This window comes from Dendropsophus ebraccatus, chromosome 3, assembly GCF_027789765.1.
Source record: "Dendropsophus ebraccatus isolate aDenEbr1 chromosome 3, aDenEbr1.pat, whole genome shotgun sequence".
NCBI classification, from domain to species: Eukaryota; Metazoa; Chordata; class Amphibia; order Anura; family Hylidae; genus Dendropsophus; species Dendropsophus ebraccatus.
The window spans coordinates 80323636-80611993 of record NC_091456.1 but is presented as its reverse complement, the minus strand read 5'-3'; the positions used below and the strand labels follow the sequence as shown (position 1 = coordinate 80611993).

The following is a 288358-nucleotide window of genomic DNA, read 5'->3' as shown; positions in this document are numbered from 1 at the left end:
TAGGAACTTTGTAGTCACAATTGTGCCTATTAAACCTGAGGTGTAATGGCTGAGTTGGCCTTCCCACATATTAATTCTTGCATAGCTTGAGGAACAGGTAAGGTGAAATTTAACTGAGAACTTTTTACCACTCTTGTTGTGAAACTCAGTGATCTCTGACTTCAACGGTTTACAGCATAGGCATCTTCTTTTTTCAGTTGAAAATTCCTTTTGACAAAGGTATCTCTTGAATTCCCCAATGTGTGCTTGTGTAGGTGCAGGGCCGTCTTAACAGCATTATGGGCCCCTGGGCAGAGGTGCGAATTGCCCCCCCCCCAGCAGCCGCCGCCATCAAAACCCCCCCATCTTTGCAACCCCGCCCCTAGCCAGTACAATTACTTACAATAAAAAATACAAATTATTGTTAACATAAACTTTAATTCACAACACAGTCTCTCAGACAGACATATTAGGCTCCTCACTCTGTCACCATCCTCATCTCTATACACACTGCACATCTGTATTGGCCCCTTATTGATGGCTCCCCCTGTATTACCCCCTTATAGATGGCTCCCCCTGTATAACCTCGTTATAGATGGCTCCCCTTGTATTCCCCCCTTATAGATGGCTCCCCCTGCATTCCCCCGTTATAGATGGCTCCCCCTGTATCTCCCCGTATAGATGGCTTCCCCTGTATCCCCCCCTATAGATGGCTCCCCCTGTATCCACCCGTATAGATGGCTTCCCCTGTATTCCCCCATTATAGATGGCTCCCCTTGTATCCCCCCCTTATAGATGGCTCCCCCTGCATTCCCCCATTATAGATGGCTCCCCCTGTATCCCCCCATATAGATGGCTCTCCCTGTATCCCCCCCTTATAGATGGCTCCCCCTGTATCCACCCGTATAGATGGCTTCCCCTGTATTCCCCCCTTATAGATGGCTCCCCCTGTATTCCCCCCGTACAGATGGCTCCCCCTGTATCCCCCCGTATAGATGGCTCCCCCTGTATTCCCCCTTTATAGATGGCTCCCCCTGTATTTCCCCCTTATAGATGGCTCCCCCCTGTATCCCCCCGTATGGATGGCTCCCCCTGTATTCCCCCCGTACAGATGGCTCCTCCCTGTATTCCCCCCGTACAGATGGCTCCCCCTGTATTCCCCCTTATAGATGGCTCCCCCTCTGTATTCCCCCCTTATAGTTGGCTCCCCCCTGTATTCTTCCCTTATAGATGGCTCCCCCCCTGTATTCCCCCCTTATAGATGGCTCCCCCCTGTACTCTTCCCTTATAGATGGCTCCCCTCTTATAAATGGCTCCCCCCTGTATTCCCCCCTTATTGATGGCTCCCCCCTGTATACCCCCTATAGATGGCTCCCCCCTGTATCCCCCCGTATAGATGGCTCCCCCCTGTATCCCCCCCTATAGATGGCTCCCCCGTTTTCCCCCCTTATAGATGGCTCCCCCTGTATTCCCCCTTAATAAATGGCTCCCCCCTGTATCCCCCCGTATAGATGGCTCTCCCGTATCCCCCCCTTATAGATGGCTCCCCCCTGTAGCCCTCCTATAGATGGCTCCCCCGTATTCCCCCCTTATAGATGGCTCCCCCTGTATCCCCCCCTATAGATGGCTCCCCCCTGTATTCCCCCTTATAGATGGCTCCCCCTGTATTCCCCCCTTATAGATGGCTCCCCCTGTATCCCCTCCCCATATAGATGGCTCCCCCGTATTCCCCCTTATATATCGCTCCCCCCCTGCACAGCAGATAAAAACAAACAAACACACAACTCACCTAACAAGCGCTCCCTTGTCGCTGCTTCTTCTCCTCTTCTGCCCCCGGCTGATGCGTCGCTCCCTGGGGGATTCTCAGGGAGCGCACACATCCGGAAGCTCAGTGTGTGCCCGGGCCGGGACTTCCGGTACAGGAAGTCCCAGCGACGCGCACTGAGGTTCCTGATGCGTGCGCTCCCTGAGAATCCCCCAGGGAGCGACACATCAGTCGGGGGCCGGATTTCCTCTTGCGACCACAAGCAAAAAAAAGTGCTTGCGGTCGCAAGAGAGAGAGAAGGGAAAGGGGGGGCGCGCTGGGCCGTCTTACCCATTGGGTATGGTAGGCAGCTGCCCGGGGACCCTTGCGTCCTAGGGGGCCCCCGGGCAGCCACCTACCATGCCCAATGGGTAAGACGGCCCTGTGTAGGCGGCTTGGGGCTAATAGCCCTTTAAGACTTGGAGATCTGCGATATGTAATTCTCGGTTATTCGGGTAGGACTAAATAAAGAAATTTCAGGATTTGCCAATGTTTTTTTAAGGATATGGTTTAACTTATTGTGATCTGTGGTGTATGTAGTGATGAAGTTCAGAGATAGCATTAACCCATGCCTGTTTGTTAGTCTTGGATGGTTGTGTCAAAAAAGCCATGCTGCTGCCATCCACGCACCGCAACTGGAAGTCTTAAATGCTTTAAGACTCTTAAAGACATATTGCTGGGCTGGATTATCTAGTGGTTTTCTTACATCATATGGTGCTCAGTTATCTTGAGGAAATCCAGGAGCACAACTATTAGATAGAGATCAAATTATTTAAGGGTGAAAGAATAGATTTTGTAATTGATTGATAATAGCTACAAAGGGGGCAACAGTTAATTGATCATTTCCGTTGCTTTCTTTGAGCCATTAGGTTGCAGTGTATTTAGAGTGTAAATTCAATACATTTCCTTTCTTACTAGATTACTGTACTATTAGCTGTCTGAGGAACGTGGTCAATCGGATAGATTTTAAGAACTTTGTAGTCACAATTGTGCTTCTCAAAGAAATGTCTTGAGAGGCCATGCTTTTGAAAGCCCATTCAGATGTTGATCTGGTGCCCGTTAAGCCTGAGGTGTAATGGCTGAGTTGGCCTTCCCACATATTGATTCTTGCATAGCTTGAGGAACAGGTAAGGTGAAATTTAACTGAGAACTTTTTACCACTGTTGTGAAACTCAGTGATCTCTGACTTCAATGGTTTACAACATAGGCATCCTCTTTTTTCAGTTGAAAATTCCTTTTGACAAAGGTATCTCCTGAATTCCCCAATGTGTGCTTGTGTAGGCGGCTTGGGGCGAATAGCCCTTTAAGACTTGGAGATCTGCGATATGTAATTCTCGGTTATTCGGGTAGGACTAAATAAAGAAATGGGTCCAATTTCAGGATTTGCCAATGTTTTTTTAAGGATATGGTTTAACTTATTGTGATCTGTGGTGTATGTAGTGATGAAGTTCAGAGATCTAGAGGTTGCAGAAGTTTCAGAAATTGTTATTTTCTGTTAGGCCCTTGTCTTGTGTATATGAGGCTGCTCTGCTTTGTGCTTCTTCAGTTAATTCTTTTGGATAGACCTTAGATGTAAATCTTTTTGTTATAGTGGATGCTTGTAGCTGATACATATGGTTTTCGGTGCAATTTTTCCTTATTCTTCTAAATGGCCCAAAAGGTATATTCACTTTCCTTTTTTTGAATGACCACTATTAAAGGGCAGGTAACTGTTTGAATCGAAAGATTTAAAGTAGGTATCTGCTAGAAAATGTGGGTTATTATGATAAATTAACAGATCCAGAAATTCAATTTGTCTTTGCATATGATGGGGTACCAGGGATATCCCCCAGTCATTATTATTTATATATCTTAGGGATTCATCAATTTCATTGCTGCTACCTCTCCACAAAAAGAAGAGGTCATCAATGTATCTCCTTTGTTTGATATAGTGCATGTGATCTTAGGTATTATTCTTTAAAGATTCCCATAAAGAGGTTAGCATATGCAGGCACCACTCTGGTCCCCATTGCTCTGCCACAGATCTGATGAAAAATTTACCCATTGACCACATCCATGGTGAGTAGTATAATGTCTGGCGTCCAACTTTTTTTTGAGGAATCTCATCAGTCCATGCTAGTTCTTCAAGTATCTTGTAGATTCCTTAAAGCTTCCGCGTTATAGTCCTCATAATCTTGCAGGACAATTCCCCCACCCTTATCTGCCAATCTAGTGATCAGATCATAATTAGAGTGGAAACCCCTGAGGGCTTGTTGCTCCCCTCTATTGGGTCTACCTTCTGTTTAGATGCATTTTTCCGGAATGATTTTCTGTAGATCTCTAGAGACTGCATCATACAAAGTTGGTCTCTTCTATTTCTGGTTCCTCCTGGTAGGACTGAAGTGAACAGTAAGGATAGATTCATTTGGTTCTTTGATGGGGGTGGCCATATGAGTCATAGGTCCATTTTCGAAGTTAATTTTATAGCCTGAGAAAGACCTAAAAAGAGATCTTGCAGATAAGAGGGCAATGTAAATTGTCATGGGGAGAGTCCATAAAAATAAGTGTGTAATCTGCCAAACACCCTAATTTTATTTTTTTAGTACCTACTTTAATTCCCTAGAATATGTCTGAATGAATAAGATGGTGCGCTAAAGGTTTAATTGCCAGGTTAAATAAGAGGGGAGACAGGGCACCCCTGCCTCATACCTTTTTGAAGGGGGGAAGGGGAATACCAAATTTGGCAAGTCCCATCTCCAGCCAGACCCAGCTAACATCATCAAATGATTTTTCTGCATCAACAATGAATAGAGCTGGGGCCTGGCTGGAGTAGCCAAGTTTCTGAACCGCCGCTTAAAGTGCTAATGTTTAGCACTGCCGATCTGCCTTTAACAAAATCGGTTTGGTTGGGCCCTATCAAACCCAGCAGCAGATCTCCCAATCGTGAGGGGAAATTATTTTGGATAGAATCTTAATATCTTGATTGATCAGAGAAATAGGCCTGTAGGAACTAGGCAGCTTAACATCCTTGCCCGGTTTTTGCAGTACTTTAATATAGGCTAAATTTCCCGAAGGGATCGCTGTACCTTCTATGATCACTGTATTATATAGATCTACCAAGATTGATGAAATATTAGGGGATAAGCATTTATAATACTCCCCTGAGAAACCATCCGGTTTTGGAGCTTTAAGATTTTTGAGAGATTTTATGGTGCTTTCCACCTCTCCTAAGATGACTGGGGCATTTAAAGTTAGTTTTTCCGATTGTGCAAGTAAATGTAATTTTGCTAGAAATTCCTTCCCCACCTACATATTTAGTGGTTTCTGGGAGTACAATTGTGCATAAAAGTTTTGGAGAGTCGCAGGGATCTCTTTTGGTTCTCTTTTTAGGACACCATTAGAATGCATTAGACCACCATTAGAGATGATCCCTTTTAAAAGTCTCCACTCTCCTGGGAAATGTCAAAATCCTGTTTAGCATTAACCCATGCCTGTTTGTTAGTCTTGGATGGTTGTGTCAAAAAAGCCATGCTGCTGCCATCCACGCACCGCAACTGGAAGTCTTAAATGCTTTAAGACTCTTAAAGACATATTGCTGGGCTGGATTATCTAGTGGTTTTCTTACATCATATGGTGCTCAGTTATCTTGAGGAAATCCAGGAGCACAACTATTAGATAGAGATCAAATTATTTAAGGGTGAAAGAATAGATTTTGTAATTGATTGATAATAGCTACAAAGGGGGCAACAGTTAATTGATCATTTCCGTTGCTTTCTTTGAGCCATTAGGTTGCAGTGTATTTAGAGTGTAAATTCAATACATTTCCTTTCTTACTAGATTACTGTACTATTAGCTGTCTGAGGAACGTGGTCAATCGGATAGATTTTAAGAACTTTGTAGTCACAATTGTGCTTCTCAAAGAAATGTCTTGAGAGGCCATGCTTTTGAAAGCCCATTCAGATGTTGATCTGGTGCCCGTTAAGCCTGAGGTGTAATGGCTGAGTTGGCCTTCCCACATATTGATTCTTGCATAGCTTGAGGAACAGGTAAGGTGAAATTTAACTGAGAACTTTTTACCACTGTTGTGAAACTCAGTGATCTCTGACTTCAATGGTTTACAACATAGGCATCCTCTTTTTTCAGTTGAAAATTCCTTTTGACAAAGGTATCTCCTGAATTCCCCAATGTGTGCTTGTGTAGGCGGCTTGGGGCGAATAGCCCTTTAAGACTTGGAGATCTGCGATATGTAATTCTCGGTTATTCGGGTAGGACTAAATAAAGAAATGGGTCCAATTTCAGGATTTGCCAATGTTTTTTTAAGGATATGGTTTAACTTATTGTGATCTGTGGTGTATGTAGTGATGAAGTTCAGAGATCTAGAGGTTGCAGAAGTTTCAGAAATTGTTATTTTCTGTTAGGCCCTTGTCTTGTGTATATGAGGCTGCTCTGCTTTGTGCTTCTTCAGTTAATTCTTTTGGATAGACCTTAGATGTAAATCTTTTTGTTATAGTGGATGCTTGTAGCTGATACATATGGTTTTCGGTGCAATTTTTCCTTATTCTTCTAAATGGCCCAAAAGGTATATTCACTTTCCTTTTTTTGAATGACCACTATTAAAGGGCAGGTAACTGTTTGAATCGAAAGATTTAAAGTAGGTATCTGCTAGAAAATGTGGGTTATTATGATAAATTAACAGATCCAGAAATTCAATTTGTCTTTGCATATGATGGGGTACCAGGGATATCCCCCAGTCATTATTATTTATATATCTTAGGGATTCATCAATTTCATTGCTGCTACCTCTCCACAAAAAGAAGAGGTCATCAATGTATCTCCTTTGTTTGATATAGTGCATGTGATCTTAGGTATTATTCTTTAAAGATTCCCATAAAGAGGTTAGCATATGCAGGCACCACTCTGGTCCCCATTGCTCTGCCACAGATCTGATGAAAAATTTACCCATTGACCACATCCATGGTGAGTAGTATAATGTCTGGCGTCCAACTTTTTTTTGAGGAATCTCATCAGTCCATGCTAGTTCTTCAAGTATCTTGTAGATTCCTTAAAGCTTCCGCGTTATAGTCCTCATAATCTTGCAGGACAATTCCCCCACCCTTATCTGCCAATCTAGTGATCAGATCATAATTAGAGTGGAAACCCCTGAGGGCTTGTTGCTCCCTCTATTGGGTCTACCTTCTGTTTAGATGCATTTTTCCGGAATGATTTTCTGTAGATCTCTAGAGACTGCATCATACAAAGTTGGTCTCTTCTATTTCTGGTTCCTCCTGGTAGGACTGAAGTGAACAGTAAGGATAGATTCATTTGGTTCTTTGATGGGGGTGGCCATATGAGTCATAGGTCCATTTTCGAAGTTAATTTTATAGCCTGAGAAAGACCTAAAAAGAGATCTTGCAGATAAGAGGGCAATGTAAATTGTCATGGGGAGAGTCCATAAAAATAAGTGTGTAATCTGCCAAACACCCTAATTTTATTTTTTTAGTACCTACTTTAATTCCCTAGAATATGTCTGAATGAATAAGATGGTGCGCTAAAGGTTTAATTGCCAGGTTAAATAAGAGGGGAGACAGGGCACCCCTGCCTCATACCTTTTTGAAGGGGGGAAGGGGAATACCAAATTTGGCAAGTCCCATCTCCAGCCAGACCCAGCTAACATCATCAAATGATTTTTTCTGCATCAACAATGAATAGAGCTGGGGCCTGGCTGGAGTAGCCAAGTTTCTGAACCGCCGCTTAAAGTGCTAATGTTTAGCACTGCCGATCTGCCTTTAACAAAATCGGTTTGGTTGGGCCCTATCAAACCCAGCAGCAGATCTCCCAATCGTGAGGGGAAATTATTTTGGATAGAATCTTAATATCTTGATTGATCAGAGAAATAGGCCTGTAGGAACTAGGCAGCTTAACATCCTTGCCCGGTTTTTGCAGTACTTTAATATAGGCTAAATTTCCCGAAGGGATCGCTGTACCTTCTATGATCACTGTATTATATAGATCTACCAAGATTGATGAAATATTAGGGGATAAGCATTTATAATACTCCCCTGAGAAACCATCCGGTTTTGGAGCTTTAAGATTTTTGAGAGATTTTATGGTGCTTTCCACCTCTCCTAAGATGACTGGGGCATTTAAAGTTAGTTTTTCCGATTGTGCAAGTAAATGTAATTTTGCTAGAAATTCCTTCCCCACCTACATATTTAGTGGTTTCTGGGAGTACAATTGTGCATAAAAGTTTTGGAGAGTCGCAGGGATCTCTTTTGGTTCTCTTTTTAGGACACCATTAGAATGCATTAGACCACCATTAGAGATGATCCCTTTTAAAAGTCTCCACTCTCCTGGGAAATGTCAAAATCCTGTTTAGCATTAACCCATGCCTGTTTGTTAGTCTTGGATGGTTGTGTCAAAAAAGCCATGCTGCTGCCATCCACGCACCGCAACTGGAAGTCTTAAATGCTTTAAGACTCTTAAAGACATATTGCTGGGCTGGATTATCTAGTGGTTTTCTTACATCATATGGTGCTCAGTTATCTTGAGGAAATCCAGGAGCACAACTATTAGATAGAGATCAAATTATTTAAGGGTGAAAGAATAGATTTTGTAATTGATTGATAATAGCTACAAAGGGGGCAACAGTTAATTGATCATTTCCGTTGCTTTCTTTGAGCCATTAGGTTGCAGTGTATTTAGAGTGTAAATTCAATACATTTCCTTTCTTACTAGATTACTGTACTATTAGCTGTCTGAGGAACGTGGTCAATCGGATAGATTTTAAGAACTTTGTAGTCACAATTGTGCTTCTCAAAGAAATGTCTTGAGAGGCCATGCTTTTGAAAGCCCATTCAGATGTTGATCTGGTGCCCGTTAAGCCTGAGGTGTAATGGCTGAGTTGGCCTTCCCACATATTGATTCTTGCATAGCTTGAGGAACAGGTAAGGTGAAATTTAACTGAGAACTTTTTACCACTGTTGTGAAACTCAGTGATCTCTGACTTCAATGGTTTACAACATAGGCATCCTCTTTTTTCAGTTGAAAATTCCTTTTGACAAAGGTATCTCCTGAATTCCCCAATGTGTGCTTGTGTAGGCGGCTTGGGGCGAATAGCCCTTTAAGACTTGGAGATCTGCGATATGTAATTCTCGGTTATTCGGGTAGGACTAAATAAAGAAATGGGTCCAATTTCAGGATTTGCCAATGTTTTTTTAAGGATATGGTTTAACTTATTGTGATCTGTGGTGTATGTAGTGATGAAGTTCAGAGATCTAGAGGTTGCAGAAGTTTCAGAAATTGTTATTTTCTGTTAGGCTCTTGTCTTGTGTATATGAGGCTGCTCTGCTTTGTGCTTCTTTAGTCAATTTATTCGGATAGCCCTTAGATGTAAATCTTTTTGTTTTAGTGGATGCTTGTAGCTGATACATATGGTTTTCGGTGCAATTTTTCCTTATTCTTCTAAATGGCCCAAAAGGTATATTCACTTTCCTTTTTTTGAATGACCACTATTAAAGGGCAGGTAACTGTTCGAATCGAAAGATTTAAAGTAGGTATTGTTGGTTATGTTGGTTATGTTAGGTAATGTTGGTTATTATGATAAATTAACAGATCCAGAAATTCAATTTGTCTTTGCGTATGTTGGGGTACCAGGGATATCCCCCAGTCATTATCTATATCATAAAAATCAAAGTCTGTCTGTCTGTCTGTCCTTCTGTCTGTCTGTCTGTCCTCTATAGACTTCCAAACGCCTGAACCGTTTGACCCCAAATTTGGCACACAGATACATTGGGTGCCCGGGAAGGTTATTGCGAAGGTCCCGTCCCCGCCAGATGTACAGGAGGGGAGGGGGAGGGGAAAGAGAGGCGCCCCATAGAGATGAATGGGAAAATCTCCTCACTGCAAACACAGGTGATATAATTAGCTGCAGCAGACACGGCAGTTGGAGCCTTAGCAACCAATAGGATTACTGCTTTCATTTTCACAGGGAGCAATGGTTGCTAGGGAAGCTGCCTCACAACATCCACAGTAATAACTGGTAGACCCCCTACTCCATCTATACAGTACATGTATATACAGGACCCTACTCCATCTATACAGTACATGTATATACAGGACCCCCTACTCCATCTATACAGTACATGTATATACAGGACCCCCTACTCCATCTATACAGTACATGTATATACAGGGCCCCCTACTCCATCTATACAGTACATGTATATACAGGGCCCCCTACTCCATCTATACAGTACATGTATATACAGGACCCCCTACTCCATCTATACAGTACATGTATATACAGGACCCCCTACTCCATCCATACAGTACATGTATATACAGGGCCCCCTACTCCATCTATACAGTACATGTATATACAGGACCCCCTACTCCATCTATACAGTACATGTATATACAGGACCCCCTACTCCATCTATACAGTACATGTATATACAGGACCCCCTACTCCATCTATACAGTACATGTATATACAGGACCCCCTACTCCATCTATACAGTACATGTATATACAGGGCCCCCTACTCCATCTATACAGTACATGTATATACAGGACCCCCTACTCCATCTATACAGTACATGTATATACAGGGCCCCTTACTCCATCTATACAGTACATGTATATACAGGGCCCCCTACTCCATCTATACAGTACATGTATATACAGGGCCCCCTACTCCATCTATACAGTACATGTATATACAGGACCCCCTACTCCATCTATACAGTACATGTATATACAGGACCCCCTACTCCATCTATACAGTACATGTATATACAGGGCCCCCTACTCCATCTATACAGTACATGTATATACAGGGCCCCCTACTCCATCTATACAGTACATGTATATACAGGGCCCCCTACTCCATCTATACAGTACATGTATATACAGGACCCCCTACTCCATCTATACAGTACATGTATATACAGGACCCCCTACTCCATCCATACAGTACATGTATATACAGGACCCCCTACTCCATCTATACAGTACATGTATATACAGGACACCCTACTCCATCTATACAGTACATGTATGTACAGGGCCCCCTACTCCATCTATACAGTACATGTATATACAGGACCCACTACTCCATCTATACAGTACATGTATATACAGGGCCCCCTACTCCATCTATACAGTACATGTATATACAGGGCCCCCTACTCCATCTATACAGTACATATATATACAGGACCCCCTACTCCATGTATACAGTACATGTATATACCGAAACCCCTACTCCATGTATACAGTACATATATATACAGAACCCCCTACTCCATCTATACTGTACATGTATACAGGACCCCCTACTCCATCTATACAGTACATGTATATACAGGACCTCCTACTCCATCAATACTGTACATGTATACAGGACCCCTACTCCATCTATACAGTACATGTATATACAGGGCACTACAGGACAGGTATACCAAACTGTGACTGGGTAACACCGCCACACCAGACCTGACCAATACCCCCATACTGTGACTGGATAACACTGCCATACCAGACCTGACCAATACCGCCACACTGTGACTGGGTAACACCTCCATACCAGACCTGACCAATACCGCCACACTGTGACTGGATAACACTGCCATACCAGACCTGACCAATACAACCATACTGTGACTGGATAACACTGCCACACCAGACCTGACCAATACCGCCATACTGTGCTGGATAACACTGTCATACCAGACCTGACCAATACCGCCATACTGTGACTGGGTAACACTGCCACACCAGACCTGACCAATACCGCCATACTGTCACTGGATAACACTGTCATACCACACCTGACCAATACCGCCAAACTGTGACTGGATAACACTGCCATACCACACCTGACCAATACCGCCATACTGTGACTGGATAACACCACTATACCAGACCTGACCAATACCGCCATACTGTGACTGGAGAACACCGCCACACCAGACCTGACCAATACCGCCGTACTGTGACTGGATAACACCGCCATACCAGACATGACCAATACCGACACACTTTACTGAATAACACTGCCATACCAGACCTGACCAATACCGCCATACTGTGACTGGATAACACAGCCACACCAGACCTGACCAGTACCGCCATACTGTGACTGGATAACACCGCCATACCAGTCATGACCAATACCGACTCACTGTGACTGAATAACACTGCCATACCAGACCTGACCAATACCGCCATACTGTGACTGGAAAACACCGCTATACCAGATCAAAACCGCCATACCCCCCTTGAAAAGACACCAGATTTTCTGGCAAGTCTGAACAGGAGGGTACTGCCCCTCTGCAAGGTGCTACCCTACACACCAGACCATGGTTGCCTAATGGTAAATACGACCCTGCAGGTATACAGGACACTGACACTTTATACCCGGGCAGCGCCGGGTACATTTTCTAGTTATATATATATCTTAGGGATTCATCAATTTTATTGCTGCTACCTCTCCACAAAAAGAAGAGGACATCAATGTATCTCCTTTGTTTGATATAGTGCATGTGATCTTAGGTATTATTCTTCGAAGATTCCCATAAAGAGGTTAGCATACGCAGGCGCCACTCTGGTCCCCATTGCTCTGCCACAGATCTGATGAAAAATTTACCCATTGACCACGTCCATGGTGAGTAGTATAATGCCTGGCGTCCAACTTTTTTTTTAGGAATCTCATCAGCCCATCCTAGTTCTTCAAGTATCTTGTAGATTCCTTAAAGCTTCCGCGTTTGTTAGGATTGGGACAGGGAGACACAAGGACACGTGTCCCTGAAGCTGTCACCTACCCCGCTGTCCCTACCTTCTTGCCTCAGATGCTCTAAAATAGCAAACGGACAACTGGACGGCAGTCCCTAGGCTGGCTGAGTGAAACACAGAACAATACAAGACAGACAAAACACAATAAGGAGAAGTCAGAAGTCCAAGTCAAATACCAAACGGGCAGCATAGTACAAAATCGTGTCCAAAGGGGTAGTCAAAGGGTTAATAGCAGAGGTCAGGTAACCAGGAATCAAATACAGACTAAAGGCTAGGTCAAGTAACTCTAGGGTGAACCAGGTACTATTGCAGGCGAGGAATGAGAGCTCAGGGCTGATACTTATGGATCAGGGAAGAAAAAGAGTGCTGCACCTCACACCTATGGCTGATACTAGTACCTCTCGGCTGCATAAAAAACATCAGAATTCTGTATGTGAATTGATCAAGTCACACTTCCTCATGTACCGCGTGCAGGTATCTGTTACACATGGGTCCCTACACTAAGTCCACACTGTGCCAGTCAGCGACCACCACTCCCGCAGGCATGCACAGTAAGGGAAGGGAGGCCATGGAACGGCCCTGCAACCCCCATGCCACAGGACCAGACCCAAAAATGCCACACCAAAATCCAGCCAGCACCACCGGCGGAGGAAGCTGCCCCCAAACAGCACAAGTCTGGATAAGGTATTGCACTCACCATAGCTATCAAAGATAGAATGGAACAGACAGGAGGGATTAAAACCATGAGCACTCAGGTGTCTCCTGCTAATTGCGGTCATGTGGGTCTCACCAGAAGGAGTGCAAAACACGGAGAAGAGAGAGAAACAAAATACGGTTCAGGGAAGAAAAAGAGTTCTGCACCTCACACCTATGGCTGATACTAGTACCTCTCAGCTGCATAAAAAACATCAGAATTCTGTATGTGAATTGATCAAGCCACACTTCCTCATGTACCACGTGCAGGTATCTGATACACATGGGTCCCTACACTAAGTCCACACTGTGCCAGTCAGCGACCACCACCCCCGCAGGCGTGCACAGTCAGGGAAGGGAGGCCATGGAACGGCCCTGCAACCCCCATGCCGCAGGACCAGACCCAAAAATGCCACACCAAAACCCAGCCAGCACCACCGGCGGAGGAAGCTGCCCCCAAACAGCACAAGTCTGGATAAGGTATTGCACTCACCATAGCTATCAAAGATAGAATGGGACAGACAGGAGGGATTAAAACCATGAGCTCTCAGGTGTCTCCTGCTAATTGCGGTCATGTGGGTCTCACCAGGAGGAGTGCATGTAGTGTATCTGATACACATGGGTCCCTACACTAAGTCCACACTGTGCCAGTCAGCGACCACCTGCGCGGTGGTACACGGGGCAATATGGCTTGATCAATTCATATACAGACACTCTGGTGTTGATTTTTAATATAGACCGAGCGGCATTAGTATCAGCCATAGATGGGATGTGCAGCCGTTCCATTCTCTCCAGTTCGTTTTCACAGTTCTCCTTCTCTGAACAGCTTGCACTCCTTTATAAGACACCACATGACCAAAATTAGCAGGATATGCCTGTGCTCACATGTCCAGACCTTATGTCTTCCCCATTCTGTGAGAGCAGCAATGGTAAGTGTAATACCATATCCATACTTGTGTCGTTTGGGGGCAGCGGTGGTGCTGGCCGGGTTTTGGTGGGGCTTTTTGGGTCTGGTCCTGTGACATTGGGGTTGCAGGGCCATTCCATGGCCTCCCTTCCCTGCACGTGCACGCTTTGCGGGGTTGGTGGTCGCTGACCGACACGGTGTGGAGTTAGCGTAGGGACCCGTGTGGACCAGAGGACCTGCGCGGTGGTACACGGGGCAATATGGCTTGATCAATTCATATACAAACACTCTGGTGTTGATTTTTAATATAGGCCGAACGGCATTAGTATCAGCCATAGATGGGATGTGCAGCCGTTCCATTCTCTCCAGTTCGTCTGATACTTATGGAGCCTGGAGTCCCAGCCCCAGACTTGATTGGGGCTGAGGCTCCAGGTCCTGCACAGATACCGACAGCTTACTGGTGAGTCAGCTGTCAGTCGATAATTAGTGAACAAACAAAACACCTAAGCTGATCAGCCAGGGGAATAAAACCCTGGCCTCTGCTACAACACAGAACAGCAGAGCAGAGTGAGTGTAACGCCTGGAGTAGTGGATACACTGGACCGTCACCAGCGATGGCACTAACCTCACCAGGGAGCGGATTCTAAGTGGCCGGTGGTTTTCACCAGAGCCCGCCGCAAGGCGGGATGGACCTGCTGCGGCAGGCGACCCCCAGGTCGCTACCCATGGCTTGGTTGCTGGTGACGGCAGGCGAGGCGTGGCAGGAGCAGTAGGCAGGAGATCGCGCAGGCAGAGGACAGAAGGCGTGCTCGCAGGTGGCGGACAGGACTCAGGAACAATGGGAAGGCAGCGGGCAAGGATAGGGACAAGGACTAAGGACAGGAACCAGGGACAAGGACTAAGGACAGGAACAACAGGGAGCTGGGCCAAACGCTATGGGAAGCATGTAGAGGCTCCAACACAAGGGACAGGGCATGCTGGGATTTATAGGGGAGTGATTGGTGCAACTAACCAATTAAGGGCGGACTGGCCCTTTAAACCTGAGACAGCCGGCGCGCGCGCGCCCTAGGAGGCGGGGACGCGCGGGCCGGCCGGCACAGACCGAGACAGGAACGGAGGAGAGGTGAGGCGCCGCGGCCGTGACAGTGAGTGAAAAAACATATGGCTGCTATGGACGCCAAGTCGAACGCCCGGCCCGAGTCCTAACAGAACAATCCCCCCCCTCGAGGAGGGGCCTCCGGACCCTCACGAAGACCTCCAGGCTTTTCAGGATACGAAAGATGAAAACTTTTTATTAAATAAGGGGCATGAAGATCTCGTGATGTTACCCATGTATGCTCCTCCGGGCCATACCCCTTCCAATGTACCAGATACTGTATGGTCCTACGAATTCTTCTTGAGTCGAGAATCCTTTCAATCCTTTCAAGCAACTGCTGGAGGAGTGTACTTCTTAAGGAGGCTCTTGTGGAATACAGGATGAATTTTTAATGATCGAGGTAACTGTAACTTAAATGACACAGGGTTAATAATTTCAGCAATGGGAAACGGACCAATATACCGGGGTGCAAATTTAGCTGAAGGCACACGAAGTTGGAGGTTCTTTGAGGACAACCATACTTTCTCACCCACCACATACTGGGGACCAGGGCGGCGTCTACGGTTGGCATATTGGATATGTTTCTGTTGGGGTACGATTAGAGTCGCAAGACTCTCCACCGAAACTGTGCACAGTTTTTGTGTAAGTTCTATGACTGAAGTGAATTGAGACTCTTGATTAGGAACTGCTGAAAACTGGGGATGATAACCATAGTTACAATAGAAGGGGGTTAGTTGTTTGGACTTATTAACGTGGTTGTTCAAAGCAAATTCTGCCATAGGTAAATACTCAAACCATGCATTTTGATTATCAGATATGTAACACCTTAAGTACTCTTCGAGAGACTGATTAGTACGTTCTGTTTGTCCATTGGTTTCTGGATGGAATGCAAAAGAAAATGACATTGATATATTCAACAACTCACAAAATGCCCTCCAGAATTTTGATACAAATTGAAGCCCTCGGTCTGAAACAATATTGGTAGGGATTCCGTGCAGACGGAGGATATGACGTACAAACAGTTTTGCCAGGGATTTGGCGGTGGGTAGTTTTTTCAAGGCTATCAGGTGACACATCTTGCTAAATCGGTCTACTACCACCCAGATTACGGTCTTTCCCCGTGAGGGAGGAAGGTCCGTGACAAAGTCCATCAAAAGATGGGACCATGGACGACAAGGCAACGGAAGGGGCTGCAGCAGACCTTCAGGCAAAGACCTTGGGGTTTTGGCTCGTGCACATGTCTCACAGGACTTTACGTATTCCCTTACATTTCTTTGCCATGAAGGCCACCAGCATGAATGAAACTACAGATAACCTGTCCCAGCTATGCCAGGATGACCAGCCAGTGTGGACGCATGAACCTCTTTCAACACTGCTAATCTAAGGTTTACAGGAACGAACAGCTTATCAGGAGGTACATCAGCTGGCGCGTTATTTTGAAATCTCAAAATTTAATTTTTTAGGTTAACGGACATACTGGCCAACACAATGCCTGGGGGTAGGATGTTTTCAGGCTCTACCTCAGGCATATTATCAACACCAAAGCTCCTGGATAAGGCGTCTGCCTTAATATTCTTGGATCCCGGACGGTACGTAACAATAAAATTGAAACGGGTAAAAAACAATGCCCAACGGGCTTGACGCGGATTTAACCTTTTAGCTTTATCCAGGTATAACAGGTTCTTATGATCTGTCAAAACTGTAACCTGGTGTCTAGCTCCCTCCAGGAAATGCCTCCACTCCTCGAAGGCCCATTTGATGGCCAAAAGTTCCCGATTACCAATGTCGTAATTAGCCTCGGAAGTGGAGAATCTCCTGTAGAAGTAAGCCACAGGTCTCAGATTGGTATAAGGTTCCCTGCCCTGAGAGAGTACCGCTCCTACACCGGACTCTGAGGCATCAACCTCAACCACGAATGAAAGCTCTAAATCAGGATGAACCAAGACGGGGGCAGTAGAAAAACTCTTTTTCAACTGAGTAAACCTTTGGACCTCATTTAAGGTAGTAGGTTTTGCCCACTCCAGTACTGCGGACACCTTTTTGGGATCCATTTGTACTGAATTAGGGGTAAGAATGTACCCAAGGAACCCAACCTCTTTTACTTCACAAAGACATTTGGAGAACTTAGCACACAAAGAATTTTTCCTAAGCCTGAATAACACCTCACGTACAAGTCTCTGGTGGGACGGCCAGTCTGGTGAGTAAATGAGGATGTCATCCAGGTATATCATGACAAATTCACCAAACAGATCACGAAATATGTCATTTACGAACCTTTGGAACACAGCAGGAGCATTACTGAGCCCAAAGGGCATCACCAGATATTCAAAGTGACCTGTTAAAAGCTGTTTTCCATTCATCGCCTTCCCGGATCCGAATCAAGTTATATGCCCCCCGAAGGTCAATTTTGGAGAACCAACGGGCACCTATAACTTGGTTTAAAAGATCCGGGATTAGGGGAAGGGGATGCTGGTCCTTAACGGTTATTTTATTAAGTTCTCTGTAATCTATACAAGGACGTAACCCGCCATCCTTCTTCTCCACAAAGAAGAAGCCAGCACCCATAGGAGACACTGATGGGCGGATGTAACCCTTCCTCAAACTATCCTGTATATATTGCCGCATCGACTCTCGTTCCGGGGGAGACAGGTTAAAAATCCGACCCTTAGGAAACCTGGCCCCGGACACAAGATCGATAGCACAATCATACGGAAGGTGAGGAGGCAAGGCGTCAGCAACCGCCTCATCAAAAACATCACAGTAGTCCTCAATGAACTCAGGAATTTCAGTCAAATGCAAGAATTACCCCACTTGATCAATTCTGAGGTTCTCCAACTAAAGACAGGATTGTGGAGTCGTAACCATGGTAACCCAAGAATTACATCTGCGGCTAGTTTGTCCATAACAAAAAAGGAAATTTGTTCATGGTGGAGACAGCCAACCCCCATAGACACCTCAGGGGTACTGAACCTGATGTTACCCCCACTTAAAGGGGCAGAGTTGGCACCTGAAACAGAGAATGGGTAACACAGCGGAATCAACTTTAACCCTAAGGACACAGCAACAGACATACGAATAATACTCAGGGCTGCGCCTGAGTCCACCATGGCCTGACAGGAAAAAATAACATCACCAGAAAACAATTTAACAGGCAGTAAAAGCTTATCATAGATTTTTTGAGGTACCTGTGTGCCTGGGTGACCCTCCAGATCATCACCCAGGCACTGCCGTTTTCCTGGATGTTGATTAGGCCTAGACGGGCACTCTCGGACATAGTGACCAGGTTTTCCGCAGTACAGACACAGCAAATTGTCCAATCGATGTTTCCTGCGGGTGGCAGCAGAGGTTGACCCCAATACCATAGGTTCCTCTGATGACGAGGTAGGAGAAGGAACTGTAACAAATCTAGGGGAGGTTACCTTGCTACCAACCAAGTGACCCTGACAAGTAACACTAGATGTCACCCCTTGCTTCTCCCACTTTCTCTCTCTAAGTCGTCTGTCAACGGAGATGGCTAAGGTCATCATGTCACTTAGAGAGTCAGGAGAGGGATGACTGACCACAGCATCTTTAATATTATCAGACAATCCCTGACAGTCACCACACTCCACTGCCTAAACTCAGCCGAGTAGTCCTCAAAGGTGCGGTGACCTTGCTGGATGGACAACAAGTGAGCCTCGGCCAGGGCAGCATGATTAGGGTCACCATAGATCTGTCCTAGGGAGGAAAAAAAGGACTGGACTGAACTCCATTCTGGAGCTTCAACTGGTAATGACAAGGCCCAATCCTGGGGAGGCCCCTGGAGAAGGGACACAATCATGGCCACCCTCTCTGCTTCCCCAGAGAATGAATTAAACCGGAAATAAAGGTTATATGATTCTTTAAATGTTCTGAGTTTCTCAGGATTACCGTCAAAACGGTCAGGCATGAGCATTTTAAGTCTAGTGGTCTGAACCGGTAATGCTACTTGGGCAGGTGTCGCAGTCGACTGGGTGCTGGCCTGAGTGAGGGAATCCACTCGGTCTGCCAGTTGAGTTACCACACCTGCAATACCGCTTATCCGGTTCACAAGCTCTTCTAAACGGTCAGCGACTTATGGCTCAGCAGACATAGTGAGCTGTCGGGATCGGTGGCGTGGATTATTGGGCCTGCGATAATGTTAGGATTGGGACAGGGAGACACAAGGACAGGTGAGCCCTGAAGCTGGCACCCACCCCGCTGTCCCTACCTTCTTGCCTCAGATGCTCTAAAATAGCAAACGGACAACTGGACGGCAGTCCCTAGGCTGGCTGAGTGAAACACAGAACAATACAAGGCAGACAAAACACAATAAGGAGAAGTCAGAAGTCCAAGTCAAATACCAAATGGGCAGCACAGTACAAAATCGTGTCCAAAGGGGTAGTCAAAGGGTTAATAGCAGAAGTCAGGTAACCAGGAATCAAATACAGACTAAAGGCTAGGTCAAGTAACTTTAGGGTAAACCAGCAGGGCCGGAATGGGACTAAAAATCAGCCCTGGCACTCACACCCCTCCAGCCCACATACCATATGGGTCGTGTTGTGTTGTATTGCAGCTCAGTTCCATTGACGGGAATGGTGCAAAGTCTATCTACCTATCTATATATCTCTCTATATCCTATCTATCTATCTATCTATCTATCTATCTATCTATCTATCTATCTATCTATCTATCTATCTCTCTATATCCTATCTATCTATATATCTCTCTATATCCTATCTATCTATCTATCTCCTATCTATCTCCTATTTATCTATCTATCTATCTATCTATCCATCGATCTATTATCTATCTATCTATCTATCTATCTATCTCCTATCTATCTATCGCCTATCTATCTCCTATCTATCTCCTATCTATTATGCAACAACAGACTACAGCAGCGATAAGAGGTGTAAGTATAGGGAAATTTTTAGGATATGAAAAATAATATTACACTTATCCTGTATAATGTTAGCACTGGTAAGACAATTTTTTATGCATGAGAATACTGTATATCTCTAAATAGCTGTCATAGTTACCAACTAACACCAGTATACAGGAAGCGAATATCATCATTATACATATTACCGCCATACTGTTACTGACCAATGTATTATAAAGAGACTGATACTACCATTATTACAGTAAACAAGTAACAGATAATACCTCAACACTGTGACCACTACCATCATCACAACATGACTAATACCACTATGCTGTCACTGAATAAAATCCACTATGTGAACACAAGTATTACCAATAAAATGAGTATACACAGGACAAATAATACCATCACCATACAGTGACTGGATAATACTGCTGTACTGTCTATTAATAATATTCCCTTTATACCACCAACATATAAAATGCAATATTCTACCTCAGCATTGACTAGAGATGAAGTTCAGAGCATTTGGGTTCATGTGAACCTAAACTTACTGTAAGGTCTCTCATCTCTAGCAGTGACCAAATAGAGGTAAATATCCAGCTATACAAAGGATCTACAGACCTTAAGAGTACGTTCACACAGACAGGATCTGCAGCAGATTTCGTGCTGCAGATATCATTGTTACTCAATGACGGAACCCAGCATCAAATCTGCTGCAGATCCTGTACGTGTAAATGCACCCAAAAAGTGATTATAGTGCAGTTACTTCCAGTGACTTACAGGAGGCGTCTTCCTACATGAATCATAAGTGACGTTCTTGGTAGTCAAAGTTGTGTTTTTTCCTTTTCTTTCCATCTGGCTCAGCCCATCATGAAGATTTTTTCAGCCATGACTAGTCTCCCCAGAATCTGTGAGACAAACACTTTAGGCTCCACGCTCCAGCATCATCCTAACCTTATACCTCATCATAACCCTATATTGCCCATTGCTTTACACAGTAACAGTGCCCCCTCTGTGCTCCTACATAAGCAATCAGGCCCAATATGCGCCTCCAAATAGTAGTCAGGCAGCTCTGTGTGCCTATATAGTAGTAGTTAGACCCTCTCTGTGCTATGTCATTATATAGGCGACTTCAATGCTCCCCTATAGTAAGCTCCCCTGAGCAGCAGTCCCCATATACCATAGGTCCCACTGAGCACAGGTCCCCAGGTGCAGCCCCTAAATAATATAGCCCCCCACACATAATATAGATGCCCTGTGCAGTCCTACATAATATAGCCCCCCCACATAGTATAGCCCTTCCCCCTTTGTACCCTGCAAAGTATATCCTACCTTTGTAGCCCCCACATAGTATAGGTCCCTGTTTAGCCAGCCCCCACATAGTATAGCCCCAACATATTACCCCCCCATGTAGCCCCCCACATAGTATAGGTCCCTGTGTAGCAAGCCCCCACATAGTATAACCCCAACATATTACCCCCCATGTAGCCCCCCCCATAGTATTGGTCCCTGTGTAGCCAGCCCTCACATAGTATAGCTGCAACATATTACCCCCCGATGTAGGCCCCCACATAGTATAGGTCCCTGTGTAGCCAGCCCCCACATAGCATAGCCCCAACATATTACCCCCCCATGTAGCCCCCCCATAGTATAGGTCCCTGTGTAGCCAGCCCTCACACAGTATAGCCGCAACATATTAACCCCCCCCCCCCGTGTAGCCCCCACATGGTATAGGTCTCTGTGTAGCCAGCCCCCACATAGCATAGCCCCAACATATTACCCCCATGTAGCCCCCCACATAGTATAGGTCCCTGTGTAGCCAGCCCCCACATAGCATAGCCCCAACATATTACCCCCCCATGTAGCCCCCCACGTAGTATAGGTCCCTGTGTAGCCAGCCCTCACACAGTATAGCCGCAACATATTAACCCCCCCCCCCCCGTGTAGCCCCCCACATGGTATAGGTCTCTGTGTAGCCAGCCCCCACATAGCATAGCCCCAACATATTACCCCCCATGTAGCCCCCCACATAGTATAGGTCCCTGTGTAGCCAGCCCCCACATAGCATAGCCCCAACATATTACCCCCCCATGTAGCCCCCCACGTAGTATAGGTCGCTGCGTAGCCAGCCCTCACATAGTATAGCCGCAACATATTAACCCCCCCCTCATGTAGCCCCGCACATAGTATAGGTCCTGGTGTAGTCAGCCCCCACATAGTATGGCGGCAACACATTATTCCTGCCCTGATGTAGCCCCCCACATAGTATAGGTCCCTGTGTAGTCAGCCCCCACATAGTAAAGCCCCAACATATTATCCCCCCCCCCTGTTGTCCCTCACATAGTAAATGTGTCCCTCTGTAGCCTCCACATTTTCCCCCTGTACAGCCCCCACATTGTATTGAACCCCCTCTGTAACCGTAGCCACATGTTATAGGCCCCATTCATGTAAAAAAACAAAAGTATACTCACCTCGAATCCAGCAGGTCCTCTCTGTTCCTCTCTGGTCCGCTGCCGTTAGCTGCTTACAGGTCCCGTGTTCAGCAGCCCGATGCAGACCAGCCCTGAAGTCTCATAGCTCCAGCCCCGCGGCGCCTGCACCTCTCTCATGTACTGCACGTCGGCGGACGTGTGACATCATCCGTTACTGCCCGCCACTGAGCAGTAGATGAGAGAGATGCAGGCGCCGCGGGGCTGGAGCTATGAGACTTCGGGACCAGTCTGCATCGGGCTGCTGATCACGGGACCTGTAAGCAGATAACGGCAGATGCAGAGCGGCCGCACAAACTCCCTGCAGCCGCGACCTGTGCGGCAGGGCGATGGCGGCGGACGGTGGTATGCTTAGGAGAGGGCTGGTCGGCGGCCCTCCGACTTATAATCTGAGCAGCCCAGCGGGCATTTGCCTGGCCTGCCAGATTATCAGTCCGGGCCTGTAAACCAGGTACTATCGCAGGCGAGGAATGAGAGCTCAGGGCTGATACTTATGGAGCCTGGAGTCCCAGCCCCAGACTTGATTGGGGCTGAGGCTCAAGGTCCTGCACAGATACCGACAGCTTACTGGTGAGTCAGCTGTCAGTCAATAATTAGTGAACACACACAACACCTAAGCTGATCAGCCAGGGGAGTGAAACCCTGGCATCTGCTACAACACAGAACAGCAGAGCAGAGTGAGTGAAAAATATATGGCTGCTATGGACGCCGAGTCGAACGCCCGGCCCGAGTCCTAACAGCGTTATAGTCCTCATAATCTTGCAGGACAATTCCCCCACCCTTATCTGCCAATCTAGTCATCAGGTCATAATTAGAGCGGAAACCCCTGAGGGCTTGTTGCTCTCCTCTATTGAGTCTACCTTCTGTTTAGATGCATTTTTCCGGAATGATTTTCTGTAGATCTCTAGAGACTGCATCGTACAAAGTTGGTCTCTTCTATTTCTGGTTCCTCCTGATAGGACTGAAGTGAACAGTAAGGATAGAATTATTTGGTTCTTTGATGGGGGTGGCCATATGGTTCATAGGTCCAGACATAATGGAATTAAGGCTGTTCAGTATGGAGGATGTCACCCGATTGTCTCCTATTTTGTTTTTAGGAGAGTTTATTGTTGTATTTAGCCTATGATATTTCTCTTTGATTCTGTCAATCGTTTTTCTGATTTCCCTTAAATCTTTCAGAGGTTGTTCTGAAGTTTTTATAAGAGTGCTGATTTGTCAAAAGGAATTTTCAACTGAAATAAAAGAAGATGCCTATGCTGTAAACCATTGAAGTCAGAGATAACTGAGTTTCACAACAAGAGTGGTAAAAAATTCTCAGTTAAATTTCACCTTACCTGTTCCTCAAGCTATGCAAGAATCAATATGTGGGAAGGCCAACTCAGCCATTACACCTCAGGTTTAATGGGCATAGGATCAACATCAGAATGGGCTTTCAAAAGCATGGCCTCTCAAGACATTTCTTTGAGAAGCACAATTGTGACTACAAAGTTCTTAAAACGATAAAACAAGTCAAAATGAGGCCCAGTATTGTGTGTGGCCTCCATGTGCCTTTATGACGTCCCCACAACACATGGGCATGCTCCTCATAAAGTTGCGGATGGTCTTCTGAGGGATCTCCTCCCAAATCTGTACTTAAGCATCTGCCAACTCCTGGACAGTATGTGGTGCAATGTGACGGTGAATGGAGCAAGACATGATGGCCTAGATGTGCTCGATTGGAATCAGGTTTGCAGAACGGATGGGCCAGTCCATAGCTTCAGTGCCTTTATCTTGCAGGAACTACTGACACATTCCAGCCACATGAGGTCTAGCATTGTCCTGCATTAGGAGGAACCCAAGGCCAACCACACAAGCATATGGTCTCATAAGTAGTCCGAGGATCTTATCTCGGTAACTAGTCCACCAGACTCCAGACAGACTGACTACTGTGAGATCCATTTGCCTGAGGAAGTCCGGGAAGGGCCGAAAGCTTGCTTTATATTTATGGTCTCCACTGCATAGTATTTCATATTGGTCGGAGTATACACTATTTGTCTATCACTGTAAAATAAACTATCACTTCTGCATAATATTGAGTGCCTTGGATTTTACTACGCTCTTAACACTACACTGTCTGACACAGCAAATCTTCTTGTGTTCCCTTTATTTTTTGAGCAGTGTACTATTAATAGTATTTTATACTAATAATAGTATACTAATTTTTTGTTTGAGTTTTGTTATTGATGAATATAAGGAATCCTGGGGATAGAGATGGGCCACAACAAGCCACTGCAATACTGTTTTCTTTTGGTTTTGTTTTTTTTTTGTGTAGGGGCTTATGATGCCACACGGGTGTAGTTGAATTATATGAATTGTTTTATAAACAAAGCTACATCCAGTTACTATAGTACGCCTGGCTCTTTACAGATCTTTCCATAAATGTGGCCTGTAATTGGGTCAAAGCCTCAATTTGCATACAAGAGTAATCAAAGGAAAATCTTATCATAAATGTATTCACAGTATTTAATGTCTCAAGCATGCTAGTAACATCTAGATAAACCAGAGCTATTATGCTTAAATACTGTGATCTAAAGATGAGAATGTTAACTATTTGGCTACAATGACCAAATACATGATTACAAAACAGAGAAGCAGGTCCAGAAAAGAACTCTCATCCATAAATTCCTTGATAGTTTATAAAAGTTGGGGACTTTTTCCATTGCCAGTGAAGAAAAGAGTAGAGAGTACTAAGTATCAAGAAATCAGGAAAGCTGATGTTGTATAGTCAGGGCACAGAAGGCACAGATAAGATCCAATACTATATAGGAGGCAAAGAGGGGCCCAAACACTATACAGGAGGCCTATTTCTATATGGGCAAGGTGGGCAAATAACAGGGAGAGAGGGGCTATTACTGTACAGATGGCACAGAAAAGACCTAATATTATTAAGGGGCACAGAGAGAGGTCTAATACTGTACGGAATGCACAGTGAGGGCTAATATCATACAGGAGACACAGGGGGCCTAATACTATACAGGGGCAGATAGAGGGCTAATACAATACAGGGAGCATAAAGGGGGCGAATATACAGTTTGTACAGGAGGGCCAAATACTATACAAGGTGCACAAGGTGTTCACACTGCAGGTTGCATGCTGTATGTGGCCTAAGTATAGACAAAAAAACAAAAAGTGCAATAGTATGTACGATTTGCACTTGCACCTGTAGGTTGCTGTTGCACTTTTTTTGCCTGAACAATGTAGATCTTTTTAGGTCTAGCTGCACACTGACAATTGTTGTGCAATATGCTGACAAAAAAAACCCTAATTGGCAGGTTTCTTTTATTTATTTTTTTGCTTCTTTTACTTCAGTTGTAAAACTGAAGTTGTACTTTTATTGCTTAACCTTGTGAAAAGCCTGATGTTGTAAATCTTGGACTTGAAACATTTTCACTCATCTCTAGTTATAACATTTAGCATTTAGCAATAAGACATTTCTAGTAAGGCATTTGTAGAACAATAGTCTAATGGTCCACCTAGTGGTAAAAGTAGGAACTTCAATGTTGTATTGTAAAATACGAATGATACATGGCATTTGTCTTTTGTAGTCAGGCCTGTATTTGGAATTCATGCTGCTCTAGGCACTTTGAGTGCTGATACCCCAAATCTACGCCTCTAGGAGTGGAGAGGGGTAATTGATGGGCTGTGTTTCCACATTGTATTTAGGTTAAAAAGGCAACATGGGAATACAGCCTTTGAGCACCTAATGGGTGCTCTTCCCTGCTGCACTAGCCACTTGGGCTAGCAAACGGCAACTGCTTTGACTTGCAAGTTCATGGCCACATGCGATGGCCACTACCACAGCAGGGAGGAACGTACTCCATTTACTAACCCTGTATCCGCACTTAAAGAGAACCAATCACCTAAAATTTACTATCCCTATTATCAAAGATTCTCTCTCCCTAAGTCTATCTATGAAGATACAGACTGCCTTTGCAGTCTGTATCTTATTCTTTACCTAATTTCTCTTCCTCTGTGCAGTAATGCTGGGCGCCGCTATCTTGATGACGTCACGCTGGAACGCACCGCTGGAACGCACGTGACGTCATCAAGATGGCGGCGGCCGGCATTAATGCACCGGAACAAAGGAGCAGGTAAAGTATAAGATACAGATTGCAAATGCAGTCTGTATCTTTATGAAGTCTATTTATGAAGATACAGACTACATTTGCAGTCTGTATCTTATACTTTACCTGCTCCTTTGTTCCGGTGCAGTAATGCCGGCCGCCGCCATCTTGATGACGTCACGTGCGTTCCAGCGGTGCGTTCCAGAGTGACGTCATCAAGATGGTGGCGCCCGGCATTACTGCACCAGAACAAAGGAGCAGGTAAAGTATAAGATACAGACTGCAAATAAATAGACTTCGGAAAGATACAGACTGCCTTTACAGTCTGTATCTTATACTTTACCTGATCCTCTGGTCCGCTACAGCAAGGCCGGCGCCGCCATCTTGATTACGCTACTTGCGTTCCACCGCTGGAACGCAAGTGACGTATTCAAGATGGCGGCGCGCGGCCTTCCTGCACCGAACAAGAGGATCAGGTAAAGTATAAGATACAGACTGCAAAGGCAGTCTGTATCTTAATAAATAGACAAAATGAAGATACAGACTGCCTTTGCAGTCTGTATCTTATACTTTACCTGATCCTCTGGACCGCTACAGCAAGGCCGGCGCCGCCATCTTGATTTAGTCTTTTGCGTTCCAGCGGTGGAACGCAAGTGACGTCATCAAGATGGCGGTGCCCGGCCTTGCCGCTTTGCATGACGGGAGCTTCCTGTCTCGCGCCGGCTCTTTTGAAAAGAGCCGGCGCGAGATAGGAAAGTAAAAAGTAAATATTTTAAAAACACAGCCAAAAAAGTAATCAATTATATTTACAAATATTAATAAAATAAGTAAATACATCTAATTAGAGAAAAAAAAAATTTTGATTTTCATCGATGATTGGTTCTCTTTAACCCTCTTAGGGCCAGTCTGTGTCCCACAAGCTTTTCTGAGGGCACTGCATCTGGCCCAGCAAGGATGGGGTTAAGTGATTTAAAGGGGGTTATCCAGCACTACAAAAACATGGCCACTTTCTTCCAAAGACAGCACCAGTCTCCAGTTTAGGTGGGGTTTTGTAACTCAGTTCCATTGAAATGAATGGACCTTAATTGCAAACCACTACTGAACTGGAGAAAAGAGTGGTGCTGTCTCTGGAAGAAAGTGGCCATGTTTTTGTAGCACTGGACAACCCCTTTAACCCTTACCTTGATGGATTAATGCAGTGTACTCAGCAGAGTGGGTGAAAGAACTTAGGCAAGACATCCATGCATTTCCATGCACTATTAGGCCATGTTCACATTTAGTAAAACACTGGCTGTTACTGATGATCATCCCAGCCGGTACAACAGTACCGGCCGGATGATCTTCACTACTAATGAATTCAAATTCATCGCTGCATACAATGGAGCGTGCGGCCGAAGTCGCACGCTCCATTGTGTGAACTGACAGGTTCTCTGCAGCCGCAGAAAACTGACATGTCAGTTTTTTGTGGCGCTGCAAGCGATCCTGGCCAGTATTCTATGTGTATAAACTCTGTCCATGATTCCATAGACGGCAGCACAATGTAAGTTTTGTGTTAATCACGGCCGTTGTTGCAAATTGACAACAATGGCCATGATTTTTTTTTTTTAATAATTGTATTTTTATAAAAAATTTTCAAAGGAAATTTTTCAACAATGTATACATCGAAACAAAAAAGATCATTGTACATATCATAGTAACCCAGTATAGCCCAAATACACAGAGATAACAAGACATTGTCCCTAATAGTAGCACAAGAGGGAAGATGGACCAGAACGACAATGTTGGAGCTCCAATTTTAGGGCGTATGGCAGTCTCCTAATGATACCATAAAAAGCTAGACTACATAAAGACACCAGACAGTACACAGAGGGGAAGAAAAGAAGGGGGGGGGGGGAGGAGAGAGGTAAGGGAAGAGCCCACATCCAACTGGACTAGTTTAAGAGGCAGGAGGGTCGGAGCAGTCAGTATTCCTCTCCACCCAATAGAGATCCCATCGGTCCCAGACTTTTTTAAACAGGTCCAGTTTGCTGTCTAATCTGGCTGTTAGATGTTCCATGTTAATTGCATGCAGAACTCTTGGAGTATAATACCAGAGCAACATTATTTTATATTGATTTTACTTGTATGTCACGCAGATAGAAGTCTTAGCCGCTCTGTCCCATATTATACTCCAAATGCTCCGAGGCAAACGCCTCCCGAAAAGACCTTCCCATGTGTCCATGTAGGGATACCGCACATCTATATCTGGTGGCCGCTGCTTAATCAATATATATATATCCGAGATTAGGCCTTTGGTGGACACCCCAGCCTTGCAAAGCCTCTCAAAATCTGTTGGTAGGGATACTGTCGTTGAAGAGAATAAAGTCATCATGTAGTGCTTGATCTGGAGGTATTGAAACTGTGTTGCAATGGGAAGGTTAAAGTCCCTAGCTATACTAGAGAATGAGCGCAGACTCCTGTCTAGCGGACCCACTATATCAGCGAAGCGAAATAATTCGTTACCATACCAATGTTTCGTCATCCCACTGGTAAGACTGTCCGGCAGTTTAGGATGGAACAGAAATGAAGTCATAGGGGAGCACTTTGACACCAAGGGAAATCGTCGCCTACACACAGTCCATATTTGTCTAGTATGGGCCATAGGCCAGAGAGCACTGTCCTGCAGGGTAACATCAGATGTGGACCATAAGAGAGAGTTGGGGTGTATTGGAGCTATCCAGAGCTTCTCTATCACCATCCACTTTGAGTAGGCACGTAAAGCGGCCCAGGCTGGGATATGGCATAAGTAAGCTGCCCAACAATAACAAACCAAGTCCGGGAGGGCCAAATCCCCCCAGCACTTAGGGGCGAGCAGGATATTTTTTGCCACCCTATGTCTTCTATGTGCCCAGACAAAGTGGAGGATAGAAGCCTGTAGGGCCTTAAGGGCTCTGAGGGGTACCGGAATCGGGAGGGCTTCAAAGTGGTATATCAACTTAGGGAGGATGGTCATCTTGACCGCTGCAATTCTCCCCAGAGCCCGAATCTCGGAAAAGAGCTTAGGGAAGTTTTGGGCATATAGAGAGGAGTAGGAGTTAGTAATCTGGACCCCTAAGTATTTGAGGGAAAGATCTTTCCAGTTATATTTATAATTAGAACGCAGGGTACCTAGTAAGGGCTCCGGTAGGTTAATGGCTAGGGCTTCGGTCTTGGACGTATTCACTTTATAGCCGGAGAGATGGCTAAATGTGTGCAGTAGGTCATGAAGGTTGGGTAGGTAAATGTGGGGTTGGGTAATCGTTAGTAGGACGTCGTCTGCAAACAGTGAGAGTTTGAAGTCGACCCCTCTAATCCGTATCCCATGAATAGCAGATTGTTGCCGTATTGCTTCCGCCAGGGGTTCGATGCACAAGACAAAGATAAGGGGGAAAAGGGGGCAGCCTTGCCTTGTGCCGTTGTGAATATGTATGAGATTGGAGGTGTGGGGAAATTTGATAGTCGCCGAAGGCGAGGCGTACAGGCCTCTGATCGCTGTGAGAAAGGTCCCGTCCAGACCAAAGGTCTCTAGGACTCTCAGCATGAACGGCCATCCCAGGCGATCAAAGGCCTTCTCCACATCAAGGCTTAAAAGTAGCGCTGAGCCTTTCTCCTTGTTTACCGCATCTACAAGATCAATTACGCGTCGCGTGTTATCGCCCCCCTGGCGGCACTGGACAAACCCCACTTGATCCTTGTCAGTGAGTTGGGGGAGCCATAGTGATAGTCGGTTAGCAAGGACCTTAGTGAACAATTTAAGGTCTGCATTGAGGAGTGCAATAGGGCGATAACTCCCACAATCCAAAGGATCTTTTCCCAGCTTAGCGATTAGGGTGATGTAAGCATGGGATAGTGTGGTTGGGATGGGTTCCCCTTGGAGGAAGGCATTAAATACTCTAAGTATATGAGGTGTAAGAATATGTTTTGTAGTATAAATATGTTAGCCCGTCAGGGCCAGGCGACTTGCCATTGGGCAAATCTTTCAGTACTTCCCCCAATTCATCTGCTGTGGTCTCGGCGTTTAAAGCATCACGCGCGTCTGCTGACAACCTAGGGAGATTACAGGTAGCTAGGAAAGCGTCGAAGAGGAGCATTCAGTCCCCTGGGGTCTTCGGGAGTGCATCTGGAAGGTTGTATAATCGGGCAAAATAGTCTCTAAACTCCTCCGCTATGGCAGAAGGGTCATGGAGTATAGTGCCATTCTTATTCCGGATAGTGTGGGGTGTCTGCTGCTCAGTACGATCCCTCAGTTGCTTAGCCAATAGGGTATAAGCCTTGTCACCTCTTTCATAATACCTTTGTGTAGTATAAAGTAGGAGTTTTTCCACTTTATCCAAAGCTAAGTTTTTGAGTTTCTCAAAAGTGCCACTGAGGGCGAGGTAACTAGCTTAGCCTCTAAGGAGCGTAACTGGGCAGAGAACTTGTCAATCATGTGGTTTCTATCCTTCTTCAGCTTTGCACTCAAGGATATACAGCAGCCTCTCATTACAGCCTTATAGCATCACCGAAGACCCCACCGAACCTGTGTTTACAGTGAAATATTCAGTCAGGGAGGACCCTAGACTCTCTCTCAGATGGGGAGTTTTTAGCAGAGTCTCATAGTGCCGAATCTTTGTCTAGTGTGAGTGGGGCGTGATCTGACCTCGTAATAAGTCCCATATGTGCATCTTTCATTATTCGTACTGCTGGAATGTTTCCAAAGAAATAATCTATATGGGTAAACGTCCCATGCGGTGAAGAATAAAAGGAGTATGACCTGTCAGAGAGATGGTTAATTCTCCATAGGTCATATAGAGCATATTTGCGGACTAATTTACGGAAGTCTCTGGCCAGCGAGACCAATGTGGCGGGGGTTTGGACAATAGTTGGAGAAAAGCAATCTACGTGTTTGGACATTACGGCGTTGAAATCTCCCCCTAGAATCAACGTAGAAGGGGGCAGTCTAGATAGTTGTGAAAGAAGCTTATTCAGAAATCGTATTTGGTGGGAGTTAGGGACGTAGGCGTTGCATAGTACAATTGGAAGCCCCCTATAGGTACCTTGAAGTATGGTATATCTACACCCAGTGTCTAATGTAGAGGTATGAATCTGAATGGGGCATGTACATGAGAGAAGTATCGCCACCCCCGCTCGTCTACAATCACAAGGGGCCGAGTACGTTACAGGGTATTTCTGCTTAGCGAAATTAAAATTGCCATTGGTGTCAAAGTGCATCTCCTGGAGGAAGACTACTTCAGCTCCCGCATTAGTGAATTCCGTCAGTGCAAGTCTGCGCTTAGCATTGGAATTGAGGCCATGAACATTAAGTGAAAAGAGCCGGACCATCGTGGGTCAGCCAGGTAACAAGGGTAGCCTAATGAGGAAATTCTAAGCTCCTTACCAGTCCAGATGACAGGCGGGTCCAATGGGAGGGAGAGTGGGCACACACCAAGGAAGGGGGGGGGGGGTACAGACTGACACAAACAAAGGAGAGAGCTATAAGAAACGGAGTACAACAAGAAGACACGTAAAGTAATACAGTGATGAACAACTGAGGAAAAACCAAACAAACAAGATAAAGAGAATACTATCCAAATAGTCAATACCAGGGATTACCTAGTGCGCCCTAAAAAAGGCGCCCCGGATAATCCTGGGATGGGGTAGAAAATATACTGTAATCTCAAACAGTTCTATACTAATGAGGATCCAAGGGCTCCGTCCACCCACCACGTGGGAAGGACAGGAGGACCGGGATGCCCAAAGAGGGAAAACCCCAACAAAGGAGGGGGGGGTAGAACCAACACTACCGGCAAGTAGGGCTGCCAACCGAAACTAGAAAAAATAAGGTGAAATCAACGGGAGAAAAGCTCAACCGCTGTGAAGCTAACAATTATCATGACACCTTGTCAGTGCCAGGTACATTTCTTAAAGGAACTGAACCTTTTGCAAGTAAAAGGGTTAGTAATGGAGGTTTATACTGGTGGTGGAACAGCAGCAATATAAGCAATATATCATCCTGTGTTAGAGGGAAGTAAGAAATGACAATATAACATAGGAACATTCCGCGACAGTTAAAATATCAGTATCTACAATCTCCCCTGACATCTAATAACTCTCCAAAACACAATGGTGTAGCATATGAGTTCCGTATTATCAGGGTGGGGCAGACTCAGGGTAGCCCCTGCGGGAAGGGTTCTTCCGTTTTTGAGCATCCACTCGCAGCAAGTCTGATGAGGGGATACCTGGAGGTAGAGGCAGTTCCCAATCCGAGATGTCTGGACGAGGAACCTCAACAGCAGTGCAGAAGTCATCCAGGTCAGTATATCCTCCCCTACGAGCAATAAGCGCAAACGGGAAGCCCCATCTGTACGGAATGTTGTGGTCTTTCAAGATCATCAGAAGCGGTTTCAAATGGCAGCGTTTTTGCAAGGTCAGCCAGGATAAATCAGCAAAGAGCTGGACAGGCACATTTTGGTATTCAAGGACAGTCAGTTGTCTGGCTTTAGACATGATAAGTTCTTTTGTTGCATAGTCCGTGACGCAACAGATAATGTCACAGAGCTGGCTGGATGTGCCCCTGGGCTGCAGAGCCCGATGCGCCCTGTCCAGCTGCAGTGGCGAGTCCGCCAGTCGATCTAGAACAGAATTAAAGAGCGTCTGCAGGACTGCTTTAAGATCTTCAGACATATCCTCCGGGAGACCCCGTATTCTGATATTGTGCCTTCTGCCCCTATTGTCAAGGTCCTCTAGATGTCTGGTGGTCTCCTGAAGATGCCTGGTGGTTAGAACAGCATGATTCCTGAGGGAGGATACAAATTTCCTAGTGTCCGTGTGAGCATGTTCTAAGGAGTCCACCCGTTCTGAGACATGTTTAAGATCTTTGCGCAGATGTGCGATTTCTGCCCGGCAAGTTTCTTTCACTTCGAAGACTAAGGATTGGAAGTCTGCCTTAGAGGGTAGCAACTGCAGAAGCCTGCGCCATTCTGGAGGGTCAGTAGCGGTATGAGAACGGTAAGAGGAGCCCCAGTCTTTACGTTGTGCCAGGAGAGACGGGGTAGCACTAAAGTCCTCCTCCTGTGAGGTCCTCCAACCCGCCATTCTCTGGGAAGGCCCAGGTTTGCCCTTTTTTGTGGTGGATGCAGAGCGGGTGCTTTTTTAAGGCATCTCGGGCAATTGGGTATCCGGTTGCACTCTGGCAGGTGAGGGGACGTTATCAGCAGGGTGAAGAGGTGATAACAGTGGGGTGCCGCTACCAGGAGTGGAATCAGGAACAGTGCGCTGATGTTGCAAATGATGTGGCGCCTGCAGAGGGAGGAAGAATTGGTGCAAAGTTCCCCAGCTCCGAGGGGGGTTGTAATCTAGGGGTCTGTGGGCTCCAGTCCTCCACGTTCGGTACTGCCGCCAGATATAGAACCCAGTCCCCTCTTGCAGTGATCCTGCTGAGGCTCGTGGACGACAGGGTGAAAGGGGTCCAAGAGGCCTTCGTTGCAGGCGTAGGTCCCGTCAGCCAGGCACTTCACCCTCACGTGATATAGTTGCAGGGAGAGGGTATGAGGACGGCACTAGGACCCCGTGTCTCAGTAGGCCAGGCTGTTGGCGCTATATTGTGCTCTATAGAGGGGCCTCACAACCCAGGGGTAGAGGTGGTCGGGTAGGTATCCCTGAGGGGTAGTGTCTCTGTGGGATAATGTCTATGTGGACCGTGGGGCAGAGTACCTGACTGTAGGCTGGCTGCACGGTCTAGAGTCCAGCTCCTCCGCAGTGGGCAAAATGGCGGCGAGCACGCCTCAGGTGGGGACCGCGCTCCGTCAGCTCTCCCCCCTAGGTGGTCCCTGGGTTCCAAGAGCTCAGGGGTCCGTGGCCGAAAGACCTCCGGTGCTCAGATGGGGGCCCTGAAAGCACCTGGGTGCAGGATCCAGGCGTATGCCGTCTCCAACACTTGAGCCAAGATGGCGCCGGCTGTGCCGCGAGCGAGGGCCGCACTCCGCAACAGAGCGCTTCCATGTGGCAGAGAGTCCCGAGACACGGACCGGGGGCTTCCCTGATGTCCTCAGGCGGTAAGGGAGCCGGGTGGCGGGTGGTGGGTTCGGTCTAGCTGAGAAACGCTGATGATGCAGGCGGTCTGTGAGCGGAGCTCTCGTTTCAAGCGGCCATCTTCCTCGGCAGCAGGACACGCCCCCCAATGGCCATGATTAATATGAAACTTACGTAGTGTGAACATAGCCTAACACTGTATACTTAAATGCAATAGTGACACAGCTACCAAATAATACCAGTATATAAAGGGCAAATATTTTCACCGTACATATTACTGCCATATAGTTGCTGACCAAATCCTGTATACCAAAACCAATATTAACAGTATAAGGTTACAAACCCACTTGCCGGATCTGCAGCGAGTCTCCTTGCCGCGTTTTTGCAGCGAGACTCGCTGCAGATCCTGGCCCTATACTTTCAATAGCAGAGAAACTCGCAGCAGGGATGTACATCCCTGCTGCGATTTTGTCTGCAGCCCGCCCCATTAACCCCCCGGCCGCCGGACATTATACATTACCGGGTCCCCGTTCCTGCTTGCTTCAGGGCTCCCGATGTCTTCACGGCCCGCCCGGCCAATCAGTGCGCTGCGGCGGGGCAGCGCACTGATTGGCCGGGTGGAACGTGCCGGGAGCCGCCGAAGCAAGCTGGGGGTGATCGTGCGGCCGGGGGCTGGGGGCGATATGCATTACCTGATCCCGGCTCCTGCTTGCTTCAGCGGCTCCCGGCACGTTCCGCCCGGCCAATCAGTGCGCTGCCCCACCGCAGCGCACTGATTGGCCGGGCGGGCCGTGAAGACACCGGGAGCCCCGAAGCAAGCAGGAACGGGGACCCGGTAATGTATAATGTCCGGCGGCCGGGGGGTTAATGGGGCGGGCTGCAGACAAAATCGCAGCAGGGATGTACATCCCTGCTGCGAGTTTCTCTGCCATTGAAAGTATAGGGCCAGGATCTGCAGCGAGTCTCGCTGCAAAAACGCAGCAAGGAGACTTGCTGCAGATCCGGCAAGTGGGTTTGTAACCTAAAAGGGGCAAATATTACCACCGCACCATGACCACATACTGACTAATGCCACCACTCTGCAACTGAATAAAATCAACTGTAAATCCATCTGTACACAGGCTTTGCACACCATATAAGTGATAACAATGTAGATATATCGAGTGACTCACAGGGGTGTCTTCTCTAAACGACTCACAGATACGTCTTCTCTGAGTGAATCACAGGTAAAGTCTTCTCTGAGTGAGTAACAGGGGGCATCTTCTCTGATTAGTCGCTTAATTTGGCTTTTCTTTTTATTTAGCCTGGAGGAAATCTCCCAGCCATGACTTATCTCCGCAGAATTTGCCGGACAAATATTATAGACTCATCACTCTCACTAGGCTAATCTCTTTACAAACTCCACCTCTGCATTGGTCTCTCTGTGCTTGTATAGTGGGTAGGCCCAATTCTGTGCCTCTATATTATATTAGGCCCCTTGTGTACAGCCCCCTTTAGTAGATGGTCCATTGTGTAGTCTCCCTTTACTAGGTGGCCCCCTGTGTTGTCTCTCTATATTAGATGGCCCCCTGTGTTGTGCACCGTGTGGTGCATGGCCTCCTGTGTAAGCCACTCTTTAGTACATGGCCCCCTGTGTAGTTTCTGTAAGGAAAATTCTATCAATCAGGACCACAAACACCAAGGTTATGGCAAGATTTATTCCTGCATGCAGGGAGACAACATAAGCAAGGGCTGCTTGATGTCTGCCTCATACAGTGTCATTAGCCCTTAATGGTACATTTCATAAAAGCATCTTAATAAAAACATATTATAGTAAATCAAATCACTACTTAGGTCCCCCTAGAATAAATGGCCCCTTGTGTTAGTCCCCCTATAGTACATGGCTCCCTGTGTATCCCACCTTTAGTAGATTGCCCCCCATTTATAGATAACCCCCTTTGTAGCTCCCCTAAAATAGATGGCAACCTGTGTAGTACCCCCTTTATTAGCTGGCCCCTCTGTGCAGCTCCCCTAATGTAGATGTCCCCTGTGCAGCTCCAGTAATGTAGATGGACCCCTGTGCAGCTCCAGTAATGTAGATGAACCCCTGTGCAGCTCCAGTAATGTAGATGGACCCCTGTGCAGCTCCAGTAATGTAGATGGACCCATGTGCAGCTCCAGTAATGTAGATGGACCCCTGTGCAGCTCCAGTAATGTAGATGGACCCCTGTGCAGCTCTAGTGATGTAGACTGCCCTCTGTGCAGCTCTCCTAATGTAGATGCCCACTGAGCATCCCCCTAACATAGATGCCCCCCTGTGCATCCCTCCTAATGTACATGCTCCCCTGTGCAGCTTCCCTTGGGCCCTTGTGCAGCTCCCCTAACATAGATGCCCCCCTGTACAGCCCGCCTAACATAGATAGTCCCCTGTGCAGCTTCCCTAACATAGATGCCCCCCTGTGCAGCCCAACTAACATAGATTGTCACCTGTGCAGCTTCCCTAACATAGATGCCCCCCTGTGCAGCCCACCTAACATAGATGGTCCCTTGTGCAGCATCCCTAACATAGATGCCCCCCTGTGCAACCCACCTAACATAGATGGCCCCCTGTGCAGCTTCCCTAACATAGATGCCCCCCTGCACAGTTTCACTTAGTCGATCCTGTATGCCCAGTTTTGTAGACTTTTTAGTTCAAGAGAGGCAGTTAGCTAAGTATAGGGTCCACCTCTATGTGCGGTCACCTTAACATGGTGAGTTGGTACATTCTACTTGATCAAATGGTTTACATTTCCAAAAAGACTATTAACTGTAATGTTATGGATATCAAACTATAAGTAGCTTTATACTTTTCTCCAATACTGATGCTTAAATGGATATTACAAGTTAAATCACGTATCCTCCTGTCAGATCATGAGGCACCCAACCCCTGAGACCCCCATGATGACCCCCTCAAGAACAAGGAAGCGTTTGTTTTGAATGGAGCAGCGAGTTGTGCATGCTGTACTGAGCTCTACTGACCTGGAGAAGAGCATTGCTGCGGCCGTGCAGCAGGTAAGTATGGCTTTTTTTTTTTTTTTTTGTTATCTACAGTTTTTATGGTCAGGAAATACTGATGGTTTCCTGAAGCCTCCTAAAAGAGTTCCTGATCGTAAAAAAAACTTAAACACTGACATAAATGTGTTCATTTAGCCTTAAAATGAAAAGAGACACCCAGACACTTGTGACACCCACCTTCTTTTACCGTTGACTAATAAATGTTTAGTAAGATGAGTTTTAATTATCCAGACTACTATTGGAACATAATAATACCTATATTACAGAGAAATAAGAACCCCAATATAACACAATCCAAGGAAACAAAGAATTCTTATATAACCTATGTAAGACAGCAGCTGGGAAGGTATATAATGGGGTATATATTCCAGCTAGGTTCTCTACATACATGTTACCGAGGTATCGGGCCTTGGTAAAGTAAGAACCGATAATTCAGCTGTGTTAGCTGCAGTAAGTGGTTGACACCTTTTTATAGTTAGTATAGCTGTTTGTAGACAGCTGATCCGGGACGGTTCTTACTGGGAGTAGTCAAAGTGTTGGGTGGGTGACTACTCCCCATGTTCCAGGCCACAGTTTGTCCAGCCTATATAGAGCCAGCTAGTCAGCTGAATGGGGGGGGGGGGTGGCTGATACACAAGGAAAAGTGTTTGTCTGCTGAGCTGCACACAGAAGGTACCTGTGTCTCCTGCAAAGTTTTGTGTTTGTTTGCTATAGTGCTAGTGAGGGAACTAGCACTGTTTAGGTAGTGCTCAGACGAGCAGGTTTTTATTTGACTGTTTATGTTATTTTGTACCTGTTTCCATTGCACCTCCACTGCTGGCAATAAAACTACGGAGGTTATAGCATTTAGATTGCAACCTTGTCTGTGTCTCTTCATGAACGGACTTTGCCCCAGATCCCAGGACTGAAAACCTTACATATGGTGGAGGATGCAGGGCACTTCTTAAAGAGGCAGTACTCTTAAAGAGACAATACCTAAAACAGACAAAGAGAAGTTGCAACTATGGAGGAACTAATAAAGCAGCTTGTGCAAGCCAATATCAGCCTCCAGCATGCCCATACCTCACAGCGAGAAGCTAATGCCTTACAGCGACAGGTGCACGAGGAGACTGTAAAAGCCCAGGCTGAGACAAATCGCCTATTGATGGAAGCTCACCAAGCCACAGTGAAGTAACAGCAGCGGGTGAATCAGTCTCTACAGCAGCAGCTTCAGGCTTTGGCAGATAGGCCAGAGGGGGCGCTAGGTGGGCAGTCTAAGCCCCGGCAGCTGGTGCAAAATGCATTAAGGAAAATGTCCAAAGAGGATGACGTGGAGGCATATCTGGGCACCTTTGAGAGGATTGCAGCGAGAGACTTCCTGTGGACCAGTGGGCCGATATCCTGGCACCCTTCCTAACCGGAGAACCTCAGAAGGCCTACTTCGATCTAAGGGTTCAAGATGCTAAGGAATACTCAAAGCTAAAGTGTGAAATCCTAGCCCGGCTGGGGGTTACCATAGCGGTGCGAGCCCAAAGAGTCTACAACTGGGAGTTTGATCCTACCAAGCCAGTTAGGTCGCAGATGTACAACCTTTTTCATCTCACTAATAAATGGTTGCAGCCAGAGGATCTCACACCAGCCCAAGTCGTGGAAAGAGTCGTCTGTGACCGCTTCATCCACTCTTTACCCATTGGGCTCCAGCGCTGTGTGGGGTATACGGCCCCCAAAAATGTGGACGAGCTGGTGTCCGTTGTGGAGCGATACAGCGCAACCGAGGAATTCCTACAGGTGTTGCATCCCCGTGAGAACAAACCGAAACCGACACTTGGTAAGACTGTTCCATTTATAAAAGGGGAGAGACTGTATCCTGAGGGGAGGAGGGCCCGATTTGATGACAGGGGTGAACGGTTACCCAGACCAAAGGAGAGCCCAGAGCCCCATAGTCTGTTGGCGCTGTCAAGGTCTTGGACATGTGGCGGCACAATGTCCGATGGCAGGGGAGCCAATGGAGTGTGGCCTGGGAAGACGTTCATCATTGTTTGCCAAACCTTCCTACTCTGCTCAGGCAGACTCTGGGAGAGACAGACGTGAGTGTTCTGTCAAGGTTGGTGAAAACTCTGTGCAGGCCTTATTGGACTCAGGGAGTATGGTGACCCTGGTAAAAGCCAGTCTCGTGGACCCAGACAAACTCCAGACACGCCGTATGGGTGTTGTCTGTATTCATGGTGACACTAAAGACTATCCCACCGCCATACTTACAGTAGAGACTCCTTGTGGCTCAGTGCAACATGAAGTGGCCATTGTTGCGGGCTTGCCACACAGTGTCATCCTTGGCTGTGATTTTCCTCTGTTTTGGGATATGTGGGGGAATAAACAAAGTACCATGTATGATGATGTACAGGTTGTAAATGATGGGTCTGAAAATACTGAGGCTGTAGCTCTGGTGGAAGGGGAGTCAGATATATTTCCTTTAGCAGTCCTGGTTGGGGATCCAGAAGAAACGCCCCCTGAACTAGAGCTCTCTTCTTTGCCCGTGTCAAAAGGAAACTTTGGTACAGAGCAATTAAGGGACCCTAACTTGGTTAATGCTTGGAAGAGTGTAAAGGTTATTAATGGTAGACCCCAAGAGCCAGGAACAGCATTAGTCTATCCTCATTTTGCTGTAAATAATGATTTATTGTACCGGGTGAAAAAAACATCAACAGAGGTGGTTGAGCAGCTGGTTGTACCCCGGTCCCATGTACGCCTGGTTTTAGAATTGGCTCATTCACATGTGCTGGGTGGGAACCTAGGGGTCGACAAAACCAAAGAGCGAGTGGAGCGGAACTTTTTCTGGCCGGGTATTTATAAAGCGGTAGAAGAATTTTGCCAATCCTGTCCAGACTGCCAAATTAGTGCCCCAAAACCTCATTTCCGGAGCCCTCTAATACCCCTACCGATAATCGAAGTTCCGTTTGAACGGATCAGTATGGATTTGGTTGGGCCCTTTCCTAAATCAGCCAGAGGTCACCAGCATATTTTAGTGGTCGTGGACTATGCTACCCGCTACCCAGAGACAATTCCTCTTAGGAATACCTCATCTAAAGTGATAGCAAAAGAGTTGTTTTACATGTTTACCAGAACAGGGATCCCAAAAGAGATCCTAACTGACCAGGGCACACCGTTCATGTCCAAAGTGACCAAAGAGCTATGTTGTCTTCTACAAATTAAACATTTGCGAACCTCTGTGTACCATCCCCAGACAGATGGACTTGTAGAACGATTCAATAAAACCTTGAAGTCCATGCTTAAAAAGGTGGTGGATAAGGATGGGAAGGACTGGGACCGCCTATTACCTTATCTGATGTTCTCAATACGGGAAGTTCCACAGGCATCCACTGGCTTCTCCCCATTCGAGCTTCTATATGGCCGACATCCCAGAGGTCTACTGGACATTGCAAAAGAGACCTGGGAGCAAGAAAATACACCATACCGAAGTGTAATCGAACACATAGCCAAGATGCAAGATAGAATGGCGGCAGTCATGCCAATTGTCAGGGAGAACCTGCAGCAAGCCCAGGAAATACAGGCCAGGGTTTATAATAGGTCAGCAAGGGTCAGAACCTTTCAGCCAGGTGACCGGGTGTTGTTGCTAGTACCAACAATAGAGAGTAAATTTCTGGCAAAATGGCAAGGTCCCTATGAAATCCGAGAGAGGGTGGGCGAGGTAAACTACAAGGTATACCAGCCAGGAAAAAGAAAACCTTACCAAATCTATCATGTTAACCTAATCAAACCCTGGAAAGATCGAGAAAGTCTTATGGCCATAAGTAAGCCTACAGGCCTATCAAGCTCAGAGCCACCGGCTGTTCGTGTCTCAGAATCCTTGTCTGATATCCAGAAGAAAGAGGTTAGGCAGTTCTTACAAAAGAACAGACGAATCTTCTCTGAAATGCCGGGCCGAACTTCGGTCATAAAAGACAACATAATTACGGAACCAGGTCAGAAAGTAAGGATGAAACCGTATCGAGTGCCAGAAGCCCAAAGACAAGCGATTTCAGAAGAGGTGAGAAATATGTTAGCTTTAGGGGTAATTGAGAGGTCGCAAAGTGGTTGGTCCAGCCCCATAGTGATCATCCCCAAACCGGATGGCAGCTTACGCTTCTGTAATGATTTTCGCAAATTAAATGAAATCTCAAAATTTAATGCCTATCCTATGCCCCGGGTCGATGAACTTATTGAGAGATTAGGACCTGCCAGATATATAACCACACTGGATCTTACCAAGGGCTACTGGCAAGTGCCACTCACAGACGAGGCCAAGGAGAAAACAGCATTTTCAACGCCAGAAGGACACTTTCATTATGTTGTTCTTCCTTTTGGTCTACATGGCGCGCCAGCGACCTTCCAGAGATTGATGGACCTCATACTAAGGCCCCATAAGGAATATTCAGCCGCCTATCTGGACGATGTGGTCATCTATAGTTCAGACTGGGAGACTCATCTAGCAAAAGTGCAAGCTGTCTTGGACTCGATATGGGAGGCGGGCTTAACAGCAAATCCCAAGAAATGTGCGATAGGGCTAGAGGAGGCTCGCTACCTTGGGTATGATATTGGAAGAGGTGTCATCAAACCACAAATTGATAAGATGGAGGCCATTAAGAACTGGCCTCAACCAGTCTCCAAAAAGCAAGTCAGAGCCTTTTTGGGAATAGCTGGATACTACAGGAGGTTTGTTCCAGGTTTTGCCGCAATAGCCGCCCCTCTCACTGACCTCACAAAAGGGACAAAATCTACTATGGTAAAGTGGAGCCAAGAAGCAGAACAAGCCTTCCAGAAACTGAAGGAAGTACTCTGTAAGAGACCAATCTTAGCTGCTCCTAACTTCAGGAAAGAATTTGTGGTTCAGGCTGATGCCTCTGAAGTGGGCATAGGAGCTGTCCTGTCCCAGCTGAGTAATGGAGAAGAACATCCCATAGTGTATCTTAGCAGGAAGTTGTCGGCAGCTGAAAAAAACTATTCCATAGTGGAAAGAGAATGCCTGGCGCTAAAGTGGGCCATTGAGTCACTCCGTTACTACTTAGTAGGGAGACAGTTCAGGGTAGTGACAGACCATTCCCCTCTAAAATGGATGGCCCAAAATAAAGGGAAAAATGCGAGAGTAACCAGATGGTTTCTGGCATTGCAAGACTTTAAATTTTGTGTTGAACATCGCCCCGGTTCCCAACAAGCCAATGCAAACGCACTGTCGTGGGTCCACTGCCTCAGGGCACTAGGTGCTCCTCCCCACAGGTCTGAGCAGAGGGGGAGGATATGTAAGACAGCAGCTGGGAAGGTATATAATGGGGTATATATTCCAGCTAGGTTCTCTACATACATGTTACCGAGGTATCGGGCCTTGGTAAAGTAAGAACCGATAATTCAGCTGTGTTAGCTGCAGTAAGTGGTTGACACCTTTTTATAGTTAGTATAGCTGATTGTAGACAGCTGATCCGGGACGGTTCTTACTGGGAGTAGTCAAAGTGTTGGGTGGGTGACTACTCCCCATGTTCCAGGCCACAGTTTGTCCAGCCTATATAGAGCCAGCTAGTCAGCTGAATGGGGGGTGTGGCTGCTACACAAGGAAAAGTGTCTGCTGAGCTGCACACAGAAGGTACCTGTGTCTCCTGCAAAGTTTTGTGTTTGTTTGCTATAGTGCTAGTGAGGGAACTAACACTGTTTAGGTAGTGCTCAGACGAGCAGGTTTTTATTTGACTGTTTATGTTATTTTGTACCTGTTTCCATTGCACCTCCACTGCTGGCAATAAAACTACGGAGGTTATAGCATTTAGATTGCAACCTTGTCTGTCTCTCTTCATGAACGGACTTTGCCCCAGATCCCAGGACTGAAAACCTTACACCTACAAAAGATTGAAAGGGCCCCCCAATGCTATTGCATTGGGGACACATGAGGTCAGAGGCCAAGAATTGTTTTCTGCTGTTCTCTCTCCCCCTTGTTTCCCTTACTTGTTTTAATACAGGTCTGTATGCCTAAGAAAAGCCGGGTCGCTATTGGCCTGTGGTGGTGTGATGTCACGTCTCCGGGCAGATGTGAGGGTTGCTATGCCAGATGTGCAAACAGCTGTGATTGGTTGACATACCTGAGCGGGAAAAGGAGCTGGTTATAAACAGCCAGCGTCCTGTGACCTGTGCTCAGTCAGATCCTGGAGCAGCAGAAGCGCCCACCCTCCCCCCCTCTTTTAATAAACAGTCCTTTTAAGCCATGTCACATTGTTTTATTAAGATGGGGTAATGGTCACGGGGCCATGCTCTGTGGGCCAGCTATGTTATGAAGTTCATTGGAATTGTTATTGTATGAATTTATTTATTCTTTAAAAGAAGTTATTTATGAAATGTTATATTTAATAAATTAATTATTACTTAATAAAACATTGTGGCCAGTTCACACCAGTAAATGTTGTCAGTATTTATTTATTTAAGGTGATGTGATGAAATAATAGAAAATGGGCCTTCTGACTTCATGTCTCTAATCCACTTATTAAAACCACAGTACCATTAATAATAAAGAATTAAATCTTTATTACAGCAGATATGTAAAAATATAAACACTAAAGACACCTCAAAAGCTGTTGAACAGATGGAGGACACTGGGATTATTACGTACCATGATTACATACAACAGTTCAAAAACTTAATTGGTCAAATCACAAGCAATGTACTAGTATACAATAAATAAGTACATAGATGATTATGAATAAATAAATAAATAAATCCACTACATTTCATATGCTGCATAATCCTATACTAACTCCCAATGACACAAATGATGCAAAAAAAGTTCATGTATAAATAGAAAATCATTCATCCACTCACCCTCAGGACCTATTATAAGCAATCTATCAATTTCTTATACTGGTTCGATCTTTGATGTCACTCATTGCCGACGAGCGACCCCTGCAAATAGCAGCCAGCTCCAACATCATACTTTCCCACCCGAGCCATACTGTACATGTACGTCATGGAGTAGGAAGGGGTTTTAAAGTGTTCCTGTCATTTAGAAAAACTTTGGACATGCCAGAGATTTCATGATCATAAATAAATAAATCCCCTAAATTTCATATGCTACATAATCTTATACTAATTCCCAATGGCACAAATGATGCAAATAAAGCATCATTGAAGGGTTGCAGGAACTACTGACACACCTGCTTTCATCTGCGAAGAGCACAGGGCGCCAGTGGTGAATTGGCCAATCCTGATGTTCTCAGGCAAATGCCAAGCGTCCTGCACGGTGTGAGCACCCCCCCCCATCTGTGGATGTTGGGCCCTCATACCATCCTCACAGAGTCGGTTTCTAACCGCTTGTGCAGACACATGCACATTTGTGGCCTGCTGGAGATCAATTTGCAGGGCTCTGGCAGTGCTCCTCCTGTTCCTCCTTGTACAAAGGCAGAGGTAGCGGTCCTGCTGCTGGGTTGCCCTCCTACGGACAATAAGCAAAAACCGCACTATATGCCTCCAGGCAGTAATATCTCACTCAAGGACCTCCACACCTATCAGTCCAACATATCATGAAAAATATTGAGAATAAATTGGTGTTAGATACACCTGTACCTGAGTACCTTAAAGCAATAGTCCACTGTATCTTCTGGATCACTTCAAATGAAAGGAATCCACGAACTTCGACAATTGATCAATGCAAAAACGATTTATTCCATGGTACCTGGTAAAACAAACCTGCTCACAAGGCTGTTCTATACACCCAAGCGTTCACCTGGCGTCCTGCGGACGTTTTGAAGGATAGACTCCTCATTCTAATGCGCATGAGGAAGGAGGAGTCTATCCTCCGAAACGTCTGCAGGACGCCAGGTGGACGCTTGGGTGTATGGAACAGCCTTGTGAGCAGGTTTGTTGTACCAGGTACCATGGAATAAATCGTTTTTGCATTGATCAATTCTCGAAGTTCGTGGATTCCTTTCATTTGAAGTGATCCAGAAGATACAGTGGACTATTGCTTTAAAGAGAACCAATCATGGGCGAAAGTTAAAACATTTTCATTCCCAAATTAGATGTAAATCATCATTTTATTGACATTTGTAAATATAATTCATTATTTTTATTGCCACATTTTTGAATTATTCCCTTTTTACTTTCCTGTCTCGAGCCGGCTCTTTTCAAAAGAGCCGGCGCGAGACAGGAAACTCCTGTCATGCAGAGCAGCAGGAAAGGTTCCCATGATCCTTTGCCCGCCGCTCCGTTAATACACAGTGATCTCGCGCTATACAGTGCATGATCGCTGTGTATTATCTAAAGTCCTTCTTCTCTAATCTATTTATGAAGATACAGACTGCCTCTGCGGCACTGAATCAGAGGATAGGTAAAGTATAAAGATACACTACAGATAAAACACTACACTACACTAAAGATAAAACTACAGTCTGTATCTTCATGAAGTCTATCTATGAAGATACAGACTGCCTTTGCAGTCTGTATCTTTATACTTTACCCGATCCTCTGTTCCCTGGCTATTCCGGCAGCGGTGCCATCTTGATGACGTCACACTGGAACGCACCGCTGGAACACAAGTGACGTCATCAAGATGGCGGCGCCCACCGGAACAGCCAGGGAACAGAGGATCAGGTAAAGTATAAAGATACAAATGCAGTCAGGGCCGTCTTACCCATTGGGCATGGTAGGCGGCTGCCCGGGGGCCCTTGCGTCCTAGGGGGCCCCTGCCCTGTGACATATTCCCTGGCCCTTTAACTGGGAGTGCTCCTGATGAGCGTTTGCAGCTGTGGGACTGTGCACAGCTCGCTCTTGTGGCCGGAAGCTGCATTCTGCTTCCGGTCACTAGAGGTCTCTCTCACCCCCTACATTCCCGTGCGGAGCACGAGTGACGTCACCAGCAGAGCCCTGAGAGGAAGGAGAAGCTGGAGGCCTGAAGCACAAAGCCTGAGTGAGTATGTGCTGATACCAGAGGGGGGAGGCTAGCTGGCAGGGAAGGTGTTAATCATGGGAGTGCTCTCTGCAGGGATGCAGACAGGGCCGTGGGTGAACTGGTAAACAGGGAGGGAGGGGGGATCGGGGGTGTAACTCCTCTGAGTGTATATATATCTCCATTCAGTGTATACAGCAGTGTATTATATACTTATCCTCCTCCTGAGTGTATATATATATCTCCATTCAGAGTATACAGCAGTGTATTATATACTTATCCTCCTCCTGAGTGTGTATATATCTCCATTCAGAGTATACAGCAGTGTATTATATACTTATACGGTTCAGGGAAGAAGGTTGGTGGCCACTGACTGGCACGGTGTGGACTTAGTGTGGGGACCCATGTGTGTCAGATGCCGGCACGTGGTACATGGGGCAGTGTGGCTTGATCAATTCATACACAAAATTCTGATGTGTTTTTTATTTAGCCTAGCGGCACTAGTATCAGCCATAGGTGTGAGGTGCAGCACTCTGTTTCTTCCCTGAACCGCATTTTGTTTCTCTCTTTTCTCCGTGTTTTGCACTCCTCCTGGTGAGACCCACATGACCGCAATTAGCAGGAGACACCTGAGTGCACATGGTTTTAATCCCTCCTGTTTTTTCCCATTCTGTTTGCTGCAGCTATGGTGAGTGTAATACCTTGTCCGGACTTGTGCTGCTTGGGGGCGACCTTCTCCGCCGGCGGTGCTGGCCGGGTTTTGGTGTGGTGTTTTTGGGTCTGGTCCTGTGGCATGGGGGTCGCGGGGCCGTCCCATGGCCCCCGTTCCCTGGCGGTGCGCGCCTGCGGGGTTGGTGGCCACTGACTGGCACGGTGTGGACTTAGTGTGGGGACCCATGTGTGTCAGATGCCGGCACGGGGTACATGGGGCAGTGTGGCTTGATCAATTCATACACAAAATTCTGATGTGTTTTTTATTTAGCCTAGCGGCACTAGTATCAGCCATAGGTGTGAGGTGCAGCACTCTGTTTCTTCCCTGAACCGTATTATATACTTATACTCCTCCTGAGTGAATATATCTCTCCATTCAGTGTATACAGCAGTGTATTATATACTTATCCTCCTCCTGAGTGTGTATATAATCTCCATTCAGTGTATTATATACTTATCTTCCTCCTGTATGAGTGTGTATATATATCTCCATTCAGAGTATACAGCAGTGTATTATATACTTATACTCCTCCTGAGTGTGTATATATATCTCCATTCAGAGTATACAGCAGTGTATTATATACTTATACTCCTCCTGAGTGTGTATATATATCTCCATTCAGTGTATACAGCAGTGTATTATATACTTATCCTCCTCTGAGTGTATATATATCTCCATTCAGTGTATACAGCAGTGTATTATATACTTATCCTCCTCCTGAGTGTGTATATAATCTCCATTCAGAGTATACAGCAGTGTATTATATACTTATCCTCCTCCTGAGTGTGTATATATATCTCCATTCAGAGTATACAGCAGTGTATTATATACTTATACTCCTCCTGAGTGTGTATATATATCTCCATTCAGAGTATACAGCAGTGTACTATATACTTATACTCCTCCTGAGTGTGTATATATATCTCCATTCAGTGTATACAGCAGTGTATTATATACTTATCCTCCTCCTGAGTGTGTATATAATCTCCATTCAGAGTATACAGCAGTGTATTATATACTTATCCTCCTCCTGAGTGTGTATATATATCTCCATTCAGAGTATACAGCAGTGTATTATATACTTATACTCCTCCTGAGTGTGTATATATATCTCCATTCAGAGTATACAGCAGTGTATTATATACTTATACTCCTCCTGAGTGTGTATATATATCTCCATTCAGTGTATACAGCAGTGTATTATATACTTATCCTCCTCTGAGTGTATATATATCTCCATTCAGTGTATACAGCAGTGTATTATATACTTATCCTCCTCCTGAGTGTGTATATAATCTCCATTCAGTGTATACAGCAGTGTATTATATACTTATCCTCCTCCTGAGTGTGTATATAATCTCCATTCAGTGTATTATATACTTATCTTCCTCCTGTATGAGTGTGTATATATATCTCCATTCAGAGTATACAGCAGTGTATTATATACTTATACTCCTCCTGAGTGTGTATATATATCTCCATTCAGAGTATACAGCAGTGTATTATATACTTATACTCCTCCTGAGTGTGTATATATCTCCATTCAGTGTATACAGCAGTGTATTATATACTTATCCTCCTCCTGAGTGTGTATATATATCTCCATTCAGTGTATACAGCAGTGTATTATATACTTATACTCCTCCTGAGTGTATATATCTCTCCATTCAGTGTATACAGCAGTGTATTATATACTTATCCTCCTCCTGAGTGTGTATATATATCTCCATTCAGTGTATTATATACTTATCTTCCTCCTGTATGAGTGTGTATATAATCTCCATTCAGTGTATACAGCAGTGTATTATATACTTATCTTCCTCCTGAATGTGTATATATCGCTCCATTGTTGTCTTCCTGTATACTGTATAATACAATATAAAGGGAAACAACATGGTTCATATATATAGAGAAGGGCAAAACAACATGTCTCATATATACAGAGGGGCAACAACATGACTATTATATATGAGAACCATGTTGTTTCCCTGTATGTATACTGTATAATACAATATACAGGGAAACAACATGGTTCATATATATAGAGAAGGGCAAAACAACATGTCTCATATATACAGACGGCAACAACAACATATATAATAGTCATGTTGTTGCCCCTCTGTATATATGAGACATGTTGTTTGGCCCTTCTCTATATGTAAGCCGTGTCGTTTCCCTGTATATTGTATTATACAGTATACAGGGAGAAAACATGGCGTATATGCAGAGGGACAGGAACATGTCTCATATATAGAGAGGGGCACCAATATATATTAATTAGGCTTTTACCCACCACCTGTATACCCCACATATACCTGTACCCCATATATATATATATATATATATATATATATATATATATATATATTATAATATATGGTATGGTTGTACACATATATCACTATTATAGGCTATATAACCACCTACCCACTGCTCCACCTTTATACCTGTATCTACATGGTTGATAAATAGGTGGTAAGGTATATTGCCTATAATAGTGATATACTTTATGTGTGCAACATATATGACAATCACTATTATAGGCAATATACCTTACCAGATAAGGGGGTTTTGATGGCGGTGGCCGCTGGGGGGGGGGGGGGGGGCAATTCGCACCTCTGCCCAGGGGCCCATAATGCTGTTAAGACGGCCCTGAATGCAGTCTGTATCTTCATAAATAGACTTAGGCTACGTTCACATCAGCGTTTGACCATCCGGCACCATTCCGTCTACCTTTTCCGTTTTGGAGTAAGCAAAACGGAAACTGGCGGATCCGTTAAAATCCCCATAGACTCCCATAATATTTTAGTGTGCTCCGTTTGCCCTAATTGTGCTCCGTTTGCATGCAATCCGTTCAAGATCCGTTTTTTTGAACGGAAGAAAAAATAGTGTTTGCAATAATTTTTTTTCCGTTTTCAAAAACAGAACGTAAACGAATCGATGCAATCCGTTTTTTTTTATAATGAAAGTCAATGGTGACGGATCTAAACGTAAGGTTAATCCGTTTGTGTCCGTTGTCCAAGTTTCCGTCCGATTCCGTTTTCTAGTTGGAGCATGCGCAGAAGGGGAGAGAAGACAGGAAGTTCTACAGTGTCACATGACTCTTCCTGTCCAGACCGGCCCCTACAGCATCCTCGGTCCTTAACAAGGAAAACTGGACAGAAAATCACCTCAGAAGCTATAAAAAGAGCAATTCTTCTCATCTCATCTGCAGGTAATAACCTATATCAGCCATGCTTGTTGTCTTCACCCCAGGGAGATTATGCTGCACAGTTCATTATAGGGCGTGCTGTAGCAGTCAAAATGGATGGTGGGCCGTGTAGTCAGACATGCTTGCTCTCTTCATCCCAGGGTGAATATGCTGCAATGTTCACTATGGAGGTTATGCTTGTCAGCCATGTGCCATGCTTGCTGGCTTTATTCCAGGGAGATTTTGCTGCACTGTTTATGAAAAATAAAGGGTTGTGCTAGTCAGCCATGTGACATGCTTGCTGGCTTTATCCCAGGGAGATTTTGCTGCACTGTCCATGAAAAATGGAGGTTGTGCTAGTCAGCCATGTGCCATGCTTGCTGGCTTTATCCCAGGGAGATTTTGCTTCACAGTTCAATGTGGGTCTTATTTTGTCCATTAAAAATGGAGGTTCTGCCCTGTGCTTGTCAGCCATGCTTGTAGTCTTCATCCCAGGGAGATTATGCTGCACAGTTCATTTTATAGGGCTTGCTGTTTGCAGTCAAAATGGAGGGTGGGCCTTGTGCTGTAGTCAGACATGCTTGCTGTCTTCATCCCAGGGAGATTATGCTGCCCAGTTCATTATAGGGCTTGCTGATTTCAGTCAAAATGGAGGGTGGGCCTTGTGCTGTAGTCAGACATGCTTGCTGTCTTCATCCCAGGGAAAAGTTGCCTCACAGTTCAATGTAGGTCTTGCTTTTTTCATACCAAAGGAGGGTGGGCCTTGTGCTGTACTCATGCTAATTCCATCACATTGCAATGTGACATGTGACTGATGTCCACCAATTGGTATTTTTCACAGAATGTCGTCCAGTGAAGATGATACTCCAGCATCCCGGAGACGTAGACTTGTAAGTTTTTAGATATAAAATGGAAAAAAAAATGATATTATACCCTAGTCATTTTTAAATTTCTGCAATTTTTTTTTTTTTTTTTTTTAAGCATTCCCCAATGTTATCTGGTCAGGATGAATCAGGATGCAGCGACGTGTCACCGGTATTTAATAATTTTAGTCATCAATAAGAAAAATTAAAAAAACAGGCAAGAGCTTATAATATGCTTTTTTGAATGCAGAGTTTTTTCAGTGAGGATGAAGAGGATAGCCAAGCATGTGCTGTTATTGCTATCTCTGCACAAAGTGGAGAGGATACCCAATCAAGTACCCAAGCAAGTGTTACCTCTGCGCAAAGTGGACAGGTACAAACCTACTCTCACTGTATGTATGTAGTTTAAAAAATTACAAGGAAAACAATAAGGCCTAAAATTTCCTTTATGTTCCAGACTGTTAACCAACCTCGACAGACAACTGAAACCAACGAAAGGCATCAAACATGTGCAGGTCGAGGTGCTATACGTAAAGTGAGTACATAGCTGTCAGAATTTCACATCATAAAATAATAGTTGAAAGACAATGTTTATTTATTAATTTTTATTTTAGGGTGCAGTTAGAACTCCAAGGCCTAGAGTGAGGATCAACAATGACCTTCTCATTCAGATGGTACAAGAGAGGAGTGCCTTATGGGACCACACTGACCCTGCGCATTCTGATCACCACCTAACACAGTCGTTGTGGGATGAAGTTCGTAGCGTGGTCATCGAGAACTGGAATAACTTGTCCGAACCTGAAAAAAAAAAAGCAGGTGTGTAAATAAATTTTAGGGACTATGTACAGAAGGAGTGCATTCAGATCAAACTTATGTCCTACCTTTTTTTTAGGAAAAAATGTCGTCATCAGATGGAGATCAATGAGGGACCGATATATTCGAGACTTTCATAAGGAGCAAAGCATTCCAAGTGGCTCTGGTGCTACAAGGCGAAATACATACAGATACATAAATGCCTTGGCTTTTCTGAGACGATGTGCACAACTTCGTTTGTACGTATTTTCAAAATTTTGATATTTATTAAAAATCATAAAACATACTTTGATTTTTACACACTCTACCTTTTGGTTCCAGAACTGTTGGCAGTGCTCGTGATCTGATACCAGAGGGAGCAACAAAGGACACACAAGCAGAGACAATTGAACCACACTCAGAGACTCCCGATCTGGTGTCAACAGCCGACAATCCCACACAGACAAATGCTGCACCATCTTCCACCAATATTGGGAGAACTTTTAGTAGTCTGCTAAAGCCTGGTAGATCTGGTAGAAGACATCCACAAGTGTGGGAGGATCTGATAAGGGTCACCAGGGATGCATTGTTAACTGTTGATGTGAGAATAGAAAAATTGAAAGAAGAGTTCTTGTCCTGTATAACGCGCCTAGAATCCAATGCTACCTATTCTGGCCCTTTATGTCCAACAGAATATTTCTTTAAAACAATTATTGATGATATACGCACAATAACACGAGATCAGCAGTATGAACTCCGAAATTGCATAAATAGCAACATTTGTGAGATATTGCAGCGTCAAAACCAACTATTCAGAGGCTCATTGCCTCAGCCCTATCAACCAAGATCCGAGCAACAATCTTTTGCACAACAGCCCCACCCATATGCACAGAGTCTTGCCTCCCCTCTCCCCTGAGTGCTTTGGGAGCCCTGACTCTCTGTATTATTAGTCAAACTCCCCATGAAACAGAAGACATCACACTTTGGCTAGAGCAGAGTCAGGGCTCCCCTCTCCCCTGAGTGCTTTGCACTCAGGGGAGAGGGGAGCCCAGACTCTGTGCTCTAGCCAAAGTCCCCATGAAACAGAAGACATCACACTTTGGCTAGAGCAGAGAGTCAGGCCTCCCCTCCCCGGCATTGGAAAGGAAATATTCAGCAAACTGGTCCCTCATCTGGTTGACTGCTACTGTTGATCTTCGTGCAACGTCTTGGAGGGGAGCCAATGTGGTGTCCATTTCGGTAAGCTCAGATGAGATTGGCTCTTTAGATAAAACAAAGTTATGCAGTACAACCGCAGCTTTGATCAGTTCATCCACGACATCTGGCTGAAGTTGAATGGGCCGGGTAAAAACTCTCCATTTTGCCGTCAGGATTCCAAAGGCACATTCTACAAAACGTCTTGCTCTGGTGAGTCTGTAATTGTAGATCCTTTGGCGGTAGTTAAGGCCACGACTGGAATATGGCTTCAGAAGGTTCTCGCACATCTGGAAGGCCTCATCAGCAACAACAACAAAAGGCACAAGAGGTCCATCAGTTCCAGGAAAGGGCCTTGGATCAGGAAGTCCAAAATTTCCAGTGTAAAGCCGTCTACCCAAAGAAGAGTTCTTGAAAACTCTGGAGTCGTTGGTCCGCCCAAATGAACCAATGTCCACAGCTACAAACTTGTACTGGGCATCAGCTATGGCCATCAGGATGACTGAGAAGTACTTCTTATAGTTGTAAAATTCAGAGCCGGTGTTCTGAGGCTTCTGGACTCGGATGTGCTTCCCATCCACAGCACCGACACAGTTGGGAAACTGTGTAACTTCAAAAAATTTGTCTGCGATGTCCATCCATTGCTGTGCGGAAGGATGTGGAATGAAGTCCTCTCGAAGAGAGTCCCACAGGGCCTTGCACGTGTCCCGCACGATTCCAGAAATGGTGGATTTTCCTAGTCGGAGCTGAAAATGCAGGGAAGAAAAGCTCTCTCCTTTGGCAAGATATCTGTAAAGAAAAAAAAAGGTTGAGTAAAAATAAAAAATAAAAAATAATTTATTTTTGGATATTTAATTGCATACCTCAAAGTAACCATTAGGCGCTCTTCTGGAGAAACGCTTCTGCGGAATCTGGTGTTCTGTCGCTGGATGGTTGGACCCACACGCTGAAGAAGATCCTCAAAACTTGACTTTGACATCCTTAAGTAGTCAAAGAACTTTTGGGGGTCTCTGCATAGTTCCACATAAAGGGTTGCATAGGTACCCCGGGTCATCTGGCAGGAGGTGATTGGGTGAACCCAAAAACGTGGTCCAGATCGTCTCTTCCTAGCACGCCGACAATTTTTCATCCGGATCATCATGATGTCGAAGCTGTAAAGCAAATGAGAAGGCAACATTTTGGCGAAAAAAAGGCAGTCAAAGTCAAGACAGCAGAATAGGGCCACCTCTCTCTCTGTGCTTGATCTTTAGACTAGCCTTCATTCCAAAAAAGCCTTCTTTTATAGCCTCCGGGGAAGCAAGGGGAGGAGCTGAAAAAAACGCCACAGTGAAAAACGGACACAAACGGAATTACAAACGGATGACAACGGAAGCAAACGGATGGCAAGCTTCCGCTAATTTAACTAAAATAAACGGATACACTAACATTTTTTGGTATCCGTTTGCATCCGTTCACATCCGTTAGCAAATCCGTCAATAGCTATCCGTTTAGCAAAAAAGAACGGATCCGTCAGTTTCATGTAAAAACGCTAGTGTGGCCGAGCCCTATGGGAGAGATATCTATATTATAAAAATGAAAGTCTGTCTGTCTGTCTGTCCCAAATAGACTTCCAAACGCCTGAACCGTTTGACCCCAAATTTGGCACACAGATACATTGGGTGCCCGGGAAGGTTTTAGCGAAAGTCCTGTCCCCGCCAGATGTACAGGAGGGAAGGGGGAGGGGAAAGAGCGCCCCATAGAGATGAATGGGAAAATCTCCTCACTGCAAACACAGGTGATATAATTAGCTGCAGCAGACACGGCAGTTGGAGCCTTAGCAACCAATAGGATTACTGCTTTCATTTTCACAGGGAGCAATGGTTGCTAGGGAAGCTGCCTCACAACATCCACAGTAATAACTGGTAGAACCCCTACTCCATCTATACAGTATATGTATATACAGGGCCCCCTACTCCATCTATACATTACATGTATACAGGACCCCCTACTCCATCTATACAGTACATGTATATACAGGGCCCCCTACTCCATTTATACAGTACATGTATATACAGGGCCCACTACTCCATCTATACAGTACATGTATATACAGGGCACTACAGTATACAGGACCCTCTACTCCATCTATACAGTACATGTATATACAGGGCACTACAGGTATACCAAACTGTGACTGGGTAACACTGCCACACCAGACCTGACCAATACCGCCATACTGTGCTGGATAACACTATCATACCAGACCTGACCAATACCGCCATACTGTGACTGGATAACACCGCTATACCAAACCTGACCAATACCGCCATACTGTGACTGGATAACACTGCCATAGCATACCTGACCAATACCGCCATATTGTGCTGGATAACACTGCCACACCAGACCTGACCAATACTGCCATACTGTGCTGGATAACACTGTCATACCAGACCTGACCAATACCGACATACTGTGACTGGATAACACTGCCATACCAGACCTGACCAATACTGCCATACTGTGCTGAATAACACAGTCATACCAGACCTGACCAATACCGCCATACTGTGCTGGATAACACTGTCATACCAGACCTGACCAATACCGCCATACTGTGACTGGATAACACTGCCATACCAGACCTGACCAATACCGCCAAACTGTGACTGGGTAACACTGCCACACCAGACCTGACCAATACCGCCATACTGTGACTGGATAACACCATCATATCAGACCTGACCAATACCGCCATACTGTGACTGGATAACACCGCTATACCAGACCTGACCAATACCACCATACCATGACTGGATAACACTGCCACACCAGACCTGACCAATACTACCATACTGTGACTGGGTAACACTGTCATAACACACCTGACCAATACCACCATACTATGACTGGAAAAAACTGCTATACCAGACTTGACCAATACCGCCATACTGTAACTGGATAACACTGTCATTCCACACCTGACCAATACCGCCATACTGTGACTGAATAACACTGCCATACCAGACCTGACCAATACCACCATACTGTGACTGAATAACACTGCTATACCAGACCTGACCAATACCGCCATACTATGACTGGATAACACTGCCAGACCAGACCAATACTGCCATACTGTGACTGGATAACACCACTATACCAGACCTGACCAATACCACCACACTGTGACTGGAGAACACCGCCACACCAGACCTGACCAATACCGCCATACTATGACTGGATAACACTGCCATACCAGACCTGACCAATACTGCCATACTGTGACTGGATAACACCACTATACCAGACCTGACCAATACCACCACACTGTGACTGGAGAACACCGCCACACCAGACCTGACCAATACCGCCATACTGTGACTGGATAACACCGCCATACCAGACATGACCAATACCGACACACTGTGACTGAATAACACTGCCATATGGGTAAATACGACCCTGCAGGTATACAGGACACTACAGGTATACAGGACCCCAAAACTATACACTACAGGTGCACGGGACCTCCACAAACTATATACTACAGGTATACAGGACCCCAAACTTTACACTACAGGTATACAGGACCCCAAAACTATACACTACAGGTATACAGGACCTCCACCAACTATATACTTCAGGTATACAGGACCTCGACCAACTATATACTACAGGTATACAGGACCCCAAACTATACACTCCAGGTATATAGGAACTCCACCAACTATATACTACAGGTATATAGGACCCCAAACTATACACTACATGTATACAGGACCTCAAAACTATACATTACAGGTATACAGGACCTACACCAACTCTATACTACAGGTATACAGGACCCCAAAGCTATATACTACAGGTATACAGGAACTCCACCAACTATATACTACAGGTATATAGGACCCCAAACTATACACTACAGGTATACAGGACCTCCACCAACTCTATACTACAGTTATACACGACCCTCAAACTATGCACTACAGGTATACAGGACCCCCGAGCTATATACTACAGGTGTACAAGACCTCCACCAATTATACACTACAGGTATCCAGGACCCTCAAACTATAAACTACAGGTATACAAGACCTCCACTAACTATACATTACAGTTATACAGCACCAACTATACAGTACAGGTATACAGGACCTTCACCAACTGTACACTGCAGGTATACAGGACCTCCCTCAACTATACACTACAGGTATACAGCCCCCCCCCCCAACTATACACTATAGGTATACAGCCCCCCCCAACTATGCACTACAGATATGGGAGACCCCTAAAAACTATACATTGTGGGTATACAGAACCCCTCCAACTATGCACTACAGGTATACACTAATTCTACTGATTAACTCAGATGAAACAATACCTTTAGCTTGGCCTCCTGGGCACCTTAGAACAAATCTAATTAACACACTGACACTTTATACCCCGGCAGCGCCGGGTACATTTTCTAGTACTTTCATAATAGGGAAAGTTACATTTAGGTGATTGGTTCTCTTTAAGTTACTCAGGTACAGGTGTATCTAACACCAATTTATTTTCACTATTTTTTCACGATGGGATACTAGCTTGTCTCCTGGTAGCGTCTCAAGCCTCTGGACACTACACTGACAGACACAGAGAGTGCAAACCAAAAAAACTTCTACACTGATTATAATCCTACGCTATAAGATCATGACTTATAACAGAAAAAGGAAAAAGTTGGGATATAAAAATTGATTTTTATTCAAGAAATTAAAAAAAAAAACACCAAATAACAAATAAATTGTACCACTGAATGTAAAATAACTAAAAAAATACAAAAAATTACTGGTAAACCAAATATATATAAATAAAAATGTAGGCAGCAACAAAGACAGACAAACGGCATATGTTAAACAGAAAATGAGGTACTAGACAAAAGGATGATGTATATAAATAAACCCCTGTCTAGTTCATGGTAGGCAAAAAATAAAGACAAAGGGTGGCAGAATGGAGCCCCGAGACCCAACACAGGTTTCACTGCCACGTGCAGCTTCTTCCCTGGCAGACGAAAACATGTGTCAGGTCTTGGGGTCCCAGACCGTTTCATTACTCCATCTCTTTCTCTAATCTGCTTAAACAGCGCAGGTTTAACACTGACAGTGGTTTTCTTTGGTACACTTTACCTTGTACAGCTAGGTACAGCTTTTGACATTCTGCCTCCCTTTTTCTTTATTTTTTGCACTAGACAGGGGTTTCCTTAGGAGTGACTGTCCCTCTCTCTCTCTCTCTCTCTCTCTCTTTATGAATATATAAATATGTGATGTCCCACCATGGGTGTTCCTTGTGTGGCAGCTGTCACAAAAGCCTTGTACTCAAAAGTGAAGTGGTGATGAAGATGTGTATGAGTTTCGCCACCAGATTTGTAGACTTGTATATATGAATGGCACAGCTGTAGTCACTATAGGGTTACTGTTTCTATATATTATGTAAATCTGTGGACCAGTGGAGATACTTCTTTCTTTTCTATCTATCCCTATACTTCTTTCCCCGCACACCCTAGAAGTGGTGTGTCACGGCCGCGGCGGCGTCCCGTGCTCCGGGCCGCCGCCGCAACCTCCCCCTGCCCCATGCAGCCACCGGGGTCCATGTGCAGGGACCCGGCGCTGCTACTAGTTCGGCCCCGGGGAGCGCCTTACCTCGCCCCGCTCCTTTCTCGCTGTGCCGGCCGGCGCGCGCGTCCCCACCTCCTAGGGCACGCGCGCCGGCTGTCTCAGAGTTAAAGGGGCAGTCCACCCCTAATTGGTTGCTGCCCACTCACTCTCCTATAAATTCCAGCCCTGCCCCACTTCAGGTGTTGGAGCCTCTACATGCTTCCCATAGCGTTTGGCCCAGCTCCCTGTTGTTCCTGACCTCAGTCCTTGTTCCCAGTTCCTGTCCACTGTCCCGGTCCCTAGCTCCTGTCAGCTGTTTAACCCGTTGTTTCCTGAGTACTGTCTGCCACCTGCGGTTACGCCTACAGACCTCTGCCTGCACTATCTTCTGTCTACTGCTCCTGCTACGCCTCGCCTGCTGTCACTAGGAACCGAGCCAGGGGTAGCGACCTGGGGGTCGCCTGCCACAGCAAGTCCATCCCGCCTTGCGGCGGGCTCTGTTAAAAACCAGCGGCCCCTTAGACTCCGCCCACTGGTGAGATTAGTGCCATCGCTAGTGACGGTTCAGTGGATCCACGACTCCAGGCGTTACAGTAGGCTCCAACCATGGATCCCGGCGAGGTGCCTGACATCCGTGACGTAGCCAGAGTGGTCGCCCAACAGGCTCAGCAGATCCAGAAGCAATCGCAGCACATCCAGCAATTTACTGCCGCCTTACAGCAGCGTACTACAAACCAGCGCACACCACCTCCTGCTGTCTCTTCGACACTTCAACTGGCTCTCCCGAGCAAATACGGTGGTGACTCCAAGTTGTGCAGAGGTTTCCTGACTCAGTGCACCATGCACATTGAATTTTTAAACAGCCAGTTCTCCACTGAACGCTCTAAAGTGGCTTTCATCATCAGCCTCTTGGAGGGTAGGGCCCTGGCCTGGGCCACGCCACTGTGGGACCAAGATGACCCGATTACTGCCAGTCTCCAAACCTTCCTGGAAGAGTTTCGCTCTGTCTTTGAGGAACCTGCCCGTGCATCTTCGGCTGAGACTGCTCTCCTCAATCTCTTTCAAGGTAGTTCCTCCGTTGGCGACTACGCCATCCAGTTCCGCACCCTGGCAGCAGAATTAGACTGGAATGAGGCCGCTCTAATAGCCACCTTAAAGAAGGGCCTGTCCAGTCGGGTGAAAGACGTGCTCTCCGCCCGAGACCTTCCTACCTCCCTGAACGAACTCATCCTACTGGCCACCAGGGTCGATACTCGTTTTTCTGAGAGAGAGGAGGAGGTCCGGCAAGAACGGCGACTAAGCTTGTCCCGTCGCCATTACCGGCTGGCGCCGGTCTTCCAGAATCCTGTTGTTCCGGTGTCCGAGCCGACTCCTGAGGTTCCTATGCAGGTGGAACGAGCTCGCCTGACGCCTGATGAGAGAACTCGTCGTCTGAAGCTGAATCTCTGTCTTTACTGCGGTGGTTCTGATCAATTCCGGCAGAGATGTCCCCAAGATCCTCAAGCGTCCGGGAAACGCCCGCACCTAGGTCTAGTGGGAGAGGCCTCCCTAGGTGTGAATGCCACCTCTCCAAGATTATCTATGCCAGTTTCCATCCAGACACCCAAGCTGTGCACTACCAGTCTGCACCTCTAGTCCTCCAGGTGGGCGCTTTACATCAGGAGAAGATCTCCTTCTACGTCTTGCGCCATTCCTCTTCCGACATCCTGCTGGGTCTACCTTGGCTGCAATTATATACCCCTAAGCTAGACTGGAGTATCGGGGAGATTCTCAGTTGGGGCCTGGACTGTCCAAACCGGTGTCTGAAGTCTCCTCAGCCCAAATGCTCTATGACGTCACCTGATTCCGTCAAGCCTCTATCCGGCCTACCGGCGGAATACCAAGGCTTGGCTGATGTCTTCTCTGCCAAGGAGGCGGACTCTCTACCCCCTCACTGGATGTACGATTGTCCTATAGACCTCCTTCCTGGAACTTCTCCGCGTGGTCGGGTGTACCCCCTCTCCGTACCCGAGACTGAAGCTATGTCCTCCTACATCCGGGAGAACTTACTGAAGGGTTTCATCCATAAATCCACGTCCCCTGCTGGCGCAGGATTCTTCTTTGTGCAGAAGAAGGACGGTTCTCTCCGCCCATGCATAGACTACCGGGGCCTAAATAAGGTGACTGTCAAGAACCGATATCCTCTTCCGCTTATCCCTGAACTGTTCCACCGTCTCCGTGGAGCCAGGATCTTCTCCAAGCTGGATCTCAGGGGAGCGTACAATTTGATCCGTATTCGTGAAGGAGATGAATGGAAGACTGCTTTTAACACCAGAGATGGGCACTACGAATACCTGGTCATGCCATTCGGCCTATGCAATGCCCCAGCGGTCTTCCAGGAATTCGTCAACGACATATTCCGTGAACTCCTCTATGTCTGCGTCATCGTCTATCTTGACGACATTCTGGTCTTCTCCCCTGACCAGCAGACTCACGTGACCCAAGTACGTCAGGTCCTACGAAGACTACGGGCCAATCATTTGTACGCCAAGCTGGAGAAGCGCAGCCTTCCGTTTCTTGGCTATATTGTCTCCGATCGGGGTCTACAGATGGATCCAGCCAAACTCTCAGCTGTTCTCCAGTGGCCACGTCCTGTGGGACTCAGAGCTATCCAACGCCTTCTAGGATTTGCCAACTACTATTGGCAGTTCATCCCACATTTCTCTACCCTGGTTGCACCCATCGTGGCTCTCACTAAGAAGAAGGCGGATCCCAAGCATTGGCCACCTGAGGCCGAGCAAGCCTTCACTAGCCTTAAGTCTGCCTTTGCCTCTACTCCTGCTCTAGTCCGCCCGGATGCCACCAAGCCGTTTTCACTTGAAGTCGACGCATCTTCAGTGGGCGGTGGAGCCGTCCTCTCGCAAAAGGACGCATCAGGCAAGACCAGAACCTGTGGGTTCTTCTCTAAAACTTTCTCCCCTGCCGAGAGGAACTATACCATTGGTGACCGAGAACTCTTGGCGATTAAGTTGGCACTGGAGGAGTGGCGTCATCTCCTAAAGGGGGCTAGGCATCCGGTCAACATCTACATGGACCACAAGAACCTTCTTTACCTCCAATCGGCCCAACGCCTCAATCCCCGGCAGGCCAGGTGGTCGCTCTTCTTCTCACGTTTCAATTTCATCATTCATTTCCATTCTGCTGAGAAGAACGTGAAAGCCGATGCACTTTCCCGAGCATCTGATGTTATGGGACAAGATGAATCCCCTCGCCACATTATACCTCCCGATCGCCTAGTGCCAGTCGCCACCTCTACTCTTCAGAGAGTGCCTCCCGGAAAAACCTATGTGCGACCTGCACTTCGAAGACGAATTTTGAAGTGGGTTCATTCCTCTTTGGTGGCTGGACATCCAGGAGCTCAAAAGATCGGGCAATTAATCTCCGGCCACTACTGGTGGCCCAATCTCCTCCAGGATGCCAAGGACTTTGTAGCTTCCTGTGCTGTTTGTGCCAAAAATAAATCACCCCGTCAAAGACCTGCCGGCCTACTTCAGGCATTGCCAGTTCCAGATCGTCCCTGGCACCACATAGGGATGGACTTCATCACTGATTTGCCTCCATCTGCAGGCAAGAAAGAGGGGGAGGCCAAAGGGGGGGTACTGTCACGGCCGCGGCCCGTGCTCCGGGCCACCGCCACAACCTCCCCCTGCCCCATGCAGCTGCCGGGGTCCATGTGCAGGGACCCGGCGCTGCTACTAGTTTGGCCCCGGGGGCGCCTTACCTCGCCCCGCTCCTGTCTCGCTGTGTCGGCCGGCCGGCACACGCGTCCCCGCCTCCTAGGGCGCGTGCACGTCGGCTGTCTCAGAGTTAAAGGGGCAGTCCGCCCCTAATTGGTTGCTGCCCACTCACTCTCCTTTAAATTCCAGCCCTGCCCCACCTCAGACCCAGCTCCCTGTTGTTCCTAACCTCAGTCCTTGTTCCCAGTTCCTGTCCACTGTCCCGGTCCCTAGCTCCTGTCCGCTGCTTAACCCGTTGTTTCCTGAGTACTGTGTGCCACCTGTAGTTACGCCTGCAGATCTCTGCCTGCACTATCTTCTGCCTACTGCTCCTGCCACGCCTCGCCTGCTGTCACTAGCAACCAAACCAGGGGTAGCGACCTGGGGGTCGCCTGCCGCAGCAAGTCCATCCCGCCTTGCGGCGGGCTCTGGTGGAAACCAGCAGCCCCTTAGACTCCGCTCCCTGGTGAGGTTAGTGCCATCGCTAGTGACGGTTCAGTGGATCCACGACTCCAGGCGTTACATGGTGTCACTAATATATATATGACAGACACAGCAAACTTTCTTGCCCCCGCTTGCATTGATGTGCCATCCTGGATGAGCTGCACTACCTGAGCCACTTGTGTGGGTTGCAGAATCCGTCTTATACTACAAGTGTGAAAGCACCACCAACATTCAAAATTGACGAAAATATCAGCCAGAAAGCATAGGTACTGAAAAGCTGTCTGTGGTCCCCGCGTGCAGAACAACTACTTTATTGAGCGTGTCTTGCTAATTGCATTTGAAATTGATTGTCAATCAGTGTTGCTCCCTAAGGGCCCTAGTATTCCAACAGATGTCTGACAGATTATCTGACAGATTTTTTAAACCAAAGCCAGGAACACACTATTAGGCTATGTTCCCACAGCGTATGAGACCGGCCGTTCCGTGACCCGGCCGGGACACGAAATGGCCGGTCTCTGAAAAGATCATCCCAGCCGCTACTGCAGTACCGGCCGGATGATCTTTCTGCCTGCAGAGTTCTGATCAGAACTTCCCATAGCACACAAAAGAGCAAGCGGCCGGAGCTGCTTGCTTTATTGTGTGAACTGACAGGGTTTTCTGCAGCGGCCGCAGAAAACTGACATGTCAGTTGTTTGCGGTGCCGCTAGGGCTACCGGCCGGATCATATACTATGTGTATATGCTCCGGCCGGGATCGCATACAAGGTAATGTATCTTTTCGTAATATTCAAGGCTGTTGTGGGAACATAGCCTAAACAGAGAACAGGTCATAAAGGAAAGACTGAGATTTCTCCTCTTTTCAAATCCATTCCTGGCTTTGGCTGAAAAAATCTCAGATAATACGTCAGACATCTTTTGGTGTAATAGGACCCTAAGTGGACAGTTTGATTTCTCAGAAGTTTGATGTACTTGCAGTTATATTGTGTTTTTTAAGTGTTCCCTTTATTTTTCTGAGCAGTGTTTAACCCCTTAAGGACAGAGCCTGAAATGGCCTTAATGACAGAGACAAATTTTATGAATATGACCAGTGTCACTTTAGTCATTAATAACTTCGGGATGCTTTTACCTATCCGGCTGATTCTGAGATTGTTTTCTCGTGACATATTGTACTTTACATTTCTGGTAAATTGGAGTCGATAATCATAACAAATCTTTATGAAAAAAAACCAAATAATGTGAAAAAATGTGAAAAACTGCATTTTTCCAACTTTGAAACTTTTTTGCGTATACAGAAAGTGGTTATACCACATAAATTATATATTAAATAGCATTAGCAACATGTCTACTTTATGTTGGCGGCATTTATTAAACGATCTTTAATTTTTTTTAGACAATAGGAAGCTTAAAACATTAGCTGCAAATTTCCAAATTTTCAGTAAAATTTCAAAATCAGATATTTTTAGGGACCTGTTCAGGTTTAAAGTGTATTTGAGGGGCCTGTATGTTAGAAAGCCCCACAAAGCACCCCATTTCAGAAACTGCACCCCCCAAACTCTGCAAAAGCATATCCAGAAAGTGTTTTAACCCTTTAGGGGAGTCACAGAAATAAAAGCTAAGTGTGTAAGAAATTTGAAAATTTTAATTTTCTGTGCAGAGATTTTATTGTAATCCAATATTTTTCATAATTATAAACCTATTACCAGAGAAATGCACCCAAATAATTATTGCCCCGTTTCTGCAGTTTATAGAAATACCCCATATGTGGCCCTATTGCGCTATTTGACGCAACCACAAGCCTCAGATACAAAGGAGCGCCTAGTGAATTTCAACGCCTCCGTTATATTTGGTCATTTCTGACTGTACCACTTCAGGTTGGCAGAGGCTCTGGGGTGCCAAAACCTAAAAAACACCCCTAAAGGGACACCATTTAGAAAACTACACCCCTCAAGGAATGTAACAAGGGGTGCGGTGAGCATTTGGACCCGACAGGTGCTTCACAGATTTTCCGAACAATATGTCGTGAAAAAAGAAAAATTTATTTTTTACACTAAAACGTTGTTCTAGCCTTCAATTTTTCATTTTCTTAAAGGGATAAGAGGAAAAAAAAGACATAAAATGTGTAGCGCAGTTTCTCCCGAGTACGGAAATACCCCACATGTGGCGATAAAGTGCCAAGGGGGCGCAGGACGAGCCTCCAAAGGGAAGGAGCGCCAATTGGCTTTTGGAAGCTGAATTTCACTGGAAAGGATTTCAAGGGCCATGTCGCATTTACAGAGCCCTCGTGCTGCCAAGACACTGGAAACCCCCCACAAGTGACCCCATTCTGGAAACTACACCCCTCAAGGAATCTAACAAGGGGCACAGTGAGCATATGAACCCCACTGGTGACGGGCACAAATGTGGAACAATGTGACGTAAAAGTAAAAAATTTCATTTTTTCACTTTCATGGCACAAATGTGGCCGTCATCAAGGGGTCCATATCCTCACTGCACCCCTTGTTAGATTCCTTGAGGGGTGCAGTTTCCAGAATGGGGTCACTTGTGGGGGGTTTCCAGTGTTTTGGCAGCACGAGGGCTCTGTAAATGCGACATGGCGTTCATCATCCATTCTAGCCAAATCCAACCTCCAAAATCCAAATGGCGCTCCTTCCCTTTGGAGGCTTGCCCTGCGCCCACATGGCGCTTTATGTCCACATGTGGGGTATTTACGGACTCGGGGGAAATTGCTCTACACATATTGTGTGTTTTTTTTCTCTTTTAACCCCTTGTGAAAATGATAAATTCAAGGCTAAACCAACATTATAGTGTAAAAAATGTAATATTTCATTTTCACGCCACATTGTTCCACATTTGTGCCCGTCACCAGTGGGGTCCATATGCTCACTACACCCCTTGTTACATTCCTTGAGGGGTGTAGTTTCCATAATGGGGTCACTTGTGGGGGGGTTCAACTGTCTTGGCAACACAGAGGCCTTTTGAATGCAACATGGCCCCTTAAAATCCATTCCATCCAAATCCAGCCTTCAAAAACGAAATGGCGCTCCTTCCCTTCGGAGGCTTACCCTGCACCCGAATGGCGCTTTATGTACACAAGTGGGGTATTTCCGTACTCAGGAGAAATTGCTCTACACATTTAGTGTTTTTTTTTTATCTTTTAGCCCCTTGTGAAAATGAAAAAATCATGACAAGATTAATGATTTAGAGTAAAAGTTTTACAAAAATTACACTAAATGTTGGTCTAGCCTTGATTTTTTCCATTTCCACAAGGGGTTAAAAAAGAAAATTAACACAAAACGTGTAGGGTAGTTTCCCCTGAATACGAAAATACCCCATATGTGGGCATAATGTGCCATATGGGCACAGGGCAAGCCACCAAAGGGACAGAGCGCCATTTAGAGGCTGGAATGGAGGATGGAGGCCATGTCGCAATTACAAAGCTCCTGTGCTGCCAGGACAGTAGAAACTCCCCGACAAGTGACCCCATTCTGGAAACTACACCCCATAAGGAATCTAACAAGGGGTGCAGTGAGCATATGGACCCCACTGGTGACAGGCACTTACGTAGAACATGTGCCGAGAAAATAAAAAATACCATTTTTTTCATTTTCACGTCCCAAATGTGGCCGTCACTTGGGGGCCATATCCCCGCTGCCCCCCTTGTTAAATTCCTTATGGGGTGTAGTTTCCAGAATGGGGTCACTTGTGGGGGGTTTCTACTGTCCTGGCCGCACAGAGGCTTTGTAATTGCATCATGGCATCCTCTAATGGGAATGGCGGCCATACCTATTTAGCTGGGAAAAAGGGACAATTCTAATTTATTTGGGGGTATTAGGCCAATTATTAGTTTATAAGGTTGGAAATGACAGGTGTCCATCAAATTCAACCTGTGTTGATCCAGAGGAAGGCAAAAACCCCTCGTGAGGCAGACGACAGTAGCCTCATCAATGGGAAAAATTCCTTCCCGACTCCATAATGGCGATCAGAATAATCCCCGGACCAACGTGACCCCTGAAATAGGAATAAGGGACAGAATTTAGATAATGTAGAACCCCAGTGACGTGTGGTGCGCCTTGAAGCGATCCAATATGCAGAGGCCGGGGGGATCAGGACAGACGTCACACTGGAAAATGATGTACTTCCTGATCCCCCTGTTACCCCACACTCTGCACTTCTTCTGGGGTCTCCCGTTCTCTAGTGTGGGGGACGTCACCTGGAAAATGTTGTCCTGGTGCGATACGGGGTCCCTCATATCCAGAAGCGCTGGGTCCGCTCCATGGCTGCTAAATATTAGGGCTCTATTACTACTTCTGATATGTTCGGATCGTGCCGCAAGCTACAGTAGCTCGGGCAGCGAGGGACCGGAAGAGGGGGTGCTGGTATAAATGTTATCCCCGTACAGGTGGTAACCTTTATCCAGCAGTGGGAAGATCAGTTCCCGGACGATCTTCCCACTTGTTCCGAGGATGGGAGGGGAGGGGGCATCTGGGGCTGGATTCGGGTGTTCCTTCCTACATACACTCTAAGGGTACGTGCACACTGCGGAATCGCGACAGATAACCCTTCGTGCATTCCGCAGTTGGCACCCGCCGGCGGACTGATGCAGGCGCACGTCTCCGTCCGTGTCATAGACTCCATTCTATGCACGGGCGGATTCCGCTCTCCGTCCAACGTGTTCATTCTTTGGATGGACGACGGAATCCGCCCGTGCATAACATGGAGTCTATGACACGGATGGAGACGCGCGCCTCCATCAGTCCGCCGGCAGGTGCCAGCTGCGGAATGCACAAAGGGTTATCCTTCGCCATTCCGCAGTGTGCATGTACCCTAAATCTGTAAGTGTACCCAGAGGTACTCTCACAGAGTTTGTAGAATTTCACACCATACCGTCATCTCTTATTGGGACGGTACTGGCGGAAAAGACGTGTCTGGGGGGCAGCGTACGCTACGCTACCCCCAGACACGTCACTGGATGATGAGGATGAATGGAGGAAAGAAGGATCCCCCCCATTCATCCTCACTGGCTGTTTCGGTGTCGGAGGCAATAATAACGTATCCCTCTGACACCGAAAACACCCTGGGGGCCATCTTTATATGGGGACTAGTATATGGGGTATGTAGTGGTGTAGTGTCAAACTTTATTTAATGTAGTGTGGTGTAATGTAGTGTTTTTTACGTGTTTTTTTTTACAGTAAGTATAAAAAAAATCTACGCCAACAAAGGAGTTGCTGATAAATGCCGCACTTATGTGCGGCACTTATAAGCAGACCGTGGCAGTAGAATATAGAAAAAAAACACCCTACGCCAAAAAGGAGGAGTTGCTGATTAGCAGCGCACTTTCGTGCGATGCTAATCAACACTCAGCGGCAATAGGGTGCAGAAAATAGAAAAAAAAAATTGAGGAAAAAAAAAAAACACTTTTTCTATATTCTGAATATCCCTGTAGCTGCTGATAAGTGTATTACACATATCAGCCGCTAGGGGGCAGCAGAGCGCAAAATCCGGAAAATGACGAGGCTGGAGCCGAAAATAGCCGAAAGAAGACGACGAGGACCGCCGGAAAGACCCGAAGACCGAACGGAATGACGGAGGACGCCGCGAACCCGGAAGCCGCCGATCAGGAGCCCGGGACAGGTGAGTAATGTACAAATACCTGCTCTGGACCCCTCGGCTACCTAGCTGAGGGGTCCAGGGCAGGTATTTACTATTTTGTGGGACTCTGATCGCCGTGCCACCGGCCCGATCGCCGTGAACGGCCGGCCGGCCGTTCACGGCGATCGGGCCGGTGGCACGGCGATCAACATTACTTTTTACAGTAATGGCGGTCGGTGCCGTCCTCGGACAGCACTGACCGCCATTTTTTTCCGGGTCATCGGGTCACCGATGACCCGGAAAGGTTCCGATCGCCGCTATTGGCTGATCTGAATTGATCAGCCTATAGCAGCGATCGTAAGCACGGGGGGTGTTAACCACCCCCCGTGCCGAGAAGCTATGATGGCCTGCTATGATTTATAGCAGGCCATCTTCCCCGACCGCTGTGTGTGAACACGCAGCGATCGGGGAAACATCGGGCGTAAATTTACGCCCTGATGCGCTAAGTACCAGGGCGCCAGGGCGTAAGTTTTCGCCCGATGTCGTTAAGGGGTTAATATTAGCAGATAGACTTATAAATAGAGTATTTTCTATTTTATAAATAGAAGCTTTTCTTATGTTCTTGGGTTTTACTTTTTATGTGGATGATATTTTAAAAAACTTGTTCTTCCAGTTAAGGGCGTAACCATAAACATCAGCCAGGTAGATTTGTGACATGCTGTTTACTGACATTCTGTGCTCTACACATTGCTTCAGAAAAGTAGTTTTATTTGCAGATTTCATTCTGCTAGTTTTATTTTTCATTCACACCGTGTTAAAGGAGCTTTGCTGTTTCATGAGCCTATAAAGTATAGTCATTGTAAAATAAAAAAAAACCTGTAAATTACAGTGATACAGTGTATACTAGAATGTTACATGACTTTTCATTCTTCAATGAAACCAAAACCAAATATTCACTTGATATCACATTATAACCGTATGCCTTAGCGACATTGTTGGATAATATCATTGAAACTGATTAATATAGAGGAGAGTTCATACAGGGTGAAATGCATTTGAAGTTCAGCACCTCTAAACTACTGTACAGTACATGGGCCTGCTTAGATATCTTATTAGTTTAAACATTGTTCTACTAAATTTAGATATATGGTCTATTCATTCCACAATAGTTTTCGTGAGTATATTATTACTAGCTATAGTTATTATAACCTATTTGTAATTATATGGGGATTTTTAAACTTTATTAGAGCTTTCTTAGAACATTATTTTTATGAATACATGTTGTAACATTAAATACCTTTACACATGAAACAGTTGATCCTCTGGGGTTGAAAGTTTGAATAAAAAGAGTCATTGCAGGCATAGGATCTCACTTAAACTAGAAACTAGTTATAGTCCAATCACTGCAGCAGATATACTGTTTAATTTTTGATGGACTGTTGCTCCTATAAGGATGTTCAAGAAGGCTAATAGCTTCAAAGCTATAAGCGTCTACTTTAATAGTAATAAAAAAGGTAAATAGGTTTTCAAAAGACCCATTGATTCAATCAAAGTAAACATCATTTACTCCTTTGTTATTCATAACCTTTAATATAATTAATCACTATATGCATCCAGAGCTGTGGAGTCGGAGTCGGAGTTGTGGAGTCCGAGTCATAGTTGGAGCTAGTTTTGGCTGGAGTCGGAAAAAAATGTACCGACTCCGACTCCAGCTTTAAAAAAAATCTTTAAAAAATGTAGAATTGAATTTTGATATGAATTTTACAAGTTTTGCTCATGAATATATATTATGAGCAACATTCTAATAAGACACTATTACATAAGGGTGGTCGGGCAATATATCAGTAATAGGACACTGGCCCTGTTAGATAAGGGTAGTCGGGGAAAAGTTGTCAGTCGCTATTTGGCAGTTTGTTTCTGAGCTGAAAGAGTCCATTGTGTGGGGGGAGATCTGTGCTGTTCTCTTCCTGGATGCTGGATGACTGTGTATGAGCGGCAGTGTTATATGAAGATATCCTATGTAATATAGAGGAGGAGGAGAAGACATAAGCAGTGTAGCAGTAACCTCTGTCCTCAGTGTGGTGTTTTCTCTCTGGGAGAAGATTGTGTGTTTTTCTTCAGTGTTCTATGGCTGCAGCTGTGTGTGTGTGCTATGACTACAGCAGGCTGTGTGTATGTGTGTGTGCACACTATGGCTGCAGCAGGCTGTGTGTGTGTGCACACTATGGCTGCAGCAGGCTGTGTGTGTGTGTGTGTGTGTGTGTGTGTGTGTGTGTGCACACGCTATGGCTGCAGCAGGCTGTGTGTGTGTGTGCTATGGCTGCAGCAGGCTGTGTGTGTGTGTGTGCTATGGCTACAGCAGGCTGTGTGTATGTGTGCTATGGCTGCAGCAGGCTGTGTGTGTGCTATGGCTGCAGCAGGCTGTGTGGGTGTATGCTATGGCTGCAGCAGGCTGTGTGTGTGTGTGTGTGTGTGTGTGTGTGCGTGCTATTGCGTGCCCCCACAGTGACCTTCTATATCACTGTGTGACCTTTATCTCACTATGTGTGACTCCTGTCTATATCACTATGTGTGACCCCTCTCTATATCACTATGTGTGACCCCCTGTATATCACTATGGCTGACCTCTATATTACAGGTATCTGGCATTGTTAGCAGTGTTTCTTATGTATGGTGAATATTTAGTTAGAAACATAGAAGATTGTAAGCAGGAAACGACCACCTGCTCCATCTAGTTTAGTTCTGAGTTGTTCAGGACATGGAGGCTGGAGGTTCGCTGCATCCACTGCAGACACAGGAGAAGCTGCTTTATATACAGTATTCCTTTATTCCCTCAGAATTAGGAAGAAGCTGCTGAGCCAGTGTGATAAATAACTCCCCTGGTATTTGACTGGCTATTTATGAAGGAGCAGGAGTTGGAGTCGGGAGACAGAGTCGGTCCTGATAAAATTCAGAAGTCGGAGTTGGAGTTGGAGTCGGTCCTGATAAAATTCAGGAGTCGGAGTCGGAATTGGAGTCGGAGCTGCGGCTTACCGACTCCACAGCCCTGTATGCATCTACATGTACTGACTACAAAATCTAATACGATCCTGTCAGCTGCAGTGGCAACACAGCTGTGATTGACAGCCAGTTGCTGTGTGTTCGGCTTCTGAGTCCATGAAATTGCCATGACTGTAATATACTGTATGGCATGATGCACTAAGACACTGCTCACCAAGACGTACAGGTACATGATGGTGTTGAAGGGGTTAAATGGGGCGTGCACTGTATGTAAATGACTGCTCTCCATAAGGAATGGATGCAGCAGTTTCCACTTGAGCTGGCCAAGCTCCCTCTGGTAAGGCTTGATTGACAGCCAGACTAATGCTGCGTTCACACGGAACAATTATCGTGTGAATTTGCACGATAACGATCAAATTCGAACGATAATCATACATGTAAACGCTGCGAACGATCAAGCGACGAACAAGAAATCGTTCATTTTGATCTTAAAACATGTTCTAAAATCATCGTTCGTTGTTCGCAAAAAATTCGTAGATCGTTCCGTGTAAACAGTCGTTCACTGATTTAACCAATGTATGAGATAGGCTTAAGCGATCGCAAAATGAATTTCCGTACGATATATCGTACCGTCTAAACGCTGATCGTTATGGAAAAAAATTGTTACTCCGACATCGTTAATCGTACGATCGGGCCAATTATCTTTTCGTGTAAACACAGCATAAGGCTTCTAAATATCCTTTTAAATTATTGCTTAAGGTCATTATGGATGTTTGGATACGTAATAAGTACATGTTCACACAGTGTATTTTTTTCAGACAAGAACACCCATTGTTTACAATTAAAACAATGTCCATTCTTGTCTTAAAATAATGAACTGTATTGAACTGTATGAGAAAAACGACCCCATTTCACACACTGTATTGAACAACGTTTTGGTACGGCCATGGAAATAATTGACATGTCAATTATTTCCATCTGCTAGAGTGCGAACAATGGACTATGTTCTGCTCTGTTCACACAATGTATGGCCTTTCCGACGGCTGTACATTGCATAGAGTTCAATGGTTAATTGGATTGCAGGCACACCCAAATGTGCCCGCAATCCAAATAAAATAAAATGATGTTCCTGCAGCTGATATGGCAGTATCAGACGCAGGAAGGTGTCAAATAGCGGCCGTTTTTTGCTGTGTCAAACAAAGTGTGAACATTGCCTAAGTGTAGAGTAGAAATGTCTCCGCAGCACAGAGGCTCGCACAGATAGCTCCTAATTGCCCCTAGGGGTTTAGGAGCATTTGGGGCGTCACCCTAAGCGTGGTCCGCCCCCTCCTGTGCCGCCCCCTCCATTGCCGCTCGCTATGCTTACATGAATATGCATAGTGGGCGGCACAGAGCAACCCCCTCCCATGCCGCTCAGGAGCCCAGGAAAGTATGCTGGTCATTGCCACAGTATGCACATAGCAGGAGTGTGATCGGCGCTGGGAGCCTGGGTTGAGCTTTACCATCCACCTTAGCCCAGGCTCCCAGCGCCGATCACACTCCTGCTTTGTGCATACTGTGGCTATGAGCAGCATACTTTCCTGGGCTCCTGAGTGGCACGGGAGGGGGCGGGCTAGGCAGAACGGGAGGGGGTTGCTCTGGGCGGGTCGAGGGGTTGCTCTGTGCTGCCCACTATGCATATTCATGTATGCATAGCGAACGGCAATGGAGGGGGCGGCACAGGACGGGGCGGGCCACGCTGGTGCTCGGCGCTTAGGGTTATGCCCTAAATGCTCCTAAACCCCTCATTAGCATAGCGGCAATTAGGAGCTATCGTAGAAATGCAGGCCAGAAGAAAAGATTTATTACCAGCCCTGCGCTTACGAGGCAATGATCTACTGCGGCATATCAGCAGGTTCATACGGCTGAACCTGCTAATAGTGCTGCTTTAAATAATGTTTTTATGTTAAACATATATATTTTTAAAGAATTTTTGGCACAATTTTTTCTTATTTTCAATTTTTCTATCTATATTATAAAATAATCCTTAAATCTTGCAGTTTTCATTCTCACCACTGGAGCTAAAACTAAAGGCTGTATTACACGGCACAATATAAGGAGGAAACACATGCCGACCTGTCAGGTCAGCGCTCGCTTCCTGCTTGTTCCCCGCTTGTTGCCTGTGCTATTACACGCAAAGACAACGAGCCTCACATACATAATAAGAAAAGAATATCAGAACCTTGGTCTCCTCACCTGTCAGGGCAACAGTTTCAGATCTGTCTATGTTTTCAACATCTAAATACAGTAGGGTGCTAGTGGGTGCACTGATTTTCATTAAAAAAGTATGAAATGGTTGGGTAATCTTCCCATTACTGTACAGGAAATCCTAACATATACACAGAGTAGCAGCAACACCTACACTAATCCGTGCCACTCCCAATTATTGAAGAGCATATTACTGATCATATTGTGCTTTGTAATAATGGGCTGGGCTGTTTCCCTGAGGGACACTGGGAAACTTACAAATACCTGGAAACTAAGAATCATCCATGGCATGCTGCAACATCTTCATTTGAAGAGTTAGGAAGAGTCAGACATGGACCCATACAAAGAAGGAATCACATCATGTCTATGATAGAGATACACGAGGAGGTAAATTTGTTATTCTCTGTTAAATCTGTATTTACTTGTATCTATATACATATTGTATGGTGACACATATATGATTATTCAGTCCATCGTGATTACTAGAGATAAGTGAATCTTGAGTATCCTTGGGTCTGTTCAAACCTGAGGGTGCGGCATTTGAGTAGCGGTGGCTGCAGAAGTTTGATGCAGCCATAAGGCTCCCTGTAAATGGATACAGCCATGTCTGTCATTCTGACTGTCTAGAGATATAGCTCTAAGATTTTTTGTTCTGTCTTAGTAGACATTCTCCCAGCCAAAAAAAATCTACATTTAAATGACACATAAGAGCAGTAAATGCAAAAGGTGCATATAAGGCTCTTTACACAAATACAGAAGATTTACTCACCCAAATAATTTTTATTAAACGTTGAATTTGATAACAGCATGACATAAGGAGGATACATTTCCTACATTTCATGAGAGAATATTAGATTCTACTTTGTGCCAAACAAAGGTCCTCCTTTTTATTCAAATAAATACCTAAATAATAAAATAATATAAATAATGATACTGTGGTACTAATGTTCGACAGTCACATTCCCTGAAAAAAAAAAACAATAAAAAGTTTTATTGTTCTAGCAGCATAAATCTCTTGACAGACTCCCTTTAATAAAATTATTTTGTTTTTGTTAGCCAATAAAATGTATCATATTTGTTTAAGAATCCAGTTGGAGAAGACATGGAACAATGTTCATGCATCTCAATGGTTGATGAAGTGGTTGCCAGTTCCCCAACCCTTCATCTGTCTGGGTGGGTGTTATAAGTTATAAGGCTGTTGTGTTTAAATTGGATATCAAACTTTTTTTTTCTTTTTTTAACAATAACATAAAAAAAAAAGAAAATCTGAAGGAGCCACTAAAAAATATTGTGCTTCAATTCTATGATCTGTTCATATCAGCATTCTGAGCTGTATACATTAATCAACTGTAATCTTTATGATTTGGTATGGTATTGCAGTTTGTCAGCATAAAAATGTCGACTTCCTAGGATTTTTGTTGTTTTCCTAAGCAAAGGACAGTGGTCCAAACTTTCTATGTGCAGTTTTAAAGGAGTAGTTCACCAAAAAAAAATTCTTTCAAATTAACTGATGCCAGAAACTGTCAGAGATTTTTAAATTTACATCTATCAAAAAAATCTTGTCTTCCAGTACATATCAGCTGCTCTATGTCCTGCAGGAAGTGGTGTATTCTCTCTGTCTGACACAGAGCTTTCTGCTTTCACCACTGTCCATATCTGGAATTGTCCAGAGCAGTAGCAAATCCCCATAGAAAACCTCTCCTGCTCTCCAGACTGAAAAAAATGCCACTTGATGCAGGCCATACAGCAGCTGATAAGTACTGGAGACTTGAGATTTTTTTTTTTTTTTAATAGAAGTAAATTACAAATCTCAAGCACTTTCTAGCACCAGTTGATTTGAAAGAAATTGCATCCTGTGCAGAACACTATACTGGAGCAGTTATTCCTTTCCAAGAGTCCTGTAGGTAGTTTTTCTGTCTCTCTCCTATTAGAGTTTTTGCTCCTGTTCACTATATAGCTTGTCCGTCAGTTATATTTGCTGGGCTGGGTACAGACTGCGCTGGCCCTTGGAGATTTTTAACCCCTTCCTGTCAGTAACATACATATATATAAATATATATATATATATATATATATATATATATATGTTCCTACTGAAATACCTCGTGCAGTAGGAATGTATATATATACGTTCCTGAACTGACGGGGCTTCTGATGTGTGCAGGACCGCTGCAGTGAGTGCGGTCCCGCACACATCAGTGTGTCCGGGACCGGAGGTAATGAGAGGCAGCTGCGATCCAGCAGGTGCGTCTCATTAACCCCTTAAACGCTGCACTCTATAGCGTTCACAGCGTTTAAGGTACTCAGTGACAGAACAAGCATCTGTCACTGAGTGATCAGGACCCCCACAGCCATGCTGCAAGAGTCCCGATCGCTTGTGCCGACAGGCGGGGCTAAGTCACTTACCTCCGCCCTGCCGGATCGGCGATCCATGTATAGAGTCTGCTCTGAGGCAGGCTCTATACATAGATCGCCGATAACACTGATCTATGCTATGGCATAGCATAAAACAGTACATGCGATCTATTGATTGCATTTTTAACAGTGATAAAAAGTGTAATAAAAAAAGTTTTTTAAAGTATTAAAAAGCTCTTATAAATCCCCCTCCCAATAAAAGTTTAAAATACCCCCTTGCCCATTATAAAAAAATATATATATTTAAAAAAGAAATAAATAAACATATTATATATAGCGTGTGGAATTGTCCGATCTATTAAAATATAACATTATTGTTCCCGCGAGGTGAGCGGCGTAAACGAAACAACAAAAAAAATACACCAGGATTGCTGATTTTCATAAATTATATGTCAGAAAAAAATTTATAAAAAGCAATCAAAATTTTTCTGTTACACCAATATGATAATAATAATAAAAACTAGAGATCATGGCACAAAAAATTACACCCCAACCAGCCCTGTAGTTGAAAAAATGAAAGCGCTATGGCGGGCAGGAACATTGCATTAACCTGACCCGGACTTTTCTGCACCAAAGGGCTCTGTCTTGAAGGGGTTAATCAGCATGGGATTGGTTAGGAATTTTTTTTTTTTTTTTTTTTGGCACTTTTTACTATATTCACTGGCCAGGCACTCTGCATCCAGCCCAGTGAATTTAACTGGGCTGGGTGACATCCCTGAATTTTAGTGATGAGGCAATGGGATACCAAGAAATTCAGACACAAACACTTTTTTCATTCTTTTTTATTTTTTAATTGAAGAGCATTTTATTCTATTATAATCTGTTCACTCATCTATAATTGTCAAATTTAGATCCAAGATACTGTTCTGATTTGTCAGCATAGATATAATATAAAAGATGTCTGCCTGTTGTCTCCTTTAGAGGGAGCATAGGAGTATACTGAATGCTTTTTATTGTTGAGTTTAAAGCGACTCTGTACCCACAATCTGTCCCCCCCAAACCACTTGTACCTTTGGATAGCTGCTTTTAATCCAAGATCTGTCCTGGGGTCCATTCGGCAGGGGATGCAGTTATTGTCCTAAAAAAACAGCTTTTAATCCTGCAGCGCTGTGTCTAACGGCTGGAGCTTACATTTGTATATGCATTAGGCTGGCACACCCTCTCTATCCTTCCTCCCCACCCTCCTCATCATTAGGAATGATCCAGGAACATTTACTGCTGTTTGAGCTTTGCACAGGTGTCTTAAAGGACAACTCCGGCGAAATTTTTTTTTGGCTTATTTAACACACATTACAAAGTTATATAACTTTGTAATGTGGTTAAATACCCGGTCTGGCCCCCTTCCCCCACTTTCCGACCCCCGACCCCCCACGCCGGAAGTTAAAGAATGTATAAATTACCTATTACGGTCGTCACGGTCCTCTTCTCTGGTGTCGGGTGACGTCAGAGCTGGGGGGCGGTCCGGGTCTTCTTCCTCTTCGGCGTCTTCATTGAGAGTGAATGGGAGAGAAAAGGCTGCTGGTGCACATGCGCACCAGCAGCCTTTTCATTGGCTGGAGCGCATCACATGGCTTCCAGCTTGCTCAGCCCTGATTGGCTGAGCTTGCTGGAAGCCATGTGATGCGCTCCAGCCAATGAAAAGGCTGCCGGTGCGCAAGCGCACTGGCAGCCTTTTCTCTCTCATGGACCCGGAAGCAAGAGACATCGCTGGACGGCGGAGGCAGGTGACGGTGAGGCGGACGGCGGGCGAATGGAGTGGCGATCGTCACCGGAGGGATGGTGAGTATGGTGTCTGTGTGTGTCTGTGTTTTTTTTGGGGGGGGGGTCCCGCCGGAGTTGTCCTTTAACGATCCAGTCCATGTTCATTATACACACAGGTGGGGAATAGGAAGCAATCTGCTTGGAGCATTCCTAATGATGAGGAGGGTGGGGAGGAAGGACAGAGAGGGTGTGCCAGCCTAATGCATATTCAAATGTAATGGTGCGTTTACAGAGGCAGATTTATCTGACAGATTTTGGAAGCCAAAACCAGGAATGGATTTGAAAAAAGGAGAAAGCTCAGTCTTTCCTTTATGACCCGTTCCCTGTTTATGGTCTGTTCCTGGCTTTGGCTTCAAAATTCTGTCAGATAAATCTGCCTGTGTAAACGCACCATAAGCCCCGGCCGTTAGACACAGCCTTGCAGGAATAAAAGTTGTTTTTATGACAATAACTGCATCACCTGCCGAACGGACCCCAGGACAGATCTTAGATTAAAAGCAGCTATCTGAAGGTACAAGTGGTTTGGGGGGGGTCAGATTGTGGGTACAGAGTCGCTTTAATGTATAATTGTATTTAGTTTGCGTTAGTGCTTCCTCCAATGTCAGATAGTCCCAATGTTGTATTTTAAATCTATGTCTATGCTGAGGATTTGGAACTATTTATTTATTCTTTTAGGGTGCGTTCACACATACAGGATCCACAGCAGATTTGATATCAATGTAACTAAATAACTGAAAACAGCATCAAATCTGCATCAAATGTAAATGCATATATCAGTACTAAAAAGTGGAATGTGTAATAGTACCATGAGTATGATTAGTGCTGACACTATATTCATGGGACATATTTGATATTTGTGTACAAGATAAAACAAGAGTACAAGCTTGTTGGATAGACTTTTGCTTTGTTAAGACAGTTGCCAAGGCGTACCCAGATTCTTTTCTCATGTTGTAAGCTATGTAATTTCATCATAGTCACAATGTAATCTGTCCTGACAAGGTTGTGTGGCCTAATTCTAAGTACTCCACCTAAACCCCACCCTTTCTTGTTAGGCTTATTGTTAATAACTGTCTAGATTTCCCATCTTTGCTTATATATGAAATTAAGACTACAGATAATTTGCATTGCTGTAACTATTATGATACTATCAAACAATATGTTATTATTTAAATAGAACCTGTCGTCAGCAGCACATCTGTCCCATACAAACACATTTCTCCTGCTGTCATTTTATGTAGAAAGCAGTTGCTAATTTTCAGAAGTTAATCTTTTAAGCAGGTGCCGCATGCAAGTGAATGTTTTCCAGTGATAAAGTGCTGGGTCTCTCAGTTGCAGTCAAGTTGGTTGTGCCCAAGTTTTGGCACTTCTGTTCCTTCTGTGCCTAGAAAAGCACCATTTACCTATGATACAAGCACTGTTAAAAGATTTAAAGAAGTCCAGCGAAAATGTTTATTAAAGTATTGTATTGTTCCCCCAAAATTATACAAATTTCCCATATAGACTTATTGGAAAGCTCATTCGTAAATGTTTCCCGGAAAACCCCTTTAACTACAGTAAGAGCGGCAAAATAGTCATGCGAATACAAAAAAAAAGAGAACAGCCATAGTCAATGTTTTATGCATTTCTTTGTTCTTTTATTTAGCAAGAGCTTCAGGAAGTATTGAGGAAATCAGGACCTAAGCTTGTAGTTGTTGCTTTTAGCTCTGGAAACTGTGGACCATGTAGATTAACAACCCCCCATTTAGAGGTAAGTGGAATGTCTTCTATCTGACTTTACAGGTAGATTCACAGTGATCTACTTTGTCTCCTATACATTGGGAAGTAAATTAGTTTAGTAAATATATGGATGTGTAAGCTCAACCCTGAGAAGTGTATTTATCTGAGTGCATTACCTATTTCTTGCACCAATAGAAACCAAAAATGTACATACAAATATGGTGAGCTCTCCAGGAGTCTTATAAATAGAATTGAAACTGTATATAGTACTTATTACAACATTTATTCACACAGATAAAATAAAGTAAATAAACAGAATGCTTAAAATATGCTTAGAATATACTTAAAATGTAAAAAAAATGAGCAAAACCTTAGATATACTGTATATGTGCAGTGTTGCGCTACATATGCTGTATATCTAAGGTTTTACTCATTTATTTTTTTACATTTTAGGTATATTCTAAGCATATTTTAAGCATCTTGTTTATTTACATTATTTTATCTGTGTGAATAAATGTTGTACTGTTTACAGTTTCAATTCTATTTATAAGACTCCTGGAGAGCTCACCATATACACAGTATGTATGTACATTTTTAGTTTAGTAAATAGCTACTCAGTTTCTTTCTACAATGTGGCTCAGATTTAAAAACTGTCTAAGGCTGGCTTCACGCTGCCTTAAAATTGTGAGAAAATGTCAACAAAAAAGCCATAGTGTGTTTTTTTTTTTAAATGCCAGCAGTCATATAGCTGAAAGTCAATGCCCTAAAACATATTGTTTTTGTTGTTCTTTTGTGTGTGTCCAGAGGAAAAGGAAGTTCAACCATCTTTGTGTACACACAAATGCCTAATCCACAAAAAAAGATGCACGCAAAGTCAAAAATGCCAGAAAAAAACACCAAAAAATTATAAAAAAAAAAAAAAACAACATGCACAGCTTTGACGTTTTGCAGCATTTTTTGGAGGCCTCCAAAACACCACAAAAAACTATATGTTTTAGGGAAACCCTAATTCTAATTCTTTGGTCAAGAAAGAGCACTTCTGTTTTGTGCCCCTTTGGGTGGGGCAATTTTTCAAATGTCCATTGAATTTAATAGAAAAGACAGTGAAAGGCAATGAAAAATGTGTGATTAACGTAAAATAACCGCCACGAACAGCAGCCGTTATTCACTATTCTGGATTCCCACTCACTGACATCCAGCTCAGCCAATCACTGCGCTGTCCGGCAATTTTTTGGCCAAGACAAATAGCAACCAATCACAACTTAACTTTTACTTCTCAGAATGGCCTGTGATTGATTGCTCTCTGAGACAGTGTCCAATAAGACAGGTTGATAAATATAGGCCAAATTTTTTCAAATCACTTACAAAACCCTTTTTTTTTTACAGTCATTGTGCACTCAGATGCCTGACATTGTGTTTGCTAAAGTCGATGTCCGTAAATCAGACGTAAGTAGAAAATTTAATCTTATAAGCTAGGTAAAATTTTTATTATTACTATATTTTTTCCAAAGGTGTCAGTAAATGTTCATTTTATAATTATTTTATTACTTCATTTATAGGAGTTTGTAGAGAAATATGAGATCACTGGAGTGCCAGCATTTTGTTTCTTCAGAAACAGGAAAATGGTATGTAAAAACAAGCTTGTAATAAGAAAACATGGAGCTTTCCATAGCCGTAGACCAGCAGCTATGGACAGCACTATGGGTGCATCCTTAAATGTCTGCATTATCAAAGACCTGTTAATTGAGAACAGGTGATCCATGCCACAACTATGGACCGGGTGATCGCTAGATTGTCTGGGCAGCCCATAAAGGAAAGTGGTGGTCTCCTGCCGCTGTTTCAACGGTAGCAGGTCGCTGCTATCCTCATCGTTGTTGTTTCAACATGTTGAAAGACGACGATCAGCCAACATCCTGCATACGGATTTTCCTCCATAATGGTCGTATCGGCCGTATTCGCTGCGTGTAATAGGTCCTTTACAGTAGGATTGTGCATAACCCACTGCACTGACAAATTAGTTCATATTTTCGATGTAGATCGTCACTATACATTGCTTTACTGTGCTAGACCTATATTTCACATACTCTTAGCTAAACTTGTTTGATTTTCATTTAGCCATTAAGTATGTATTAAGGTCTCTGCTGCATTTAAGTTCACGCAGGGAAATAGGTGAGGAATTTAGGATTTAAGTTTTTTGCTTGAAATTTCCTCTTCTTAAGCTCTGACCGGATAGGCACGGAATTCGAGCAGTATTAGAGCGGAAAGTGGAACTTCAAAGACCTAATGACTTCTATAGGATTTCTGCAGCAGAATCCGCTCAAAGAATTGTCAATTCTTTGGGAGGAGAATGGATCCGCGGCAGAACATTCCACGTGTAATTTCCACTGTGTGAACAGCAGAGTGAAAATCCCATTGAACACAATAGGACATTGCCCTGTACATGTTTTACAAGCGGAATTTCAAGTGGAATACGGGTAAAATTAAGCACGGATTCAACTTGAAGTTCCTATTCCTCAGTGTGAATATACCCTAACACACAATCAACACTTACTGACAGGGAAAAGAAATGCTGTTCAAATTTACTAACATGTCTGTTCTCTTCTAGGTGGATAAATTCCAAGGTGGAAATGTTGACTTCCTAAATTGCAAAATTCATGAGCTAAGGTTCAAGGTCTAATTTGCTGCATTTTCAAATAAAGACAATTTGAATATTAAAGAAGTCCCTGGCAACAATTTTTTACACCACAAATGAGAAACATGGTTTATTAGTGTAATCGTGTAAATATAGACATACCTCTTCGGCCTGGCAAACAGTGAGATAAAAGTAATGCTGAATTATTGGTCAGATATCACAGCATTTGTGGCTACACATTTTTTCCAGTATGCGACAATACTGTGCCATACAGTCTTTCCTATTCCCATTGTATTTTGGCAGAAGTAAATATATCTTGTGCCATTTAAGATGAAGAAGACCACAGGTTTGCTTAGGCTGGGGCTACACACAGTCAGGGTTGTATTACCAGTTGCTGCCCTAGGCACTAAACCTGAGGACACCCCATCTTCACTCACCAATTAGCATCAGGATTTTCTAGTTTCTGGTAACCAATAGATGTTTGGCCAATAATCCTGGTAACAGCATTTGACTACTGGGGAAGAAATGGAAGCGTGATTTCGGCCACATGCATTTCTCTACAAAAACATTGTCTGAATCAAGTTTTTTCAGGATTTCTAACTGCTTAAAACATAAACAAATTTCCACATTGAATCAATGAAGGTCTGAAGGAATTCTTACCACAGGATTGGTAGATTGTAGGTGATAGCTCCAGGCGTCACACTTACCACCGCCATACCAGACCTGACCAATAACACCATACTGTGACAGAACAACACCGCCATACTAGACCCGACCAATACTGCCATACTGTGACAGGATAACAGCGCCATACCAGACCTGACCAATACCGCCATACTGTGACAGGATAACACCGCCAGACCTGACCACTACCACCATACTGTGACAGGGTAACACCGCCATACCAGACCTGACCAATACCACCATACTGTGACTGGATAACACCGCCATACCAGACCTGAACAATACCGCCTTACTGTGACAGAATAACACTGCCACACCAGACCTGACCAATACCACCATACTGTGACTGGATAACACTGCCATACCAGACCTTACCAATACCGCCATACTGTGACTGGATAACACCGCCATACCAGACCTGACCACTACCACCATACTGTGACTGGATAACACCGCCTTACCAGACCTGACCAATACCGCCATACTGTGACTGGGTAACACTGTCATACCAGACCTGACCACTACCACCATACTGTGACAGGATAACACCGCCATACCAGACCTGACCAATACCGCCATACTGTGACTGGATAACACCGCCATACCAGACCTGACCAATACCGCCATACTGTGACTGGATAACACCGCTATACCAGACCTGACCAGTACCGCCATACTGTGACTGGATAACACCGCTATACCAGACCTGACCAGTACCGCCATACTGTGACTGGATAACACCGCCATACCAGACCTGACCAATACCGCCATACTGTGACTGGATAAAACTGCCATACCAGACCTGACCAATACCGCCATACTATGATTGGATAACACCGCCATACGAGACCTGACCAATACCACCATACTGTGACAGGATAACACCACCATACTAGACCTGACAAATGCCGCCATACAGTGACTGGATAACACCTCAATACAGTGACTGGATAACACCACCATACTGTGACTGGATAACACTGCGACACAAGACCTGACCAATACCACCATACTGTGACTGGAAAACACGGCCATACCAGACCTGACCAATACCACCATGTACCCACACACCCCTTAAAAAGGACACCAGATTTACTGGCAAATCTGAAAGGGAGACAAAAAAAAAAATAAAAAGTTGTTTTCTTCCTCCTGCTCCCTGGTGCTGCCCCCTGCAAGGTGCTGCCCTAGGCACTGGACCACGACTGCCTAATGGTAAATACAGCCCTGCACACAGTTAGTTATTTGCCCTTTTTAGTAAATGACAAAGTGTCACTGTCGTTCTAACGTTCAAAATCTAAATCAACAGTAGATGTGATATAAAGCAAGTTTGCAATATACAGCCATTATTTTTCTTGTTATCATGCTGTAAAACCAAGCTGAACTTACCAGAAATCTAGGTCCAGTCTCCTGAAGGCGGATTTTCTGGCTTGCTGCTGGTTGAAAAAAAGAGACTTAACCTAGGAATTCTGTCTAGTACAAAGAGTCACAGCTCAATGTGTTCATCAGTCACATGACTGCCTTCTCTGTGAGCGCTCAGATAGCCTGGGATACACTGGTCTTCCTGTTTTCTAACTTTTTCCTGTTTTTTGAGGAAAAAAAAGCCAGAAAACAGGAAGTGCCATGTTTTCCATGATAACTAAAATGATAACTTTATATCACATCTACTGTTGATTTAGATTTTGAAAGTTATAATGACAGTGAAGTATGTAAAATGTTGATTACTGATTTATTTACAGTTTACATCATGGGTCTCCAAACTGCAGCCCTCCAGCTGTTGCAAAACTACATTTCCCATCATACCTGGACAGCCAAATCCAAAGCTTTAGCTGTCCAGGCATGATGGGAGTTGTAGTTTCGCAACAGCTGGAGGGCCGCAGTTTGGAGACCCATGGTTTACATGATTGTCTAGCACTGCATTCACAGTTTGCTGGTCATTAGAAGCAGCCAATAACCTTCTTGTCAGACATGTTTCTAACAGCTTAGCTGAGATCCCTTAATGTAATAGGAAGTGTTACTATGATTTAAATTAACTTTTGACGTAGAGTACAGACATATCAGAGGTTCAAGGGGTATTTTGATATATTGGTAGACTTGCATGGAAAATAATAAATGACCTATTCTTACCTGCCAGGCTCCCTCAGGGGCCCTCTTGTCACTCTCTGGTCACAACTTTTGTCTTGTCTGAGCATTGACAGCTGGCTCAGCCAATCAATAACGGCAGCACTGTCCTGCAAAATCTGTGTTAAATATGCAATGGCACGCCTCTGCTTCTGAGCCCTGGCATATGCTCAAACAGCAGCGTATGTCCATCTGTGGGGTACTGCTGTGTAAATTGTGTAACAAATGTTTTGATGCTTATTCTGCTTTTTGTTCTTTGTAAAAAATAGAAAATATGAGCTGAAATAACATAATATTTTGTTTTTTTCCCCCAACCTTATTCAAACACATTCTATAGAAAATCAGTTGAGGTCAAAAGCTCAGTATCTTCTTATGTGCATATGTAAATGTAATAATGTGTTTCATTAAAGTCAATAGGAAATTGGCCGGCAGTGGACACTTAGCCATAACTACACACAGCCATGGGATAACCATAATTGATTACTACTGTCAAAATAATAAACATTATGGCTGTATTCTGCTTTTCTTTTACTGTGTGTGAGCATAGCCTCAGGATAATAAATATTCTGCTAATTTTTCCTGCCATTATCAGGCATTATGACTTTCATGTAATGTGAGAAATATTTCAGGCAATATTTCCCTATTGCAGGCTATGGTCATAGGTGAATTATAAAGAGGGCAGTCTGGGCTGACGCCCAGGGCCCTGGGTTGCAGGAGGCCCAGTTAGATTTCCCCCATTATAATAATGCCGCTGAATACCTCAGCCCCCCAGTCCAGTCCTCCCAGTGTGCTAAAGGGCAGCGGCCACGTCTGCTAGAGCGTGCTCTAAGTGTCACACGTCACTTTCTGGATGCAGCACACCGAAGAGGAGCGGAGCCCCTGGCTATGGTCATAAGCTCTTCTCTTGACCATTACAATGTACAGTATACCCTTAGATGTTTGCAATTTTAGCTTTTTTTTTCAATTTCCATTTATTAGAAATACTAGTTCAGTCTCATATATGGGAGAGCCAGATAAACTGTTGTGTGAATGACAACTTCTGCACAAAAAAGAAAGCACCACAAAGATCACCGGTATCAATTTATGTTCTTTGTGCTTTATTTGTGTATGGAATCATTCTTAGAGGGTTCTCACTGCAAAGAGACAGCTGGAAAGTGGTTCCCCTGGGCCCAACTTTACTTTTTATATAAGCTATTTTTTTCAGGGATTCCAAAGGCTCACTATACTAATAAAACATCCCTTATACAGTTCACACCTTTTGAAATTTTTAGTAGAAATAAATCTGAAATGATTATTTTGCAGTTATGATGGCTTTCCCGGTGTTATCCCCTTTAAGCATCCCCAGAAAGGCAGAGGGCATGTTGTCAAAGCCCCTGGTAATGTGCTCGTGGTACTTTAGTTTTCCCTGTGGAAAAAAAAAATTATTGATGACAACTACAATCTAAATAAGGTTACCTATAGAAAATATCTATTATAAAAAACACTAGCGTACACCATCAATACAACAGCTAAACTTTTAATACTTAGTGATACTTATGAGCTTCTCCTGGCAAACAGTATAGAGTCACGACACCACTCAGGGGTTTAACCCCAGAATTGACCAAATATGTCATATGGCACCATGTTCACAAAGGCCACTCTGTGACCCGGCCGGATCACAGAATAGTCGGTGTTACTGATGATCTTCATTTCTGCTGAATTCGGGTGCGGGCGCACCCGTGTGCCCCCCGATCCAAATTCACCGATGCACGCAATGGAGCATGCGGTTGGAGCCGCACGCTATATTGTGTGAACTGACAGGTTCTCTGTGGCCGCTATCCAATGATTAGCGGGTGCAGAAAACTGTCAGTTTTTTGTGCGTTCACTAGCGATTCTGGCCGTAGTGTATACTATGTGTATACACTCCATCCAGGATTCCCTCTAGCTGCAGCACAATGCAAGTTAAAGTGACTGTACCACCAGGCCCAGGCTGAAGCACTGGAGGCGGGCCGACCCACCCCCAGTGGGAAGAAACCCCAGCCCCTCCATGACGTGACTCCATTAAAATCAATGGAACCTACAATTACACTACACTAAGGAATGAACATTGTTAAGAAAAAAAATTACCTCAACAACCCATTGCATCAGTTTCTCCAAACCTTCATTGTATCTGTTTAGCCATCGTTGTACTGTGAAGCCTTCCATACGCAGTTCCTTAAAGATAAGAGGAAGGTGGACATATTCTCCTGCAAAAAAACAATTGACCTGTATGTTAGTCCATATTATTTCTGAATAAATGTTATAATCATTTTTGCTATAAAAATGAATAAAACATTTTCAAAGATAAATTAGTTTTTTACGAGTATCCTATATAATGGGTGTAGAAGGTGTGCTGTGGTAAAATACTTAAAAATGATCAATGCAGAACTACTACTAAATGTCACAATAAGGACTGCCTATTGTTAGCCAAAACTGGGAGTAGAACCGACACAGCGAAAAACAATAAAAAAAAAATACTGAAGAATAGTGAAGCCAAAAATAAGGCTTGAAATAGTGTGTGCACATATCCAGAGTCCATGGGGGAGATTTATGAAAGGGTGTAAATATACACCTGGTGTAAACTGCCCACAGCAACCAATCACAGCTCAGCTTTCAGCTCTGGTAAAATATAAGAGGAGCTGTGATTGGTTGCTGTGGGCAGTTTACACCAGGTGTATATTTACACCCTTTCATAAATTTCCCCCCATGTGTTCATACAGTATCTCAGTATCTCGGACAGATTTTTGAGACTAAAGGCAAAACACTAAAATTTTTGAGTCTAAAATAAAACAGTGTGTGAAGATAGTTTTATAATGTATTTACCTTCCTGTTTGTTACTTGGGTTCCTGCACTATAGGCACCAAATTACTAAAGTAATAACGCCAGGGATAAAGTTTTGTGTTTCATGCTTATAAACGACAAAATTACCTTTTCTAGGTGTTGTATCATTGTACAGGGCAATAGCTCCACAAACAGCAACTCTTCCATATTTTCTCATCTGAAGTAAAGCAACATCTGCAAAATGTCCTCCAACCTAAAGGACATAAGGGCACAAGCACATAAACTCTTCAGTAACATGATAGTGATGGCTCATCTTTTAATATTATTAAAGGAGAGGTCTGGGGGGAACATAATAAAGAAAGTATACTTACTGGTCCCCATGCCCCTGCAGAACCGCTTCCTGCTAACGGCATTCTCCATCACTCCCTCCTGCAACATCAAAACCTGGCTGATGGATGCCCTGCTTAGCCAGTGACTGGGGTGGAACACCATTGCGCTCACTGACTGGCTGAGCGAGCTATTTCCCACCCAGTGCTGCAGGGACACGGGGACCAGTACATACAGTATACTTTCTTTATTATGTCTCCCCACCCCTGCTTACCCAGTGGTTTTAATCCCGTGGGACTTCTCCTTAAAGGTGTGTTCACACATACCGGATCCGCAGCGGATTTCTCGCTGCGAATTCGCAGCAAGATCCACTGCGGATCCCTGCCCTGTACACTCTGGGCAGACAAACTCGCAGCGGGATGAACATCCCGCTGTGAGTATGTCAGCATCCCGCCCCGTTAACCCCCCGGCCACCGGAGTACCTTGTTCGGCGCTCCTAGCATGTCCCGCTCAGCCAATCAGTGCGCTGCCAATTGACAGCGAGAAATCCGCTGTGAATCCGTTATGCGTGAGCGCACCCTAAAGTATTGACAAACATTGACATTGAAGAGAGCCTTTTTGGTATGTCTAAAATTCTTGATTCACAACATAGGTAACATTGGAGGTAGAAAAAAGGCGGAAAATTTCCTGATATTTGCATACATAAACATACAGTACAGTATATTTTATTATAGTGCAATAATATGTTCCACTGAAACTAGCTTAAATAATAATAAATTTAATAATAATAATAATAATAAATTTATTTGTATAGCGCCAACAGATTCCGCAGCGCTTTTTTTTTTTTTTTTTCTATGCATACAGTACAGAGGTACATAATACACAGTTAAATTGGAATAAATAAGAACATAAATAAAAACAAAAATACAAAGTATAAACGAGACCTGCTCATTTGAGATTACAGACTATAATTTTCGTTGACACCAGGCATAATTGCTTTATTTGTCCATGGTCCAGCCATTGTACATAGTTAGAAATACAGGATATAAGCCAGTAACAACGCCAATTTCTGATGCAAGTAAACATATAAAGTGCAGGAACCGTCAGAGATATAGAGCAAGGGAAACAACAGAAGGGGAAAACAGTTTAGGGAATGTTATAGGCGAGCCTGAAGAGATGAGTTTTCAGGGCACGCTTGAAACTGTGAGTATTGGGTATGAGTCTGATGGGTTTGGGTAGGGCGTTCCAGACTTGTTGTTTTCTATCCAGTGAAAACACTCCAGTGCCCCGAATGTACTGCAATAAAACATGTGTGAACGTAGCCTGAACCCTTATATTCACTTATATATATGCTCATTGTCAAAGTTTATTGCTCCTCAACTGTTCTGACAATGTCCAGTATGCACTTGCAGGTGACTGGTTTTAATTCCACTTATGTAATTAATAAAATAGAATAGAATAAGAAAAAATAATAATCTTACATTCTCAAAAAAACAGTCATAACCCTCTGGGGATGCCTTCTTTAATGCCTCTTCCAAGGAACCCACTGTCTTATAATTGAAAGCTTCATCAAAGCCGATATCTTTCAGGTATTGAACCTTGTCATCTGAGCCAGCACAGCCAACCACCTTACAACCCTAAAAAAAGAAGAACGTTTTTAGTAGGCAACAATATAATTAGCAGTAGTTAATATAGCTAATGCTGCATTTACACAAAGCGATAATTCGCCCAATCGATCGTTTAACGATTTTGAAGCAACGATTTGGCTTTTATAACTATCAGCGTTTAGACAAATAAATTTTCAGAAAAATCGTAAGAAAAATCGTTATTGCGATCGTTTTTAACCCTTTGAGGACCAGGCCCAAAATGACCCAGTGGACCGCGCAAATTTTGATCTTAGTGTTTTCGTTTTTACCTCCTCCCCTTCTAAGAGCTCCAGCACTCTCAGTTTTCTATCTACAAGCCATGTAAGTGCTTGTTTTTTACATAAATAGTTGTACTGTGTAATTTCATTTTACCATTCATTTTACCATAACATGTATGATGGAATTCCAAATATATTATTTATGAAGATATAAATAGGTGAAATCGTAAATAAGAATGCAATATGGTAACGTTTGGGGGGTTCCTGTGTCTACGTAATGCACTATATGGTAACAGCGACATGACACTATTATTCTATAGGTCAGCTTGAACACAACCATATGCAGGTTACGCAGATTCTCTAATGTTATATATGTATTTTTTTATGAAATCCTTTTTTTTTGGCAATTAAATATTAATAAAATGGGCCTATTGTGACGCTTATAACAGTTTTATTTTTTCACCTACGGGGCTGTATGGGGTGTCATTTTTTCCGCCATGATCTCTAGTTTTTATTAATACCATATTTGTGAAGATCGGACGTTTTGATCACTTTTTATTGATTTTTTTTAATATATAATGTAACATAAAATCGGTAATCTGCGCACTTTTTCCCCTCTTTTCGTGTACACCGTTTACCGATCACAATGACGCTTGTTATATTTTAATAGATCGGACAATTACGCACGCTACGGTATATTATATGTTTATCTATTTATTTATTTTTATATGTTTTATTTATATAATGGGAAAGGGGGGTGATTTAGACTTTTATTGGGGGCGGGGTTTTGGGGTAGTGTAATAGTGTTTTGAACTTTTTTTTTTTTACACTTTTGAAGTCCTTTTGGGGGACTTTTACATTCACTACTTTGATTTATACACTGATGATTGCTATGCCATAGGCATAGCATTGATCAGTGTTATCGGCGATCTGCTCATTGAGCCTGCCTGTGCAGGCTCAGTGTAGCAGATCGCCGATCGGACCGCACGGAGGCAGGTGAGAGACCTCCGGCAGTCCGTTTCAATGATCGGGACCCCCGCAGTCACACTGCGGGGGTCCCGATCGGTAAGTGACAGGGGACTCCCCCTGTCACTTACACTTAAATGCCGCGGTCGCGCCGCGATCGCGGCGTTTAAGGGGTTAATGAAACGCGGCAGCGCGATCATTACCGCAGCGTGTCATTACCGGTGAGGTCCCGGCTGCTGTTTGCAGCCGGCCCCCACCTGCTATGAAGCGCGCTCAGCTCCGGAGCGCGCTTCATAGCGGGAGAAACACCCAGGACGTAAGGTTACGTCATGGGTCGTCTGGGGACAGACTTCCATGACGTAACCCTACGTCCAGGGTCGTCTAGGGGTTAAGATCGCTTAAGCCTATCTTTTACATAAGGTGAATCTTTGAAAGACTGTTTACACAAAGGGATCTGTGAATTTTTAGCGAACGCTGAACGACGAGTTGTGAACATGTTGAAAGATCAAAATGAACAATTTTTCACTCATCGCTTGATCGTTTGCTGTGTTTACACGGAACGATTATCGCTTAAATGCGATCGTTATTGTGAAAATTCGAACGATAATCGTTCTGTGTAAACGCAGCATAACGCACTTGTGTTATCATTGCACCTTCCCATATTTGTGATCAGAATATGGCTAATACCGCACCGCCATGTCTTCACCAATAGCTGCCTAATGTTGCTGAGGTAATTAGCGACATTACTCGCCTGTTAAGAAATGAGGAGGTGGTTTTGTCCGCATCAGTGATCCTAAATGTGGGAAAGTGGCCTTTCTACCAGGGAAAGTCGCAGGTCCTTCACTCAGTGCCTGACAACATCCATGCAGTCACATATAGAAGATGGCAAGTCCTTACAATTTTGCCTCACTGACATAACTATAGATTTCCACAATTTGAGCAATTATCTTTAATGCTGTGGATGTCACTGTTAAGGGTTTGGTGTTAAAGTCACTCGAGTGTCTGGTACCAAATAAAATCTGAAAGGGGCAGTATCAAAGTCGCTCTTAAAGGGACTGTACCAAAGTCACTCTTCAAGGGATGGCGCCAAAGTGGCTCTTAAAAGTAGGGTACGCTCTTGGTTCTGTACCAAAAATGCTATCAAAGGGGCAGGACCACTGACAGCAGTGTGGCCAGTGATTGACTGGTTGTTACTGCTGAAACAAGCTTGTCTTGGAAGTGGAGGCATACTGCATGTGCCACTAACATACCCGCAGGGCACACACTCTACACACACACAGCTATACCCATCTGCTTTCTTTCTTGGTTGATTGATGGGTCTTGTAGTTGAACAGCAGGAGCTGGCAGGACCCTGCACCTAAGCTTCCTGCCCTGTCTAAGCCCCGTCTCTCTATTAAGCCCCACTTCTCAAGATCTGTGATTTTTAGACTTAAAAAGTCTCCTGTTATTTTCCCTGTAAAAAGATGGGGCCTGCCGGGTCCTGTAGAGGAGGAATATTGTGCTGGCCGGCTACAGTGTGATGGCTGCTCTTCTCCTCCACCGTCCTCTTTGTATTACACAGCCTTCTGTAGCCAGTGATTTGCTGTGAAGTGCAGGGAGGTTGTGCAGGGGAAGAAGAGACGGCCCACAGCAGCCCCTCAAAGACGGCGCACAATGCCCAGTCCGGCCCTGATACTTAGTATAACACATTGTGTAAATATAGACTAAGCAGGCTAGGGCAACATAGTGGTTGTGTCTACAGTTAACAACAAAACCAGCTGGAAAAAGACAACTGCACCTCCCAATAATGAAAAAATATATATACAATCTTTATTATACATATATGCAAAGGGACAAACATTTAAAATCATTTAAAAATACACACAAAACTGTTCACCGATTCCAATCAAACACAGCGAAAACTGACCTTATGCAGGGAGTGGCAGCATAAATGATACAGCAATACCAAAAAAAATTGTGAAAAAAGAGAATGTGAACAATCTAAAAACTCATAAATCCTAATACCCCTATATCCAAAGAAACTGAAGTCTTAAGCAAAAATAACCAAAGGAATCAGAGACATAATCATAATACAGAGTATAAAGTGACTGCTGCCACTCCAGATTAGGTCAGACCAGAACACCCCACGCGTTCCGTCACCAGGACTTTCTCAAGGGTGAGACTCAAGTCCCGCTTTGCAGGTATTTATATCAGAAATAATTAGTAATGAAAAACAGATGTATAGCGCTCAATACGATTACTCACACAGTGGAGGGGATCCCGGATCATGTAACCCACGTGAGCGTGTCTGCGTCGCCATTACTTCCTGGTCACATGTGTGGTCATGTGAAAGCTCCAAAGGCACGTGATGGTGACGTAGACTACAGAGCTATGCGCATGCCCTAAAGGTTAACACTCGCAATGCCGAAGGCATCACTGTGTCAATATAGTGGCCACCATATTGGATGTAACAGGGTGTAGCAGCGCAAGAAAGTAAAATACAGCGTTTGTCCATAAACAAAATTGAAGAGTACAAAAACAAATAAAAATAAAAATAAATGTACAGCATAAACGACATGAACACGGCATAAATATACGGCATATTTATTTTTAATTTTATTTTTATTTTTATTTATTTTTGTACTCTTCAATTTTGTTTATGGACAAACACTGTATTTTACTTTCTTGCGCTGCTACACCCTCTTACATCCGTAGTACAGTATATAGTGGCCACTATATTGACAAAGTGATGCCTTCGGCATCGCGAGTGTTAACCTTTAGGGCATGCGCATAGCTCTGTAGTCTACGTCACCATCACGTGCCTTTGGAGCTTTCACATGACCACACATGTGACCAGGAAGTAATGGCGATGCAGACACGCTCGCGTGGGTTACATGATCTGGGATCCCCTCCACTGTGTGAGTAATCGTATTGAGCGCTATACATCTATTTTTCATTACTAATTATTTCTGATATAAATACCTGCAAAGCGGGACTTGAGTCTCACCCTTGAGAAAGTCCTGGTGACGCAACGCGTGGGGTGTTCTGGTCTGACCTAATCTGGAGTGGCAGCAGTCACTTTATACTCTGTATTATGATTATGTCTCTGATTCCTTTGGTTATTTTTGCTTAAGACTTCAGTTTCTTTGGATATTGGGGTATTAGGATTTATGAGTTTTTGGATTGTTCACATTCTCTTTTTTCACAATTTTTTGGGGTATTGCTGTATCATTTATGCTGCCACTCCCTGCATAAGCTTATGCTAGGTCAGTTTTCGCTGTGTTTGATTGGAACCGGTGAACAGTTTTGTGTGTATTTTTAAATGATTTTAAATGTTTGTCCCTTTGCATATATGTATAATAAAGATTGTATATATATTTTTTCATTATTGGGAGGTGCAGTTGTCTTTTTCCAGCCGGTTTTGTTGTTAATTGTAGATGTTGCTTAGGTTGTGATTACTCGCACTCCTTTCTATTGTTTGTGGTGCCAGCCCGGTCTGCTTATATTTAACATATTTGTTGTGTGACTATAAATCACAGCATTTTAGATTTTAGTGGCTAAGGCTGTTAAATAAAATTGGAACATCTTTTGACTTGTCTAACTTTTTTATACAAGCTATTAATCAGATTATTTTACAACATTATTCCTTGTCAAAATTTTGATGAGATGTGCAAAACTGTGTCAAATTGTGGCACATCAATGGAATTATGGACGTCAGATGCACATAGTGTGTTAAATGAAGGAATTTCTTTGTGCGGATGTCAAAATAAAAATCATGACAATTATTCGCAGATGTTTTTTGTAAACAGCGGACGTTAGTTTTTAGTTGTACACACAGTTTTTATTTTTTCATTGTCTTTACTAATAAATTCAAAGGACTTTTGAATTAACCCTTTCCCGCACGAGGACATAACCATACGTCGCGCGGGTGCCGACGTTTAGAATGGGGCCGCGCGGCGACCCAGCTCTGAACCTCCACGGTCCCGGGTGCCTCATGCAGCCCGGGGGCCGCGGCTATTAGCGGGCACGGTCCGATCGCCGTGCCCGCTAATAAGGTAATCAGATGCAGCTGTAAAAGATGACAGCTGCATCCGATTACCGGATCCAGCGCTTCCCTGGTGTCTAGTGGCGGAGATCGTTCCCCCGGGACGTTGTCCCGGAGGAGCGATCTCCGTCTGTGGTGCCGGCCGGGGTCTCCGCCAAGATGGCGCTGATCCCGACTCGGCACTCGTTTGTTTTCGGCTGCAGCAGCCGAAAGCAAACGAGTGCCTATCTCATTGATCTTTGCTGTATAAGTATATTAAGCATAGATCAATGAGTGATCAGTGCACTTATACTAGAAGTGTAAAAGTTTCAAAAAAGTGTTGTTAATAATAAAAAAAAAACCTCCCCTATTAAAAGTCAGAATCACCCCCCTTTTCCCATGTTATAAATAAAAATAAATAAATAAATAAACATGTTTGGTATCGCCACGTGCGTAATCGACCAAACTATTAATTTATCACATTTCTGATCTCGCACGGTAAACGGCTTAAGCGCAAAAAAATCCCAAAGTGCAAAATTGCGCATTTTTGGTCGCATCAAATCCAGAAAAATTGTAATAAAAAGTGATCAAAAAGTCACATATGCGCAACCAAGGTACCGATAGAAAGAACACATCATTGGCGCAAAAAAATTACACCTCACAGAGCCCCATAGACCAAAGGATAAAAGCGCTATAAGCAAGTGCCATGGCCTTTTAAGCACAAGAAGGAAAAAACGAAAACGCAAAAACGCAAACGCCTGGTCATGAAGGGGTTAAAGACACCCCCAAAGGGCAATCAGTCCACCTGAACTAGGACTATGTACCAATTGTAATGATGGAGGTCATCACTCTGTGTAATAGGGCCCTAATACACTAAAAACATTTAGATGATTCTAAGGGCTTATTCAGACAGTGTTAAAAATTCATCCTCTGAACCCACGCCAAAAGTTCAAGATTTGTTATACAGATTTTGACATTGCATGGTGCCTATTTCTCCATGGTTTTAGACAATGGTAGAATCAGCGCTGATTGCAATGTGAAATAAGTTCGGATTCTGCACCAAAATCACTGTGGATTTTGAAATACCTGAATTGGGACGACATAAACATGCTCTTAAAGTGTCACTGTCGTTATAATTTTCAAAATCTAAATCAACAGCAGATGTGATATAAAGCAGGTTTGCAATATATATTCATTAATTTTTGTTGTCGTTATCATGCTGTAAAACAAAGCTGAACTTACCAGAAATCCAGTCTCCTGAAGGCAAATTTACTGACTAAACACAGGAATGGCCTGGGGTACACTGTACTCAGTGGCGGATTATAATATGGGCGGTTGCCCGGGGCCCGAGGCTCCGGGGGGGCCCATGCCACACCCCCCCCCCCCCTCGCCACTGCACTCTCTTGTGATCGCAAGCATTGTTTTGCTTGCGGTCACAAGAGTCCGGGACCATCTATAAGGGGGAAGAGGGTGCCAGCACTGGCGGAACTACCGCCGTAGCAGCCGTAGCGGCCGCTACGGGGCCCCGCCGTATCGGGGGCCCGTGGCGCGGGCCCCCGGAGCTCACATAGCCTGTAGCACCCGGCGGCCGAGCAGGCCTCCCGGGTGCTACAGCTGTTTGGGGTCCAGGCAGTGGCCACGAAGGGGGGCCCGCGTCTTTCCCACGGCTTTCCCACGGCTTTCCCGCGTCTTTCCTCCGTCTTTCCCACGGCTGCTGCGCGGCTGCCGGGGGTGTCGCGTCTTATCCCCGGCAGCCGCGCATCCCAGAACTCCCTGCGCGCCTTGGGCCCTGACTTCCGGTTCCGGCGCGCAGGGAGCTCTGGGATGCGAGCGCTGCCGGGGATAAGACGCGACACCCCCGGCAGCCGCGCAGCAGCCGAGGACAGACCAGGAGAAGTGAGGATCGACGTGGGAGCGTGTTGTCAGGTGAGTTAAGTTTTGTTTTTTTATCAGCCTGCAGGGTGGGGGGGAAGGATGGGGGCATCTATGAGGGTGGGGAGAAAGAGGGGGGCATCTATGAGGGTGGGGGGAAAGAGGGGGCATCTATGAGGGGGGGGGGGGGGAAAGAGGGGGGCAATCTATGAGGGTGGGGGGAAAGAGGGGGGCAACTATGAGGGTGGGGGGAAAGAGGGGGGCATCTATGAGGGTGGGGGGAAAGAGGGGGGCATCTATGAGGGTGGGGGGAAAGGGGGCCATCTATGAGGGTGGGGGAAAGAGGGGGGCATCTATGAGGGTGGGGGGGAAAGGGGGTCATCTATGAGGGTGGGGGGAAGCAGGGGGCATCTATGAGGGTGGGGGGAAGGAGGGGGCCATCTATGAGGGTGGGGGGGGGGGAAAGAGGGGGCATCTATGAGGGTGGGGGGAAGGAGGGGGGCATCTATGAGGGTAGGGGGAAAGAGGGGGCATCTATGAGGGTGGGGGGAAGGAGGGGGCATCTATGAGGGTAGGGGGAAAGAGGGGGCATCTATGAGGGAGGGGGGAAGGGGACCATCTATAAGGGAGGGGGAAGGAGGGGGCATCTATGAGGGTAGGGGGAAAGAGGGGGCATCTATGAGGGAGGGTGGGGGGAGAGGGGACCATCCATAAGGGAGGGTGGGGGGGAAAGGGGGCCATCCATAAGGAGGGGGGAGAGGAGGCCATCTATAAGGGAGGGTGGGGGGAGAGGGGGCCATCTATAAGGAGGGCAACATGGGGGGAGAGGGGCCATCTATTTGGGGGGGGCAACATAGGGGGAGAGGGAATACACAGAGGGGGGCATATATTATTAGGGGGTCACATAGAGTCAGGGCTACCCACTAAATGAGAGTGTAAAGGGGACAGTACAGATGTGCAGTGTGTATAGAGATGAGGATGGTGCCAGAGTGAGGAGTCTAATATATCTGTCTGGCAGAATCTGTGGATTCGTGGCTCGGAGAAGTTCTCATAATGGCCCAGGACAGATGGAGAAGATGAAAAGGAAAGAACTCCGATCAGAGAAGACGTCCCCTGTGAGTCACTTAATATAACTGTACTGTAATTTATATGGTGTACAGAACCTGTGTAGAGCTGAGTGTGTTTATGGCGTAGTGGTCGATTGAGGGGGTTGGGGCCCCAATCAAAAGTTTGCTATGGGGCCCAGCCATTTCTAGTTACGCCCCTGGGTGCCAGCTATAAGGGGAGAAGAGGGGGACCATCTATAAGGGGGGGGGGGGGGGGAAGAGGGGGCCAGTTATAAAGGGGGAAGAGGGGGCCAGCTGACAACCTCTGTGCTGACAAGTTATAACACAGAAACATAGTTAGCAAGGTTAAAAGAAGACAAGAGTTCATCAGGTTCAACCTACTGCAGACGTGTCAAACCCAGGCCCCCCAGCCGCCTCAAAACCACAACTCCCACCACGCCCGGACAGCCAAAGCTAAGCCCTGGCCGCCCAGGCATGACAGGACCCGCAGCCCCAAAACAGCCGGAGGGCCCTAGCTCGACACCCCCGCCCTACTGTGTTAATCCAGGGGGAAGGCAAAAACCTCTATGAGGCAGACGACAGTCTCCCCACCACAGAGAGAAAACTCCCCCCTGACTCCAATGGGAATCAGAACAATCCCTGGATCAACGTATCACCGGAAATCTAATGCCCATAACTTGTAATATTATATTGTTCAAGAAAAGCATCCAGGCCTCCCTTGAACTTATTTAATGAATTGGCCATGACAACATCATGTGGCAGAGAGTTCTACAATCTTACCGCTCGTACAGGTACATTTTCAGGCAGCCATATCTAAGTACTGTTTGAATGAGGTATTTACACAAATCTATCATGGCTCCATGTGAGAACTAATTTTGCTGTGTGGCTGATCTTTGCCCCAAATAGATTGCAAAAAAATAATATATAATTTTATTTTTATTTTTTTTTATTTTTTATTTTTTTTAAATAATGCAAATTTGAACATATGGGGGGGGGGGGGGTTATATATATATATATATATATATATATATATATATATATATATACAGACATACACACACACCAAGTTCAAACATAAGATGTATTTGTCTCAATGATGACAATACTCACATTAACTTTTGCGATCTGACCAACTAGAGACCCAACAGCTCCAGCAGCTCCATTGACCAAAACAATTTCCCCTTTTTTTACTAGGCAGATCTCTTTTAAACCAAAGTAGGCTGTTAAACTGAAAAACAAAACAATTACTATTGTATGATAATAGCATTTATACTGTCTGGATATCACAAGTTGTCAGGAGGACATGTTATCGGGCACGTTATACAACACCTCTCCCATTTAAGTTTGTACGTGTGTACATAGTCCTCCTTCCAACAGTTTTATAGAGGATACTGTATGCAAATCACAGTGTTCATGTATCTGGTAAATAGTATCAAGTTGTTCAGACTTCTAATATAATGCATCTATGATGATACTATAGTATGCTGATGTATAATAACAATGTTACTGTGGTAGATAACCACTGCCCATCACTCCTCGGAACACGCTTGGTAGGTGAATGAGATCCCAGTCGAGTTTGCTGGATTCTTTGTATTACAGGAGGCACATCGGCAGCTTCAGCGGGGTGGCGCTCCCAGAGGTCCATAGGACGTGCCGAGATGTCGTATGTGGCGTTCGGAGGTCACCGATCTGCCGTGTACATGCCGATCTTTGCTGGGCAGCGATGGTCTCAGACTGTGGAGAATGGTGAGCTTGTTGCAGTTCGTGCGTGAACTAGACGTGAACGAGTGTGTACAAAGTGCACCTTACTTGAAAGTTTGTAGAGAATATCGTTATTTCATTCAGTATCCAAATGTCTAGAGAGCCTACCATATGTACAGTATTTATTTGATTTTAAAGCAAAGCGTTTGCAACAAAATATAAAAAGTAATATCACTCCATATTACAAGTATTTCATGAGAACTCACCCAGGCATTCCGATTGTTCCAAGGGCCAAGGACTTGGGAATATGGTCTGGCCAATTGGCTAATAAAGGTGTGAGATCCTTGCCTTGAGAGATAGAATGCGTTGTCCAGCCAGCCTTTGAAAGAACATAACTGCCAACTGGGTAAGCAGAATTATTGCTTTCCAAAACTCTATAGAAATAAAAATATAATTGTAAGTGTATCTTTATTAGAACCTATACCATAAAAGAGAGTTATCTTTTATGCAGTGTCCCAGTACCATGCTTTAGTCAGCTGCTAAATGCATATATGTGTAGGGTGGCACTATCTATACCTTTATTTCAAAGTGTTAAGGGTATACGAAAGATGAAGGATGGTTAAACTGCATGTGTCTGTGTATTTTACTGTATTCTATTTACTTACAGCAAGCATATACTGCAGGACATTAAAGCGGCACTATCAGCAGGTTCAGGCCAATGAACACCCTCTGCAAGTGGGTGTTATGGGGAACACTTGCAGGACCACTTGGTATGGCCTGCCTTCTCCCTTTGGCCACACCTCTGCCTCTTAAAATTGGTGCTGCAGATCCCTCCCACTATAAAAAGTGCTGGGTCCAGTCAGCTCACCAGTCGGACCAGATGCTTCCTCATCCACCTTCTCCTCACTGCCCTGAGACAGCAGAAGGTGAACGCTTGGGGGATGGATAGACACAATCTCCTTCGATGCCTCCCGAACCATAATTTCAGACTGTGTGGTCACAAACTGACTGGCCACATTAGGCATTCGCGTCAACATCTGCTCACGCTGCTCTCAATTCGGTCGTGGCTTACTGCGTAAGCTGGCCAGGGATCCTGCATAAGCCATGTTCTTGGTTTCCGTCAGTGGCGTGCTCTGTTTTTACATGCCCAGGCCCATGTCTTGTGCCTACACCTTCATCAGTATGCCCATTTCTCTTCCCTTTACACTAGTCTGTCCCATGTTTTCCGTCAGCAGATTACTCATCATATACAATGGAATATACAGTCGCCTTTTGATACTGGTTATACTGTTTGTTCTAGTCCTTAAAAGGTCTTTTGGATAGTTGTGGATATACTTGCCTATTACTAGCTATATACTAATATAATTATCTGTATAATACTGGTATATTATATGGAATTAGCGCTATTTCAGTCACACTGACAGACTACTAGTCCTGAAAGGACTGTTGGATGTTTGGTGAACCTAATTGCCTGCCTAACCACACTAAGCTTACATTACCACTTTTCCTTCTCCAGCAGCTCTCCCTGACAACTAACAGCAAGTAACTGAGTCGAGCACCTGGAGACCTGGGTCTACATACACTCTGGTCATCTGATGCAGCTGGCCAATCACTGCCAACATAGCTGCTGATCAGCAGGATCTCCCAGGCACGCATGTTTATTGGCTGATTAAGGCCATCAATGTTATTCGAGCATCACTAGAGTATCAAGTACTTTCAAGTACCACAACACTCAAGAGAATAGTGAGCTTGATTGGGACTTTATGGAAATAGTTTAATTTAACACATTTCAAGGGATGTCAAAGAGCATTGGTCCTAAAGAAATTGTTGAGGTGTGTTAAAGGGGTAGTGCGGTCTAAAGGATTCCCCCACACACAAATGGGAAAGAGGGGCATTCACTTAAATAACACACATTACAATGTTGTATAACTTTGTAATGTGTGTTATTTAGTGAAAAAAATCCTTTAGACCACACTACCCCTTTAAAACTTGAAAAGCTGCTGATCTAACAATATTGTGTCCTCTATTCCTTCCTATTGAAGAAAATTCTTTTCCAGGAGTCATATTTCATAATCCCAGAGTTTCTTTTTTTCTTTTTGTATTAAGCACTAATAAAATTTTGCAACTGTTAGAGGATGGTGCTGAGAAGGTGTTGTGCAAGCATTTCCATGGGTCAGGAAGAAGACTGGCAGCTGATGAAATGTGCCAGAAAACCAGAATGTTTGTAGACCTGTTGAATGCTGACATACATTGAAAGTTGGAGAGGTGACCATGCAAAGGATGCTGCACTCTGTACAGACATAAGTCTAGAGCTGTGATAGGTCGCTGCTGATTGCAGAAGGTCAGGACTGCATTTTATTGCAGTACTTCATCACCTTTGTGAAGACACTGCAGTATTATGACAGCACTGCACTCCAAAATGTGTGAACACAGCCTTAAAACCATGGGTTAAAGGGGAACTCCACATAAAAGTTTATATAGATGTGTCTATACAATGTATTACCATATCTGTGCGGTTCTGCCACACTGGTAGCTGATTGACATCCAGGAAGTGAAGAAAAATGGCCTCTGTGCCAATCCACTTTGTCACCTGCTCCCACTGCTCTCTCACCTTAGGAGACAAGTCTTCCATGTCTCTGTCTCACATTGTGTGTGTTTGCTGAGGACAGGCTGACGATGCAGACAGGGGGTAGGGCGTGATGTCACATGGCTGGATCCCCCAATCCCATGAGTGATTTACCATCTCTGACTGGCCAGAAGCAGCTGCTGCATTAATTTTACTGATTGTGCAAAACTCTGCAGTGAAATTAGGGCTGTGTTCACACAGTTTCATTGCAGTACTGCAGCGTATTCACAAAAATGACGTAGTAACACAAGCAAATTATTCTACACGGCACAGAGGATTACAGCCGGCACTGCCAATCCCACCTGGAGGGAAAACTTAGTATAAACAGTATATCCGCTGTAAGATAATATTGGATAAAGTCCTTATTGTGGGGTTCAACCTCAATAGAGATGAGTGAATAGTATTCAATCAAATAGCTATTTGATCAAATACTGCACTATTCGAAAGATTCGCGTTCGATCGAATATTTAAATCTAAATTAACTTTACTAAAACAGCTAAACAATTGTTTAGCTGTTTAAATAAAGTTTATGCTCCCTGGGAAAGCAGGGAAGCAGTATTACAGGGAACGGTATTATCGGCAATTAGTAATTGCCGGCAATAATGTCGATCCCTGTTATAGTTAATATTTAATTAATAAAACAAATTTTTGTTCTAATAAAGCTATTTCCCATTGTTCAATAGCTTAGAGTGACTCTGTACCCACAATCTAACCCCCCAAACCACTTGTACCTTCAGATAGCTGCTTTTAATCCAAGATTTGTCCTGCGGTCTGTTCCGCAGGTGATGCAGTTATTGTCCTCAAAAAATACTTTCAAACTTGAAGCCCATGCCAAACGAGAGTATCTGTACCCTAACTTTGCACAACCTCTCTGTCCCTCCTCCCCACCCTCTTCATCATTAGGAATGCTCCAGGCAGATTGCCTCCTATTCCCCACCTGTGGCAGCCCGGCACATGGGCTGGATCGTTAAGGACCTGTGCAATGTTCAGCATGGAGAAAATGTTTCAGTGGCATTCCTAATGATGAAGAGGGTGGGGAGAAGGGACGGAGTAAATTACGGCATTTTCGTCCGCAAACAATGGTCTGGTTCATTTTTTACACCGCCGCGTACGATACGGGCGTAAGTTCGTACATAGTGTGAACTGTGCAGCAGTATTTCGTATACTTTCCATTATACGCAAACTATGTAAGTCTCCGGCCGCTTATTCACGGAACGTGCCGGAAACTTACGTAGTGTGAACATAGCCTCAACCTAAACAGGACCCTAAAAATCTCTGATTTTGAAATTTTACTGAACATTTGGAAAATTGCTGCTAATGTTTTAAGCTTTCTGTTATCTAAAAAATATGAAAAATAGTTTAATAAATGCCACCAACATAAAGTAGACATGTTGCTAATGCTATTTAATATATAAGTTATGTGGCACAACCATTTTCTGTATAAGCAGAAGAGTTTTAAAGTTGGAAAAATGCATTTTTTCAAAATTTTTCACTTTATTTTGGGTTTTTTCATAAAGATTCGTTATAAGTATCGACTCCAATTTACCAGAAATGTGAAGTACAATATGTCACGAGAAAACAGTCTCAGAATCAGCTGGATAGGTAAAAGCATCCCGAAGTTATTAATGAATAAAGTGACACAGGTCATATTCATAAAATTTGTCTCTGTCCTTAAGGCCATTTCAGGCTCTGTCCTTAAGGGGTTAAAGATGATTCTGTGGATTACAGTTATTTGGCTGGAGGGATATAAACATTTCATTATAGATGTCTATAGTTGATACACATGACAGAGAAATGTCGGACTTAACAAATGAGCACATCTTTGACAGTTACCTTGCAACCTGCTCTCCAATCATGATGTCTCCCTCTTTCATCATTGTCTTACTGTAAGGCCTTTGCAAACAAAAAATATAAACATAGGTCAAAACCTACTTCAAGTAAAAGATTACAGCAAGAGTGATCACAAGTGTTGCTCAACACACTTTGACGAACTTATACTGGCATGATGTCTATTAGTCAGTAGACCTACTACAGCCAAACCTGTACAGTTTTGCTTATATAACACATGTACAAAATACATATACCATGTCATTTATGTATATATTGTTAGTGCTATGTCTTTGCAGTGCCCAGTTAAAGGGGTATTCCAGTAACACAACATTTTTTGTCATGTAATAGTATCGCCTGAAGACAAAGAACATACTAATATAGTGTTATCACTAATTGCACTGGCTTCACCATGGTCTTGTTAAATTGACCCCTGACAGGACGTTGTGTGGTTCTAATGATTGCTTATAAAAGTCCACTAAGGGATATTGAAAGTTTAAGAAAATAAAAAAAAAGTTTTAAAAATATGACAAAGCTTCTCAAAAGTTGAAACCATCCCGTTTCCCATTTTACAAAAAAAAAAAAATGTAATGTAAATAATAATCACATTTGTAGCAGGAGCCTTTTCCAAACTGTTTAAATATAATAGTATTGTTCCCACATGTTAAATAGCATAAACATAAAAAGAAAGAAAAGGCTAGGACTGCATATTTTTGTTATATATATTAAAAAGGAATCAAAAACTACTATCTACACCAGTATGGTACCAATAAAAACTATAGATCGTGGTGCAAAAAATGAGCCTCCAAACAGCCTTGTAGGTGGAAAAAAAAAGAGTAATGGCTCTTAAAAGGGAAAGAGGATTAAATGTAGAGCATTGCTGCAGTGTGACCTGGGCATACTGGCATCAATGACCTTTGATCATAAAGGGGTTAGAGTACTCCCCTAAATTGACAAGTACTGATATTAAAAAGAGGTGAATATCACAACTTATTAGTCATTAAAATACATATATTATAAAAGACTAAAATAAATTAAATGTATGTGTCTAAATATATGTACCTTGTGAGACTAAAAAGAGCAAACAGAACTGAAAGAAAAAGGTAGTTTTTACATGCTCATAGAATATATTGTGGTACTGTACGTTCTGTGAGTTAAAGTGCATGTACTACTAGGTACATCGCTTTGTGTTCTTACATGTACAGACCAGCAGCGCGAAGATGCCAGTGCCACAGTGCGTTTTTTGAATAGTTTCCTGGTTACCACGCACACTGCCGGTCTATTCCCAAGCATTAGCCCAGCATAAAGCATTGGGGCGGGCACACTGTCCCCAATTGCAATTAACCCCTTCTCTCTATGACGTGGTTCCTTTGGAATCAATGAAGCCCTGTCACAGAGGGGAGGAGAGATCGTCACACTGGGGGCCGGCAGGCCCGCCCCCAAGGCTTCAAGCTCGAGAATATACTTGTGCCAGCAAGGGGATGCCAGTGCCGTGTTCCTTTTTTGAATCGCCGCCCGTTCCCGTGAGTGAGTAAGTTAAGAGCCAACACCTTTATCTATTCTGTTGAGAACTTAAAATAGTTCAGCACTTACAATACTTGTCAGCATATTGTAACTATGTAGCGAACTGTCCAGAGGAACAATAAAAACTATTGAAAGTAAAACAAGGGGACAGGTTCTCTTTATCCTTTTACAGATATCCATTTGCTCTGGTATTCTGTTCTGTTTTAACAATTCTGTTTTAACACTTGGGAATATATATTATATAAATATAGTAATTGTATATATACCTCATGTATGGGTCCACACTGAAGTACTCAGCTTCCACCAAAACCTCTGCAGAGGGAATAATCAATAATATTAGCCTGTAGCACACAATGCTTAAAACACCTTTCAGATGTTTATTCTCCAGAGTGACAAACAGTGGGGCAAATACTGTAGATAAAACTGCATGTACAAAAAAGGGGTTTACAGAACTTGCATCACATTTTATAAGACCTAGGAAAAGAGTTGGAAAGGTGACATAGCTTAAACCCTAAGTGCACCCCTATGCCTGGCACTCCTCTTCCATCCTCTGCCATAGCCACACCTAATAGAGAAGACCAAGTCGCCCTCAGTTGTGACGTTCCCAGCTGCCGCACCCAGATCTCATGCTAATGCAGTAACTTCCCCAAAATGACAGTCCAGTCCTGTAATTGCACAAGCGTGATATCTGGTTTTCGCTACTGCTTAGGTCACAGTCCAGTCTTTCTCATTGGGTGTGGCTAGAGCAGAGGATGGAAGGGGAGCAGGTGGGCATAGTCATCCTAGTGGCTTGTGGAAGTCATACCTGGTGCCAGATTCCTCTTAAAGGGAATATTTAATCAGAAATGAACTTAATGTTTACAAAATATTTTCATGTTTACATCTTTTAAAAGAAATTTAGGTGACTTTTTTTTTCTAATTTTCCATTTTTCTCTCTATAATATAAAAAAATCCTGAAATCTTGCAGTTTTCATTCTCATCATCTTTGTGAAACTTAGATGAGATTTCCTGTTTTGTCTGTGGTTATAAGAGAAGACGGCTGTAAAGTGATCTCTACAGCATTGCAACATGTGACACTGGTAGATAGAGAAGACAATAGCAGATCCCTGTGGAATGACCTCTTTAAAACAGAGCAAGGGGACAGACTATGTCTACTGTTGTCGATGCCCATGAATCTTACTGTAAAGCATGTCACTAAAATAGCTCAAGCAAAATGGCAACAGGCTCGGACTGGGCCACTGGGGAACCAGGGAAACCCCTGATGGGCCCCTTCCCCCTGGTGGGCCCCTTAACAGGAAGCTCCCTGATTAGCAGCTCCAGGCTTGACATAAATTCCTCCAGCACTGCTTATCACTACAAGCTGCTGCACACTCCTGTCACCTGGTCACTCACTGCCTCTATATTTTAGTGTATCCAGATAGGAAATGACCAGCATGACAGGCAACAGCATATAGTGTGCAGAAGCAATGCAACCCTCTCCTCGTCTCCATCTGTGTAGTGTACATAAACTATGTATGTGATTATGTGTGTGCAACGGTGTGTAAGTATTATCTATGTATATATGTAATGTGCATTTGTTTATATCGGTGTATAATGTGTGTATGTATGTATTGTGCCTATTTGTGTGTAATATGTATGTAAGGTATGCAATCAAGAAAAGAATTTTGGATATCCACCGCTCCAATAATGTTCTTCTTAAAACATGTCACAAGCCATTAAAAACACGCTGACAACTTTTAGGAAAATATCCCTTAATCATGGCACAATATAGATTCCATTCATCACCTGAAGGCTCCAGGTGCATCAAACGCCTGCTCCACCCTGGGGTCCAACACTTAAATTGTGTGAATTGCTACACTGAGGGTGTGAGCTGACAAAGACTTTCCTATTATTATTGACACTTATGTTAGGTATGTGCACTAATTTGTAAGGTATATGTGTGCATGCATTTATTTACATTTGTGTGTATGTACTAGGAGAAGTCTCTACACCTGGTAAATTACTACAAGAAATAGGAACTCCTGTCAAGTTGATAGGAGACCCTGCTTCACTTAAATGGGTATCCTCACCTGCAAATGTTTTCTAACTGTACCAGGAACCAGGAGGTAAAAGCAATAATGAGCTGAATTTCTGCAGGTAAGAAAAAACCTTCAAAAAGTATATGTGTTTAGTGTGCATGTGGTGCCACAGAAACGATAGGCAGTACGCTAACATAGCTGGTCACATACACAGCTGTATGCAATGTTGCTGTATTAACATGAACGTTTGGTTCAGGGTTAAAGGAGTTATCCAGCAAAAATCTTTTTTTTTTTTTTTTTTTCCAAATCAACTGCTTTTAGGAAGCTACATAGATTTGTAATTTACTTAAATCTTAAGTCTTACCATACTTATCAGCTGCTGTATGTGTGGTGTCCCACTATTAAGTGCCTTAGTCACCTGTTGCAAAGTTCTCACTCCAGAATAAGTGGTGGTGAAAGGTACTTTACAGTTTCACCACTAGGTGTCAGTGTTATTTCTAAGTCTTGTTATTTCATGCACAGCTGAAGTTAGGAATGGATTACTGTTATTGTTGTATCTTGTGTCCAGTGCTGACCTATAGGAGGTGCTTTCTCTTCTTTTACCTATGCCTGCTCTCCACAAAAACTCATCGCCTGTAGGAGAGGTTAGCTACTTGACCAGTTGATTTGAAAGAAAAAGATTTTTGCTGATGTACCCCTTTAAATTTGTGTATGTAGGGTGGGCCCCTAGAATCAGTTTCCCTGGTGGGCCCAAGGTACCTCAGTCTGACACTGGATGGCTGCCCCCATAACAATGTGCAAGAAGTGAAATAAAAAATACAGTCAGAAAATAGAAACAGATTAAAAAGAACAACTTTAAGTTTCTGACTAATCAGTAAAAGAAAATCTAGATCAGGGGAAGGGAACCTACAACTCCCATCATGCCTGGACAGCCAAAGCTTTAGCTTTCATGGGAGTTGTACGTAGTTGGGAGTTGTAGTTTTGCAACAGCTGGAGAGCCAAGGTTCCCTACCCCTGATCTAGATGATACATTTCCTTTAACCACAGCATGTTCTAGGTATACACCAGTTTTTTTATGGTACTCCCCAAAGAACTTCTCTAACAGACTTGGAAAACACCAGAAAAATGTATGTTACTAATTCATGAATATGCCACAAAAGAGTATATAAAAATGTACGTACCTTTAAAAAAGGTGTAAAAAAAAAAAAAAAAAAAGCATTATCTTAACCCCTTAACGACATCGGGCGTAAATTTACGCCCTTGCGCCCTGGTACTTAGCGCATCAGGGCGTAAATTTACGCCCGATGTTTCCCCGATTGCTGCGTTTTCGCACACAGCGATCGGGGAAGATGGCCTGCTATAAATCATAGCAGGCCATCTTAGCTTCTCGGCACGGGGGGTGGTTAACACCCCCCGTGCTTACGATCGTGCTTACTATTGGCTGATCAATTCAGATTGAAAAAAATGGTGGTCGGTGCTGTCTGAGGACGGCACCGACCGCCATTACTGTAAAAAGTATTGGTGGTCACGGTGCCACCGGCCCTATCGCTGTGAATGGCGATCGGGCCGGTGGCACGGCGATCAGAGTCCCCCAAAATAGTAAATACCTGCTCTGGACCCCTCAGTTAGGTAGCTGAGGGGTCCAGAGCAGGTATTTGTACATTACTCACCTGTCCCGGGGTCCTGATCGGCGTCTTCCGGGTTCGCGGCGTCCTCCGTCTTCTCATTCGGTCTTCGGCTCTTTCCGGCGGTCCCCATCGTCTTTTTTCGGCTATTTTCGGCTTCAGCCTCGTCTTTTTCCGGATTTTGCGCTCTGCTGCCCCTTAGCGGCTGATATGTGTAATACACTTATCAGCAGCTACAGGGATGTTCAGAATGTAGAAAAAGTTTAGGTTTTTTTCCAAATTTTGTTTTTTCTATTTTCCGCACCCTATCGCCGCTGAGTGTTGATCAGCATCGCACGATAGTGCGCTGCTAATCAGCAATTCCTCCTTTTTGGCGTAGGGTGTTTTTTTTTCTATATCCTACTGCCACGGTCTGCTGATAAGTGCCGCACATAAGTGCGGCATTTATCAGCAACGCCTTTGTTGGCGTAGGTTTTTTTTTATACTTACTGTAAAAAAAAAACACGTAAAAAACACTACATTACACCACACTACATTGAATAAAGTTTGACACTACACCACTACATACCCCATATACCAATCCCCGTATAAAGATGACCCCCAGGGTGTTTTCGGCGTCAGAGGGATACGTTATTATTGCCTCCGACACCGAAACAGCCAGTGAGGATGAATGGGGGGATCCTTCTTTCCTCCATTCATCCTCATCATCCTCATCATCCAGTGACGTGTCTGGGGGTAGCGTAGCGTACGCTGCCCCCCAGACACGTCTTTTCCGCCAGTACCGTCCCAATAAGAGATGACGGTATGGCGTGAAATTCTACAAACTCTGTGAGAGTACCTCAGGGTACACTTACAGATTAAGGCTGGGTTCACACTATGTATATTTCAGGCAGTATTTGGTCCTCATGTCAGGTCCTCATAGCAACCAAAACCAGGAGTGGATTGAAAACACAGAAAGGATCTGTTCACACAATGTTGAAATTGAGTGGATGGCCGCCATATAACCACAGCCGTTGTTTTAAAATAACAGCAAATATTTGCCATTAAATGATGGCCATCCACTCAATTACAACATTATTTGAACAGAGCCTTTCTGTGTTTTCAATCCACTCCTGGTTTTGGTTGCTATACAGCCTCACAAATACAGCCTCAAATATACATAGTGTGAACCCAGCCTTAGGGTACGTGCACACTGCGGAATGGCGAAGGATAACCCTTCGTGCATTCCGCAGCTGGCACCCGCCGGCGGACTAATGCGGGCATTCGTCTCCACCCATGTCATAGACTCCATTCTATGCACAGGCGGATTCCATCGTCCATCCAAAGAATGAATACGTTGGAAGGAGAGCGGAATCCGCCCGTGCATAGAATGGAGACGTGCGCCTGCATCACGCCGCCGGCGGGTGCCAACTGCGGAATGCACGAAGGGTTATCTGTCGTGATTCCGCAGTGTGCACGTACCCTTAGAGTGTATGAAGGAAGGGACACCCGAATCCAGCCCCCAGATGCCCCCTGCCCCCCCCCATCCTCGGAACAAGTAGGTAGATCGTCCGGGAACTGATCTTCCCACTGCTGGATAAAGGTTACCACCTGTACGGTGATAACTTTTATACCAGCACCCCCCTCTTCTGGTCCCTCGCTGCCCTGTAGCTTGCGGCACGATCCGAACATATCAGAAGCAGTAATAGAGCCCTAATATTTAGCAGCCATGGAGCGGACCCAGCGCTTCTGGATATGAAGGACCCCGTATCGCACCAGGACAACATTTTCCAGGTGACGACCCCCACACTGGAAAACAGGAGACCCCAGAAGAAGCTCAGAGTGTGGCGTAACAGGGGGATCAGGAGGGACACCATTTTCCAGTGTGCCACCTGTCCCGATCGCCCCGGCCTCTGCATACTGGATCGCTTCAAGGCGCACCACACGTCATTGGAGTTCTACATTATCTAAATTCCTTCCCTTATTCCTATTTCAGGGGTCACGTTGATCCAGGGATTATTCTGATCGCCAATATGGAGTCGGGAAGGAATTTTTCCCCTGTGATGAGGCTACTGTTGTCTGCCTTACGAGGGTTTTTTGCCTTCCTCTGGGTCAACACAGGTTGAATTTGATGGACACCTGTCATTTTCAACCTTCAAACTAATAAATGGCCTAATACCCCCAAATAAATTAGAATTGTCCCTTTTCCCCAGCTAAGTAGGTATGGCCGCCATTCCCATTAGAGGATGCCATGATGCAATTACAAAGCCTCTGTGCGGCCAGGACAGTAGAAACCCCCCACAAGTGACCCCATTCTGGAAACTACACCCGATAAGGAATCTAACAAGTGGGGCAGCGGGTATATGGCCCCCTGGTGACGGCAAGATTTGGGACGGGAAAATGAAAAAAATTGTATTTTTTATTATCTCGGCACATGATCTACGTCAGTGCCCGTCACCAGTGGGGTCCATATGCTCACTGTACCCCTTGTTAGATTCCTTATGGGGTGTAGTTTCCAGAATGGGGTCACTTGTGGGGGGTTTCTACTGTCCTGGCAGCACAGGAGCTTTGTAAATGTGACATGGCCTCCATCCTCCATTCCAGCCTCTAAATGGCGCTCTGTCCCTTTGGTGGCTTGCCCTCTGCCCATATGGCATATTATGCCCACATGTGGGGTATTTTCGTACTCAGGGGAAACTACCCTACATGTTTTGTGTTTATTTTCTTTTTTAACCCCTTGTGGAAATGGAAAAAATCAAGGCTAGACCAACATTTAGTGTAATTTTTGTAAAATTTTTACTCTAAATCATTAATCTTCTAAGGTTTTTTTCATTTTTACAAGGGGCTTCAAGATAAAAAAAAACATTATATGTGTAGCGCAATTTCCCCTGAGTTAGGAAATAACCCACATGTGGAGATAAAGCGTCATGCGGGTGCAGGGTAAGTCTCCGAAGGGAAGGAGCGCCATTTGGTTTTTGAAGGCTGGATTTGGATGGAATGGATTTCGAGGGGCCATGTTGCATTCAAAAGGCCCCTGTGTTGCCAAGACAGTTGAAACCCCCCACAAGTGACCCCATTATGGAAACTACACCCCTCAAGGAATGTAACAAGGGGTGTAGTGAGCATATGGACCCCACTGGTGACGGGCACAAATGTGGAATAATGTGGCGTGAAAATGAAATGAAATATTACATTTTTTACAATATAATGTTGGTTTAGCCTTGAATTTATCATTTTCACAAGGGGTTAAAAGAGGGAAAAAAAAACAAAATGTGTAGAGCAATTTCCCCCGAGTCCGTAAATACCCCACATGTGGACATAAAGCGCCATGTGGACGCAGGGCATGCCTCCGAAGGGAAGGAGCGCCATTTGGATTTTTGAGGTTGGATTTGGCTAGAATGGATGATGAACTCCATGTCGCATTTACAGAGCCCTCATGCTGCCAAAACACTGGAAACCCCCCACAAGTGACCCCATTCTGGAAACTGCACCCCTCAGGGAATCTAACAAGGGGTGCAGTGAGGATATGGACCCCTTGATGACGGGCACATTTGTGCCATGAAAGTGAAAAAATGAAAATTTTCCCTTTCACGTCACATTGTTCCACATTTGTGCCCGTCACCAGTGGGGTCCATATGCTCACTGAACCCCTTGTTAGATTCATTGAGGGGTGTAGTTTCCAGAATGGGGTCACTTGTGGGGGGTTTCCAGTGTCTTGGCAGCACGAGGGCTCTGTAAATGCGACATGGCCCTTGAAATCCTTTCCAGTGAAATTCAGCTTCCAAAAGCCAATTGGCGCTCCTTCCCTTTGGAGGCTCGTCCTGCGCCCCCTTGGCACTTTATCGCCACATGTGGGGTATTTCCGTACTCGGGAGAAACTGCGCTACACATTTTGTGTCTTTTTTTTCCTCTTATCCCTTTATGAAAATGAAAAATTGAAGGCTAGTACAACGTTTTAGTGTAAAAAATAAATTTTTCTTTTTTCACGCCATATTGTTCGGAAAATCTGTGAAGCACCTGTGGGGTCCAAATGCTCACCGCACCCCTTGTTACATTCCTTGAGGGGTGTAGTTTTCTAAATGGTGTCCCTTTAGGGGTGTTTTTTAGGTTTTGGCACCCCAGAGCCTCTGCCAACCTGAAGTGGTACAGTCAAAAATGACCAAATATAACGGAGCCATTGAAATTCTCTAGGCGCTCCTTTATATCTGAGGCTTGTGGTTGCGTCAAATAGCGCAATAGGGCCACATATGGGGTATTTCTATAAACTGCAGAAACGGGGCAATAATTATTGGGGTGCATTTCTCTGGTAGTAGGTTTATAATTATGAAAAATATTGGATTACAATAAAATCTCTGCACAGAAAATTAAAATTTTCAAATTTTTTACACACGTGGCTTTTATTTCTGTGACTCCCCAAAAGGGTTAAAACACTTTCTGGATATGCTTTTGCAGAGTGTGGGGGGTGCAGTTTCTGAAATGGGGTGCTTTGTGGGGCTTTCTAACATACAGGCCCCTCAAATACACTTTTAACCTGAACAGGTCCCTAAAAATATCTGATTTTGAAATTTTACTGAAAATTTGGAAATTTGCTGCTAATGTTTTAAGCTTCCTATTGTCTAAAAAAAATGAAAGATCGTTTAATAAATGCTGCCAACATAAATTAGACATGTTGCTAATGCTATTTAATATATAATTTATGTGGTATAACCACTTTCTGTATAAGCAAAAAAGTTTCAAAGTTGGAAAAATGCATTTTTTCAAATTTTTTCACATTATTTGGGTTTTTTTCATAAAGATTCGTTATGAGTATCGACTCCAATTTACCAGAAATGTAAAGTACAATATGTCACGAGAAAACATTCTCAGAATCAGCCTGAGATAGGTAAAAGCATCCCGAAGTTATTAATGAATAAAGTGACACTGGTCATATTCATAAAATTTGTCTCTGTCATTAAGGCCATTTCAGGCTCTGTCCTTAAGGGTTTATGCAAGAATATATAGTCTGTGTTGTTGTTGTTGTTGTTGTTTTTTTAAAGGGGGTTTATTTTACACTATTTACTTTCAGAGAGGGAAACTTTTAAACAATCTTCACACATATTGGTAAGAGTTGTGGAGAGGGTATTGTGCAGATTCTCTGTGTATTATAAATGACTAGAAATTTTTAGCATAACAAAGTAAATCATACTGACTGATGTTCACACTTACCTCCATTTTTTATCTTTGGTAACTGCACCTCCTTTAATTTGAAGTCAGACAATTTTGGGGGTCCCTCAAAGTGTTTGACGAGGGTCCAGGCACGAGACAGCACCATTCTGTGAAGGCTGAGAGTCAGAAAAAACTATGAGACCAGTGACTGTATTTCCTCCTAAGTCTTTTTATTACTAAAAGTTGTAAGTAGGTGGATCCATCAGAGCAAGACGTGTAGCACAATTGGCAGAGTGCCCAAAGGCTTTATGCGTATTTACATTTATACAAAGCAGGTTGGACATTTTCTGTTTGGTTATGGGTTGATACTTGTACTATATTTCTGTGCCAAATGCATACTGTATTGACACAGAATAATACCCCAATCTCATAAAGAGCCATGACTAAGCAATTGTCTTAAACACATATGAATGTTCAGAGTGATTTGGCACTTATTAAAATAGAGAAAGTTCTAAAATTCTACTAACTATTCATCTATTTAGTAATGGGAACATAAAGCGTATAAGCCTAAAGATCAGCTACAGTAGGCTGCTAGGCTGCTGGGGTCCTCTGTCTGAATGACCAGCAAGCTAAGGACTGGTGTGCATGATGGTAATTTCCAGCTGTTACTTCTGTAGTATGTAAGGCCTTATTCACACGACCCCTAGCCAGAGCCCCCCCCCCCCCTGCCTGGCACGGATCGTCCCCCCCTTCAGCAGAGATGACAGGAAAGCATCATGTGCTCTCCTGTGATCGCATCTACTACTCCCCTATTCCCCTGTGCAGACCGGCTACACGCGCTCACCGGAAGTGGCCTGGACTACCGTGCCGGAAGAAGAAGGCAGCATAGTCCAGGCCACTTCTGCTGAACATGAAACCGGTCAGCACGGGGAGTAGGTGAGTAGTAGATGCAATGACAGGAGAGCACTTCTCATGTGGCTTTATGGGAAACTGAATTACCCTCCATTGTTTTAAATTTTACCTGCCATTTTATTACAAGATTTCTGCTTAGCAGTCTTCATTTCTAATTTGTCCATGAGCAAGTGGTTGTAGACTAGCATCTATAATGTCTCTTACACACACAAAAGGATGTCCTACTTCCCTGTATCTCTTTAGCAAATCCTACGAAGTAGCACAGCAGCAGCACTAAAGACAATATACAGCGGTACTGAGCAGTATACACTGTGATTAAAGTATTGGGCTGAAATAGAACAATAGAATAGAATTTTGTTATACTTTTTATTTAAAGTATTATGTAGATAGATATACAATGTGTGGGGCCCCCAGTGTTTTGTGGACATTAACAAAAGTATATTGTCAGCGTGGTGCGCATCTAACATCAATGACAGCTTGAAGTCTTTTGTGTCAGTTGTGAATGAGGCTCTTAGATTTCTCAGATGGTAAGCCCTGTCTGTACTGCTGCTGCCAAGCAGGGGTTAGGTTGTGATAATGTGCACAGAATTACTTCTTAACCCCCTAGGAGGAGCAGAACACCATAATTACGGGCTCCTCTTTGGAAAGGATTCACTTACTCGTCCTGGGTCCTGTCTGTGTATTCATGCGCACTGCAGGCTCTAGTGATGGTCAGAGGCTGAAGTGCACGTAAATACCCAGAGAATCCTTTCCAAAGAGGAGCACGACGGCAATCATTTTGGTGTTCTGCTCCTCCTAAGGGGACAAGCGACGGAATCTGCCGGAACTTCTGCTTGCGGATTCCTCAGTGTGAACCCACCTTAACTCTTGATACATGGTGGGCCAGACTATCTGCACCTGACCCATAGAGTGTAGAGAACAATTAAATGTATTTCCTGATTTCCTATGGGAAAACTCTGCTCTGTTCTCAAACTGCCTGGTTCTGGAACAGCCTTCCAGAACAGATTAAGATCGAGAACAGAGGTATGACTGTAATATTATTATTATTATTATTAGTAGTAGTAGTAGTAGTAGTAGTAGTAGTAGTAGTAGTAGTATGTGCTTCCCAAAAAAAAAAAATATTCTCTGTCTGTTTTCCAAACAGCCCATGTAAAAGAGCCTTTAAGGGGATTATCAAGGATTAGAGAAACATAGCTGCATTCTTCTAGATTCAGTTTTACTAAATCTTGTCCTTGGTTTGTGTGTGGTATGGCAGTTCATTACAGTGAATGGTACAGAGTTGTTATATCACACCTAACTTGTGAACAGGTGTGATGCTGTTTTTGGAAGTAAGCAGCTATGTTTATATAATCCTGCATAAGGGTATATGCACACTGAGCAATTCTCGAGGAATTGAAGCAGAAAGTTTTCAGGCAGAATTAAAGCAGAATTTAAGCCCCCCATTGACTTCTATAGGAGTCCTCTAGCAGTTCTACAGCAGAAAATTCTGCTCGGAAATTCTGCAGTGTGAACAACAGAGCAGAAAACCCATTGAACACAATGGGACTTTGCTCTGTACATATTTCACAGGAAGAATTTCAAGCTGAATTTCAAGCTGATCTCCTTGCCTTTTCCTCAGTGTGCACATACCCTCAGGGTCCATTTACACAAAAAGATTATCTGACAGATTATCTGCAAAAGATCTGAAGCCAAAGCCAGGAATGGATTTAAAAAGAGCAGAAATCTCAGGCTTTCCTTTATGTTCTGATCTCCGTTTATAGTCTGTTTCTGGCTTTGGCTTCAAATCTTTGGCAGATAATCTGTCAGATAAACTTTCTGTGTAAATTGACCCTTACCCTGAAAAATATATGGTAATATAGACTGTCCACAACTGTCCACAACAGATACAGACATGATGCAATTTTCAAAATAGGAATACCCGGTCAATTTCTTCTCTGAAAAATTCCATAGCATGTGGATACAATTTGAGAAATCTCATCAACACGTTCTGTACTATAGTCCACTGCAGATTTTACCTGTACATAGTCACAGGAAGAACTGCACTGAATCTCTGCTCAACCTTGTTACCTGGGTTGAGCAGGGAGGTCAGAATTTTCTGGTTACACCCGCGCTGCAAGAAAGATTACGTAGGCTTCTAGCAACTTTGCTTTATCCGTATCAGTTCCTCTTTCTTCAGGATACTGTCCTGCACCTTTAGACTTGTTCACGGTGTAGGCCGGGATGATCCCTGGCTTGTCCTCTCTGAGAGTACTTAGCACTGCATAGTGCGTAGAATTGCTGCTGCTCCCATATATGTCTGCTCTGCTCAATGTCTAGACTAAGACTCCACTTGTCCTCTAACAGGGGACCTGGCATAAGCCAGGGCCCAACTTGACTGCTGTAGGGACCGTTTTGGCTTGCGTCCTTCCTCTACAGAAACCAGAGTAAGACTCACTAAAGGTATGGCTTTACTTCCTCTCCCCATGTGACAAATTCCTACAGCATATGTAATAAGTGCTGTGAGTGGGTGAGAAGAGAGTGCAAGAGAAAGAGAAGGATAGAGATAGGTAGGTAAGAGAAAGAGCTCTCATTGGTGCACAAATCACAAAAACATTAACCCTTTTGTTACCTACAGCTGTGCAATACTTAAGCATACACTATACATATTAGCGACATCTAGTGGCAAAACTTAGGTGCTACTTCATCACCACTATTACTTTGAAGTACAAGCTTTTGCGAGGGGTGTAAAGACAAGTAAGACCCGTGGTGGGATACCACATACCCATAGAAGATAAAGTCGAAACTCACAAGTTTGCTTCTCAAAGAAATATTTAAAGTAGCTCTGTAAGGACCCATGACATACCGGTATGTCATGGCGTCCCTGAGGGTGTACAAAGAGGGCTCACAACGATAAGATTGTGGCAAGACGATCCATTATAATTACTGCCCGAGTCCTCTTCTGATTGCCAGCCCTTTCCTTGGGTTTCTGGTCACATCACATCCAGGAAAGTATGAATAAAAAGTGACTGTTCATTAAATCAAGTCACTGGGTGCTGAGTGTGCATTATAGGAAGTCACAGTGAACACAGTGTCCATCTTAATACCTTACTGGGTGCTCATTTACCAATGTCCACTGCTGTCTTGGGAGAACATTTATATTAACCAACGTCCACTACTATCCATGGTGGAAATTGATTGATTGACAGGCTGATTTACATTTTTGAAACAGCTGTTTCATGAAATTTGTTTCTATGCGATTCGCGAATATTCACAAACTTTGTAAAGCGATTTTCCAAGTGATTTGCTCATCTCTATTTCTGTTATTTATATGAATTGTAACATTTATTCCAGAAGATATAGCAGTGCCCGTTGCACCATCACATTAATGGCTCCAGTTTCATGTTTTAAAATCTTGGACAATGTGGGAAAGCTTTGTTTGAAAAAAATTAAAGTAGCATTATGATTGCTTGTTATGGACAAAAAAGACAATTTGTCTTTAGACAGTTAAATAAATCATTAATAACACCACAATGTATAACACCATGTAACTGAATGACACTTACTACTTTTGATATGGTGCATGTGACATACAATAAATCTTTAAATCCCAGCCAGCCATTTTCTGACCCTGCAAGAGCAGTCAGAAATAATAATGATATGCAGGAAGGTATGGCACATTTATGTGCAGCACATGTATCCTTTCCCTTCTCTGATGTGGGTTGGGTGGAGTGCCATTTTTGTACACCTCAGGCAACAGAAAAAACTAAAAGTTCCACAGTGTCAATAATAAATAAGGACATCAGCTCTTTAAGGTTAGTAATAGTCCCTCATGAGCAGGGGTGTATCTAATAGGGGGTAGGTATACACCCTATGGGGATTTTTCCAGAAAACTATTTTGCCCATGCCAAGGCCTGGATACCCATTTGACCGGAAAGCCATACTATTCCTCAGAATACTTTGTATATTTTTGACCAGCTCCCCCCCCCAAATAAAACTTGTATTAACCCTTAAGAGGAAACTGACGGCCCACTCCTCTTTCGCTACATGGAAATCCCATGCAGCTGCAGACAAGGCGGCTTCGTTTTATTCTCAGGGGAGACATAATGATATAGCTGTCGTACGAGAATGGGGTAGGCACAAACAGTGTGGCAGACCCACCTCTGTGAGTGACCCAGCTCTAGGGATGCATCCGTCTTCTCCAGGCTGAGGTATTCAAATGTCAACAAATCGGGTTCAGGAAAATCTAGACTTACCGTAAGTTTGCTCATATCTAATAATTTTTTCAAACACTCAGGTCAGACAACGGTGATAAAGGTATCTATGCAATGATCACTTAATAGGTACTGGAAACTGGCTGCTCTGATATATGCATATCCATGCTGTCAGTTTCCCTTTAAACATTAGATTACATATAAATTAAATCTAATCTCTGCCTTTTCTACTTTTTAGAATAACAGACACATCACCCTGTGGTTGGCACTTCACCCTGTTATCTCAAATACACAGTATACATTTGAAAATACATAGGAGAATAAACAGCTGTTATGTAGATACTAACGTAATTACATACAAAGTGTCAGTCCAGCACACAGTGGGTTAACATCAGGATAAACATGCGTAGTCACAGAGTGCAGAAGTCCTTAGATGACCCACTAGCACAAAGCCTTTTAATAGAACGGTACATACACAACAATTCAAAGACAAAACTCAACTCTTACAGCAACCAACACCTTATATACCGTAATCTCTAGTGAAACATTCTGTAAAAGCTCTCGGAGTTACCTCATTGTGCGATGTCAAAAACTATCAACTCAGGGAGAATCTCTTAGAGCCCGAAAGTTTCCCCAGTCTCCTTGACTCCGCCCTTATAAAGTGATATGTGGAATTAAAGGGGAAGGCTCAGTATTCATAGCAGAGCTTAAAGGAGAAGTTGTCAGCCGGCGTGGGGGAACATAATAAACAATCATTGCTTACCTTTCCCCATGAGCAAGTTGACAGGCTCTGAAACTCCCGCTGGACAGCATTTCCCTCAGGTTCCAATGATGCCACGACTCAAGAGGAAATGCCCGATCCGGCTGATGCCTGCTCAGCCAATCAGTGACTCCAGTGGTTTTCTGTCCCAGCCACTGACTGGCCGAGTGAGCAATCCATCAACCGGGTTGTGGCGTTGGCGGAGCCCGGCAGGGGTCTCAAAGCGCCAATCCAGTGGTGAGGTGAATAATGATTGTTTATTATGTTGCCCTCATGCTGTTTAATTGTTTTTAACTCACTTTAACAGATAGAAAAATATTGTTCAGTTTGAGTTTTTTTTTTTTTTTAAATACGTACCTTTATATATAGAGTACAGCAGGTCGCTTCTCCTGTTGCATTCTGTCACCACTAACCTCTACTACAGAATGCAAAACACATTGTATGAACTTAGGCTTATACATTTCTAATATATACTGGACATGTTACAATACATTCTCCAAAAACCATGAATCATGCAGTTTGCTGACTAGTCTTGAGGGGTTTAGGCAGTGCTGTTTTAGGCTATGTTCACACTACGTGAAGAGACCGGCCGTTCCGTGACCCGGCCGGGTCATGGAACGGCCGGTCTCTGCACGGATCATCCGGCCGGTACTGCAGTACGGGCCGGATGATCTTTTGGCCGCAGCAAGTAACGTGGAGGAAATAAAGTCACCACCAAACGTGATTAATATATCTGGTATGACTATTAGCCCTGAATGTGAACAGCTCCTTACAAAAGGACTAAATTATGGTCTCAAAGAGAATTTTCATCCGCCAACTTTCGATGTCGATTTATTCAAATCAATACGTAAAATTAATTTGGTGAAGCATTTCGCAGTAAATAAATAAAATAAGCAGCCTAAAAATAAAATGCCTCCATGTTTTATTGCCCCCTTGGGCTTTCAGCCACCAAAGGGTTTTAACCCCGATCAGATCCAATGTTTACAATTACTGGCTGATCATGATAGTGCAGCAGTGCCAGTGAGCACCAGCCAATTCTCTGAATTTAAGGGTGACAAGAAGTCGGCTTTTACTCCACAGGTAACCCCCCGAGGAGCCCTGGATTTGTTCCAAAAACTTGTTATCAGAGACGTTAAAGCCGTTGTGTACCCAAAAGCCGGGAGTAACCTATCTACATGAGAGAGAAGAGCTATGAATTGGCTTCGCTCGCGCCAAGACCTGGTGGTCCGCCGGGCCGATAAAGGCAGTGCTACCGTCATTATGTCCAAAACTTATTACCATCAAGAGACTATGTGCTAACTATCTAATACAGAGATATACTCCCCTCTGAAAAAGGACCCAACACCAAAAATTAAGGAAGATCTCAGATCCCTTTTATCCAGACATACCTCTAGTGGCGCTTTAGATGTGAAGACAGCCAAAAAGCTCTATCCAGATAACCCTAGGGTGCCCAGGTGGTATTTTCTCCCCAAAGTCCATAAATCCTTGGAGAAACCACCTGGGTGTCCGATATGCCATATGCTCTGTTACTGAAAGCCTGTCTGATTTTTTTATCAGTTCTTGAGCCCTTTTCATTGCTTGACAATTATGCTTACACCTCTATTGATGTGGAGAGCCTCTACACCCACATCCCCTATGATGCGGGTGTAGAGGCAATCGACTGGTATCTCATACAGGGTGGCTATTAAGAGGCACTTAGATCTTTTGTTAAAGAAGCTCTCCTTTTTGTTTTTTACTAATGTGTTCCGCTATGAGAGGGGTTGGTACCATCAGGAGATAGGCACTGCCATGGGCACGCTGGTCTCCTGTACGTTCTTGCCAAACTGGAATACGATCATATTTATTCTTTATCGAATCCATACATTAGTTGCATCAAAGCACATCGTTATGTGGATGATATTATTCGGGACAGTTCTAGGGACTTATTTATTGATTTTGTGTCATACCTTAACGATTGCAATCACGTTAATATGTTTTTCACATATAATTTTGGTGGACTTTCTTTCGATTTTATAGACGTTCAAGTGTCTCAAACCAGAAGATAGTGACATCTGTCTTCAGAAAGCCGACTACCTGCAACTCTCTACTCCATTTCGGCAGCTCCCATTCTTTGCATGTTAGAAAAGCTATTCCTTTCACTCAGTTTACCCGTTTACGTAGGAATAATAACACTGACAAAATATTTCATTGTCAGGCTGCTGATCTGGAGGAGACACTTTCAGGCAGGGGTTACCCTGCTAAACTTGTCCAAGAAGCTCGTACTCGTGCTAATAATTTGGACCGCAACACATTGCTACAATCTAAGACTACTGTAAGTGCAGATAGAAGGTTTAATTTTATTCAAAATTCTCCTCTTAATGATGTAATACAGAAAGCCATTCTCAGGCACTGGTTTCTTTTGGAAGAGGACCCAGATCTAAGAGAAATTGCGATCCGAAAACCCTGCATATCGTATAAGAAAAACAAAACAATAGGTGATGTACTGAATGTGAACACTGACCAAGAAAGCAAATACTGTTGCCAAATGAACAACACGGCCTATATATGATTAGGAGGCAAAGAGTGTTTTATTAAAGATTTCATAACTTGCTGTATCACATTTACTGTATACGCCATTACCTGTTTACGTAATTTTTTCTACATTGGCAAAAGCAAGAGGCCCTTGTGGGTGAGATTTAAATAGCACCTTTATTCTATACGAACAGGTAAGGGCGTACCACGGTTAATCAACCATGTCCGTACTGAACACGGTGGTGATCGCAAAAGCCTGAGATTCATGGGTTTAGAACATATTAAACCTGTTGCTCCTGGTCTAGACAGACATAAAGTACTGCTTTGTAAAGAATCACTGTGGATTTCGGGTCTCAACATCACTGGACCGCTTGGTCTGAACGAGCGCAATGATCTTAGTGTCTTTGTGTAATTAGCAGCTCAGTCATTATTCTACACCTGCTTTTAAGTCACATGCACAAACCTTGTTTGTTTAATTGCACTTCCTTTCCCCTGACTCTGTATCCTGAGCCAGTTGAAGGGCTGTGATAGCCTGAAACGTACATAGCTCCCCATTGCAGTCTGCACCCCCTGTATACCTCCCCCCGTTTCTCATGAAAATGAAATAAAGCTTGTCCCTGCTTCATGGACTGGTGAGTGCTGGAAATTCTTTTTTCTTTTGTATTGCATTTTTATAGCTTTGCCACTAGATGTCAGTATCTTTCATACATTTAGATGACGTCATCGGTGCACAAAGGAGTCATACCAGATACTGAAAGCAAAGGTTCACATACTTTTGCCACTTATAGCTATGTTAATTTTAATCAGTCTTTATTAATTTTTTTCAATAAGAAAAAAAAAACAGATTTTACATACAAAGCAGGGACCGACACAACCCGAATCCCTGCCAATATATATATATAAATACATTTTGCACAAGGGTAGATCCTAACCCGTATAACGGTTTCACCATAAACATATACAAAATAGAGCATCCTTATCAAGCCTTAATATTTATACAAATTATCGTTTACCATAAAATCCATACCCCAGTGCCAAGTCACTTTCCACAAAAAACAAACACCCCCCAACCCACCCCCAACCCTGGGGACCAGTGCAGAGAAGAAAAAAGGAGAGGGAAAAAAAAGAAAAACTAAATAAATAAATAAATAAATAAAATCAAAACACACACAAAAAAAAAAAACTTAATAAATAAAAACAAAACAAAAAAAAATAAATGAATAAATAAATTAAAATATGTTAGTATGGCCTATGTTTGGCTCTGTATTGTACTGTTTTGTTGTGTCCATAAAATGAGAAAATTGGAATAAAATTTAGAATTAAAAAAAAAAAAAAATATATATAATCTCAAAATTACTTTAATACAGGATTCATTTACCGTTGCCATCTTTGCCATATTCTGTGATGACGTTTCAAGCCAGCTATACTGCGTGAAAAATATATTTTTTTATATCTATATATTTTATCAACCAGTTGTTCCCATTCCTTAACAGCGGGAGCATCTACCTCAATCCAATGTCTCATCAAGATAATCCTTGCAATGAACAGTAGTTTTGCTATAATCTCCCGCTATTCAGGTATATAAATAGTACAGCCCAGAATCACAGTAAGGGGGTTATAGGGAACAGACACCTTTATGCGGTCTCGGATCTTATCCACCAACCTACTCCAATACCCCTGTATCACTCTGCAATCCCATAGCAAATGTACATCATTAGCCTCTAGTGCCCCACATCGTGAGCAAGCTGACAGTGGATTTACCCCCATCTTCCAAAGAGTATATGGAGAATAATATATTCTTTTTTGAATTTTAAATTGTACAAGACGATAGTTCAAATTTACAGTGCTCTTTTTACTCATATTTGTGATATTAAACCATTCATCCTCAGAGATTGTGCCAATAGCCCGTTCCCATTTATATTTAATCTCTTTTTGTATTTTTTCTGTGTAAGTGTTAAGAATCAACTTATATAGATTCCCCAATTCCCCTCTTCTATTCCCCCTAGGTCGGCATAAATTTGTGATAAATTCATGTGAATATACAGAAAATACTTCCTTTTCTTTCGTGCATCTCACTGCGTGACGAAGCTGCAAATAATAAAACAAGTGCTGTGTTTCTAGTGAAAATTTTCCCTGCAAAGATTCAAAACCCAGCAAGGATCCATCTTCGAATAACTGTGCTACTTCCATAATACCCTTCTTAAACCAAAATTCTTTTGTATCCATCTTTGCTAATTCGGCTAAGTGTGGATTATCCTATAGTGGAGTGAATATAGTGCTCCCCTTAATTAAACATATCTTCTTGATATTATTCCATGTTTTATTCCATAGTCTCCTATATGTCATCTCTATTTCTTCATTTTTACCTGTATCTAATGCGCTCATGAGATTTCTATAAGCAATTTTTTTCGGGCCCATAACACAAGACCCTATTACTAAGAAACTGTTTCTTAAAATATTCTGCAGTTGAATTGCCAGAAAATAAATTTGAAAATCTGGACAACAACGGTTTTAAATTATATTCAACAAATCTTTTGGGATCTGATGTCAAATTAACCCCTAGGTATTTAAGACATTGACCTTCCCCTACTCTCTTGAGCCCATAGTCGGGCCTATGGTCATCCTGTCCGACCATTAGGAGGGAGGACTTAGTCCAATTGATCTGCAGACCAGAAATTATCCCAAACTGGGCAATACATTCCATCACTTTAAGAATGACCCTCCGCGGATCCCGGATTAGTATCAGCATATCATCCGCATATAGTATTATTTTCCCCTGAGGCCCTCTAAGACCAAATCCCTCAATACTGGGATTCTGTCGCAGCAATATTGCCAAAGGTTCAATGTATAATGCATAGAGAAAGGGGGACATGGGGCATCCCTGCCTGGTCCCACGGGACAGTGTGAACCAGCCAGAGAGGTCCCCATTGACCACCAGTCTCGCCCTGGGAGAATCATACATCATCCTAATCCATTGAATCATGGTTGACCCAACCCCAAAGGCCTCAAGGGTTCTCCAGAGGTAGCCCCACTCCACCCTGTCAAAGGCCTTGACAGCGTCCAACGACAGGATGGAGCGGGGCCCTGTTCCTCCAGATTGCACATCAGAAAATACCCTTTCGATATTAATAAAAGCCGATCTTTCTGGCATAAAGCCATTTTGATCTTCATGGATTAGGGAACTAATAACACTTCTAAATCTTAAAGCAATAATTTTAGCAAACCATTTTATATCAGAATTTAACAAAGAGATTGGCCGATAAGAGTCAATCTCTCTACTATCCTTGTCCTTTTTGGGGAACACAACTATTGTAGCCTCGAGCATGTAAACTGGCAATTTTCCTGTATCACAAGCAACGGTAAGTACTTCATGGAATATTGGCAAAATATATTCAGAGTATTTTTTATAAAACTCGGACGGAAGTCCATCTGGACCAGAGGCCGGGCCATTAGGAAGTCCCCTCAGTGTATTTTGTAGTTCAGATATAGTGATCGTCTTCTCCAAGCCCAATCTCTGTTCCTGAGAGAGGCCAGGGAGATCTAGCCCAGAAAAGAAATCTCTGAGCTGATCCTCTGTGGCCTCTATTTCAGAGGTGTATAGCCTATTATAGAAATCCGTAAACTCATCTCTGATCTCAGATTGCTCTCTAGTCAAACTACCTAACTTATCCCGGATCTCCTCTATGGCTCCCCTAGGATCTTGTCCCTTAACAATATCTGCCAGCATTTTATTCGGCTTTCCTCCCTCTGTAAAAAATCTGTAGTTCTGAAAAAAAATCTTCTGCTGTGCTTTTTCCTGCATATAGCTTAAATATTGTGCCTCAGCCTCATTTAGTAGTTGGAAATTCTCCCGAGAGGAGTCTCCATAAAAATCAGACTGCAGTTTCCCTATCCGCTCCTCCAATTCCTTCTCTCTAGCTCTATATTTACGTTTAGCAATCTGAATTTCTTTAAACAGTAAGCCTCTAGTAAACGCCTTTAAGGCATCCCAGATAATCGGGATTGAAGCGGACCCTTTGATAATCTGCCAAAATGCTCGAATTTCAGTGCCAATATTCCCTTCCGTATCTATAAGATTTAGCCAGTAAGGGTTAAGCCGAAACACTTTCCTCCCCCGTGTACGGTCCCCATCAAGATCTAGAGAGATAGGATAAAGGAAAAAAAAGCGAAAGGCGGGAGGCGGCGCCTCGTGTGATACCGTAGGTACCAATGGGTAAATGGAAAGGTAGATGGAGGCTCACCTTAAAGCCCCTTGGGCTTGTTGCATATCACCCCTTTATGGGGTACTGTGTCCTGTTTCAACTTGGCGTCTGTGTTCAGGGCTGCAGCTAGCTGGGAGAGACAGACCGGGATGCTCCCAAAGGGGCCCGTAGAAGTGCAGGCAAATAGCGGAAAAAAAGCGTCAAACTCCTAGATGCCAGCGCTGCCTCAGAGGAATCACAGGAACGATGATGGTAATATTTAAAACGTTTATTTAGAATACACACAGAGTATTACGCGTTTCAAAAGCATAAGCTTTCTTCCTCAGATAGTTGTGATAGACCCCCCACCAACCCCCGCCCGGCCCAGATCATTAAGTCCCATTTCTATATTTATATACCTTCCTGGTCAAGCCACTTTGCCACGTCTACAGTAGAATAAAAGAAAAAGGCCTTATCGTTATAAGTCACACGCAGACAGGATGGAAAAAGTAAAGAAAATTAAATTTTAGCATTAAATAGTTTACGTTTGGCTTCCCTAAAAGTTTCCCTCTTTTTCTGAGTAGCATGGGAAAAGTCTGGGAAGATTGCAATTTTCTGTCCATTAAAAGATACATTCTTTAACTCCCTCATTTTATGAAGAATAGTATCCCTGTCTTTTGACCTCAAAGTTTTAACTATCAGGGTCCTAGGAGGTGCCCCCTGAGGTGGTACCTTATTAGGGATTCTGTGTGCCCTTTCAATACTAAAGTGACTCGATAAGTGTTCGTTTCCGATTATTTCTTCTAACCATTTATGGATAAATTGTTCCGGATGTCTCCCCTCTACCCCTTCCGGCAGCCCAAGGATCCAAATATTTGACCGGCGCGACCTGTCCTCTAAATCGGTAACTTTATCTTGTAGTGTCTTATTATCCTTGGACAGCATATCTAACTTACTCAGAACCTCTTTCATTTGTTTTTCAAGACCTGGGACCGCCTTCTCCACGCCTACTACCCGTTCCCTGATTTTATTCAGATCATCACGAATTAGGCCACCAATCTGTTCTTTAACCTCCAGCAAACCATTGTTACACTTCTGTACCTCCATTAAGATACGCTCCAATACAGGCGGAGAGAATTCATCGTGGCCCACCCCACCACCGACTCCCTCAATTTCTAGGGCGGCCAGACTTGCACCCTGAGTTTCTTTTGATAAAGCAGGGGAATTAGCCTTTTGGCCCCGAGTCTTACTGCCAGTCGCGATGGAGGGGTTTTCAAAAACTTATCTAGCGATTGAGATCCACCCGATTTTCTAGAGGTAGCTTTAGGTGGCATTCCAATTCAGTTTAAAAAACAAGTCTAATCACTTCGCCACTACCATCCAAATCTTATCCCAATTCACATTTACCAAATTAAATTAGCTTAGGTATCAAGTTGAGAAAGAAGAAAAGAAGAAAGAGGGAAAAAAGAAAACAAAAGAGTATGTTTTACTAATGCCTTATTACGTCTCCTGTTCTCCTCGGAAATCAACATACGGCGTGGTCATCTAACTCCACCATTCCAGATACCCCACCTCAGTACTAGTAACCATTACCAAGGAATGGCTTCACTTGTGGGAGCGATACTATATCAGAGGCATAAATATAGTTTTACTGTTGTTATCCGTTCCCATATGTCGCGATTCCCCCCCAATATCAGTGGTAGATAAAATATAACTAGGGAACAACACTGAGCACATATAGCACCAAGCACATAGAAAGATATCAATGCTATCTCAATGCATCTACTAATGCATTAATCCCCTAGAAACTATGATAGTAAGAAAGAAGAGGATTTCATGCATCAAAGAGAATAGGCAAATAATATATAGCACCATTACCCCCAGCTTTTCAAGGGCACATTAGAGAAACATAGCTCTATACATTGTTTCAAAAGACAGGGAAGAACTCTATTACATTTGCATCTGTTGAATATATGGGGCCAAAGCATGGCAGCAGCCAATGCTCTACTCATTTAGCAAAGTCATTGTATCCCAGCAAATATAGCATTGAGCAAGTCTCCCCCAGAATTCTCTGATGTCAGTGAACTACGTCTCTCTCAGAAACAGTTTGTATAGCTTCAGGTGTTCGCAGTTCCATTCACACAAACTTATCTGAGGGAGTTCAGACTCTGTAGCTGGAGAGTTTGATATATCGTCTTCTTCTCTTCTCCCATGCAGGTATAGACTAGGAAAGATCTCAGTCTCCTTAATTCCTTCTGACTGTCCTTCCTTCTTGCAGGCTTGGGCTTTAGTTCAATAGACCCAGGTACACATAAAACAGGTACACATAGAACTCAGGTACCAGGCACCGGGGGCCAATTCATCCCGGGGTTAGGACATCATTCAGGCCTGGGTTAGCGGGCTCAAGGCGGTTCCGGCAGGGATCCCACCCGGGAGAGCAGACGGCCGTGCGTCTCACGTCATGCCGTCACGTGATCCTCCCCAGAAAAGCTAATAATAAAAGCTAATATTCCTTAACCCCTTCAAGACCAAGGCTATTTGCACCTAAAAGACCAGGCTTATTTTTCAAAATCTGGCCTGTCTCACTTTATGCGCTTATAGTGATGCTTTTAACGTATGCTAGCGATTCTGAGATTGTTTTTTCGGCACATATGGCACTTTATATTAGTGGCAAAATTTGGTCACTACTTTGTGTTTTTTGTGAAAAACATCAAAATATCATGAAAAATAAAAAAAAATCGCATTTTATGAACTTTGAAATTCTCTGCTTCTAAAAAAAGAAAGTCGTATCACATAAATTAGTTACTAAGTCACATTACCGATATGTCCTCTTTATTCTGGCTTCATTTCATAAACATATTTTACTTTTTTAGGGTGTTACGGGGCTTAAAAATTTATCAGCAAATTACCACATTTTCATGAAAGTTTCCAAAACTGATTTTTTTAGGGACCAGTTCTTTTTTTAAGTTGATTTAGGAGGTTTTTATACTGAAGACCCCCATAAGTGACCCCATTTTGGAAACTACACACCTTAAAAAATTAATCTAGGGGTATAATGAGCATTTTAACCCTACAGGGGCTGGAGGAAAGTATTCACCATTAGGCCGTAAAAAAATGAAAAATAAAAATTTTCCAATAATATATACGTTTAAAGTTTCTCATTTTCAAAAGGAACATGAAAAAAAAAACACCCCAAATTTTGTAACGCAGGTTCTCTTGAGTACTACTGTACCCCATATGTGGGCGTAAACCACTGTATGGGCACACAGCGGGGCTCAGAAGGAACGGAGCGCCAATTAGCTTTTCCATTGCAGATTTTGCTGAAGAAGTTTCCGAACGCCAGGTGCATTTGCAGAGCCCCTGTAGTGTCAGCAGAGAGAAAAAACCCCATAAGTCACCCCATTTTGGAAAGTACACCCCTCAAAGAATTCATCTTGGGGTAGGATGAGCATTTTGACCCCAAAGGTGTTAGAGGAAAGTATTTAAAATTAGACAGTAAAAATGAAAAACTCAAATTTTTCCATTAATATGTTCGTTTAGTTTGAAATTTCTCAATTTCACGAGGAACAAAAGAAAAAAAATAACCCCAAAATTTGTAACACAGGTTCTCCTGAGTAAAAAGGTACCTCATATGTGGGCATAATCCACTGCATGGGCACACAGCCGGGCTCAGAAGGAAAGGAACGCCAATTAGCTTTTTCAATGCAGATTTTGCTGAAGAAGTTTTTGAGCGCCAGGTGTGTTTGCAGTGCCCCTGTAGTGCCAGCGGAGTAAAATCTCGCCATAAGTCACCCCATTTTGGAAAGTGCACCCCTCAAAGAATTCATTTTGGGGTGTGGTGAGCATTTTGACCCCACAGATATTAGAGGAAAGTATTTAAAAGTAGACAGTAAAAATGAAAAACTCGAATTTTTCCAATAACATATTCCTTTAGTTTGAAATTTGTCAATTTCACGAGGAACAAGAGAAAAAATGTACCCCAAAATTTGTCGCGCAGGTTCTCCTGAGTAAAAAGGCACCTCATATGTCGGTATAAACCACTGCATGGGCACACAGGAGGGCTCAGAAGGAAAGGAGCGCCAATTAGCTTTTTCAGTGCAGATTTTGCTGAAAAAGTTTCTGAGCGCCAGGTGCGTTTGCAGTGCCCCTGTAGTGCCAGCGGAGTAATATCTTGCCATAAGTCACCCCATTTTGGAAATTGAAACCCTCAAAGAATTCATTTTGGGGTGTGGTGAGCATTTTGACCCCACAGGTATTAGAGGAAAGTATTTAAAAGTAGACAGTAAAAATGAAAAACTCGAATTTTTCCAATAATTTGTTCCTTTAGTTTAAAATTTCTCAATTTCACGAGGAACAGGAGAGAAAATTCACCCCAAAATATGTAACACAGGTTCTCCTGAGTAGAAGGATACCCCATATGTGGGCATAAACCATTGTATGGGCACACAGCCGGGCTCAGAAGGGAAGGAGCGTTAATTAGCATTTTCCGTGCAGATTTTTCTGAAGAAGTTTCCGAGCGCCAGGTGCGTTTGCAGTGCCCCTGTAATGTCTACAGAATAGAACCCCCCCAAAAGTCACCCCATTTTGGAAAGTACACCCCTCAAAGAATTCATCTTGTGGTAGGATGAGCATTTTGGCCCCACAGGTATTAGAGGAAAGTATTCAAAATTGGCCAGTAAAAATTAAAAACTTGAATTTTTCCAATAATATGTTGGTTTAGTTTGAAATGTCTAAATTTCACAAGGAACAGGAGAAAAAAATGTACCCCAAAATCTGTAACGCAGGTTCTCCTGAGTACAACGGTACCCCATATGTGGGCATAAACCACTGTATGGGCACACAGCGGGGCTCAGAAAAAAAGGAGCGCCAATTTGCTGGAGCAAAACCGCAGATAGTAATAGTTATTAGAATAGCGCAGTTACTAAAATAAAATAAAAAAATTAGATTACAGGTAATGTGGGGTGGTTACGGGCAACCTGGGGTGGTTCCGGGTAATCTGGAGGTGGTTACGGGCAGTCTGAGGTGGTTACGGACAATCTGGGGTGGTTACGGACAATCTGGGGTGGTTACAATCTGGGGAAGTTACAGACAATCTGGGGTGGTTAGAGGCAACCTGCTGTGGTTACGGCAACCTGGGGTGGTTAGAGGCAACCTGGAGTGGTTACGAGCAATACAGAAAAAACGAAAAAACTGGAATGCAAGACCAATATAAATATAAATATTTTTTATTAATATATCAAAAAAAAAGATTATTAAAAAGTACATGATGGGGGGGCTAAAGCTAATACAAATCCCCATACAAACGGTGGATCAAAGAATTCTTATACATAAAATGCTATATCATAAGGTACCTTATGATATAGCATTTTATGTATAAGAATTCTTTGATCCACCGTTTGTATGGGGATTTGTATTAGCTTTAGCCCCCCCATCATGTACTTTTTAATAATCTTTTTTTTGATATATTAATAAAAAATATTTATATTTATATTGGTCTTGCATTCCAGTTTTTTCGTTTTTCCTGTGTTGGAGAGTTTTGGGTGCGCATAGACCGCACTATCTAGGCCTCTTTGGTAGGATTAGTGGTTACGAGCAATGTAGGGTGGTTACGGTCAACCTGCTGTGGTTACAGTCAATCTAGGGTGGTTACAGGCAACCTGCTGTGGTTACGGGCAACGTGGGTTGGTTACAGACAATCTGGGGTGGTTATGGACAATCTGGGGTGGTTACAGACAATCTGGGTCGGTTACGGACAATCTGGGGTGGTTTCAGACAATATGGGGTGGTTACAGGCAACCTGCTGTGGTTACGGATAAACTGAAGTGCTAATAGGTAATCTGAGGTGGGTACCTGTAATCTGGCGTGGTTACGGGCAATCTGGAGGGGGTCACTGGCAATTTGGGGTGGTTAGAGGCAAGGTGCAGTGGTCAGAGGCAAGGTGCGGTGGTCAGAGGCAAGGTGCGGTGGTCAGAGGCAAAGTGCGGTGGTTAGTGGCAACGTGCGGTGGTCAGTGGCAACGTGCAGTGGTCAGAGGCAACGTGCGGTGGTCAGAGGCAACGTGCGGTGGTCAGAGGCAAGGTGCGGTGGTCAGAGGAAAGGTGCGGTGGTCAGAGGCAAGGTACGGTGGTCAGAGGCGACGTGTGGTGGTCAGAGACAACCTGCGGTGGTTGTGTGCAATCTGGGGGGTTACATGTAATCTGGCATGATTACGGGCAACTTTGGGTGGTTATGAGCAACGTGCGGTGGTCTCTGTCACTTTAAATTTTCAGAGTTGGCTGGTTGTGGAGCGCATGCGCACTTCATAACCAGCCTGGACGTCAAGGAGGAAGGAGCTCCCAGGATCAGGTGAGTATATGGGGAAGGGGGGGTGACTGGGGGACGGGGGTGACTGGGGGGTTGGGGGGCGACTTGGGGGGTGGGGGCACATCACTTTTTATCCCCTGTCACCAATCATTTATGGTGACAGGGGATAAAAAGTGTCGGGAGCACATGGTACAAGCAATCAGCGTTATATAGTATATACTGCTGATCGCTTGTACCGGGACCCCACAGGGGGGTCCCCGATCCCCGATTAATTTTTCTTTTTGATCACTGTGAACAGACATTAGTCTGTTCACAATGATGGCGGCGGCCATCTTGGATCTGATGGCCTTCGCGGGGAGGGGGGGTTAGTGATCGGGGCACTAGGGGGGCTGATGTGGGGTCTGATTTTACTTATTTCATCTCCCCTCACTGTGGATTCACGGTGGGGGGAGATGAAATGCCGTATCGGCGGTCACTAAGGGGTTAATGGGGGTCAGCTGCAGGATCGCAGCTGATTCTCGTTATCTCCGGTGCTGTACTCAGATGAGAGCGGGATCGCAATCTCTGCAGTGATCCTGCTCTCATCATAAACCCCCGTCAAAGCAGGAACGTATATATACATTCCTACTGCACGGGGCATGTGCAATAGGAACGTATATATACACTCACCGGCCACTTTATTAGGTACACCTGTCCAACTGCACTATACCACTTAATTTCTAATCAGCCAATCACATGGCGGCAACTCAGTGCATTTAGGCATGTAGACATGGTCAAGACAATCTCCTGCAGTTCAAACCGAGCATCAGTATGGGGAAGAAAGGTGATTTGAGTGCCTTTGAACGTGGCATGGTTGTTGGTGCCAGAAGGGCTGGTCTGAGTATTTCAGAAACTGCTGATCTACTGGGATTTTCACGCACAACCATCTCTAGGGTTTACAGAGAATGGTCCGAAAAAGAAAAAACATCCAGTGAGCGGCAGTTCTGTGGGCGGAAATGCCTTGTTGATGCCAGAGGTCAGAGGAGAATGGGCAGACTGGTTCGAGCTGATAGAAAGGCAACAGTGACTCAAATAGCCAACCATTACAACCAAGGTAGGCAGAAGAGCATCTCTGAACGCACAGTACCTCCAACTTTGAGGCAGATGGGCTACAGCCGCAGAAGACCACACCGGTTGCCACTCCTTTCAGCTAAGAACAGGAAACTGAGGCTACAATTTGCACAAGCTCATCGAAATTGGACAGTAGAAGATTGGAATAACGTTGCCTGGTCTGATGAGTCTCGATTTCTGCTGCGACATTCGGATGGTAGGGTCAGAATTTGGCGTCAACAACATGAAAGCATGGATCCATCCTGCCTTGTATCAACGGTTCAGGCTGGTGGTGGTGGTGTCATGGTGTGGGGAATATTTTCTTTGCACTCTTTGGGCCCCTTGGTACCAATTGAGCATCGTTGCAACTCCACAGCCTACCTGAGTATTGTTGCTGATTATGTCCATCCCTTTATGACCACAATGGACCCAACATCTGATGGCTACTTTCAGCAGGATAATGCGCCATGTCATAAAGCTAGAATCATCTCAGACTGGTTTCTTGAACATGACAATAAGTTCACTGTACTCAAAATGACCTCCACAGTCACCAGATCTCAATCCAATAGAGCATCTTTGGGATGTGGTGGAACGGGAGATTTGCATCATGGATGTGCAGCCGACAAATCTGCGGCAACTGTGTGATGCCATCATGTCAATATGGACCAAAATCTCTGAGGAATGCTTCCAGCACCTTGTTGTATCTATGCCACGAAGAATTGAGGCAGTTCTGAAGGCAAAAGGGGGTCCAACCCGTTACTAGCATGGTGTACCTAATAAAGTGGCCGGTGAGTGTACAGATTGCTGATGTGAAGGGGTTGATAAATAAATAAGTCTAATATTTATAACTCATTTGTTTGATTTGAATTCTTTATCAACTTTTGAAAATTGTGAAAATCTAATGTCAAATTGATGCAGAAACAAAAAAAAAATTCAGAAAGGTTCACACATTTTTCAACATCATTGCATACCTTTTACTATGTTGGCAGATCCTAGCACTAGAACTGTGCTTATGTTAATAACCATATGTAAACTGCATGTGTGGTAGATATATATATATATATATATATATATAAACAAAGCAAGTGAAGGACAGCATCTCCAATGCATTGGAGATGCTGTCCTTCACTTGCTTTCTTTGGATACGTTGGGGATAGGGGTCGAATCCCCTGAGGACTGTGCATCCCACATCGTGGTACCGCGGCTCCAACCTTTTGTGAAGTGTATATATATATGTACACAGTTCAAAAAGAAACTGTTCCGGTCATAACCCCGTAATCCCAAGAATGCTTTGCTTGTTTAGCAGGCAGGTGGCTGAACTGTGATATGTCTGCTATTTCTGTTCTGTGTGTATGGGTGTGTAGATGAATGCTGTAAATTAGGCGTGCCATTGCCTTTTCAGTCACCTAGAGAAGATAACAAGTTCAACAAGCAGTAATAGATATCTTTCACCACAAAGGCAGCATTGGCAAACCAGGCAAGGTGTGTCACAAGGAATAGAAAACAAATAATACAATATTTGCACTTCATTTATAATTTCTTAACTATTCTTAACATTTTTATAATTGAGTATTAGAACCATATATTGTGTTGTGTACATTTCCTCTACCCTAAACATTTGCTCTAACAGAATACATTTTTCAAAAGACTTTGAATTCCAAGTAAATAGATCTGTTACAGACAGTTCACACAGAGTAAAACTGACATAGTCTCTCGTGCCTCCTCTCTCCCCGCCATGTCAATTCTTTCACGTGGAGAGAGGAGGCACGAGCCCTCCCAAAGACTGCCTGTATAACACCGAGGCTGGCGGGATTCCACGGTGGAGAGTTCCGCCACAGTATTTCGGCAGTTTTACTCCATGTGAACTGGCCCCTATATGTAGAGATAAGCGAAACGCCGGTCTATATGAAGCAAAGCGCTTCGTTTGAACTGCAAGCAGCTTATCAACCTGCTGCCTTTCAACTGTGCTCCACTCCGTGCCGCTTTACCATGGGTGCAGGGAAAAGCTGAATCCAGTTTCCCAGGACTGGATCCAGCTTTCCCCGTCACCTGAGGAGGAGGGGAACAGGGTTGAAAGGGAGCAGGCTGATAAGCTGCTTGCAGTTCAAACAAAGTACTTTGCTTCATATAGACGGGCGCTCATTCAATCATCTCTAGTTGTATTCATTGTGTGAACATGTTGTATAAATTACCACTGACAAATATCATGGTGTGGATTGCAAATGGGCCTCTAAGCCACAGATGCCCATAGGCCAGGCTGCTAGCTGGGGTATCGCTACACTTTTTGCCCTAGATTCCCATCCATCAGTGCCCCTATTTAAACAAGAGAAGTAGCTATTACTTTAAAGGAGAAGTCCGGCAATATTTAAACATTTCCAGCTGGCAGGGAGGAACATAATAAACAAGCTTTCCCCATGCCCCTGAAGTGCTGTCTCCAGCGACGTCAAAACTAATCTGATGGATTGCCTGCTCAGCCAATCAGTGACTGGGGTGGGACGCCACTGCAGTCACTATTTGGGTAATTGGGCATATCCATCAGCACAGTCGGGCATTTCCTCCCAAGTTGTGGGATCCTGGAACATCGGTGGCACAGGGAGAGGTAACACTTGTTTATTATGTTCCTCTCTGCCCCAGCCTGCTGGCAAATTTAAAAATTTGCTGGACTTCTTCTTTAATGTCCTTCTATCTGAGATAGCATGTAGCAGTGTGTATATACTGAATCCTCCTAGATTGGAGATCACTTAATGGTTGGGGGATTGTCAGTGGCTCTCTGACAACCTGGTCTGCTCACACCTGCTACTAATTCTAGTAGTCTGCATCCCTGCCCAGAGCCCTCCCACTGCTCTTGCCTAGCAGTTTACATTCCCAGCCAGCTCATCCCATTAGTAAGTTGGATCCCTCACTAGAAATATGCTGCACCCTTTAGGCGGTGTTCACACTCTTTTATGTCTCTCTGTCCACAGGCCTCTGTATAACCGTGTATGCGCTATGAAACAGACAGTGATGTAGGCTGCAGTGGCCTAGCAATAGGGGTCGCAAAGGTCTCTGCTGCGATGGGGCCCAGACACAAGGGGGGCCTTCTCACCACCTCCTGTCATTCTCCAGTTCTCCTGAATCAGCCATGATAACAACATGTCCACTGAACTGCAGTGATGAGGTCTGGAGGCTGCTTTACTTTCCTATTCAGTTGTACCAGCAATCACTGATACAACTGAATAGATGATTTCTAGCAGGAGACAGGGAGCCCTGTGCTTCCTCTCCTGCCCCTCAGTACTTTCTGTGTAATAAGGAGCAGAGCAGTGATTAGCCCTGCCCCATTACACAGCATTCAGACCTGACCAAAGGAGGCCAGAGCACCCAAGAAGAGCAGGAACCTGGAGAGGTGAGATTATTGCTAGAACTACAACCCCCATCATGCCCTGCTAACAGTTCATAATTGGAGTTGTATAACAGATTAGACGATGACACAGTACATAAGAGGAGAGACAGTGGCACAGTACACCAGGGGCCAGTCTCATAGTACATTAGAGGAAAGTGGCACAGTTCATTTGGGTATGGTGGCACATTATACACAGACAGTGGCATAGATCTTTTGAGCATGGTGGCACATCATATGGGGACAATGGTATAGATCATTAGGACACTTTGACACATTAGGGTACAGTGGAAGAAAAAACTAAAAAAAAAAAAAAACAAGATGGAGCACACCAATAAGTTTTTTGAGACAATCCAAATTAAAAACATGTAAAAAAAAAACAAAAAAAACATACACATAGCACAGTCTCTGTAAAGTGTGCTGAAGAATTTCTGCGACAATAAACCAGTGTGAGATCCCAAATACTGGGATATGTAGGTAGGGTGATGTGCCAGATTAGTGTAAGATGCTACACACAATAAATAATAAGCAGTTAAAGTTTATATCTGAAACAAGCCCCCCTACATACATCGCTAATACAATATAGCTAGATGAACGAATGCCATACAACATGCAATGCTTGTGAAAAGTGATGAGCAGAAATGCAAGATCCAAGGCATCTTTGTCAGGAGATTATTTATTGTGTGCAGCATCTTATAATAATTGGGCAATCTAATTACATATCCCAGTATATGAGATCTCATTATGGTTAATGCTTGATATTTGCTTTGGTGCAGAAATTATTCAGCATACTAGAGAATATTTTATTTTCATATAACTTATTAGTGTGCTCTCTTGTTGCTTTCTATTTTTTCTGTTTGGTAAATGCTGAACCATTATTATATGGTCTGAAACTTGATGAAGAGGCATAGACCTTGAAATGCATTGTTTTTAAAGTACCTGGAATAAACTTGCTTCATTTATATGGTCTGCCTGTTGATTTGTATATTGCTCCAGTATTTAATATCCTTGATTTAACTTTTACTCAAAATAACTGATCACCTAACCATTGTGTGTAACTGGCAGTCCACTACCTGTCTGGATAAGATGCCATGAATTAACATGCTAAATTTAGCAATTGCTTAAGAGAAAACATTATCATCAACATATAAATATATTTAAATGGTTGGTAATATAACTTGTCTGTGTTTGCTTTTCTACTTTTTTCTGCCTTCGGCTGCATATATTATACACACACACACACACACACACGTAGACATGTGAGTAGTCAAGAAAAAGAAAACAAATGAACAAAACTAATATAAATAAAAAAGATGCCGTGCCGCGCTAAGTACTAATATTTAAAAGCATAGTCATTAATATCAGTGCATAATAGGGCCAGTGCAAGATATTAAACCAAACTGCTCATCGTTAGTGCGTGTATAGGCTGGCTTGGATCTGTAGTCCTCCACGTTCGTGAACCTGTGTGGATTCCTACTTGATATCAAGAATGTCCTGTTACGGTCGGTGAGTTACTGGTCACTGCGTCCTTACTGATCTTTGCTCCAAAGTCTTTTGCACCAAGTAAGGACTTTGGAGCAAAGATCAGTAAGGACGCAGTGACCAGTAACTCACCGACCGTAACAGGACATTCTTGATATCAAGTAGGAATCCACACAGGTTCACGAACAGGGAGGACTACAGATCCAAGCCAGCCTATACACGCACTAACGGTGAGCAGTTTGGTTTAATATCTTGCACTGGCCCTATTATGCACTGATATTAATGACTATGCTTTTAAATATTAGTACTTAGCGCGGCACGGCATCTTTTTTATGTATATTTGTTCTTATTTTTAGTGGAGGCAGATACCACTAGCTGTAGCTCGCAGCAGTACGCACACTATTTTTAGTGTTTTACCAGGAGCGCAATTGGTTAAAACTTTTTTATAAATGAACAAAACAGATTTTATAATTAAATTTATTTACACATTCAGCTTAACCGATGTCATTGTATTAAAGTAATGTATCCTATATAGACACACTTAAACTTGTATTATTGCTTTTCCGGTATTTTCCCCCTTCAGCATTCCCATAAACCCAGCTGGCATATTCTCAAAACCTTTGGTGATGTGTTCATGATATTTCACCTTACCCTAAAATAAAATAATGCATGTTATTCCATAATAAAGATGATTTTATCCATCTACATATACAAAGTGCATTTGGAAAGTCTTAATTTTGCCCCTTGTGCTAAAATAAAAAAAGTCAAAATATCCCCCCCTCCCCCCTATCAATCTGTACTCAATACTCCATAATAAGAACGTCAAAACAGAATTCTAGAAATTCTTTAGAAGTATTCGGACACCATCTGTGACACTTTAAATTCAGCTCCGAGAAAAAAATAATGAAAAGCGATCAAAAGCTCCCATCTACTCCAAGATGGTACAGTTAAAAATTACAGATTACTGCAAAAAATAGGGTCAGAATAGAGCAGTTTAAAGGGTACCTATTAGTTAAATACATTTCTGACATGTCATAGTGACATGTCAGAGGTTGCTGGTTCAGTAACCACCCCACCCCCCACCACCACCACCACCATCACCTTCTGGTCAACTTAGTTTTGTCCCTGGGGCTGGGTTGGCTTAGGTTTAGTTAGGGGTGGTGTTTATCTTTTACCTTTTAGTTAGCTGAACCAGGAAATCCAGCTTCTTGAGCTAGTTACCTCAGGGAGCTACAGAGGAAGTTTTGTCTCTCCCTATATAGCATGTTAATTTACTTAAAATGTATTATGTTAAAGTATTGTTAAAATGGAAATTTGTAACACTTGTTTGTCACAGTTGACGTTGTGAGAAGGACCTTGTAGGATAGGAAGAATTGCTGCAAGGCATCTGTGGAACCAATAAAGACACTGCTAGAGTGGTGGCCTGGCTTGCAAGGTGACTTTTTTGTCCAGGTGCCATCCGAGATGTCATGCAAGGTACTCTTTGCAGAGATATGTTTAGATAAATAAATACAGCTGTGCCCTACCCCCATGCTTTAAAAGTTAATCTAATATAGTTGGGAGGTAGTAGTCGGGGTGTAATGTTTTCAGCCCCTAATCTTGATGGTAACGGCAGTCTTGTATTGGTCGTGGTCTGGGTGCTAAGACCCCGTCGATCGTTAGAATGAAGGGGCAGAAATGCGCAGCAACGTGCACTCTGCCTCTTCATCTCCATCTCACTGCTAAAGTAGCAGGCAACAAAATTTAAATCGAGTCCTACGAAACTTCCAGTAATCGCTGTACCGTAAGTTCCATAGGGCTCCATTATAACTCCACTGACTGCTACTTTAGTTCTAACAAATGAAACAGAACTTTCACTGAGTCCCATACAGGGTGAATGGCGTAGCAGTGTGCAGTCATGATCGCTGCTCACTTTACACAGGGGACCAGGACCAGTTGCTAGAATTGCAGCAGTACCAGCAGTTCATCTCCTATCTTAATATGCATTATATTGATTGCCAGAATTACCTCTAAAACCCATTGCAGGAGTTGTTTCTGTCCTTCTATATATCTGTCTGTCCAGCGAGACACAATGAAGCCTTCCATACGGAGTTGTTTAAAAAGAATTAATGGTTGTATGTAAGGTCCTGTAAGGGAAATGGAGAAGAAAATCAATCTAAGGCCTCGTTCATACTATGGAATTGTCTTGAATATCTTCCAATGGGAGGGCTTGCCTGCCTCCGCTCTCTGCACCTTGCCGGTCAAAGATTTGACATGTCAATTCTTTAAGCAGAGAGGCGCCGTGAGCGGAGGAACGCAAGCTTTCCCATTCAAACACATTGAAGGCAGGATTCCACACTGAATTTTGGCACCGATTCCATAGTGTGAACTATGCTTACTTGTCACAGGGACATCAGAAAGAACAAAATCCAACAGCATCAAGTACAGTACTTGATAAAGACCTACCTGGTCGAAAAGTTGTAGTAGCATTTGGCAAATAAACCACTTGGATTATTCTAATATTTTAGCTGCTGTTGGATTTTGTTCTTACTGGAGTATAAGTTCCACACTTCCAGGATTGTGGTGCTGCCTGATCCCTTTGCTCTAGGTATGTCACACGGACGTATCAAAAGTTTTTATCTGTGGTAGTCTAATTACCGATGAGAACGAATGAGAAGAAGAACAGGCAGCCATGCACTGTCAATCCTGCAGGCAGCCTCACAGACTTATAATGGAACTGCCTGGCTTTTTCTGACCCAAACAGCAGATGACAACTGATCCAAGTTTTTAGCATGTCTATAAGACAGTGATAGGGTATGACAGTGCCTATTTAAGGCTGAAAAATAAAAGTAATCTAGAAACATCACGCATTGATATAAAGGTATAGTATGGAGGCCACAAAGCCATAAAGATAGGAGGATACAGTCCAGTCTGCCGGTGTCCCGTTATTAAGCAGAAAGAAATAAGTAGACGCTGGGGGCTCCCGGCGGGTCAGCACACTGATTGGCTGAGCAGAACCCCCGAAGCAATCCGGAGTGCGGACGTCAATCCCGCTGCGAGTATGTATTCTCATTCAAAATGACCGGCAAGGGATCTGCTGCGGATCCGGTGTGCATGAACCCACCCTTAGAGCGCTACTGTCATTTGCAGTAAATTTTGACATATCCTTATACATGTCAAAAGTTACTGACTACAGAAGGTATTACTTCTGCAGGTGTTCTGCCAGCTGGGAACTGGAACGCAAAGTCAGATGTCAGAATCAGGGGTCATCTGACTATGTCCTAATATAACTACTGCAGATTTAATAGGTGATGATTTAACCATTAAAGTCAGCAACCAAAGAAGAAATCTTCCTGAAACTCAATGATACATGCTGAAACTCAATTCCAGTAACACATTTTTGCTGAACTCAAAGTCAATCAGATAACAACATGGAGCAGGATAAGGAGGTATAAATAGAGCAGCTCAATTAGGTACATACCATGGATCTAAACTGGTGGGCACCACCAAAAATACAAAAAATAAATAAATGGGGTGGGTGCAGCTGACAACCCTATCAAGAAATCTATCAAATCACAAAAAAGGGATCTGTCTGTCTGTCACTTAACTGTGGTGAAGCTTCTGTAGCCCAGTCATATATAAAGGACTAAGTACTGTAGACTAAAATTTGCTATAGAAAAGTACCTGATGGAGGCACTGCATCATTGTACATAGATATTGCACCACACACTGCAATTCTTCCAAAATCCTTCATTTGAGGTAGCGCAGCATCAGCAAACTTCCCTGCAACCTAAAGAGCACAGAAAAATAATGTTTTAATGCCCTTTTCCAGCTTCTAAATTTATTATATTGCTGCTTGGTATCACACTAGTTTCTTTAATGGTTGTAGGATGTAATTCTAATTCCTCCACATGGTGTCACTGTTGGTTGGTACTTACACAGAATGGCTTCTTTATTCAGACCAACTAAATACAAGTTGTTATTAACTTTAGAGTGATTACACACAACAATTACAGCTTAGATTTAAAGATATTTGTTAATTTTATTAACATAATTATTAAAAATCTTTAAACATATTTTTAAAACTAAGCTGTAGTTCTTATGTGTAATCATGGTTTGAAAAGGCTAGATGGTAATAGTATTGTGGACTATAATATAGATGTGTCCATTGGAACTATTGTATATTAACTTTAACCCCTTGCCTCCGCAGCCTGTTTTTGGCCTTAATGCCCGGGGCCTATTTTTCAAATCTGACCTGTCTCTCTTTATGTAGTGGTAATTCTGTGGTGCTTTTAACTATCGCGGTTATTCTGAGATTGTTTTTTCGTGACATATTCCTCTTTATGTTTGTGGTATACTTTGGTTGATACACTCAGTAGTTTTTTGTAAAAAACACATTTGCACAAAAATTTGAAAACATTTCCAATCCTTTATATTCAAAATTCTTTTTTTCTGAGAAAAATAGTCATGCCACATGAACTAATTATTACTGCAACATGTCTACTGTATGGTGACGTCATTTGGTGAACGTCCTTTTACTTTTTAGGATGTTAGAGGATGTTTGCAGCGATTTTTCAAATTTTCAGGAAAATTTCAAATTCTGATTTTATTAGGGACCAGTTCAGTTCTTAAGTGGATTTGTAGAGCCTGTATGTTACCCCCATAAATACCTCCATTGTAAAAAACTGCACCCCTCAAAGTATTCAAAGTAACATTTCATAAGTGTATTTTATATACTGTGTTTCACAGAAGTTTAAGCAAGTAAGGGGGGGGATTTTAAATTTATTTTTTTTTGGCAGATATTCCATTTTAATCAATTTTATCCTCTAACACAGCAAAAACTAACTGAGAAATGGAACACAATATTTATTACCCATGTTTCAATATTTCTAGAAATCCCCCATATGTGGCCGCTGTGCATTACCTGACTCAACCACAGGCCTCAGACCTGACAGGAACCCTGTGTATTTTTGGGGTCTTTTCTTATTTCAGGTTTTTCATAGCAATTATATCATGTAACAGAGGCCTTGCGGTGCCAAAATATTTGTGGAAAACAAGTTGACGTTTCCATCGGTACCATTCTGGGGGACATGTGACACCCTGATCATTATTTATAAAATGAGGTGGTACACTTCAGCAGCTGTTTTTCCATCATTTTTTTTATACGCCGTTTACTATACGTCACATTTGACATGTTATCTTTATTGGTCAGGTCGGTATGATTACAGGGATATCCATTTTATATACCTTTTGTCATAGTTTATGGCATTTATTCTATAAATACTGTTTGTGTCTTGCATATTGTAAGACCCGTATTTAAATTTTTTCACCAATGGAGTTATTTTTGCGGCATAAGCTGACGTTTTTAGTGGTACACCTTTTGGGTACATGTGATGTTTTGATAGCAGCGTGACACAGCCTCCTCCTGCTGCCCGATCTCACTTAGGGACAGAGGGGGGAGGCAGGGAACGCATGACGTTTGGGAAACGTCATGCTGCAGGAACTACCTGCTTTACATGATGTTTCCCAAATGTCATTTTGCAGCATTGGGGTTAAAGTCATAGTTCAGCAGTTGCTGTATAATACAGTCTGACACAGTGCTCTCTGCTGACACCTCTGTCCATGTCAGGAACTGTCCAGAGCAGGAGCAAATTTCCTAACAAACTCTTCTGCTCTCCAGACTGGATAGAATACACCACTTACTGCAGGACATACAACAGCTGATTAGTACTGGAAGTACTAATAGAAGTAAATTACAAATCTTTTTTGCTGAACTACCCCTTTAAAGGGGTTGTTGGGTTTCTATGATATACAGGTGAAAAGATCATTAAAGACCAATAAAGTATTCCGAATATATGAACCTTTTTAAATAATACTAATAATATAACCTATTAATATAGTGCATTCCTCCATATGAAATCAGAGGCACAGTATGGGTATATAGAATTCTATGTGTGTACTTTACAGATCTGTACACAAATTCTTACACAAGTAAAAGCTACTAATACAATTTCTGCATTCTTAACATAAAGTAATTGCACACAAATATTACAGACCTTCTCATAGTTTGTAACTTACATTCTCAAAATAGCAGTCATAACCTTCTGGAGAGGCTTTCTTTAGAGCTTCTTCCAAGGAACTGACTGTCTTGTAGTTAAAAGCTTCATCAAAGCCAATTTCCTTTAAATATTGGATTTTGTCATCTGAACCAGCAGATCCAACTACTTTACAGCCCTAAAGATAAAGATGCAATAATAACATGTTACAAAACATAAAATAATTGATTTGGGCGGAGATCATACCTTCCAACAAAAAGCTTTAGGCCTTCCGTAAAATATGAACGTAATTTTGAGACATACATACGGCCGTATTAACAATATAATAATGTGCTTCAGTTAAGTCATTGGAAAATTGTCCGGCAGTGCACACCCGTGTGGGATAATGGCCCTAACTGATCACCACTGTCTCATTAATGAATCTGCTCATTATTTACCAACAGCACTTCCATTTTTTCCCATCTGTTCACACCTTTTTTTTTATTTTCACTTAAAGTTAAGTTTGTATTTAGCATTTATTTTATTGTTTTTGAACATAGCCTTAAGCATGCAGTTACAGAAACCTAAGTTCTTAAAATTACAAAGTGTTATCAGAGCATTCATACAGCTAGTAACATTTAGAAAATTCCCATAAGGCTGCCCTGTGAGGAACAATAATACGTTTTTAAAAATATTTAAAAGGTAGACTTTCATCTAAGGAGAAGTCATAACTTGTAGGAGCTTTTCTTTACCACAGGACATGCATTGTGAAATCCAGTTGTCATAAAAAACCCATTTACTGTTTTATACAGAATTGCAACATTGTTACAACACTGTAGCAGCAGGAAGCTATCCTTGATGCTGATATTGTAAAATAAAAGTATTGAAAACAGTACAGGACATCTGGTTTTATCAGGTAGAAGAAGAGTTTGGAATTTTCTTTTATCCTACACAAGGAATGCACAATACATTTTTACAGAAAATTTTAAGTTGTTGAGTTGACCTTCCCATTTACTTACTTTGATCTTGGCGATCTGTCCCACAACTGACCCTACTGCTCCAGCAGCACTATTGACAAGAACAACATCTCCTTTCTTAGGACTGCAGATTTCCAAAAGGCCAAAATATGCAGTTAAACTGGCAAATAAGAACAAATATTATTTTAACAAATGTACCACATTTTCCAAGACATTAAGCAGCCGAATATTCTATGTACTGACTAACAAAGTACTCTGTGTAAAGTCTCATAGGCTTTCTATGAATCTATACACTGCACCACTCAGTTCTTTATAGAATGCCAAATACAGCTGATCAGCACAGAACTCAGCTTCCCCTTCGTTTTATCAATCATTGGGGTCTCCGCACCTGGGCCTCCACCAATTGAAAATTCTCACTATAGCATTTTACAAGTTGTAAAGTGGTTATCCAGTATTACAAAAACATGGTCACTTTCTTCCAGAGACAACACAACTCTTGCTTCAGTTCAGGTATAGTTTGAAATTAAGCTCCATTTACTTTAATGGAACTGAGTAGCAAAACCTGCACCCAAACTGGAGACAAGAGTGTTTAGCTGTCTGTGGAAGAATGTGGCAATATTTTTGTAGCACTGGATAACTCTTATAAAGATCATGAATATAATTTAATACACACAGTTCTCTGAAGGCACTTTAGCATTTCTTGCTAGCTAAATGTCTTCTCACAGCTTATGCTGCTGATTTAGGCTGCGTTCACACTACGTATATTTCAGTCAGTATATGTATATTTCAGTCAGTATTGCAACCAAAACCAGGAGTGGATTGAAAACACAGAAAGGATCTGTTCACACAATGTTGTAATTGAGTGGATGGCCGCCATTTAATGGCAAATATTTGCTGTTATTTTAGAACAACGGCTGTTATTTTAGAACAACGGCTGTTATATTGAAATAATGGCAGTTATTTACTGTTATATGGCGGCCATCCACTCAATTTCAACATTGTGTGATCAGATCCTTTCTGTGTTTTTAATCCACTCCTGGTTTTGGTTGCAATACTGACTGAAATATACGTAGTGTGAACGCATCCTTACATTGTAGAAGTGTCATCTTTAGCCTATGTTCACACTGAGGGCCAAATTACATGGGACGATTATCGTGCAAGTTATCGTTATATTGTTTAAATTTAAACAATAATCGCTTCATGTAAATGCAGACAGCGATCTATCGATCAATGAGAAATCTTTCGTTTGGTGCTGACACCAAAATTATTAATTGTTCACTGTAATTCTGCAATCATTCACTAATCGTTCAATGTAATTCCACAACATGTCTTCATTTGCTGGGATCAAATGGAGGTAACGATCGTAACTAACGACTATCGTTCTGTGTAATATGGTAGCCGATTTCAGGCTAATGATCTCGTTTGCGATCGTTTATCATTACAGAACGCTTAGTCTAATAAGACCCTTATGAGCGACTATCGTTCCAATTTTTGCGATAACGATCGCATTTGAGCAATAATCGGCTCATGTAAACACAGCTAACAATCAAGCGACCAGCGAGAAATTGTTCATCGTGATCTTTCAACAAGTTCTCAAATCATTGTTGGTCGCATGCTGATAACTCACAGATTGCTTTGTCTAAACAGTCTTTCACAGATTCTCCCTAATGTGTGAGATGGCCTTAGGTGATCTTAAAAGGATAATGATTTTTTTTTAAATTTTTTCTCTTCGTATAAACGCAGATGGTTATTACAACAAAATCGTTGCATTAAAATCGCTAAACGATCGATTAAGCGAATTACCATTACCAGTACCATTAGTCATAAAAGAGACTTTTTCTTTTTAAAGAGGATGTACCACCAGGTACATCCTCTTTAACCTGAACCCACGGATCGAACTGCGGCCGCACGGGGAAGGCGGTGTCGCGGTCCGTTTTCCGGACCGAGGCCCGGTTCCCGTGCAGAGCGCCATTCTATGCACCGGCCGGTGCTCAAGCACTGGAGGTATGCCAGCCCGCCTCCCGTGGGAGGGAATTCCCTCCTCTGTATGACGCAGCTCCATTTATTCTAAGGGAGCCGCGTCATACAGGGGAGGGAATTCCCTCCCACTGGAGGCGGGCCGGCCTACCTCCAGTGCTTGAGCACCGGCCGGTTCCGGTGCATAGAACGGCGCCGTGCACGGGAACCGGGCCTCGGTCTGGAAAACGGACCGCAGCACCAGGGCTGTGGAGTCGGAGTCGTGGAGTCGGAGTCGGAGCTAGTTTTGGCTGGAGTCGGAGTTGGAGTCGGAGCTAGCTTTGGCTGGAGTCGGAGTGTGCTCCTGTGTGGTTGTGGTAGACCTACAACTCCCAGCATGTTCCTGTGTGGCTATGGTAGAACTACAGCTCCTAGCATGGTCCTGTGTGGCTTTGGTAGAACAACAACGCTCAGCATGCTCCTGTGTGGCTGTGGTAGAACTACAGCTCCCAACATGCTTCTGTATGGCTGTGGTAGAACTACAGCTCCCAGCATGCTCCTGTGTGGCTGTGGTAGAACTACAGCTCCCAGAATACTCCTGTGTGGCTGTGGTAGAACTACAACGCCCAGCATAATCCTGTGTGGCTGTGGTAGAACTACAAATCTACCATCCTAAGCCACCCCCAATGCTCCTCCCTCATACCAAAGACAGAGGAGCAGTATGAGCCTCCACTCCACCTCCTCCTCATGAGCAGAGACAGCGTCATCCTCCAGCTGCAACGGCTCACCGCGGACCAGATATAGCAGCAGCATATAGTCTGGCCCTCCAACGGTCTAAGGGACAGTGAACTGGCCCCCTGTGTAAAAAGTTGGGGACCCCTGACATAAAGGATACATACTGTATATATACAGGAGGAGGCATACATAGAGGAGATATATATATATATATATATATATATATATATATATATATATACAGGAGGAGGCATACACAGGAGTACTATAAAGGATACATATATACAGCAAGAGACATATATACAGTATATATATATATATTGTGGACATGTCACTGGTAAAGTGCTCGAGGGGATGTACATCTCACCCAGGCTGATGCATAGTGCGAGATGGTGAGTCCAGGAGGCATCTGTGCTCAGCAGTGTTATGCTGCTGAGCTATTATTTATTATTGCCGGGCCTGGATTTACATGGAATGGCAGGTAGGTTTTGGTAGTGGGACTTGCCATTCCCTCCCCCTCGATCCAGTGTGGGTTTTGGGATCAGGTGAGCTCTGATCCCAATCAGCCTGAGAAGGCAAAAGGTGGGCTCAGTGTACAGGTCTCTCTCTCTCAGCCAGGAGTGAACAGCCTGCATGCTGTTTGGTGAGAGCTGGGAAGACAGCCGCTGCTGGGGCCTGTTCACACCCCGCAATACTGACCACTGAAGTGCCAGAGAGGTAACCTGCGTTGTTAGTTAGCGCCCAGACGGACAAGACCTTTTTGTTTTGTTCTTAAAGCACAGTGTTGCTATATTTCTGTTATGGACTGTTTATGCTGCAAATAAACGCCAAGCTGTTATTTTACAAGTCCAAGTCTGCTGTGAACTGTGTCCAAACACACCATCCCCCGGGAAGATCCCTACAATTGGTGCTGCGGAGCGGGCAAAACAGTTGCTAGGGGCAACGGTGTGCATCAACTTGGCTACAGCTGTTTATGTCCTGAGTGAAGGCTGCGGCTTCACTCCAAAAACAGACAAGCAACATGGAGGAGATGATGAAGCAGTTAATGCAAGTGAGTCTGCAACAGCAACAAGCTCTGACAGACGCTAACCTGCGCCATGAGCAGGCATTGGCCGCACACCAGCAGGCTAATAGGCAGCAACAACAGGCTCTGACAGACGCCAATCTGCGCCATGAGCAGGCTAATCGGCAGCAACAACAGGCTCTGGCAGATGCTAATCTGCGCCACGAACAAGCAATGGCTCAACAACAGAGACTTATTGAGCACCTGATAGCAAAGCAAGAGGCGTCTGCAGGTGCTAATCCCCAGCTGGTGGCAGCAGCCGCGCCAGAGACTTTGTCTGTGAGAAGAGCTGTGCAGCGTGCGCTGCAAAAGATGACTGCTGATGACGATGTTGAGGCCTACTTCACTGTCTTTGAGCGTGTGGCTGAGCGAGAAAAGTTACCCTCCACTGAGTGGGCAGAGGTCATTGCTCCCTATTTAACAGGCGAACCTCAAAAGGCCTATTATGACCTCAGTGAGCAAGAGGTCAAGGACTATCCTCGGCTAAGAGCAGAGATACTCGCCCGACTAGGAGTTACTGCTGCTGTCCGTGCCCGGAGGGTCCGCAACTGGAGCTACAGTCTGGACAAGTCAGCGAGGTCCCAGATGTACGACCTGATCCATTTGGCAAGAAAGTGGTTGGAGCCAGACACCTCTACTCCTGCCCAGATCCTAGAGAGGGTCGTGATGGATCGCTACCTCCGTGCCCTTCCTGCTGATCTACAACGCTGGGTGGGACAAGGCGACCCTAGGAGTGCCGACGAACTCGTCAGCCTTGTGGAGAGGTTCCAGGCGACCGAGGACTACCTCCGTGATGTTCCTGCAGCACCGTCACCTCCCCGGAGTGCCAGATCTGTGCCATCATCTGGTAAGAGACTTCCATCTATTGGGGGAGTGTGGAGGGGTGCTGATAGAGGGAAGAGCGCTCAGGAGGCGTCTCAGGGGCAAAGGACTGGTGGTGGTCCCCGGTGGCTAAGTGGCCCTAAAAAGGACTCCCTGCCAAGGAGACCAGGCCCTATCCAGTGCTGGAGATGCCATGAGACGGGACATATGTCTGCCCATTGCCCTCTTACCACTGAGCCCATGGAGTGTGACGCTAGCCGGCGTCAGTCGCTATTTGCGGAGCCGTCTTTTGTTGCAGTCACTGGACTAGAGACTGAACCACAAGTCTGCAACATTACTGTAAATGACTTTCCTGTTAAGGCGTTGCTGGACTCAGGAAGCCTTGTCACCCTGGTGCATGCCAGCCTGGTGACTGGGGACTTTGTGCCAGCAAGACATATGAGTGTGGTATGCATACATGGTGATACAAAGGTTTACCCTATAGTACGGGCTAATGTCGGGACTGAACTAGGCGCTGTACAATATGAAGTGGGTGTGGTTAAAAATCTTATGCATAATGTGATATTGGGGCGTGATTTTCCCTTGTTCTGGGCTCTATGGGGAAAACAACAATCCCCTGAAAGGAGTGAGGAGACCCCTAAGTCTATTGCATTACCCACGGTAAATGATAAAAATGTACAGGATGAAAATGATGCTTTTCCTTTGCAGGTCCTGGCTGGTGAGGAAGAGGCTCCTCCCACTGCGCAAAATGTTCCAGACTTAGAGGTGTCTAGGGATAATTTTGGTACTGCACAATTACAGGACCCCACTCTCAAAAATGCGAGAGAGCAGGTCACTGTTATGAATGGGGTACCTCAGGAACCAGAAGCTGAGAAAAAATTTCCACATTTTTCTATGACTAATGATCTCTACTATAGAGTCACTAAAATTAATAATGAGGTGGTGGAACAGCTTCTGGTGCCTAAGTCGTACCGGCGTCAGGTACTCGACATGGCCCATAATCATGTCCTTGGGGGACACTTGGGGACAGATAAAACACAGGAGAGAGTCCTCCAGAGGTTTTATTGGCCTGCGATTTATGCTGACATAAAAAAATACTGTGAGTCGTGCCCCACATGTCAGCTTAGCGCTCCAGTGTCACATTTTCGCAGTCCTTTGGTCCCACTCCCCATCATAGAGGTACCTTTTGACCGGATCGCAATGGACTTGGTGGGTCCCATTGTAAAGTCGGCTAGGGGACACCAGTACATTCTAGTGGTGTTGGACTACGCGACCCGCTATCCTGAGGCTGTACCCCTAAGAAACACTACCTCTAAAACAATTGCACGGGAATTGTTTTATATGTTTTCCAGGGTGGGGATCCCCAAGGAAATCTTGACTGACCAAGGTACCCCATTTGTGTCAAAGGTAATGAAAGAGCTATGCAAACTGTTTAAAATCTCACACCTACGTACCTCTGTATATCACCCACAGACAGACGGGTTAGTGGAGAGGTTTAATAAAACCCTGAAACATATGTTAAAAAAAGTGGTGGAAAAGGATGGTCGTGATTGGGATCACTTACTACCTTATCTGATGTTTTCTATTAGGGAAGTACCCTAAGCGTCCACAGGGTTCTCTCCCTTCGAATTAGTCTATGGTCGTCACCCTAGGGGTTTGTTGGATATAGCGAAAGAGACATGGGAAAGTGAGTCCACCCCATACAAGAGTGTTATAGAGCATGTAGCACAAATGCAGGACCGTATAGCCACTGTAATGCCCCTAGTAAGGGAACACCTCCAGAGGGCGCAAGAGGGCCAAAGCAGAATTTACAATCGTTCTGCAAGAATCAGGACATTTAGCCCAGGTGACCGGGTACTCATTCTTGTTCCCACGGTAGAAAGCAAATTCTTAGCAAAGTGGCAGGGTCCCTATGAAATTGTAGAGAAGATCAGTGAGGTCAACTACAAGGTACACCAACCAGGTAGAAGGAAGCCTTTCCAAGTTTATCACATAAACTTGATCAAGCCCTGGAAAGACAGGGAATCCTTGGTGGCGACAAAGCCTGTTGGTCATCTGTCACCACCAATCCCTCCGGTCAGGATTGGTGACACCCTATCAGTATCCCAGAAGCAGGAAGCTAAGGAGTTCCTGCAGAGAAATAAAGACAAGTTTTCTGACCTACCAGGGCGTACGCATCTCATTAGTCATCATATTGAAACTGAGCCTAGAAGCAGAGTAAACCTGAAGCCCTATAGGATACCAGAAGCACGGAGGGAGGCGGTATCATCAGAGGTAAAACGTATGCTTGACCTAGGAGTCATTGAGGTGTCCCAGAGCGAGTGGTCCAGCCCGATTGTGTTAATCCCAAAACCCAATGGAACTTGGAGGTTCTGTAATGACTTTAGAAAGTTAAATGAGATCTCCAAGTTCGATGCCTACCCCATGCCCAGGGTAGATGAGTTGATAGAAAGGATGGGTAATGCCAGGTACATAACTACCCTCGATCTCACTAAGGGCTACTGGCAGATCCCACTCACTCCTAAGGCTAGAGAGAAGACTGCATTCTCCACCCCTGATGGGCTCTTCCAATACGTAGTGATGCCATTCGGGTTACATGGAGCCCCTGCCACTTTTCAGAGGTTGATGGACTTGATTCTGCGACCACATCGTGATTACTCCGCTGCCTACCTCGATGATGTGGTCATTTTTAGCCCGGATTGGGAAAGTCACCTCTGTAAGGTCCAGGCGGTGTTAGATGCCATAAGTGATGCGGGGTTAACCATCAATGCAGAGAAGTGTGCACTAGCCTTAGAGGAGGCCAAATACTTGGGCTACATTATTGGGAGGGGGTTAGTGAAACCACAACTAAATAAAATTGAGGCAATACAGAATTGGCCTCAACCCCTCACAAAGAAACAGGTCAGAGCTTTCCTGGGTATTACGGGCTATTACCGGAGGTTTGTGCCGAATTTTGCTTCAGTTGCAGCCCCACTAACTGACCTGACAAAGGGTGCAAAGTCCGCAATGGTGACATGGACTCCAGAGGCCGAGAAGGCTTTTCAAAGCCTTAAGTCTGCCCTGTGCCAACAGCCTGTGCTAGTTACCCCTGACTTTAGGCGAGAGTTTTTGGTACAGACAGACGCCTCTAACACAGGGTTAGGTGCCGTCCTCTCACAGGTCGTGAATGGCGAGGAGCACCCGGTGATGTACTTAAGCAGGAAACTATCCCCGGCCGAGAAAAACTACGCCATAGTTGAGCGAGAATGTCTGGCAGTGAAGTGGGCCCTAGAATCCCTGAAGTACTACTTACTAGGCAGGAGCTTTAAGTTAGTGACAGACAGGGGCGGATTAACTTTACCATAGGCCCCGGGCTGTTCACCAAGGCTGGGCCCCCCCATCCCACTGTAACTATGGCAGCACTAGCCTGGCGTTCATAGTACAAGACAGATAATGTCATAATGTCATGATGTCCTGATTTGTGCAAAATTGATTTTTGCAAATCATGGTGGAAGTGTAGCCAGGAGACAGTACACCACTGAAAGTATAAGTCTTTTTGGGTGGTCATGGGCCCCCCAGGAGCTCAGGGCCCCGGGCTGCCGCCCAAAACGCCCCTATTATAATCCACTACTGGTGACAGACCATGCCCCCCTAACATGGATGAAATTAAACAAGGAGAAAAATGCAAGGGTGACTAGGTGGTTTCTTTCCCTCCAAAACTTTAATTTCATGGTGGAACACCGGCCAGGGAAATTACAGGCAAATGCTGACGCCCTATCTAGGGTACACTGTCTGTGGGGACAAAATGCTCAGCCCTCCGGTCTGAAGAAGAGGGGGGGGGATATGTGGACATGTCACTGGTAAAGTGCTCGAGGGGATGTACATCTCACCCAGGTTGATACATAGTGTGAGATGGTGAGTCCAGGAGGCATCTGTGCTCAGCAGTGCTATGCTGCTGAGCTATTATTTATTATTGCCGGGCCTGGACTTACATGGAATGGCAGGTAGGTTTTGGTAGTGGGACTTGCCATTCCCTCCCCCTCGATCCAGTGTGGGTTTTGGGATCAGGTGAGCTCTGATCCCAATCAGCCTGAGAAGGCAAAAGGTGGGCTCAGTGTACAGGTCTCTCTCTCTCAGCCAGGACTGTTTATGCTGCAAATAAACGCCAAGCTGTTATTTTACAAGTCCAAGTCTGCTGTGAACTGTGTCCAAACACACCATCCCCCGGGAAGATCCCTACAATATATATATATATATATATATATATATATATATATATATATATATATATATATATAAACACACAGGAGCACATAGAGGATACATGTAAGCATGTGTGTATGTTGTTTTGTTTATTTTAACTAATAGGGGGTGCGCACATGAGGGTTGTGTTCTAAAGGTATGTTCACACTGAGTAAAACAGGCAGAAACTTTCTGCCGCGGAATCTCATCTGTCTCAGTGTGTCAGCCCATCAATGAGAGAGTGCGCGCTCCCGCGGTGCTGTGACATGTCACTTCTTTGAGCGGAGAGTGGCGGCTGCGGAGGAACTCAGTATGATGGAGGTCACCCAGCTTTCCCAGCATCTTGTACTCAGTATGATGGAGGTCACCCAGCTTTCCCAGCATCCTGTAGTCAGTATGATGTGGTCACCCAGCTTTCCCACCATCTTATACTCAGTATGATGGAGGTCACCCAGGTTTCTCACCAACTTATACTCAGTGGCTGGTAGCCTCGGGGAGCTGCACAGTAGATCTATACTGTGCAGCTGAAAAACTTATCAGCAGAATTGTGCTAATTGGTTCTCTTTAAAGGAGCACTCCAGCCCTTTCCTATGCAGGGACGGTAGATGCCAACTTCTGCCAGCAGCGATGTTCCAACTGTTTGGATAACATCTCCAGCCCTTCTGGTCATTTGTGACCAGGTAATTCCTACTGCTCTATGTGAAGTGGCTGAAAGTCACTTTGTCAATGTAAGTCTATGGGAGGGTTCAATGTCAGTGATGAGCCGTCTCATATACTTATACAGGAAAGTGACTTCTGACCCCTTCACCAGGTTGCAGTAGGAATTCCCTGTTTACAAATGACTGGAAGGGCCGAATGTGTTATCCGAACTGTCAGAACATTGCCGCTGGAGGAAGTATTGGAGTGAGTGGCATCTACCTTCCGTGCACTGATGTGGGGAGCGAAATAATAGGTAACAGCCAGAGTGGTCCTTGAAGGCTGGGCCGTTAGACGTCTACTCATGGGCCAGTGCTGTGTGCTTGCCCCCAAGGCTAAAATTTGCCAGCCAGCCCCTGGTGTGTGCTATGGCTGAAGCAGGCTGTGTGTGTGCGCTATAGCTGCAGCAGGCTGTGTGTGTGTGTGTGTGTGTATGCTATGGCTGCAGCAGGCTGTGTGTGTGTGTGCTCGCGCGCGTGCTATTGCGTGCCCCCGCAGTGACCTTCTATATTACTATGTGTGACATCTATATCACTATGTGTGACCCCTCTCTATATCACTATGTATGACCTCCTGTATATCACTATGGCTGACCTCTATATTACAGGTATCTGGCATTATTAACAGTGTTTCTTTAGGTATGGTGAATATTTAGTTAGAAACATAGAAGACTGTCAGCAGGAAAAGATCACCTGCTCCATCTAGTCTAGTTGTGAGTAGTTCAGGACATGGAGGCTGGAGACTGGCTGCATCCACTGCAGACACAGGAGAAGTTGCTTTATATACAGTATTCCTTTATTCCCTCAGAAGTCGCCCCAGGATCATGTAATACATTAGGGAGAAGCTGCTGAGCCAGTGTGATGAATAACTCCCCTTGTATACAACCGGCCATTTATGAAGGAGTCGGGAGTCGGAGTTGGTCCTGATAAAATTCAGGAGTCGGAGTCGGAGTTGGAGTCGGAGCTGCGGCTTACCGACTCCACAGCCCTGCGCAGCACCGGCTTCCCCGTGCCGGCGCCGTTCGATCCGTGGGTTCAGGTTAAAGAGGATGTACCTGGTGGTACATCCTCTTTAAAATAACATCCGTTATTACCACATTTTTATTAAAGTCCATACACAATGGACGTTGATTGCAGATGTCAAATTAATGTTCATGCTGATTATTCACAGGCATTTTTTTAACACAATGGAGGTTGTTTTTTGTTGTTCACAGACATTATTTTTTCACCTTCCTTTCATCCTCTTTACTACTAAATTCAATGGACCTTCAAAAAAGAGCCACAACCAAAAGGGCAGGATTTAGAATAATGCACCCATGGTAATGATGGGTATCCAAAACGCAAAATGACGTAATTTGGAACTCAAAATGACAGACGTCATTTAAAAAATAAAAACAGAAAGAAAAAATGACATGTGAATATAACCTTACACTATGAAAAATCTGCATTATAGAAGCTTTTGCAGATCTGACTTACAGTCATGAATGATGCACATTTTGCCCAGGGAAAAAGCAGTAAAATTCCACCAATAGTGCAATGTGTAAGTAAGGCCTAATATATATCTCTAAAAAGGCTTACCCAGGCATGCCCACTACTCCAAGTGCCAGAGATCTGGGCAGAGATTGAGGCCATTCAGAAGGTAGTGGATTTAGTCCTTTGCCGTTAGATATAAAATGTGTTGTCCAGCCAGAGTTTGCCACATAATAACCACCTACTGGGAATGCAGAATTTTTACTTTCTATTATCCTAGATGAGAAAAAAAAAAGATCCATATGAATTATCTAATGCACGTCACCACACACACATAAAACACTAACCCAATGGTAAATGTTAACTTTTTAAAGAAAATACTCTAGTACAATTTATTGTACGATTTTTATCTCTCGCTCGCTCCACTGTGTGCACTGACAGGGTATTCTGCGGGTGCTATTCAATGAATAGCGGCAGCAGAAAACTGACATGCCCGGCCGATCGGGGCTGCGGGGGGCGATCGTACGGCCGGGGGGTGCGGGGGGCGATCATGCGGCCGGGGGGTGCGGGGGGCGATCATGCGGCCGAGGGCGATCGGGGCTGCCGGGCGGGGCGGGCAGGATATACAATACCAGGTCCCCGCTCCTGCTTGCTTCGGCAGCTCCCGGCACGTTCTGCCTGGCCAATCAGTGTGCTGCCCCGCCGCAGCGCACTGATTGGCGGGGCGGGCCGTGAAGACACCGGGAGCCCCGAAGCAAGCAGGAACGGGGACCCGGTAATGTATAATGTCCGAGTTTCTCTGCTAATGAAAGTATAGGGCTGGGATATGCAGCGAGTCTCGCTGCAAAAACGCAGCAAGGAGACTCACTGCAGATCCGGCAAGTGGGTTTGTACCTGGGTTAAAGTGTTATTTTAATATATTACCTGGCAACTTGGGATCCAATCATTACATCCCCTTCCTTCAAAAGTTTGCCACTATATGGTCTGTTGGACATGAAACAGATAGGTAAGTGTTATTTACGTATATTATTCATTTACATGGCACAGACACATTCAACAGCACTGCACAGAGATCGTCATCACTTATATCAGCTCAGATCCTGTCCCCAATGGAGCTTACAATTTAATTCCCAAATTAAACTATCAGTATGTTTTTTGTAGAGAGGGAAAAAACTAGAGAACCCAGAGGAAATAATCACAAATAGGGAGACAACTTACAGACTCCATACAGAAGTACAGAATGAAAGGATTGTGGTACATACTAGTATATAACTGGATTTTAGAAAGATGGCTGCTATTCATGAATGTTGAAGCTTTATTTGATAAATGCATTCGGAAAGTCTTCAGACCCTTTTATTTCTTTTAACATTTTGTTATGTTAAGGGTAAAAGAAAAAGAAAATCATGTTTTCCCCTTCATTATTCTGCCGCCAATACCACATAAAAAGAATGTGAAAATCGAATTTTGGAAATGTTTGCATATTTATTAAAAAGGAAACATTTCAGTTTAAGGCTATGTTCACACACCCTCTTTTTTGGCTGTTTGACACCAAATTTCACGTTTTTTCATAATGACTGCCGCCATTTGCACAATTACCGCTGTCATCATGAAATAACAGCCATTATTTGGCAACAAACGGCCAAACTGAGGGAGCATTGCTAGAGATGCTCCTGCAGCTGATAATCGTCTCCTATAAAAGGGACAGCAATCAAAGACAGGGCAAAGGTCTGATTATTGGCTGATGGCATCTCTTGCCCATGCTTAAAAATCTATCCTTATGGTCTGCACTTCTCCCTGGGTACAAAGGGTTTGTGTGGCTGAGAAAAATGAAGAGAAACAGACAGCACAGAGTGCAATTTTTCCAAAGACATTTTCCTAATGTGACATGCAGAGAAGACACAATTATGGTACAGCTTGCTCGTCAGGAGAGACAGGCCATGCACAGAAACAACACATGCACATTCACTTGGATGGATGTCCTATAGGGAGGTGGCTGAAATGACAGGTGGCACTAGCATAAACTATAGATTTAATAATCTCTGCACACAAAAACCTTTGTTTAATGTGCAAGTACAAAAGGTGTTTAGTATTAGATATTGTGTGGCTGAAAATTTGTTAGATTTTTTTTTTTTTAAATTTCTATGTGTACTTTCTATGCTTGGTAGCAGTAAGGGGTGACACGGCCCCTCTGCTGAGACCAATGTTTGTGTGGGGAACCGCAGGGCTCTGAGCTCTGCAGTTCCTGATCTCCTGCTCTGTTCTAGCACTGACAAACAGCTCTATGCAGGGCAGGATGCAACCCCTCTCCCCCATCTCCTGCTATGTTCTAGCACTACTGCACATAGCCGCTGCCATGTTCTAGAAATCATCCGATGTACTATATACTTTTATACATAGTATACAGGGGGGAAGAGGCTGCTCCACATGATTGTGGTGTCTGGCAGCCTCTGCAGAGGAAGCAGTCATTGCTATCACCGCTTGCTCTGCTTCTAGCACAGTGCAGAAGCTGCTGGACACCAGATTGTGTTGGGCAGCCTCTTGCTCCTGTGTACTAAATACAAAGTAATATACCTTTATTTTTTTCTCTCTGGAGTACCCCTTTAAAGGGACTCTGTCAGTAGGTTTATGGTGTCCTATGTGTCAGGCACCGGACAGCAGGGACAAGACAGTGAGTCCTGATGCTGAACCCACCAACTGTCCCTACCTACTTGCCTCAAACGGCCCTAGGTAGCCATGGACAACCATGAAGGCGGTCCCTGCACTAGTATAGGTGCACACAGAACAAGACAGACAAACAAACACAATAAAGAACAGTCAACAGTCCGGGTCACAACAATCGGGCAGTAAAAGTACAAAATCAGGATCCAATAGGCATAGTCAAAGTCCAGGCAAAATGGTCAGGGGCAGGCGGCAAGCAAGGGAGGTCAAAGATACAAAAGGCAAAGATAAGGAGATGCAAAGAACAGAAGACACAAGCAGGCAGAGACAAAGTCAATAACCAGCACAGACTGGGGTTAGTTATATAGGAGGCCAGGGTTCTGATCCAGAACGTACAGTAATTGGACCATCCCCAGGATTTCCAAGCACAGACACCTGAAAACAAAACAAAACCACTGACAGGAAGACCTGCCAGTCACAGCAGAACCAAAACACAGATTAACCCTGACATGGCCAGACAGAAATCAGCAGGTACAGTCGGGTGTGTCCACCAAACCAATTAAGCAGATAAACCAGTGTTCAGACACTGCGAAACAAGACACAGAAACAGAACAAATACAATAAAATCAGCGCCATCTCGGCCGCACAGCATGAGCCGAGGGGCGCATAACGCTCCACAAAGATACCATCCTGACACTAAGGAAGGGTAGTAAAAACTAGTAACAGAGAAGCTGAACAGAATGATGTATCATTTACATTGTTCTGTGCAGCTGATTCAGAGATATCTTCCTGTATAACATGGACAATAAGTAATTCTCTCCATTATGTGTGCGAGTCCAGTAGTCCTCATGAGAAGCAAAAAAAACTCTCATGAGAAGCAAAAAACTCTATAGACAGTCAACTGTCAATCAGCTGTCAATCAGCAGCTGGAGGGCAGGGGCAAGAATCCTATTCTCCTGCATATTAGGATAATGACTGAACAGAATGATGTAAGTAATATACCGATCTGTTCAGCATTTCTGTCAGGGGTGTAACCATGTAGCAGCCATAGCGACCGCTATGGGGCTCATCACATCAAGGGCTCATCATCCCTGCAATATTCTGAGCCTCCTGAGCTGTCATCATACTACCAAGGGAAAGGCCTACCATGGGAGACACTATGTACTGGGGGGGGAAGGTAGGATAATAAAGGAGATGTCTATTTTGGGGGACGCTATCTATGGGGGGATACGAGGTGAGGACGCTAGGTGACACTAGGGGAGATGCCCACCGAGGGGATTCTAGGGGAGATGTCTGCCATGGAGGGCACTGTCTACTGGGGGGATACCAGGGGAGTTGCCTGCCTAATACATGCTAACAAACAGGGGGATTGCCTACAGTGGGATGGGGGTGAGGAGGGGGCCCAATCAAAAGTTTGCTATGGGGCACACCCCTGATTTCTGTTTATGCTGCTCTCATTTAAGGCAACATAAACCTAGTGACAGATTCCCTTTACGTATTCTTTATAATTCTCTATAGATCTCTACAGCATTAGTTCTAAAAATAATTGCAGCAGCAAAACTGTAAAACTAGATATCCTTTTGTTGCTTTTTGCTACATTTTCATATTGCTTTTTACCATACTGTTATTGGAACGGTTTCTTTTTTCAACACAGTTTCACTGAAAAACCACAACTTGATAGGACCTATTTACATTCACAATACTACTTGTGATGTTCTGCAAAGTGTCAGTACTATGGTCCTTGGATATCCAAAAACAGTCTAGTAACTAAATTGGATTAAAACCTAAAAATGGTGCCTTCACTTGGGAAAAAAACAAAACCAAACACATAAAATAATATCATCATTATCATTAATACTATTTACCTCATATATGGGTCTACACTCAAAAAGACAGACTCCAGTAGAATTTCTGAAAATACATATAAATTAAACATAATACATTGAGATACAAAATATCACAGTGAATACAAAATAATAGAGTTAAATATAATAAAAAACTCAATGTTATTATAAAACGTTTTCCAATAATCTGCCCTCTCATAAAAAATAAACACTAAATAAACACATAATACACACTATTCAATTCTGCAACAATTTCAAACATTCTCCCTCCCTAGCAGTGCTTCCAGGCACTCACCCTGCAGGAAACTACTGTACAGCTCCACTCACATAAAGGAAACCTGTCATCACTTCCATGCTGCCTGAACCACGAGTCATCAGGGTGGCCCCTGGGGGCTTTTGCCTTCCCCACTGGAGTTGTTAAATCTCTCTCTATTTGGGTGTAGAGACAGATCTATGAATCAAGGCTGGCAGAGCAGGGGGGAGCTACCAGACCTGCCTTAATGACTCGTGGCACAGGTAAATGAAATTGCATTGTAGAACTCTGCACAGTGAGTGGCCAGTGGCACCTCTGTGTAGGAAAAAAACCAAACATTTCAGGATGAGTTTGTGTCTCTGCTGTTGGACACTCGACCATCCTAGGGATATGATATCACCATCTCTGCGACTCTGTACCCACAGTCTATAGTATAGTATATGCTATAGAATATTGGATCTATTTAGGTCTATTCACGAATTTAAAGCGACTCTGTACCCACAATCTGCCCCCCTAAACCATTTGTACCATCAGATAGCTGCTTTTAATCCAAAATCTGTCCTGGGGTCTGTTCAGCCGGTCATGCAGTTTTTGTCCTAAAAAACTATTTTTAAACCTGCAGCCCTGTGTCAAATTGACGTGGCCCACAGTGTATGTGCCCTAGGTTTGCACCGCCCCTCTGTCCGTCCTCCCCGCCCTCCTTATCATTAGGAATGCCTTAGGCAGGATTTCTCCTATTCATCACTTGTTTGACCAGTGCACCTATGCAGGATCGTTAAGGCGCATGTGTACTGTTGAGACAAGTGATGAATAGAAGAAATCCTGCCTAATGATCAGGAGGGCGGGGAGGAGGGACAGAGAGGCGTCGCAGACCTAGGGCACATACACTCTAGGCCACACCAAAGGCTGCAGGTTTAAAAATTGTTTTTTTAGCACAATAACTACATCACCTACTGAACGGACCCCAGGACAGATCTTGGATTAAAAGCTGCTATCTGACGGTACAAGCGGTTGGGGGGGGGGGCTGCAGATTTTGGGTATAGAGTTGCTTTAAATTCCTGAATAGACCTAAAATGGTCCAATATTCTATAGCATATACTATACTTGTATAGAGCTCAGTTTCAGAATATACTTTACTTATATTAGAGCTCAGTTTATCGGTTTATTTGATACACAGCTGCAAATCCCCTTCATACAGGCAAGTTACAAACTACAATTCTATGTGTGTGCAGCTACCAAGGGGAGTTTAAGGGCTTACAGCATACTGTCTATAGCAAGTATAGCTTGGATACTAGTTGTATATTACAGATTGTAAAGATAAATCAAAAGTTTAGAAGTTTCACAAGAGGCATTATTTATGCGGTAAATAGGTTTGTGGTAGTAGTAATAAGCTTGAATACAGGATTTAAGGATAGGAGAAATGAATAGATAATTATTTAATTGGGTTCCATTACCTCCATCTTGCAGTGACGGCAGCTCTTTTTCTATAAGTTTAAAGTCTTCAGGTTTTGGTGCACCTTTAAAGTGCTTCACCATTGTCCATGACTTAGACACAACCATTTTTGTTCTCCTGTATTGAAAAAATAATAATAAAATAGAAACAAAAAAAAAAAAAGCTGAAACTTGACTGTCACACAGTTTGTAATTTTAAAAAAAAGAAAATGCTAGTAAACAAATAGAACAAATACAAACACAACATATCAGGAATAAAGGAATAAGGCTATGTTCACATGCTGTAAAATAATGGCCGCCATTTGAGTTTAAAACAACAGCCCCTGTCCTTTGTATTAATAATAATGCCTTCTAAATAAGTGGTATAGGGCATGCTTTTCTTTTGTAGTACTTTTATGTTCTAAAACAGTCTTACATAGAACAAATAAAACATTTTTCAAAACTTCAAATATTATAATTAGTGATGAACGAACTTTTTTTTGGAAAGTTCGGTTTGACCGAATTTCGGATTTCTTCGGATTTCATAGTTTAAAGCATCTATATGATACGGGGGTAAGTGTATTTGGTTGAATTTAGGGCTCTATGTGTCAGTAACATCGTTATCTTTTCAATATCTCAAAGTAATTTTTTTTTTAGACTTCAATATTCACCATTACAGGGTCTATGCAGGAAATTTACCATTACAGGGTTTATGCAGGAAAAAGGTTTTATGCTACACAAATGCACCAGGTATATTTGTCTCTCAGGATAACACGTATGTAATAGACACTATCACAAGGGTCCAACTATAGGAATTGTCTATCTGTATAGCACTTTTTTTTATTGTTTTATGCTACACACATGCACCAGGTATATTTGTCTCTCAGGATAACACGTATGTGATAGACACTATCGCACCCTTTGCTCTCCTATGCCTAATTTATCTATCTTTCACCCTCTCTATATTTCTCTTTCAATCACTATATGTTTCTCCTCTCCGCTTTCCTAATCTTTTGGTCTTTGCCTTTCTACAATATCTTCTCAGTAGTCAGTAGTCAGTAGTACAGCAGCACCAGCAGTGTTTTGACAATGACAAGCTCTGTGCACGTCTCTCTCTCTGTAGACTGCGTTGTGCGGTCTTGTGACGCTCCTATTAAAGCGATACCGATGTCACACAGGGGGTGGGCTACTGCAAGATCCCTGCTGATAGGATGTGTTCCGGGCATTATGGGAAAGCGCTTTTCCTGCCCGGAACATTTCCTGCTTTCTAAAATGGTGGCTGCAATTTTACAAAGCAAGAAAAAAAAATGGGAGCGGACTTCCAAAAATCCGAATCTGATCGGACTCGGACTTTTGGAAAAATACGAACCGGATCCCATACCGGCCAAACCGGTTCGCTCATCTCTAATTATAATACCTCCATATGTGAGCCTGTAGTGTGCGGATTGTGGGGGGCCTGCAGATGTGCTGCCCATAATTACAAACTGCTCACTTGTGAAAGGGATAAAGTCTATGGAGTCCTATTTCTTGTGATCAGGATTCCAGGAAAATGTGTGCATTAGTCCATAGACTTTAAAGGGGCTGTTCTCCCCCCAAAAAATTCTTTCAATTCAACTGGTGCCAGAAAGTGTCAGAGATTTGTAATTTACTTCTAGAGCTTTATCCAAGTTCAGCAGCCCCCGCTGCTAAAATATACTCGTAAGAGTGATTTTATAAGAGCAGCCAAAGATGACAATGGGCCAGTGGGTATAAATGCACAATACCGCAGAGGATCCCTTCACTGTCACTTTCAATACAATTACATACTCGCAGCAAGTATGTAAAAGGAAGCCCCTTTAACCCCCTGCAGCCCGGGGCATTAACAGGTCCGCGCTCCGGCTTGCTTCAGGGTTCCTAGTAGCACTGAAGGGAACTGTGACCACAACTTTAATGTCCACTGTAAGGCATTATCACACCTCTGTGTTAGGCCCCATTCACACGTCCGTGTCAGTTTTTACTGTCAGGAAATCCTGATCAGGTGGCCTCAAATGGCATCAGTATAGTATCAGGAAAGCATCAGGATTTCCTGACAGTAATCTGTTTTTACCTTCAGGAAACCATCAGGAAATGTCTTCAGGATTTCCTGATCAGAAGGAAAAACAAGGGTTTTTAATATGGTCAAGTATGCCAATATACATCACAAGTACCCACATCACCACTAGTGCCACCGCCTCCCCCTCGTGTACCCTGCCACTGCGTCCCACTCATGTACCGTGCTACCATCTCCCCCTTATGTACTGCGCCACCATGTCCCCCTCATGTACCATTCCCCCTTTGTGTACCTTGCCCCCTTCCCCCTGTGTAATGTGTCACCATCTCCCCCTCATGCCATGTGTCATCCTTTTATCTGCTGCAGAACTACAACTCTAATTATGTTATGTAATCCTGCATATTACCACACACACCATGATGGGAGATGTAGTTCTACTGTGCCACTGCCTCCTCCCTCCTGCGTTGTCATCTTTTATTCTGTTGCAGAACTACAACTCCCATTATGACCTGCCAATATGACATGATAGGAGTTGTAGTAGTAGGGAATGATGGGAGTAGTAGTAGTAGTAGTAGGGATAGGGTTGGGGCGATCATGGGGTGTTGTGCAAACGGCTGAGGTTTGGGGGGGATCAGGAATGGGGTGTCGGGCGGCGGGCTAAGGTGGGGGGGGCGGGACCATAATAAGGGCGATGGGCTGAGGTCCAGGGGAGAAATGAGGTGCTACGACAGGGGTTAAGGTGTCGGGCAGCAGGCTGAGGTCGGCTCGGGAGAGGGGAGGAGTGGGGTATCAGGTGCCGAGGTCCGAAGGGAGAATGGGGGGGGTCCGGAGGTGGGCTGAGGTGTGGGGAGTCGGAAACGGGGTGTCAGGCAGCAGGCTGAGGTGGGGGGAGGAGTGGGGGATCCAGAAGCGGGCTGAGGAGGAATACTGGAGGGGAGAATGCTGCTGCTTTGCTCCCTCTCAGGTGCGGGAGGGGGGGCGCTCCCTGCAGTCACTTGTCCCCAGCCCCTGCCTGTCATCGGAGATCCGGACACTTTCCTGATGTGCATCAGGAAAGTTTCTGGAGTTCCTCCGCTCCCATAGACTTCTATGGGAGCGTCCGGGCCGGGTTTCCGGATAAAAATAGGACAGGATCCAAAAAATCCTGACCTAATTTCCGGAACGGACATCCTTCAGGAAAAATCCTGAAGGGTGTCTGTGACTAATGTATCCCTATGGGTCCGCAAATCCGGATAGATTTCCCAGATGTATGAAGGGGGCCTAAGTTTTTATTGTTAGGAAATCCTGATCAGGAGGCCTTCCGGAGGCTTCAGGAAAACATCAGGATTTCCTGACAGTAATCAGTTTTTACGTTCAGGAAACTATCAGAATTGTCTCTCAGGATTTCTTGATGCGCATCAGGAGAACATCAGGATTTCCTGAGCTCCCATAGCTCCCATCCTGATGAAAATAGAACAGGTTCTATAATTTCCTGACCTATTTTCCTGAACAATCCTGAAGGGTGTCAGTGTTCTATGCAACCCTATGGATCAGAAAATCCTGACACTAATTCCTGATAAGAAAAACTGACAGATGTTCCTGAAGTGTAAAGGGCGCCTGCAACCTCACATCTTTATCAAAAGTTTTTGCCTGCATTGCTACACATAGACAGTTCAGTAAAGTTTACCATTGTTTTACAAAATCCTCCTGTTAGAAGTCATACGCCTGAACTTTGCATCACTAAAACAAAGAGTGCAGATTAGCCCTGCACATGCATCATGGATTTCTGCAACCCCTTGCACACTGTTTATGACAATATAAGAACTGCTATAAGTGCTTTCGCATCCTCTGTAGAATTACCTGCTCAAAGTGAAGCACCCGGTCTCTGATACTAGATGGAGTCTTGTATAGAAAGCGTACTGCTAGCTTGTCTCCTCCTGGCCCCAGATTGCTCAGTGTACAGGAAGAAAGTCCTTCTCTATAGCTTCCCCTCCTGCTGGTGTGGCCCCTCCTTTAATATGTAACCAGCATTACTGCAGCCTTTCATAAGATAGTGCTGAACTCAATGGCTGCCCTCTTTACCCCCCTCCCCATACAGAAGGCAGCTGGCTGCAGCCCTGAATACAGAGTAGAGTTCACAACAGGGATCAAACCATGCTTTGGCATCAGGAAGAATACAGAATGTCTTCACTTCAATTGCAGCTTTTATTTCAAGATTTCATAACATCTCATGCAGAAAGAAGTGCTTTGCAAATCTCATATGACTGTAGAGGAAACTTGTATGTAATCTTATTTTCTATTGTTTTGCAATACTTTCTATTGTATTGTTTTGCAAATAAAATATAATACTAAATTAATAAAATAAAATTTACCTAGTTATGTCAAACAACACATGTATGTTTTTTGGAGATGAGCGAGTACTTAAATGCTCAAATGCTCGCTAGAGTGCTTGATTAAAGGAATGAACCCCCAGTCAATAGGAGACTCCAGCATTTTTTCAGGGGCCTCCTATTTGGCAGAGGGGAGGGTGTCTGGTAGCTGTCAATGCATGTGTGTGCGTGCCTGGTAGCTGTCGTTGCATGTGTGTGACTTGGGCAGACCCATCTAGTTAAATTTTGAAGGCTGGGCTCGTAGACTCATCAAGCCATAACATCAAGAGCAAGGGCTGCCAAAAATTGAAAGGAAAGAGGAAATCCGCTAGACCCTTCATTACACATAAAGGAGGGCATCATACACATGCTGTAAAAATTTTGTGCGAAAGCCTGCTGGTAACCCTCCTTATAACTAGGAAAGAGAGCTTGGTGATGACCAAAGGACGAACAAAAATTGCTCATTTTGATCTTACAACATGTTCTCAAATCGTCGTTCGCAGAAAATTCGCAGATCGTTCCGTGTAAAGAGTCGTCGCCGATTTAACAAATGTGTGAGATAGGCTTAAGCGATCGCAAAACTAATTTTCCGTACGATGTATCGTTCCATCTAAATGCTGATCGTTATGAAAAAAAAACGTTACTCTGACCGTTAAACATACGATCGGGCCAATTATCGTCTCGTGTAAACGCAGCATAAGAGGGAGTTGTGGCCCTGGTTATAATTGTGAATAATGCTGCGTTTACACGGAACGATTATTGTTCGAAGTTTCGCAATAACAATCGCATTTGAGCGATAATCGTTCGTGTAAACACAGCAAACGATCAAGCGATGAGCGAAAAATCGTTCATTTTGATCTTTCAACATGTTCTCAAATCGTCGGTTATCGTTCGCTAAAAATTCGCAGATCGTTTAGTGTAAACAGTCTTTCAAAGATTCACAATATGTAAAAGATGGGCTTAAGCGATCTTAAAAACGATTGCATTAACGATTTTTCTTACGAATTTTCTTACGATTTTTCTAATGATTTATTCTTCTAAACACTGATCGTTATAAAAACCAAATCGTTGCTTCAAAATCGTTAAATGATCCATTGAGCGAATTATCGCTTCCTGTAAACGCAGCATAAGAGGCGGTTGTGACCCTGATTATAATTGTGGATAAGAGGCGGTTGGAATTGTGGTAAAGGGACAGTTGTGACCCTCATTATAATTGTGCATAAGAGGCAGCTGGTACCCTGATTATTATTGTGGGGTTCATTTAGAAGCACAGCCTTCAAAAGACAAATCGTTGCCATCTTTGAAATCTAACAAAACACAGCAATGGCTGAGCTCAGGGAGACCAGCGACAAAAAAATCAAATGGAGTACTCACTGAAGAGTCTCCACTAACACAGCCCCCTATAAATTTAAATAAGCAAAAGAAGGGTCTGTGGAGCCTCAGTTACGAATCTCAAAACACAGGAATAGCCAGATATCCCTTCAGGAGAGGAAAGCCTATTGCCAAGGCGGTGACTCCCAGTGGGGAGATCACCAAACCACCCTGATACGTAACCCCTTAAGTCCCACTCAGTTGCGAGTATCGGAACATAAATAGGGAAATACCAGGGTGGCCCCTTTTTACATCAAAGTCCAACTCTGTGGCGAGTATCGCGATATGACAAAGGTTTACCAGGGCAGGCTTCCATCCACAGACGGCCGTTTCAGGGTAGTTGCCCCTCGTCAGTGTGGAGTGGCTCTGTCACCCAAGGGCCCACAAAAACCTGGAGTCAGGCCTGTTCAGAGGCCTTCCTTATTCCTGCTGTTGTAAACCTCCGTTTGGGCTTTGTCTCTTTTCTCACTCTCCCACTTTTCTTTTCTGCTACTTATACTGTTTCCTGGCTTTTTCTGGCTCTTCTTTTTTACCCGTCAGTACTGGGACATTTGTTGTTCCTTGTTGAAAGGCATTTCATAGGCACCCTGGTTACGCCTCCGCCTTTATCACTACTGAATTGAAGTTATCGCTTGGTGTTATGGGTTATGGGTGGGCCTGCCAGGTCTTTATCTAGGAAATTTGAAACCTGTGTACTATGCCCATGGCACTCTGTTCATTTTATTTTATGTTAAGTACAGTGTCCAGGTTTTGCTAACCCTTCTCTAAGTCCCATGCCTCGTGCAACATTGTTTACACTGATTTTGTTGAGAATTTTCCTTCCTTCTACACATGAGTGATCAGATCAGATTTCATATTTTTGCTATGTGTTTACATCCTCATTCTGTATTCCATTTCAGTTATAAACTTTACCAATTTAATAAACAGAGATTCACCCCAAAAAAGACAAATCGTTTGTCTTCGGGACTTTCATTGAAATAATGCCCCACTGCAGAGGACCTGCCCCTCTGCAAGTGGGTGCTCTGGGGAAAACTTGCAGGACCACTTGCTATGGCCCCCTTCTCTATCTGGCCTCTGGTGCAGGTCCCTCCCCCCCCTCAGAAATGCTGAGTCCAGACAGCTCACCAGTCAGACTAGTCGCTTCCTAATCCACCCCTCCTCACTACCTGAGACATGGGATGCTCAATACTTGGGGGACCGGTGGACATGACCTCCTTATCCGTTTTCTCAAGTGCATGGTGGCAAAGTGACTGGCCGTGTTATCTGCCAACTATGTCAATACCTGGTCACGCTGCTCTGTATTCCTGCTAACAGGAAACGGTGCAAAGGCCATGGTATTGTGCCTCAGAAATAGGCTATGGTATTGTGCCTCAGCAGCAGGCTCTGATTTCAAGATGTCCATGCCCATGGCTTTTGTCCGCACTCTCATCAGTATGCCTACTTCCTAAGCCACATCCTCATCCCTTTACACAATTTTTTTATATACAGCACTGTATACTTTGTCACCACCAGACTTTTCCACTGGTTACAACTGGTTACAGCTGGGGGAGGCAGCAGTCTGAATTTATAGTGGATGGATGGAGGAGCTGGAAAACAGGATGCCAGATCAGAGCAGCAGTGCACTAAGTAAATATGTAGTGCTTTGTGATCTGGAAACTGACAGCATGAATATATGCATATCTGTGCCGTCAGTTTACCTTTATCGTTATTGGCCACACAGTAAGATATACGGCTCATAACAATACATTTTTAAAGCCAGCTGTAAAAACACGGTCAACTGAGGATTGGGTGTTTTCCCCGTCCTTAGCTGATCGCTGTCACTTTTACATGGTCCAGTTATCGGCCGGAGGAGCAATAGCCCGTGCAAAAGGCCCTTAAGACTGATACGAATATTCAATCAGTAATTGGCATAAAGTGCCCACTTCTAGTTCAAAATATGATTCCTCTGCAGCTGATATACTGTTAAGGGGCAGATTAAATGTACCCTGGAACTCGGTTGTCTACCCAACTAGGCCCCTTAAACGCTCCCCCCCCCCCCCCCCCCCCCCCAGGACTCTACAGCGTGAGAAGATGGCCCTCTGTGTAGTCCCATATAAAACTGTGCTGCCACCTATAGTAGATGCCCCTTCCTGTGCTGCCTCTCCCTGTGAATAGTCCCCTTATAGTATATGGCCTCCATGATGACTAGATAAAAATAAAAAAACAAACTCACTTCCACACACTCCCCGTTGCTGCTTTTCTCCACTCCTGTATGCTCTCCTCTTTTGTGTTCCTGCACAGCCAGCATGTGTAACATACAGTTCCTGATCCACAATCCTGACCGCACGTCAGTTACTTTGGGGCCTACCAGAATTAAGCTATATGCAACTAAAATGTAACATGAAGGGACACTATTTATGGTTTCTTCAATGCATGGTGGGAACAGCATTAATACCAGCTGCTGCAGAACACCTTTGGAAATAAACTGTATAAAATTATACAGCGGAGGTATAGCAAGAGGGGATATAATAGAGGAAAGATGCTTTCCAGGTACAGAGATAATGTGCCGAATGATCATAGCATTAAAAATAAGAACTCAGCAGGAATAGCAGCTGCTGCAGAAACCCTTTAAAAGCAGACCTGTCATTTTACTGATTGATGAAATGATATAATAAATACTACTGAAGTGCAAAATGGGAACAGGGCAACATATAGGGGAAACATCTTCCATCTGTAATGGGGTAGGGGCCTTACAGCTAAAGATTAGAGCTCAGCATAAATAGCAGCTGCTGCAGAACATCTTAAAAACAAACCTGTCAATCATTTGAGACACTGGCATACATAAACATGCACACTACTGACACAAATACAGATACATACAGTACACACACTGGCTAACACACAGATACAGTGCATACATCCATTGTCACACAAATACCTGATACATACATACAGATACAGACCCACACACACACACAACGCCTTTCTGTTGATTAGGCATATGTATTCCACATGAGAATACCCTTTAATGTTGACATTCTTTTGTGCACATAGTGCTGTAGAGCGATGACATTGCAAAAATGAAGATAAAGTCAGTCTGCATTACAGAGTTAAATTTTTACAATGTGTAACACTATTGCCTGACACAAGATAGGGTTATTGTTTGAAGAAGTCATTCGTAGAAAGGAAAAATACTCTATAACCTAGATACATAACTTGCTATCTCACCTTCCACTAGTAGATTGTGAATATGAATCTAATGACCTGTATGTTTAATATTGACCAAAAAAATATTTTGTAATATCTGCAGTCCAAAAAGCATAAGATGGAGAGCTGTTAGGCAGCTATTCATGGGATAAGGCTCGCATCCAATTGCAGCTGGGTATAATTAAAGATGGACCGCGGGGTGAATGCCCCCTAAATGAATCGATTGCTGCTCTGGGATTCACCTTGAGGCTATGTTCAGCCCAGGTTTTTTTTTTTCTGAGGTGTTTTTGGACAGCTGTCATTTTGTGCCAAAATACGCCCAGATTAAGAAATAGAGCAAAATTTTTAAAATATGGCCACATTTTTGCCTTAAAATGATAGATGCCTGTCAGCGTCGGACTGGTTGACCATAGGACCAGAGGATCCTCCGGTGGGCCCCTATCTTAAAAATCTGCATTAATATTGACTGACATGTCGTTTCCCATTGGTTCTTCATTGGTGGGCCCCCAGGATCATTTCCTCTGATGGGCCCCAGATACCCCAGTCCGACACTGATGCCTGTCCAAATATATGGCCAAAAAGATTGTGTAAAAGTAGCCTCAAAGTGCTTCTATTCTCCAGAACAAGCATTTGGCTAACAGCTACCTATATGAGATTGTAAGGCTTGAATGTTCTTATGACAGGGTCAGACTGTTCTCTGAAAGCGTTGTCCATGCTTAATCTCCTGCAGACAATTATCTTGGAGAGACACTGCGGCATGCTGGCCTCTGCAATTGCTGAGACAACCGTCATTGCCCAGCAAGTATTACCCATTGGTTCGATTATAAGTAATGGGATCTGTGTATTTGCTGAACAGTTGCCTCGGCAGGAGAATGTCAGCCAAACTTTTCCCATGTGTTCCATTATAGAATTCCATGTGTAAGACCACTTCTTTTTATTACTGCTTCTCTCTCTACATATCTCACTGTGGTGGCTGCATAGAAACAGTGTGAATCAGGCTTTAGTTTATCTACTTCGGTCTATGGAATGTATAGTATGTGTCACTCATACAGTCTCCAGAACTCTCTGAAATTAAACGACTGTTCAAAACAGACTCTTCACAGGGGAACACAGAGCCAGAGAAACTCATAGGTGTGTGACAAAATATTGCTAAGTCATTACATGTAAGCTAAACTTTTCCCCTGCTCTGATAATGATACCACACCATATGAACTGGCCACTAGTATTGATCGAACTGTTCGAAAAAAAGTTAAGTTCGAGTCGAACATCTAGATTTTTTCGAACTCGAACCGAACTAAACTTTTTACTGTTCGTTCGAGTTAGTGTTCGAGTTTTAGTTAGCATTTGAGCGCCTTTCTGCCAGCCAATGAGTGCAGAGCACATAGAAGTGTCATAAACATCATTGCTGATGTATAGGGGTCTTATTGGCTGCTAAAATCACATGATCATCTCATATACACTCACCGGCCACTTTATTAGGTACACCTGTCCAACTGCACGTTACCACTTAATTTCTAATCAGCCAATCACATGGCGGCAACTCAGTGCATTTAGGCATGTAGACATGGTCAAGACAATCTCCTGCAGTTCAAACCGAGCATCAGTATGGGGAAGAAAGGTGATTTGAGTGCCTTTGAACGTGGCATGGTTGTTGGTGCCAGAAGGGCTGGTCTGAGTATTTCAGAAACTGCTGATCTACTGGGATTTTCACGCACAACCATCTCTAGGGTTTACAGAGAATGGTCCGAAAAAGAAAAAACATCCAGTGAGCGGCAGTTCTGTGGGCGGAAATGCCTTGTTGATGCCAGAGGTCAGAGGAGAATGGGCAGACTGGTTTGAGCTGATAGAAAGGCAATAGTGACTCAAATAGCCAACCATTACAATCATGGTAGGCAGAAGAGCATCTCTGAACGCACCGTACCTCCAACTTTGAGGCAGATGGGCTACAGCAGCAGAAGACCACACCGGGTGCCACTCCTTTCAGCTAAGAACAGGAAACTGAGGCTACAATTTGCTCAAGCTCATCGAAATTGGACAGTAGAAGATTGGAAAAACGTTGCCTGGTCTGATGAGTCTCGATTTCTGCTGCGACATTCGGATGGTAGGGTCAGAATTTGGCGTCAACAACATGAAAGCATGGATCCATCCTGCCTTGTATCAACGGTTCAGGCTGGTGGTGGTGTCATGGTGTGGGGAATATTTTCTTGGCACTCTTTGGGCCCCTTGGTACCAATTGAGCATCGTTGCAACGCCACAGCCTACCTGAGTATTGTTGCTGACCATGTCCATCCCTTTATGACCACAATGTACCCAACATCTGATGGCTACTTTCAGCAGGATAATGCGCCATGTCATAAAGCTAGAATCATCTCAGACTGGTTTCTTAAACATGACAATGAGTTCACTGTACTCAAATGGCCTCCACAGTCACCAGATCTCAATCCAATAGAGCATCTTTGGGATGTGGTGGAACGGGAGATTCGCATCATGGATGTGCAGCCGACAAATCTGCGGCAACTGTGTGATGCCGTCATGTCAATATGGACCAAAATCTCTGAGGAATGCTTCCAGCACCTTGTTGAATCTATGCCACAAAGAATTGAGGCAGTTCTGAAGGCAAAAGGAGGTTCAACCCGTTACTAGCATGGTGTACCTAATAAAGTGGCCGGTGAGTGTATATATATGTATATATATATATATATATATCACTGTGATGTGTTCTGGATGCCATTTTCTGCTCACTCACTGTGCTGTACAGACTGCTCTCTGCTTGCATGCTGCTATTTAGCTTAGTTAGGTAGGTAGGTAGTGGGGTGTTTAGCAAGCTTAGGGACTTAAAGTGAATGTACCATCAGGCCCAGGCTGAAGCACTGGAAACAGGCTGACCCACCCCCAGTGGGAGGAACCCTCCGCCCTTCTATGATGCGGCTCCATTGATTATAATAACAGCTCCACTTATCCCTGCCCACAGCACCACTGTTGGCCCTGCCTCTCCATGACATCATAGACATAGGCCCTGCCCCCTCGACGACCATTGGAACAGGCTGACCTAAAGGTCTAGGCCCCAACCCCTCTAGGACAGCCCATACCAATGGGTGTTCAGGGGGAGGGGCCTATGTGCCGATGACGTCACAGAGGAACAGGGCCAACAGTGGTGCTGTGGGCGGGGCTACATGGCGCTGTTGCTGTGAGGCCCCGCCCACTTAGCACAATCTGCAGTTGATATAAGATCACTTTTTACTTGAACAAGCACCATGATATATGATATAAAATAAGGTATGAAAACTTCTAAATTTACCCATTACACCTGTGTAGAGAAGTCAGAATGCAAAAAGAGGATGACAGTGTCACTTTAAGGACAAGCGTAGGGACTTAGGGACAAGCTTAGACTTAGATAGCATTTTCCTCTCCATAGAGACCAATACTTGGGTTTAGTAAGGCTGGGTGACCTCCATTATTTGCTAATTCATACTCAGCACCCAAAAGTCCATTTTTGTCAGTTTTTATTAAAAAAAAGTCTCTACATCTGTGATACGAATAAATCAATCAATCATACATAGGAGTTACTTAGTTACATTTATCCTGTCAGTTTTGGGGGTGAAATACCGTTCAAATATACTGTGTATTATTGTCATACAGATATATATACATATCTACCGTGTGTTATTGTCATACAGATATATATATATACACTGTGTGTTATTGTCATACAGATATATATCTGTATGACAATGACACACTGTATATATATATCTCTGTACGACAATAACACACGGTATATATATATATATATATATATATATATATATATATATAATATATCTGTATGACAATAACACACAGTGTGTATATATATATATGTATATATATATATATTTATATATACACACATTGTGTGTTATTGTCATACAGATATATATACCGTGTGTTATTGTCATACAGATATACATACCGTGTGCTATTGTCATACAGATTATATATACACACATACCCGTGTTTTATTGTCAAAACACACCTCTTCCATCCATCTGGCCCGGACTTGTATCCTACTGGTATTACTGTACCTCCTTCTCTGCCTTCCAGATCTCGCTGCTGTCTGATGTTTTTTTATTAAATTTTATTTGGTGTGCGTTGGAAGAGGGATAGTCTTATACAGTGAGTATATCCCAAACTATATTTTAACTGGAAAAGTTGGGAGTCATCTTATACACCCAGTAGTCTTATATGCCGGAAAATACAGGCATATCATTTTTTTTGCATTAATAAATAGCCCACCCATAGCTTCCCATCTTTCCAATATCAAATCTGGGTGACCTCCATTATACTGACTACTATACAAGATGCTAGGAAAACTGAGAGACCTCCATCATACTAACTACTACACAAGATGCTGGGAAAGCTGAGTGACCACCATTATACTGACTACTATACAACATGCTGGGAAAGCTGGGTGACTGCCATTATACTGACTACTATACAACATGCTGGGAAAGCTGGGTGACCTCCATTATACAAGATGCTTGGAAAGCTGAGTGACCACCATTATACTGACTACTATACAACATTCTGGGAAAGCTGTGTGACCTCCCTTATACTGCCTACCATACAAGATGCTGGGAAAGCTGGGTGACCTCCATTGTACTGACTACTATACAGGATGCTAGGAAAGCTGGGTGACTGCCATTATACTACTATACAATATGCTAGGAAAGCTGGGTAACCGTCGTTATACTGACTACTACACAAGATGCTTGGAAAGCTGGGTGACCTCCATTTTACTGACTACTATACAAGATGCTGGGAAAGCTAGGTGACCCCCATTAGACTGATTACTATACAAGATGCTGGGAAAGCTGGGTGACCTCCATTACACTGACTACTATACAAGATGCTGGGAAAGCTCAGTGACCTCTATTATACTGAATACTATACAACATGCTAGGAAAGCTGAGTGACCTACAACTGGCATCAACTCTGCTACATCATTGCCGCTTCAACTCTGCTACATCACTACCACCTCAACTCTGCTAAGTCACTACCTCTGCAATTCTGCTACGTCACTACCACAACAACTCTGCTTCATCACTACCGCCTCAACTCGTCTACACCACTACCTCTGCCACTCTGCCATGTCACTGCCGCCTCAACTTTGCTACGTCACTACCTCTGGAACTTTGCTACGTCATTGCCGCCTCAACTCTGCCACATCACTACCTTATACCTCAACTCTGCTATGTTACTACCTTACTACCTCAATTCTGCTACGTCACTGCTGCCTCAACTCTGCTATGTCAATACCTTACTACCTCAACTCTGCTATGTCACTATCTTAACTTTGCTACCTCGGTTATCCATTGAAAGGAATGATAATTACATGTGATGCTGGAAGAACTAAAACTTTTTAAATCTTTGCGGGACCTACTGATACAGCAACATACAGTACTTCTATATGCTTTATTGCAATGCTCGTTTACATTGCAAAAATGATGACATCATTGGCTTGTTAACTGATCTTTATTTAAATATATATATTAAGCTCTGTATGCATTTGACCCTTAAAATTTTTTTGTCCTAGTTAACACAATGGTGTAGATTTATGAAACGGTGTAAATATACACCTGGTGTAAACTGCCCACAGCAACCAATCACAGCTCCTCTTATATTTTACCAGAGCTGAAAGCTGAGCTGTGATTGGTTGCTGTGGGCAGTTTACACCAGGTGTATATTTACACCCTTTCATAAATCTACACCATGTCTTAACTTTATTTTCAATTCAAAATGTATTTTTAAGTAGTGTTAAACATTTATTTAACAATATTATCGATGTCTGTAGGGGCCTTCACAAAAATCAATACAGCAATGAACTGTTCTTCTTAGTTTAGGCTTTTATAATTGCTTTCCCTGTGTTCTGTCCATTGAGCATTCCAATGAATCCAGATGGCATGTTCTCAAAACCATTGGTGATGTGTTCATGATATTTCACCTTACCCTATTAAGAGATATAAGAACAGCACATTATTATTAGCGTTCAGTGTCCCACCGAGTGTTGAACATTGTGTTGGTTGTCAGACATTGCTTCCCATGCTCTAAGGATTGTGATGTTTACATTCCATTGCATAATTTGTGATACTGTTGTTTTATAATACAGTATTTTGTAAGTGAATGTTCCTGTATTGTGTCCCTGCTTAAAAACTGGGAACAGCCTACCCTATCTCAGCCTCATTTTCCCTAGACGCAGGAAGCTATTCTAGTCTAACAGTCTAGCTTAGAGTGAGGAACAGAGAATGCCATCTAAACAGTCAGCTATTCCAGAGGACCAGCTTTTTAGTAATCTTCATATTAGCATAACTGTGCGAGGTATAAATTCTCCTGTAAACAGGAAGTGAATCCTGTACAGTCATTTCAAGCATACTCACAGGACTTGAGCCCCTATTCCACGGCCCGACTATGAGGAGCAAACTCATTTGCTCTTCATTCCCCACTTGCTGCTGCCGCTATTACACGCGGCAGCAGAGAGCGGGTGAGTCTGGGGAGGGCCAGGGGGAGCCGCGGGGGTGGGGGGGGGGGGTCGGGTTGGCTGCCCGAGTGATCGCTGATCGTCTGGGCAGCCCATAGGATATAGCGGCGGTCTGCTGCCGCCGCCCCTATTGAGTGGAGCAGCGGCAGCCGATTGCTGCTATATATGTCTTTTGTCTTTCAACATGTTGAAAGACAAACGACTTCAACGATCAGCCGACATCGTTCATGTCGGCTGATCGTTGCCTCCTATTCCAGGGGACGATAATCGTTCTGTGGAATAAGGCCTTTACACCCAAAAGAGGGCATTGCAGCGCAACCAGCCAGTAACCATGAGAGAAGAGACTAAATGGATGGAGCAGAGCAGAGTATACTGTGAACCCCATTCTTCAGTTTCACATAGTCTACAGTGTGTTCCCTCTGTAAAAGACTTTTTACTCAATAAACTAAGCTGTTTTATCTCTAGCAATGTGTAAATCCAACATTCACCAGCCTGACACTCTCTCAGGGTATGTTTGAGGAGAAATGAATATCTCGAACTCCCCTTGGACCATGGTAATGACTTGCAGAATCCCTTATACCCATCTAATTGTGCACCATGACTGCCTGTGGCTTCACAATGCCCAGCCAGCCTACAGACTTTGTTTCCCATACAGAGCTTCCTACTGGGCTGTGCACTACAGGTATAACAAAGAAAAACAATACGTAGTTATTATTACCACCCAAACAGTAACAGGTAAATAGTGAAAAATAATTGCCTGATTAATATTAAAGAGCTCTTCTGGCATATCTGGTTTAGCAAACACACAGGGCATTAAATATTTCTGGGGCACCTTTAGGCTATGCATTGTGTTATCCCTATTTTATTTCTCTTGGAACTGTACTAATAATTTGACAACTGGGTTTAGAGCTTGCTGCCTAGAGTTATAATGTGTAGTTCAGCTTGCAATGATAAAATAATAAATAAAACTGTTGGGGTTTGAGGTAATATTACGGCATATAATTTTTTTTATATATATATAAAATGAAAAATGCCTTAAAAGTGTCACTGTCGTTAAAATTTTTATTGCAGAAATCAATAGTACAGGCAATTTTAAGAAACTTTGTAATTGGGTTTATTAGGCGAAAAATGAATTTCTATCATAAAAAAGCAGTTTGAAGCTCTCCCCCCTGTCTTTATGGTTTTCCTATGGAGACAGAAAGTAAAAGCAGCAAAACAGGACAACAAAGAGTTAATTTACATTCACATTGTGGGCTCTCTCCTGTGACAGGCACCATGGACCTCTCTGACCTTTAATTAGGGCTCTGAATAGCTCCCCAGCTGAGCAATCCTTTGTTCTTAGCTCTCAGCTGCCCACTAATCTCGCTCCTCCTCCCCTCCCCTCTCCATAGACCAGACAGATCCGACTGATGAAAAAACAGAAAGGAGAGGAGGGGGGACCTGGGAATAGGCTTTTTACATGCAGATAATGGCAGATTTGTCTAATAAACCCAATTACAAAGTTTCCTAAAATCGCCTGGACTATTGATTTCTGCAAAAAAAAAGTTTTTTAACGACAGTGACTCTTTAAAAGTGGCAATATTACATAAAAGCTATATACACTTACCAGCAAAAAAAATGCAGAAAAATGCCAGATTGTTACAAAACCTGGCATGTAGCTACAGTATGTCTCAGACAGACAGAAAAGAGATAACAAGGGTGGTGTGACTAGACACTAGATATTACCACATGATACTGTAAAACTGTATCGCTGGTCTATGAAAAAAAAAAAAATCTCTCAGAGGCCACTTTTGTGAAACATACCTCTTTGTGTGTGATCTTAGGGGGACATTTATTAAGTCCGGCGTTTTTTACGCCGGACTTATAAATGCCCCCGCAGCTCCGGCGCTACGGAGATTTATGTAGAGGCGGACTGCCTCTACATAAATCCCGTGCGCGCCGGTGCGCACCGCCGAAAACCTACGCCAACTGAGGACTGGAGTAGGTTTTCGGCATACATTTGGGCGGAACAGATGGTAAATCGCGTGGACTCTGAGTCCGCGCCCACTACACGCCCCCTTTCCGCCCCCTTTCCGCCCCCCCTGGCGTACTTGGCGGAAAGTGCCGATTTGCGAATATTTTATTCGCAAATCACCATTTACGAATAAAAAAATACACAAATCGGCACTTTCCGCCAAAAATCATCCATTCGCCGGATGATAAATGTGGCCCTTAGACTTATAGACATGCATCTATGAAACATCAAATGCATTTTGCCCAGCTGACAAAATTTGAGGGGGGCGGGGGAGGATTATTGTACTGAGAAATACAGGTTCCTTTTGGGGTCAGGCAATGTATGGGTTAGAGGTTTTGAGGGCAGTTACAGTAAATTTTAAGGTTAAAAAGTTGGTATTGCAAAGTACTGTAGAACTGGTCCCACAAAAAAACAAGCCTTCATATGCCTATGTAATTGTAGAAAATTAAGTTATTGTTCTTGGAAGGTGAGGAGGAAAAATTTGAAATGCAAAAATAAACACTGGTAGTGCCTTAAGGCATTTGGGCAGGAAACCTGGACAATTGCCAAGGGCCCCCTTTCCTAAAGGGGCCCCCAAAACAGTTATAGGACTACAAGCATATTACAGCATTTTTCCAAGCATTTGTGCAAAAAAAAAAAAATAGCTGCAATTTTGTTCTTCATCAGCAGGTTATAGTATTGTGTGTCATCATGTCCTTGCAGATTAAGTGTACACAATAGAATGTAATAGGGAAAGCATTGAGGCGGGTGGGGGGTTATAAGGTACAAAGAAAAATGTATGTGAGGGGGAGCATAGGCAGCAGTATATGAGAGATAGTGGTATGGGAGCAGTATATGGGGAAATGCGATGCCCTGGCCCCTAGGGGCCACTCCGCAGTGTAGGTGTTGTGGAATGGCAGGAACCGGAATAGCTGTGGGGCGGAGTGTTGTCACGGTATAGGCACAAGGGTGGCACAGCCGCAGACCGGTGTACTGACCATGCGGAGACACTGGGCATGCGATTCCTCGTTGCACTTAGTTGGGGCACCAGATAAGACACTAATGCCAGGGTTCCGTAACAACGGTGGTTACAATTTTATTGTAACTGTGGTAACTATTAGCAACAGTCTCATCGGGATGCAACTGGAAATATAGCAGGCTTGTACAGGGCAGAGTAGAGGTGGTGCTGCAATAGGCTATTGATAGAACGTGCCGGATGATAGGAGTAGTGGTGATGAGAGAGTAGGGATGCTGGGTAGAATAGATTGAGAATGAGTACTTACGGTAGAACAGCTTGAGTTGATGAGGAAGTTGATGAGAAACGACACCCAGATGAAAGAACACTCCTTGCACTTGAGACAGGCGGATAGCCGATGACTGGAACAGCAACACGCACAGACCTCTCTTCTGAAGGTGAAGAGGGACACAGACAGCCTCCTTCCCTGATGGTGGAAAGGAGAACACACACAGACAACCTATCCCCTCTGTGGCAGGGAATAGACTGACTCGCAAGAGGAATTCACATGGTAACCCCTGGCCAAAGCTCAACGCCCATTGGAGGTACCATGGTAACGGGGCATGGTCACGTGATCAGCAGCCTTTTGCATACCACTGTACAAATATATACACAGGAATATACATGAACCTAAGAGTTATAGGGACTACACAGCAAACAGTTGCAGTGCATATAGTTTCCAGGACAGGCATGGCTATAGCAACAGAGGTAGACTTAATATGAGAAACAGACAGCCTGTTCTGGGACACTGCATACCTCCCTAGTAAAATTGAGCCGACCTCGGCAATCTCCAGGGGTAGCATCTCGATTATCGAAACATAAATGGACTGGACAATTAGACAACAGGAATGAATGGTGACTGTGAGTGTTGAAGTGTGTTTTTCCCACGCTCAAGGCACAGGTGACAACAGAGAGAGTGAAGAAGAAGAAAACCCTAGTGGCAGGACTTCACCTAGGGGTGCCTAACGTACTCTGGTTACAGGTAGTTAGTGCGTGAACCATCTGACATGTAAGCCAGGACAACTTAACTGCTGGCGGGTGACCCTCGATATTCCAGCCAGTTAGACAGTAGGTTTTCAGTGAAATGTGTTGCCCTACTGGAGAAGAGAAAACTGTGAAGATCTGTGTATTACCTTGGGTGTTTGTGTGAAGTGTCCTGGACACCTGAAAGAGAAAGAAGAAAATAATAAAAGCAAACATACATTTGGGTACCCTCGTACACATCACTCAATCATACCACACAAGCACTCCATAGTCCGAACACATGAAAAGGTATCCAAGGTGCAATGTGTATGGACAAATGTAAATGTTGAGTATGACTATGTGTAACAATATTATGTTGGGACAAGACAGAGGTGAACAAACACTGGAGACACAAGGAAGGGAAACACAAAAGACAACAAATACCGCGAGGTCTTAAGGAGACTGGCTCAAATAGATCTGAAGAAATCTGAAGAAAACTGGCTCAACTAATCTTTCCAGTTGTAGATATAATAATACTGCAATGAAAAATAGAATACTTTATAGAAAAATACACTCCTGTATAAACTATACTTTCTCTGAGGTATGTAGACTGACTTCTTTTGCTCAGAGGAGGAGAAACTATCTGACACTAATACAAGAGAAAATATACTGTTTTTTTTTTTTTTCAAAAGAGGCACTCTACTCTGAGGCTATCTCAGTGACCTTTTTCTTACTCAGAGGAGGAAATACACAAATAACCTTGATACTACTTGAAGTGCAACATAGAAATAGGTGTATCACTAGAATAAGTGCAATAATAACCTGTTGATATCCCATAATCATAAAAAGTACTTTGGGGAAAAATGGGTTACGTGTCTCTGTTAGGTGGAGTCTCTTTTAGGCAATTAGACCATTGTCCATGTAAAAGGCTCTGGGACAGGCACTAGAGAACAATACAATAACCTGAGTGTCCATCAGCACATAGCTGGATAGTGCAGGGAGCTTGGTTAGGAGGACCAGGTGCGAACCTTAAACGTTGCAAACTTCACACAGCAAACAAAACTGAAAAGGAAAACAGTTTAAGCCTCATGGGCTCAGTTCCAACCTGGAGGCTAATAGGAGGCAGAGAAGCCCCCAGCAGACTTCTTCTGCTTCTGCCACGGGTAGCGGAAGCAGGGAGGCCCTGGAGCAGAAGTATCGCTAGAGGTAGTAGTGACCACAATACTAGGGGTGACCGTGGTGATGGGGGAAATAATGGGAGCCACATGGTATGTGACTGTAGTGGTTGAAAAGGCGGCTTTAGCCACAGCAGTGGGAGCAGTGGAGGTGGCTTCAGTAGTAGTGGAATCCGCAGCTCTGGAGGTAGCTTTTAGAGAGCCTAGAGGCTTGAAGTCTTGCCAGTCCTCATCCCAATCCTCCGAAGGAGTTGGCAGAAAGGGCCTCTGTACAGCCTTCTTAGGCCTGGTAACAGCAGTCGCCCAGGGACCTTTCGGGGACCCCACAAGAGTATACTCCACAATCTCCCCGGGGGTTAGGTTATTCAGATAACCCGGCTGATATTCTCTCATGACAGCCCGGCGGTTAACCAGTAAGAGGAGACCGGTGTAGGAGTCCATCACCAAACCGTAACCCTGTTTTTTATCAAATTTGGTGACGGTGCCCCTTCTTCTCTCCAGATGGGCTGAGCCTGGCCTGGGTCGTTCGAACTTCCGAATAAAGAGTCGCTCGGATGCAGCATTGGACTCCAGGTATGGGGTGTAGGGGTGTCCCCAGAGCAGGGCATAATCCGGGTAAGGCACTGCAGGAGGCTGTTCCGGCGCTAGGCCGGTTTTGACAGGAGGTACCTCACTGGCACTGGGAGCTGTGGTGGTGTGCCGGACAGAAGTAGAGGTCACTGGTACAGTCGTAACCATGGTGGAAGCGGTCTTAGTGGCGGGCGGCAGCAGGGACAGTGCTTGTCGGATCTCCTCGCTAGCCTAACGATGGCTGGCTCATCCCGGAACACCCACTGGGGTAAGGGAGGTGTCTCGGGCCCCGGGAGCCGCCAGGGGCTCGTAAAACAGAAAGCCTTGAGGTTTCTTCCCCCGCTAGGGACAGGGATAGGGGGCCCCGGGGCCTCACTTCTCACACTCAGGTCGCAGTCTGGTGAAGTGGATCCTCCGGTGGAGAAGGCCAGGTCGGATTCACTAGAACGGCCGGGGCCTAAGGAGAGACGGTCATCAGCTGAGGGCTCCCCGGCCCGGTCAGTACGGAGCGGAGGTCCGGGTAGAACCTGCGTGACGCGGAGGAGCCCCAGCTGGAGTCACTGCCCGGAGGGAGCGGTGCTAGGAGACAGGCCGGGTCCAGCTCCGTTAGGCTTTCGGGCCACTCGAGCACTACTGGAGCAGTGGCAGCAGAGATGAACTCCTCGGGGGTCGCCATCTTGTCACGCTCTGGCGCAGCCTTGAGGACCTGGGAGAAGGCGGAGCGCAGGGGCTGAAGTTCCGGCCCTGTAGTCTGCCCGGCAACAGTGATGATATCTGGCACAGGCAGCCAATCAGGAGCAGTCAACGCAAAGTCTATGGCGCCGGGCGATTGCCGCGCTTTGCCAGCATGGCTGTTAACCCCCTCCTGTCTGGGGTATGGCGCAGTTAGAAACTGAAGACGGCGGCCATCTTGTGTATCGTCTAAGGCCTGACGCACTTCGATTATACCCATGATAATCGGGCAAAGTCTCTTTGGGGTTGTGGCAAACTCTTGGGGGGCACACAATGCGATCCTTATCCTGTTCGTGACGCCAAATGCGATGCCCTGGCCCCTAGGGGCCACTCCGCAGTGTAGGTGTTATGGAATGGCAGGAACCGGGATAGCTGTGGGGCGGAGTGTTGTCACGGTATAGGCGCAAGGGTGGCACAGCTGCAGACCGGTGTACTGACCATGCGGAGAGACTGGGCATGCGTCGGGGCACCAGATAAGACACCAATGCCAGGGTTCAGTAACAACGGTGGTTACAATTTTATTGTAACTGTGGTAACTATTAGCAACAGTCTCATCAGGATGCAACCGGGAATATAGCAGGCTTGTACAGGGCAGAGTAGAGGTGGTGCTGCAATAGGCTTTTGATAGAGTGTGCCGGATGATAGGAGTAGTGGTGATGAGAGAATAGGGATGCTGGGTGGAATAGATTGAGAATGAGTACTTGCGGTAGAACAGCTTGAGTTGATGAGGAAGTTGATGAGAAACGACACCCAGATGAAAGAACACTCCTGGTACTTGAGACAGGCGGATAGCCGATGACTGGAACAGCAACACGCACAGACCTCTCTTCTGAAGGTGAAGAGGGACACAGACAGCCTCCTTCCCTGATGGTGGAAAGGAGAACACACACAGACAACCTATCCCCTCTGTGGCAGGGAATAGACTGACTCGCAAGAGGAAGTCACATGGTAACCCCTGGCCAAAGCTCGACGGCCATTGGAGGTACCATGGTAACGGGGCATGGTCACGTGAGCAGCAGGCTTTTGCATACCACTGTACAAATATAGACACAGGAATATACATGAACCTAAGAGTTATAGGGACTACACAGCAAACAGTTGCAGTGCATATAGTTTCCAGGACAGGCATGGCTATAGCAACAGAGGTAGACTTAATATGAGAAACAGACAGCCTGTTCTGGGACACTGCAGAAGCAAGCAAGCAGTATATGGGAGATTGATGGGACTATGTATATGGGAAGCATATGACAAGTAACTGATCATTGGGAAGACCATTGTGGCCCCTCCCAATCACAAAAAATTAACACCACATTCTTAAAGGGGTTATTTAGCGCTACAAAAATGTGGCAACTTTCTTTCAGAGACAGCCCCACTCTTGTCTCCAGCTTGAGCGGGTTTTTGCTGCTCAGTTCCATTGAAGTGAATGGAGCTTAATTGCAAACCTTCCCGATTCCAGCGGCGTGTCCTGCATAGCGGCGCTCTGTTGGCCATTCCCTGGCCGCTTCCTGGTGTCTGACGCGGGTCCGAGACTTAACGTCTCAGGTCCGCTCAGCCAGTCAGTGACGGAGGCGGGATCCTTTTCAAGTCCGCTCAGATCCCGCCTCTGTCACTGACTGGCTGAGTGGACCTGAGACGTATCGTCTCGGGCCCGCGTCAGACACCAGGAAGCGGTCGGGAATCGGGGATCAGAGCGCCGCGATGCGGGACCTGCCGCTGGAACCGGGGAGGTGAGTGGACATCGTTTCCCTCAGCCACCTCCTCCCCGATCCCAGGAAAAAAATGCCCCCCCCGCTGGAGTACCCCTTTAACTACAAGCTCGGCAGGGGTCCTCCTGTGACACCTTTGGATCAGCTGCTGAATGCTCTGGCTGCTACTTCCGAGATGGCCTCATCTAGGCAATGACAACCCACTCAGGCAATTACTGGCCACAGCATTGTTCCGCTTCAGTCAGTGACTGGCTGAGTAGGTTGTCACTGCTGAGATGAATCAAGATGAGGCCTGAAGGAGTCCACTCTCACACCCTTGTTTAGTAAAGCTAGACCAAGCTTCGCAGGAATATAATTACAAATATAGTTACTAAACCTCTAATCTCTTTTACATATAATATGGATATGTTAGGACCTGGCATTTTAGAATTTCATACCTGTAAAATCCATTCCAAGAGTTGCTTCTGTGCTTCTTCATATATGGGTTTATCCTCATAGTGGGAAATAAGAAACCCCTCCATGCGCAGTTGTTTAAAAAGAATAAGTGGCTGTATATAAGGCCCTAGAAGTGAATTATTATAGTTATTTTCTGAAAATTAAAACTGAAGCATTTTATTGTAGGTGTTGTCATCTTATAGCCCTTTTTTGATAGTTTTTCCAATACAGACACTTATCCCACTTGGCTGAACAACGTCCAGTCTCATATGGACAACTATTCATAAATACAGACCCACCAGCCAGAAGCAATATTCATGCAGAGTCCTCTCCACAGCTGGAGCCATAAGGTCTATATGAATTCTATTTAAACTCTAAGCAAATCTTACTAAATAGTAAATTTCCATGACATCAGAAGCATGTGATCAGTCACATGCTGGGGGAGGAGTCGCAGAGTAAGGCCTCATTCACATATCCAGTGTTTTTTACAGAGTGTGATTTTGTCCACTCTGTGAAAAAACATCTTGCATCCGTTTGGATGCGCTGGTTTGGGGGTCAGGGTGACAGGAGTGGGGAAGAGGCGGTAGCAGACGACAGGAGCAGGGGAAAACATCTATGCTGCCATCCGCACTATGACCTGTACATATACACACAGTGCTCTGCTACATATAAACACCGCAAGACATTCATTTTAATACAGACAAGTCCCTGTCACAGTTTAGTACCTAGTAGGAGGTTGCACTGCAATTCCTCCCCCAGCAGGATCCACGGGGTGTGTTGTGCCTGGGGGAGAACCTTTTGTTGTAGCTTCTTCTCCTGCCTAATGCTGATCACACATATATGCTATCAAATCACTAGCTGAAGAGTCAGGTGTCAGAGTCAGATATCTGCGTCAGGTATTAAATTAACGCCTCCATAAGACGCGCCTCCATAAGAATCAAGTCTGGCCGAGTCACAGAGGGGAGAGGATGGCGGTACACTGGGGGAGCCAGGCCCACTTATAGTGCATAGAGTGGCCCGATTTGAATATCAGAAACTGACGCAGATAGCAGGAACCTGGCGAAAGGTAGTATGAAAACATTTTTTTCAATGATCCAAGTGGTGCATTCGCTTTAAATGTACATTAAAACTATATCTGTTCCTACAAGAAAATTGTCAGATATCATAGCCACTATATGTATACTATAGGTCATACCTGCATGGCTAAATGTTGCTGGGCGGCACAAGGGAACTTGACAAAATTCTAGCCCTCTCTGACATCACTTTTTGATTTTTTTTTTTCTTCTTTGCTGGCTAGTGGCTGAGACTTTCTGCTTTGGCCATCCCCTACATGTGGCCTGTGGTGTCACAAACTTTTCCTGCACCTTGACCCCTAGCCCATAGGCTAAGTATATAGGACCTCTCTCGAGCAGCAAGAGACATGCTGCTAAATGCTAGAACCAGAGCATTTCAGTGAGTATGCACCCTAGGAACTTGCACTTAATGTATCAAAGCGTCTATGGCGTCTACTTTATATGATAACATTAAAAAAATGTATCAGTCACCTGTTTGAGGAGTGGAATCATTGTATGAGGAGATGCATCCGCAAACTGCTATTCTTCCAAAGTCCTTCATCTGTTGTAGGGCAGCATCTGCAAACTTTCCCCCAACCTGTGTCATTGCACAAAAGCCAAATTAGGGGCACAATATAAGTTGTATAAGTATTTATTCCATAGAGTAAAAAAATATAGCTGTTAGGACATGTATGTGGTTGAAACCACCCCCCATGAGTTCTCCAATAGCCATGTGATGTTGCTAGGATTGTTTGGTAACATTGTGTGCCCAATTGGGTATGGTTTCAGTCGCATGCAATCTTAAGCATGTGGAACATAGCCTAACAGTTGAATTTAAGCAGATTAAATAGTGCCAGCTGAAGGCAATAAATCATGACCATGGAATTAGCACATATTACTTATGCAGCAGTTACATGTTAGATATCATGGTCATTAGATCCCCCATATTTCATAGGCTGTATCCATTTTGTACAGGCAGCTCTAGGGCTGAATCTATTTTCTCCAGGCAGCGGGATTCAAACGCCAAGCAACTGAGTTCATATGACCCAGAATTTTCTGTACATTTGCTCATCTCTAATTCCTATAATAGCGCTAGTTACTTTATTAATGAATTCTTCTCTTCTTTATGGTAAAATGTGACATGCTGCAGTCATATACCCATAACTAAAGACTTTTTCAAGGTACTTTTGCAAGATATTTGAAAGTTGGAGACAAACTTCTTAGAAAAAAGGCATCAAAGAGAAGAATGGAGGATAAAAGATGGCTAATCCATAATGCAATGCACACAGATCTAATGAGTAGATCCTACCATCTCTAATAATCAGATGCTCTTGTGGCTGGCCACACACTTCCACTGTATGGAAAAATGTAGAACCCTTTGCCATTCAGATGAACAATGAGCAATTTTATTTGTAGCTATTCAAAAGAAAAAGAGCCTGTGGAGCCTCACTGAAGAGTCTCAAAACAGATATCAAATATCCCTCCGGGAAGGACCCAGCTGAGGGGTGGTTCCTGTAAGGAAACCACCATTTTATACATAGAAACGCCTTGTCTGACAGTACCCATCTTTGGTAATGTCTCTCTACAATGGCTTACAGAAGAGAGCCCTGAGAAAATATACTTCTGGGGAAGTGTAGTACTTTATACCAGCCATACAAATCACATCAGTGGATGCCCATGTAATATATAGGTGGGATCACCAGAACTAATGTTTGTTAGCATCTCTCCATGCCAGCTAAGGGAAGATTCTGAGGTATCACCCTCATGAAAGGCATAAACCCTAGCAGGGCACATGCAAAGTGTAGCCTGGATCTAATCTAAGCCAGGACTTTTATACTCAGTTCTGTTTGTCTGGATAGAAAATGCAATGAAAGAGATTGTCCCAAGATTATTACTTATTACCCATCCACAGGATAGGAGATATGTATCTAATGGGTGGAGTTCAAACCACTGGGACCTCTGCTATTGACAAGAATTGAGGTCCATTGTTCTCTTAGTGAATTACTTGTTAAGAATACACAACTTTTATTGCTAATGAATGGCAGAATGTAGTCAGGTACATTTATGCTGATCCATTGTTCAGTCGGTGTGGGACTGCAGGAGAGCGTCATCTTCAGCAGTCTCATCGATTAGGAGCGCTCCATTTACCCAAAGGACAATCAATGCCTCTTCCCATGTTTGTCAGAACCCCCACTTGTGGATATGTGATAAGTTATAATCCTGAGATAATCACTTTAAGGAATAGTAATGGCCATGCAGATAATTGTCTTAAGATTCTATAGTTTTCTTTCTATACAAACAACATCATCATTCTGGCTAGTTTTATTGCTTAATTTCTTTTTGCATATTCCATTTGGGTTTCTTTTTATAACAAATGTTAATATATTTTACCTGCAGTTGGTGTGGTTTGTTGTTTCTTATCAGTTTATAACTTACATGCTCAAAATAGCAGTCATAGCCTTCTGGAGATGCCTTTTTCAGAGCTTCATCCAATGAAGTCACTGACTTGTAATTGAAAGCTTCATCAAAACCAATTTCCTTTAAGTATGCAACTTTTTCATCTGACCCAGTAGATCCTACCACTTTACAACTCTGAAAAAAAAAAATATATATATACACATTTACATACATACACATACATATATACAAACAGTACATTTATCTGAGAAACACTGAAATATAAAATATGTTTACCAAAGTATCTGCGGGACACCAGCAGCAGTCTGAACCTGCTTTGTGCTTGTGCACTGCTCATACATCAACACAATTTTGTGATATGCGCAGTGCAAAGACTGTTGGGGCTAGATGCATTTAGAGGCCCGACAAACCAGGTGCTCTCATAGTAAATTCTGTTCCTTGTTTTATGAACTGTTGTTATCATGTCATTGTTCATATGGTTTTCTTGTCAATTTTTATTGTACTCACAAATTAGAACTTTTTTTCTGGTTCAAGGATATATATATATATATATATATATATATATAGGTTCTCTGAGATAAGAATAATTTTTAATGATCCCCTAAAGTTACAAAGGGTGGGAATGTATTTATTTTTAATATATTTTTATAAATAGGGACACCATATAGTACCATATCACTACGGCGAGGTTCACACTGTGTCAGAAGCTTAGTTTGGAGCCTCCGTCACAACAATTGCTGTTCGACACTAACAAACAGTGCCAAACAGACCACTGCCCCAAATGGAGCTTAAAGCGACTCTGTACCCACATTCTGACCCCCCAAACCACTTGTACCTTCGGATAGCTGCTTTTAATCCAAGATCTGTCCTGGGGTCCGTTCGGCAGGTGATGCAGTTATTGTCATAAAAACAACTTTTAATCCTGCAGCGCTGTGTCTTACGGCCGGGGCTTACATTTGTATATGCATTAGGCTGGCACCACCTCTCCGTCCTTCCTCCCCACCCTCCTCATCATTAGGAATGATCCAGGAACATTTACTGCTGTTTGAGCTTTGCACAGGTGTATTAACGATCCTGCCCATGTTCATTATGCACACAGGTGGGGAATAGGAGACAATCTGCCTGGAGCATTCCTAAGGATGAGGAGGGCGGGGAGGACGGACAGAGAGGTGGTGCCAGCCTAATGCATATACAAATGTAAGCCCCAGCCGTTAGACACAGCGCTGCCGGATTAAAAGTTGTTTTTATATCGCTTCTCTGCATTTTGGCTAAGATAAAGTGTAGTATCTGTTCTTATCAGTTTAATATCTGATACGTCCCCTATCTGGGGACCATATATTAAATGGATTTTTAGAACAGGAAAATGGAAAAAGAGCTTGCTCTGTCCTCTCCAGGCATTGACCTGGTATTGCAGTGCCTCCAGGTTCAGTGCAAAAAAAAAAGATGTTTTTACGACAATAACTGCATCACCTGCCGAACGGACGCCAGGACAGATCTTGGAATAAAAGCAGCTATCTGAAGGTGCAAGTGGTTTTGGGGGGTCAGATTGTGCGTAGGGAGTCGCTTTAACATACCCCATTGACTTTAATGGGGTCCATCTAGTTTTTCAGCTCATATCGCTCATTTTACAGAAATTTTACAGCTGCATGCAGTTTTTCGTCACATAATTCCAAACAGACTCTGTGACTGATGCTTCAAATGAAGCCTCTGGTGCAGTGTAAACTCAGCCTTAGTCATCCAGTTAATGCACACACAACATACATTTACTCCTACATGTCACAACTGCAGCATTAAGGCAGATAGATGCTGATCCACTCATGCCTCTGATGGTCACTACCCCCCATGATGGAATTGCAAGCTGCCAATGAGCTGTCATGGGTGCTAAGGACCTTCTGAAGGCCTCTGTGGCAGGCAGTGAAAAGAGAACACCAGTGTGACATATACTGCATGTTTCACTGTATTGTACAAGTTAAAATAAAACCAGATGGTCTTCGAGAGGTTGTGTAACAAAATGGTAACCCCCCACACTGTTTTTTTTAAACATGTATGTCAAGCATTTCAAGACTACATAAACTTGTGAGTTGGGTCTAACAAATTTGTATACCGGTACTGTAACTTACCCTGATCTTAGCTATTTGGCCTACTATTGTGCCAACAGCACCAGCTGCAGAGTTTACAAGAAGTACTTCCCCTGGTTTTGGTTCACAGATTTGCTTAAGACCGACATATGCTGTTACTCTGGTTGAAGGAAGACAGTAAATTAACAAAGAATTACATACGTGTGCACGCACGCGTATCTCGGAAAACATGAGCATTGTATTGTGGTTCACCATTTACAGTTTTCATTTTCAAACGAAAGCCTAACACCATAACTTAGGGTATGTTCACACTGAGTAAAACAGGCGAAATTCCACAGCAGAACCTTCCTGTCAGGGACTTACCTCACCGGGTTCCTGTGGCGTCTGCTTCAAGCTCGGCTCCAGCAGCCGGCTCAGGATCGCGCCGTCGCTCCGCCCGCCGGAGCCAAGTGACTTCACGGAGACCCGACGGCGTCCCTGACAACCAGGGAGGCCGCAGTCACGTGACGGTCAGTCGGCCGGCACACAGCTGAACGGCCTCTTCGCAGGCTGAGTGACAGATCGTTTGGCCACTCAGCCTGCAATGCCGCAGCTGTTACATAGCTGGATTCAGGAAGCCGGACCAATCAGCCTTTGGTCCGGGCTCCTGATCCAGTTTGAGTTTCAGTCAGTGTCAGCTTACAATTGCTGGTTATTAGGTTCATTCCCTGGTCCCAGCTCTCCCTTGTCTATTCCCGCTTTCCCCGTCCTAATCCCTTCTGACTGCTCGACTCGTTATTCTGACCTGTGACTACTCTTTGTATTACTGATTTTGTACTGCGTTGTCCGTGTGGTTTGACCTGGCTTGTTCACTTCATTTTATTGTGTTTGTCCGTCTGTTTTGTGTTACACGTACCTAGTGTAGGGAACTTCATTGTGGTCGTCCGCGACCACCTAGGGTCGACTGAGGCAATTAGGCAGGGACAGTGGGTGGTTTCAGATCAGGGCCCACTGTCTGGTTGTGTGTGTCCCATTCTGACACTTCCGATGCGGAATCCCACCTGTCTCAGTGTCCCATAGTCTGTCTATGGGAGAGCGCGCTCCATCGCAGCCGCCGCTCTCCGCTCAAAGAAGTGACATGGTGTAATTGTGGTACCTGCTTTGTGTTGTAGCTGGCTGTAATCACCAAATGGTCAGTGACCTGCCGGGTTGTTGAGGGTCCCCTGGGCTTTTTTCATGGTAGTCCTGAGTAGCAACTGACCCACCTGGACTATCAGTACTGCCACCCACAGAAAGGGGAAAAATAACCCAAGGTGTATGGTTTGTGTGTGTATGGGTGCTCGTGCGTATAAAGTATGACTCCCAGTGATATAAAAATAGAACCGCTTTACTGTAAAATTCTTCAGTGGTATAATACACTTCAGTAGAATAGATAAATCTTTACATAGACTTTAGAGCGGGAACTTGGTTATGTTTGAGGAGGTGCTAGGAAAAGTAGAGTAGAAGAAAAGTAGTTGTAGTAGTGCTTGGAGAGTTCAGTAGAGTAACGGAGAAGAGTACGGCAATATACTCTGCCGGAACTTTTTAGAATACTTTGTAGCAAGACGTTTACGTGTACCAGTGTATAGACTATTTCTGACCACTTTCTGCCATACAGTTTTGAGCTACCCATCCTAATAGGGTGATAAAAACCCCAGTCGTGGTTATCTGGGCGAAGCTAAGTTTCTGGGGGTGTCTCAATTACCTGCACTTAGGATACAAAGACCTTCCTTTGGTAGCTTTGTCCTATCCAGGCTAGTTCCTCTTGTGTTTCAGGATACTGCCCTAAATGTTTTAGACTGGTTCACGGCGTGGGTTAGGGGGTTCCTGGACTCTCCTCCCTTTGAGTGTTTATCACTGCATAGTAGATATAGGGGGGCATTTATTAAGTCCGACGTTTTCTGCGCCTGACTTAAAAATGTCCCCGCAGCTCCGGCAATACAGAGATTTATGTAGAGGCGGAATGCCTCTACATAAATTCAGTGCGCGCCGGTGCGCACGGCAGAAAACCTACACAGCTGAGAGCTGGAGTAGATTTTCTTCGTATCTTTCCGAGAAAACAGTGATTAATCGTGCGGATTCCGCGCCCCCCGTTCCGCCCCCTCCACACCTCCTCGGCGTACCCAGCGGAAAGAGCCCATTTGCGAATATTTTATTCACAAATGGCCGTTTTGCGAATAAAATATATTTCATGTACCCACAATCTGTCCCCCCAAACCACTTGTACCTTTGGATAGCTGCTTTTAATCCAGGATCTGTCCTGAAGTCCGTTCGGCAGGGGATGCAGTTATTGTCCATAAAACAACTTTTAATCCGGCAGCGCTGTGTCTAACGGCCGGTGCTTACATTTGAATTTGCATTAGGCTGGCATCACCTCTCCGTCCTTCCTTCCCACAGTCCTCATCATTAGGAATGCTCCAGGAACATTTACTGCTGTTTGACCTTTGCACAGGTGTATTAATGATCCAGGCCATGTTCATTATGCACACAGCTGGGGAATAGGAAGCAATCTGCCTGGAACATTCCTATTGATGAGGAGGGTGGGGAGGAAGGACAGAGAGGTTGTGCCAGCCTAATGCATATACTAATGTAAGCCCCGGCCGTTAGACACAGCGCTGCCAGATTAAAAGTTGTTTTTATGACAATAACTGCATCCCCTGCCAAACGGACCCCAGGACAGATCTTGGATTAAAAGCAGCTATCTGAAGGTACAAGTGGTTTAGGGGGGTCAGATTGTGGGTACAGAGTCGCTTTAAAACTTACCCAGGATAGCCAACTGCTCCAAGTGCCAGCGATTTGGGCAGTGATTCAGGCCAATTTGAGGGTAAAGTACGTAATTCTTTTCCATTGGATATGAAATGTGTGGTCCAGCCTGACTGTGCGACATAATAATCCCCAACAACAAAGGCAGGATTTTTGCATTCCACCACCCTGAATTAAAAACGGGAAAATAATCAAATATAATATTGTTGATTACCATATAGAATTTACTCATGAACCTTGAATACATATTATATTTCTATTGGTTTCAAGCACAAAAATACACAATCACATTCCTATTCCTGAAGCTAAACATAAAGACCCCATTTCTAAAGGGCAAGGGTAGACAAAATGCAACTGTTTACAGTTCTAACTTGTGCTTGAACCACATCACATGACACCCAGTCTCTTCCCCTGGAGTGGAACAGATATCTTGTCTCATTGACTATATCTACACACACACACCACACACACACACACACACACACACACACACACACACACACACAGACACACACATCCACACACAGTGCCTTGTGTTAACTGTTTTTACAGGGATATTATATAGCTAACAGTGGTAGAAAAAGAATCTTACCTGGCAACCTGAGTTCCCATCATGACATCACCTTCTTTCAATGCTTTCTTACTGAATGGTCTAAAAGGTGGAAGTTAGATTGAATATACACATCTTTGTAGCAAAACAATTACCTTGGTCTTAAAATGAGACTAGCACTTTCTCATGCTACTGTAATACAAGACAAAAGTAATATTTCTTTACAGCTTTACCAACAACTTTAAAGGGCTATTTGCAGGTACTGAAGGCCATTGGGAATAGGGCTGAGCGAATTTACAGTACTAGTGAAGCACTTCCCTTGGCTCGGCTATCAAATTGTCAGCCTGGTGCCTTTGAACTCTGTGCTGCTCCGCTCCGGGTGCCTTAAAAAGCTGGATCGAGTCCTAGGAAGCTTCTCCCAGTTCCCAGGACTAAATATATAGTGTTTCCAGGCACCCTGAGTAGAGAGGCACCAGGCTGACAATCTGATGGCGAAGCGCTTCACTAGTCCTGTAAAGTCACTCATCTCTAATTGGGAACCCAAAAACAGTTGAACGGCTATTTTTTGTAGTTTACGGAACTGTTATAGAGATTGATTGGAGTTACATAAACAGTGTAGCAGTTACGTAACAGTGTAGTAACTAAGGGGTTACAGAAACAGCATAGCTGCTACACTGTTTCTATAACTTCCATTAATAGGAGTTATGCAAGCTGCATAAAACTGCATTGGCCGTCAGGAGTAGACAGGAGGGGGCAGCGGCCCTCTATCTTAAGATGGATGTGGGTCAGAGATGGAACCTGCTCTGATCAGACATTTATGGCATATTCTGTGTAAATGCCAAAAATGTTCAAATAGGATTCCGGATGTCATAATGTGATGAGCTTTCTACAGTCATGTATCGCATCACGATGTCATAGAATGTGACCGTACCTGACTTCTGAGAGGGGTATAGTATAGAACAGGGGTACTCAACAACTTTTAGTGAAGGTCCATTTACCGGGGTCTATTGTCAGTAGGAAACGTGTTTAGTTATTTTTCACAAACGTTCTTTTTTTCTCTCTCACCAGCCCTTTGATATTAGGTACAAAGGGGGTGACTGCCCTAGTATTATATAGCCCCCCTGTTGCTCCCCCAGTAGTATATAGCCCCCTTGTGCGTTCTCCCCCAGTAGTATATAGCCCCCCTGTGCATTCTCCCCAGTAGTATATAGCCCCCCTGTGAGCTCTCCCCTGTAGTATATAGCCCCCCTGTGAGCTCTCCCCTGTAGTATATAGCCCCTGTGAGCTCCCCCAGTAGTATATAGCCCCCCTGTAGTATATAGCCCCCCTGTGCGCTCTCCCCCTGTAGTATAAAGCCCCCTGTTAGCTCCCCCAGTAGTATATAGCCCCCCTGTGCCCTCTCCCCTGTAGTATAAAGCCCCCCTGTGCTCTCCCCCTGTAGTATATAGCCCCCAGTAGTATATAGCCCCCTTGTGCACTCTCCTGCTCCCATAAAGCCCCCCTGTGCGCTCCCCCCAATAGTATATAGCCCCCCCAGTAGTATATAGCCCACCTGTGCGCTCTCCCCCTGTAGTATATAGCCCCCTGTGAGCTCCCCCAGTAGTATATAGCCCCCCTGTGCGCTCTCCCCTTATAGATGGCCCCCAGACAAAAAAAAAAACACAACTCACCTAACACCTCTTTCCCCGCTGCGGCTGTCTTCTTTTTTTCTCCTGTCGGCCCGGTCCCCCGCTCTCTGGGGATGTCCCGGGGATTCCCCAGCAGAGCGTGCACCAGTGACCTCAGTGTACGCCGCTGGCCTGTACTGATGCGCGCTCTGCTGGGGAATCCCCGGGACATCCCCAGAGAGCGCATATCAGCCGGGGGCCAAGCCAACACTGCCCCCAGCCCCACAGGCGTACTGAAATCTAAGGACAGTACGCCTATGGGGCGGGAGGCAGTGCGGTGGGAAGCAGGACACATGGGGGCTGTCCCGGGACGGCGGATCCAGGGTGGTTCAGAGGTCTGACCAGGGATCTGGACAGCTGGCCTCTGTGGACCGGGTTCGGACCGCGGTCCACCAGTTGAGGATCCCTGGTATAGAACATACTCAGGTACTCTGAATTTCTTTTGTTCAAAAATGTAAAAATAGGTAACTTTACTTTTACACATTAGACTAAAAAACTCAATTTTAAATATAATGCTTTCTTACCTCATGTATGGATCTACACTCCAAAACTCAGATTCCAGCAATACCTCTGCAAGTGTGCAATGAGAAAAATTACAATACATATAGTAAAGCCACTGTAACTGCATGGGGCCTCATGCATCACAGCAAACAGTCATCTTATATACTTTTCTAGAGAATACCTGGGCCCATAGTATAAGCACTTTATAATATTATAAAAAGAGCTGTAATATTTATGAAGCATGTTGCCTACTGTTGCCTATTATTCAGCAACCACCACTGTTGTTTATGATACATACTGTAGATATGAATATTAACGAAGCTCTATACATAATAAACATATAGTAGTCTAAACATATCCACACTTGTTTTGGGTCATAGACTTTCTTGATCCACGTTAAGACACAGAATATTTTAGTGCAGTATATTTTTCCCTGATACAGCAGCAGCCGAAGGATGAGTGCCAATCCTGCTAATCAGTACTTGTTTGCGGACGCCCATGGCCGACAAATTGTTAAATGTAGAAGGACACTTACAGCAGGTTAGAATACTCTAACTTTCTGTTATGTTCCCATAGGGTACAGAACACTGAGATAGAACATGATTTTCTTACCTTCATCCTCTGCACTGTCTTCGGTAAATCCTAACTTTATTAAATGTGCAAATGAGGCAGTTTGATGCACTGAGGGAAGGCCTCATGAATATAGGGGCGGAACCAGTGGCGTAGCTATAGGGCTCACTATGGTTGCCATGGTGACCAGGCCCCTAGCTACAGGGGGCCCGCTGGGCTCCTTCGCCACTTCCTGCCTTTCTACATTTCTCCCTAATCAGTTGTGATAATGGCAGCCGAATCGGGAGAACTGCACTGAGCCTGCAAGCTGCCTAACGCTGCAGTGTGGGGTCCTGATTCCTCCCAATCACCTGTTTCCTGCTCCTCTCTGCTGTCCATGCAGGAGGGAGGGGGACGGGCGGGAGAGCATGGTCCGGCATCAGGAGGAAGAGGAGGCAGGAGAAGGGAGGCATGGAGCTGCTGTTAAAGTTTCCTCCTAATAAGTAAGTGTCTCTGGGCTGTGTGTCTGTGTGTGTGTGTCTGTGTGTGCCTGTGTCTGTGTGTGCTGTGTGTGTGTGTGTGTGTGTGTCTGTGTGTGCTCTGTGTGCTGTGTGTTGTGTCTTTGCGCTGTGTGTTGTGTCTGTGTGCTGTCTGTGTGTCTGTGTGTGTGTGTGTGTCTGTGTGCTGTGTGTGTAAGTATGGAGCCAATAAAAATAATTAAAACATACCAACTTGCTGTTCTTACTGTGTATTAAAAGGGTACTCTCGGCCTGGGGGTACTTTTGAGGATCGCCGGGGAGGGGGTGGAAATTGAACCCAGAGGTCACTTACCTACCCTGTTCCAGCACCAGTGCCCAGATCGCGCCGCCCAGCACTGCTGTCCCGCGGCCACTTTCTGATCAGAGCTGCCGCATGAGATGTGAAATCTCAAGGCAGCTCTGCCATTTAGCGGCCGAGGCGAGACTCCGCTACGACCGCTGATTGGCAAAGCTGCCTTGAGACATCACGGCTCATGTGGCAGCTCTGACTAGGAAGCGGCCGCGGGACGGGAGTACTGGGCGGCACGATCTGGGAACTGGATTCTAAAGGAGCCGCGTCATAGAGGGGAGGGAATTCCCTCCCACTGGGGGGCGGGCCGGCCTCCCTCCTGTGCTTCAGCACCGGCCCGGGACCCATGAATAGAACGGCGCTATACACGGGAAATGGGCCCCAGTTCCAAAAAGGCACTGGCTTCCCCGTGACGGCACCGTTCGATCCGTGGGTCAGAATAAAGAGGATATACCTGATGGTACATCCTCTTTAAGTTTAGAAAGGATGTTAGTATCCCCAGGAACATAAACTGTATGGCCCAACAAAGAGGAAAAGACTTTCCAGATATAAATATATAGCATTAGTGACCGGCTTATGGCTCTCATATGGGGTGTTGATCACCTCCATAGAAAGTCCTTTTCCTGAGTACATGTCATGAGACATGCTGAGAGGTGTATGTTGTGAAGGTTCAGATGTAAAAAGGGACACTGAACAAGATTGTCTCAGGATAATAGAAATGGAATTGAAAGTCTACTACCAGTTGTTCCAGAAAACCAAACCAGCCTCTTGGCAAAAATTGACTTCTAAGAACGACCTCAATCTTTTGTAGAACTTTGGAGAGGAGGGGGGTTGGAAGGAAAGTATATGCCAGATTGAATCCCCATTCAGAGAAAAGAATGCAAGTACTTTATGGTTCTTTCCATTGGCAAGAGAATCCCTCCTCCTTGAAGCACCAATCTCCTGGGTCTAGGCTGTGTCCACTTAGAATGTCTAAGAACATTCTCAGAGCTTGCAACTTGTGTTGCACAAAGGGACAGAAACCATCACTCCTGTGGCTAATTAAAGGTATAATAGGTACTTCCATCCACTGACCTCCACCGTGTTCAGCCTCCAAACCATGTATCGAATATGTAAGGGAAGGTGCAATCCAACTATTGTAAACATATTGCTATATTTACAACAGTTCTAAAATCATGAAATAGTACTTATGGTCCAGGTATCTTCCAGTATGAAGATTTTCATTTTATTCCATTTGCAATAACAGTCAATACAGAGAATATTGGCTCAGGGCTGTAGTCTTTTATGGGAACACGCAGAGACGTTTCGGAGGTACACGCCTCCTTCCTCCACATGAGGATACCTGATACCTGAACAGTGAGTACTACTTCACGATTATAGTACCGTTGGACTGCACATTCCTATGCAAATAGGGACAGAACATGTTTTTTATTTCCATTTGAATAGTTTTACGGACAGGTATTGGAGGATTTTTTTTTAACCCCCCCTGATGCTTGTGATGGGTAATTGTTGTCATGCTGTCAGACAAAATCCAAACTTGCAGCATGAAATCTGCTGTGATTCCTTTATATGTGAAGCTACCCATAGGCTATGTTTCCACCAAGTAAAAATAGCGGCCGTTTTTCTTGGACAGCCATCATTTCACAGGCGTTGTCATAAAATAAGGACTATTATTTGCTATGAAATAACGGCTTTCCAAGAAAATTTTTACCTAATGGGTACAAAGTCTCAAGAATATTAGTGAAAAACAAACACACATTCAAGAATACAGTACTTTTCCAAAACGGTACCTTACCTCCATCTTTAACTGGTGGCAACTCCTTCTCAACAAGTTTGAAGTCTTCTAGTTTTGGAATTCCTTCGAAGTGCCTCACCATAGTCCAAGATTTTGATATGACCATTTTTAACACTATATACACATTACAAAAAAAAAAAAAGAAATCAAACAAACTCGATGATAGCTATACAATATACATTGTCTATTTCTGAACACACAAGTAAATAAGTAATTTAAAAGGTTATAAGATGTTAAGAGGTTATACTCCTGCAGCCTGAGAGTAGGGATGAGCGAGCCGAACCGTTACGAACCAGATTCGTTACGAACTTTGCAAAAAGTTCGGTTCGGTACCGAACCGAACTTTCAAAAAGTTTGTGACGAAGTTTGTTAAAATCGCAACGGCGTCGCAAAACTGTACTTTAATCAGAGAATATAACAGGCTACAAGGGATTATTACTCCTATAATCCTTTGTATCCTGTTATGTGAATATCAAGGTGTGTGACGTCACTCCAGGAACAGGAAGTGCCTGAGCGTCCATGCTCTTTCTCATTGTGTGCAGACTGCAGAGAGAGAGGAGGTGTACGTTAGGCAGAGAGGGAAAACACATAGATTACATTTCAAAACAACTGGATAAGTACAGGGAGAGATAGAGAAGGAGTATATATTGTTTGTGAGAGAAACCGGAGAGAGGAAGATAAAAAAAAAAAAATCGCAAGATCCAGGGAAAGCTTGATAAGCTCATACATAGTGAAAGAGGCTGAGAAATCAAGAGTTAGGTAGAGAGATGGAGAGATAGCCATCTAACTCAAAAATCGTGATATCTAGGGAGAGATAGGGAGATAAAAAAAAAAAATAGGGAGAGAAAAGTGAGAAGAGTCACTCAGGACACATAGCATTGAACCAGCTACTGTTCCGTGACAGAGAGGAGACGCTAGACGTTTGTCTGTTTGTGATCAGCTGTTGTAGGTGACGCTAAGTCAGCGCCTCACAAAAGCTGTCCGTTTGTGCTCTGCTGGTTGCCGTTAACCCCGGCTAGCTGCCCGCAGCCAAAAAAGTTTAAAAAAAACCTTAAAAAAAAATAAAAATTGGTTTGTTTGTTATCAGCTGTTGTAGGTGACGCTAAGTCAGCGCCTCATAAAAGCTGTCCATTTGTGCTCTGCTGGTTGCCGTCAAACCCCTCTAGCCACCGACAACCAAAAAAGTTTCAAAAAAAACCTTAAAAAAAAATAAAAAAAGTTTGTTTGTTTGTTTGTGATCAGCTGTTCTATTTGAGGCGAAGTCAGCGCCCCACAAAAGCTGTCCGTTTGTGCTCTGCTGGTTGCCATCAAACCCCTCTAGCCACCCGCAACCAAAAAAGTAAAAAAAAAAAAACCTTCAAAAAAAATAAAAAAAAAGTTTGTTTGTTTGTTTGTTTGTGATCAGCTGTTCTATTTGAGGCGAAGTCAGCGCCCCACAAAAGCTGTCTTTTTGTGCTCTGCTGGTTGCCGTCAAACCCCTCACGCCACCAGCAACCAAAAAAGTTTAAAAAAAAAAAAAACTTAAAAAAAAAAAGTTTGTTTGTTTGTTTGTGATCAGCTGTTCTATTTGAGGCAAAGTCAGCGCCCCACAAAAGCTGTCCATTTGTGCTCTGCTGGTTGCCGTCAAACCCCTCTAGCCAAAAAAGTTGAAAAAAAAAAAAAATAGTTTTTTTGGGATAACCTGTAAATTTCTGCTTTGCTGGGTGCCTCCAACCCACAAAGCAATAGTCACTGAAAATTTGTGCCTTCTGCCCAATAGATTATTTCTTTTTCAAAATTTACACCAACCAAAGAACTATGTCCAAGCGTCCTACTTCCAGCACTTCCCAGGCAAGGACTGCAACGGCAGGCGGTGAGGGTAGGAGAAGTGGCAGCACCAGGCCCGGTGGCAGCCGGGGCAACAGGCGTGGCAGCAGGGTGCAGCTACCCCACACAGCCAGCGGTTCTAGATTGGCTTACCCAATCCTCCACTTCCACCGCCCAAAGCTCCCAAACGAGGTCGGCTGGATCATCCGACACCACCCTTACATGGGAGGGTCAGCGACAGTCCTCTGCCCCGTCCCCTGTTATTACTATGCCACCCACCTCTGGGGCACCTTCTGCCAGGGAACTGTTGGCAAATCTTGATCTGCCTTTGGATTCTCTACCACTTTTTAGTGATGATGATGAGGAGGATGAGGTAGTCCACCAAAGGCAGCAGGTGGAACGTGCAGAGACTGCAGAGGAGGTGGTGGCTGTAAGCCAGGGAGGGGCATCCAGTGCCACACCTGAGATCCTGTCCCAGCCACTGGAGGACAGTAGCAGTGGTGGTGATGATGATGTCGCCGATCGGACGTGGCGCCCCCAAGCACCATTATCCTCAGTGTCATCAGGGGAGGAAAGTGTGGTGCTACCGAAGCAGCAACATCCCACTGGTGCAAGGAAGCGAGGCACAAGAGGGAGGGGTAGAAGACAACCTACCAGGCAGAGTCACTCACCTCCAAGCCTTGGTCCTGAGAGGGGACCATCAGGCAGCAGTGGCAGCCAACAGGCCGCAAGACCCCCCGTGGCTGGCAGCAAACCACGGTCCTCTGTCGTCTGCCAGTTCTTTCGGCTGGGGGACAGATAAGCACATCTCTCTGTGCCTGCTGTGCAATGAGAGGGTCAGTCGTGGCAGGGGTGATAATCTTGGGACAACATCCATGAGGAAGCACATGGAAAGGCAATACCAATCAGGATGCACCATACACTGCAGATCCCATCATGCAGCATCCTGTCACTCCAACTCAGGCCTCATCAGCCTCAGTTGCCAGCAGCAGCACAGTCTCACTGCCATGTACACCCCTAATGAGGCAGCAATCCCTGACCGAGTCCATGGGCAAACGTCAGGTGTACTCCAGCAGCCATCCCATGGCACAGAAACTGGCCGGACACCTGGTTAAGGTGCTTCAGTCCCTGCCATTTAATCTTGTGGACTCCCAGCCTTTCAGGGATTTCATGGCGTGTGCGCACCCCAGATGGCGAGTCCCCAGCCGCCTCTACTTCTCGAGTAAAGCTGTCCCATCACTGCACAGTTATGTGAAGAGAAAGGTTGGCGACTCATTGGGACTCTCGGTGTCCAAGACCGTGCACCTGAGTGCTGATGTCTGGTCCTCTAATTATGGGCAAGGCCAGTACATGGCAGTTACTGCCCATTGGGTCAACATCCTCCCAGGAGACCATCAGGAAGTTGCCCCATTCTTGCCACTGTCACCTCCACGGTGCTTTAGGGGGCCAGCAGCGGGTAGCATAAGTTCTGCCTCCACCACCACTGCAGTCCAACCTGACCCAGTGTCTTACCACCGATGTCAGGCCCGCCGCTCTCAGGCTGTCCTCCATTTGGTGAGCCTGGGTCAACGAAGCCACAGTGGGCAGGAGCTCCTCCGGACCATCAGGGAGGAGATAGCTGAATGGCTGACCCCACGTCGACTAACGGTGGGAAGTGTCGTAGCGGACAACGGGAGGAACATTGTCTCTGCAGTTCAGCGGGGAGGGCTGACTCATACACCTTGTATGGCACATGTGATCAACCTCATAGTGCACAGGTTTCTCTGATCATTTCATAAACTACATGACCTTCTGAGGATGTCACGTAGAGTGTGCAAACATTTCAGCCACTCCTACGCTGCAAGGAGCACCCTGCTCAGAATACAGAGACAGCACGGCATGCCCCAACATCGGCTAATCTGCGACGTGCCAACCCGCTGGAATTCTGCCCTCCATATGCTCGACCGCCTGTACGAGCAAAGGTCAGCCGTAACAGACTACCTCATGGGGTAATCAGGCAGCTTCACGCCACACTGCGACTTCCAAGTAACACACTGGCAGTTAATGCGGGAAGTCTGCCAATTGTTAATCGCTTTTGAGGACGCAACTCTCTTTGTGAGCAGGCAGGACTATGGGATCAATGACATCATCCCACTCCTCCATGTTCTGGAAAGTGCGCTGAGCAACATCATCAGCGAGGATTCCCAGGCCACAACTCCAAGGCTGAACATCGCCTTGAGCCCAGAGCTGGATGAAGTGCAGATGGAGGTTGAGGAGGAGGAAGATGTCTACGCCCAGCCATTCCGCACACCGCCACCAGGCTTCTCTGCCTCTCCATCACAGGAGGAGATGGAGGATGAGGTGGTAGAGGAAGAGGAGGAAGACCCCAGCAGACCCTGGAACTACACTAAGGACAGTGGAGAGGAAAGGCGGTCATTGTCCTTGGTGCAGATGGCAAGGTGTCTGCGGGAGTGTCTGCGCAATGATAGCCGGATTGTAGACATCCGCCAGAGGCACCAATACTGGCTGGCCACCCTGTTGGACCCTCGCTTCCGCCGCAAAATGGCAGAATTCTTCCCGCCATCACAGAGGGAGGCTAAAATGGTGTACTACAGGGACATGCTCACCAGTCAGTTGGTCTCAACTTACCTGCGAGACCAGCCAGGTTCCCAGGCAACATCCTCTGGGGGGGGAACCAGCGCGCTCCACTCCCACCACCACTAGTCGAGGGATCAGAAGTCGCTACAGCCTGCAAGCCCTCATGAGCGATTTCATGCAGCCAGCTGGTGAAGAAAGGACACAGCACCGGACTCATGGCGTGGACCAGCATGAGCTCAGCCACCAGGTCACTGCCTACCTTGATTTTACCCAGCCCCAAAGTGTCACCGACCCCGTGCAGTACTGGGTAGAAAAACTCGAGATTTGGCCTCAACTGGCAGAGTTTGCCTTGGCTCTGCTGTCCTGCCCAGCCAGTAGTGTGGCGTCAGAGAGGGTATTTAGTGCGGCGGGTAACATCTTAACACCGCAAGAAACGAGGCTCTCTTGCCACAGTGTGGAGATGCTCACTTTTGTTAAGATGAATTGTGCCTGGATTTCATCGGATTATACCACCCCCCTGCCTGATGTGAATGACTAAGTCATCAGTCACCCGTCTTGCATGGCAATCCGTGTGTCAAGAAATTGACCTTGATATCCTAAATATGTGCCCAATGTAAAAATCCGTAATTTAACTTAAGTAATGTTCCCCCCTTAGACCCCAAATTTTTTAAAAAAAATCACCTTAAAAATTCCCAACTTAATTCGGATACATTTGAAATAACAGATCCCCATATCCAAATTTGATGCCCATGGTGTGTTGGCCATTTAACATCTCCACACCAGATTAATGCCTCACACCAGTGCACCGTCCAACGCATACCCCAAGAACAGTAGCAACCCTAAAATAATCCCCACGACTATGCTTCAAAAAGTGTGGTTTTCACCTTTTGTGAACTATAGCCGTGGGGTTCTATCCCTGGCACCCGTGCCAAGGAACACTACTCACCGTTTTGTGAGTGGGTACTAACTGTTTTTGAGGTATTTTGTGGATATCATGAGAGTAGTGAAATCTTGCACCGCAAATCCCGATGGGGTTCTTCTGTGTGCAAATTATTTCACGCCTCTCATGCAGTCACGCGTGGAATAAGGCTGTCTATGGGGTATATATCACGGAGGCTGCTGTCCTTCAACTGTGATATAAAAAACCACCACAGTTAGTTACAGCAACAAACTGTTGCTGAAAGGCAGGTTATCTTGCCTTCTTTACGGGTGCCTTTACAATAGGAGGCTTTTTTGTGGTTCCCTGCTGGCTAAATTCCACAGCCCATCGTTGGCTGATTTTATGCCACCTTCAGTACTATGGGGCTGGGCGCAAATACCCAGTTCAGCGCAGAACTGCGTATGTCCGGCCGGCACCCTAGTACTGAATGCCATTTGGTGAACGGTATAAAAAGGCCCTGTGGATTTTACTCAGCAGACCCGCAGCCACATGTGAAGGTACCCATAGTATGAGGTTTTTTGGGAGTGACAAAAGCGAGGGTGGGAGGTCACTCCCATACCCCATCAGGGGTTTTTCCCCTACCCACTTTAAAAGATAAGTCCAGGCAGTCAATAACTTTCTGTACCCTTACTTGACCCAGAAACGTATTAATTGACCGGACTTATCCTTTAAGCCAGCTGGTGACAGCACTTAAAAAACACAAAAGCATACATCCATTGGATTGGACGCTACACTCGGTTAGGACATCAAACTGGTGTTAAGAAAAAAAAAAATATATATGTGTGTATCGCCAACAGCCATAGGCCCAGATTCAACAGGTTTGACACCAGAGTAGTTGCGTCAATTTGTAAAGCAAGTGCCAGTGAGGTGTCAATTTAATGAAAATTGGACACAAATTTTTGGATAATGGAACTGGGGTAAAGCCTTCTTGAATCTGTACCTTTTTAAATGTCCTTTCTTCACCTCATGCATTCTGAGGGTGAGGTTCTCTGTCTATTTTACCGCATCCGTATCCTGCTAGACTAGGTGTAATGTTAGAGGGGGTGTTTTTTAACGTTGACTGTCCTGTGCTGAACTCTGCATTAACATGTTAATGAATGATTTTTACACACATGCATATCCTTAGCTTCAAACTTTAGTTGTCTGTACTTGGTCCTTCTGGGTCCAAAAGAATACTACTCCTACTAATGCCCCCACAGTCAATTGTTTATTTGGAAACATACTGGGTGGAAGCTGCCTTCTCAACTTGTCTGTTTGTAACAATACTAGCCTGAGAGCCATCAACTGCTGCCTTCTCCTGGTCCTCAACTGGTCTGTTTTAAATAATACTGACATGGAATCAATCAAATGCTGCCTCCTCCTCCTCAAGTAGCCGCTCCTCAATAATACTGGCCTGGAATTGATCAACTGCTGCCTCTTCCAGCTGCTCAAGTAGTCTGTTTTTAATTATACTGGGCTGGAATCGATCAACTGCTGCCTCCTCGTCCTCAATTAGCCTCTCCTCCATAATCCTGGCCTGGAATAGATAAACTGCTGCTGCCTCCTCCTCAAGTAGCCTCTCCTCGATAATACTGGCCTGGAATCAATCAACCGCTGCCTCCTCCTGCTGCTCAAGTAGTCTGTTTTTAATTATACTGGCCTGTAATCGATTAACTGCTGCCTCATCCTCCTCAAGTAGCCTCTCATCAATAATACTGGCCTGGAATCAATCAACTGCTGCCTCCTCCTGCTCTTCTAGGACACTCTTTTTAATTATACTGGCCCGTATAATCGATCAACTGCTGCCTCATCCTCCTGCTCTTCTAGTAGTCTCTTATTAATTATACTGGCCTGTAATCGATCAACTGCTGCCTCATCCTCCTCATGTAGCCTCTCCTCGATTATACTGGCCTGAAATCAATCAACTGCTGCCTCCTCCTGCTCTTCTAGTAGTCTCTTTTTAATTAGACTGGCCTGTAATCAATCAACTGCTGCCTCATCCTCCTCAAGTAGCCTCTCCTCGATAATACTGGTCTGGAATCAATCAACTGCTGCCTCCTCCTGCTCTTCTAGTAGTGTCTTTTTAATTATACTGGCCTGGAATCAATCAACTGCTGCCTCCTCCTGCTCTTCTAGTAGTCTCTTTTTAATTAGACTGGCCTGTAATCGATCAACTGCTGCCTCATCCTCCTCAAGTAGCCTCTCCTCGATAATACTGGCCTGTAATCGATCAACTGCTGCCTCATCCTCCTCAAGTAGCCTCTCCTCGATAAGACTGGCCTGGAATCGATAAACTGCTGCCTCATCCTCCTCAAGTAGCCTCTCCTCAATAATACTGGCCTGGAATCGATCAACTGCTGTCTCATCCTCCTCAAGTAGCCTCTCCTCGATAAGACTGGCCTGGAATCGATAAACTGCTGCTGCCTCCTCCTCCTCCTCAAGTAGCCTCTCCTCAATAATACTGGCCTGGAATCGATCAACTGCTGCCTCATCTTCCTCAAGTAGTCTATCCTCCATAATACTGGCCTGGAATCGATCAACTGCTGCCTCCTCCTCAAGTAGCCTCTCCTCAATAATACTGGACTGGAATCAATCAACTGCTGCCTCCTCCTGCTGCTCAACTTGTCTCTTCTCAACAATACTGGCCTGGGTGCAATCAAGTGCTGCCGCATTCTCCTTGTAAACTTTTTTTTCCAATATTTTTTTTCACTATTTTGGCACTTTCATTCACTATATTTTATTAATTTTATTCCTATTATTATTATTATTATTATTTTTTTTCTCATTATTTTTGGAAATTTTATTTTCCCACTTTTTTCATTGTAATAGCAACTGCAACTAAACGAAACTATACCCTATCACACTCCCACTATTGTAGCTGCAATTATTCAGCCGTTAGAGCAAGGTTCATTTTCGGTTCGGTTCGGACCAATCCGAAATTCACGTCACTCCTTTGTCACATCACGCAATCCCCTCAACCTAAACCAAAAAAACAAGGCTGACATAAAACGGTTTATGCAAAAAAAAATTTAGAACAAGGTCAGCTCACCGTGTGAATATGTCCCAATATTGACGGCAACCCTCTTGGTAAGGAGCAGGTGATAAGAAATGGGCCGTTCACCCAGGTATGCAGTCCATTAAAGTAGAAGGAAATCACAGCTCCAAAAAAACGTGAAGGAGTTAAAATGTCCAAAAATCTTTATTTCAAAGCATATTAAAAAACAACAACCATGTTAAAAACAGCACGTCTACGCGTTTCGGGACAAGCCCCATAATCATGACAGTACAACAACATAATAGGCAAACTTATATATGCTTTGGGTAATGGCGTCTGAAAACCCAAGTTCCACCCCTCTGCATCACTGGAATAGGAGAAGGGAGGGGGGGGGAGGGGAATGAAGCAAAACTCAAGTGAAGCAGGTCACAGTGGAGTTAACCATGTATGTTCTGTGAAACCACCTGATTAAAGCATAGTGTGTATTGTGCAAACCAAAAACAAGCAATACTGAATAACATGCTATATTATACACTGATATCAGGGCTCTAGATGCATAGCAAAAAAAAATAAATAAATAATTAAATAAATAATGATTGCAATTGCTATATGTACAAACAGAAAAACAGAATGAGCAGTAAGCAATATAAACAAAAATGTGATTATGTGAAAATAAATTAATAAATAAATAAAATCAGTATATATAGAAAAGATCACTTTTGTAATTCAGCCCCTCAGGAACGCGAGTGCCGAGGCGTAGAATCCAAAATGCCTCGCGCTTCCTGAGGAGATGTACCCAGTCACCACCGCGACGGGGTTTACAGACCTTCTCTATTGCATAGAAGGAGAAACCAGATGGATCCCCACCATGTGCATCTCTAAAATGCTTGGCCAGCCCTGATCTGCATCTATTGAGAGCTGAAGTATTTTTCATATCGGCTATATGCTCCATGATACGGATTTTTAGTTTTCTCTTTGTAGAACCAACATATTGTGAATTACAAATGTTGCAAGGAGCAACATAAACGACGTATGTAGAATTGCAATTAACAAAAGACTTGATTACATACGAAGTCCCTGTGCACACTGACAAAAAAGCACTGCGTTTTTCAGTAAATGTGCATACAGAGCATCTGCTCTCCACACACTTAAAGAAACCTTGGAGATGCAACCAGTTATTGTGTTTGGTACGGTTATGTATATCGCTGGGTGAGAGAAGGTTGCCAAGGGTTTGTCCTCTACTGGCAACACATCTCACACGCGGGGATAAAATTTCTTCGCATGTTTTATCCTGAAAAGAATTGGTAAGTATCTGCGTATAATAGTTTGTATCTCTCCAAATTGGGGACTAAAAGGAGTTGAAAAAACTAGACGCTGTTGTTCCTGTTTGGAGTCACTTTGGGGCAGATCACATTTTCTATCCCTCAAGTGATATGTTCTATCGCGGCTTTCCGCTATCCTCTCAACCCTATCCACTACATGCCTCAAGTAGCCTCTCTGAAACAATCTGTGTCTGAGATCAAGAATCGCAGCTGCATAAGCCGCATCGTCTGAACAATTACGGCTAGTGCGTATAAATTCCCCGATGGGAAGATTGCGCAATACATGTTTTGGGTGGCTACTGGAGGCATGCAGAAGCCCATTACCTGAACTCGGCTTTTTATATAGGGACGTGTGAATACGGCCGTTGTTCAGTGTAAGGGACAAATCCAAAAAAGAAATGGTTTTTAACTCAAATTGGTATGTGAAATGTAGGTTGAGATCGTTACAGTTGATGAACTCAACACATTTTTTGGCTTGTTTCTCAGACCCTGTCCAGATTAGGAGGAGGTCGTCAATATAACAGCCGTACCAGAAAATAAATTCCTGGTACGGATTGTTGGAATGGTATAGTACGACCTCCTCCCAAAAGGCCATGTAGACATTAGCCAGGGTAGATGAGAAACTGGCTCCCATAGGGCAGCCAAGTACTTGCAAAAAAAACTGATCCTCAAACCTGAAAAAATTATTTGAGAGTAGAAAACCAGTTACCAAAAGTATGTATTCCTGCAGCGTCTGTGTGTAATTACTATACTTCCTAAGATGGCACTTAAGAGCAATCAAAGCTTTGTCATGGGGAATACTGGAATATAACGCAGAGACATCGCAGGATAACCAGGTGCTGTTCACACTACATGAAAAATCATCCATTTTTGCCACAAAACTTTTTGTATCACGGATATATCCCATGGAGCGTGTAGCAAGCGGCTGGAGGAGATTGTCCAGCCAAATGCACAACTGCTCCAAAAGGGAACCAACCCCTGAGACAATGGGCCGAAGAGGAGGGGGAAAAACCCCCTTATGGATTTTGGGGAGAGCATGGAATATTGGGGTCATGGGGAAATCCACGACCAAATATTCCCGTAATTTGGAACTAATCACCCCCACCTCAACTCCCTCATCCAAAATCTGGCACAATTTCTGTTTGATTGTCCCAGTTGGATCTGACAAAAGGGGTCTGTATGTGGTGGTATCTTGTAAAATATTAAGAACACATTTAGTGTATAAGGATTTATCTAGCACCACAACAGAGCCCCCTTTGTCAGATTGGCGTACTACAATATGAGGATTATCCTGCAGCTCACACACCGCTATTTTTTGTCTATGTGTTAGATTCCCGGAAGTGTGGGTCTGTTTACATTTAGTTTCCAATAGTAACAACTCCTCCTCTACCTTGCACTGGAAAATGTCCATGGAGGGGACCCGTGACATGAGGGGGTAAAAGTGTGGATTTGGAATATTGTAACGTTTACTGGTGTCTAATATCTCATCAGTGCCCACACTCACATTTCCCACACTCTGTAAATCCAGCAGGGACTGTACTGCCACCTGATCCCTAAAAGGGAGATCAAGGGGGACACAGCCCCTACCCACAGAATTTAGATCCATCACATTTAATATAGATGCAGGTTCTGTAACAGAAACATTATCAGCATTGTTAATTTGCAAAAAATGTTTTTTTACTGTAAGAAGGCGAATAAATTTGTTCACATCTTGTAGGGTTTGATACACATTAAACATTTTGTCAGGTACAAATGATAGTCCAAGTTTGAGCACTTCCATCTGTGACTCAGACAATGTGCAAGCAGAAAGGTTGTATATGTCCTCATTTACCTCTGCCTCCGCTGATATCTTGGATAGTCTGTTCCCCGACCGATGCTTCCGACCCGCCCTGCGGCCCTTGGACGTTTTTTGGAAGTTGTGCCGGAGGCGCTTCCCCCTGTTGGCGTGACCAGGTGTTAGGGGGGGTAGAAGTATACTGCCAGCGCTTGCTGGGGCGGTAAGGTTTTTTAGATTTTTTAAAATGCACAGGTGTGACAGACTGATCATCCGACTCAGAAAACTCAGTCTGAGTATCCGTTGTTTCATCTTCGGTGAGGTTAAATGACACATTTTTGTGAGAGCTATTCGCATCAGGATTTCTCATAATGGATTGCGGTACACGAGCATTTCTCCTAGAATCTCGCCAGGTGTAAACATTATTAGAGGTATAGTCTTTCACATCCCGATTAAATTTGGACTTTTTGACCTCAGTGATGGAATTTTCTAGCTCCAAAAGATTTACATTCATAGCTTTCACTGCATCATCATAGCCTGGAGCGTCAGTGTGTTGCTCAAGTGTAGCAGTTAAGTCACTCACTGTGTCATTAGCAAGAGTTAGTTTTTGCTCACCTTTTTTGATGATCATGGAAATCAGTTTAAATGAACATGTAGACAATGCCTCGTTCCACTCTATTGCGTACTCCTCGTCTTCCATGGGGTTTGGAGGTTTCTTTAGGCGCAAACCACGAAGGATCATCTTTTTTGACCTGGTATTGCTTGAGTGTAGTTACATTCCACCATGTTTTTAATTGTTGCGTCTTGGCCTTCTCTAGGTCCCAAACAGCCTTTTTTAGGTCGAGACCTTTGGTGTCATTGTTATCACCCGAGAAGACATCAGCAACTTTCAGACGTCAATCTGGATTATCCAGCGTGGACATTTTATATTCTGGTAAAAAGAAAATAGAGGGTGCCAAAAACAGTCACAAAAGTACTTCTTCTGTTTTAAAGGATAAGGGTTTCAGGGAGACACGACCATAACGGTGACATGAAATGCAAAAAAAATTTAGAACAAGGTCAGCTCACCGTGTGAATATGTCCCAATATTGACGGCAACCCTCTTGGTAAGGAGCAGGTGATAAGAAATGGGCCGTTCACCCAGGTATGCAGTCCATAAAAGTAGAAGGAAATCACAGCTCCAAAAAAACGTTAAGGAGTTAAAATGCCCCAAAATCTTTATTCCAAAGCATATTAAAAAAACAACAACCATGTTAAAAACAGCACGTCTACGCATTTCGGGGACAAGCCCCATAATCATGACAGTACAACAACATAATAGGCAAACTTATATATGCTTTGGGTAATGGCGTCTGAAAACCCAAGTTCCACCCCTCTGCATCACTGGAATAGGAGAAGGGAGGGGAAGGGGGGGGGGAGGGGAATGAAGCAAAACTCAGGTGAAGCAGGTCACAGTGGAGTTAACCATGTATGTTCTGTGAAACCACCTGATTAAAGCATAGTGTGTATTGTGCAAACCAAAAACAAGCAATACTGAATAACATGCTATATTAGGGTATATTCACACGAACGGGCTCGCAGCGAGATTCTCGCTGCGAGCCCGGCAGGTCCTGGCAGTTCCCATACACTACATACTTGCTGCTGTCTAAACGACCGCAGCAGTATGTAATTATACCGCCCTTAACCCCTTCTGCTCCCGCCCGGCTCCCCCGCTGTATGCATACATTACCTGTCTTTGCTGCACGGGTCCGGCGTCCTGCTCTCCCGTCCGGCCAATCAGTGGCTGCGGCTGGGCAACACACTAAATGGCCGGACGGGAGAGCAGGACGCCGGACCCGTGCAGCAAGGACAGGTAATGTATGCTTACAGCGGGGGAGCCGGGCGGGAGCAGAAGGGGTTAAGGGTGGCAGAATTACATACTCGCTGCGGTTGTTTAGACCGCAGCAAGTATGTAGTGTATGGGAACTGCAAGGACCTGCCGGGCTCGCAGCGAGAATCTCGCTGCGAGCCCATTCGTGTGAATATACCCTTATACACTGATATCAGGGCTCTAGATGCATAGCAAAAAAAAAATAATAATAATTAAATAAATAATGATTGCAATTGCTATATGTACAAACAGAAAAACAGAATGAGCAGTAAGCAATATAAACAAAAATGTGATTATGTGGGAAAAAAAAATCAGTATATATAGAAAAGATCACTTTTGTAATTCAGCCCCTCAGGAACGCGAGTGCCGAGGCGTAGAATCCAAAATGCCTCGCGCTTCCTGAGGAGATGTACCCAGTCACCACCGCGACAGGGTTTAAAGACCTTCTCTATTGCATAGAAGGAGAAACCAGATGGATCCCCACCATGTGCATCTCTAAAATGCTTGGCCAGCCCTGATCTGCATCTATTGAGAGCCGAAGTATTTTTCATATCGGCTATATGCTCCATGATACGAATTTTTAGTTTTCTCTTTGTAGAACCAACATATTGTGAATTACAAATGTTGCAATGAGTAACATAAACGACGTATGTAGAATTGCAATTAACAAAAGACTTGATTACATACGAAGTCCCTGTGCACACTGACAAAAAAGCACTGCGTTTTTCAGTAAATGTGCATACAGAGCATCTGCTCTCCGCACACTTAAAGAAACCTTGGAGATGCAACCAGTTATTGTGTTTGGTACGGTTATGTATATCGCTGGGTGAGAGAAGGTTGCCAAGGGTTTGTCCTCTACGGTCAACACATCTCACGCCCGGGGATAAAATTTCTACGCATGTTTTATCCTGAAAAAGAATTGGTAAGTATCTGCGTTTACTCTGGCCACCAACCAGCCCAAAACCGCCATCGTGCGCTCACCATTAGACTGCACTACCCCCCAACCTGTCAGCCAAGCTTCCCATTCCACCCAAACACCAGAATAAGACGATCGGATGAGGTCCCTCGCCGTCAACCAACCAAACTCCAGAGATGCTGAAGGCAGGCGATCCCCTCCGCGGCGGCCTCCGTAGCCAAGGACCGGAAACGCTCCCACTGCTGACGAGAAAGAGAATCAGCCACCGTGTTAGAGACTCCAGGCACATGCACTGCCATTACCCACGCATTCAAAGACAAACAACACAAAACCAACTGCCGCAGAAGAGAAACCACTGGCGGGGAAAAGGTTGAGCCCGACTTAATCGCCGTAACCACCGCAAGGTTGTCACAGTGAAAACAAACCTTCCGATCCCGAAACCTAGCCCCCCATATCGTGACTGCCACCACTATAAGAAACAATTCCAGGAGGGCTAAGTTGCGCACCAAACCAGACTCAACCCTTGACCGCGGCCACGGCCCGGCACACTATTCCCCCTGACAAAACGCCCCAAACCCCACACTGCCCACTATGTTCGTGTACAACTCAAAGTCAAAACTATTCACCAGCGGGGCAATGATCAAGGACCTGCCATTGTAGATGTCCAGAAACCCCGCCCAAATGGCCAGATCAGCACGGTGCTCACCAGTCAGACTTACAAAATGATGAGGCGCCCGTGCTCCCGCCATCGCCCTAGCTAAACGCCGGCAAAAAAACCACCCCATAGGCATAATCCTGCAGGCAAAATTTTATTTGCCCAGCAGGGACTGCAATTCCTTCAAAGGAATCTTACGCAAAGCCTGAGCTCGCTGCACCTCACCCTTCAGAGCCTCAAGCTTCTCCACTGGCTACCTGCACTCCATCCTACAGGAATCAATAGTAATCCCCAGGAAATTCAGCCCAGTCGCCGGACCCTCCGTTTTGTCCTGAGCCAACGGGACCCCGAACTTACCCGCCACCCATTCCATCGCACGCAACAACGAACAACACACCAGAGAACCCACGGGGCCGATGAACAGGAAGTAGTCCAGATAGTGGACCAACTCCAAGTTCGCCACATTGCATACAACCCACTCCATAAACGAACTAAACGCCTCAAAATAAGCGCATGACAAGGAACAACCCATAGGGAGGCACCTGTCGACGTAAAAACCCCCCTCCCAAAAACAACCAAGCAACCGCATGCTGTCAGGGTGAACTGGAAGCAAATGAAACTCCGCCTCGATATCCGTCTTTGCCATGAGAGCCCCAGGCCCATAATGTCGGACCCACGCCACAGCTGCGTCGAATGACGTATAAACCACCAAGCAAAGTTCGGGATCAATACCATCGTTGACTGACTGACCATGCGGGTGCGACAAATGATGAATGAGCCGAAACTTATTCTTCTCTTTCTTGGGAACCACCCCCAACAGAGAAACTACCAGATCAGGGAGGGGGCGTGCCGCAAACGGGCCGGCCATCCTACCCAAAGCCACCTCCTTTGCCAACTTTTCCCGGACCACCATAGGATGATGATAGGCCGATTGCAGGTTCCGCAACAAAAAAGTAAACGAAAACCGTGAACAAAACTGTCCGACAACAACGCCGCCCTAGCTTTATGTGGAAACCTTTTGAGGAACGGCCGCATCGCAGCCACCCTCACCGGAGTCTTACCCCTGACCAGGACCACCGGAACCTCACCCCTTCCCTCTCTCAAAGCATCGGGCTGACCCATGAGACGTGCCCCCACAGGTGCCACAGGCATGCTTAAATTTACAAGCTGTTCCGTACTTGCACTCGCCCTTGTTGAAGAGCCAGCACAAGCCCGCCTGGTCCTCCGCTCCGGACTGGCTGGCTGAGCCGCCTTCCCCCCCCCCCCCCCCCCCCCGAAAAGAGGTGTCCAAACACCCGTAACCCGTAATGTCCTTCTGGTCCCACCGTATACTAGGATGAACCGCCTTCCGCTGCCGGAATTGCTTACCGTACCGGAGCCAAAATTGGCCCCCATACACACGATAAGCCTTCCCAATTGAGTCTAGATAACAAAACAACGCAGAGCAATTCTGCAGTGCCTTGTCACTGATCACACTCACCAAGATAGAGAAGGCATGAAGCCAGTTCGTGAAAGTTTGAGGAATATGCCGCCACCGGCACTTCTCCTTCTCCTCCTCCTTCTTGCTTTCAAAAATGCTTCCCCTTGTCGAGGTTAAACTTCTCCAGCGGGAGCAGCAAAAACAATTCCACGTACTCGTCCCGCCAGATTTTGTCCTCAACCTCCTGCTTCAGATGGGCCCCCAAGGGGCCCTCGAAGCAGACTTAGACTTCGCCCCGCGCCCTATCATCCATCCGCACCCAGTCCACCTCTTTGTCTTTATCCGTCTGCACCGCCACCGACCCATGAGGACCCCGCCAGCGCTACACCTGCACCTACATCCACCACCGTCGCCGCACCCCCGGCAACCCCTACTCCCCCATCAACCCAAGCTGCGGCCGGGGAAGACACCGCCCCTCCCCCGCCCCCGAAGCCTGCTGCTAGAAACGCACGGAAGCCTGCAAACAACTCTTGCCAATTCACACTTTTACCCCGCTCCTAACGCTAGCGCCACCAGCAAATGGGACAGTGGCTCAACCGAACAGGCGGGCGGGACCGCCAAGTTCTCCGCTGACGGAGGGGGGGAGGAGAGGGAGAGCAAGGAGCAGGCGGGGGAACAGCTGCAGCCGCAGCGGGACGTCTCACCGCCGATGGTCCCTCGCCAGCGTCAGGAGGAGCAGGGGAACAGATGGCAGCCAGGACCTGCTGCTCCAACCACCCGGGGTCATCCATGGAGGCAGCTGCCTCCCGAAGATCATCCACCCCTTAACTACCTCCTCAGCAACCCCTTAACTACCTCTCTGCCCTGCACCTAGGAATTAACCCTGTCAGTTATTTTATGTATATGTGTCACATGTGAAACACTATTGTTATTTGCCATATATCTAGTGACCACCAGAGGGCAGTGTTGCAACTGGCACACACCATGTTATAGCACCTGTAATACCTTGGTTATAATTACCACACTGAGATTTTCTTCCCCATCTGGCTTTGTGATTTCTGTGTCTTTTCCCATGACATTTTATAGTTTTTACCAATTTTTATGTACTATGTATACTGAAATAAAGAATTTTGTTACATTTCTAATTATTTGTGCAATTTCTTTGGTTATTTATGTGGTCCTTAAGGCCAAAAGTAGAAGTGCATTGATCTTAATAAGTTTGTCACATTTGTGCATGCTCATGGGCCACTGACTGAAATCTATACCCTATGAGATGGTATAGTAAATTTGTCTGGGCATGAGGGGCTATGCCCATTCCATACAAGCCCCGCCCTCTTTTGAGAAGGTAGACTGAAAGGCGCAAAGCTGAAAAAAGTGGCAACATTTTAGTGCCAAATGGTGCCCATGTAAAAATTAGCAGAAAACTGACGTGCTTGTTTAGTAAATTCTAGAGATGAGTGGGCTCAAGCATGCTCAAGTCGGATTGGCATTTGAATACCGGTGGCTGACGAAATTGCATAAACCTAAATATACTGCAATGGATCTTAGGTGGGGGATACCTCTCACCAGGATGTTTACCACGTTGCAGTTTCATTATAGTACTGCAGTGTAGTACTCCAGTCAGCACTGAAGGTATTGTTGAAAAGGTTCCTTGCCCTCCTTGACACTCTGGCAAATATGCTTTCTCTGTAAACGTTTCCCAGATTATCATACTCACGTTTGGCCAAAAGTTGTCACCACTGATTATATTGTACTGTATTTCCAGCACATTGTGAATAAAGGTTAAAGAGTCACTGTCGTATTTTATTATTATTATTATTATTTTTGCAGAAATCAATAGTCCAGGCGATTTTAAGAAAATTTGTAATTGGGTTTATGAGCCAAATCTGCCATTATCTGCATTTAAAAAGCCTTTCCCCAGGTCCCCCCCTCCTTCCTCTTTTCCATCCACTGCAAAAAATGAGGAAATTGTGACTTGTTGCATCAGACGTACCCAGTCTATTCTCGGGAGAGGGGTAAGGAGGAAGGAGGGAGTTAGCCGGCAGCAGAAAGCAGATAACAGAGGATTACAGGCAGGGAGCTGGGTGACAGCTGTAATCACAGCTCAGAGAGGTCAGTGGTGACTGTCAAAGAAGATAGAGGGTGAGGTATTTGTAGATTAACTCTTTGTTGTCCTGCTTTGGTCTTTTATTTAGCTCTCTCCATAGGAGAACAATGAAGACAGGGGGGAGAGCTTCAAACTGCTTTTTCATGATAAAAATGCATTTTTCGGCTAATAAACCCAATTACAAAATTTTGTAAAATCGCCTAGACTATTGATTTCTGCAAAAAAAATTTCACAACAGACACTTTAATGCAAACGTTTTATAGTTTGTTATATTTTCAGCACAAGTAGTGATTGCCAGCATTTACACATTGCCCTAACCTGGTGAGTTCTAGAATGTTCCAACCGATGGAACATCATACTACATCAGTTCTCTCCTCTCCAATAGGGAATCGACCCTGTTCTAGCCTATATATAGGAGGTGTTGTTCTGTTTAGGGAGTTCTGGCCTAGTCTAGTGAGTATATCCTGAGCAGGACCAGTACTGCTGAGCTAGAGGGTTACCCCAGGGGCTGACACTCGTGGCAAGACACCCATGCCAGATTCGAGCGTGATATTGTTAAAAGCCACTACTCGATTGTCCCCAGTGGTTGGAAAAGCAGCAAGTAGCCAACTGATGTTCACTTGATCGCCTTGTGTAAGCTCAAGAGATTAGCTGCCCTTGGTTGTTTAAGCCCAGGACCTGTCTTTCTGGATCTGGCTGTCCATGAGCTCTTCCGGCAAGAGGCAGCATGATCTATCCTGCGGTCCGTTCGGCAGGTGATGCAGTAATTGTCCAAAAGACTTTTAAACTTACATCCCCGTGCCCTACGAGAGTATCTGTGCCCTAACTTTGCACCACCCCTCCGTCCCTCCTCCCCACCCTCTTCATCATTAGGAATTCCACTAGAACATTTTTTTCCCATGCAGAACATTGCACAGGTCCTTAACAATCCAGCCCATGTGCCGGCCTAACAGGTGGGGAATTGGAGGCAATCTGCCTGGAGCATTCCTAATGATGAGGAGGGCGGGGAGGAGGGACAGAGAGGTTGTGCCAGCCTAATGCATACACAATCCAGGCCACTCCCGTAGGGCACGAGGCTGCCAGTTTAAAAGTAAATTTTTAACACAATAACTGCATCACCTGCCAAACGGACTGCAGGATAGATCTTGGATTAAAAGCAGCTATCTGAAGGTACAAGCGGTTTAGGGGGGTCAGATTGTGGGTACAGAGTCGCTTTAAGTTATCGAAGATTCTGTGTTCCCTTATTCTCACCACACAACAAAGCACTATCTCTCTAAAGGGAAACTATCAGTAGGTTGGCCGAATCTAACCTACTGATAGCCCCCTATAGTGCCCGGGATGCTGAGGAGGAAGGTATGTTTCTTGCCTTCTTCCTTGGCACCGGTCCCGCGCTGTTAGTTGGCACAATCTTTAGTACTGTTAGAAGCACTGCCCCGCCCCCACAGCGTCATCCCTCCTGCTCTTTCCATTGATAAAGTGCCGGATGACGCTGTGGGGGTGGGGCAGCGCTCCTAACAGTGCTCCCATAAAATTATGCCGACTAACCTCAAGGGAGCCCTAGGAGAAAGGTAAGACACATACCTTCCTCCTCAGTGTCCCAGGCACTATAGGGGGCTATCAGCAGGTAAGGTTCATCTAACCTGCTTCCTTTAACGAGCGTGTATGGAATCCAGGGAGGGCATATGTGGTGTCCCGCCACAGGTGTTGCTAATGGTTACACCCTTCGCAAAAGTCTGTACTTATCTGTGTAAGTGGTAATGTAGTAGTGCCAGAGTTTTACCACTAGGTGTCGTTATTATGTTTAACTGTATTTAGATATTGCACAGCTGTGGAAACTAAAGGGTTATTGTTTTCTTATGCGTCACCTGGATCTTTACACCAATGAGAGTTCTTTCTTCTTCTCTCCTATCACCTTTCTCTTTACATCTCTCACACGCACTCCTCATTTACTCACAGCACACCTTATATGCGCTGTAGGAAGGAAGTCACATGGGTAGAGGAAGTGTAGGGTCTTCTTACTCTGGATTTTGTACAGTCATGGCCAAAAGTTTTGAGAATGATACAAATATTAATTTTTACAAAGTCTACTGCTTCAGTACTTAAAATGGCAATTTGCATATACTCCAGAATGTTATGCTACGTTTACACGTAACGATAATTCGCCCGATCGTACGATTAACGATGTCGGAGTAAAAGTTTTTTTCCATAACGATCAGCGTTACGACAGAAGGATATATCGTACGGAAAATTCGTTTTGCAATCGTTTTGTGATCGCTTAAGCCTATTGTTCGAATTCAATCGTTATCGTGCGGATTTGCACGATAATCGTTCTGTGTAAACACAGCATTATAAAGAGTGATCAGCTTAACAGCAATTACTTGCAAAGTCAATATTTGCCTAGAAAATGAACTTTATCCCCCAAAACACATTTCAACATCATTGCAGCCCTGCCTTAAAAGGACCAGCTAACATTGTTTCAGTGATTGCTCCATTAACACAGGGGGTGTTGATGAGGACAGGGCTCTTGATTAAGTAAGAATGACACCACTGGACACTTTAAAAGGAGGCTGGTACTTAGCATCATTGTTTCTCTTCTGTTAACCATGGTTATCTCTAAAGAAACACGTGCAGTCATCATTGCACTGCACAAAAATGGCCTAACAGGGAAGAGTATGGCAGCTAGAAAGATTGCACCTCAGTCAACAATCTATTGCATCATCAAGAACTTCAAGGAGAGAGGTTCCGTTGTTGCCAAAAAGGCCCACTGGCACCCAAGAAAGACCAGCAAGCGCCAGGACCGTCTTTTAAAAGTGTTTTAGCTGTGGGATCGGGCTACCAGCAGTACAGAGCTTGCTCAAGAGTGGCAGCAGGCAGGTGTGAGTGCATCTGCACGCACTGTGAGGCGGAGACTCTTGGAGCAAGTCCTGGTCTCAAGGAGGGCAGCAAAGAAGCCACTTCTCTCCAGAAAAAACATCAGGGACAGGGTGATATTCTGCAAAAGGTACAGGGAGTGGACTGCTGAGGACTGGGGTAAAGTCATTTTCCCTGATGAATCCCCTTTCCGATTGTTTGGGACATCTGGAAAACAGCTTATTTGGAGAAGACAACTGTAAAGCATTCTGAAACCATTCATGTGTGGGGCTGCTTTTCAGCCAAGGGCATTGGCTCTCTCACAGTCTTGCCTAAAAACACAGCCATGAATAAAGAATGGTACCAGAATGTCCTCCAAGAGCAACTTCTCCCAACCGTCCAAGAGCAGTTTGGCGATCAACAATGCCTTTTCCAGCATGTTGAGCACCTTGCCATAAAGCAAAGGTGATAACTAAATGGCTCAGGAAACAAAACATAGAGATTTTGGGTTCATGGCCTGGAAACTCCCCAGATCTTAATCCCATTGAGAACTTGTGGTCAATCATCAAGAGACGGGTGGACAAACAAACAAAACCAACAAATTCTGAAAAAATGCAAGCATTGATTGTGCAAGAATGGACTGCTATCAGTCAGGATTTGGTCCAGAAGCTAATTGAGAGCATGCCAGGGAGAATTGCATAGGTCCTGAAGAAGAAGGGTCAACACTGCAAATATTGACTTAATAATTAATATTGACTGCATTAACTCATTCTAACTGTCAATATAAGATTTTGTTACTCATAATATGAGTGCAATTATATTTCTGTATGTGATAAAAACATCTGACAAACAAACATAAAAACCAGAGGGCAGCAGATCATGTGAAAATAATATTTGTGTCATTTTCAAAACTTTTGAAACATGACTGCAGAGGAAGAACGCAAGCTAGGACACTCCCCACAGCAGTCAAGTTGGGCCTTGGCTCCTGCCAAGTCCTCCAGTCTAGTTAGTTGTGGTCTAGACGTTGAGTAGAGCACATGCACATGCAAGACCTAGACACAGTTTCCCCCAAGCAACACCTCTAAACACTATGCAGTGTTAAGTTGCTACTAGAGAGGACAAGTCAGGGATCAACTCAACCCATGCCGAGAACCAGAAGGATCACAGTGCAGGACAGTATCCATAAAGAGAAAAGGAACTGATCTGGATAGAGCAAAGTTGCGTTGCTAGAAGCCTTGGCATTCTCGCAGCGCAGGTGTTAGCAGGGAACCCTCAGCATACCGCTCATCCCATGTATCAAGGTCTGTGTCTTGTTTCACCCTCTAGGACGGGTCGCTCGACACTGGTGGGCAATAGGTGGTGCAAAGACCAAAGATTCAAAACATGGGCACAAGTATTCCCTCTTGTTTCAAGTATTCTACTTATTCAACTTCTCGAAGTTCCCGGCAGAGCACAGTACTACTTGGGTTGAGACTCTCTCGACATCCTCCTCTCTTTTCCTCTCAGGCCACCACGGCTACATCTCTCAGTATAAATCTGCTTCAAGTCTAAACGTACCATATCAAGGCAAAGCTGTATAACCTGCTTTCTATATCAAGTAAACTGATTTTATTTATTGTAACGAAACTCTGTGGTTCTTCACTAAACACCTACACAGCAAACACACCTTCCTTGGGTCATCTCCCCCTTCTGTGGGTGGCAGTACCAATAGTTCAGGTGGGTCACTACTCCACTCCGGACCACCGTGATAATTGCCCACAGGCCCCCCAAGCAGCCCGGCAGGTTACTGTCCACAGGGGAAAAAGGTATAGCCAGCTCACTAAAATAAAAGCAGGTGTGCCAGCATACCTGTGTGCCCATCCGGCACTGACATCACCACAACATAACACCCGGCTGAGCTGTGCCTTGACCAACCACCACAGGAGTGGTGTCACACCTAACCATCTGGCATGTGACCGGTCGCACTGCCTCCCAGGGGTGAACCACCACATTTACACCACTCAGGTCCCTGTGACAAATGTGGCAGCAGTACTGCAACCAACCCTAGCTAACACCACCTGGCTACCTCTAGGTAACTGCAGCTCCACGGCCCCATCTGTAGCAAAACAACACCACAAAAACTGCTCCACCTGTAGTAAACTGACAACACAGTAAAGCAATAAGTACTGCTCCACATGTACTAAGCAAACAGCACAGTGCAGCAATAAATACTGCTCTGCTCATAGTAATCCAGTATCAGGGTGGGTTCATACTGAGGAATTCTTGCAGATAATGTCTGCAGAATTCCGCTGTCTGTCCGCGCGCACGGCCGCGCGCCTTTCCGCCGGCTCCATAGACACCATTCTATGGGCCGGCGTATTCCGCTATCAGTCGAAAAAAGTGACATGTGAAATCTTTGGTCTTCTAGTAGAATTTGGACCTATTTTTAGCGTTGATCGTTTGCATGTTATAAGACGTTCGGTAATTCACAGTAGCGGCGAACACAATGGCGATGACACGACGAACGTAATAACGATTGTAAGTAACGATGATCGTTCCGTGTAATTGGGTGAGCGATTTCAGGTCGTTCGCCATATCGGTTGTTTGAGTGAGTTTATTGTTAATCATTGATAGTTGAAAAATCGCTTCGTGTAATAGTACCCTTAGGCAGTACAGGTACTAGGACATCTCCAGGAAACTATAGACCCTTAAGCTTAATGTCCATTGTGGGGAAACTATTTGAGGGGCTTATAAGGGACTACATCCAGGAATATGTGGGGTGTAACAGTATTATAACTGATAACCAGTTTTTAATAAAGACAGAAGTTGTCAAACTAACTTAATATGTAAATTGGCTTAAGGACTGTACCCAGAGAAAAGTGGTCGATGATTTCTACTCTCAATGGTCCTCAGTTATAAGTGGTATACCATAAGGTTAGGTACTGGCTCCCCTTCTGTTTAACTTGTATATTAATGATATTGAGGATGGAATTAACAGCAATGTTTCTATTTTTGCAGATGACACCAAGCTTTGTAGTACAGTACACTCTATGGAAGAGACTGGGGGGTGACAGAGGAAGACTGGGGTGACAGAGGGGGACTGGGGGGGGGCACTTGGGGACTGAGGGAGACTGGGGGAGACTGAGGGGGACGGGGGGTGACTGAGGGTGGCTGGGGGTGACTGAGGGTGACTGGGGGGACTGGGGGAGACAGAGGGGGCCTGGGGGTGATAGAAGAGCACCGGGGGGGACTGGGGTGACAGATGGAGACTGGGGGGGGGGGCAGAGGGATACTGTAGGTGACAGAGGGAGACTGGGTGGGGGTGACTGGGGTGACTGAGGGAGACTGGGGTGACTGAGGGAGACTGGGGGTGACTGAGGGAGACTGGGGTGGCTGGGGGTGACAGAGGGAGACTGGGGGTGACAGAGGGGGACTGGGGGTGACAGAGGGGGACTGGGGGTGACAGAGGGAGACTGAGGGGGACTGGGGGGTACTGGGGCAGGAGTGCACATGCAGTTCCCCAGTCTCTGGAGGAGGCAGCAGGGTATCACCCTGCAGTCCCTGCTGTCTCCTCCAGAGACCGGGGATAGGACGCTGTGTGTAAGGGGCGGGGGCCGGTCAGCAGCTCCTGGAGGCCGCCCGCGCCGAATATTTCGGGACTGCCCTCCGCACGCTGCCCCTCTCCGGACTGTTCAGCTAGCCCAACACTGTATCACGCCACCCCTCTTTGGACTGCCTGCCCTCCCGCCCCACACTGTACAACGCCGCCAGCCCACCCCACACTGTACCGCGCCATCGGCTGTGCCCGCAATGATTTTTTGTGAAAATCGAATTTACAATTTTCACAAAAAATCTAATTGATTCCAAAATTCTGGCCGAATTAATCAAATTAATTTGATTAATCGCCCAGCCCTAACTCTTAGATTATAGACTAAAGAACAGCACGCAATGTCAGTCAGCTGCTTCTAAGGCCAGTAGGATATTTTCATGCATTAAAACAGGCATGGACTCTCGGTACACTTTTGGAACTTGATTCATAGAAAGGATAAAAATAATCACAGATAGGTCCCTACTAATTCATAAAACTTAACTTTTAATCAATATACTAAAACTGATGAAACAAAAACCTTGTGTACCAAAACACCTCCACCATCTAAAATCAGGCATATATAGCCCCAAATATCATTGCATGCAAATAGATCAGAATACACACCGCTTGTAAACAATAACAGTAGGTCTACAGTGTGTACCTTATCATCGAGCAGGTAAACAATTCCACTGGTATCCTTGGGAGCACCTGACCCTATAGGTCCCTATTGGGTGCACCACAACTACCCCTGCTCGCTCAGGGAATGTCGAAGTTATCGCCCTAGAAAGGGCGGCCCCTGCCCCGTACTAGTCTATACCACAATCCCTACAAAGCCCCTACCTATGCTCCCGACACCTTGTTTCATTCCAATAATCATCAGGGGAGAATCACATCAAATGTGTTAGCGGTATTGTGTATATTTTTACCCCAATTTGATGTGATTCTCCCCTGATGATTATTGGAATGAAACACGGTGTCGGGAGTATAGGTAGGGGCTTTGTAGGGATTGTGGTATAGACTAGTACGGGGCAGGGGCCGCCCTTTCTAGGGCGATAACTCCGACAGTCCCTGAGCGAGCAGGGGTAGTTGTGGTGCACCCAATAGGGACCTATAGGGTCAGGTGCTCCCAAGGATACCAGTGGAATTGTTTACCTGCTCGATGATAAGGTACACACTGTAGACCTACTGTTATTGTTTACAAGCGGTGTGTATTCTGATCTATTTGCATGCAATGATATTTGGGGCTATATATGCCTGATTTTAGATGGTGGAGGTGTTTTGGTACACAAGGTTTTTGTTTCATCAGTTTTAGTATATTGATTAAAAGTTAAGTTTTATGAATTAGTAGGGACCTATCTGTGCTTATTTTTGACTATTACTTGGTCTATTGATTTTGGTCTGGTTATCGAGGCTATACTGTGCTTATTCATAGAAAGGATAGCCTTAGAGCTGAAATAGGTACAAAGACAGGCAACAGGACTGATTCTAGCTTTTTTGCTGTCTGAAGTGAGAACTGAAATAGTGCCCCCCCCCCCTCTTAAAATCAAAAGCAAGAAAAACAGTATACATATTACAGTCATACTGCTTCTTAACAAAGCCAACTATACCAAGGCCACTATCCTACAAACACAATACCACCACACAATGACCACATATCATCACCCCATGGTAACTAATTCCTGATCATCCTCCAGAAGCACCCCATGGGTTAACTGGATCTCATCCACCCGAATAGAAGAGTAATTATTTCTAGCAATATGCTATAGAATTGTTAGTTATCCAATCAGAATGAAGCATGGCCTATAAGAGCTAGCCAGGAACCCAGGTGTATGTACAGTATTTTTCTCTCTTCTTTCAGATAGAAGGTCTGCTCTTTCTTCTGAGTGTGTTTTTTATATTCCTGTGTTTTGGCTCCTGTTATCCTGCACCTGCTTTATTGCAAATATCGAGCTCTCCATCTAAAAGAAAGCGCAAGTCAGAGCATACCTTATGTGCCTCCTGCCAGCAGCCCTTGCCAGAGTCATGTAAGCAGGATGTCTGTACTGCATGTATGTCATGTGAAAAACCACCACAGGCACAAACCTGTTTTTATCATGATTTAAAGGGAAACTACTGGAAACACTTGCTGAGGTTAAATCTAGTGATGAGCGAGCATGCTCGTCTGAGCTTGGTACTCGTTCGAGTATTAGAGTACTCGATGGTACTTGTTACTCGGACAAGTATCTCGCAATACTCGAGAAAATGGCATCATCCATTTCCTGTGAGTTTGGGTGCAATTTCTCAGGCAATCAACATGCAGGAGATTTGGTACAGCGTGCGATGACGTGGGACCCATACATGTTGATAGCAGCAAGTGGTTGGCCAGATCAGATGACCCTGGCATATAAAAATCTGGGCCGGCGGTGCTCGCCTCACATGCATGCTGGAAGGGACAAAGCTGCTGCTTGTCAGGCAGAGAGCGTTAGGGAGGGAATTAGCATTCCTATAGGCAGAGATACTAGACAAACAACCCAACAGCCCTTGTAAGGGCTTAAAATCTTTATTTTTTGGGGATTACTCCATACTGCTGGCTGTGACTTGCAGTGCAGCTACCACGATTTTAGCAGCACACTGTAGTGATTGGCTGCTGGCAGAAAGGGGACGGCAGATGGTGCATACAGACCCCAATGAAGTCCTAAGTACTATTATATTTTTTTCTGGCTGGTGCTGCTGCTGTTGTACATTGTATTGCTGTAATGTATAGTATAATAAAGACAAAATGTACTGACACAACTGATTTGCTCTTATTTCTTTCTGTATTCGTTTCTTCAGTAAAGAAGCAAATTTTTACATACTTTTCAAATCTTTGCATAAATCACCCATGTGCAAAAAATGGATACTTAATGGAACTCCGTCTTGGCATCCAGTTCAGGGCGCTGTTAAACTCCACATAACAGTTATCCAGCAGAGACCCCCAAGGCAGGTGGGAAGCTCAATCATGGCGTCTTCACATAGCACGCAACGTTTCGGAGTAGTAATCTCCTTTCTTAAGTTTATCCTGTTCAGTGAAACCCTTCACCATTTATATTCCGTGTGACATCATGATACTTCAACACATATCAAATTCTTGACTAAAATATATTAAAATCAGGTTTCATTTATACTGACACAATAGAACAATAACCAATTGCATAATATCGTCTCTTACTTATAACTTCCTTACAAATTTATTATAATTACATTGTAACTATTAAAATGTCAAGTATATTTTTACCACTAGATGGCACACTAGCCTATGCTTCATTACAGAAAGGACTGGAAACTACACAGTTCGTTTAGACCCTTTGGTTGATGGGATCCAGTAAGTTTCCTTCTGCAATAACCTTCTCTTCAATTCGTTTTTCTCTTTACACCATACCTCCTCCAGAATTGTCCATCTTATGTCACTCACTCTGTTTCTTTTCTGCAAAGTGTCTCGCTAGTCCTGTTTCTCCAAAGCTTTTCTTTCCACTTTCCTCTTCCCCTTGATCTTTCTGGGCTATCCTTCTAATCGCTGATCTATGCTCATTTAGGCTATGTTCACACTACGTAAGTTTCCGTCCGTAGCGCGTTCCGTGAATAAGCGGCCGGAGACTTACGTAGTTTGCGTATAATGGAAAGTATACGAAGTACGGCCGCACAGTTCACACTACCTACGAACTTACGCTCGGATCGTATGCGCCGGCGTAAAAAATTAACCAGACCATTGTTTGCGTACGAAAATGCCGGAACTTACGCCCGTAGCATTACATGCGGTCCCGTACGTAGTGGTGATTTCTTCAATTTTGCAGCTTTTTGTGCCGATCCAAAAGGTTCTGTGGGGTGTCCGGGGCTAGGCGAAGCTTTCCAAGTAAAAGACCGCTGTCAGATCGCTACGTAGGTTGCTCGGGAAGCGTAAGTAGACTTCGGGCGTAAGTTCGCGGTCCGTATGTAGCCTGCCGCAAGTAGCGTAAATCTCCGGCCGGAGTTTACCGCGTATATGTCCGGCTGCAAAAATATGCGGCCGGACATATACGCAGTGTGAACATAGCCTAAACCTTACTTTTACTGGTCTACTTGTCTGCCCGACATACATATCTCCTTACGGGCATTTTATTATGTCGGGCAGACAAGTAGACCAGTAAAAGTAAGGTTAAATGAGCATAGATCAGCAATTAGAAGGATAGCCCAGAAAGATCAAGGGGAAGAGGAAAGTGGAAAGAAAAGCTTTGTAGAAACAGGACTAGCGAGACACTTTGCAGAAAAGAAACATAGAGTGAGTGACACAAGATGGACAATTCTGGAGGAGGTATGGTGTAAAGATACAAAATTAATTGAACAGAAGGTTATTGCAGAAGGAAACTGGATTTGCATACTTGAAGCCCAGCAACCAAAGGGTCTAAACAAACTGTGTAGTTTCCAGTCCTTTCTGTAATGAAGCATAGGATAGTGTGCCATCTAGTGGTGGAAATATACTTGACACTTTTATAGTTACAATTAGTGATGAGCGAACGCGCTCGTCCGAGCTTGGTACTCGATCGAGTATTAGGGTACTCGATGGTACTCGTTACTCGGACGAGCATTTCGCGATAAACTCGAGGAAATCTCATCATCCGTTTCCTGTAAGTTTGGGCGCAATTTCTCAGCCAATAAACATGCAGGAGACTCTTTGGTACATCCTGCGATGACGTGGGACCCATACACGTCGATAGCAGCGATTGGTTGGCCAGATCAGATGACCCTGCCATATAAAATGCACAGCCGGCAGTGTTCGCTTCAGATGCATGCTGTGAGAGATCAGGGACAGAGCTGCTGCTGGTCAGGGAGAGTGTCAGTGTAGGATTTAGCGTTCCAGTAGGCAGGGTATATACTAGCAATATAAACAAACAGCCCTTTTCAGGGCTTAAAAGCTTTTATTAATACTATTACTACAGACTGCTGGCTGGGAGTTGCAGTGCTGCTGCCGCGATTTAACCAGCGCACTGTGGTGACCGGCTGCTGGCAGAAAGGGGACATTAGGTGTTGCATACAGACCCCTAAGAAGTGCTCAGTGTACTCCTTTTTTATTTTGGGGCTGGTGGTCCTGGTGTACTACACTGTATTGCTGGGATTTGTAGAACTTCACTGCTCATTGTATTGGGGTGACAGAAAGTGTGTACAGTTGGTGCTCATACCAGATAGCACCCCCTAAACTAGTGTGTACTACACTGTATTGCTGGGATTTGTAGTGCATCTTGCATAGAACTTCACTGCTCATTGTATAGGGGTGACAAAAGTGCGTACAGTTGGTGCCCATACCAGATAGCACCCCCTAAACTAGTGTGTACTACACTGTATTGCTGGGATTTGTAGTGCATCCTGCATAGAACTTCACTGCTCATTGTATTGGGGTGACAGAAAGTGCGTACAGTTGGTGCCCATACCAGATAGCACCCCCTAAACTAGTGTGTACTGCACTGTATTGCTGGGATTTGTAGTGCATCCTGCATATAACTTCACTGCTCATTGTATTTGGGTGACAGAAAGTGTTTACAGTTGGTGCCCATACCAGATAGCACCCCCTAAACTAGTGTGTACTACACTATATTGCTGGGATTTGTAGTGCATCCTGCATAGAACTTCACTGCTTATTTTATTGGGGGTGACAAAGTGTGTACAGTTGGTGCCCATACCAGATAGCACCCCCTAAACTAGTGTGTACTACGCTGTATTGCTGGGATTTGTAGTGCATCATGCATAGAACTTCACTGCTTATTGTATTGGGGGTGACAAAGTGTGTACAGTTGGTGCCCATACCAGATAGCACCCCCTAAACTAGTGTGTACTACACTGTATTGCTGGGATTTGTAGTGCATCATGCATAGAACTTCACTGCTCATTGTATAGGGGTGACAGAAAGGGTGTACAATTGGAGCCCATACCAGATTGCACCGTACAGCCCCACCAAACCATTGGTTACTACAACTATTTTTCCAGATATCTGTAATTCATACACAAGGCCTATCTCAGTTCCATACTGTGCAGTGTCCATAAAATGGTGAACCCTAGGGGTAAGGGTCGAGTGCGTAGGCGTGGGCGTGGGGTTCCAAGTGATGTGGTTGCTGGAGGCCGTGTTTCAGGGCAGGGTGACACAACAGCACCTGTTGAGGAGGTAGCAGTGGCACACCGCAGACGTCCACTCCCTAGCTTCTTTGCCCAACTTACGGGGTATCAAGATAGACCGTTATTAAAACCACAGCAGTGTGAACAAGTGATCACGTGGATAGCGGATAATGTGTCCAGTAACTTATCCACCACCCAGTCTTCAACGCAGTCCACCTACGCTACCCAAGGGAGTGGAACCCTTGCTCCATTAGCTCAGCCTCCTTCCCCACAACCTGGCCCCTCCAGGGAAAGAAGGGATTCAGATCCACCACCATGCTCCCAGGAACTGTTTTCTGGACCCTTTCCTGAGTCAGAGCAACTGGAGCAGTCGATCTATCCTGATGCCCAAACTATGCAGCTCACGCAGTCAGTGAGTGATGAGAGTGGGGACTTGCAAGCGGGGTTGGAAGAGGTGTCTGACGATGACGATGAGACCCAAGTCTGGAGGTTTTTTAAAGAAACTGCAGATGACCGACGGACTGTAGTGTGCAACGTTTGCCATGCCAAAATCAGCAGGGGAGCCACCACTACCAGCCTAACCACTACCAGCATGCGCAGGCATATGAGTGCTAAACACCCCACTCAGTGGAACCAAGGCCGTTCAGTGAGTGCAAGTCACACCCCTGTCAGTCCCCCCACCCAGGCCCCAGGCACGAGGGCCTCCCGCACTACACGCACCCCTTCACCTCCACTCTACTCCTCAGCAGCATTCAACTGTCCCTGCAGGAACTGTCCCTTGCCTCCATGTTGGCTACTACTGGGCCTTAACTGGCATCCATGTTGACTATTGCTGGCCCTTAACTGGCATCCATGTTGGCTACTGCTGGGCCTTAACTGGCATCCATGTTGACTACTGGTGTGCCTGCCCTTGCCTCCATGTTGGCTACTGCTGGGCCTTAACTGGCATTAATGTTGACTACTGGTGGGCCTTAACTGGCATTCATGTTGGCTACTGCTGGGCCTTAACTGGCATCCATGTTGACTACTGGTGTGCCTGCCCTTGCCTCCATGTTGGCTACTGCTGGGCCTTAACTGGCATACATGTTGGCTACTGCTGGGCCTTAACTGGCATCCATGTTGACTACTAGTGTGCCTGCCCTTGCCTCCATGTTGGCTACTGCTGGGCCTTAACTGGCATTAATGTTGACTACTGGTGGGCCTTAATTGGCATCCATGTTGGCTACTGCTGGGCCTTAAATGGCATCCATGTTGACTACTGGTGTGCCTGCCCTTGCCTCCATGTTGGCTACTGCTGGGCCTTAACTGGCATTCATGTTGACTACTAGTGTGCCTGCCCTTGCCTCCATGTTGGCTACTGCTGGGCCTTAACTGGCATCCATGTTAACTACTGGTGTGCCTGCCCTTGCCACCATGTTGGCTACTGCTGGGCCTTAACTGGCATTAATGTTGACTACTGGTGGGCCTTAACTGGCATCCATGTTGGCTACTGCTGGGCCTTAACTGGCATCCATGTTGACTACTGGTGTGCCTGCCCTTGCCTCCATGTTGGCTACTGCTGGGCCTTAACTGGCATTCATGTTGACTACTGGTGTGCCTGCCCTTGCCTCCATGTTGGCTACTGCTGGGCCTTAACTGGCATCCATGTTAACTACTGGTGTGCCTGCCCTTGCCACCATGTTGGCTACTGCTGGGCCTTAACTGGCATCCATGCAGACTACTGATGGGCCTTTACTGGCATCCATGTTGACTACTGCTGTGCCTGCCCTTGCCTCCATGTTGGCCACTGCTGGGCCTTAACTGGCATCCATGTTGACTACTGCTGACTACTGGTGTGCCTGCCCTTACCTCCATGTTGCCTATTGCTGGGCCTTAACTGACATCCATGTTGACTACTGCTGTGCCTGCCCTTGCCTCCATGTTGGCTACTGCTGGGCCTTAACTAGCATCCATGTAGACTACTGCTGGGCCGTGACTGGCATCCATGTTGACTACTGCTGACTACTGATGTGCCTGCCCTTGCCTCCATGTTGGTTACTGCTGGGCCTTAACTGGCATTCATGTTGACTACTGGTGTGCCTGCCCTTGTCTCCATGTTGCCTATTGCTGGGCCTTAACTAGCATCCATGTTGACTACTGCTGTGCCTGCCCTTGCCTCCATGTTGGCTACTGCTGGGCCTTAACTGGCATCCATGTAGACTACTGCTGGGCCTTTACTGGCATCCATGTTGACTACTGCTGACTACTGGTGTGCCTGTCCTTGCCTCCATGTTGGCCACTGCTTGGCCTTAACTGGCATCCATGTTAACTACTGATGTGCCTGCCCTTGCCTCCATGTTGGCTACTGCTGGGCCTTTACTGGCATCCATGTTGACTACTGCTGACTACTGGTGTGCCTGCCCTTGCCTCCATGTTGGCAACTGCTTGGCCTTAACTGGCATCCATGTTGACTACTGCTGGGCCTTTACTGGCATCCATGTTGACTACTGTTGACTACTGTGGTGCCTGCCCTTCCCTCGATGTTGGCTACTGCTGGGCTTTAACTGGCATCCATGTTGACTACTGCTGTGCCTGCCCTTGCCTCCATGTTGGCTACTGCTGGGCCTTAATTGGCATCCATGTTGACTACTGCTGACTACTGGTGTTCATGCCCTTGCCTCCATGTTGGATACTGCTGATCCTGCCTGGCCTCCATGTTAACTAGTGTTGCTCCTGCCTGGCCTCCATGTTGGTTACTGTTGCTCCTGCCTGGCCTCCATGTTGGTTATTGCTGCTCCTGCCTGGCCTCCATGTTGGTTATTGCTGCTCCTGCCTGGCCTCCATGTTGGCTACTGCTGCTCCCAGGAGTTCTCTGTGTGCTCAATGCCATGCAGTGTTTGGCCTACTTTTGGGGAGCCTCACTTGCTTCCTCACTCACTTTTAATGGTTCTCTGTGTGCTCACTGCCATTCTAAGTCTGGTATAATTTTTGGAAGGCTGACTTGCTACCGTTTCTACCTTGTTCACTCTGTCATCACCGCTATGCTGTATCAGGCTGAATTTTTGGGTGGTTCATGACATGCTACCTCTGTTTTAGGCTATGTTCACACTACGTAAAACTACGGCCATGGTTCTCGCCGCAGAACTATGGCCATAGTTTTGGCGTGTGTAACATAGCCTTATTTTCAATGGCATCCCGGCTGGAGCGTACACACATCGTATGCGCTCCGGCCGGGATCCCATGCGGCGCCGTAAAAAACTGACATGTCAGTTTTCTGCGTCCGGAGGTCAGTGAATTCCAGCCGCAGAAAGACCTGTCAGTTCACACAGTGAAGCGAGCGGCTCCGGCCACTCGCTTTACTGTGGGCTATGGGAAGCTCTGATCCGGGAGCACGCTGATGCGCCCGCATCAGAGCTCTGCGGCCGGAAAGATCAGCCAGCCAGTATTTAAGTACCGGGCCAAGACCGGCCATCCCATGACCCAGCCGGGGTCACGGAACGGCATGGGTGTTCACGTAATGTGAACATAGCCTTAATGGTTCCCTGTGTTCTCACTGCCATGCTGTGTCAGGCTGAGTTTTTGGGTGGTCCCTATGCCTACCTCTGTTTTAACCAGGCTGTTGCACAGAATTAGGCATAATGGTGCCATTAGGCAGCCTCAGAGGCATGCATACATGCTGCCCCTGCTGTTTCCTGTCCATTTCCGTTGTGTTTCCATCAATTTCTGAGGTTGAAAGATTCTCACACGACCTTCTCTCTACCTAACTTGAGTCTCCTGCAAAAAAGCTTGAGTCTCCCATTGACTTCAATGGGGTTCATTACTCGAAACGAGCACTCGAGTATCGGGAAATACTCGTCTCGAATAACGAGCACCCGAGCATTTTAGTACTCGCTCATCACTAGTAAGACCACTTCTTTTTCTTACTGCTTCTCTCTCTACATATCTCTGTGGTGGCTGCATAAAAACAGTGTGAATCAGGCTTTAGTTTATCTACTTCGGTCTATGGAATGTATAGTATGTGTCACTCATACAGTCTCCAGAACTCTCTGAAATAAAACGACTGTTCAACACAGACTCTTTATGCAGAGAAACTCATATGTGCGTGACAAAATATTGCATGTCATTACATGTAAGCTAACTTTTTCCCTTGCTCTTATTATACCACACCATTGTATTAACACTAGGAAAATAATCACTACATTGTGAATTTTTTTTTTTTTTAAATTAACAAATTGATGTGTGTCACAGCCGTGGCGGCGCCCCGCGCTCCGAGCCACCGCCGCGACCTCTCTCCGCCCCATGCAGCCGCTGGGGTTCATGTGCAGGGACCCGGCGCTGCTACCTGTTCGGCCCCGGGGGGCGCCTTACCTCCCCCACTCCTGTCTCCGTCTGTGCCGGCCGTCGCGCGCGTCCCCGCCTCCTAGGGCGCGCACGCGTCGACTGTCTCAGGTTTAAAGGGCCAGTCCGCCCCTAATTTGAAGTTGCACCAATCACTCCCTATAAATCCCAGCATGCCCTGTCCCTCGTGTTGGAGCCTCTACATGCTTTCCATAGCGTTTGGCCCAGCTCCCTGTTGTTCCTGACCTCAGTCCTTTTTCCCAGTTCCTGTCCACTGTCCCGGTCCCTAGCTCCTGTCCGCTGCTAACCCGTTGTTTCCTGAGTACTGTCTGCCACCTGCGGTTACGCCTACAGACCTCTGCCTGATCTTCTGCCTACTGCTCCTGCCACGCCTCGCCTGCTGTCACTAGCAACCAAGCCAGGGGTAGCGACATGGGGGTCGCCTGCCGCTGCAAGTCCATACCGCCTTGCGGCGGGCTCTGGTCAAAACCAGCGGCCCCTTAGACTCCGCTCCCTGGTGCGGTTACTACCATCGCTAGTGACGGTTCAGTGGATCCATGACTCCAGGCGTTAGTGTGATGCTGGAAGAACTGAAAGTTTTTAAATCTTTGTGGGACTACACTTCGGGATACAGCAACATAGAGTACTTCTATATACTTTATTGCACTGCACGTTTACAATGCAAAAATAATGACATCGTTAACTGATCTTTATTCAAATATCTAAGATCTGTATGCATTTGACCCCGAAAACTTTTTTTATTATAGTAAACACAATGTCTTCACTTTATTTTCTATTTAAAATGTATTTTAAGTAGTGTTATTTATTTAAGAATACTATCGATGTCTCTAGGGGCCTTCACACAAAGCAATACAGCACTGAACTGTTCTTCTTAGTTTAGGCTTTTATAATTGCTTTTCCTGTGTTCTGCCCATTGAGCATTCCAATGAATCCAGATGGCATGTTCTCAAAACCATTGGTGATGTGTTCATGATATTTCACCTTACCCTATTAAGAGATATAAGAACATCACGTTATCATTAGGGCGTTCAGTGTCCCACCGAGTGTTGAACATTGTGTTGGTTGTCAGACATTGCTTCCCATGCACTAAGGATTGTAATGTTTACATTCCATTTAATATTTGTGATACTGTTGGTTTCTTCTCCCCCGTTTTTCTCTCCACCATACTTCTCCCCCCTACTTCTCTCCTGTGCTTCTCTCCCCCATACTTCTCCCCCCTGCGTCTCTCCCCCATACTTCTCCCCCCTGCTTCTCTCCTGTGCGTCTCTCCCCCATACTTCTCTCCACCATAGTTCTCCCCCCTACTTCTCTCCTGTGCTTCTCTCCACCATACTTACCCCCCCTACTTCTTTCCTGTGCTTCTCTCCACCATACATCTCCCCCCTACTTCTCTCCTGTGCTTCTCTCCACCATACTTCTCTCCTGTGCTTCTCTCCACCATACTTCTCTCCCCCTGCTTCTCTCCACCAAACTTCTCTCCGCTGTTTCTCTCCCCCATCCCCATGTTTCTCTCCCCCCTGCTTCTCTCCCCCATCCCCATGCTTCTCTCCCCCCATGCTTTTCTCCCTGTCTCCCCCATCCCCAGGTTTCTCTCCCCCATGCTTCTCTCCCCCATCCCCAGGTTTCTCTCCCCCATCCCCAGGTTTCTCTCCCCCATGCTTCTCTCGGGCCGTAGCGCAAACGTTGATTGGATGCGTGCATCACAGCCCACCGCAGCGCACCACGCTCCCGGTCTCCACTGATTGGATAGGAGGAGCACGTCTGGGTGCTACAGGCGGCCAGTAGGGGAGGCGGACAGCAGCCCACAGTATAATCCGCCACTGATCGCTGTGCATTGCCGGGGAACAAAACACAGGGGCACCATAGTTTGGGGAACTTTTCCCGCGGCACACTGGTTGAAAATCACTGGTCTACAGTGTGTTCCCTCTGGAAAAGACTTTTTACTCATAAACTAAGCTGATTTATCTCTAGCAATGTGTAAATCTAACATTACTATGCCAGGGTATGTTCGAGGAGAAACAAATATCGAGAGCACAGATTTTGCAGCTCCCCCAGCACTGATCCAGCTCTTGGACCATAGTAATGACTTGCAGAATCCTTCACACCCATCTAATTGTGCACCATGACCACCTGTGGCACCACAATGCCCAGCCAGCCTACAGACTTTGTTCCCCATACAGAGCTCCCTACTGGGCTGTGCACTACAGGTATAACAAAGAAAAACAATATGTAGTTATTATTACCACTCAAACAGTAACAGGTAAATAGTGTAAGGTATTTAAAGAAAAATAATTGCCTTATTAATATTAAAGAGCTCTTCTGACATATCTGTTTTACCAAATACACAGGGCATTAAATATTTCTGGAGCACCTGTGGGCTATGCATTGTGTTATCCCTATGTTATTTCTCTTGGAACTGTACTAATAATTTGACAACTGGGTTTAGAGCTTGCTGCCAAGAGTTATGATGTGTAGTTCAGCTTGAGATTTTGAGGCCTGCAGGCTGAGTTGCAATGATAAATAATAAAAACTGTAGAAGGTTTCATAAAAGGGCAGTTTGAGGCATATAATTAAAAAAAAAATTAAAAATGTCTTGAAAGTGGCAAAATTACACAAAAACTATATACACTCACCAGCAAAAAAAATGCAGAAAATGCCAGATTGCTACAAAACTTGGCATGCAGCTATGTCTCAGACAGACAGAAAAGAGATTACAAGAGTGTGGTCTGACTAGACACTGGATTTTACCACATCATACTGTAAAACTTTATTGCTGGCCTATAAAAAACAACTCACAGAGGCCACTTTTGTGAAACATACCTCTTTGTGTGGGATCTTTGTGCATTGTACTGAGAAATACTGAGAAATACTGAGAAATTTGAAATGCAAAAATGAACACTGGCCGTGTCCTCAAGGCAGTTGGGCAGGAAACCTGGACAATTGCAGTTAAAACAGATATAGGACTACAAGCATATTACAGCATTTTTCCAAGATTTGTCGGAAAAAAAAGCTGCAATTTTGTTCTTCATCAACAGGTTATAGTATTGTGTGTCATCATGTCCTTGCAGATAAAGTGTACATAGTAGAATGTAATAGGGAAAGCATAGGGGCGGGTGGGGGGCTATAAGGTACAAAGAAAAATTTATGTGAGGGGTAGCATAGGCAGCAGTATATGAGAGACAGTGGTATGGGAGCAGTATATGGTGGAGCAGGGGCGTAGCTAGGGGTTCAGCCTAGGGGGGGCGAGCGAGTCTCAGTGGGCCCCCAACAGATTATGTTACCCATAGGGAACCTCAGTAGATGACGATGCTTTCCGAATAATAAAGGGTATTTTCTACTACATTATTTATAGTGAACAGGGACTGAGAACAGTGGGAAAGACTTTCTACATGTCACATATATAACCATGTACAAATTAAAGGGGTTATCCAGCATTACAAAAACATAGCTGTCTTTCTCCAGAAACAGCGCCACTCACCTCCAAAGCTTGGATGTGGTAGTGCAGATCAGTTCCACTAAAAGTGAATGGAACCAAGTTGTAGTACCACACACAACATAGGGGCAGCTATGGCGCTGTGTTTGTTTCCTAATTAGCCATCCTTCCATCCATCCATTCTTCTATCTCTTTATCTCATATCTATCTGTCTAATTTCTATTGGGCAGCATGAGGACAACACCATAGCTGATGGTCAGTGACCAAAGAGGCAACACCTGAAGGGTGAACCCGCAGTACCAATAGTGTAAATGTATAGTACAAATGTAAGGTAATAATAAATAGTCCCATGAAGTCTAAGGCAACTATACTAAATAACCTATATACAAAAAAGCCAGACTACTGCAACATAACTAAATGGTATAATTACTGTATGATATCTATTTACTATAGATTATTAACCATTGTTGATGGGCCTGGCATGGGGCACACACAACAGTTAAAGACTGCAGCAAATTTTAGGATGTGTAAAAAAATAATATTACACATATATATATATATATATATATATATATATAGTTAACATAAGACAATTTTACGAGTAATACCTTAACACCACCATCGCACCATAATGACTAATACCAGGGGGGGTCAAACTCACCGCCTTCCAGATTTTTAAAAATTACAATTCCCATTAGGCTTGAATAGACAAAGCACTGGGGGCGTATTCTCCGCATGAAATGTAATGATGTGTTTGTTAGGTGGTTTGCTTTTCCTTTTTCCTCTGTCTGGCTCGGCCATCATGCAGACTTCTCCTGGCGATGCCTCGTCTCTGCCAGACAAACATTCTAGGCATCTCAACAAGGCACCATCCCTATGTGTATTGCTCTACACTGTTACCCACTTTATGCCCTCATGTAGTATTTAGACGCAGTTTTAGCCCTCATATACTGTAGTTCCCTCTATGCTCTCATATAGTAAAAAGGCCACCATTTATACCCTAACATATTAGATTATCCCCCCTTTACCTCCATGTAGCAGACAGACCCTCCCTGTGCACCCCCATATAGTAGTCAGGCCCCTCCGTACCTTCATGTGAAATTCAGCTTCTCTGTGCATCCATATGGTAGTTAGACCTTCTGTGGCCCAATATAGTTATTATTTCCCTCAGTTACCATATAGTAGTAGTTAGGGCCCTCTGTGCCTTCATATAGAAGGTATTATTCTCCATGTAGGCATCCCCTCCAGCACCATCTCATGTAGGTAATCCCCCTAGTATCTATTCCTCATGCAGCCACCCCCTTCCCCAGCGGTAATCTCCCTGGTAATCCTCCTGGTGGTTAGACACCCCACCACCACCACCACCAAATGTACCTCAAAATTAGGTACCCTCTTTTCACTTAGCCAGCACATCCCATACCACAACCCCCATAGGTAACATCCTTTCCAGGAGTTAGCCCCACCCACCCACATAGGTCTCCTCCTCTATAATTAAGGAAAAAAAGCCATACTTACCTGCTGTGCAGTTGCAGTACTGTAGTCTTCTGATGTCAACTCTCTCCCTGCTCTGTAAGCACACAACTGACATCACTGAGGTCCCACAGCTCTAAGGGAGGGAACAGCCTCTTGTGGCCACAACAGTGATTGGTAGGGTGGAGAGCCTTTTTAATCACTGTGCCTCATTTAACCCTATGTTCTCTTCGAATCAGGCACAACATTCGGTAGCCGTGTGGGCCCCCCAGGAGCTCTGGTTGCTGGCCAGGGGCCACCTACAGCCAATAGACATTTGTTAAGTCTGTCTGCATAAGCAATAGCTTTTGCGGACAGCATTAACTGGTGAAATCATCAGTGGGCCCCCCTGCCTGTGTGGGCCCGGGAGCGACCGCCCCCTCTGCCCCCACCAAATTACGCTACTGTGGTGGAGCAAGCAAGCAGTATATGGGAGATTGGTGGGATTATGTATATGGGAAGCATATAACAAGTAACATAATATAACATATAACAGAAAATAAACACCACATTCTCAACTACACGCTTGGCAGGGCTCCTCCTGTGATGCCTTTGGATCAGCTGTTGAATGCTCTGGCAACCCACTCAGGCGATTACTACAGGCATTGTTCCGCTTCAGTCAGTGACTGGCTGAGTAGGTTGTCACTGCCGAGATGAGTCAATCTCAGATGCAGCAATTGGAACGTTTAACTTGGGGCCTGAAGGAGTCCACTCTCACAACCTTGTCTAGTAGAAGACCAAGCTTTCCAGGAATATAATTACAAGTATAGTTACTAAACCTCTAATCTCTTTTACATATAATATAAATATGTTAGGACCTGGCAGTTTAGAATTTCATACCTCTAAAATCCATTCCAAGAGTTGCTTCTGTGCTTCTTCATATATTGGTTTATCCTCATAGTGGAAAATAAGAAACCCCTCCATGCGCAGTTGTTTAAAAAGAATAAGTGGCTGTATATAAGGCCCTAGAAGTGAATTATTATAGTTATTTTCTGAAAATTAAAACTGAAGCATTTTATTGTGGGTGCTGTCATCTTGTAGCCCTTTCTTGATAGTTTTCCCAATACAGACACTTATCCCACTTGGCTGGACAACTATTCATAAATACAGACCCACCAGCCAGAAGCAATATTCATGCAGAGTCCTCTCCACAGCTGGAGCCATAAGGTCTATATGAATTCTATTTAAACTCTAGGAAATCTTTCTAAATAGTAAATTTTCATGACATCAGAAGCATGTGATCAGTCACATGCTGGGGGAGGAGTCACAGAGTAGGGCTTATTGACATATCCAGTGTTTTTTTGTGATTTTGTCCACCCCATGAAACGTCTTGCATCCGTTTGGATGCGCTGGTTTGGGGGTCGGGGAGGGGTGACAGGAGCGGGGAAGAGGCGGGAGCAGATAACAGGAGCAGATAACAAAAGCGGGGGGAGACATCCATGCTGCCATCCGCACTATGACCTTTCCTATTTTTTCACGGCAAGGATCATGCCACGGATCGTGGCACAGATGGTGTGAATGCACACACAGGATTTAATGGGCCCTAAAATTCTGCCACCACGGACATTTTTACAGCAAGTGGGAATAAGGCCTAACTTCCTACTAGGTATTAAACTAAGTCAGGGGCTTTCTGTATTGAAATGAATAGGTCTTTCTTTGTATGTACATAGTAGAGCTGTGTATTCTAGACTACCACTGCTCAAGGCCATTATGTTTGAGGTTTTGGGCTTGATGGTACCTGGTGGTCATGTTACAGGCTAATACTAAGCCCCTTAAAAGACATTAAAACAGAAGTAGGTAAGTCAGTGCCAGGTGCACCAACACTAACTTGCCAATATGGCACCATAGCTTTTCTGTGTTGGACATGGTGCGCCTGGTCCAGGGATTCTACTAACTTACAGCACATAGCTTTACAAAAACAGCATAGATCTGTATATTGTAGGCTACACTCAAGACTTTTCACTGTTGAGCTGTGGGACAGAGATGTCCTGTCATCTATATCTATACATATATACACAGTGCTCTACTACATATAGACACAGCAATACATTGATTTTAATACACACAAGTCCCTGCCACTGTTTAGTACCTAATAGGAAGTTGTACTGCAATTCCTCCCCCAGCTGGATCCATGGGGTGTGTGGAGCCTGGGGGAGCTCCTTTTGTTGTAGAAAGCTGAATGCAACATGCAAATAACATCCAGCTTCTTCTCCTGCTTAATGCTGATCACACTTATATCAAATCACTAACTGAAGAGTCAGGTGTCAGAGTCAGATATCTGCGTCGGGTATTAAATTAATAATATTTATGGTGAGTAAACTTAAAGCTTAAGGCGAATGTACCAACATACCCTCCCCTCTGACGCGCCTCCATAAGAATCAAGTCTGGCCGCACCACAGAGGGGAGAGGATGGTGCTTATAGTGCATAGAGTGGCCCGATTTGAATATCAGAAACCGACGCAGATAGCAGGAACCCAGCAGCAGTTTAAAAAAATAGACTGCGCCAGTAGATGTTTGCACCAGCAAGATAGTATGAAAATGTTTTCAATGATCCAAGTGGTACATTCACTTTAAAGTTACATTAAAAATATGTCTGTTTCTACTAGAAAATTGTCAGATATCATAGCCGCTATATGTATACTACAGGTCATACCTGGATGGCTAAATGTTTCTGGGCGGCACAAGGGAACTTGGACAAAATGCCAGCCCTCTCTGACATCACTTTTAATTATTATTTTTTTTTTTTGCTGGCTAGTGGCTGAGACTTTCTGCTTTGGCCATCCTCTACATGTGGCTTGTAATGTCACAAACTTTTCCTGCACCTTGACCCCTAGCCCATAGGCTAAGTATATAGGACCTCTCTCGAGCAGCAACAGACATGCCGCTAAATGCTAGAACCAGAGCATTTCAGTGAGTATGCACCCTAGGAACCTGCACTTAAAAGTATTACAGTCAAAGCGTCTATGGCTCTGGTATGTTACATGTACAGTAGAGAATATCTGGAGGCAAAATAATAAAATAGTCTGTTTCAATCTGTGTGAAGCTTAGCAAAGTTTTCAGTCACCTGTTTGAGGAGTGGAATCATTGTATGAGGAGACGCATCCACAAACCGCTATTCTTCCAAAGTCCTTCATCTGCTGTAGGGCAGCATCTGCAAACTTTCCCCCAACCTATGTCATTGCACAGGAAGCCAAATTAGGGGCACAATATAAGTTATATAAATATTTATTCCACAGAGTCAAAAAATAAGCTGTTTAGACATGCATGTGGTAGAAACCACCCCCCATTAGTTCTCCAATAGTCGTGTGATATGGCTAGTATTGTTTGGTAACATTGTGCGCCCACTTGGGTGTAGTTTCAGTCGCATGCAATCTTAAGTATGTGAAATATGGCCTAACAGTTGGGTTTAAACAGATTAAATAGTGCCAACTGAAAGCAATATATCATGACTAGAGATGAGCGAACCTCGAGCATGCTCGAGTCGATCCGAACCTGATCGTTCGATATTTGATTAGCTGGGGCTGCTTAAGTTGGATAAAGCTCTAAGGTTGTCTGGAAAACATTGATACAGCCAATGACTATATCCATGTTTTCCACATAGCCTTAGGGCTTTATCCAACTTCAGCAGCCACCGCTAATCAAATGCTGAACGATCGGGTTCAGATGGACTCGAGCATGCTCGAGGTTCGCTCATCTCTAAACATGACCTTGACATGTTAGTTATCATGGTCATTAGATCCCCCATACTTCATAGGCTGTATCCATGATTTACAGGCAGCTCTAGGGCTGAATCTATTTTCTCCAGGCAGCAGGATTCAAATGCCAAGCGAGTTCATATGAACTCGAACTTACTGTACATATGCTCATCTCTAATTTGTCAATGAATTCTTTTTTTCTTTATGGTAAAATGTGACATGCTGCAGTCATATACCCATAACTAAAGACTTTTTCAAGGTACTTTTGCAAGATATTTAAAAGTTGGAGACAAACTTCTTAGAAAAAGGCATCAAAGAGAAGAATGGAGGATAGAAGATGGCTAATCCATATGCAATGCACACAGAATGAATTGATCCTACCATCTCTAATAATCTGACTCTCTAGTGGCTGACCACACACTTCCACTGCATGGAAAATGTAGTACCCAATTTTATATGTAGCTATTCAAAAAAAAAAAAAAAAAAAAAAGAGCCAGTGGAGCCTCATTTAAGAGTCTCAAAACACAAGACTAGCCAAATATCCCTCCGGGAAGGACCCAGCTGAGGGGTGGTTCCTGTAGGGAAACAACCAAAACCACCATATTAAATGGCTCTTTTAGTAATGTAATGACAAGGGATAAACCAAGGCCAGGTATCCATCCACAGACAGCTGTTTTGTGGTATTGCCCCTCATCAGTGTGGAGCAGGATTCTGGCTAGGTGGGAGCAATGCCTAGTGGAGCCATATGAGAAACAGATCACTGATCTCAGAGAGACCAGCCAAATATAACACTGCCAGCTGCTGGTTAAGTCACTTAATGCAGCGAAATCCTAGGTGCATTGCTCCCTGGGAAACATGAATATGCAAAAAAAAAAAAATGTCAGTGGAGCCTCATTTAAGAGTCTCAACTAGCCAGATATCCCCCCCCCAAGAATGGCCCAGCTGGTGGGTGGCTCCTGTAGGAAAACCACCATTTTATATGTAGAAGCGCCTGGTAATTTCTCTCTACTATGCCTTACAGAAGAGAGCCCTGAGAAAATATACTTCTGGGAAGTGTAGTACTTTATACTCGCCATACAAATCACATCAGTGGATGCCCATGTAATATATAGGTGGAATCACCAGAACTAACGTTTGTTAGCATCTCTTCATGCCAGCTAAGGGAAGATTCTGAGGTATCACCCTCATGAAAGGCATAACCCTAGCAGGGCACATGCAAAGAGTTGCCTGGATCTAATCTAGGCCAGGACTTTTATACTCAGGTCTGTTTGTCTGGATAGAAAATGCAATGAACTGGACTTATTAAACAAAGATTTTCCCAAGATTATTACTTATTACCCATTCACAGGATAGGAGATATGCATGTAATGGGTAGAGTTCAAACCACTGGGACCTCTGCTATTGACAAGAATCGAGGTCCATGGTTCCCTTAGTAAATTAATTGTCATGAATACACAACTTTTATTGCTAATGAATGGCAGAATGTAGTCAGGTACATTTATGCTGATCCATTGTTCTGTCTGTGTGGGACTGCAGGAGAGCGTCATCTTCAGCAGTCTCATCGATTAGGAGCGCTCCATTTACCCAAAGGACAATCAATGCCTGTTCCCATGATTGTCAGAACCCCCACTTGTGGATGGGTGATAAGTTATAATCCTGAGATAATCACTTTAAGGAATAGTAATGGCCATTTATAATCCTGAGATAATCACTTTAAGGAATAGTAATGGCCATGCAGATAATTGTCTTAAGATTCTATAGTTTTCTTTCTATTCAAACAACATCATCATTCTGGCTAGTTTTATTGCTTAATTTCTTTTTGCATATTCAATTTGGGTTTATTTTTAAAACAAATGTTAATATATTTTACCTGCTGTTGGTGTGGTTTGTTGTTTCTTATCAGTTTATAACTTACATGCTCAAAATAGCAGTCATAGCCTTCTGGAGATGCCTTTTTCAGAGCTTCATCCAATGAAGTCACTGACTTGTAATTGAAAGCTTCATCAAAACCAATTTCCTTTAAGTATGTAACTTTTTCATCTGACCCAGTAGATCCTACCACTTTACAACCCTGAAAAAAATAATTATATATATATATAATATATATATATATTTATTTATATATATACACACACACACAAACAGTACATTTATATTAGAAACCCTGAAATATAAAATATGTTTCCCAAAGTATTTGTGCTTGTGCACTCCTCATACATCAACACAATTTTGTGACATGCGCAGTGCAAAGACTGTGCTGGGGCTAGATGCAATTAGAGGCCTGACAACCCAGGTGCTCTCATAGTAAATTCTGTTCCTTGTTTCATGAACTGTTATTTGTTAGTTTAATAGTGCCCATTGTTATCATGTCATTGTTCATATGGTTTTCTTGTCAATTATTTTACTCCCAAATTAGAACTTTTTTTCTCGTTCAAGGATAGGTTCTCTGAGATAAGAATAGTTTTTAATGTTCCCCTAAAGTTACAAAGGGTGGGAATGTCACCATATAGTACCATATCACTAAGGCTAGGTTCACACTATGTCAGAAGCTTAGTTTGGAGCCTCCGTCACAACAATTGCTGTTCGGCACTAACAAACAGTGCCAAACAGAACACTGCCCCAAATGGACACAAATGGAGCTCAACATACCCCTTTGACGTTAATGGGTTTCATCCAGTTTTTCAGCTCATATCCTTCACTTTTAGGAATGCAAAAAGGTCCAGTTAATGCACACACAACATACATTTATGGAGATATCCTGGCTGTTTAAACCCCTACATGTCACAACTGCAGCATTAAGGTAGATAGATGCTGGTCCACTCATGCCTCTGATGGTCACTACCCCCCATGATGGAATTAAAAGCTGCCAATGAACTGTCATGGCTGCTAAGGACCTTCTGAAGGCCTCTGTGGCTTCTGTGAACGCGATTCTATTTGACTCTGCTATAGGCAGGCAGTGAAAAGAGAACACCAGTGTGACATATACTGTACTGCAATATTTAACTGTACTGTACAAGTTGAAATAAAACCAGATGGTCGTCGAGAGGTTGCGTAAAAAAATAGTAAACCCCACACTGTTTTTTTCAAACATGTACAGTATGTCAAACATTTCAAGGCCTCATATACTTGTGAGTTGGGTCTAACAAATTTGTATACCGGTACTGTTACTTACCCTGATCTTAGCTATTTGGCCTACTACTGTGCCAACAGCACCAGCTGCAGAGTTTACAAGAAGCACTTCACCGGGTTTTGGATCACAGATTTGCTTAAGACCAATGTATGCTGTTACTCTGGTTGAAGGAAGACAGTAAATTAACACAGAATTACATATGTATATGCATGCACGCGTATCTCGGAAAGCATGAGCATTGTATTGTGGTTCACTATCTACAGTTTTCATTTACAAACGAGAGCCTAATGCCATAACTTAAAGGAAATCTCTCAGCTGCATTTCATGTTTTGAAATGCTGACACTACTAGATAGCGGTTAGGTCAGGGAGACACCTCTTACCTTTCAAATATCTTTCTGTTATTCCAGTGTGGTATAGGCCAGTTGGTATTTGCCTGACAGCTCAGCCAGAGATGGTATTGTCATAACGCCAGTGCTTGTCCAGCATACAGGTGTGATGGTGGTACCTGCTTTGTGTTGTTGCTGGCTGTAATCCCCCAATGGTCAGTGACCTTCTGGGTTGTTGAGGGTCCCCTGGGTTTTTTTCACAGTAGTCCTGAGTGGCAACTGACCCACCTGGACTATCAGTACTGCCACCCACAGAAAGGGGAAAAATAATCCAAGGTGTGCGGTTTGTGTGTGTATGGGTGCTGGTGCGTATAAAGTATGACTGAGTCCCAGTGATATAAAAATAGAACAGCTTTACTGTAAAGTTCTATAGTGGTACAATACACTTCAGTATAATAGATAAATCTTTACATAGACTTTAGTGCTGGAACTTGGTTGGGCTTGAGGAGGTGCTTAGAGAAGTAGAGTAGAAGAGAGGTAGTTGTAGTAGTGCTTGGAGAGTTCAGTAAAGAAGAGTTGGTCGAAGGAGCCTTGACCCAGTGTAGCAATGTACTCTGACAGATACCCGTGTATAGACTATTTCTGACCACCTTCTGCCATAGTGTCGAGCTACCCATCCTAATAGGGTGATACAAGCACCAGTCGTGGTTATCTGGGCAAAACTAAGTTTCTGGGGGTGTCCCAGTTACCTGCACTGCGAGATAGGATACGTAGACCTTATTTTGGTAGCTTTGTCCTATCCAGGCTAGTTCCTCTTGTGTTTCAGGATACTGCCCAGAACCTTTTAGACTGGTTCACGGTGTGGGTTAGGGTGTCCCTGGACTCTCCTCCCTGTGAGTGTTTATCACTGCATAGTAGATCTAGTGTAAGTACTGAAAGAACCAGATACTGAATCTAGTGGTGAAACTTTAAAGTAGCCTTTATCACCACTTAACCTGAAAGAATGAGCTTTTTGAGAGGTGCACAGAAGAGATAAAAAAAACACCTGTGGTGGGACACCACTCCGGAACATAGAAAAATGCTTTTATTATATAGTAAGAAAAGTCAGAGGATATCCTGATCTTCAGAAGAGCAGAAAGCGGTAACACTTCCTTACTTTCAACTCCAATACCTAACCCTGCTTGGGGCTTGGCTTCCAGGTGTCAATCAAGCTTGTAGGGGTAGAAATTAAGCATTCTAGATTTTAGATTTTCAAGAGCCTCTTTGAATCCTTGTACCAGAGAATGAAGCATTTCTCTACATCCTGGAAGCACAGCTGGATATATGAAAGGTAACATGTCTTCTTCACCCAATAGCTATTTACCAGTGTCAGCATTTTTAAACAAATATTACAGCTGGCAGATTCCCTTTAATATGAGACCTTAGGTAAAAAAAAATAGACAATAATGGATGTACTTTTAAAGCTTACCCAGGCATGCCAACTGCTCCAAGTGCCAGCGATTTTGGCAGTGATTCAGGCCAATTTGAGGGTAAAGCACGTAATCCTTTTCCATTGGATATGAAATGTGTGGTCCAGCCTGACTGTGTGACATAATAATCCCCTACAACAAAGGCAGAATTTTTGCTTTCCACCACCCTGAATTAAAAACGGGAAAATAATCAAATATAATATTGTTGAATACCATATAGAATTTACTCATGAACCTTGAATATATATTATACTGGACAATGTACCTGGCGCTGCCCGAGTATAAGGTGTCAGTGTGTTAATTAGATTTGTTCTAAGGTTCCCAGGAGGCCAAGCTAAAGGTATTGTTTCATCTGAGTTAATCATTGGAATTAGTGTATACCTGTAGTGCATAGTTGGAGGGGTTCTGTATACCCACAATGTATAGTTTTTAGGGGTCTCGCATATCTGTAGTGCATTGTTGGGGGGTCTGTATACCTCGAGTGTATAGTTGGGGGGGTCCTGTATACCTCGAGTGTGTAGTTGGGGGGGGGGCTGTATACCTGTAGTATATAGTTGGTGGAGGTCCTGTATACCTGAAGTATATAGTTGGTGGAGGTCCTGTATACCTGTAGTGTATAGTTTTGGGGTCCTGTATACCTGTAGTATATAGTTTGTGGAGGTTCTGTGCACCTATAGTGTATAGTTTTGGGGTCCTGTATACCTGTAGTATCCTGTATACCTGCAGGGTCGTATTTACCCGTATGGCAGTGTTATTCAGTCACAGTGTGTCGGTATTGGTCATGTCTGGTATGGCGGTGTTATCCAGTCACAGTATGGCGGTATTGGTCAGGTCTGGTGTGGTGGTGTTCTCCAGTCACAGTGTGGCGGTATTGGTCAGGTCTGGTATAGTGGTGTTATCCAGTCACAGTATGGCAGTATTGGTCAGGTCTGGTATGGCAGTGTTATCCAGTCACAGTATGGCGGTATTGGTCAGGTCTGGTCTGGCAGTGTTATCCAGTCAAAGTATGGCGGTATTGGTCAGGTGTGTTATCACAGTGTTACCCAGTCACAGTATGGTAGTATTCGTCAGGTCTGGTGTGGCGGTGCTATCCAGTCACGCTATGGTGGTATTGGTCAGGTCTGGTATAGCGGTGTTATCCAGTCACAGTATGGCGGTATTGGTCAGGTCTGATATGATGGTGTTATCCAGTCACAGTATGGCGGTATTGGTCAGGTCTGGTGTGGCGGTGTTACGCAGTCACAGTTTGGCGGTATTGGTCAGGTCTGGTATGACAGTGTTATCCAGCACAGTATGTTATTGGTCAGCACAGTGTTATTGGTCCAGCACAATGCACAGTGTTATTGGGCCAGCACAGTGTTATTGGTCAGGTCTGGTATAGTGGTGTTATCAAGCACAGTATGGCGGTATTGGTCAGGTCTGGTGTGGCAGTGTTACCCAGTCACAGTTTGGTATACCTGTAGTGCCCAGTATATACATGTACTGTATAGATGGAGTAGGGGGTCTACCAGTTATTACTGTGGATGTTGTGAGACAGCTGCCCTAGCAACCACAACTCCCTGTGAAAATGAAAGCAGTAATCCTATTGGTTGCTAAGGCTCCAACTGCCAACTGCCGTGTCTGCTGCAGCTAATTATATCACCTGTGTTTGAGGTGAGGAGATTTTCCCATTCATCTCTATGGGGCGCCGCTCTTCCCCCTCCCCCTCCCCTCCTGTACATCTGGCGGGGACGGGACCTTCGCAATAACCTTCCTGGGCACCCAATGTATCTGTGTGCCAAATTTGGGGTCAAACGGTTCAGGCATTTGAAAGTCTATTTGGGACAGACAGACAGACAGACTTTCATTTTTATTATATAGACTAGAAAATGTACCCGGCGCTGCCCGGGTATAAAGTGTCAGTGTGTATAGAGGGTCCTGTATACCTGTAGTATAGAGTTGGTGGAGGTGCTGTATACCTGTAGTATAGAGTTGGTGGTGGTCTTGTATACCTGAAGTATATAGTTTGGGGGTCCTGTATACCTGTAGTGTATAGTTTGGGGTTCTGTATACCTGTAGTATAGAGTTGGTAGAGGTGCTGTGGCAGTGTTATCCAGTCACAGTATGGTGGTATTGGTCAGGCCTGGTATGGCAGTGTTATCCAGTCACAGTATGGCGGTATTGGTCAGGTCTGGTATAGCGGTGTTATCCACTGACAGTATGGCGGTATTGGTCAGGTCTGGTGGTGTTATCCAGTCACAGTATGGCGGTATTGGTCAGGTCTGGTATGGTGGTGTTATGAAGTCACAGTATTGCGGTATTGGTCAGGTCTGGTATAGCAGTGTTATCCAGTCACAGTGTGGCCGTATTGGTCAGGTGTGGTATGGCCGGGTTATCCAGTCACAGTGTGGCTGTATTGGTCAGGTTTGGTATGGCAGAGTTATCCAGTTACAGTTTGGTGGTATTGGTCAGGTCTGGTATGGCTGTGTTATGCAGTCACAGTATGGCGGTATTGGTCAGGTCTGGTGTGGCGGTGTTATTCATTCACAGTATGGCGGTATTGGTAAGGTCTGGTGTGGCAGTGTTATCCAGTCACAGTATGGCGGTATTAGTCAGGTCTGGTATGGAGTTGTTATCCAGTCACAGTATGGCAGTATTGGTCAGGTCTGGTGTGGCAGTGTTATCCAGTCACAGTATGGCGGTATTGGTAAGGTCTGGTGTGGCAGTGTTATCCAGTCACAGTATGGCGGTATTGGTCAGGTCTGGTATGGAGTTGTTATCCAGTCACAGTGTGGCTGTATTGGTCAGGTCTGGTATGGAGTTGTTATCCAGTCACAGTGTGGCGGTATTGGTCAGGTCTGGTATGGCAGTGTTATCCAGTCACAGTATGGCGGTATTGGTAAGGTCTGGTGTGGCAGTGTTATCCAGTCACAGTATGGCGGTATTGGTCAGGTCTGGTATGGAGTTGTTATCCAGTCACAGTGTGGCTGTATTGGTCAGGTCTGGTATGGAGTTGTTATCCAGTCACAATATGGCAGTATTGGTCAGGTCTGGTGTGGCAGTGTTATCCAGTCAAAGTATGGCGGTATTGGTCAGGTCTGGTATGGCGGTGTTATCCAGTCACAGTATGGTGGTATTGGTCAGATCTGGTGTGGTGGTGTTATCCAGTCACAGTATGGCGGTATTGGTAAGGTCTGGTATAGCGGTGTTATCCAGTCACAGTGTGTCGGTATTGGTCAGGTCTGGTGTGGTGGTGTTATCCAGTCACAGTATGGCAGTATTGGTCAGGTCTGGTGTGGTGGTTTTGGTCAGGTCTGGTGTGGCGGTGTTAAATGTGACATCTGGAGCTATTACCTACCAGTCCTGATGCTAATTGGTGAGTGAGGATGGGGCACCCTCAGGTTTAGTGCTTAGGGCAGCAGCAGCTGGTAATACTGCCCTGTATACCTGTATATATGGAGTAGGGGTCCTGTGTGAGGCAGCTTCCCTAGCAACCACAACTCCCTGTGAAAATGAAAGCAGTAATCCTATTGGTTGCTAAGGCTCCAACTGCCGTTTTCTCTGGGCAGCTGCAGCTAATTATATCACCTGTGTTTGCAGTGAGGAGATTTTCCCATTCATCTCTATGCGGCGCCGCTCTTCCCCCTCCCCCTCCCCTCCTGTACATCTGGCGGGGACAGGACCTTCGCTAAAACCTTCCCGGGCACCCAATGTATCTGTGTGCCAAATTTGGGGTCAAACTGTTCAGGCGTTTGGAAGTCTATTTGGGACAGACAGACAGACAGACTTACATTTTTATGATATAGATTTGTAGTGGTTTCAAGCAAAAAAATACACAATCACATTCCTATTCCGGAAGCTAAACATAAAGGCCCCATTTCTAAAGGGCAAAGGTAGACAAAATGCAACCGTTTACAGTTCTAACTTGTGCTTGAACAACATCACATGACACCCAGTCTCTTCCCCTGGAGTGGAACAGATATCTTGTCTCATTGACTATATAACACTGTACACACACACACACACACACACATCCACACACAGTGCCTTGTGCTATCTGTTGTTACAAGGATATTATATAGCTAACAGTGGTAGAAAAATAAACTTACCTGGCAACCTGAGTTCCCATCATGACATCACCTTCTTTCAATGCTTTCTTACTGTATGGTCTAAAAGGTGGAAGTTAGATTGAATATACACATCTTTGTAGCAAAACAATTACCATGGTCTTAAAATGAGACTAGCATTTTCTCATGCTGCTGTAATACAATACAAAGTAATATTTCTTCACAGCTTTACCAACAACTTTAAAGGGCTATTTGCAGCCACTGAAGGACATTGGGAATAGGGCTGAGCAAATTTACAGTACTAGTGAAGCGCTTCCCTAGGCTCGGCCGTCAGATTGTCAGCCTGGTGCCTTTGAACTTTGTGCTGCTCCGCTCCGGGTGCCTTAAAAAGCTGGATCGAGTCTCCTAGTTCCCAGGACTGAATCCAGTTTTTCCAGGCACCCTGAGTAGAGCGGCACAGAGTTTAACGGCACCAGGCTCACAATCTGACGGCCGAGCCTTCACTAGTAGTGTGAATTTGTTCATCTTTAATTGGGAACCCAAAAACAGTCGAATGGCTATTTTTTGTAGTTTACGGAACTGTTATAGAGATTAATTGGAGTTACATAAACAGTGTAGTAACACAAGTTACGTTGTGTTGGGGTTACAGAAACAGCTACTAAGGGGTTACAGAAACAGCATAGCTGCTACACTGTTTCTATAACTTCCATTTACATCAATAGGAGTTATGCAAGCTGCATAAAACTGCATTGGCCGTCAGGAGCAGACAGAAGGAGGCAGCGGCCCTCTATCTAAAGATGGGTGTGGGTCAGAGGTGGAACCTGCTCTATCAGACATTTATGGCATATTCTGTGTAAATGCCAAAAGTGCTCAAATGGGATTCCGGATGTCATAATGTGATGAGCTCTCTATGGTCATCTATCGCATCACGCTGTCCTAGGATGTGACCTGACTTCTGAGAGGGGTATAGTATAGAACATACTCAGGTACTGTGAATTCCTTTATTTAATTCTTTAAAAATGTAAAAATAGGTAAGTTTGCTTTTACACAGACTAAAATCCTCAATTTTAAATGTAATGCTTTCTTACCTCATGTATGGATCTACACTCCAAAAATCTGATTCCAGCAATACCTCTGCAAGTGTGCAATGAGAAAAATTACAATACATATAGTAAAGCCACTGTAACTGCATGGGGCCTCTTGCATCACAGCAAAGAGTGATTTTATACACTTTCCTAGAGAATACCTGGGCCCATAGTATAAGCACTTTATAATATTATAAAAAGAGCTGTAATATTTATGAAGCATGTTGCCTACAAATCATTTAGCGATTACCTCTGTTGTTTATGATACATACTGTAGGTATGACTATAAAAGCTTTATACATAATAAACAAAGAATTAGTCTGATAATATCCACACTTCTTTTGGGTCATAGACTTTCTTGGTCCACATTTAGACACAGAATATTTTAGTGCAGTATATTTTTTTCCTGATACAGCAGCGACCAAAGGATGAGCACCAATCCCTCTAATCTTAACTTGTTTGTGGCCTCCCGTGGCCGACAAATCGTTAAATGTAGAATGACCCTTACAGCAGGTTAGAAGACTCTAACTTGCTGTTATGTTCCCATAGGGCTCAGAACACTGAGAAGGAAGATTATTTTCTTACCTTCATCCTCTGCACTGTCTTCGGTAAATCCTTACTTTATTAAATGTGCAAATGAGGCAGTGGGGGCAGGCTTTATGAATATAGAGGCGGAACTCTGCAGTGAAGACACTTGGGCACTCATCACTAGATCACAGAAAGATGGCAGCACTACATCCCGTGATCTCTAAAAGTCTAATAGTCCTTTTACATGGACCATTATGCGGCTGTGTACAGCCACAAACGACTGACAATTGGCACTTGTACGCAGTGCCTTTACATGGCGAGACTAATTTAATGGCTGGGCCAGACGAAGATAGTCTCTTAGTGAGACAAGGGTTCGAAGGTCATTTTTTTTTATTTAGGCCAGATTGTAATAAGTTTAAAAAAGGTGTTAGGATCCCCAGGAATAAAAACTGTATGGCTCAACAAAGAAGAAAGAATTTCCATATTTCAATACATAGTGTTAGTGACCAGCTTAAACCTCCTCCTTGAAACCCCAATCTCCTGGGTTTAGGCTGTGTCCACTTAGAATATTCTCAGAGTCTACAAATTGTGTTGCACAAAGGGGCAGAAACTATTGTATAACCACCACTCCTGTGGCTAAATAAAGGTACAATAGGTACTTCCATCCACTGACCTCCACGGTGATCAGCCTCCAAACCACGTATCAAACATGTATGGGAAGGTGCAATCCAACTATTGTAAACATATTGCTACATTTACAACAGTTTTACAATTATGAAATAGTAATCACGGTCCAGGTATCTTCCGGTATGAAGATTTTCATTTTATTTCATTTGCAATAAAAACAGTCAAAACAGAGAATATTGGCTCAGGGCTGAAGTCTTTCATGCAAACACCCAGAAACGTTGCTCTGCTGCAGACTTTTCGGAGGTACACACCTCCTTCCTCCACATGAGGATACCTAATACCTGAACCGTGAGTACTACTTCACAATTATAGTACCATTGGATTGCACATTCCTATGCAAATAGGGACAGAACATGTTTTTTATTCTCATTTGAGTAGTTTTGCAGACAGGTTTTGGAGAAAAAAATTTTTAACCCCCCCCCCTACGTGCTTGTGATGGGTTATTGTTGTCATGCTGTCATTTTTACCTAATGAGAACATGGCCTCAAGAATATTAGTGAAAAACAAACACATGAATACAGTACTTTTCCAAAACTTTCCCTTACCTCCATCTTTAACTGGTGGCAATTCCTTCTCAACAAGTTTGAAGTCTTCTAGTTTTGGAACTCCTTCAAAGTGCCTCACCATAGTCCAAGATTTTGATATGACCATTTTAAACACTATATACACATTACAAGAGAAAGGAAAAAAAAAAAAAATCAAACAAACTTGATGATAGCTTTACAGTATTCATTGTCTCTTTCTGAACACACAAGTAAATAAGTAAGTTAATAAGAGGTTATACTCCTGCAGCCTGAGAGGATAAGGGTACAAACCCACACACCGTATACACAGCAGATACGCAACAAATAAGCAGCAAATACGCAGCAGATTTGTTGGTACAGATTTGATGCTGTGTTCAGTTATTTAGATCTAATCTGCTGCGTATTTGCTGCGTTTTTGCTGCGTGTTTGCTGCGTATTTGCTGCGTATCGCAGCAGTAAATACGCTGCATATACGGTGTGTGGGTTTATACCCTAAATGTCACCCTTTTTTTAACACTTTTTTTCAAAACTGTCAGAGCAGGAAAAAAAACCTGAACAAAAACACTGAACACAAAAACATTATGCGGTTATTTCTCTGTTGGCTCTCATCTAACATCTGGCCGCAGTGTTTTTAAGTAGAAGTTTGATTGCAGAAGATAAAAGCAATCAAAATACTATGAATCCAACATTGCACATACAATATTGCCTATACACTCACAATCCTCCCTTGTTCTTCCAGCCTATTCCCCATTGTACCTAAGACCTTTAGACCTGTGTGGTAATACATTTATAACTAGATATATTTCACCTTTTCAACTTCACTGGAGAGGAAGATAATCATACTACTAAGTAATACTAAGAAAAAGTCAGTGTTTAACCTGGACGTGGAGTGATTTACCTGTCTACAACAAGTTCTGGATCCAAGGAAATCGCAGCTTACACCTTGCATGCAGCATATATCTATATGGACTAGTGTGAAGTAGCTTCCGTGTGCAAAGGAACAGACCCACACTTGGTCTGGTCTCTCCTCCCCCTCCCATTCCATGAGAAAAAAAAAAGGAGGTGGAGGGACAGAGAAAGGATTTTCTTTAACAAAAAACTTAACTCTTTGTGTCACAGATAAAGACAAATACTTTGGCTAACGGTAGAATCACTGAGAGTGTGTAGTGCAGTTGAACATTACATGATCAGTACACATGTGACTTCCATAGAATTATATAACCGGCTCAGAGAAGCAAATCTAAATGACCCGGGCTACACTGCGACTTTTTGTGCTACAAGATTGATTTTAACTGTGGAGCTACAGCTGCAGTCTAAAGCTATGTATTGGCCTTTATGAGTTCCTACTTCACAGGGTGTGCCAATTACCTGGAAACTGAACTTTGTAACTTCATATGAAAACACTATGGTACTGTATCTACTGCACTGCTTTATGTCAGATGATAGAGAAACAAAGGGGCAGATATACTAAGTCTGTTGCAACAAGTTACTGAAAAATTATTAGGGCTAGGTTCACATTGTAAATAAATGAAAAATAAAAATGGTAAGCTCAACCTTAAGGGTCCATTTACACAGAAAAATTATCTGACATATTATCTGCCAAAGATTTGAAGCCAAGAAACAGACTATAAACAGAGATCATATCATAAAGGAAAGACTGAGATTTCTTCTCTATCCAAATCCATTCCTGGCTTTGGCTTCAAATATTTGACATATAATCTGTCAGATAATCTTTCTTTGTAAATGGACCCTAAAGTATGTGGATCAATTGGTATATATAAAAAAAACTTCAAGTGCACTACCTAGTTCTACACCTGATAGAACCAGTCAATAATGTGATTATAGTGTTATTAATAACGGAAGGCTCTCCAGAAGTTATATATTTTGTTTATATAATATTAAAAATACAAACAAAATACAGAACACAGTATCAATTATGTAAATAGTATAAAGAATATAAAAAAATGCATATAAAATATTAAAAACATAAAAAACATAAGACTAAATGCCGCTATCCAGAAACAGTTGACCTTTAACCCCTTCTGGACCGGGCTAATTTTAGTTTTTGCGTTTTCATTTTTTCCTCCTTGTGCTTAAAAGGCCATAGCATTTTTACACCTACAGACCCACATGAGACCTTATTTTTTGCGTCATTTATTGTACTTTGCAATGACAGCCTGAATTTTTGCATAAAATTTTGCAGCGAAATCAGAAAAAATTATATGCGTGGTGAAATTGAAAACAATTCTTTTTCTTTGGCGGGGCTTCGTTTTTTGCCGTGTGTCCTATAGAAAAACTAACATGTTATTTATGTTCCTCAAGTCGGTACGATTAAAACAATATGCAACTTGCATAACTTATTTTATTTGATACAGTGTGTAGAGAGATTTCACCGGCACTACTCTCAATGCTTGGTCAGGTGATGTGGCCGGACGTATGATGGACTTATGTGGGTCACTGATGGGGGTGCTCCTTTTAACATGCACTATACATCGTAACACAGTTCAATTAGAAGAAAAGCCAAGGGCACTCACCCGTTTGCTGCGAAGATTTCTTTATTTTATAGTGCAATAAAATCACCGGATTGCACACTGATCAGAGCAGACGCCATCCTATACTATAGTCCCTGGGGGACTTCTAGTATATGCATACTGATCTCTCATAGAGATCTATGTTGTATAGTTATACATCATAGATCAATGAGATCAGTGTTCTATTGCTTTTGGCTGCTGCAGCCAAAAGCAATAGAATGCTGAGCAGAGATCAGCGCCATTATGGCGCAGACCCCGGCCGGCACCAGAGGTAGGGATCGCCCCTCCATGACAACGTCTCGGGGGGGGGGGGGGCAATCTCCCACACACAACAAAGCACTATCTGTCTAAAGGGAAACTATCAGGAGGGAAACTCAGGAGGTTTTACCTTAATAACTATCTGTCTAAAGGGAAACTATCAGGATGCTGAGGAGGAAGGTATGTTTCTTACCTTCTTCTTCCTGGGCACCTGTCCTGCGCTGTTAGTTGGCACAATCTTTAGCACTGTTAGAAGCACTGCCCCGCCCCCACAGTGTCATCCCTCCTGCTCCCTCCATTGATAAAGTGCCGGATCATGCTGTGGGGGCGGGGCAGCGCTCCTGACAGTGCTCCCAGAAAATTATGCCAACTAACCGCGTGGGAGCAGCGCCGAGAAGAAAGTTAAGACACATACCTTCCTCCTCAGTGTCCCAGGCACTACAGGGGGTTATCAGCAGGTAAGATTCATCTAACCTGCTCCCTTTAACGAGTGTGTCTGGAATCCAGGGAGGATACATGTAGTGTCCCACCACGGGTGTTGCTAATGGTTACAACCCTCGCAAAAGTCTGTACTTATCTGTGTAAGTGGTAATGTGGTAGTGCCAGAGTTTTACCACTAGGTGTCGTTATTATGTTTAACTGTATTTAGATATTGCACAGCTGTGGAAACTAAAGGGTTATTCTTTTCTTATGTGTCACCTGGATGTATACATCAATGAGAGTTCTTTTTTCTTCTCTCCTGTCACCTTTCTCTCACACGCACTCTTCACCCACTGACAGCACACCTTATATGGGCTGTAGGAAGGAAGTCACATGGGTAGAGGAAGTGTAGGGTCTTTTAACTCTGGATTCTGTAGAGGAAGGACGCAAGCTAGGACCCTACAGCAGTCAAGTTGGGCCCTGGCTCCTGCCAAGTCCCCCAGTCTAGTTAGTTGTGGTCTAGATGTTGAGCAGAGCACATGCAAATGTGACATCTAGACACAGTTTCCTGTGTTCCCATCTGGCACTGGTGTCACAACAACATAACACCCGGCTTAGCTGTGCCTTGACCAAATACCACAGGAGTGGCGTCACACCTAACTAGAGATGAGCGAACCGGGTTCGGGTTCGAGACGATCTGAACCCAAACGATCGGCATTTGATTAGCGGTGGCTGCTGAACTTGGATAAAGCTCTAAGGTTGTCTGGAAAACATGGATACAGCCAATGACTATATCCATGTTTTCCACATAGCCTTAGGGCTTTATTTAAGTTCAGCAGCCACCGCTAATCAAATGCCGATCGTTTGGGTTCAGATCGTCTCGAACCCGAACCCGGTTCGCTCATCTCTACACCTAACCCTCTGGCAAGTGACCGGTTGCACCGCCTCCCAGGGGCGAACCACTACATTTACACCACTCAGGTCCCTGTGGCAAATGCGGCAGTAGTACTGCTACCAACCCTAGCTAACACCACCTGGCTACCTCTAGGTAACCGCAGCTCCACAGCCCCTTCTGTAGCAAAACAACAACACAAAAACTGCTCCACCTGTTGTAAACTGACAGTACATGTGGAGCAGTACTGTGCTAAGCCAACAGCACAGTGCAGCAATAAATACTGCTCTGCCCATAGTAATACAGTATCACAGTGCAACCATACTGGTCCACTTGTAGTAGACCAACACTGTAGTGCAGCAAGAAACACTGCTGTGTCTGTACTAGACTAACACCCCAATGCAGAAATAAGTACTGATCCATCTGTAGTAAACTAACACCTCAATGCAGACATAAACACTACTCCCCCTGTGGTAAAACATCACACTTTGCAGTAATAAATGCTCCACATTCCTGTAAAAATGCATCAGTCTCCTTCTTGAACACCATAGTGGTAATTTCCGGTATAGTTTCTCTACTTACCACTGACTACATATTACCTTTTTAAAGGTTTCTTGATTCAGAATACAGTATCAGCGACACAGATAGATCATGTTCTCTGAACTTCATCTAGAAATTCTGGAATCACTTGATGAAAGAATAATATACTATATTAATATACACTAAAATGAGAAAACAACAGCAAAACTGCAAGAAAAAAATGAAACATTAAAAAGCAGGAAAAACAGCTGGTAGTTTTGGGGGCATTTTTGTGATGTGTTTGGGGCTAAAAATTTGTGTTTGAGGCTGATTTCACAGCCTCAAAATTTTGAAGAAGAAAAAAAAAAACACGCACGCCATTGGCATTTCTTGTGGTATGACTGTGGTAAACTGTCTGGGGGCACCCTGATGGAAATCTAAGACTACTGAAGATAATAAATAGACACACAAGGTGGAAGATAGAAATTTGGGCTTCTATAAGACCACATCTATAAGTAAACACAGTCAAAGTTCAATATGTAGAAAATTAGTCCTTCCTTGTATTAACCTTAAAAAAAAAGCAGTGTCAGTGTCATGTGCAAAAAAGCGACATTTCTAGAATTCCAACCAGCCAGTCCCAACCAGTTGCCTATTTACATACTGTGTGTATCAACAAATCATTCTCATAGCTGCTTCTTATTAATAGCAGTACCATTTACAATTCATAATGTGAGATTATTTCATATTCTCCATGTTTTCATAACATACAGTCATAACAGTCATAGTAAATCTTAGGCGAAAAAAGCACTTGCACTTGCGATGTCGTTTTGTGAAGATGGCCATGAAGTTGATGTTACTTTGGGTAAAAACATTGTAATTAGGGATGGTCCGAACCGAGTCTGTACGGGTTTCGTACGAACCCGAACCATCCGCAATGATTACCGCTGTCTGCCCGCTCCGTGCAGCGGGCGGATCCAGCGGGAGGAGGAACGCCTGGAAAACTGGGATACAGCCATAGCCATAGGCTGTATCCCAGTTTTCCAGGCGGTCCTCCCGCTGTATCCGCCCGCTGCACTGAGCGGGCAGACAGCGGTAATCCGATGCAGAGCGTTCGGTTTCAGCCGAACCCGAACCTCGACGGGTTCGGACCATCCCTAATTGTAATCCTTAAAATGGCTTCAGCCTTGTATCTGCTTCTGGAAGAAGGGAAGGAATGCTGGCAGCAGGCCTATGAGCATAGCACCTTGAACTTACATTGGAGCCAGAGACATTGTCATATAAACTATATATGGTAAACAACACATTGTACCAGCTTGACTACTGACCATCTATGGATTGACCTATCAGAGTGTGATATGTATGTGTCCTGTGACTTGAAACCCTGCCTGTATTGAAAGTTTAAATATTTCATGTGAAGCCAAAAAAAGCATGAGAGTGCACTCCTAACTCAACTGAGAGAGGAGATTATACCGTCTTTTTGCCTGGTGTCATGTCCTCGTCGCTAGCACTCAGCTTACTTAATTTGGACAGGGATAGTCACTTGGGGAAAAAGGCAGATAAAAAGTAAATCTGTACTTCACAGTTTCATGCCACAGGGTGGCAGTATGTAAAGTTTAAGATTTCCCTGGACAACATTGTTAACCCCTACAGCTTTGTATCTTGTACATCTTGCTTTTCTAGATTCTATTACTCTTATTTAAAGGACAAGTGCCATGAAAAACTTTTTCCCAGTAATTGAAGCACATTACAAAGTTATATAACTCTGTAATATGCTTCAATCACCTATCTGCCTCCCTTCCCTGTCTTTTCCCTTCTCCACCCCCCACCAGGAAGTGTCCTGACTCACACAGACCTGATTACTGTCGTCACCGTCACCAAGCTCTTCTCTCAGCTCCTTCTCCTGTTACACTAGCCTCCCCCCTCCCCTGCCTTGTCAGGTGACAGGCTTGCTCAGCTCCCATTGGCTGAACAACTGCAAGCCATCACTTGTCACATCTCACTTGCTTATCTTCCCTAAGACTGACTCCGGCACTTAGGCAGCTCCCCCCTCCCCTCATACCCTCTCTCCTGCTGCCGTGGACTCAGTGAAGGAGTCATGTCACTAGAGAAGATAAGCTGAGGAAGCAGAGTCACCTGACAAGGAGGGGAGGGGGAGGCTGGTGTAACAGGACCTAGAGCAGCCCTCCTGCTTATGACTCATCCTCACAAGAAGGAGCTGTCTGGTGACGGTGACGACAGTAATCAGGTCTGTGTGAGTCAGGACACTTCCTGGTGGGGGGTGGAGAGGGGAAAAGACAGGGAAGGGAGGCAGATAGGTGATTGAAGCACATTACAGAGTTATATAACTTTGTAATGTGCTTCAATTACTGGGAAAAAGTTTTTCATGGCACTTGTCCTTTAAGTAGTTCTTTATTGTCACTTACACACTTTCCCAGCAAGAGACACGAGACACAAGGTTTAAACATTCCCCAGATACACAACTTGTTGCCCCCATGTACCAAATCTTGGGCTGACAGATACCCAACACACACTGCCCTTCAGAGGTCAGTGTGATAAAACCCTCTAAAAAAGGCTTAAAGGGAACCTTTCAAGTCCCTTAGGGTGATATCGTTAAATCATTAGGATTTGAATAATAATCAATTAGTGTAGTAGCAGACAATGATTAAATGACCAACAAGAAATCGTTGGTCGTTTAATAGAATTTGTATCTATTTTTATCGATGATCGTTTGCAAACTTTTTGCACGTAATAAGACGTTGTTGGGTCATTCACAGTAGCGGCAAAGGCAGTGGCGATGACAGGACGAACGCAATAACAATCGTAAGTAACGATCATCGTTCTATGTAATTGGGTGAACGATTTCAGGTCGTTCGCCATAGCGGTCGTTTGAGTAAGTTTAATGTTAATCGTTGATCGTCGAAAAAAATCGCTTTGTGTAATAGTACCTTAAGCAGTACAGGTACTAGAAAGTCTCCAGGTAACTATAGACCCTTAAGCTTAATGTCCATTGTGGGGAAACTATTTGAGGGGCTTATAAGGGACTACATCCAGGAATATGAGGGGAGTAACAATATTATAATTGATTACCAGTTTTTAAGTTGTCAAACTAACTTAATATGTAAACTGGCTTAAGGACTGTACCCAGAGAAAGGTGGTCGATGATTTCTACTCTCAATGGTCCTCAGTTATAAGTGGTATACCATAAGGTTAGGTACTGGCTCCCCTTCTGTTTAACTTGTATATTAATGATATTGAGGATGGAATTAGCAGCAATGTTTCTATATTTGCAGATGACACCAAGCTTTGTAGTACAGTACGGTCTATGGAAGATGTGCAGAGGTTACAAGCTGACTTAGACACACTGAGTGTTTGGGGCCGACAGAGGGAGACTGGGGTGACAGAGGGGGACTGGGGGGGGGGGGGCACTGGGGGGACTGAGGGAGCGTGGGGGTGACTGAGAGAGACCGGGGGGACTGAGGGAGACCAGGGGGGACTGGGGGTGACTAATTGCCCAGCCCTAACTCGTAGATTATAGACTACAGAACAGCACACAATGTCAGTCAGCTGTTTCTAAGGCCAGTAGGATATTGTCATGAATTATAACAGGCATGGACTCTCGGGGCTCTTTTGGAACTTGATTCATAGAAAGGATAGCCTTAGAGCTGAAAAAGGTACAAAGACAGGCAACCGGACTGATTGTAGCTTTTCTGCTGTCTGAAGTGAGAACTGAAATAGTGCCCCCCCCTCTTAAAATCAAAAGGAAGAAAATCAGTATACATATTACAGTCATACTACTCCTTAACAAAGCCAACTATACCAAGGTCAACATCCTACAAACACAATACCACCACACAATGACCACATATGATCACGCTATAGTAACATTCCTGATCGTCCTCCAGCAGCACACCATGGGTTAACTGGATCTCATCCACCCGGATAGAAGAGTAATTATTTCTAGCAATACACTATAGAATTGTTAGTTATCCAATCAGTATTTTTCTCTTTTCTTTCAGATAGAAGGTCTGGTCTTTCTTCTGAGTGTGTTTTTATATTCCTGTGTTTTGGCTCCTATCTGTTATCCTGCACCTGCTTTATTGAAAATGTCGAGGTCGCCATCTAAAAGGAAGCGCAAGTCAGAGCATACCTTATGTGCCTCCTGCCAGCAGCCCTTGCCAGAGTTATATGAGCAGGATGTCTGTATTGCATGTATGTCATGTGAAAAGCCACCACAGGCACAAACCAAGCAGTTACTATCATGATTTAAAGGGCAACTACTGGAAACATTTGCTGAGGTTAAATCTAGTAATGAGCGAGCATGCTCGTCCGAGCTTGGTACTTGTTCGAGTATTAGGGTACTCGGTACTCAATACTCGAGAAAATGGCATCATCCTTTTCCTGTAAGTTTGGGCGCAATTTCTCAGCCAATCAACATGCAGGAGACTCTTTGGTACAGCGTGCAATGACGTTGGACCCATACATGTCGATAGCAGCGATTGGTTGGCCAGATCAGATGACCCTGGCATTTAAAAATCTGGACAATCTGCTCGCCTCACATGTATGCTGGAAGAGAATAGGGACAGAGCTGCTGCTTGTCAGGGAGAGCGGGAGAACCCAACAGCCCTTGTAAGGGCTTACAATCTTTATTTTTTTTGGGATTACTCCATACTGCTGGCTGTGACTTGCAGGGCAGCTACCACGGTTTTAGCAGCACACTGAAGTGATCGACTGCTGGCAGAAAGGGGACGGCAGGTGGTGCATACAGACCCCAAAAAAGTCCTAAGTACTATTATATTTTTTTCTCGCTGGTGCTGCTGCTGTTGTACATTGTATTGCTGTGATTTGTAGTACAGCTGCATAGAACCTCACTGCTCATTGTCCTGTGTAACAGGTGGCATAGCCCATATACCACCACTTACACACAGACTATATGACAACCCCCAAAAACTAGTGTGACCAGTATATTTTCTTATTTCTTAGTGCAGCCATATAAAAGCTCACTGCTAATTGCCCTGTGTAAGAGGGTGGCATACACTATATAGCAGCACTTACCCACAAATTCAATACGATAACCTTCAAAAACTAGTGTGACCAGTATATTTTCTTATTTCTTTATTTCTTAGTGCAGCCATATCCAAGCTCACTGCTAATTGCCCTGTGTATGAGGGTGGCAAACACTATATCGCAGCACTTACCCACAGATTCTATACGACAACCTCCAAAGACTAGTGTCACTAGTATATTTTCTCATCTGCAGACAGTCATCAGGGTTGATTTATTTCTTAGTGTAGCCATATCCAACCTCACTGCTCATTGTACTGTGTAAGATGTAGCATACACCATATAGCACCACTTACACACAGACTATATACGTCAACCTCCAAAAACTAGTGTGACCAGTATCTTTTGTCATGTGCAGCTAGTCTACAGGGTTGCTTTATTTTTAAGTGCAGCCATATCCAACCTCACTGCTCATTGTCCTGTGTAAGAGGTGGCATACACCGTATAGCACCACTTACACAAAGACTGTATACGACAAAAGTAGTATGAAGTTAAAAAATGAAGAGGTGTCTGATGATGACGATGAGACCCGGTTGTCAGACAGTGACGTTGATGTGATGGATGTAACTCAAAGTGGGGAGCAGAGTGTGGAATTGGAGGAAGAGCTGGTGGATGAGGACGGGAAGACTGACCCAAGCTGGGATAAGCCTAGAGAAGACAGTGCCTCTGAGGGGGAGGCAAGTTCAGCCACAGGACCGATTGAAAGAGGATGAGGGGTGGGCAGAGGGAGCAAGTAGCAAGTAGATCAGCAACTGTTTCACGGAGTCAAACTCCCGTGGCCAGGCCTAGATGTTCGCAAGTCTGGAGGTTCTTTAAAGAAACTGTGGATGACCGACGGACTGTAGTGCGCAACCTGTGCCACACCAGGATCAGCAGGGGAGCCACCACTACCAGCTTGTGCAGGCATAGGAGTGCTAAACACCCCACTCAGTAGAACCAAGGCCATTTAGTTACTGCAAGTCACACCCCTGCTCCTTCCCCTGTGTCACGTGCTGGCTCTGTCAGTCCCCCTGCCCTGGCCCCAGGCACGAGCGCCTCCCACCCTACACCCACCCCTTCACCTCCACTATGCTCCACACCCTCCAGCAAGGTGTTCTAGCACAGCCTTCAACTGTCCCTACAACAGACCTTTGAACGGAACCGCAAATACAATGCCATTCACCCACATGCTCAAGCCCTAAATGTGCACATAGGCAAACTACTGAGCCTGGAGATGCTGCCCTATCAACTGGCAGAGACAGAGGCTTTTAGGAACCTCACGGCGGTGGCTGTCCCTCGGTACTCTGTCCCCAGCCGCCACTACTTTTCATGGTCTGCCGTCCCAGCCCTACACCAGCACGTGTCAGATAACATCATCTATGCCGTGATTAACACGGTCAGTGACAAGGTCCACCTAACCATGGACACGTGGACAAGTGCTAGCGGGCAGGGACACTATATTTTCCTGACAGCACATTGGGTTAACTCGGTGGAGGCTTGGACAGAGTCTGACCCTGGTTCCACTCATGTTCTGCCCACATCGAGGATTGTGGGGCCTACCTCGGTCGCGGTCTCTCATGATTTGTATATCTCTTTCTCCTCCTACTCTTTCTCCTCCTCCTCTGTATTACCCTCCATGAGCATGTTGCCTCCATTTGTTAGCGCTAGGTGCATCAGCACTGCGGTGGGTAAGCACCAACAGGCAGTATTGAAATTGCTGGGCTTAGGCGACAAGAGGCACGCCGCCAAGGAGCTGTTGCAGGGCATCACCACGCAGACCGATCTTTGGCTCGCGCCCCGGAACCTCAAACCAGGCATGGTTGTGTGTGACAACGGGCGGAACCTGGTGGCAGCTCTGCAACTCGGCAGCCTCACACATGCCTGGCCCATGTGTTCAACCTAGTGGTGCAGCGGTTCCTTAAAACCTACCCAATTTGGCAGACTTGCTCACAACAGTGTGGCGCATCTGTGCGCATTTCTGCAAGTCAACCACAGATGCTGCCACTCTTAGGGCAGTGCACAGGCGCTTGCAACTGCCAGCTCACTGACTGCTGTGCAAAGTGCCCACGCGGTGGAATTCCACCTTCTACATAGTAGCCAGGGTTTACCAGCAACGCACAGCCATTGTGCCAGATGTCAACCTCGTCAAGAAGCGGTAGTCAGGTCAGTCAGCTACCTCAAATCTACAAAGAGGAGTAGACCTGGATGTCTGCTATCTGTCAGGTACTGGGCCGACATACAGACAGAGACAGATAGATAGACAGACAGGGTGTATGGGGTGTATGGGTGTATGTTATCCATGGTAGAGAGGTAGAGGTTACAAAAAAGACAGGCGTAATAATAGGCATTAAATATGCAGTAAGAAGAGAGAGTTGCCCGCCTCCAAAAGAAATGAAGAGACGGGCGCAATAATAGGCATTAAATATGCAGTAAGAAGAGAGAGTTGCCCGCCTCCAAAAGAAATGAAGCGTGCGCCCCGTGCGTTGTCCAATGCCCTTGCCATACAGCACTGTCCTGACTCTGTTGCTGTGGCAACCAAGGTTGTTTACAACTAGTCTGCCAGGCAAACATTGATGATGTCATCAAGGCTGTGATGACATATACAGCTGCATACAGGCAAGCAGCTTAGTTGCAGTCAGGCAGGAAAACAGGTATGTAGCATAGGTAGGTAGCTGGCAAGGAAAATGCAGGTAGGTGCAGTTCAAACCATTTAATTTCAATATTTTCGGGGCCAATCTATGGCTCTGCATAACGCTAACATTGTGAGAAGTTACCATCGTTTTTTTTTTTAAAACAGTTAATATTTTGAAGCTATCTATATGGATGGACATACAGACAGAGATACAGCTAGATAGATAGATATAGACAGACAGGCAGCTGCATGGGTGTATGTTATCTATGGTAGAGAATGTGCAGTGTGGATAGGGGCGTGGTTACAAAAAAGGGGGCTGGTGTTGCTAGGTAGGGGAGACAGGCGCAGTAATAGGCATTAGATATGCAGTGAGAAGAGAGAGCTGCCCGCCTCCAGGATATAATGTGTGCCCATCGTGCATTGTCTGGTGTGGCTAGCCCAAGAAATAAACCCCCTGCTGGGTGCGTAGCTGTGCCCCTAAATATGTTACCCAAGAAATAAACCCCCTGCTGGGTGTGTGGCTACACCCCCAAATATGTTACCCAAGAAATAAACCCCCTGCCGAGTGCGTGGCTTTGCCCCCAAATATGTTACCCAAAAAAATAAAATCACTGCTGGGTGCGTAGCTGCACCCCCAAATATGTTAGACAAGAAATAAACCCTCTGCAGGGTGTGTAAATAGGAAGCTGGGCATTTTCAATGCCCTTGCCATACAGCACTGTCCTGCCTCTGTTGCCGTGGCAACCAAGGTTATTTACAACTAGCCTGCCAGGGAAACATTGATGATGTCATCAAGGCTGTGATGACATATACAGCTGCATACATAGGCAAGCAGCTTATTTGCAGCCAGGCAAGCAACCAGGTAGGTAGCATAGGTAGATAGCTGGCAAGGAAAATGCAGGTAGAGGCAGTTCAAACCGTTTAGTTTCGATATTTTGGGGGCCAATCTATGGCTCTGCATAACACTAACATTGTGAGAAGTTACCATTGTTTTTTTTTTTTAAATAGTTAGTTAATAATTTATAGCTATCTATATGGATGGATATATAGATAGCAGGGCCGTTTCTAGCACCGTGCAGGCTGGGCCACTGCACGGGGTGCTGACAGCTAGGGGGCGCCCTCCCTCAACACACAGCATCAGTGATGTTCTGCACAGGGCAGCAGGCTCGGACTTTGGAGCGCCTCCACACACACACAGTACCTGGCTCCTGTGGGCTCCTTTGTGGCCTGTGACCAGAGGGAAGAGGATAGAGGAGGCAGCAGGGACTCCCCCACGTTTCCCCTGTAGCTATGCAGAGCATCCAGCACAGGCAGCGGCTCCAGTCTGAGAACGTCTCCTCCCCCGACCCGGCCTGCACACAGCTGAAGAGAGCGTCTATGTAAGTGCTGCTGTCTGTCTGGAGGGGGGGGGGTCACTGTGGGGGATCAGCAGTGTTGGGGTGAATGTGATTGTTGGGTGGGGGGCAGCTTCATACCCCACAGTCTATACTTTCTCATCTTCCCTCTAACTTTCATCCTTTCCCCATAGCTCTCAAGACTCTGCAGCTTCAGTCGGGAGGAGGGGGTGGGGGAGGGTTATTAGCATAGGACCCGTGCCTGGTGATTTAACCCTTCCTAGACTGCACTCAGCTACAAAAAGCTACTCCACTATATTTGTGTGTAAAGAGCAGGGCCGTATTTGCCACTAGGCACCCGTGGTCCGGTGCCTAGGGCGGCGCCCTGCGGGACACATTTCTTTTTTTATTAAATTTTTTTTTTTTTTACCCCCTTCGCCGCCCCGCCGCTGACAACCGCGCCCGGGTGGTGCGGCGGGGGGGGTCTTGTGATCAGTCGGCCGGGGGATCAGTCGGGCGGCAGGAACAAAGGCAGGCTGGGAAGGAAGGTCCCCCTATGCAGGGCCGGCGTGAGCTTCCGGCACAGACTGTCACACAGGCCGGAAGCTCACAGTGCAGCCCCGCGATGCCCGAACTTCCCTGCTCAGCAGCGGCGTGATGACGTCATACGCACGCTGCTGAGCAGGGAAGTTTGGGCATCGCGGGGCTGCAATGTGAGCTTCCGGACTGTGTGACAGTCTGTGCCGGAAGCTCACGCCGGCCCTGCATAGGGGGACCTTCCTTCCCAGCCTGCCTTTGTCTCTGCCGGCCGGCTAATCCACCCCCCCCCCCCCCCCCCGCTGGTCCCTCTGCCCCCCTCCAGCTGGTCCCTCTGCCATCCCCCCCCCCCCCGCTGGTCCCTCTGCATCCCCCCCAGCTGGTCTCTCTGCGCTCCCCCCGGCTGGTCCCTCTGCCCCCCCGGCTGCTCCCCTGCCACCCCAGCTGCCCTCCCATCTTCTCCCCCTGCTCCCCCTCCCCCTGTCGCCCCAGCTGCTCCCCCTGTTACCCAGCTTCTCCGCCTTTCCCTGCCACCCCTAGCTGCTCCCCCTCCCCCTGTCGCCCCAGCTTCTCCCCTCCCTGTTAACCCGACTGCCCCCCTGTCGCCCCAGCTGCTCCCCCTGTTCCCCAGCTTCTCCCCATTCCCCAGCTTCTCCCCCTGTCGCCCCAGCTTCTCCCCCTGTCGCCCCAGCTTCTCCCCCTGCCACCCTAGCTGCCCTCCCATCTTCTCCCCCTGCCACCCCTAGCTGCTCCCCCTCCCCCTGTCGCCCCAGCTGCTCCCCCTGTTCCCCAGCTTCTCCCCCTCCCCCTGTCACCCCAGCTTATCCCCCTGCCACCCCATCTGCCACCCCATCTTCTCCCCCTGTCGCCCCAGCTTCTCGCCATTGCCCCAGCTGCCTTCATCGCCCCAGCTGCTCCCCCTGTTCCCCAGCTTCTCCTGCTCCCCCTGTCACTCCAGCTACTCCCCAGCTTCTCACCCTCCCCCTATCACCCCAGCTGTTCCTCCTGACATCCCCAGCTGCCTCCTTTCCCCAGTTACCCCCAGCTGCCTCCCTTCCCCAGTCACCCTGCTCTGCCCGCCTGCAGACGAGTTGTGGTCGGAGAAGTCATCATGATGGCTGCACCAGATGGAGAAGAAGGAAAAAAGTGAGCAACGGCAATCGGAGAAGACGTCACCTGTGAGTCATTAGTAACTGCACTGTAATCACTTCTATAGTGTGCAGAGCCTGTGTACCATTGGGGTCTAAATGGGTCAGTGTATGGTTTGCGGTAGTGTACTGACAGCCCTGCGGTCACTACAGTACACTAGCACAAACTTTTAAACTAGAATCAAACTACAACAGCTGCAGGTACTAAAACTCCCAGCATATCCTGAGGGCTGCAGACTTTCAGTACATGCTGGAAGTTGTAGTGCCTGCAGCTGTTGTAGTTGGGTCCTATACACTAGGTGCTTTGTGGGAGATCAGAATACATAGATCAGTGGGGGCTCAGTGCAGGGAAGTGACCCCAGAACATCACTAATAGGGGATACAACAAAAACATCTCCCCCTGTCCCTATTAGTGATGTTCTGGGGTCACTTCCCTGCACTGAGCCCCCACAAATCTATGTATTCTGATCTCCCACAAAGCATCCAGTGTATGATGCACCTAGGACCCAACTACAACAGCTGCAGGCACTACAACTCCCAGCATGTACTGAGTCTGCAGCCCTCGGGATATGCTGGGAGTTGTAGTGCCTGCAGCTGTTCTAGTTGGGTCCTAGGTGCATTATACGACATATAGGAATACATAGATCTGTGGGGGCTCAGTGCAGGGAAGTGACCCCAGAACATCACTAATAGGGGATAGGAGCAGATGTTTCTCTTCTCGCCCTATGACGGCACCCCTGGAGAGGACCACCTCCTATTCCCATTGGACAGGAAACAGAACACTGGACCTTAAAAGAATCGCCTCCTCTCACCACACCAGTTACTGTTTCCTGTCCCATGGGAGCAGGACATGGAGGGTCTCCTCCAGGGACCTTCATAGGGCTGAGGGATCACCGGCAGACGGGTACCGGCTCCCGAGGTATTTATACCTGAAGACTGAGGCCCGTCCAGCACCTCCAGATGATCGGGCCCCGCGCGTCTCCCGGCCCCTCTGGCGTCTGTCCCGGTGAGTAGGACGGCGGGGGTGCGCATGCGCGAACAGGGGGACGCAAGAACGCAATGACGCAGTGGCGCGATGACGTAATGACGTCGGCGCAGCGTCCCCACGTGTCGCGGCGCGCTCCCGGAAGCCGTGATGACGCGGGACGGGCTTCCGGAGGGGGGATGTCCCTATAGGCCTTGCTCTATAGGCCCAGGCCACGGCTTGCCGGGGGTGACGGCGGGAGGGTGTGCCGCATCAGCGCCGCGGCGGGGGCGGGGTCAGCCGGCCCTAGGTGCATTGGCGCCATATTTAAAGCAGCAGAGCTCAGAGTGCCTTGCACCTGCATAAAGAGCCTGCTGCTAGGAAGACGGTTACTGTGTGCTGTGCTGAGCTTTGCTGTGCTTTGCTGTGCCAGCTGTGGGGACCTGAGACCAATCCTGGGTCAGATGGAGTCCCAAGGCGCTGAACAATCCCAGACCTCTGCTACAGATAATCCAGCGGTATGGTGTGGTAAGAGGGGTTCTCCCCATATATGTATTTTAAACACACTATCTTATCAGGATGTTATGGTTTGTATTTTAGGAGGGATCCTCTAAAAAGGAGCGTACTAAGATTAAGGAGTGTCCGGTCTGCAGAAAGAGGCTTAGTAGTTCATACAATAAGACCTTGTGTGGGGGGTGCATGAACCGAGTATTAGAAGATCAAGGACCATCCTTCATTAGAAACATGAGAGACATGGTTAGGCAAGAAATCAGGGTAGGTAGAAGTATCTTGTTTCATCATTTAAATTTCGCTTTAGCTCCCCTCTACGAGTGTACTTATTGTTGTATTTCTGCAGGCCTCCCTACCCTCTCGCCCAACTTCCTCTGAGACGCCTGGAGTCAGCATTAACCCACCTCCTGACTCTCAGCCACTGGTCATTGCGGGACCAAGTCAGCAGATGGATCCCTCTCCTATAAATGAGGAAGATCAGGATCTATCACTAGAGGTGGACGATCAGGGTGAATTAGCCTCTGATCCAGAGGAGATCTCAGGGGAGGACTCTGCAGGGTCACTGTTACCAATTGAATCCATAGACGCTCTCATTAAAAATGTCAGACTAACTATGGAGATTGACGATACCCCTCAACCCAGATCCGTACAGGACATTATGTTTGAGGGGTTAGCCCCAAAAAAGAGACTGGTGTTTCCAGTACACCAGAGTATTAAGACTCTTATCTGTCACGAGTGGGCTAATCCAGACCGGAAATTCTTTATCCCACGGGCTGTAAGTCTGGTATTACATCTATCTTTGAAGAAAACTATGTAATATGACACTTATATTGATTCTAACCTTTTCCTATTTTTAGTACAAAAGGAAATATCCCTTCGGTCAGGAGGACTGTGAATCCTGGAAGGGGGCCCCTAAGATAGATCATCCAGTGGCGAAGATCTCAAAAAAGAATGCACTGCCCTTCGAGGACACAGCAGTGCTTAAAGACCCTCTAGATAAGAGAGCCGATATATATTTAAAGAAGTCTTGGGAAGCATCCACATCCGCATTCAAGCCTTTGATTGCGACGACTTCAGTAGCTAGGTCACTAAAAATGTGGATGACTGAACTTAAAAATAAGGTCAAGGAGAGTAATCCAAATCAGGACTTTAATCAGGCATTTACTACGATTGACAATGCTGTGTCATTTATTTCAGAAGCATCAGCAGATGCCCTAAAGCTGTCAGCCCGATCAGCGGCCCTTTCAAACTCAGCCCGAAGATCTATATGGGTAAAGGAGTGGAAGGGTGATACCACATCAAAGGCCAAGCTATGTGGAGTCCCATGTGAAGGGAAGCTTCTATTTGGGTCTGCCCTGGAGTCTATCCTAGAGAAGGCCTCTGACAGAAAGAAGGGATTCCCCCTTATACCCCAACAGACCAGTAGACCATTCAGGGGAAGAGGTAGGAGACCTAGGGGGGGAAATGTCAGTAGTAGGAAAGATTGGCGACCTCAGAAGAAGAATAAGGGTTTTCTCTTTCCTTCTTCTGACAAAAAGGCCCCTCAATGACATGAGGTCCCTGTGGGAGGGCGTTTAGCTTGTTATTTTTCACAGTGGTGTACAATTTCTGGTAGCACTTTTGTGTTGGATACAATAAAATTTGGCCTTAAAATTTCTTTTTCGTCCTCCCCAGGGGAAAGATTTGTATGTACTGACCTGTCATCAGACCCTGACAAACACATGGCTCTTCTAGCTGAGATCCATTCCCTTCTAAATAAAAAAGTGCTTATCCCGGTTCCCGGGGAACAGAGGGGAGTGGGATTCTACTCCACTTTGTTTCTTGTGAAAAAGCCCAATGGTTCATACAGAACAATAATTAATCTCAAGCCACTAAACAGGGCCCTTACTTACGAGAGGTTCAGAATGGAGTCAATATCTTCTGCTATTCAGAATCTCTCGGAAAACTGCTTTATGGCCACCATCGATCTCAGGGATGCTTATTATCATATTCCTATGCATCCTGACCATTACAGATTTCTGAGAGTGGCGGTGAACATGGGCTCAGAGTTTTCTCATTTCCAGTTTACAGCCATGCCATTTGGTATCTCTCAAGCTCCCAGAGCATTCACCAAGGTAATGGCAGAAGTCATGGCACATGTGAGAGAAAGGAATATCATCGTTGTCCCCTACCTTGATGACTTTCTGATTATTAACAATTCACAGACGGCCCTAGAGACAGATATTAGATTCATAGAGTCAGTTTTTTTCTCTCTGGGATGGGAGGTCAATGAGGAAAAATCCAACAAAACGCCTAGCCAGCGGTGTAAATTCCTGGGGATCTACCTAGACTCCAGGGTTCAAAGATCCTTTCTCCCAGAGAATAAGATCTTACAGGTCCAGACAAGAATCAGGCAGCTCTCGGCTGATCCCCTTACTACTATGAGGTCAGCCATGTCATTGTTAGGACTCTTGACTTCTTGTATCCAGGCAGTACCGTGGGCACAGTATCATACCAGAAGGCTCCAGTGTCAAATTCTGTCTGAATGGGATGGCGTAACTGATTCCCTAGATTCCCCTTTTTCTCTATCTCCACAGACTTTAAGATCCCTGTCCTGGTGGGAGCAACGGGAACATCTAGACAAGGGTCTTCCATGGAACATCACGGAAGTAAAGACCATTACAACAGACGCCAGTCCTTCTGGATGGGGGGCTCATACGGGACCTCTTCTTCTACAAGGGAAATGGAGCCCGGAAGAAGCCAGAGAATCCCAAAACGTACGGGAGTTAAAGGCAGTTTTTCTCTCTTTAATCCAGGCACTACCAGAGCTTCAGGGGAGAAACGTAAGGGTACTGTCGGACAACGCGGCGGCAGTAGCCTACCTAAATCACCAAGGTGGAACCAGATCAACCGACCTGATGAGGATCACACACCATATCTTCAGGTTGGCAGAACCTCATTTTCTTTCTCTGACAGCACTACACCTAAAAGGATCAGACAATACAACAGCAGACTTCCTCAGCAGGAACAAGCTAAAACAAGGAGAATGGGAGCTATCCCAGGAGGTTTTCCATCAAATCTGCAGTCTCTGGGGGACCCCGAAAGCAGACCTGTTCGCCACCAGGACGAACAGAAAAGTAAGAGAATTTTATTCCCTGTCTCAGAAGGACAACCCCGCTGCCATAGACGCACTAGCACAGAATTGGGACAGCGGCCTCCTTTACGCCTTCCCACCGATCAGGCTTCTATCTCGGGTGATACGCAAGATCAGGCAGGACAAAGCAGACGTCATTCTGGTTGCTCCCTTCTGGCCCAGGAGGGTGTGGTTCGCCTGGTTGAGGAGACTGTCGATAGCAGACCCCTGGGTGCTTCCGGAGAGACGGGATCTCCTACACCAGGGACCAGTACTTCACCCGACAGCACAGAACCTTCACTTAACAGCCTGGCGTGTGAAAGGCAGCTTCTGATTGACAGAGGACTATCCCCTCAGGTGATATCCACACTTTTAGCCAGCCGAAAGAGGGTTACATCAGCCATTTACCTGAGAACTTGGAAGGCCTTTTGTAGGTACGTGAACCAGCCAATCAATGTAATTGCTCCTCCTAATATTCCACTAATTCTGGACTTTCTGCAGGAGGGTCTTAACAAGAACTTGAGACCAAGCACTATAAAAGTTCAAATTTCAGCCCTTAGTGCACTTTTTGATTTCAGATTGGCTGAACATCCATGGGTAAAAAGGTTCACAAAAGCTGCAACTAGACTGGCTCCCAGTATAAAATCAAGACTCCCTCCTTGGGACTTAAATATAGTGTTATCAGGACTGACCATTTCTCCATTCGAGCCAATGTTAGAATTGCCTATCAGGCTGCTATCCTGGAAACTTGCCTTCCTGCTCGCTATCACATCAGCCCGAAGGGTTAGCGAGATCAGAGCCTTCTCCATCAACCCTCCATACATGACAATTAGGGATGATAGAATTATCTTATCTCCTGACCCTGCCTTTCTCCCAAAGGTGGTATCCAATTTCCACAGGTCCCAGGAGGTAGTTCTTCCCTCATTTTGCACTAATCCATCCAACGATAGAGAGGCAGCCTTTCATACATTGGACGTTAGGCGTATTCTGTTACACTATCTGGAGGTCACTAGGGATTGTAGACAGACTGATAATCTCTTAGTATCCTTCCAGGGAAAGAACAAGGGTAAAGCAGCTACCTCACAAACCATCGCTAGATGGGTAAAACAGGCCATAGGGGAATGCTATAGATCCAGTGGAAAGGATATCCCCGTAGGGTTTGGGGCACACTCCACCAGAGCAGTAGCCACTTCCTGGGCAGAGAGGGCATCAGTCACATTAGAGCAGATCTGTAGGACCGCTACTTGGAGCACTCCACACACCTTCTTTAGACATTACAGATTACAACTATCGTCAACAGAGGACTTGACGTTTGGTAGAAGGGTACTGCACGCAGTGGTCCCTCCCTAGGCGGGGGAAATTCCTAATCTAATCTCCAGGGGTGCCGTCATAGGGCGAGAAGAGAAAACAAGAATTACTAACCGGTAATGTCTTTTCTTTGAGCCCATGACGGCACCCCGCCTAATACCCGCCCTTGAAAGAGATATGACATACCTTGACGTAGTTAATGTATGTTTAGATGTATATACTTTATTTAAAAAAAAAAAAAAAAAAAAAAAAAAAGCGTATATATATATATATATATATAGATATATAAAGATGTATATAGAGGTAGATATATACATATGGATATATGCAGATATTATATAACACAGTTAGTATGCTATGTTGTGTTTGTTAAAAAGATTCGCTCCTAGGATCCTTGCAAAGAACTGGTGTGGTGAGAGGAGGCGATTCTTTTAAGGTCCAGTGTTCTGTTTCCTGTCCAATGGGAATAGGAGGTGGTCCTCTCCAGGGGTGCCGTCATGGGCTCAAAGAAAAGACATTACCGGTTAGTAATTCTTGTTTTTTGTTCTATCCCCTATTAGTGATGTTCTGGGGTCACTTCCCTGCACTGAGCCCCCACAGATCTATGTATTCTGATCTTCCACCAAGCCTCCTAGGACCTAACAGCTGCATGCACTACAACTCCCAGCATGTACTGACAGTCTGCAGCCCTCAGGATATGCTAGGAGTTGTAGTACAGTGTAGACAGATGTATTGCTGGACCTTCAGGGCCGATGGTTGTCACCCACAGATTGCAGCCACCAGGAGACTCTGCACACAGTGATTTATTACAGGGTTGTCCTCTCAGAGACTACAACTCCCAGCATACCCTGAGAGCTGTATAAATGGAGGGTGTTCTGAGATTTGTCACAGATACAGATAAATCCAGGAAAGGAGCGGGTCAGCATGTCGCGTTTCACTGGTTCTATATTGGTGGGCCCCAGGTGCCCCAGTCCGACACTGGACAGAAGCTGTCCCCAAATTAAGTCCCCGCCTTCCTTTCTTCCTCCATCACGTCTGATGATGAGAAGAGCGGGCATCAAGCAAAAGGGCACCCCAGTACTACTGACAGTCGGGGGGTGCCGCTCAGTAGTACTGGGTGCTGGAGTGCCGGCCTGCCAGCTGTGCCAGGGTATACACCATGCATGTAACCTGCCAGTGCCGAGGGGAAGGGGGCACTAGTTCGCCGGGGGGGGGGGGGGGGGGGGGGGGGGGGGGGGGGGGGGCGCCTCGGCATGCAAAGTGCCTAGGGCAGCATGAACTCTAAATACAGGCCTGGTAAAGAGTTCAATGTGCAAAGGTATGTGTGATATCCTATGTAATGTATAGTGTGCTGTGTGTGTGATATCCTATGTAATGTATAGTGTGCTGTGTGTGTGATATCCTATGTAATGTATAGTGTGCTGTGTGTGATATCCTATGTAATGTATAGTGTGCTGTGTGTGTGATATCCTATGTAATGTATAGTGTGCTGTGTGTGTGATATCCTATGTAATGTATAGTGTGCTGTGTGTGTGATATCCTATGTAATGTATAGTGTGCTGTGTGTGTGATATCCTATGTAATGTATAGTGTGCTGTGTGTGATATCCTATGTAATGTATAGTGTGCTGTGTGTGATATCGTATGTAATGTATAGTGTGCTGTTTGTGTATCTATTGATCTGTCTGTATATACACTACAGATGAGACAACTTAGGGTAGCTTCACACGTACCGGATTCGCAGCAGATCTCACGCTGCGAGTTTGGAAGTGTGATCTGCAATGGGGTTACATACCCACAACTCGCAGCATGAAATCCGATGCGAATCCGGTAAGTGTGAAGCTACCCTTACAGTAAGGTCCAGAACCAGACCCGCATGGTGCAGCTGTTGATAACGCAGCCTGGAAAAGAAAAAAGATACAGCTACAGCATCCGATTCTGGTTCAGGTTCAAACTTACCATGGGTTTATAAGGGTACATCCACACATACTGCATTTGCAGTAAATCTCACGCTGGGAGTATCACAGTGAAATCTGCTGCTATACTGATTTCTATTACAGTCTATGGCGCTCCATTCTTCCATTCCTGAGGCGGATTTTCATTCCTCTGGAAGAATGTATAGTGCCATAGACTTGTAAAAGATAAAGCAAATCATTAACTTAGATTTTCCCGGTAATGCTACTAGCGGTGCCCGGAAGATGCCAAAATGCTTCCTTACCCTGTGTTCTATGTCTTCTGTAGAAATTTAGGTACTGAAACGGTCTAATATTTTGGCGCATGAAACAAGCAGAGAGCCAGGAACTAGTCATCTGGGCTGTGACTAGTCATGGCTCTCTGCCTGTCCGTGAGCTCTGCAGGATGACTGACCGGAAAATAGGTCGGTTAGAAGCCTCTTTTGCTGTCAGTCATATCAGAATGCATCCTTTTTTTTTAACGTACACAAAAATTCAGTCTACTGTGTTTTTGTGTATGTTAAAAAAAACAGAAGTCAATGGAAAAACAGATCAGAACGAATGCACACGAGCATCCATTTTTCCATCCATTTTTTAATCCGTTTTTTGGAAAAACATCGCAAAAAAAGTAGTGTGAACCCAGCCTTAGTAAATTCAGAGGAGCCTGCTCCGGAACCAATGCGACTCCAACTACAACAGCTGCAAACACTACTACTCCCAGCATGTACTGACAGTCCACAGCCCTCAGAATATACTGGAAGTTTAAGTTAAAATGAACAGACACGAGGACTTCCGGTTCCGGCGCAGGGATGTGAGGACGTGTGGGACACAGCTCCTCCAGACCGCCTTTACCCAGCCGCATTTATACCGACCTGACCGGAGGGAACGGGAGCCAGATTGTGTCACATCACCCCCGTGCTGCTTCCTGCATGGATCGCTTCGTCCTGCGCGTGCCGCCGGGACTGACAGCCGCCGACTTAGCTGCGCAACAGGCTCCCAAGATGGCGGATGCAGCATGTCCGTCTCCGCTCCATGGGGAGCTCTCACAGCCGACCGGAACGGGCGCTGCTGCTTCACACACACCGCAGAACAATGCAGGCCCAGCTGATGATGACTACGTCCTTCTATCTCAGGACTCACAAATATCTCTGCCGGCTGAAATGGACTCACCACTAAAAGGTCAGGCTATTCCTATTAATTATAAATACCTTGCCATCGCAGTGGCGGAGCGTCTGGCACCTGACTTGAAAGAGACTCTGATCTCCACGCTGACTGCCTCCCTGCAAGCACTCCAGGTAGAGGTGCAGCAACATACTCAGCATATTGGAGAACTAGCACATAGAATGGACCAGGTGGAAAGTGTCTCGTCCTCCACTGTGGCGCAGGTCAGAATGCTCACCAAAGAAACCGCGCTGCTGCGCGATAAAATAGAAGACCAAGAAAACAGAGCAAGACGCAATAACCTGCGAATAGTAGGTCTCCCAGAAGCAATAAAGCCGCAGCACCTTAAACAGATTTGTGAATCCGAACTACCTGAGGCCCTAGGGCTGACGTTTCCCAAAAAGGTGGAAAGGGCTCATCGTCTAGGCCCAAACATGGCGGCCCCCGACGATAACAGCGTAACTAGAGCGCGCCCGCGCCAAGTAATCATGAGATACCTGGACTACACTGATAAAGAGGAAATTCTAAAGGCATTCAGAGCCAGAAGCACACCTTTGCTACTGAGAGGGTACAAAGTGATTTTATTTGCTGATTACTCTGCTGAAACCACCAGAAAACGTAGAGCATTCAGCTCTATTTGCTCTGCTTTATACAAACGTGGAGTCAAATTCAGGCTCCGATACCCAGCCACCCTCCAAGTCCTTTATAATGATGGCAGCCTGCAAAATTTTGCTTCCCCAGAAGCCGCAGCGACGTGCCCCCTACTCCACTCGAGTGAAGATAACCCCCTGAATGCTCCGGAGGCCATGATCCAAGGGACACAAGATTCCTCTTTCCTCCAGAGCCCGGACAAGAAAAGGCGCAAACAGCTGCATATGTCTCCTGCCGCCTCAACCTCTCTGCCTACCTGAAATTGAACTTAGTTTCTGACAGACAACTGGTAGTAATCATAGTATCTGTATCTGTGGCTTCCACAAAAAGTTTAATTGTCGTTTTATTCTATCTAATTTGTTCTTTCTCTGAGACTACTTCTCATCTGCCACCTATCCTACACGGTGGGACCTGAGACAGAAATCACGTATACCCCCTCTTAAGGGAAACTCCCCACTGTATGTGGCTCCCCTCCCTCCGTCTCCCTTCCCCTGCTTCCCCTCATCATACCAAACATTTTCCCCCCCTTCCCCTCATTTCTCCCTACTGCCTACTAACACCTACCCCCTCCCCCCCCCCCCCCCACCCACCCACACACACACACACACTACACCCTTACAGAAAAGGTTTGAGTGTCTGTTGGGGTGTTCCTTCCCCTGAAAAAAGGAAGTTATGTGCGCCTATACAATTGTGGCTAACAGTCCTGCTTTAGCCATTCTGCCACCTGATGGCGCTGTGTTAATGTTAATGTTGTTTTTCATTAACGTATTTGTATTTCCATTTTGTTTACTTTCCAGATATTGGTGCTCCTGTTCTGGTCCTGTGTCCTGGACCTGGGGTAATCTGTTCCATCGCAATCTCATATACATATATACATCTTCTGTAGGGCCGTCTCAAATCTCCTATCACCTACAACATTATGAGAGTCATAGCCTGGAACGTTAAGGGGTTACGTTCCCCTCAGAAGCGCATGATGGTGCTTCGGCACCTTAAAAAACTTAAGGCTGACATAGCCCTATTACAAGAGTCACACCTAGAGGAAGGGGATTTTGTTAGAATGAAAAAACTCTGGGTGGGGGAGGTATATGGGTCCCCGGCGGTAAACAAAAAAGCAGGGGTCATAACCTTGGTACACAGAAACCTGGAGCATTCCTTGGTGACTACGGACCATGACAATGAGGGACGTATACATCACATGACCCTGAACTCTCCTTGTGGTGTTTTGAGCATCTATAACGTCTATGCCCCAAATGGGGAAAACGCCCCCTTCTTTGCAAACTTGGAAACATCCCTCTTAACAGACACTGTACCGCACAGGATAGTAGGGGGGGACTTAAACACGGTTTTACACCCACTGGAGGATAGGACATCAGGGACTCTTGGTCCCCCAGCGCAGGGAAGAGACAGGGTACTCCCACCTCTGCTAAGGTCCACTAACCTGATGGATCCTTGGCGATCCCACAACCCAGTAGAGAGAGCATATACCTTTTACTCAGCGCCGAGAGACTCATGGTCTCGTATTGATTATATTCTAGTCTCGCAAAACCTCTATATGAAAGTTGGACACGCAAACATAGAACCTCTAGTAATTTCTGATCATTCCCCAATAACAATCTCTCTATTAGAACAGTTCCCCAAAGGAACGGATATTTTATGGCGCTTCCCTTCCTCTCTTGGCACAGACGAGTCCTTTGTCTCTTTCCTCAAAGGTTGGTGGATGTCTTACACCACTGATAACATCGCACACAGGGACAATCCCGCCCTCTTCTGGGACGCAGCGAAAGCGGTCATTCGTGGTCACATAATAGCGTACACGTCTGCTAAAAAGAGAGATATACTTAAGAACTACGAAAATAATAGTAAACATCTCAGAACTTGCTATACTGCTTTCTTACAGAATCCAGATTCCAACACCAAAGAGGCATGGGTAAAGGCCAAACACGTCTTTGACGACTGGGCTGCGCAGAGAGAGAGCTTCTTCCAGACTGAACTGGAGGCCACCCTTCATAAATATGGAAACAAGGCGGGTAAGTTACTTGCCAACCTAGCAAAAGGTCGTACCCCACCTAACCATATCACCGCCCTTAAGGATAACCATGATCGTGTTCTTACCAGCCCAAAACTAATCAGTGACTACCTGGCCCAGTACTACACAAGTTTGTACTCAGATCCCTCTCCTCCGACTCTGACTGACACCCTCTTATCTAAGGTCCCCCTCCCGTCCATTTCCCAGGACCAACTTGACTTCCTGAACGCCCCTATTACCCCACAAATTGTTACTGCAGCGGTTAAAACCCTTAAAAATTCCAAAGCCCCTGGCCCGGACGGATATACCGGGGAATTTTATAAAATTATGTGCGAACAAATATCCGATGTCCTGTCTGACGTATACAATGATGCCTTATCTGACAAAGGTTTACCTTCCTCAGCGGACATGTCATATGTCAAGCTTTTACCCAAACCAGGTAAGGACCCTCTCCTACCTGGATCTTACCGTCCAATATCACTTATAAATGTGGACACTAAATTGATCTCCAAAATAATGGCGGACAGGCTATCGGATATCTTACCATCCCTAATTTCCCACGAACAGGTGGGCTTCATTCGCAACCGTTCTGCGGTTGCTAATATCCGAACTGTACTTACGGTTTTAGACAGGGTGCATCTCCTCCCCCAGCCAGGGGAACAGCCAACATTAATCACGTTAGATGCCGAAAAGGCTTTCGATAATGTGCGCTGGCCCTGGCTGGGGAAGGTACTAGACACCTTTGGCATTAGGGGGGCTTTTAGAAACCTACTCTCCCACATATACTCTGCCCCCAAAGCCAGGATATATACCCCCGGTTTCTTATCCCCTGTTATACCCCTTTGCAAAGGCACAAGACAGGGCTGTCCGCTGTCGCCACTTCTTTTCGACCTAGCTCTAGAACCTCTAGCAAGGTACCTCAGCTCAGGAGCTGTTTTCCCAGGCATAAAGGTGGGCGGGGTGGCGGCACGGACAGCCCTCTTTGCAGACGATATAATTCTTTTCTCTGATAACCCTGCTCATGATATACCTAACCTGATCGGTATCTTGGAAGATTTTGGATCTTATTCTGGATATAAGGTCAACTTCTCCAAATCGGAAGTTCTCCCTCTCTTCAGCCCCTCTTGGTCCCAAATGGCAGAGCTTGAACGTCTGGGACTGACAGTGGCCAAAAAGACCATCACATATTTGGGTATCAATATAGGTAAAAACCCACATTCTTTATATTCCCTTAATTATCCTCCTTTAATCTCCAAAATACAGACGGACCTCTTTAGATGGAGATCTCTCCCTTTGTCTCTTATGGGCAGATGCCACTTAATAAAAATGTCTTGCTTTTCCCGCTTACTCTACCCCCTACAGACGATCCCGATCCTTTTACGACATTCTGACGTAAATTCACTGACTTCCTCCTTTACCAAATTTATTTGGGCTGGTAAGAAACCACGAATTTCACTGACTAAACTCATGTTATCCAGGGACCTTGGTGGGGTTAACTTCCCGAACATAAGGGGTTACAACCTGGCGTGCCTATTTCGACACGTACTGGATTGGCAACATAACACACGTATGCACTCCAACACACCATTGGAGCGACAGCTATTCGCACCATGGAATCCAATGGCGATTCTACATGGCCCTCTCTCTGCGCTGCCCAGATCCCTAAAATTGTCAGTGGTACTTAGGGATACAGTCCTTGCCTGGAAACAGATCCGTCTGGCGTACAAAAGACCCTTTAGGTGCTCTAAACATTTTCCACTGTGGAATGTACCTGATTTCCCTCCGGGAGCAAATAGCCGTCTTTTAGCCACCTGGAAGGACAGAGGGGTGCAAACCTTAGGTGACCTACTTCACCCAACGGAACGTAGATGGCTCACTCTGCCCGAACTGTCCGCTAAATTTAATGTCCCACTCATAGACTTCCTCTCATTCCAACAGATCAAATCATATTTCCACTCTAGACTGACGGACATGGGCTCTGAAGCCCCGCCAAACGATTTTGACCAGTTACTACTTCACCCCCCTAACAACTCCATATCTAGCTTATATAGAAAACTTTTTCCTTACTTAACCCAGAACTCCAAATCCCCATTTGGGAAATATTGGAATCAGATCCTAAACAACCCGCATATGTCTAAACATATCATAGTGGGACTACGAACTTTTAACAAGCGAATTGTGAATGAGAAATGGAGGGAGCTTCAGCTCAAGCTCATACATAACGCTATCTATGCCTTTCAATTCCCCCCCTCCGTCCTACTCCCTGATCGCAAACCAGCTTGTCCCAAATGCTCAACCCCCAAGACGGATCTCTTTCACGGCATCTGGACCTGCCCACGCCTAGAAGCCTATTGGAAAGACGTGTCCTCTCTTATACAGGAGCTAACCCCTCAATCCCATACACTTACTCCGGTAGAGGCCCTTTTCCACATAGGAATGACTGGGGAAGGCGACGAAACTTCTTATATTAACCTGCCCCACTTCGCTCATGATATTCTAATTGTAGCTAAGAGATGCATAATGTTGGAGTGGATACGACCATCCCCTCCGACGTTGACGCAAGTGACCACGCACTTACGAGAACTACTCTATGTGGAGCGCAAGCTGGCTATGAGATCAAAGGAAATGCTCACGGGCCCTCTTTTCAGAAAATGGAGGCCTTTTATCACCAAATACATCCCTACTATTGAACTGCCTTTGCTAATCAGCCCTTTCACTCAGTCAACTTGGTACCTAACGGAAGACCTGAAAGGGACCCTGGGTATCCTCAAAACTCAGACTCCCACAGCCCCTAACACACCTTCTCTGACTTCCGCCCCCGCCTGATGGGATACTGACCCGTGCATTTGCTTTGGTCTCGCTTAGCTGCTGTTTGATACCCCCCAAACAAAACAAAACACACAAAACAAAATTTTTTTTTTGTGAAGATTTTTACTCTGCTATGGATACTGCGGTTCTTGCCCCAGATACCAGGACACAGGAACCCGTTTTGATACTGTTTCTGTTTTTGTTCTTGTTATTTACTTAATGTAGTTTTTTAAATGTCAGGTTACGTGATATACTCGTCTTCACCTGGGAATTAACAGGTTGCCGAATTATCGCCTCATGATTCTCATCCACAACACATATTCAGGCGAATCCAACAAACTGTTGCAATATTAGTCTTACCTGAAACTGTAACCCTCTTCTCCGTCACTGGATGCTGCCCGCCCTTTATACCTAACGGACACATGGGCCTGATCTAGGGCTGGGCGATATTGGCCTAAATCAATATCGCGGTTTATCGCATATGTAGCTGCGGTAACGATAATTGGACGATAACTATGACACGCCCCCTTTGTAAGCCACACCCCTTTTACAGGCCACACCCACTCGGCCGTGCCAAACTGGGGATAGTTTGTTTCAATAAAGTTAAAAAAAGTACAGTAACTCAATGAGCAGCAACCCAAGCTAGGTACACACTACAGGACATGTATATACAGGTATACAGCTATGTGCACACTACAGGACGTGTATATACAGGTATACAGCTATGTGCACACTACAGGACGTGTATATACAGGTATATAGCTATGTACTATAGGTACCCAGAGTATATATGATGGGTATATAGTATATACAGGTGACAGTACAGGGACGTACATTATAGGGGGCTGTAGATGGCACTGCACTGACACGCTGTAAAGATATCGATCTATCGTTCGTGACAGACGCACATCCAAGGCTGAAGTAGAGGGTGCTGAACACAGAAAGGCCTT

The 288358-nt window shown here is 44.8% G+C and overlaps 5 protein-coding genes and 1 non-coding gene across 12 annotated transcripts; 3 read left to right on the top strand and 3 right to left on the bottom strand.

Moving 5' to 3' along the window:
* Positions 1-74341: 74341 nt before the first annotated feature.
* LOC138785782 (thioredoxin-like) lies at positions 74342-82697 on the top strand. Its single transcript, XM_069962101.1, has 5 exons — positions 74342-74473; positions 79905-80009; positions 81365-81424; positions 81538-81603; positions 82584-82697. Exons 1-5 carry the CDS (start codon positions 74447-74449, stop codon positions 82653-82655), a joined length of 330 nt encoding a protein of 109 aa, XP_069818202.1. The 5' UTR covers positions 74342-74446; the 3' UTR covers positions 82656-82697.
* Positions 82698-86488: 3791 nt separating this feature from the next.
* Positions 86489-120511, bottom strand: LOC138785781 (prostaglandin reductase 1-like). Its single transcript, XM_069962100.1, has 10 exons — positions 120429-120511; positions 114816-114931; positions 106255-106300; positions 104471-104530; positions 100278-100445; positions 99421-99538; positions 90020-90175; positions 88359-88464; positions 87519-87637; positions 86489-86817 (listed from the first exon to the last, which is right to left on the bottom strand). Exons 1-10 carry the CDS (start codon positions 120431-120433, stop codon positions 86704-86706), a joined length of 1008 nt encoding a protein of 335 aa, XP_069818201.1. The 5' UTR covers positions 120434-120511; the 3' UTR covers positions 86489-86703.
* Positions 120512-140020: 19509 nt separating this feature from the next.
* LOC138785778 (prostaglandin reductase 1-like) lies at positions 140021-167675 on the bottom strand. The gene is made up of 10 exons (XM_069962099.1): positions 167567-167675; positions 163722-163837; positions 162036-162081; positions 158437-158496; positions 157621-157788; positions 146593-146710; positions 145617-145772; positions 143223-143328; positions 141567-141685; positions 140021-140211 (listed from the first exon to the last, which is right to left on the bottom strand). The coding sequence occupies exons 2-10, from the start codon at positions 163825-163827 to the stop codon at positions 140101-140103; spliced, it is 990 nt and encodes a 329-aa protein (XP_069818200.1). The 5' UTR covers positions 163828-163837; positions 167567-167675; the 3' UTR covers positions 140021-140100.
* Positions 167676-178367: 10692 nt separating this feature from the next.
* Positions 178368-262328, bottom strand: LOC138785777 (prostaglandin reductase 1-like). Of its 7 annotated transcripts, none has more exons than XM_069962095.1 (10): positions 258505-258620; positions 257628-257741; positions 255871-255916; positions 254825-254884; positions 250736-250903; positions 248983-249100; positions 247726-247881; positions 245180-245285; positions 242956-243080; positions 178390-178621 (listed from the first exon to the last, which is right to left on the bottom strand). In XM_069962095.1, the coding sequence occupies exons 2-10, from the start codon at positions 257731-257733 to the stop codon at positions 178511-178513; spliced, it is 996 nt and encodes a 331-aa protein (XP_069818196.1). In that variant the 5' UTR covers positions 257734-257741; positions 258505-258620; the 3' UTR covers positions 178390-178510. The 7 variants fall into 7 exon arrangements, with proteins under 7 accessions (XP_069818197.1, XP_069818198.1, XP_069818199.1 ...); XM_069962093.1 differs by lacking the exons at positions 178390-178621; positions 258505-258620 and adding exons at positions 237841-238160; positions 262307-262328; XM_069962091.1 differs by lacking the exon at positions 178390-178621 and adding an exon at positions 237841-238160 and having other exon boundaries at positions 258505-258615.
* Positions 192457-192647, top strand: LOC138787641 (U2 spliceosomal RNA). Its single transcript, XR_011362406.1, has one exon. It is a non-coding gene; the product is annotated as a U2 spliceosomal RNA (small nuclear RNA).
* An 11664-nt stretch (positions 262329-273992) lies between the features above and the next one.
* Positions 273993-275287, top strand: LOC138786513 (uncharacterized). The gene is made up of 4 exons (XM_069963496.1): positions 273993-273997; positions 274315-274399; positions 274482-274655; positions 274738-275287. Exons 1-4 carry the CDS (start codon positions 273993-273995, stop codon positions 275206-275208), a joined length of 735 nt encoding a protein of 244 aa, XP_069819597.1. The 3' UTR covers positions 275209-275287.
* Positions 275288-288358: the final 13071 nt, after the last annotated feature.

What these genes read in the sequence shown, in the direction of transcription:
- LOC138785782 (XM_069962101.1), top strand. Translation starts at nt 74,447, where the DNA reads ATGTCTATGATAGAGATACACGAGGAG. An exon ending in TAACAACCCCCCATTTAGAG is followed by an intron (nt 80,010 to 81,364) that starts GTAAGTGGAATG and finishes TTTTTTTTACAG; the next exon opens with TCATTGTGCACTCAGATGCC. An exon ending in TCTTCAGAAACAGGAAAATG is followed by an intron (nt 81,604 to 82,583) that starts GTATGTAAAAAC and finishes GTTCTCTTCTAG; the next exon opens with GTGGATAAATTCCAAGGTGG.
- LOC138785781 (XM_069962100.1), bottom strand. An exon ending in GGAACAATCGGAATGCCTGG is followed by an intron (nt 99,539 to 100,277) that starts GTGAGTTCTCAT and finishes TTTGTTTTTCAG; the next exon opens with TTTAACAGCCTACTTTGGTT. An exon ending in TGATACAACACCTAGAAAAG is followed by an intron (nt 87,638 to 88,358) that starts GTAATTTTGTCG and finishes GTTTTTTTGCAG; the next exon opens with GAGAATATGTCCACCTTCCT.
- LOC138785778 (XM_069962099.1), bottom strand. Translation starts at nt 163,827, where the DNA reads ATGGTTGTGTCTAAGTCATGGACAATGGTGAAGCACTTTAAAGGTGCA. An exon ending in ATTGGATCCCAAGTTGCCAG is followed by an intron (nt 157,789 to 158,436) that starts GTAATATATTAA and finishes TTTCTCATCTAG; the next exon opens with GATAATAGAAAGTAAAAATT. An exon ending in GACAGATCGCCAAGATCAAA is followed by an intron (nt 145,773 to 146,592) that starts GTAAGTAAATGG and finishes CTTTATCTTTAG; the next exon opens with GGCTGTAAAGTAGTTGGATC.
- LOC138785777 (XM_069962093.1), bottom strand. Translation starts at nt 257,733, where the DNA reads ATGGTCATATCAAAATCTTGGACTATGGTGAGGCACTTTGAAGGAGTT. An exon ending in GCCACCAGTTAAAGATGGAG is followed by an intron (nt 255,917 to 257,627) that starts GTAAGGGAAAGT and finishes GCACACTTGCAG; the next exon opens with AGGTATTGCTGGAATCAGAT. An exon ending in TGATTCCACTCCTCAAACAG is followed by an intron (nt 243,081 to 245,179) that starts GTGACTGAAAAC and finishes ATTCACTTCTAG; the next exon opens with GGCCTTATATACAGCCACTT.
- LOC138786513 (XM_069963496.1), top strand. An exon ending in CTGCTACAGATAATCCAGCG is followed by an intron (nt 274,400 to 274,481) that starts GTATGGTGTGGT and finishes TTTGTATTTTAG; the next exon opens with GAGGGATCCTCTAAAAAGGA. An exon ending in TGGTTAGGCAAGAAATCAGG is followed by an intron (nt 274,656 to 274,737) that starts GTAGGTAGAAGT and finishes GTATTTCTGCAG; the next exon opens with GCCTCCCTACCCTCTCGCCC.